Source organism: Dermacentor variabilis, chromosome 5 (assembly GCF_050947875.1).
Source record: "Dermacentor variabilis isolate Ectoservices chromosome 5, ASM5094787v1, whole genome shotgun sequence".
In the NCBI taxonomy this organism is placed as follows: domain Eukaryota; kingdom Metazoa; phylum Arthropoda; class Arachnida; order Ixodida; family Ixodidae; genus Dermacentor; species Dermacentor variabilis.
In genome coordinates this window covers 50,011,003-50,299,360 of record NC_134572.1, presented here as the reverse complement: position 1 = coordinate 50,299,360, position 288,358 = coordinate 50,011,003, and the positions used below count along the sequence as shown (strand labels likewise).

At 45.1% G+C, this 288,358-nt stretch overlaps 10 protein-coding genes and 1 long non-coding RNA gene across 18 annotated transcripts; 7 read left to right on the top strand and 4 right to left on the bottom strand.

The window, feature by feature from the left end:
* The first annotated feature begins 76,876 nt into the window (after positions 1-76,876).
* On the top strand, positions 76,877-88,137 carry LOC142582585 (persulfide dioxygenase ETHE1, mitochondrial-like). 2 transcript variants are annotated; one of them, XM_075692457.1, is made up of 6 exons: positions 76,877-77,155; positions 79,230-79,374; positions 81,738-81,923; positions 83,612-83,704; positions 85,060-85,149; positions 87,940-88,137. In XM_075692457.1, the coding sequence occupies exons 1-6, from the start codon at positions 76,997-76,999 to the stop codon at positions 87,996-87,998; spliced, it is 732 nt and encodes a 243-aa protein (XP_075548572.1). In that variant the 5' UTR covers positions 76,877-76,996; the 3' UTR covers positions 87,999-88,137. The 2 variants fall into 2 exon arrangements, with proteins under 2 accessions (XP_075548572.1, XP_075548571.1); XM_075692456.1 differs by lacking the exon at positions 87,940-88,137 and adding an exon at positions 86,015-86,211.
* Positions 88,138-101,768: 13,631 nt separating this feature from the next.
* Positions 101,769-113,725, top strand: LOC142582580 (uncharacterized). 2 transcript variants are annotated; one of them, XM_075692447.1, is made up of 7 exons: positions 101,769-102,005; positions 103,260-103,404; positions 103,921-104,106; positions 105,243-105,335; positions 111,681-111,770; positions 112,479-112,595; positions 113,382-113,725. In XM_075692447.1, exons 1-7 carry the CDS (start codon positions 101,811-101,813, stop codon positions 113,438-113,440), a joined length of 885 nt encoding a protein of 294 aa, XP_075548562.1. In that variant the 5' UTR covers positions 101,769-101,810; the 3' UTR covers positions 113,441-113,725. The 2 variants fall into 2 exon arrangements, with proteins under 2 accessions (XP_075548562.1, XP_075548563.1); XM_075692448.1 differs by lacking the exon at positions 101,769-102,005 and adding an exon at positions 102,205-102,349.
* A 4,212-nt stretch (positions 113,726-117,937) lies between these two features.
* Positions 117,938-142,837, bottom strand: U2af38 (U2 small nuclear riboprotein auxiliary factor 38). Of its 2 annotated transcripts, XM_075692449.1 has the most exons (9): positions 142,702-142,837; positions 142,224-142,311; positions 142,054-142,120; positions 139,936-140,015; positions 139,491-139,562; positions 135,321-135,454; positions 125,783-125,821; positions 122,058-122,153; positions 117,938-118,304 (listed from the first exon to the last, which is right to left on the bottom strand). In XM_075692449.1, exons 1-9 carry the CDS (start codon positions 142,743-142,745, stop codon positions 118,163-118,165), a joined length of 762 nt encoding a protein of 253 aa, XP_075548564.1. In that variant the 5' UTR covers positions 142,746-142,837; the 3' UTR covers positions 117,938-118,162. The 2 variants fall into 2 exon arrangements, with proteins under 2 accessions (XP_075548564.1, XP_075548565.1); XM_075692450.1 differs by lacking the exon at positions 125,783-125,821.
* A 353-nt stretch (positions 142,838-143,190) lies between these two features.
* On the top strand, positions 143,191-177,605 carry Ube4A (Ubiquitination factor E4A). Its single transcript, XM_075692445.1, has 20 exons — positions 143,191-143,348; positions 143,783-144,063; positions 146,743-146,840; positions 149,991-150,146; positions 150,897-151,032; positions 152,465-152,682; positions 154,590-154,775; positions 155,836-155,953; positions 158,803-159,018; positions 160,628-160,808; positions 162,172-162,248; positions 162,798-163,054; positions 163,660-163,820; positions 164,905-165,097; positions 166,670-166,783; positions 168,056-168,268; positions 170,956-171,125; positions 173,586-173,679; positions 175,580-175,737; positions 177,384-177,605. Exons 2-20 carry the CDS (start codon positions 143,787-143,789, stop codon positions 177,490-177,492), a joined length of 3,132 nt encoding a protein of 1,043 aa, XP_075548560.1. The 5' UTR covers positions 143,191-143,348; positions 143,783-143,786; the 3' UTR covers positions 177,493-177,605.
* PTPMT1 (protein tyrosine phosphatase, mitochondrial 1) lies at positions 168,056-205,291 on the bottom strand. Of its 4 annotated transcripts, none has more exons than XM_075692451.1 (5): positions 205,030-205,291; positions 204,660-204,740; positions 203,092-203,283; positions 198,839-198,971; positions 168,056-171,208 (listed from the first exon to the last, which is right to left on the bottom strand). In XM_075692451.1, exons 1-5 carry the CDS (start codon positions 205,180-205,182, stop codon positions 171,171-171,173), a joined length of 597 nt encoding a protein of 198 aa, XP_075548566.1. In that variant the 5' UTR covers positions 205,183-205,291; the 3' UTR covers positions 168,056-171,170. The 4 variants fall into 4 exon arrangements, with proteins under 4 accessions (XP_075548566.1, XP_075548569.1, XP_075548568.1 ...); XM_075692454.1 differs by having other exon boundaries at positions 168,056-171,204; XM_075692453.1 differs by lacking the exon at positions 168,056-171,208 and adding an exon at positions 190,332-196,816.
* Positions 178,970-180,490, bottom strand: LOC142582579 (uncharacterized protein F54F2.9). Its single transcript, XM_075692446.1, has one exon. The coding sequence runs from the start codon at positions 180,459-180,461 to the stop codon at positions 179,031-179,033; it is 1,431 nt and encodes a 476-aa protein (XP_075548561.1). The 5' UTR covers positions 180,462-180,490; the 3' UTR covers positions 178,970-179,030.
* On the top strand, positions 180,668-181,885 carry SdhD (succinate dehydrogenase, subunit D). Its single transcript, XM_075692455.1, has 4 exons — positions 180,668-180,800; positions 180,942-181,082; positions 181,148-181,283; positions 181,647-181,885. The coding sequence occupies exons 1-4, from the start codon at positions 180,764-180,766 to the stop codon at positions 181,822-181,824; spliced, it is 492 nt and encodes a 163-aa protein (XP_075548570.1). The 5' UTR covers positions 180,668-180,763; the 3' UTR covers positions 181,825-181,885.
* A 528-nt stretch (positions 205,292-205,819) lies between the features above and the next one.
* Positions 205,820-218,156, top strand: Etfb (Electron transfer flavoprotein beta subunit). The gene is made up of 7 exons (XM_075692444.1): positions 205,820-205,952; positions 208,270-208,428; positions 209,925-210,083; positions 212,383-212,445; positions 216,303-216,461; positions 217,549-217,721; positions 218,036-218,156. Exons 1-6 carry the CDS (start codon positions 205,899-205,901, stop codon positions 217,717-217,719), a joined length of 765 nt encoding a protein of 254 aa, XP_075548559.1. The 5' UTR covers positions 205,820-205,898; the 3' UTR covers positions 217,720-217,721; positions 218,036-218,156.
* A 4,184-nt stretch (positions 218,157-222,340) lies between these two features.
* grp (serine/threonine-protein kinase grp) lies at positions 222,341-243,079 on the bottom strand. 2 transcript variants are annotated; one of them, XM_075692442.1, is made up of 15 exons: positions 242,941-243,079; positions 242,526-242,582; positions 242,097-242,165; positions 241,910-242,009; positions 241,707-241,830; positions 241,493-241,557; positions 237,487-237,556; positions 236,534-236,719; positions 233,890-233,994; positions 229,505-229,603; positions 229,343-229,433; positions 225,900-226,086; positions 225,066-225,197; positions 223,434-223,535; positions 222,341-222,689 (listed from the first exon to the last, which is right to left on the bottom strand). In XM_075692442.1, coding segments are annotated over exons 1-15 (1,506 nt in total). In that variant the 5' UTR covers positions 242,943-243,079; the 3' UTR covers positions 222,341-222,572. The 2 variants fall into 2 exon arrangements, with proteins under 2 accessions (XP_075548557.1, XP_075548558.1); XM_075692443.1 differs by lacking the exon at positions 242,526-242,582 and having other exon boundaries at positions 242,941-243,074.
* On the top strand, positions 226,046-229,603 carry LOC142582576 (uncharacterized). Its single transcript, XR_012828458.1, has 2 exons — positions 226,046-226,136; positions 229,052-229,603. It is a non-coding gene; the product is annotated as an uncharacterized LOC142582576 (long non-coding RNA).
* A 7,311-nt stretch (positions 243,080-250,390) lies between the features above and the next one.
* LOC142582574 (acetylcholinesterase-1-like) lies at positions 250,391-257,750 on the top strand. Its single transcript, XM_075692441.1, has 4 exons — positions 250,391-250,671; positions 251,513-252,732; positions 254,861-255,168; positions 257,411-257,750. The coding sequence occupies exons 1-4, from the start codon at positions 250,632-250,634 to the stop codon at positions 257,589-257,591; spliced, it is 1,749 nt and encodes a 582-aa protein (XP_075548556.1). The 5' UTR covers positions 250,391-250,631; the 3' UTR covers positions 257,592-257,750.
* Positions 257,751-288,358: the final 30,608 nt, after the last annotated feature.

Here is a 288,358-nt window from a genome sequence, read left to right as displayed (position 1 = left end):
AACACCGCGGGGCACGACCAAACACGGAGTTTATATACCGTCGCTCACCAACATGAGGAGCAGCATAGTAAACCGGGCTAATGTTAAGCCAATATTGCTCAACCCATGGCTAATGTGACTGGAAATTATGTCTGCATTTCGTCCCTGCTAGACAAAAAAAAAAAATATTCTCCACATGAAATGTGACGAAGGGTTTCGGAAAATAAATGAAGACTGTACGTTAGCATGTGATGGAGAGAAAAAAATAATAAAGAACTGACGCGGTAAAATAACAGGATTTCATTTGTTCGATTCTATTCATTTCATATCATTCAACCACGCGGACCATTGATGACGAGCGAAATGCAATAGCATTAAAATAGAATAGTTACATTATGTAGGCACTGGTATGCGCATAGTTAGAAGATAGGAAGAGAACAAGCGCGGGCTGATGTTATTTATCGTTATTGTTATTTTAGACTTGCCGCGGTCGATCTAGAGGCTATGGTGTCACGCTGCTAAGCACGAGGTTGCGGGATCAAATGCCGGCCGCGGGCGAAATGCAAAACCGCCCGTGTCCCATTCATTGAGGGCCCGTTAAAGATCCCCTGTTGGTCAGAATCAACGTGGAGCCTCCCACTATGACGTGCCACATAATCAAATCCTCGTCCTGGCACGTAAAATCCCAGAAATCAAATCATTGCTAATTTATATACTTGGAGACAGAAATATATTGTTACGGGGATAGCGAATACATTTACAAATCACAACCGTATACAAGTATACAGCAGCCACATGCAGCCGCGACGGAGGCAGGACTTTAGCGTGCCTCTGGCCACGTCGTAGCTGTCGTCGTCGTTCGACCGACAGTAGCAACCTCCTCACTGTTTCGCGACTACACAGACACAAAAGGAAAAAAAAAAAACACCGGAAGCATGTTGTTCACTGTTAACGAAAGAAGCGCGACGTCTGCATGCCAGCTCTTTGGGAAGGAGGGAATAGAACTGAACGAAAGGGAAGGTATAGTTAAAGTAAAGGTGGCGCACCAAAAGAGCAGGTAGTGAAAACCGAAAGGAAAGCCGCGACATGCTGTATAAAAGGAAGAATGCGAAAAAAGAAAAAGTAAATAAGAACACTCGAAGAATTAAGTAGTCTGAGGTCTCGTCACTTACTGCAATAACAGCACGCATCGGTATTGCAAATGAAATGAAGTATAATAGCAAGATATAGCCCAAGTAGAGAATCAGCTAACGCACTCTTATAGTAACTGAATATATATCAAGAGGAGAGTCAACAGTAAAGAAGCGCAAGTGGAATAAAGCTGAGTGATTAAATCGCCGAAAACGTGAACATAAAACCGGGACAGAAATAAAGACAGAAAAAGAAATCTCAAATATCACCGCGACTGGTATAAGCACCTTACATGATCTGGGTCGTGTTCATTGCAGCGCCCGGGAAGCGCGGTATACAGTGCATCGTGAACTCAAGCCATAATTTAGACCACCCGAGAGTTCCTAAATGGCTCAGAGGGCTTCCAGAGAAATCTAGGCGCCAAGCGATTGCACAGATTTCGCCTCGCAGCTTCATGGATATGCTCGCTGCTAGAAGGCTGTGAATCGCACGTATGACACAACTGTAGGATATTGGGAATCGTTTCTTTTCTAATCTGTGTTGTTTAGCAATCTAATTCCTTGGGGAACTGGGCGGGCAAACGTAGGCGTTGAGAATGACGTCCATAAAAAAACAAATACAGAGCTCGACCTGACGAACGTACACTTCGCTATCCTGCACGGGGGTGTAATGGGGAAGGTGACAATAAAAAGGGAGAAAGGGGAAAGAGTGAACGCTGCGTGAACACATGATGCACGGCACGGTCGTGCGGTCACTCAATCCAGTGAAAAAAAAAAAAAGAATGAGAAATTGTGATTAATAAAGGTAGGAGATGAGGACAACTTATGTCGCATACACCGGCTACACGGTGGCAATCACATTCGAGTGAACGAGGTCGTGGGTTTCAGTCCCGCGCCCTCCGCGACGGCCACGTCCCTGTGGAAGCGAAATGGAGAGAGAGAGAGAGAGAGAGAGAGAGAGAGAGAGAGAGAGAGAGAGAGAGAGAGAGAGAGAGAGAGAATAAAGTAAATCGTTCGTGTACTGTGCTTTGGGAGCACGTTCAGAAGGCCTAGGTGGTCACAATTAATCCGGAGCCCTCCACCGAGGCGGCTTGCATATCGCGTGGTTTTTACAGGTACGTTAAGCAATATATTTCAATAATTAAGCGCTCTCAGGTATCCTTCCTCTGAAGTTCTTAACAGGAACAAAGCAACCGTCTAGAAACAAAAATCAGCCTGTTCTGCATGACACTACCGGTGGCCAATACGAGAAACGAAGCTGCGGCGTTTGGATTAGTTGAGCGCCATCTACGGACGTGACCATGGTGCTGCAATAAAAGGTCAGCTGCAATAAAAAACGAACGGGCTCCATTCCTCGACGATGGCCTATGCAAGGCTTGGACGACACTGGTCCCTGGATAGCAGATGCCGGACTGCAGTGCACAGTCATTTGTTTGTCCCGTGATTGGGATCATCCTTTGACGCAGGGCCTGCGTGGGCAGGCTCATTCGCGGTGCCCCGAACGGCCGCGCCCACGCACCGAATTGCGCGACAAGGGCAGCGTTGGACGCGCGCACACATTTGCTCAGCGGCGAACGGACCGGCGGGCTAAAAGAGGAGACGCTATTTCGGGTTGTCACGGGAGACGCGCGCACCGCGGGCGCGCCTCCACCGTGATTACATTGAAGCTTGATCGCCAAATGTTTATCCACATTGTCGCAGTCTTCAGAATGCACGAAGGCTGCTGACCCGGCAACAAACACGTTGTTTTCAGCATCGAGCGAGCTATTTTTCTCCCGCATAATTGGAACAGTATGGGCCTCCGCTTCGCTGTTCCAAACAGGGCCTTCTTCCTCGAGGCTCTAAACCTGGTGACGTGCACTCGCGAGCAAATGTTTGGAGACTAGGGCACGAGCAAAGATATTAAAATTTCTTGCAGCACAGCTGAGCAGGTTGCATTGCTTCAACACGTTGCATTGGTCGAACAAGCAAATGTATACGATGCACTTTCTCACAACCGGCACGGTCATGCTGCGAGAAAAGAAAAATCACGTCGCCCATTGCCCTCAAAACTCTTGCTCGCGACTGCACATTAATGAGCATTCATTTCTGGCCTTCCTGAAGCAACAGATCCTGAGTACAAGCTTTCGTACATACATCAAGAGAAGAAAATCTCGATTACCATGATCGCCGGTAAATGTTTCCGAGGCTGAAAGAGCTCCACGAACAAGCTACCATCTATTTGCGTGCTGGAAAATAGTGAATGTTTGGAACACTTGCTACTACAAGCACACATTCTTATCAGCTGCCTATCAGACACGAATATTTAGCGTGTTGCTGAAATCATCAATAGATGTGCTTATTTCTTAAAAAGCACGATCAAACATGAGGGACAGAATTCACAAAAGCTTTTCGTTCGCGCTGTTGTCCAGCATATGTCCAGCATCACGATTACGAGTGCAATGAAACAATCGCGCAGCTTCTTTGTGAGTGCCCTCGTTTCAACCCGCAAAAAGCAGTCCTCTCAGCCACCTTAGATAAACTGGACAAGCGCCCAATGACAGAAAACAACATCTTTGGAAACTGGCCTACGCGAGCACCAGAGCGATCCGCTATGAAGGCGCTGCTGTGGTACTTAAAAGACACGGGACTTTCTGACAAATTGTGATTGTACACTGTGTGACGCAGGATTGCACGGTGACACTGCGTAACACTAGGAACGCCTTCGCAGACTGCGTGACAGTGCCCACAGAAACAGTTCGTGTTTTTCGTGTGTGTGCATGTTGGGATTCTTTTTCCTTCTTTTTTCTCTCTCTCATCTATCGCCTCCCTTTGCCCCTCCCCCCAGTACAGGGTAGCCAACCGGAGATAATATCTGGTTAACCTCCCTGTCTTTCCTTTCTCTCTCTCTCTCTCTTTGGCGTTTGCTCTACGAACAATTCTGTCCATCGTAAGCGCTTCTTTTTTTTAATACTCGTCGAGAATCGGTAACGGCAAGGGCACATTAGACGGCCAATGACCTGCCGTACGCAAAAAAAAATGCGAGTCCGCGCTATACCACGGCGAAGCGTGCACCAACGCGCAGATGTCAGAGCACGGCCTCTCAAGATCGTCACTCAGCGCGCGCGCGCTCTCAGAACTCGCAATCCTAGTCTGGCCTCGAAGCGAAAGCGCGGCGTCGGAGTCGCGATCGCGCTCGAAAAACCACGTGCAAAGAACGTGGCGGCGTCGGAACGCCACATGTGTGCTTGCAGACGCGCGCTGCCACTCCAGGTCGAGCGCGACTCTCTGCCGCCTGGCAAACGGCGTCGTCATCGTCACCGTCACGTCCCTTGACGCACTTCCGCGAGCGCAGAAGGGGCACCGGCCGGAAGACGCAGGTGCGGTCGGGATGCGAGCCAATCGCACATGGCCGCGTCTCCTAAACGCCTCCGCTGACGTAGGCAAAATGTTGTACGTACGCGAGCGGTTGCGGGCCGACGGCGCCAGCAGCTGCGCTATGAAAACAATGTTGCCAGATGCCAGGGTGCGCGCAACGTATTCTCGGTGACACGATTCCCGTCCTCTTAACTCAGCCGCAACCCCGGAAAACTGGGAGGCAACTGCGCTCTCGTTGCGGCAATGCGCAGCTCCCAGAGCACGGGAAAGCAATTTGCTCTGCGGACAGAGCGCTTACCGCATGCCGTTTGTTTTGCCAAGCGTTGCAGTCAGGTGCCTGCGCAACTGTGTTGCTGTTCGTCTCGACATGGCTGCCCTTGTTTCGCTCAAAGATGACTGATTCGAAGTGCTCAGATAGCTCATTTTGGTCATAACGGTTAACGTTTACATATTGCGCCACAAAAATCAAATTACTACGTAATTATTTCTATTCCACTAATACTGCACTAAAATTTCACTATTCTATGTGTTATACCTAGTCTGTACCTGTGAATTTCAGAATGTACGTATTACGTATATATGAAACATCATTGTTCCATTTTTCTTCCTTTGTTTTGTCTTTCTTATTATTTAATTAATCATGCACCAGCTATCCCAGCAACGGGCTTTAGTGCTTCAATTACTATACTTGCATAAGAACTGAATGAGCCCACGACTATCTCTAATGCTAAGAGCTCAGAGGGAAAAAATAGGTAAATCCACATTGAGCGGAAGCTTTTTCAATCGAAGGGGCTACATTCTTTCGAGCCTTTAGGTTCCAGAAAACGCACCACAGCGCAGAAATGGCAATTAGTACGCACGCGTGGAGTAAGAACAAACAGCAGCAAAGAAAAACGTTGCTTCCAGCACTCACTTCAATGAACCGGCAGTTTCCTAAAAACAACATTTAAAAGATTTGATTTGTGTGCGTGTGCGTGTGTGTGTGGGTGTGGGGGGGAGATGCGTTCGTGCGTGTGTGTCTCAATAGTCAATAGTGCACGCACAGAAACAAAGCAGCACTGAGGTAACGTGCTATATATGATCGGTGACAGGTTTTTGTAGGTTGTAGTAGAAACGCCGAGCTGGTTATTAACAACCCGTTGCCTTGCAAACACGCTATTCCGGGCACACGGTATTGCGTAGCACCGGTTGTTCACACTGCAACTGGTGATTTTCCGGATTGAGCAGCGTTGGTCCCACCCTAATTAGCGATTCGAGAATGATCAACCTGCCTCTTGGAGGCAGATAACACTACGCAGTTTGTCGCGCGACTTGCCATAGCTTCGGGTTGCGCGATTTAGTGTATGCATGTACAAGCCACAACTGTGAGTTAATCGCCACGTCTGCGGTCAGTTGTTGAGTTCCGAAGTCTGCTTATGAACTTGATTATAATCAAAAGGCAACAAAACGGCCAGCCCGAAGGAAAAAACACAGAAATGAAAACGAGCCAGAAATCCTGTTTTCTCATCGTGCAGCGAAGTACGTAGCTATTTTCGACGCACAAGACAAAAGGCGGTGTTTTTCTAGCCCTCCACTTATACGTTACACCTGTCATTTTCTAAGTTGTGGATGTATTTCCGCACATTAAATTAGATTACGGGGTTTTACGTGCAACAAACACGATGTTATTATGAGACACGCTGTAGTGGAGCACTTCGGATTAATTTTGATCATCTGGTGTTCTTTAACGTGCACCTAATGCATAGCACGGTCACAGAACTAGAACTCGTTGGTAGTCAGCTCCATCGTTATATGAACGCGTTTCCTTTTCCTTTTCTTTTTGCGGTCTATATTTATCTATGCCGCATTATATTTTCCCAATGGCGCACGAAACCAACTATCTCAAGCGTACACGTTCATTAATAAATTAATTCCTAATCGAACCGATCAAGTATCTTTAAAGGCTATGTGTTTTGCGTAGCAATATGTTGTGTCGATCGTATACACCGTTTTATCGGCGAGGAGGAATGTAGCCTCGAACCAGCGCGCCGCTCCACTCTCCTCCTCTCCCACTGGTATGTGCGGATTCCGTTATCTCCCAGTGGCAGTTTGCAACGGTACCGGTTTAATTGCGAATTAGTTCGATTCCAACGTGTTCTGTCTGGGATTTCTGTGATGTCAGATGACTCAAGGTGGCCGGACTACCACTCTAATGTATTCGGCTGCAAAGATAACTTTCGGAAGCAAGCGTGCATTGTATCTAGCGGCGGCGACTTTGTGGACACCCCCGCTGCGAAAGCAGAGAAGCGTCCGCTTAGTATTGCCAGCACAACAGAAAGGACTTGATGTCATCGCGTGTGTGTTCGGAAGATTTTGTTCACAGTGAGTGCTCGGCGACGAACTGGGAACTAGGCACCCATGATTAAACTGTGATGTGAAAGAAAGGCGCGTATTCAGAGAGAGAGAGAGAGAGAGAGAGAGAGAGAGAGAGAAACATTTATTTGTCGTGAGATTGGGCGACTTCCTCGCAGGCTGGAGCCCTTAGTTCAGGGCCCCATCGGCACGTATTCGAGTCGGTCAGCTATTGCGAATGGATGAAGTTAATAACTATTCCTTCGTGCACGCACATTAAAATTATTCTGTTCAAACGCGTTTTAAGATTCTCATGCTTTGCATGAGAATCTTTGCATGAGAATCTGAATCTCATGCTTTGCATGAGAATCTGCATGATTCTCATGCCGACTAAGAAATGAAATTGTGTTCTTTTCCACTCTGTAACCAAAGGCATACCTACCGTGTGCCGGCAGGAGTTCACATAGGTTCTCCTGTGCTTCCGAATCTCGCCGGCAAACTGCCGACGCCGCTCATCGCGCGTTGTTTTGCTGCAGAAAATAAAGTTGCTGTTGCAAAGAGTAGTTCGTTTTTCAGCTCTCTCGAGTAGGCGAGGTTCCCTTGCACGCACAGGCCCCATTCGATACCTAAAAGCGCATAATCTTTCAACGCGTCGCGTGCGTCTGGTTGATCGTGACATATTCGCAGCCACTATCATCAGCTCATTTTATCCATGTTAACAGCCCTTTCGATCGAGTTATCTTACAGTTCTTTATTTTGTAAAGCTTGATGCCCGGGTTCCAGATAAACAATGCTTAAAATAATACCGCGAAAATGTTTAGGAGCACGAAAGCTAGCAAAACGTGTTTCCTCGGAGCTCAGTTACCTGGATCGGGACGTACGCTGGTGCGGCACACCGCACGACACATGGAGACACCTTTGATTGTTGTCGCCTTAATACAGTTCAAGGCTAGACATACAATCACAACACGTTACATGTATACGTTACGTATCGACAATGCTCAGACTTGACTCGCCTCCTATTTCGATCGTGGGCAGAGCTGCGGGAGCCCCTCTAGGCCCCGTTCGATATTGCGGCTATATCGAAGCTAAAAGCGTAGTGACGACATGCTAAGAAGTTTCCCTATCCAAACTTGTTGACACCTCTCGGGAAAGTGCGAGAACTTGCCCCTCGTCGTCAACAGCACGTTCGCCGTGCACGCTCCAACGCGGTCCCACGTACCAGTACGGCGCCGCATGATAGACGGCGCTGTGATCGCAAAATGGTGAACGACTGAGGAACATGAGGAAGAACGACTGAGAAATATGAAAGAAAGTAGTGTTGAGGTATTTGTACAGAGAAAACATTGATTTGCCGTGGAAGAAAAGAACTAGGAAGCTTACCAGTAAGTATGCGGCCTGTAGGGTGAGCAACACAGCAACAAAAAGAACGTCAAGCGGAAAGTCAGAGAGACTGAAATAATATCGTGGGTGGCAGCAATGGAAAAGAACCTGCCATGCGTAACTACTTAAGAGGAAAAAACGAAATCAGGAAAGAAACAATTTATGATAACTCAAAGGGAAGCTCATTACTTTTCGAAGCGAGATCAAGATGCCTTAGAACACGCACCTATAAAGCGAGATATAAGAAGGAAGAAGAAGCATGTGTTTGCGACGGTGAAGCTGGGGAAACGATGGAGCATGTTTTATTATAATGTGAAGATGTCTGCCCAGCGGTCGATTTAGGCACCACTGGCCTCCTTGAAGGCCTTGTGAGAGAGCTGAGGGAAAGTAGAGATGTCCGCAATAGAGCTTAGTAATAGGCGATTAGAAGATTGGTGGAAGAAAAGTAGGGAAACGACAGAAAAAGGAGTAGTACAAAAACAAATTTCACAATAGGGGCTCAGAAAATTTGGTTTTGGGAATTCATCGTGTTTTCTTTGTTCTTTTTTTCTTTTTTTTACCTAGGTGGGACATTAGGTAGTATAATAGCAAGAGCTTGGTGGCGCAACCCACCGCTCCTTTCCAAAGGGCACGCTCATAACATCCATCCATTCATCCGGCGTCGCCCACAATAAAACGGTTTACAGGTGGTGGAGGTCACTTATCAAACGTTCTTGTTTGCATACAACACAGACGTCTGTGCTGTATGCAAACCGTACGGTGCGGGGCACATGCTAGGCATTTCCTTCTAACCCAATTTCGCATTCGTGCGCTAAAATTAGAACGATTGTTTCGCAAAAGGCAGCCGATGAAAGGCATAAACATAACCCGAGAGCCATACCCTGAGCCGGCAGCGCCTACACCTGAACAAGTGCGGGAACAACGCCAGCTGTACGGATCCACGGCACAGCTCTCGATCGCGCACGCACGTCGTCATCGTTTCGTTCGGTACATAAGAAAAAAAAGAAGGCGCCTCTCTTCCTAAGAATTTCAATTTGCTTCCTTAGGCACTATTTCAGGTTATTAGATAGTTTTGGATTGCGAACTTGCTGACAAAATTCCCATTTTTCAACAGTTGTCGCTGTGCGCTACTGAGTGAGCTCCAGCAGCCTAACCTTGTTTGAACTGAGCTCATTGATGTCTTCTTTCAGAAAGGTCGTGTTTGAACGAGATAGGAGGCTTCACAAAGCTGTGCTAGAATCATTCTCAACCATGGGACCACCACCACTGTAGTGGTGATGATGGTGGACTTCGTCTGTAGAGCTCGTACTCTGCGTGTGATGTTGTGGCCTCAAAACATGGCTCATACGCGTGAAGGGGATTGGCCACACTGGAGGTGATAAAAAATGCGCACTGCAAAGGACAGAAGGAAAAAAAAGAAACAATCAAATTGAAATATTATGCCACTGAAGCATAACAAAATGTGGTTTGTTGTTGGGAGTGCTTTCCTCTTGTTTTTTCCTTTCTTTGTCTCCACCTTCTCTTTCTCTATTCTTTTTTTCCTCTGCTCTTCAAGCCGGTGGGCGTATTGCCTCTTGTAGGAGAAAACAGCTAGCCCGCTTCTCTTTCTCACGGTGCAGTGTTGATATATGCTTACATGAATAATAATAATAATAATAATAATAATAATAATAATAATAATAATAATAGCTAGGAAACGTATACAGGCGCCTTGCATGTCCAAGAGCCCAAAATATCCGTAGATTTTGGTGAGACCCAAGCGGTTTGCGTATAGGCCCTGTTAACGGCGATACCGTGGGCGCCGCCATGTTCGATCACGTGGTGACGCGTCCATTGCTTGCCTCAGCTGCGCCCTTTTTTGTCAATTTCGCGATAATAGGTTGGTTGCTAGAAATTAAATTGGAGCTCAATGTCATCTTCATTTTGTTTACTTAGCGTAAAAGCCCCAGCGCCGAACGTCAGTGGGACGTCATGGATTCCAAAGTATTTTCTTTCGTATTTGGGCCACGCTGCCTAAGCAAAAGTCTCCGAAACTTGCCATGTTCAATATTTGCCTCTTTTTTCGAAAACAATGCAGTCCACTTTTACCGATAAACAGGTCAATAGGCTCCAGAGAAACACCGTCATCATCCATGACGTAACGGTGGACAGTTGCGGCAACCTTAAGGTGGTGTCGCCACCCGTCTTATTTTGTGTCTTTTCTGGCTGACCACGCTTCTCCTGGCGGCAAGAGTGCTGTTTCGGTATTGTAGGCGGGTTCGCACTTCGATGGGGGAGAATTTCGCATTTCGATGGAGGCTATATATATCGGCCATTGCACAACACAAAAGCGTTCGATCGATTGCAGCCCACGTGTTCGAAAATTTTCAGAAAAGAAAGAAAAGTGCGAAGGCTAGGGCAGCACATATTGGTATTGTGTTTCAGTGGATACATAACCACTTGCAACATCTATGAAAATGCCTCGGCTGGCGCAGCTGCACTACAGTCGGCACGGAAGGACAATACATCAAGTGTGCCTTTTTCATGAAACCAAATACGCCAGCTGTTGAGACGGGCTTTCTTACGTATTTACTTGCCACTTGCTTTGACCAACGTTAGGGATGTTCTGAGCAACCTTTATTGATTATCTTATTGAACTGCCTTTTCTGCCACTTGTAAGCAAGTACAGGGCGCTCGACGCCTGAATTCGCCGTAAAGTCTAAACTGGAATCGCCTAAATGGGGCACTCGTTGTGAACAATTGTTCGTACCGCTAACCAGCACTGCGCTGAAGGTCATGGGGACGAATATTCCCGTCATGCTATTCTCTATAACCAGTGGCATTACGCTGCGAAGCTAAGTTCAGGAACAGTCTAGTAGCACATGAGAGCCGGCTCTCGCCCTCTATAGTCATGGGCCGCATATATATTACACAAAAGTTCTCATGAGCCTTAGAAACGCTTCGAAAACCTGCAACACCATTTGATGCTACTGATTACTTGGTCTCGTTAACATATTTATGGTAACTGTGGATATGGACTTCTGTGCCTCCGTGATCGCAAATTCTGTTCATGTGGCTGTGACTCTTACTTGAGCTCTAAATCTCGCTCAGTGCATCATCTTTGTGCTAGATGTTCGTGTGTGTGCCTAGAATTTTGTCTGCGCTGTCATTGTTTATCAGCTTCGAGGTACAGGAAGTTCGGCCCCTGAAAAGCCGACAATCTGTGAATCTTAGCCAACAGAAAACAAATGAAAAACGAAATTTAAAGAAAAATGAACACAATTGGTAAGTGTCCATTAACGTACGCAAACAACGCACTTCTCTAATGCGGATGTTTAACGTGCTGTATACCAGCTCAGCAACATGTAGAAACATTCTGATCTGTCGCTATTACGAGAACAGCTGTACCGACGCCACCTCAGGCCTCTGACGTCTACATTACACTGGCGCATAATAAGAAAAGTCAGAAATAAGAAACCAGACAAGAAACTAGGGCCTGTGTTCGCAAAGCTGTTCTTACGCTAGATGACGTCGCAGGAACAATTACCAGGCAATCGTAGTGTCGGACATGTTATAAGCCAAGCCCGATGGCAAACAGCACTTCCAATGGCAAACAGCACTTGGGAACGAGAGGCTCTGTGAATTCGGCCTTGGGTCGCTCACGAGCTTTCCTCCTTCCATTGTATTTCTCTCTTTCAGATTCTTGTTTCCTCGCGAGGAGATTCAGTGGTCGTTGGGGAGGTGGTCGTAGGAAATTAAAAAGCTCCATTTAAGCTGATAGAAGTGTTGGAACCATATGTCGGCAAACTCGCACATGAGTCAACTCAATCAACACTCACTCAGACTCGGGCTGACCTCCGAGTCTGAGTGAGTCCGGCTGAGTAGAATTTCGGTGAGTCTGAGTCCGAGTGATCCCTAAGCACAAAATTTGGAGCACGCACGCGATAGCATTCACAGATTCCTGACTGCTTCTCACGCTTCCCGGCAACTGCAGCTTATGTAACCGTGATGTTTTCCTGAAAACGCTGGCGGCGAACGCTATGCACAAAAGCGAGCTTCCTGGGTTTTTTCTTTCTTTCTTCTTTTATGGTGTCGCAAGGGAACCGAGCGAGCTGCGCCGCTCCTACCAAGACAGGCCTTAAACGGCAGCTGTAAGTTGCTGTCGCCTCAAAAGGGGCTCGTGTTTGAGCATCCTCGTAAGAGAATTATGTTTTCTCGTATATTCAAATTGCAATCCGACGCTATCGTGTCTGTAGGTTGTGTGTAAGTCGTACTTTACGAATTTTCTGACGCATTTCACTTTGAGAAATTCACTTAGTTCAGTAACGTCTGTGCGCCACGCCGAGGGCCTGCGTGGTTCGAGATGACGATGTTGCCGACGCCGTATTTCCTGCGGCACGTGGCCCTTAATGCTACCGCTCTAAATATATATATATATATATATATATATATATATATATATATATATATATATATATATATATATATATTGCAGACCTGTGGTTGAAACACGATTTCCTTGACCCACACACACCGTACCACTGGTCAACCGGAATGAGGACTCTACTTGGCGAGAGACAATGCCCGAGATCGCTCAGACAGGCGCGCGACTGGTCGCAGGGAAGACGTCAGTACAGCGGGCGCCTAGTGTCAGCGACGCCTGTTCCCTTTGTTAGACGCTCACGGTCACAATAACAACTCCGCGCGAAGCCCGCGGGAGCTTTCAGGCGGGCACAACACTGCGCTGCCTTGGACGTGTATGACGTCAATCAAAGCTATGCAACGCTTGCCGTCGCGTCGACTTTTGTCGCTCGTTATTTGCTTGAGCGGTGATTGGCGCGCTCTTCGTTCTTCTTTCTTTCTTTTTTCTTTGTTTGCTTTCTACTTTTGACCTTCGCTAATCAAATTAAACGCTGGGACGCGTGACGGTCGGAGGAGAAATCCTTTCGCCTCTTGGTGCCCCGGGGTCGCAAGCGCGCCTTCTCTCAGCAACAAAACAACGCTGCAAGTCGGCGACCGATGCCTGACTCAAAACAAATACGGTGACATATGTAAAACGTACTGCTCATTTTTTTTTTCATTTAGTACTTGGAATGTGACATAGGAAACCTTGGGGAAAAACGGAGCTGGATGTTCTTACAATATACTTCGTAAAACAAGATCTCTTCCTTCATTGCAGGAACACAAAGAAACGGCAAGGATAATTATATGGTTAATGATAATAATATTAGTATTTGAAATTAAGTGATCCTTCAATTCAAGCGTTTCCTTTAATAGTTTATTTTATTTCTTCCTGTTTATGCAAGGCATACCACAGTACTACGCAATAATTTATTTGATTTATGATCAATTTCTTCCACATGTTTCCATATTTTTTGTCCTGGTATTACCACCTGTTTCATTGCCTATCCACTGTAATGGGTTCGTGGCGTTGTTACAGATATCATCGTCATTATGTTAAAAAATTAAATTATGGGGTTTTACGTGCCAAAACCACTTTCTGATTATGAGGCACGCCCTAGTGGGGGACTCCGGAAATTTTGATCACCTGGGGTTCTTTAACGTGCACCTAAATCTAAGTACACGGGTGTTTTCGCATTTCGCTCTCATCGAAATGCGGCCGCCGTGACCGGGATTCGATCCCGCGACCTCGTGCTCAGCAGCCCAACACCATAGCCACTGAGCAACCACGGCGGGTCATCATTATATTGGCGAATCTTCCATCGTGTTTACCAGTTAAGCGGGAAACAAAAACAAACTTGCTTCATTATATGCGGTATATAGAAGGTCGCGAATGTCCGAACAAGTCGAATGACCACATAAGAGATACGACTGATCTGTTTTGCAAGAAGCTTAGAGCTAAAAAAAAGAAGAATTGCACCAAAACGAAGGGGGATCTCTACGAGAGGCATCTTTGCCGTAACTTCGACACAACAACTTCACCTATATATATTGGGGGGAAAAAACAGCATTAGCATGGTTTTGTCGACACTCGCCCAGACTTGGAGCGCACACACGAAGTTGTCTTTGTCACAAGAAAAACTTAAGGGGTGCAAAGTTTCGGTATGCTTCTCCAAAACTGCATAGTTGCTGTTTAAACCTGAACTGACGTTAAATTTATTCTGTTTCGTTATAAATTGACTGCTGCGGGCCCGGCTATACCATTTCAATCTGTTCTACAAAAGAAATACATTTTAAAAAACAATCTGGAAAAACAAACAATGATCAGGCTGCCACGACACAAAGTTCAAACAATACGAAACTTATCTTCCCTTTGCTACTCAATTTTGTAGTGTCGAAGCTATATCCTCGTAGAAGTTAACTAGTATAAGTATACGCCTATAGAACCTTGATTTTCTTCTTCATTTATGCTTTTCTTTTTTTTTTCCATTGGATAAAGAATAGTCCTTCGACAAATTACCGGGTTGTTCCTGTATACCTAGCGCGTGTAACGCGGGTTCGGCATCCGTACAACGAGGTGGACAGCGAAGAGATTTTTGAAGACCACAGGCCTGTACGAAGGTGTTTAAAACTGCGTTGCGGGCTCCTATCAAGTGCACAGATTCAGCTCTTCCTTTCTCTCTCTATTTAGTCTTTCTGCTTCCCTCCGCTAAAAAAAAAAAATGCTCATACTCTGGACGAGACCTGACCTTTCAGGATGAACATTCAATTTGTATTCATTGTACATGAACACCCGGTTTCTACGTACGCTGCCACTGACAGATGAATGGTGCCATTACGCAATTGTCCAGATTAATTCACACAGCCTAACTCGCCTTTCTCGCTTAGGGGAACCGTACATCGAACGACACACGATTCCTACGCCGCAAGCGTTTAACGCTTGCTCAATGGAGAGGGGCTCCGCCAACCATAGCCAAACAACCTCTGCTACAATACACGTTTACTATCTCTCTTGCTCAATGGACTAAGCGCTCGTAATTTTCTCATGCGGTAGGGCATCGCCACTGCTGCAATGGTGATGTTCCTTGTAGCCTTAAAGCTATAGACGTTACTGGAACGCCATCGCCAGAGATTGTCGACCCGCAAGGCAGTGAAGACACTTTTTGCGATTTTTGAGGAAGACTGGCCTGTACGAACGAGTTGAGCTGCGTTGCGCTATCCTAGCAAGTGCGCGCATGCAGCTACTCTCTCTCTCTCTCTCTCTCTCTCTTCAGTCTTCCTATTCCCTTTTTTTCCGTCCCCCAGCGTAGGGTAGCCAAGCCAACGTGTTTCTGGTTAACATCCGTGCCTTCTTATCTCGCTCTCTCTCGTCGCAGCTGTTTTCTTTCTTAGAGGGCGTGTGTAGGTATCACGTCCTTTGGATCAGCGAGACACGCTCTATTTCACAAAATTCAGCAACTTTTTCACTGTAAATGACCTCTGCGCAGGGCACGTCTTTCCAAGCTGCGCGGCGGAAGCCTAAACCGCTTGAATTCCTGCTTGCCTTCCGCCATTACGGTGAAAAAAAAAATCGAATTCCTCATTGGGATGACTTAGTAGTGTGCGCTGGCCAGGCGAATGAAAAGGCTATCGTAGAAGCCCCTCTTCCAACACTATCGGAGTTTCTGAGAGTGCGCGGCTTTTCAAGCGTAAGGAGCTTTAACCGCGACTCTAATTGATACTTTCCAGCCAATGACCGTTATGAAGCTCGGCTGGTTCATCCTGTGGAGGTTCTAGGGAGCATTACGCTGACCGGGTGTGCACTATTATTCCCGGAAGTAGGCGTGGACTTTTTTTCATGTACTATGCGCCGAAGTTTTATAATGGCGAAGTTTCATTCGAGCTAACCTTTTCAGGAAAGTGGTGTCCTTCCACTTTCCTCGTCGTAGTACTATCGTTATCAACGGATATAAATTTCAGTCTCATCCTCCCTAATTACAATGCAAGGCTCGCTTGTACATGCGCCTTCCCCCCCCCCCCCGAAAATAAAAGAAAGAAAGAAATAGAGGAAGAGAAACAAAATTCTTTCTTATAGTATGCTGTCTTCCTAACCTTTTAGTCCCCCCCCCCCCCCCCACATACACATTCCCTCATCCTCACTGTACCCAGACAAAAGCCCACGCACCCCACAGGAAAAACCATATCTGGCTACGCCACTGATATGAAAATATTTAAAAATTGCGCGCGAAGCATAAAGAGCCCAACAATGCCATTTGTTTTCTTTCTTTGTCCCAAATGAAGCGCTTAAGAGAAAGAAAGATCGAGAGAGAGAGAGAGAAGAATAAATGAAATTTAGGGAGGTTAACCAGGAACCCGCACGTGCACGGTGACCCTGCACTGCGCAAAGGCAGGAAATGAAAAAAAAAAAATAAGCGAAGGAGAGAAAGCTTCGCTTTGATGTCACCGACGTAGTGAAACTTCACTGCTCTGTATCTCAGACAGCCATCCTGGTAGCCTTCAGAAATCGTAGCAGCGATGTTGTGGCCTTCTGCAGCTGTCACTGCGGGACCATGGCCCCAAGATCTTGTCCAACGAGAAATGTCTGCCGCCTAGCTGTTTTAGACAAGTGCGGAGATCAAGCCTTTCATTTGCAAAGGACACGCAATAACACCTAAGGCGTTCTGTAGTTTCTCATCCACCACAGACAATGCTTACGGAGTTTTAAGTCATTCCAATCAAAAATGAGTATGCATTGGTGTACGCAACGCCGATGCGTAAGCGACGCAATACTGTTTCTTCGCTACAGCGAAGACCAGATAACAGCACAGTTGTACAGAAAGGTCGAGTGAATGCAAGCGATGGTGAGTGGTCAGGCATGCGCCACTTCAGCAAAATCAAATCATGCATTAGCTTGTTTAGGTGCTGGGCTACGTCAGCACTCGATATGGGCATAGGAGAGCAATTTTGCTCCTTCATATGATTTTCTAGTTGCTTCGCTGACGAGGTCGTTGCCAGAGATACTGCAATGGTCCGGCAAACACTGAAACACGATGTTGTGTCTTTTCGTGATACCGTGGCGGCGTGTTTCTCGTATCCCCGACACCAGTTGTTCGTAAGGCCCACGACATATAGCTGAAAAAAAGACACTGTAGGGCCGCCTTTGAGTCGCACACTATTGCCCACCGATTAGCCAGCCATCTTAATGTAATAGACGGCGCCTCGGAGGGACAAAATTCCGGCAGAACCTATGTCACGACGAATGTCGACGTTAATGCGATTAGCGTAGAAAAAGAAATGCAGACACACATCGCATCGCCAACGCCGAAACGTGTATGAAGCCAGGTTCCTCTCATGCATGGCACATGCTGTGCCATCTAGCGGTGTCACCGCGAAGTCCGGACATGGCTCATGTTCGACTCCACCGAGCACAGGGAGAATTTTAAAGGCTCTTTTCTGTCGCTGAAGAGCGGCACGTTCGCAGCGGCACATACCCATTTACTCAAGTTGGCGTCAATGAGATTCACTGAAGAATGGCACATACCTACTGGCACATATCCAGAGGTCCAAGTTGACGTCAGAGACGTTCTTTGAAGAGCGCAAAGACCAAGTGGCAGATAACCGGTGCTCCAAGTTGGCACCAAATAATTTTCTTGAACAGCGGCGCATACCCAGTGCCGGTTACTCCGTGACGGATGCTTAGTGCCGCATACTCAGTGTCGCACACCCAGTGCGCCACATACCCTGCGCCGCATACCCTGTGCCACATGCCCTGTGCCACATGCCCTATGCCACATGCTCTGTGCCGCATACCCTGTGCCGCATACCCTGTGCCGCATACCCTGTGCCGCATACCCTGTACCGCATACCCTGTGCCGCATACCCTGTTCCGCATACCCTGTACATGGTATGGTACATACCCATACCCAGTCACCCAAAGTGGTCTGACGGTTGGTTTCGAACCCTGTTCCGACGGTTGTTTTCGAACCAACTAGTCCAACAATACGTTTTGATCGTTTACGTCTCGACTCTTGAGCACAACGACGGGAAGGTTCGCGCTGCCACAGAGGATTTTCTCGTAGAATCAACTAAATTTAAACTCTAAACACACAATTTGAAGTTTCCTTTTCTTTCAACCAAATTGATATTGCATTGTTTTACTTTTATGTTTTCATAAGATAATTTTCTCCAATCTAGTTTTCTTGATTCTAACCTACCTATTCTAAAATTTTCATATCCTATTCCTTAATAGCTTTTGTTTTGAACTACCCAGTTATTGGCCAATTACTCAGATTGGGTATGTCCCACTAAATAAAAGGATCTTCATCTACATCTACTTTCCAAGCAAGACGCACCACATAAGAATAGGCACAGTATACGCTCAATATATTATTTGACACGGATTACAATGCGATACACGATGCCTTAAGGAAAACGCGCGCTAACTCGGGTTAATCTCCCGTCGCGTCAGACAGCGCACACCGTGCACGTAATCAAAGCAAAGAATGCACCTAAGAAAGTATCAACAAGCACGTTCACTTTCCTCTCTAACTCTGTACCCCGTGCAACGTGCACAAGGTCGCCCCCTTAAGCTTGCTCAGGTTATTCAGTTAAGTGCTTGTGGCACAGTTTTTCACTATACGTGCAATACAGACATGTGGGCAGTTCTTCGAAGTCTAGCAGGCGATGCCGTGTTACCTGTGTAGCAAGTTACATAGTTCTCATCGAGGAAACGCACCCAGTTCTTGACTGCAGCAAGTTTCCCGACAATCGCATCTGCCTAACACGCGTGCCACAGTGAGAACAAATGAGGACGAAAATTGCGCACCGCCACAAACAAGGTGCGTAGTTTTAAGACTGAGCGCCATCGTGTAGCGCAGCCTCAACTCTATCAAGAACCATTTCTTTTAATGCGAAGCTGGTAGCCTCTAGTTGGTCGTCGCTATTTGTGTCTGCGTCCGTTAGCAGGAATGTGGGCCGATCTCGGCGGAAGTGCACGGCCAGGAGCACTGGCTGCCCCCCCCCCCCCGTAAAGCACAGCCTTCAACCATTCAGCGAAGTGAAACGAACAGTGCATACATTCTTTGCAATCACGCATACAACGTATAGAACAGCATACGTTTCAAATAACAAGCACAAAACAAGCATCCGAACCACATAATCGGTGATAAGATGCTCCTGATAACAACGCGAAGCACGTAGCACTCCCCGCATACGTTTCCTTTACTACCACTACTCTAACGCAATAAAGCATTGCCTACCCTCCTCAGCAGTTTGCAGCGGTGGTTTTCAACAGATTTGCCCCACATCCACTTTCGCAGTGCCGGGATGGCGAGCCAATCTTTCTTCCTTTTCTTTTCTTTTTTTTTTTCGTTTTGCATACATCGCCTTCGCCGCTTCTAAACTGTTCTTGTTCTCGTCCTGTCGCGCAGCTGAAAACCGCTGTATAGAAAACATGTTCGCGCACAAGTGAGTCGCCAGTTAACACCGTAGTCACTGCAGTTACGGTCATAAAGAAACGTTTGTGTTTCAAAGCACGGTGCTTAAGACACCGCGTTAAAGACAGAGCACACGAGCACCTGGAAAGTAGGCTGGAAAAAGTACTCGACTGCACAGCAAGTCTTACCTTTTGCGTACGACGTAGGTGCAAGGAATGGCGCGGGTCCATTTGTTCCGAGCGCTCCCAACTTTCGGGAAATTAAAATACCACCACGTTCTTGGCCGTTAGATGATGTCCGCAAGAGCCTAACACACAGGAATTGTTCGGCATCGCACACTCAACTTTCGGTAAATCACACATCGATGACAAACTAGAAAGATGACTATGGGAAGCGGCTTTGAAAGCGAATACGCAGCAAGCGAAACGAGCTTGGAGCACTGTCGAACGGCCGGACAACAGGAAGTGACGTCCAAATTTTATCGACACCAAGAAAAAAACCGACCATTCTAGGTGACCGCGTGGTTGCACGCTCGCAGATGTAGTTCGGCGATAAGGGCAACGCAAGTTATATTTCAACAATGATCTGCTATTTGCTCTCCACGTTGCTGCTTAAATTCACCGAGTGTTCGAATAGTGATCTTCCTTTCTTGTTTTCCAGTGCCTTGCCTGGCACAAACGAGTATTTCAGTTAAAGCGTGGATGCCCTCCTCATGTATAAATGGTAGTAGTAGTTTAGCGAATATATCGTCAATGAGCCAACGCCTATAGGTATAGGCGGCGGCTCATTGTCTGATCCGTTCGTATCTTGACAGTCCTTAGAAACATCTCTATAGCCGTCGTCCTTGGGCCAACCACAGCAGGTGGCATTCGCCACCTGCTGTGGTTGGCTACTTGCTGCGGAGAGTGCCACCTGCTGTGGAGAATGAGCACCGACTTCATGTGGGAGGATGTACGGGGGCACTATAAGCGGTCTGAAACCGATGCACTTCAAGTACTATAACTAGTCCACTAATCGCTTTTTGTGCCAGTGACGGATTTGGCTGCGGTCCGAGTACCTTTGACTCAGAGAACCGTCTCGAGTCCAGTCGGTTTAAAATTGTCCGGAGAGAAATTTATGGAGTAAGATAGCGGGCACACGGGCGGATTTGACCACGTGTGTACCGACGGAGAAGGGGGTTTTTGGGCTCAAGGAATCGAGCACGGACCTGAAGGGAGGGTATCAGGTGGGACTCTTGCTGCGAAATTGTAGTCGTTATTTCTACCCATTAGATCATTGTACTGGTTCTGACCATACCCCTGCACCAAGTGTACGTTGGCGAAATAATGACAAAGACCTGCACCAGCCGTGGTTGCTTAGTGGCTTTGGCATAGCGCTGCTAAGCACGAGGTCGCAGGATGAAATCCCGGCCGCGGCGGCCGCATCTCGATGGGGGCAATATGCAAGAAAGCCCCTGTAACGTGCACTGGGCGCATGTTAAAGAACCCCGGGTGGCCAAAATTAATCCGGAGCACCCCAGTACGGCGTGCCTCACAATCAGATCGTGGTTTTGGCACGCAAAAACACCGAATTTAATTATTAATGAGCTGCAAAGATTGTGTTTGTCGACGCAATCTCCACGTGTTTTGGAAACTTTCTTGAAGTGCTTTGCACCATTGAGCGAGTCTGTGCACATGTCAGCCACACTTACGCTCTTCAACGTATTGCCGCTTTGATTGCGCCATACCTGATCTGCAACTCAAGTAGCAGCGCGTCTGGATTTTTTTGTTGTGTATCTATAGCATCGAATATCAAGTATTGATGGTGCGTCGGATTGACGAAGGCGACTCGGTCTCCTCGTAGACCACGCAGTTTCCTCGAGAGACAGTCGTCTATAGTGCTCCGAAACATTTGTCGAGTTTATGAACGCAGTGACGTACGTAGCTGTAAATGTCCTAGCGGAATTTCGGAATTTCTAAGCAACACCGCTTACATCCGAATGCATGCGGCCGCCGCAACCTAGACTGCAACTGCGGGTTCATGTTTCAGTCCACAGCAGCATGCATGAATTATTAGAATATTTGCAAACATTACAGCGCAGCCCGCGCTTGTTATATTGCGCTGTAGATACTGACACTGAAAACGTGAATTACGGGGTTTCCCTCCCCAAACCACAATATGGATTGAGGGACGCTGTAATTGGGCGCCAAATTAGATGTGACCACCTTGGTACTTTAGGGAGCTCAGAAAGCTCGGTACGCTTATAGCGTCTTTGCATTCCTCTCCAATCGAAATTAACGCAGCAGCCGCTGCAGAGCATCGAACCTGCGACCTCGTGCACAGCAGCAGAACGCCATAGCCACTGAGCCACTGCCGCTGCTAAAAACACAATTAAAATTTCATGTTTTCCTTTCTGTTTGTTACGCGCGCCTAGGCTTCCTTGCATTGAGAAGAACGTTCGGGGTCAAATGTGACGGCCCGATACGGTTATGCTTGTCGTGTCACTGGGAGTTAGTTTTGTCCGTAGTATAGTACTACTATGGCTACGGTATACGTTGAAGCAAGTTCGTTCATTTGTATCCCACATAATCGTCGTGAGATCTGTGGGTTACGAAACAGAACGGAGTAGCTCGAGTCCGTGTACCCGCACTTCGCCAAATCGCTGAGGAAAAAAAGAAAATCGAATTTGCGAAATGAATGAAATACAAAAAATCATTCAGAAGCCTATACGTTAGCGCTATGAGTTGTGAACGGCGCAGGGGCGAGAAATTCCGCTGGGTCGTCGACACGGAGTTCATAGACCCATCAATATCTGCTCCGGAAGAATTCCACGGAACTGCAACTCGCGACGTCGGCTGCCTCGTATATAGGCGGGAGCAGAAAATCCTTTTGGTTGGGGATTATCGTTACATAATAATGGCGTTAGGTGTAGAGGCGTGTTGAAATTCACCTAATGAGCGCGCTTGGATGACGGTTGCGGTACGAGAAATAAAATTGTCCAAGAGTTTCGACACCCCCGAGATAGGGCTTCTAAGAAACACAATACATGTTACTAACTCGCGCGTTGCTCATTATGTAATATATGGCGTGTGCATACTTTAAGAGTCTACTCTCTTAACCTACGACTACCCCGGCACCATCCCGCTTATTGCTTGCATAAAATAAATGCTACAGGTAACCATACCTCCGATAAACGTCTCTCCGCCATCAAAGTACAAAGCCTTTATATTTGAAGGGGATGCCTTTTAGGGGAACTACCAAATTTCTCGGAGCTTGAACCATAACACGTACGTGACGTACCTTTCTTTTTTTACAACTGCCACAACATAAATAAACGAGGTTAGCAAGATTACACAAACCGAGCAAAAGGGTTCGCGTTCGAACGTTTTGTTCTGTGCGTGATATCGAATACTCGTTTGAAAAGACGACTCCCTGAGAATTCCTGCGGCCTCACAGAGCAAATGCTTTGGGGCAGCTTAGTCGGCTTTCGCTTTTCATAACCGGGTATAATAGCAGATCGAGAACAATGTCTAAACACGGCACGTGCTTCCGATAAAGACCTCGAACGCATTGCCTGAACGCCTTCAGTAGAATCGTAGCTTTCTTCTCCTTTTCTTTCCATGGCGCCCATTCTGATAACGCGAGTGCTCCAGCGAGCTGCGTCACAGGACCTCTTCGGACGTGTCAACTACTTGGAGCCGTTTATTGGAAAGAATGATTGCAGGACTGTACTTGCGGCAACTGATTTCAGTCCGTGCTTCGATCTTTTATTGTTTTTGCGTTCGCATGCCATTTTTGCTTAAGTACATGGAAGTCTTACCTGCAGTTGAAGACTATTTAAACAATTTAAATAGTCGATAAGTGAGCAGCTCCTTCTCTCACGCTGAAGCCTCGCAAATAACTTATTGTCATGGCAGAAAGGATGAATTAATGTACGTAAGTTAACCAGAGACACATTCGTTTAGCTACCTATGCTTCTGGAGAAACAGGACAGAAAGAGGAAGACGACATGGGTGATGTTCAAACCTCCAAATCACGGTCATTATTTCTTTTTCTCTCTTCGGTGGTATAGAAGAGATCCATCCATCCATCCGGCAATAAGACTTATTTGTTCAAAAATCCGATTTTTCTTGCTTATAACCATGCCACATGTGCGCACAAGTTTTCCCTCTGCGCGGCCACATCGAGTGACTAAAGGGCACTAGCGGCGGCTCGGAATGCATAGTTTGTCCAGGTCGTCATGGCAGTCGATTTCTTTAGTTGCTTTTCTGCGTAAATCGTGCGAAGCTATTTGTTACGCTTGTCTAACAGCGAAAAGAACCCGCCCATGAAGTCTTCTTCATGCAACCATTGCTCTATAAGTAAAACACACGCATAGGAAACATTTTTTAAAGCAATTATTATTTCTCGGCTCCCCAATATTTAAGCGCGGCGGCCTGCTGGGATAATGAACGCATAAAGGTCGAGGTGAAGGTCTGATGCAGCGAGCGAAGGCACACAAGCGTACAGTACCAGACATCGTGTATATTGCGAGAACGGACGCGCCCCCTCATTCTGTAACGTCAGCTGAATCATTAATGATGTACTGAAGTGCATTTCGCTTTTTCTCCGTGCGTCTCAATCAGATAAACGACAATGGGTCTATACAGACTCAGCGTTACCAGACCAACGACCAAAATTGATCGACTTGCGGTCGATTCGTCGGACATGGTTCGCATTATGGGCACCTCAAGTGAATGCTTCTTTCTCCTTTGCATGGTGAAAGCACAACAGTTCCTTGCCCAACGAAAGATTAATGAACAAAACATTGCGTAATTCGTTAGTATCGTGCGCATAGTGTTCGGTTGTTGAATTTTTATTATTCTCCTGCATAGTTCTCTTGCTTACTCACTACACCTGTGTTGGTGCTACGGATTTAGTGTTTGTGCTCTAGTGCTAGTGTCATTGTGAGAGCCATCTTAGTGCTGACGGGGAAACACAAGGCGTAGCCAGTCTGGAGGCTTCCACTCGCAAGACCTCCTTGAAGTTAAGTCACCATGCCTTCGACATCATGACTGGCTAGGGCAAGTTGTTACACGCAGCCATTCCAACTTGTGGACGAACCGCTTCGTGAAAGCGAGCCTCAAGGGTGAAAGGACACAATGACCGATTCGTTGATATTGCATTGCGTATATTAATTATATAGCGCGATTACGGGAACGTGTTGTTGTCGTTGCCTTGGGGGGATTGGCCAAGGTTCGCAATGGAAACAGCAGAATTCCTTTCTTCCCGCAAACTTAATGGTCTGTATTAGCAAGATTTAAGTAATATCAATTACAGATAGTAAAAAAAAATAATTTAAATATGTCTTTGTGTCTTAACACTGAGTTTTCTTCTTTACTGTGCTCCACTTGAAGTCTCGAGGAAGAGTGATGCACGGAGAATCTTAATTATATCCTTCGCGTTTCACCATCCCGCATAATGAAGAACACTTGCGTAAGTGTATACTGTATGACGCATGCCGTTACGTAAGCAGAACCAAAATAACCGCCCCGAGCTTTAAACGCTCCAGAAGTTGGTCAACTTAGTGCCTCAGCAAGCGACAGTCAAAGAGTACTCGTACTGTAGCGGGCTCTTGTTTTCAAGATGGCGGCCACTCGCCGCAATCTGCCAGACATTAAAACGTTCTATGTGAGCCGAATAGGCAACTAAGCAGCAGATCCCTGTGTACAACACTCTATAAAGATCTGGAACACGCTGCATACGGCGCATAAATAGTTATCGAAGGTTCCCTGTTTTCTGCTCGACGTGACTTAGGAATGAAGCCAGAAAGAAAGCAAACATTACCACGAGCAGTTCCTATTAATCTCGACGACCTGGCGTTCCACCAGCGATGTACTGAAGCCTCATTCGTTATAGTTACTATACACGGCATACGCGGCCAAGCATTACAGCTTGTGCGTGCGGCCTCTCTTCTTTGCCGACCCAAATGCGCCAACACGAACGGCACAGAATTTAGCGCGCTAACGTCCGCAACGAGCCGAAGTAATTTTAGCACCGAGCCTGACCACTCCAGCTTTCGTAAAGGCCCGAGGCGGACTGGAACGAAAACCTAAATGCAATCACGGCGAGGGAGAGCGTCGTCGACAAGGGCACGCCGTATAGTATGGGCCATACATATTCTCGTAGTGGGCACAACTCGTCGAGCACGTCGGAGCCCATCCATTAAGGCAAGGGGTCAGCGATACAAGCGACAGCCGTTGGCCCGCGCCGTCTACGAGAGCACGCACTCTTCACGTGCGCGGTGCGTGAACCCGGGCGCAATTAAGGCTGGCCCCCAGGAACGCAGTGCCGTGCGTCTATTTGCGGTCGCTTCCCGCATCGCGGCCAGTGTATGCGGTTCCCTGTCGCAGCCCTGCGATCGTCCTTGGCCGGGAGAGGAGGAAGCACTGAGATCACTCTGGCGGAGCCGCCGCGCGACCGTAAGTCGCCGGGGCCAGTGCCAGAACACCGGGCCTCGCCGCCGCGGCGCCAGTCGTTTAATTTCCCACCTGTGGGTTTGCTTAACGTTTCTTTGTTCTGTTCGTGTCAGTCTTCGTTTCGTTGCGTTGTCTCGCTGGGCGCTTAACTAAGGTTCAGTCTTGACCTGTTCCCCGCATCAGGTATCTCTTGGCAGTCGACGAGGGAAACGCAATAATGTGTTGTAAGGCTGCCGGCGAGTTTGGGGTAAAAGAAGGTGGTGCCGAATACTTACGAGGGAAGCGCGAAAGAGCAGTCTCCGCTGCAGCACACGCTTCATACATAACTTCTTTCGACGGTTGCAATACGTTCTGTCGCTATGTAGATCCGATGCTAAACGCATTATCGTTAGCCATCGTGAGATGTCTGAGATGAACGTGAACGTGAGTCGAGATGAACGTGAGATAACGTTCTGCCGATTTTAAGCATGAAATGCTTTTAGCTCCCGTTGTCGGCGACCTTCAAGTGACCTTGAGCCAAACGCCAGATCCGTTATCCGGGCAAGTTTCGAGAACAAAACGAGATCATCCGGACAACCAGTCAAAACGTTAAAAAATGCGGTCTCGTGTCTCCCAACACTTATTACAGTACCGCATTACATACGCTAGTTACAGCCCAAACACGTTACAAAAAATATTGCTTCCGAGCTCTTCCTAATGTTTGCCCACTATATCACTCAAGCTGTAACTTGTACTACAATGAAGTTTTATTCGTCATTTCCAATAGCGACGTTCAAAAGGCAGATACAGGGTACTATACACTTCCTTGTCATCTTTTGGCGCTGAGCGCTGAACGCCAGCGGTTCGCGAGTTCCGCGGCGTAGATATTGTGTCGCCTCGAGACAAGGAACTTCTACCCGCAGCGGTGGCTTAGTGGTTATGGTGTTGCGCTGCTAGAACCAGGTCGCAGGATCAAATCCCGGTCGCGGCGGTCGCATTTCGATGGAGGCGAAATGCAAGAATGTCCGTGTCCCGTGCACAGGGGGCACGTTGAAGGTCCCCTGGTGGTCAAAATTCATCCGGCGTCCCCAAATACGGCGTGCCTCATTATCAAATCGCGGTTTTGGCACGAAATTACACAGAAAATCGCGCAATCGCATAAATACGCGCGCGAACGAATGGTTACAGCAGCACACGCTTTAAGAAGGTTTGTTAGAAGTTCCAAGTTGCAAAACACTGTCGAAATGGCGCTCTTGCGAACCAGAACAACTGTACATCACGCTTCAGGACGCTAAGTGCGTGGCGGGACAGCTGCGCCTCACCGGCAGTGTCACGTGCCCCTCGCGGGCCGAGCTCCCCTTTGAGAGCTTCCTTCCCCCTCTTGCGACATCATAATAAATGATCCTTGTCGTGGTAGAAAACAACGGCGCATCTCGAATGTACAGACCCTACAAGGCACGGAAGGCACGGGTCAAGTGAAGATTAATGCGAGTGGGTCACGCTTTGCCAGGGCCAGGAGCGTGGGACCATGCCGCCGACTGAGGCATGATGCGAACGGGTCGATGGCTGCTCCGTGGCGTATCTATCGTTGTAAATGCTTCCGGCAATCGGCAATTTTGAATGCAACATTGATTGATTGATTGATTGATTGATTGATTGATTCTGTTTCACATCCCAAAGCAACACTGGGGCTATGAGTGACGCCGTAGTGGTGGTCTCCTGATTAATTTCTAACCCCTGGTGTTCTCTAATGCGCACTTAATTTAAATATACAAGCATTCTTGCATTTCGCCTTAATCTAAATACGACCGACACGGCTGGAAACGGAACCCTCGGCCTCGGCAGCATAACACCATAGCCATCTGTGTCACCGCGGCGGGTCCCCGAAGCAACGGGGCTAAAGTACCCGCTTAAAGCGGCGCATGAATTCGTTTTATTTTATTTAGTTACACTCAGGGCCACTAAGGCGGCACAGACAGGAGTGGGTTGATATAAAAAGTGATATGACACATAATCAATTTTTACACAAGATGATCAATTAGAGCAGACTTGAAGATCATTGTGCATCAGGACTTAAAGGGACGCTAAAAAGGAATGTTAAGATATATTATAGTAAATTAAGCTTCTGCAATAACAAATAGATACTATTTTTACCGAAAGAGGCTTGGTTACGGGAAAAATAAACGAAACCAAGAAAGAAAGAAGTGTGGCGACGCTGCCCTGAAGTTTCCGCACGAGCTTGCCGTGACGCCAAAGATTTTGACCGCGCCTATACTCGGGCACAGCTTTAATTGCTGATCGTTCAAGAAGGATTAGATTGTATACTAAATAAGCCAAAGACTCAAATAAGCAAGCCTCGGAGGTCGCGCAAAAGTTACTGCACCTTCGAAAAAATACATTAATACATGCGACGTCACGGTGAGGTACCACAACTGATGCTCCAGCACAAGACACAAAATACAAAAGGGAAAATTTGGCTTTTTTTTTTTCTCTATACGGTAATGATTCCTTTCCTCGCAAAATTAAATAAAATATACTTTCGGAAGACTAGCAGTTTAGTTTGCTTTAGAGTGCTCTTTATATATTATTAATACATACTAGTGATTGCCCTTTATATATTGGACACCGTGGAAGAGATACAAACAAGATAGGCGGGAAAATGGAAACATTATTGATCAAGTACACCAGCAAGGTGGTTGGCCTAAGAAAAGTCGGCAACACGGTATCGAAGTCGAGGTAAACATGAGAACATCAGGACGTACAGGGATAAGGGAAACTGATGACGAACAGCGAAATGGGTCTGCGGCAGAGTAAGCGACAAGATTACGTAAATGTGCGAGTCCATCAAACTTCCTCCTCCCAGACGCGGTGCAGTAAACCTTTCTTTCTTTATTTTTTTCGTTATCCGCACCGGGCATCGTCCGGCGCTCGTTGACAGGCCGCCATTCGTGAAGCTGCAGGCTATAGCTTCAGAAGTTTTTATTTTCTGTCCTTATGACTAAGTGGGTCGTCCGCTGGTACGTGGGTAGTGACTGCGCAGTGAAAGGCCTTTCCTTTCATGCTCTATCCTTCTTTGTTCATGTTGAGTAATTTATTGGGATGAAATTGAAACTTCTGTTCATGGTTCCCGCTTCTATGGCCGGTGATGTCACAGGTTGCGTGGACGTCATCTAGAGAGAGGGCGAGAAATATCTTTAAAGAATACTGCCGGCATATACGTACGCGCTTAGATGCTATTCTGCATAGGGAATTAGATCGGTGACAGAAAGGCCCTAGGAAAAGTAGGGGGGAAAAAAAGCAAGAGCACTTATGCATCCTCATAGATTTGCACATCCACGCGAGAGCTATAGTTTCGATTTCTACTGCAATTTCCAACTATAATTTGACGTCCCTTTAAAGCCAAGCAAACGCTGGGAGAATTCGAGAACTGTCCGTTGACTAGCTAGCTTCAAATAACTTCTCTTTTTAAACGTTGTTTCACGCCATGACCGTACCGCCTACGGTTCAGGTGACTACAGTTCAGCGTGCAACACCGCTTACGGCACGCACCCAACCAGAAAATTCACCGTTCCTTCCTTGACCTGGCCCGTCACCCACCAACGGTGAGGCACACGCAGCTTTTCTTGCGTTCACCACTCAAGAAACGAATGGATGCTCGACAAAAGCGCGCCAAGCCCAAAATGTGGCTGTGCGCGCGCTACCGCTGTCATCTGGCGAAGTCCCGTGCCAAAACCCGCGACGCCTTGACCCGAGGGCGGTTGCCAAAAGGCCGAACCACCGCCCATTCCCAACCGACGCGGCGGTGAGGGCAGACGGGCGCCGCGGCCTCAAAAATAGCGCGCACCTCAGATCTTCATATCAGGACGCTGCGTCGTCGTCGTCGTTGTTCTGTACGTTCTCGTCGCACCTTTTTTATCTCGCGACCACTCCCCGCAGCCCCCCTCCTCCCGTCTGGCTCACATTTGTTGTGCCAACGTGCACTAAAGTGTTTTCCTCCGGCGCCAAGTAAACACCGTCCTCCGCCGCACGCGAGCCTGCCGGATGCGCGCGCGCCACTTAGCCGTGGCTTCCTTCGACTGCGCTGTGCACACAAATGATGCCCGCGTCCCGACGAGATGACGGCATGGCATACGCGTGACGCGGACCGGGGCCGACGCGGCCCGCTTTCTTTATTTTCCCGTATGACCTTGACCTTCCGTTTGTTTTGCCTTCTGCTCGCCGCTTAATACTCGTCGCGAAACGCAAGCCTTTCGGTCTCCGCATACGCCGCAGCGTCGTCGTGTCTGGCTCTTAAAACGGCCGCTTATTACCAGGAGTACGGTATAGTTCGCTCCCGCGTGTACTAGTTATCTAGTTACCAGTGCTTCAGTATTACTTATTTAATACTGAAGCATTGAAAAAAAAATCACAGACGATTAAGGCCACTTTATACTCCGGCGCAGCGTGCGCATCAGCCAGCGGCGGTGGCGGTTGGCGACGCCAGGTTGGTCCCTTTACGTGGGCACGAAAACCGCCCCCCTTATGGTGGATGGATGGATGGATGTTATGAGCGTCCCCTTTGGAACGGGGCGGTGGGTTGCGCCACCAAGCTCTTGCTATTATACTGCCTAATGTCCTACCTAGGTTAAAAAATGAAAAAGAGAGAAAGAAAAGAAAACACTATGCAAACTACCCCACCCAAACTTTCTGACCCCCTATTTCGAACTGTGCTTTCGTACGTCTGCGTTTTTTGTCGTTTCCCGACTTTTGTTCCACCAATCCTCCAATCGCCTCTTACTAATGACTACTACGGACATGTTTACTTTTCCACTGTCTCGCTGAACCCAAGTGTTTCAAGGAGGCCAATGGCGCCTAAATTGACCGCTGGGTAGACGTCTTCACATTCCAATAAAACATGCTCCATAGACTTCCTAGCTTTACCGCGGCAAGCACATGCTTCTTCTTCCGTCTTATATCTCGCTTTATAGGTGCGCATTCTAAGGCATCCCGATCTCGCTTCGAAAAGTAATGAGCTTCCCTTTGAGTTATCATAAATGGTCCCTTTCCTGATTTAGTTTTTTTCTTCTTAAGTAGTTACTCATGGCAGGTTTCTTTTCGATTGCCGCCGCCCATGAGATTATTTCAGCCTCTCTGACTTGCTGCTTGACCTTCTTTGTTGCTGTGTTGCCCACCCTACAGGCCGCATACTTGCTGGTAAGCTTCCTAGTCATTTTCCTCCACTGTGAATCAATGTTTTTCTTGTACAGATACCTGAACACCCTCCCAGCCCATTTACTTTCTTCCATATTCCTCAGCCGTTCTTCATACTCAATTTTACTGCGAGCTTCCCTCACTTCAAAGCTAGTCCAGCCCATATCACCCTGCACAGCTTCATTTGTAGTCTTCCCGTGAGCGCCCATTGCGAGGCGACCCACTGACCTTTGGTTCCTGTCGAGTCCTGATTGTACCCCTGATTTAAAGCAAACAACCGCATTTCCAAAAGTAAGTCCTGGAACCATTACACCTTTCCACATACCTCGGAGGACCTCGTACCTATTGTATCCCCATAGCGCTCTGTGCTTCAATTATGGCTGCATTTCTCTTCCCCTTCGCTGTTATTGTTTTTTCCTGTGTTTCCATATATCTATTGCCTTCGTTTATCGATATACCAAGATATTTATATTCTGTTACCCGAGGTATTTCTTGGTCCTGTATCTCTACTGTCTGTTCACTGTTTTCATTGAATACCATAACACCTGATTTTCTAACAATAAATTTCAAACCTAAATTGTTGCCTTCCTGTCCACAGATATCAACCAGACGTTGCAAATCACTTTGCTTGTTAGCTAGCAACACAATGTCGTCCGCATAAAATAAACCTGGGAGTTGCTGCTCTACTACTGTACCCGCCTGTTTGTATGAGAGATTAAACCCGATATTACTTCCTTCTAGCGCCCTCTCCCTCCTCACCATGTACATCATAAACAGCAGCGGGGATAAGGGGCACCCCTGCCTCAGTCCCTTGTTGATATGAGCTTTCTCCTCGCTCCTCATCCCTTCCCATTCAACGCAAACGGTATTTTCTAGGTAAATATCTCTCAAAAGCTGTAGACAATCGTTACCTAAGCCTTCCCCTTCCAGAATATCCCAGAAAATGTTGTGGTCTACGTTGTCACAGGCTCCTGTAATGTCTAGAAAGGCCACATATAACGGTCTGCTTTCTACTTTTGATATTTCAATACATTGAGTAAGAACAAATAAGTTATCATCTAAACGCCTGCCTATTCTGAAGCCATTCTGAAGTTCTCCCTAAATGCCACCGCGTGCGCCGCGCCGCCTCGACGCATGCGCGTTTTATACGAAACTAGGAATTTCAGGATAAGAAGCTGCCAGATCGCTGCAATGTGCAGGGGGACGCGCCACCACCAGCGGCGAAACGCGGACGCGGTGCATTCTGGGTGACGAGGCCGGCGTGGAATGCAGCATGTCGCACATGGAGGAAGGAAAGCGTAGGAGAGGCCCCGGCCAGCACGGACGTGCTGGAGGAAGTATGGCGGAAATCCCGTGCTGTTTTTCGCAAAGGAGCACTGGGACTGGTACCCAAACATCAACGTTGCGATACACAGTTCCGCCGGCTCGTACCAATACAAGAAAGGTGTTCCGTGATGCAAGTTCAAAGCTCGCGCCTATGTGCTCCGGCGAGCTGATTGGAGGCGCAAAGGGAGATGGCACATCAACATGGCTACATTTGAGGCTTCAGAAACGTGACGTCAGGTCCTCTCATATTTTGTTGCTTCCCTTTATGATGTCGCATCTAGCGCCGACTGCCATGGAGGAAAGAAAATAGTCGGCTGCAACCAGGCCGCGCCGACGGACGACGGATTCGTCGGCCGCGAATCACGCCGGACTACAGAGTGCTGCGCTTTCGCTGGCGTGGCGTCGCTATGCCGAGCGCGCACGCGCGTCAGCGCTACAACGTACTATAAAGTGGCCTTTACGATACTCCCTAATGCGAAATTTCAGCGCAGCTGTATACCTGTTTTCATTTCGCGATGTACTGGCTGGCGCGGACAATCTGTCTCGTGCGGCACGTTGCAAACGGAGTGAAGTGTGGCGCGACTGCCTTGCTAGTCGTGACGCGTGGGCGCGATTCACAGTATCTATAGCCGCCGCAGACAGACCTTCGCTCATGCAGCGTTTTGTTTCCACAGAGACGACCCGCGCTACTTTGGCGCCATCTCGTAGCCATCGCCGCCGCAAAGCCCATCGTGAACGGCGCTATGCTTTTCTTCTCACGCTTTCGCTATACCGTCCTCCTCCGCTTTCTGCCTTATGGTTCCGCTCCACCCTCCTCCTGCGCTTTCCTCCTCGCGATCTCTTCGCTATCCCCGCATTTCATCTGTTGCGGTCCGAGTTCGCTCTCATCTTTCACTGTGCTCGCTCGTTCGCTTGGTTTTACGAGGTAGGACGACGACGACGACGACGCTCGCCGCAGGAACGGGCACGCGAGCTCTGCGCTCTAATAATAGCTGATGTTAGGTGCTTAACGAATCCCATGTGTACGACCAATATGAATCGAACTTGTATCACACCACAGTACCGAACAAGGGCCTATATAATGCATCGATTTTTTACCACTGACGAAACAAGACAAGGATTGACACTGGAATAAAATCGTTACGTTATCCTTGCCTACAACTCTACATTCGCTGAGCTATGCACCCATAAGCCTTCTTTCTTTTTTGTTTTTCACCGCTTTTCCTGCAGTAGATTTTGTCCTGGTGCACGTTAAAGAACCCCAGGTAGTCGAAATTTCCGGAGTCCTCCACTACGGCGTGCCTCATAACCAGGAAGTGGCTTTGGCACGTAAAACCCCGTAACTTCTTAATTAGATTTTGTCCTGAAATGAGCATACTACTAAAGAAATATCGTTAGTGGTCCTATTTGTTTATTATTAAGTAAAGAAAAATGGGACGATAGGCCACTTAGGGCCGGCTATGCCAAGTCGTGAACACAACTCAAGAAAGGAAAAAAAAGCAAAGAAAGAAGAGGAGAAAAAGAGATCAAAATAACACTATATATAATAGGAAATCAAATCCCCTTTGATGAAATTGTGTATGACTAGGGTCTAAACTGTGCTAGCACTCTGTTGTTGTTCCTCAGAGTGTATATGGTGTTGTCGAACTCTAGTTTCGCTTTGGGAGCAAACGAATTTTATAACTGGCTACCCAGTCCTTTTGATACTCAAGCTACTTTTAACATGTCCTCTTTCTGAAGTCGAGAGTATGACGGAAGCCCGTCTGGTGAAGATTATGCATACTTAAAAGGAAGAGGTCCGGACACCGACCACAATGGTTTCAAGTATATATATTCACGTTTCGGCTCCTCCACGGGCGCACTGTTCACAATCAGACTCTGAACGTAAATATATATTTTAATCCTCTTCCTTTTAAATATGTTCTCTTTCTGTACATTCCTTTAAGTAACGTATAGAAAGAGAACAGGGTAAAAGTATACTCGAATTTTTATTGACTTTTCTAAAAAAAAATTTTTTAATGGAGAGAAAATGGCATGTTCAGGATGCAGATAAACTGTTCTCGCTGTTTTCATGCGCGTTGTAAAGTGTCATGAAAGTGACAAGCACTGCGATATTTTTACGCTTCATGCGCTGTCATTAGGAGTTGAGAATTGCGTCCGTTGGCCACTGTCCGCTATGGACTGGGTGCCAGCTAGTATGCACACAGCAGCTTCTCAGTTCTTTGTTCGTACACAGAAGCGCCGCCTTTATGGCAGACATCGTGACGGGAGGGTATTGACAATCTGCTCGACTATAAAAGCTGAACAAGTTTCAATATATATATATATATATATATATATATATATATATATATATATATATATATATATATATATATATATATATATATATATATATATATTGAAATGGGGTTTATTGTAGCTCGTTCGAGGGATCGCAGGTAGCTCTAGATCACGAGTCCTAGCGCTTCGCATCAACAACCCGCGCTCGTGTCTCGCGCCGCAGCGGTGGCAGTCCGCACAGTGCCACATGCATATTACCCACTACAACTACAGTGCCACTTGCATATTACCCACTACAATATATATATAATGTGCGGTTTGGCTTTTTCTTCTTCTTCTTCTTCTTCTTCTTCTTATTATTATTATTATTATTATTATTATTATTATTATTATTATTATTATTATTATTATTATTATTATTATTATTATTATTATTATTCGTTGCGTGTGCTACGCGGTTGGGCTTGCAGGCTGGGAAAGTGAAATCAATGTGAGAACATTGTCAGAGTGCCGCTTATAACTTGAATACGTACGCAGGCATAGGATTCGGGTTCGTTAGCAAGCGAAGCCGTCACGTGAGTATTCATCCATGCTTTCTATGGATGCGTCCCATCAACGCTACAGAAATGCTTCCACGAAGTTCCACATTGCGGAACTTCGTGGAACTTAGTGGAAAAACAAACACCAGGTTCTCTTTTTCTATATTTATCTTTTTTTTAGCTACACCAAATTAAAAAAAATATTGCCTGTGGCGGATAGCACAATTCTAACCCTTGAGCTAAAGTAATCCATGAGGCGGCCGTTATTTCTACTATAAATTATCAAAATGCGTAATTGACTGATTAGGATTAATTATACTAATTAAGCTCTAAATAATTACTTTAAGGCACATATTAGCAGTATCTAGTAGCATGTGATGTCCAAATGAATCCTCAGGACTACATCTGTTTCGAGATTGAAAGCGTCCGACGAAATGCATTGGAATTCCAATAACTGTTGTGTTTCAATGCACAAAACAACGTTTTCTTTAAAAAGTAAGCGGTACATCAGTGCATTCTTACCACAAGTTTTACGTCGCATTTATCGAGACAGGTAGGTGCCATCCTGTGAATTCGTTGGAAGCGGATATTCCTTGTGAACTCACTAGCCATGATTCTTAGAATTAAATATGTGTCGTGAAGTAATTAACAAATAAGCTAATTACTGATATTATGTTAATTACAATGATAATTATGTAATTGTGGTGTTATGTTAATTATGCTATTATGTTAGTTACCTTAACGTTTGGTGCAGCTAAAAAGAAAAGAAAAGCGCCAAACATGCCGATCACCGAAAATAGGCTGTTTATGTCAATGGTCCCTATTTTTCGCGCACACAAACGCACGGCACGGAAGAGCATCACAGCACACTTGTACCATGCGTTTAAATGGTTGGTTCCTAACGACTGTTCGCATTTGGCCAGCAATCTCCCCTAACGAATATGTTCACTGTCGTGGCTCTCCGGTATAATTTTTAGAGGCCCCTCTAGCGAATGAAGTGTGATTCGCGTATACGACCCCGGATTGCCCGCAAGCACTTGCAGAGGAGATGCCCGACACGCCTATCACAGCCACGTGGTCACTATAATCCTACGACAACGCAAGACCCTCGCTAAAGACGTCGGTTGATATGCCGGCATGCTGGCTAATTCTGCGGGAAAGGATGCAACCAGGGGATTTGGCACGCAGATCCTGCTTCGGAGAGATTTGCCAAAGCGATGGTTATGATTTTATCTCTTGGAAAAAAAAATGACTAAATTGCACTGTTAAGGTAAGGCATGCAAGCCGAACCTGACAACTTGTGTAAACTTTCTTCCTGCGCTAAGGACGGAACTCGAATGCGCGGTACATTTCCGCGAAATACGTGACGTAACCGTGGCCGCTATTTGCTCGCGAAATTTGAAAGCGGAGCTTTGGCTTTCACGTTCTCTGCCAAGAAATGAGCCTACTTCTCCGTTCGCGCCACAAATCCAGATAGATATTAAAAAAAATCATCTAGCAGCCTAGCTGGCTTTGACGTTGTTCTAACGTTTTTTTCTTTCTTTCTTTTGTGTCTTTTTTTTCTCCGGTTGCTGCTCTCGTTAAGTTCGTTATAACTGACTATATTTCGCCTCGGCTTCAGTGAAGAACGCTCCAACAGTCGGAAATATAGAAAATACAAACAAAAATAAAAGAAACCAAGAGGACGCATCCGTATTCGCTTTCAGTTTAAGAGCACATGTAAACGGATAGCCGGGAAGCTGGATTAGCAAGCGAGTACTGCTTCCTCTCGCGCTATGTTGTCTTTCTTTCTCTGTGCTGTCTTCTTCCCCGCAAAGTGTTGCTCGCGGATTGAGGGCACCAGAAATTGAATATCGAGTGTTCAAACTTCGCGGTTTTTCGTAGATTGACAGACGCGTCCGATTTTCCTGGAAAATTATTGATTGTGCTATAGCTGGCGTTTTGTTGGAGTTCTGGAAAATCCAGCTATATCTTTCGATGATATTTGAGAAGTTCGACAGCAACAAGCAAGTTATGAGAGTATGCACGGGATACACCAATTCTTCGAAAGGAACTTAGGTCAACCAAACGCGCTCGTTTTATGGCAGTGTAGAATATCGTTATCAGACTTACTCACTAGAAGTGCGTTGCTTAACATGCCCAGTTACTAAAATCTCGCAACTTGAGCGTCTTTCTTTCTCAGATCCACAAGCGTGCTTTAATAAATTAAAAAAATACAATAAGTGATTCATATCATGCTTAATTATTGCATGAACATTGCATTTGTTGCAGCATGTTCCATTTTTGTTGAGATACCAAACCTTTGCTTAATGAACAAGTGTATGTTACAAGAAAAACAGAAAAGGGGAAAGTTCTCACTGTCGCACGAACTATAGTATGCAAATGCTTAACAATACCCTTGTGCGAGAATTGAATAACTTTTGTGAAAGAGACATCGATTCGTCAAAAAGCAAACTAAGCGAGTTGAGCAATATTATTTCGGTGTAGGTTGAAGGAATAAGTATGTCCATGTTCGCCTAGAATATGATTATGTTCATTTCATTCAAGAAAATGTACATCGTAATCCTTTACGGCCATTGTTAAGACCGTGTATTTTACTTTTGTACGACATATGTTCCTTTGTTTTTGTTGTTTGTGGATATACCGCTTGTGTACCAGTTTTCCGGCTTCTGCCACTGTTCGAGAGGAGGGGAGGAGCCCTTCAAGCCGTCAGCGAACTGCTTTTCCTCTCGCCTCCTTTCACATCGTAATGTTACAAACAAAATAAAGAAAGGAAGAGGAAGAAAGAAAGATCAGAACAGACGTAACTGAAGACATTTTCCCCCCTTCTTCTTCTTCTTCTTCTGAAACTTTGCGAGCCACCCATACAATTCTAGGGCTGGACGTGAGTAAAGCGTTCGACACTGTGTCACATGCTTCAATACTCACAAATCTAGCCCAAATGAATGTCGGGAAGCGCACTTATAGCTATATTACAAGCTTTCTCAAGGATCGCACTGCAGAAATACATTTTGGGGACATTAAAAGCGGACAATTTCAATTAGGTACAAGGGGCACCCCTCAGGGTGCGGTCCTCTCCCCCTTCCTTTTCAATGTGACCCTGCGCAACCTGCCTCCATTACTGGAAAGGATCCCGCATATCAAACACTCCATCTATGCCGATGATATCACCATCTGGACAAATAGCGGTTCCGATGGAGAAATCACGGAAGCATTACAAGCGGCCGCGGATACCGTACAAAATTTTGTGCGACAGAATGGTCTAGCGTGCTCGCCGACAAAATCGGAGCTTCTCGTCATCTGTGATAAATCAACCAAACACGCCACCGAAAGGGACGCCACCTTCCCTATACGAGTCAGTATGGAAGACGGCCCAGTTCCGCCCGTACTGACTATAAGAGTCCTGGGCATGTTAATTCAACATAACACCCACAATTCTGAGGCGATTGTCCGATTACGGACGACAGCTCGCCAAATATGTGGCCTAATCAGACGAGTAGCCACACGACACCGCGGTATGATGGAGGCTGATATCTGCCATTTGACGCAGGCTTTTCTGATCAGTCGCGTCGTGTATTCCTTCCCTTACTACCACCTACGCCTTTCTGACAAGGAAAAGGTTAACAGCGTCATTCGCACAGCTCATAAAGCTGCCCTTGGTCTCCCGAGGTATGCGAACACTGAACGATTACTTGAGCTAGGTATATACAATACCCTAGACGAACTCGTGGAGGCCCATAAAACAGCCCAACGTGAACGACTCTCCCGCACCGCAACTGGCAGAGTTACTCTAAGTAAACTCGGGCTGAATCCCGTTATGAATTCAGCAGGAAGAACAACATTACTCGGTGCGGTCAAAAGCCGTTTGGTTATAAAACCATTACCCAAGAACATGCTCTCTGGGAGACACGACAAGAGGCGGTCTGCCAGAGCCAAGGCCCTTCAGGAAAGGTACCAAAGCAACCAGCACACCGCTTATGTCGATGCAGCAAAGCAAAATCACCAAACTTACGTAGTGAGCGTCGTGACCGGAGAGGGAAGTATCCTCAACGCCGCGACCATAAAAACAGCGTCCACCGTGGAAGCGGAAGAGACTGCCATTGCTTTGGCCATCATGAATCCCTCCGTGCAAACTATCATAAGCGACTCCAAAAGGGCAATAGTCAACTTTTCGAGAGGCAGCATAGGCGTCTGTGCAGCGCGAGTCCTACGGGACTTTAATAATGAAAACACGGTTGAACTCGTATGGGTCCCTGCCCATTCGGGGAATCAAGGAAATGAGGAGGCGCACTGGGTAGCCCGAGGTCTAATCAACCGGGCGATGTGCCCCTCAGACTCGGATCCCATGGATGAGGCACCGACGACATACCAGGAAATAACAAACTATTACAAGCAAAAAAGGCGAATTTACCCGCCTCCAAACGCAAGCCTCACGCGAGCGCAAGCCTCGATCCTGCGTCGAATCCAAACTAAATCGTTCCCCAACCCACATTGGCTAGCCATAATTACCAACGGGCAATGGAACCCAATATGTCAAAATTGCACAAATCAAACATTGGCTACCCAAAATCACATTCTTTGGGGGTGCGAGGGCTTACCCCCTCCCAGGTCGCTCCTGCCAGCTCCCTCACAACAGACGTGGGAAGAGCTGCTCAGAACGCCGGAAGAAAAAGTACAAAAAGCCCTCGTTGCCTGGGCCGAAAGGGTCGCTCCTCGTGAGGGGCCATTCTAGGACTCGGGCCTGCCAGGTCATAACTGAGCAGAGTGTCAATAAAGTTGTTACCACCACCTACATTACACTGCCCTTTTGCTAAGATAAACCATGTATCGAGAGAGAGAGAGAGAGAGGTGGCATCTTTAACGGAAAGTGGAGATGGCACAACTTCTGCACAATGCTGATATGCTATACCAGCTGAATAGCTATCTCGCGTAGCCGGAAACAGAATGAAGCATGAATGAGAACTCGAAGCACAAAGTAAACGTCACGATGCAGCTGTATAGTTTAGCCTTTTGTGCTTCTTAAGGACGACGGGCTTGTGCGACCATCTGTGACTATTAATACAATTTCTGTAAGACCACACACGTCAGCGAACTCACCACAATTCCCTTCTTTCCTTCCCTCCTCTCTCTCCCTGTTATTTTTGTTTCCCCTTTCCCATTCCCCCGGTGTAGGGTAGCCAACCGGACGTTATTCTGGTTAACCTCCCTGCCTTCTACTTATCTCTTTCCCTCCTTAGCCTTTATATGTAGCCTCGTAAACCATCGTGCCGAGACCCGTATTTTCTCGCCGGACTCGCTCGACGTAAGGCAGCTCCCGTGCGTAGGCCGGGGCTCGGAGTTGCACTTACGAAAGCCTACTCCGTTCTCATCAAAACGGTTGATACTGTTGGCATGCGCTGTCTGCGATTGCGTCTAGATCATCGATCCCGTATTGCGTGACTGTCCTCAGTTTTATGCGCAGACAAAATAGCTCTTCATCGCCACTGGCACGACTGGTTGACTGGCCTTTGTCTACGCCGACAGGAGGCTGTGGCACTGACCGGGGGCGGCCGTTGCCCAGCGCACAAGGCTGGGAAGGCTCTATTGCTTCCTTTTATAAACACCAACTGCAGCCTGTGGGATCGCCTTCGACCACGTGACGTCTTCCTCGAAAACGGATGTGTTCGGAGAGCTTTTCTCTTTCTCATCTCTCGTGCGAATTAAAACACCCGTGAACTTAGATTTAGGTGCACGTTAAATAACTCCAGGAGGACCAAATTTCCGGAATACCCCACTACGGCGTGCCTCATAACCAAATCGTGGTTCTGGCACGTAAAACCCCATAATTATTTTTCTCATCTTTCTATTCCCTCGTGCCCTTTTGATTATGTAGCGTAGCCAACCGGTCGCCTTTACCATTAACCTCCTTACCTTCGTATCTTCATACTCTCTCTCTCTCTCTTGACTTTAATAGTTCGGCTTCCATTTTCTTTCCTCTTGAATGATTCAACCGTTTGCGCTTAGGATGCACCCCAAGAGGCGGCTTATGCAAATGCAAGGTTTGAGATTCGTGACGACTGCTGCTTAAAGACTGCGAGAGATGCAAAACCGACATATCTAAGGGAGTTCAGACAGCGAAAGCTTGGGAGACCACAAAACCGGCTCGAGACCGCTGAGAAAAACGCAGGACTCGGCACTGTACCTTACAATGTCCTGTTTAAAAAAAAAATGGGTTAAGCCCCGCCTGAAAGCAGCGCTCACGTTTCAGTATAACTCGCTAGGCTGTACTACACCACATCGCATCACCACAACCTCCCGCCGATAAGTGCGCATGAAAAATGGGCGGCGATGACGCGACCACGAAAACTCGACAGTCGCGACGGTACACTTCAAAGCGTAACCAATGCCTGCAGCGTGGGAATATTGCCGCACATAAAAAACACGAAAGTCACAAATGCGCGTGCCCTTTCCAAAGCCGTCAGCTTCTCGGGCTAACCGACAGCGAAGCGCAGGAAAAAAAAAAAAGAAGTAATATTGTCGGGCAGGACGTTCGGACCGGCGCAGAAATACGTCATCGGTCTTCGCATTCCCAGTTGCCTTGCGTTTTTGGTTGTTGAACACGAGCAGGCCTAAGTTGGACACATGTGGCGCCGATGTATATTTCCATGCCGTGCGCAATTTCTTACTTACTGTTTTATTTTCTCTTTTTTTTCCTGATCCCTTGCACCTTTCCGGGACGGGATTACAGCCTAGCCAGAACCGACAGATCGATCTACTCGAGCTTAATTTGCGCGGTTGGATTAAGGGCGCTGTAAAAACAGAACTAACAGGAAAAGGGTCGAATCACACTGATCCAAGAACTCGGACGCCGGCAGCTGGAATGAGTGTCTCTCTCTCTCTCTCTCTCTCTCTCTCTCTCTCTCTCTCTCTCTCTCTCTCTCTCTCTCTCTCAGACCGAGATACGGGGTATACAGGCACTGAATGTGTGAGACGCAGCCTCTGTATACTGCAAATCGTCACACCGACTTTATCCTCTCCTCCCGCTCCCTCGTACTCGTTCTTGAGCAAAACATGTCTGAACATAAATGATTACCCAGACGGCTCGAATCTGCTAGAGTTTCTCAAGCTTCCTTTAGGAGCGTTGCTTTCACAGAAGCCACTATGGTTGGCGGCTGTGGATCGACCGCGCACACCCTTGCATTTCGAAACCAATAGTTTGTTTCACAATAATGCGGAGCTGAAGTGGCTGGTTCTGGAGACTCGATCGGGCTGCGCTCTAGACTACGGGAGAATGTGCGCACAACGCAGTGACGTGGAGAAACACGAGGTGTGTGTGTGTGTGTGTGTGTGTGTGTGTGTGTGTGTGTGTGTTGTGTGTGTGTGTGTGTGCGTGCGTGCGTGCGTGTGCGTGCGTGCTTGCGCGCGCGTGTGTGTGTGTGTGTGTGTGTGTGTGTGTGTGTGTGTGTGTGTGTGTGTGTGTGTGTGTGTGTGTGTGTGTGTGTGTGTGTGTGTGTGTGTGTGTGTGTGTGTGTGTGTGTGTGTGTGTGTGTGTTCGCTGAATCGCACTTTTTTACATTTCACGGGCGTCTAATGTAATACTTAGTCGCTACTTAATTACGAATATCTATACACAATTGGTTTTGCGTTTTGCGAATATCCATGATAAAACCTTGCAGTTCTTGTAAGACAAAGGTCCATATATATACATGTGTGATTGGCAGCAGCATAAACAAACTCATATTCTGGATTGAGTGGTCACATTATAGGTAATGAGGGCCTCATTCGCAAAATATTATGTAGACATAACACTATAACTGTTTGTGAGAACAAGCGCAAGCAAATCGTGATTTTAGACATACTGTTGGCGAAGGTGGCCTACGAATAGCAAACAGCTCTGACGAGAAAAAGCTGCGAGAATTCGGCCTCCGAATTTCTGGACCTGATACCACGTTGTGTTGCTGTTTATCTCCAGCTGTTTCAGAGGTTACATGTATGTGGTGTTCTGCTGCGTCTATTGAGATCTCTGTGGCGTAATTCAATAACGACAGCGGATAGCGATTACGGCACACGAGCAGCCTAGGTGGGCGAAACCTTGCCGCTTCACCACGGACTTTTGCTTGTTTTACACACACAGCCACGACTTTGCTCTGTATAGGTAGAGGCAGCGTGAGTGCACGAGTTCATGCCGGAAATTCCGTTACCCATCCTATGCCTTTTTTTTTTTTGCGGAACTTTTAAATTTCTCATGCGACCTTTGCTTAAATATCGACCATTTGACGTCGGCCATATTATCTATAGGGCAACGTAAGCGGTTTGGGAAGCCTGCATGCGTACCGTATTTCGCATATGTCCCATAATCTTGGACTGCGCCGGACGCCTTCCATCATGATTAAGGAGTAACTTTGATTCTTAAAAATCAGACAATCTGATCACTGTTCGCGGGCGTACCTATTGCTCTACCCTCATCTTGACTTTTGTTTCCCCACTCGCCGTGGTTGCGTAGTGACTATGGTGTTGGGCTGCTAAGCACGAGGTCGAGGGATCGAATCCCGGCCACGGCGGTTGCATTTCGATGGTGGCGGAAACATCCGTGTACATAGATTCAAGTGCACGTTAAAGAACCCCTCGTGGCCCAAATTATTCCGGAGTCCCCCCCTTCAGCGTGCCCCATAATCAAATCGAGGTTTCGGAATGTAAAATCCCATAATTTAATTTTTGTTTCCCCAGACACCAATTCAGGAGAAGTGATCGGCGTTGTATATAGGCTACATGTACGACTACCTCTTTTTTTTCACTGGAGAATTCATAACCGTTCCCTTCGCAAGTGAAATTGAGTGGCTGGATGCATATTTCCTATACTTCTACACATGGAGGGCAGGTAACCCGACCTACACACCTAGTTTAAAAGTTCTCTTGCAAGGTTTCGCACTGGGCCAGGATACATGTGCCTTCGAGACGTGTGACAACCCTTGCTGCGATGGTATACTTTTAGGCGTCATAAGGACATGCCCGCAGGCTAATCGGTCTGACACGATTACGGATGCTACACAGCACGTACGAACAACAGGCGAAAGACGAGGCGCCAGGAGCATCGCTTCCCTGAGTACTTCTCGTCCTTCGACCATTCATTATTCGTGTGTGCCTATCACATACATGCACTTTAAGAGCAGTTTCAAGTGTTCCAGTTCTCCCGCTGAAAAGCATTCTAAATGAGTGACGACAGAAATGTTCTGAAGTGTATACTTATTCGAAATATACTGACGCAGTCAATAAAGAAACACGCGTCAATAAAAGAATGACGTGTCCGAATGATCCGTACGAGCACAGTGCTTTCGCATACGTGCCGACGGAACGTATGCATGCACGCTACACCATACGTGCGCCAAGTCACGCATCAAGGACGTGGGGGCGTGCCCAGGATGAACTTGACTTCTCTGGCGCATTAGGAATGCGCGCCGCGACAAGCAGCTGCCGGCTGCCACTGGATGCGACAGGCTGCGGCCCGCCGTCGTGTAAGAAAGGTTCGTCCGTGTGCTCGCCGCGGTGACGGCGCCTTGCGCGCTCCTGGAGATCAGAAGAGACGATCAATCTTCCATTGTGTGCGGTGCCTCGCAAACTCGTTTTCTTTTTCCAAGTCGCCACCTGCTGACGGACGAGCAGGGGCGTTACTTTTTTCTATTTTTTGGTAAACGCGAAGCTGATTAGTTTAGGAAGTGACAGTAAAGTAAGCAGATGTATTCGACATATTCTGCGCTTCTATTTCTCGCATTCTTAGCATTCTTCAGGCGCTCAACATATTTCTGCGCTCCCCTTCTTTAAGAAAACAGGGTTCCTTTCTCTTCCCCCGCCCCCCTTTTTTTTTTGTGCGACTGACCTGCATAAAACGTTACGATCACTAGTTTAACTTGTGACACAAAGGGAGCTACAGAATTTCATTTGCAGTATCTATTATGAAAGCCTGTCGTACAATATACGGATGCGATGGACACCTAGTGTACCAAGCAGTGCTGTACAATGTTGCTAAACATGCCGCTCAGTATACGTGCAGCCAACTAACGGCTTGCTCGGTGTTTCGTTTCTACTGCGATATCGTTGCCGTTAGTTCCGCGTTGCAGGCAGAATGATGGAACGGGCGTGTGCCGCGATAACGACTCCCTGCTAGGCAGAAACGTACTACGTTCAACTAAAGGACAGGAATACGAGGAGCGGTTGGAAGCAGGACACTTCCGACCACATCACTTCACTTTTCTGAAAAAAAAAAAATGCGCCTCAGTAGACAATGACACTAAATAACACGCATTAAATATAGCTACAGGTAGTTGGGCAGTCCTACCGAAAGACTTCATAATGAGTCATTTAGGGAAAGATATGAATCTGTTCGGCGACATATGATTTGTAAGACAAACTTGCTTCCGCGCTTGTTGCTCAGTTTTATGAGAGTTCGGTCCTCCTGCAGGGTTCGCAATTCTGTATTCAAAGAAATTTGCTCGAAGCGGCTAAATTCGATTGGCAGCGTTAATAGCAGCATGTCAGTTTTTTGGACACGAGCCTTTGGCTGATGCGCACTTTCATATATTTTTGTGAAATTCCCCCCCCCCCCCCCCTTTTTTAAGCGTCCTTTAGTGCGTAGAAAAAGAAAAGGTTCCCAGCGAAAAGCGCATCATTGTACGGTTTCTAGGAAAGCTCGCTTCGTCAAACGTGCTGTCAGGGCGGTTCTATACAAGGGGTAGAAATCTTAAACTTCGGTGGCCAGTTTCCGTAAGTGCTCAACGATCGAAGAGTCCCGGCCATGGTGGAGCGTTCGGTGAGATCTAAATAGCCTATTATCCGTTTCTTTTGTGTGTTTTATAAATTTCGCGCTAGACTACATGTGTGTAACACAATCACGTTTTCGGCGTTTGTCCAGCAACGCAATGATGACAACGCAGTGTTTTGTGTCTGATCCGTATACGTAACCGTATACCAAGGTGCACTTTTTGTTTATGAGTATTTTTTCATCCTCTTACTCGTATGCAATAGAAGCAGCTCTCCTTTTCTTTATTTTCTATTGCAAATAAGCACGCAAGCATCCGGCGTTCGGGTGTGTACGTAACAGTGAATGCTTCCAAGCAGAACTAAGCAAATACCGCCTTTGACTGGTCGACTGCCTCGTTGGTGATTCTAAGAGCAACTCTAGCATTTTACAAGCCTCTCGGCTACACGCGTGGCTTTAGGGATGCCGCGACGTGGTGGACTCGTGAAGTATACACAATTCCTTCTAGCTCTTCTTCATCAACTTGGCATTGCGTTTCTTCACCGTCACCCTCCCCCAGCGTAAAGAGCACCAGGTCTGGGCAAGCTTTAGATCAGGCCGCCCGACCTCTGTGCCCCTTTTGTAAGTTAATTGCTCTCTCTCTCTCTCTCTCTCGCTCGCTCGCTCGCTCGCTCTTCTTTTTGGCTGGATTAGTAGGATTGCATGGCTGTCTTTCAAGTCTCAAAGCTTCCTCCGGGCTATTAGGGAGCCCGCACTCTGCATTGACGTCGACCCACTGCGGGTTTCTACTTCTCTCTATAATCTAAATTGATTCTGCACTGCGCTTTGTCGGTCGTCCTTTTAATAACGCGGAGGCGGTGACCGTCCCGCCACTGCGGCGCAAAGATCCCTGGCGCCGTGCAGACAGGTGCGGCATGCAGTGTCTGTACCCGAGTGCACGCATAGCGCGTGCCGGGCGAGGGCAGGCAACCGGAGATGGCAACGCGAGAGCCCCGCCACCCGACCGCCTCGCCACCGACGCTCACTGCTCGTGATGCCGGCCTGACTCAAGCGCACTCGGCACGCCCCGGCGGCTTCCTCTGGAAAGTTTCCGCGCACTGTCGGACGCCGCCGCGCTGCCGCGTGCACGCGCCGCGTGGCCCGACCAGCACGGGGGCAAGCGCCGACGCTACTGGCGTGCGCGAAAAAGCGCGCGGATGAACGGGGTTTTGATGTCTCTCTCGACTGGGAGGAGGGGGGGGGGGGGTAGCGAATTCGCGCCCGCGGCCGGTGACCTGACGTTGAACCAAAGTTTCAAGGCCAGGAAAGAAAGAAAAATAAGTGAAAAGCAAGGAAACGCAGTAAGGTTAACCGGAGGATACCTCCGGTCGGCTATTTCCACGCAAGAGAGAGAATAATAACAATGGAAAGGACGAAGAAACTGTTCACGGAGATCTGTGTAGGCGCTGCCTCATCCAAACCGTTGAGGTGCCACACAGTCGCATGCAGAGAGAGATGCTCTTTAATGAAAATTGGAGAGGTTCGCCTGGCGGCACGCCTACGCCATGCTGCTCCGCGTGAACGCGATCATAAATGAAATGATGCACCCGGGATATACAACTGACACGTAATGCACACGAAGAACACGGCACACGCAAACTACATTGTATATTAAAGCATCTCATTGAGATCAGTGCATGTCTCGCGTAAAAGTCCGCAGTCGCAGCGCGCGATACACAGGCTGTTCCATAAGTCCATGATCCAAGTACATGTTGTGCGATCTCTGAGGTACTTGCATGAAAATACATAGTTGGCATGGGCGAAAATTCGAGGTTTTGAATATGAATCGAATATTACATCGATTATGTTCATTCGTATTGGAAGACGAACTGCTTGGTATTTTCGAATATTTGAATCTAACCCAATATTTCGCAACAATCGACTGTTAAGGCCTTGTTACTTTTCTCAGTCTGTCAAGCAAATTATCGCAAGGTATCTGAAGTGAGTCAACGCCAAAAGTTTTCGTATTAATGCAGAAACAGAATGAATAATGCAAGCTTTGTTTTCGGTTTGGCGGCGGAAGCCGACATGGCAGCTTGTGATTGTTGCTTGTAGTCTGCCATTTAGTGTTTTTGGCAGTCTAGTAAAGAAGCAATTTTATTTTTTTCGCTACAACATGTGACGCTTTCCTTGCAACGGGCTCGTTTACACGTGCTGACGGCACGCAAATACTGCCTCAGCCTTTTTATTTTTGTTTTTTTTTTCTTTTTCCACACCTTCTGATCGTTTTTCGGTAACCATTTATTTAGGGTTTTTGGGAATATTGTCACACAGCAGCGATTCATTCTAGGAAATATTGTCTGCAAACAGGCTCTAAAGATGTTCACAAACTATTCGTCATGCTCTCTTAAATGGCACTTACTGATATTGTGGTCACAAGTGATCTTTTGTCCCTGATAGTTAGCTGTCTCTTTCTTGCGCTAGTCAGCACAGACGTGGCACCTAATCACACCAAAATAAATATTCCTGCAGTAAATATGTGCGTTGCGTTTGACTATATTCGTATTCGATTCGCATTCGGAAAAGTTGTTATTCCCCCACCTCTAATAAGGAGGCATACAGTGTCACGCAGTGGAGAGTGTCACGCAGGCAAAGTCTGTCACGCATTTCGGTCTTTGTTATGTAGCTCGGCCTCGCTTTACAGTCACTCGCGCTGATGTTTGTGCAAGCCGGTGTCGAATGATTCTTATTTGTGTTAGCGTGCGAGTATCCAGCTGACTTTAATTTGAGGAGAGCAGTGTTCTTTGCTCGTTAAAACTAAGACGTTCACAAAGAAGTTGTGCAAACATTCCGCTGCACCCTGAAAAGTCACATGGTTAGGTGTTGGCCATGAAATTAGTCTCCTTTAAGCTGTATCCGTCTCTTTGACATGCGTACCGCTTATGAGTGAGCGTGCGCTTGTGTGTACCAACGGTATCACACACCTAAAAAGCGAAAGTAAAGGAAAGCAGTGCGAACACTGATTGTTCGACGGCAAAGAAGAACACACGTCCGTTCTGGATGTGCTGTTGGTATGCGCCATGTCGCGTTATTGTGTGGCAATTGACCGTTCCACTTCTTTGCGTTGAGAGATTGCAACAGCTCATCACGTCTGCATCGCTGTGTAATCGTTGCGTTATTTACACTGAATCAATGTGGCATTGTTTCCGACTACCAGTCTTGTCCATACACGTATGTGGTCATGTCCACTGCACCTTGAAACAGCCTAAACGTCGTGAACATGGATTCAATTTTTTTAGGTGCCTTCAAGTCCTGTTACGCGTTGTTCTGTTCTCCTCACCGCCTTGCAAGTGGCTGCCGACATCTGCGGAGTATAAAAGCGAATAAATATTTGCGCGAGCAGACTCGGATGTTGTCTACGTAAGCGTTGCTATGGTAAGCTCAGTGAGCGACGCACGAACCCTGGAAGTTAATGTCGTGTAATGGAGCACGTTCATGCAGATTTGCGTTTGCCCTTTTGGTGCTATAAGAATGTGGTAAGTGGCTATCAAAAGGCTCCTTTTTGAACAATGGGGCCGAAGAAAGCAAAGAAGTCTGGCACACAATATTTTGGGCATTTATTATGTACTTCTTCCTTACCTGCTCATTACAATCATCATCATACATATGACTTACATCATGTTTATTCCTCTTTCTTTTATTCCATAAGTGCTGCGTTGAAAATGAGAAGAAAGAAGAGCTAACATCCTATAACAAGATATATGTTCAACTGTCAAATCGCGCTCCTGAACAATTCCGCCACTTGAGCCCGCGGCGTGTCCACTTCATCTCCATCTCAAGAACGACTGACTGGGTCCAACGTGGCTCCGCTTCGATTATCCGACGAGAACTGACGTAGGCAGTGGCGTTGTAACAGGCGGGGTTAGCTTGGCGTGTTTGGCCGGAAATTGTTCCGCCTGAACATCTCTTACACTACTAGAGCCCGAGTGTTTCACCAAAGGTTCGACTCGGTGTCTCGGAGGAGGCGATGAACAAGCGTAGAACCTCTTTATTCCTCCCGGCCCTTCCGGCAACACTACGTCTTGAAAGTCCGCGTGTGGAAGACCCCTCTTCCATACAGCGTGAAGTGACCCTTTTCTTTCTCCTCTTCGAACTGAGCGCGCCACCAGACGAGGTGTTCCACGTGACCAATCTCACCACATAAAGCACAAAGCGGGGAAGCGTATCTTGAATAACCACGCCTCTGTGTTTGCGGAGCCAGTCCAAACTCGGTACTGGAGGGTAGCCTCCGAGTAAATCATTTGACAACACAGGGTTGATGTGGAGTTTTGTGGAGCGTCCAAAAGTGGTCGCGGATTGCATTCCTTGTGCGTTGCAGATTCTTCGGGGCTCTCAGTCTCGCAGAATATGATAGCCATTGGCGTGCCAGACCTTCGACTTTCTCATTAACTTCAACCCACAGAAACCTGCTCCTGAGGTCTTCAATCAGCACTAGAGATTGTTTCGTAAACTTGTCACGAAGCAGGCCAAGATATAGTCGCTGTAGAGATGAGTTTGAGCGCGTGAGTACCACGGCACCTTGTGCAGAATAGATCTTCGGTTTTCGCAGAGAAGTGGCGACTGCAGCAATTTCTACACTTGTAGACAAAAATAAGCGTCACCCGGTCAGCTCGTGATACACTAACGTAAGGTATACAGAACGCAACTGCGCAGCTGTCTGTACCTTCACGTACGCCGATCCGTGTGCGTAGTTCTGATGCGTAGTAAACATGGTGCCGCACCAGAAACTTTCCTTCAACAGTTTTGTGTCCTCAGCATGGTATGGCCGATAGCTCCATTTGTCACTTGCAAAATCCAGGCTATACGTCCGTTGTTCTCTGTGTCCCCCGAAATATAACTCCCTTCTAATAAAGTAAATAATAATAATAATAATAATAATAATAATAATAATAATAATAATAATAATAATAATAATAATAATAATAATAATAATAATAATAATAATAATAATAATAATAATAATAATAATAATAATAAAGAATTGAACTGATGTATATACACAAGGACCTTGTACGTTTCTCTTTCCTCTTCGCGGAATAATTTCGTACGCTGACGTATCTGATAATATGAGTGTTGTTGTATTAATTTGTGCCAGCTCGTACATATTTTGACCGTCTGAATCTTCGTACAGCGTCTCATAATTATTCGCCCGTGGACTTCTCACCAACTGCCGCAGCGAGAAAATCGTATAGCGTCACAACGGAGCGTCGACGTCACACTGGAGTCGAAAACATTGCCGCAAAGACGTACATTGTGCTTCTTCATGAACGCAGACGAAGGTCATCGCCGACGGCAGCAAACATGGAACTCTGAGCACAAGCATGGGAAAGAGGCAGATCACTTTTGGACGAGATCTGAAGGAGAGAAAGAATGAATGAATGAATAGAATTTATTGATAGGAAAGACAGAGAGGTCGACCTGAGCTAGTGCGCTCTAGTCTGCTACTCTGCACTGGGGAAGAGGGAAGGGGAGTGAAAGTATTGGAATGGATGATGATGATAAGAGAAGTGGTGAGTGCTTATGTACATGAGACAGTTGCCTCGCTAGAGCCGCTCGTCGAGCTTGGTGTCCTGCAGGAACTTCAACAATACTTTTGTTGCACGCATTGAAATTGCAGTGCAGAGAAAGAAGATGTATTATTTCAGTAGGGGTGTGCGAATGTTCGAAACTTTCGAGTAACGAATCAAATAGTGCCCCGTTCTATTCGGTCTTCGCATAGAATAGTCACTATTCGTAAATGCGAATATTTTTAGAATACATTTCGAAATATTTCAGAACGTTAACTGCACCCAAATAAGCATAAAATTGGAGCAAAAGTGTCGGAGGTTTTCACCCTCTTGGGCACAGTATAGACATGAAACATGAGAACTTTCGTATAGTGAAGCAGGCTGCGTCACTCAACTACAGCCATAATTTGCAGGCTGTACAGTGATCATCCTCACTCTCTTAAGAGCCCTGTGCATGCGAAGAAACTAGTTTGCTTCCAACGCTCCGTTCGTAATTTTAATAAATAATGCTTGATAGCGTACTATGTAATGACAGAAACTTGCTAACCTTAAGAATACTGGGATGTGACATCGTTTTATAATAACTGTGATAACGATTGTTCATTAATTGCATACTAGTCGAAAAATATTCGATATAATTGGATTCGCTTCTGGCACTACTGCATTCGTATTCGATCTCAAAAATTGCTATTCGCACACTCGTAATTATATACCATGTTTGCTCAGAAAGCTTTCGCGAACTGCGAGTAATTGTAATCGAACGGCAGAAAGGCCATTTGCCGCAGTGAAGCTGGCGCTACAATGCACATCACGGATTTTCCATGGTTTCAGTATAGTGCTACTGCCTTCCTATTTGCCTTATGCTATCCAAACAATGACTTAGTTGCATCCGGTTCCTTTTCTTTTTTTCTCTTGCCCTATGTTTTATAGTATAGGACCTGAAGGAAAGCAGCCCTTCTTATGGACACGGCAAGCGAAGATTCGGTGTGTTTTGTTCTATATTTACTCGTCTCAGAGAATATGTGGATTGTTCTACCTGTGATGTGCCAAGAGTGGAAACACCTCAAACTCATAGTGGGTAGTGTACTTTTCGCATTAGTTTGGCGCGTCGGTTCGCGACACTGTAGCCGTGCCCTGGCCTTAACACTCGCAGCAACAAAGGAGTAGCCCTTTCCGTCTCATGCACTGGCACGCTCGACAAGGAAACCCGTCGCGGCCCGGCGACCCACGCCAATATTTGTGGCGTTGAATGGCGTTTTTGTTTCTTTCTGCGTTCTCACTGCGACCACGTGACGGCGTCGCTGGCGTCGTCGCCTGAAACGCCTTTGCAGGAGCCGGCGATAGCTGGCGTTGGGCGCAAAAACCCGCTGCAGCAGCGACGCCAGGCGCTCTAAAATAGCGCTGGCGCGCGGGTGCGGGCGCGCGCGCGGCACTTTGGTCATGGGACTTGGCGGAGCTGTGCAGCAGCATGTCGCGACAGAACGGCGCCGCTGACAACGGCGCTTGCGGGACGACGTGGCACGCGCGCCAGAGAACATCTATGCGCGCGCCTCGAGCTCCGAAGTCGAACTGCAGCGTCACCTGGTGTCCGCCGAACGTACTGGAACGTTCGCGAACGTGGCGAGCACGTGGTTGCGTTTGCGACGCGGGAACGCGACCGCGTGTGCTGTGTTTTCGTGGCGCGAGCAGCTCGCGCATTGACTGAAATAGAGCGAGGACATGGCAAAATGTGAGCCAATGTGGATGAGCACAGCGTGAAAGAAATACACTCGAGGGTTTGACGAAAATTGGTCTGGTCAGGTGACATGATGATGATGAAGTTTCGATCGCTGACCAAGTCCAGGTCTTCTTGTCCGTGGTCTTTTTCGTCAGCGTCTAAGAACGTTTGTTTTCGTTATCGATCTTCACTTTCGGCGTGACAAGCCCTGGCTGAAACATACAGGACGCTCCAGTGTGAAACGAGGTACCTGATCGGTATGCAACGATTACTGCAAAAGCGAGCGTTCAGTCCCCAATTGCTAATACTTGCCGACGCTTTCTCCTGTTCAGAATGTGCCTTGTGGTACTTTGCCAAATGGCAGCAAAGTAGAAAGATGGGCGAGTTGGAAAGGATGCATACTTATTAATTAGCGAAAAAAAAAACAGCGTAGGACACAGAGGGAGAAAGGACGAGCACTGTCCTGTGTCCTTCTAACTCTCCATCTGTTCTCGCGCTGATTAATAAGTATGTTTCCCAAATGTCCGCGAGAAACGCAAATAATGTGTCCTCTTTCATATCGATGCCGCTTGTGCATTCATAAGGCTGATTGTGAACAATTGCTCGTGCTCAAGGGTGCATCTGCTTCCGCGTTGCACAACCACGGTCGCAAAACGTGGAGCAGCGACTTGTAAGAAGATCGAAGGCAAGGGACGGACAAGAAGGAAGGAAGTACCGCAGGGAAGGAAGCTCGAAATGGAGCCAGCTCTAGCTTAAGTTCGTGGGGTCAACACACAAGACTTTGAACAACACAGCGCGATAGGTAGAAGTGGTGCGGCAGGCTACTGTAACGGCACAACCTCCAGTAACTTGTGTCAGCAGAAAGATCACTGTCTTTGCACCCCAGGCCATGATCTCAAAATCCATTACGCGAAAGAGCTTATGGCTTAGCCACGGGCGCCAGGCAACCGTGACAGCCACAGAAGTAGCTACGCGAGACAACAGTGAATGCGCAAAACAATCACAAACGTCGCTCACACAGGGCCGGATAAATATCTATGAGCGTCCGGAGCTTGAGCTCGCCCACTCTTTTCCCGTCCCCAGAATTCCCACACCACAAAGAATCCGGGCACACGCCGTATGTGCTAAGGAATGTGTGGAACGTGCTTAAGCCGTTTTCACTTAATTTGTAAGTCCCGCAGTGGCCATTTATTATTCTGTACCAAGTTAACTGTGTCTGTTCAGTTGTGAAAGAGGCACTCCTTGACTCTAGACTATCTCGAGTCTCACCGACCTCTTGTAATGTCTCACCCCCATCGCAACGTCTCTCCAACCACCGTTTGTAATTGGTCATTGGGTAGCAAAGCAAAGGAAACTCTGCACCTCAGACTATGTTGGGAGTCTAACCTGTAAGGCCTATCGATACCGAACCAAGCATGATAACCACCAGGCGCAGCTTGTCAACACCAGCGTGTGTTCTGGAGAGCTGTGCATATTCCGAAGTGCGTGACGCGTTCCAGAGGGCAAAGGAGTGCACGTGCCGGCAAAAAAAGAAGTACCAAATTAGAACCGAACGCTGACTTTCATAGAAAGCTGGAGATGTTTGTAACGGTAGCGAGGGATACGTTGAGCAGTACGTTGACGTTATACGGGGTGTCTCAGCTAACGTTAGCCATGCTATTCGACGAAAAAAAAAAAAAAGACATTTAAAGTACATGGTGCAAGATACAATCATCGGTCTGACGACCGAACACCGTAGCTTTTATAATTGTATCTTGCACCGTGTTTTTTAAATCTTTCTTTTTTGTTGTTGTTGTACAACTTCGATATCGTTAGCTGGGACACACAGTATATGGTCATGACAGTGAGGAACACGTTGGTGGCCATGACAGAAAAAAAAAAGTGATCAAAGTTATAACTTCCTAAGCGATCCAGGGGAAAGAGACCTCACAATTTGCGTAGCAGCTCGAAGCTCCTTCTGTTCCCCTCGACATTTGGCCAAATCTACAAATTTGTAAATTTTACCAAAATAAGCTGCGGGAAGCATAAAACTTACGAACTTATATAGGTACCCTCACAATGTAATATGCAAGTCTGAAAAGAGTATTTGTGATCAAATGAAGGCGCACTGCAGACTCATTTTGGGACCATCGTCTCCCATATCACAGCTGCAGAAGGCCATAAAGCGCTGCTACAATTCCTAATGTTAGCCGGACTGAGCATCGTCTTTGAAAGTGCTTGGAATCACAATACGATGGCGATTCCAGCGCACGGCTCCTGACTTTATCTCCTCTAAATAATTTCCTCCCGGTTCCCCTTCCACCAGTGCAGGGTAGCCAGCAGGGCGGACTCAGCCTTGGTTAACCTTCCTGTCATTCGTTTATGCTTTCTCTCTTTCTTATTGCCATTTTCTTCAAGCCAGCTACACGTTCAGTGAAATCTCAACTTCCTAAACGCCATTCTTCGGTTAGCAAACTCAGCCACGGAAAATTTATTTATCAGCAACCAGCTACAGGTCTCTGTGACTCAACCCGCTCAAACGCAGTAAAGTAGAAATAAGCTTTAGTGCGTTTTAGTGAATCAAGCGACGGTGACGAACCCACATTGAGATGCAATATAAACGGAGACTCGGTCCTAGCTGGCGAGCCGAGTCTCTTACTGCTCTGGATGAAAAATATTCCGCCGCAGGCCCGGTTCGTTGATTTAGGGGTGCCGAGATTCACATCCCGCGAGATGTGAACGAGAGTGGGACGGCCTCCGCGCCACGGGGCACATATTGGAGACGGCCGAAGAGACAACTCTCTAAAGCCGCATGTGACTCAGACTTATCGTGGCCGTGACAAGCGACGATGACTTCCGCTCTTCTTCTGATTAACTGTGGTGTCCAACTTCAGACTCACTTCCTACGCGAGTGTGAGTAACTTCGCCCTCGTAAGACACTGGCGACCCAAGATTGCACGCGGATGTGAAATGTATACGCGCAGTAATGTGTTTGTTTTGGCACGGAATGCGCGCACCTGACGCGCGCTCATCGCATATGTTTAAAACACGTCGCGGAATTCTTCGTGCGACGGCAAAACGCTGTCCTAGAAATAGGCAGTAGTGCATTATCTGGGAAGAAGGAAGACAGACAGCGAGCGAGAGAGAGAAACCAGTTTCAACCGGTTTGCACAGCCGCGCTTTGCGCAAAGCTGTTTTTGTGCCTTTCACTCGTTTAGTTGCAGCTGTGTTTTGTAGGGCGCACATGTGTGCACACTCGCCGCGAGAGCATGTGGCGTCTTGGCGGGACGCAAAACGAGCATAGGGGAAATACAATGGCTCGCCTGCCAACCTCCTTGCTCTGCGACGCAAGTGCCGTGAGAACATTAAATAACTTTGCGCGACATGTGCGGTTTCGTTAGAGAACTTAATGGAACGTGGCCATGAACAAAGTATAATATTTAAGAGTATATAGGGAAGCTGGGATCAGCTAGTCGACCGTATTTTGGTTTCTTGCTTTTGCGCGATTCTTGTACGCTGGGTCCTCTTTGGCGTGTTCAGCTGCGTACAGAAATTTATATAGACAAGCAGTTAGGAAGTTTACAAACATTTTTTTTTTCTACTGAGTAAATAGAGTGCGTACAGACAGCCTGTAGAAACATGGTGCTACATATTTCGTTGGTTAATAACTGTACAGACTTTGCTCAAGCACAACCACACTAAAGGAAATAGTTACTCGTCAACGGCTTTTGTCTACAAACTTTCCGCATACCTTCTATCGCCAAATGCACGAGTCTATAAGAAAGCAAGGATTGTCTAGTCTACTTAAAGGCTATAGACAATCCTCACACCTAATTTTTATTCTTGTAAAGGACGTTTGTGAAGTTCTCACTCTGCCACGCCCCCTACCATGTGACCCACTCATTAGTGAGGGCTCCGCTTGTGTTTAATAAGAGCACACCAGATATAAATGCGGTCGGCTTCTGCAAGGTCATGCTCGCAACCTACCTGCGTTATCCTCCTCGTCCCTTCATTGTGTTTTGGCTGCTTACAAAGGTCGGCTGCTATTCGTGGCGCAGCTCGGAAGCTAGGCCGAGTGAGCGATTGCTTCATTTTCCCCATTTGTTCACGCGCACGGCACCGGCATCGGAACACAAGTGCTAGGAGGCACTGCGATCGCTGAGAACGCGCAATAGCAGCACAGATGGTCGTGTATCCTGTTTTGAGCGCCTTCTTTGTATATGTTAGTTGCAGTCATAATAAACATCGTTAATTGTAAGGGCATGAAACCATTTCATGAAACGTACAAAGAGAAACCAGCTGGCAATCGTCTCCTGAAAGCTAAACCACGCGTGTGTGCACAAATAATTTCATTTTCATCAAATGGAAAACTTACGCATACCGTGTGTAGTTATTGAGATATGATGGCTCTCGACGGGCACTGCCTAGAATGCATGAAAACGTTCGCGCAAGTGTCTTTATTTTCTACGCTTGTGTTGTTTCCTATTGTCGCGCATTGCTTACTTTAAGTATAGCACCGGTCAACAGCTGGAATTCGTGCGAATAGCATTTCTCTGTACAAATAGATTTATTTCGAATTTCCTACTACTTAATTAAGCAGGAAATCCTTCAATACCACCCTTATCCGTATCTGTGTAAAATAGTCAGGCACCTGTGCAGCAATCCAGCGCTATTTTAAGCTAAGCAGCAATGAATTAATGAGTTACCGTTCTTTTGAAATTTTTCCTCGTTGTATCGTAATATCTGCCGGACTCTGCCGTTTCCTTAGTCTTGCGTTATAGAGTACGCAAACACCGTGATAGGCGCCACGACCTAGAGGTGGAAAGCCAAAACAGCGCCGACACAAATACCGAAACCTTTTTGGGTCGCGATGCGTGGCGAACGTGTGTCGCCTGACCTTTGACGGTGCCGTGTCGAGGAGCTGATTTGTTATCCGCGCGGCATTTTCCAACTCCACCTGTCCCGTGGCTTTCAAGCCAGGCGCCCTTTCGGAAGTTTATCTCTGATACCTGGTGTCACACGACCACTTTTGATTGCGATTAAGCCCGGTCCGGATCGAAATTATCGACTGTGATTGGCTGCCTTGTGCTGCTTGCGCAAATGAGCCAATCAAGACCGTGAAATTTGATCAGGATTGGCCTTGATCCCGATCAAAAGTGCGCCGCGTGACACCCATATAACACATTCTAGAATGGACCACCGCTTACGAGGTAACATTTTACTGTTGTAACTGCGAAAGTTCGTTATTTCTATCATTTTTCCTTGAGAACCCGCTGTGATACACTGGAGCAAGCGACAAAAAAGCATTCCCCACATACCTTATATATATATATATATATATATATATATATATATATATATATATATATATATATATATATATATATATATATATATATATATATATATATATTACTGCCAAAGAGATTAATGTGATTAATTGCGGAAACACACACAAAGGCTGAACTGCCTCACGCATTTACCTACAATACCGCAAAAACGAGACGGAAGTCATAACTTACCCAGTCGAGCGTAAACCTACATCCGGTGCACCCATCAGGACGTTTCCCGAGTCTTTTATCTGCCTGGCATCCCGCCCAAGTAGAACGTTATGGGTGTGCCAGTGCACTCAATACTACGTTCTTTTATTTTGCTCGTATAAGGTACCAGCGAATGTTTCATCGCATGACGAGCTGTACCGAGAAAGGCCGTGTAGTTTTGGTCACTCATTCCCACCACATGTTTAAAGCCACCGTTTAATTCCCCTGGTGCCTCTTCGTTGTCTTCTTTTGTGTTCTCATCCTCAAACATGCTATGTTGTGACTGAATGAGTGAGCGAGTTAATGTGTTAGCTTCGTTGTCTCTCGCTCTTGTCGCAAAACTGCACCACCGCCCACGCCAATATAAAGAAAAAATAATCACGTGATTCAACCTAAAGGGCCAGCGTCAGTGATATTTGACATTAACCTTGAATATATTAACGTTTAAGAATTTAGTGAAGGTGATTCAAGTCAAAGTTATCTCCCCGACCAGGCACGTTGCCGCCAAACAGTCGACCACAGTGCCAACTTGCCGAAGTAACTCTACGACAGATAGTTGGCAGCCATAGAGGCGATGAAGGCGACGCTTAAGTCGCACCCGCAGGCGGGTATTGCGTAGTAGGATGGTGTGGCGACGCGTAGGGCACCGCCCCAGACACGCAGCCTCAATATCGAACGGTCCGCATGACTCTAGCGACAGATGGCGCCACTGCACAACACGGCCGGAGGCGAGGAGCGTCGTACAGCGCCGAGCGCCGCGCTCAGGAGCGACATCTACCGCCGAACGCATCCGCCTCCGCTAGCGAGGGCGCGTTGCCTGCGCGGCACGCAATCGGGCGCGATCGTGGTAGTGGTAGGTGGTAGTGGCGAGGGAGGCCGCGGTCGATGCGCTTGGCTGCCGTCGCTGCTTCCTTGTCGGACAATGCTTCCGGCGCGGGACGGCCTTGAGGAGGCAGCGGCCTATCGAGCGGTCCGCACCCGAGGGCACAAAAGTGTGCAGTAACGTCAGCACCCGAGCTTTGCGTCACCACTCGCAATGAGAGGGACGAGCAGAACGATGTATTGACTGGGCGTGTTTTCTTATTATTATTATTATTGTCTTGATTGAAACTGTGATGATAGAGCGAGCGTTCTTTCTCTGTGTTTGTTTGCGTGTGTGTGCGTGTGTGTGTGCGCGCACGCGTTTCTCTTCTTCTGTCAGACCAGTGGTATGGCATACTGTTTGTCGGGAACAAAGCATACACCTCGGTATTTTGTTTGTTTCAACGCATGCTCCTTTTCAAATGGTTATTCAAAAATAAAGAGGGCAAAAATGTTGAATATCTAAGGACCTCTAAGATAGTGGTGGGGGAAAGTGTGGGCTCTGATTATCTTGACGCCTTCCTTCACTGTAAGCGCGCCGGCGCATGGGAGGCCCGTCAAATTGGCGCACGCCAAGATTATAGTCCACTGCGCAGACCACGTGACGATGCTTGGCAGGAGTCCTGAGTCGCACAGGTCGACCGAAACAGCCGTGACCGTGAAAACAAAAGGCCCGATGGAGGTCGTGCCACGGCAACGCGGACGTTCGACGAGCGCAGAAGCCTAGCCCGAGCCACGGTTTGCACGGAGGGTGCAAATTTATCAGGTCAACGAGCAGCGACACAAACGTACCAACGTTTCTATATGTTATGCTGCTTGTCTTACGTCCTCTCTTTCTTCGTGATTAATCGGTGCTGCTAAACCTTTTCTGTGGAACAATACTAAGTCAAAAATAAAACTGTAGGCAATGAATAATTACGACACCAAAGGTCGCCATGGCACGACTATGAACGCGAACAATCGCAGTTATTAAGGGGGCATCTCTTTCGTGCGATTTGCTACTGCTACTGCCTTCTACTTCGCAAAAGTAAATGGAGCAGCTTGTGTCACTTTCAAGAGATACCAGCGTCTCAGTATGGCTTTACTATGTTTGAAATCTCTCGCTCTCTGCACGCAACACATACGTCTCGTGAATCCTTACAGTGACTCGCTCCAAACTGACTTTCGGTGCTATTTTTTTGTTTCTGTACCGTCAGTTTTTAGCACGCTCGATGACAATGCACGGAAATAAAATTAAACTAGCGCAGTTTCTTAATTGTCTGAATGGCCTTCGTTTCTTGTATACTGTTCGCAGTTGTGCAAAATTAGAGACAAGTGATTTGCACCGAAGTGCGCTCCACACGTAACACGTACAAGAAACACTGCCCACGGCGCAGTGAGTCCTGAGAGTTTATTGCCCTTCAGAAGCGTTCGGTGACGATATTACCGCTTAGGCATGGCGACAAAATGTAAGCAGCAAAATGCACCGACCTGGACGACGCGCGCGAGTAAAAATAAGCCGGGCTCCAAAAACAGGTCTCTGAGTCAGGCCACAAAGTAAGGAGCAAAACACGAGTTCCTAAAAATGCAACAAAATCAAAGTGACGAAGAGTCAAGACGCGTGAATTATGGGGTTGAGAAGGAAAAGAATGAAAAAAAAAAATAAGGTAAGTGCGAAGTGAACAAGTCTGCCCAGCTTAGACGAGGCAAGCACGTGAGAAAACTGAAGGGTGGAGTACAAAGAAAACGGCAAGTCTGTGTCGTTTATAAATAACGCCGGCGCGCTGCGCGCTTTTATGTTACGGCCAAAAAAGACGCTTCCCGTATACATGGTGGCCATATAGGTACCAGGCAAACAAACAGCCTCCATCTAAGAGTGATGCCTCCAAGGTCGCCATCACGTGCAAGTCCTTCAACCTACACAAACAGACAGCCAGACAGGCAGCGAAGAAACAAGCAAGAAGTAATTCGTTTGGATGCGTCCTGCCCGTATCCCCTACGTCTATTTATTTATTTATTTATTTATTTCTCGTCGTTGCTGTTGTTGTTGCTGATGGTGGAGGTAGTTTTGAAGGCGTACACTGCTTACACCCCGGAAGTCCATTGTGTCGTGCGACGCTTTACCTATGGCAGAGCTGCAGCGGCGCCCTCATGGTCAGTACGATCATTATACGCGCATCGAACTAATCACGGTCGGACAAGACGGAGGCAGGCGACGTCAGGCTTCCTGCAACAAAGGGTTGAAAAGAATTAACGCTCTCTCGCGTGTTGTGACGGGATGAAAGGCACGGAAGCGCGCGCTCGTTCAACATCGCCAACCTAGACTATACACATTTCACCAATGGTTGCGTACAATTTCCCACGCGTGCCTGGTGTTACCATCTTCTCACCCCTACAACGACGCACGGCATTAGGTGCTACTTTGTTTCTCCTGGGAGTAAATGCTCCACCCTGCTACTGGTCCCAGGCGACATCATTGTGCACGACTGCACATTTTCATTCCCGTGGGTACTGGTCACTCTTTTACGCATGAGGTGCGCAATTTTCTTTTCTAACGCATTTCATTTTCGTGGATAAAGCTGTTCATTATTATTTACTGAAGATTGTCTAGGGACTTGAGAACGAGGTCGTCTATACTGTTCACTAACACAAAACCATTCCATGGCCTCACACGCTATAGCTGCATGAACATAATTTTTTTTACTGTCATGGTCATGGCGTTTATGCGCCTGCTACGTATACAGAAACCCCAATAAACGGACGACATTGTCACGAAGACTCGAACTCTGGAAGACGCGAAGAGAAACAACAACGGACGAATAGCAAGGGCGTCGTGTGGAAATGGCAAGGCCAGCAGGAACCTTGACATTATATGAGCGGCGCAGAAGTGTGTGTGTGTGAGCGCCGCATAAGGGGAAAAAAGAAAGAAGCGAGAGAGAGAAAATCGGATTCCAGGCTTGGCGTTCTCGTTGCCTTTCTCATTGGCACTGATGGACTTCAATTCCCTGACTGACTGTGGCCACGGTTCATGTGGTGGCTCTTAATGCCCTTTTTGTCTGTTCTTTGCAACGCTTTCCCATTCAATTGGCTCCTCGCAGTTGTAGCGCAAAAGCGACACGGGGCAAAAAGAATATGAGCACCCAGATGGCAAGAGCATAGCGGCTCGCTTTCTTTTTCTGTCTGGCTTTATCTTAGCGCTAGCACTCTAAAAATGCTTTACTATTGCTAACCCTGCAGACAACTCTGCTCAAATGGCCTCCTTTCGTTTCTTCTAATCTGTGTTACTGGACTACAGGATTAATACTTTTGCAGTCTCCTTTAGTTAACTTTTCCCCAATGACGATTCTGTGCTGCAGCGAAGCTGCATATGTCGAAAAACATGCTGAGCTCCGCTGCAAATCAGTAGCGAGTATTGCATGCAGTAAGGGCTCACGAAGACCATGACTGAGCAGCGCTGTCTCAAATTTTCTATTTGGGACAGTCAAGTTAGGTGACTTCTGAGCTACGTGTGAAATAACGTTTAACAACTCCCACGTTTCCTCTGCACCATTTAGTTCCACCGTTGAGTTGTAACCAGCGTTTAAAGGTGTTCGCCCTAAGCACTTGTATAACTTCGTGTATGATCCCTTAGCCTCAAAAATAATCATTCTTAATTTGTACACAAAAGAGCGAAAGCTTTGAAAACGTCACATCGAAAATTGTAAAGCAATTTATGATGTTCGAAGTTGATTCCTTGATTTCTATGAATTCGACACTTTTCCTACAAATCTTTGGTCTTCATTTATGAGAAGCGTGGACTTGTTTTCCAATGCCCTGCGTATTTTACTGACTGAATGACCTATTTTTGAAGATGAACTTAGAAATTTTGGCAGCTACTAATATAATTGTTGAATGAATCAACGGGAGGACATGAAATGTATGTATGTATGTATGTATGTATGTATGTATGTATGTATGTATGTATGTATGTATGTATGTATGTATGTATGTATGTATGTGTAATATATAAATAAATATGAGAAATTGCAGTTAAAAGTAAATGACAGGTAAAATGTGGAGTAATTTCACATTTCTAGCGTTGATGAAGCTAATTGCCAACAACAAGCGACTGCAATTGAATAATGGCAATAACGATGAAATAGCACGAAAAGTCGGCTCCAGTATTGCGATTCTCTCGACTATTTCACAGAAGCTCAGACAGTAGTGATGCGAGCGCGCCACCTATGCATGCTCCAACGAAGCAGAGCGAAGGCCACTGCGGCGCGTATTTTAAAACCACCGCGCGTCGCCATGCCTTTGTTGCAGCGCTCCTATGTGTTTGTTCAACAGTACGAATAAATTTCGCTTCTCTGTCTTTTTCGTCACCTTGCGATCACATCTGCAGGCTGCGGCATCGGTGACGAGCCTCGCGAACAAAGGTTGTCTGTGCTCGTCGTTCCACTAACACCGGAGCGTGATGAAGCCGCGGTGCGATAATCTAGACAACGAAATAAAGTATCCGAGTCGCAATCTGTCTGCATGCAGATTCAGATGGCGCAGCGCGATTTGTACGGAGACAAAAGGGCACGATATGTGGGCATATCTGTGCTAACTGCGGTATTACATGGCAGGCATTTAGCGCATAAATAGGCCGGTTTCGGTGCAAATCAAAACCATTCATTAGTCAGCGCTTGTGGTGTGGTTTGTGTTTCTTTTTCTCCCTCCCAGTCGCGCTGCGCCTTTTGAATAGCCATGAACCAACTCGCCCAAATCAAGTTTTACTGTATGCAGATGATGATACCAAAAGGGGCCTCATTTGAAAAGCACTGCTGGCTATCGACTGCATCAACTGCAAATTTTCACTAGGTCAGTAGTCATCCGTTAATGGATTCGTTGAGTTATTTAACTGACGAGTTGATTAAACAAACATGTTTTGCCATTTGCCGCGGAAAAATTAGGATGATTAAATGACTACTGACATGAAGGTAGTACAGATCTACGCTCCTACATCCACTCATGATGACCAGGAAGTCGAAAGCTTCTATGAAGGCGTGGAATCGGCGATGGGTAAAGTCAAAACAAAGTACACTATACTGATGGGCGACTTCAATGCCAAGGTAGGCAAGAAGCAGGCTGGAGACAAGCCAGTGGGGGAATATGGCATAGGCTCTAGGAATTGCAGGGGAGAGTTATTAGTAGAGTTTGCAGAACAGAATAATATGCGGATAATGAATACCTTCTTCCGCAAGCGGGATAGCCGAAAGTGGACGTGGAGGAGCACTAATGGCGAGACCAGAAATGAAATAAACTTCATACTCTGCACTAACCCTGGCATCATACAAGATGTGGACGTGCTCGGCAAGGTGCGCTGCAGTGACCATAGGATGGTAAGAACTCGAATTAGCCTAAACTTGAGGAGGGAACGGAAGAAACTGGTACATAAGAAGCCAATCAATGAGTTAGCGGTAAGAGGCAAACTAGGCGAATTCCGGATCAAGCTACAGAATAGGTATTCGGCTTTAACTCAGGAAGAGGACCTTAATGTTGAAGCAATGGACGACAATCTTATGGGCATCATTAAGGAGTCTGCAATAGAAGTCGGTGGTGTTGCGTTTCGCCTGCGACACGTGGTTTTGCCGGCGCGACTGCGGCGGGGCGGCAGACATTTTGGCCCGATCGTCGTCGCCGCAACACTCATCGGCAGGTGTTTCCAGGCGCGACTGCGGCGATGCGACCGCAAAAGACCATCCTCTCATTCCAGTCATTGTGCCCGAAACAGGCGATGCCAAAGCAGGGACCATCCTCTCATTACAGTCATTGTGCCCGACCGGCAGCGCTACAACAGGGTGCTACGAGATCGTGCTCGACAGGGTGCTACGAGATCGTGCTCGTCATGGTGCTACGGCATCGCTACGACAGTGTGCGTCACCATTAGCCCATTGTACATTCACGTGCTCGTCTTTTGAGGGGTTCCTTCTTGCCCTCAACTGCGAGAGTATAAAAACAGCTGCCCCCGGACGCAAAAAAAGAGGGCTCCGATTTCTTCTGTTGAGTGAAGTGCTCTCCCGTCTCTCTACTTCGGTCAACCTGACCGCCAACTCTTTGCGATGTTAAAATAAACAAGTTGTTTTGTTGTTACCAGTCGACTCATGCTTTGCCGGGACCTTCGGATGCTTCCAGTTGTACCCCAGGCCGCCAGGCCAACGCTACCCTTGGGGCTTGCGACCCAGGTACAACCACGGGCGTCAGCGCCGAGTTCCCAACAGATCGTACCAGCAGTCCGATCCAAACAACTGTCTGCCAGCGGTGAGATCGCGACAACGGAGGCCAGCAGCGAAGAGATGCAGTTGACTGTATGCTGAGCAGCTCAACGACGATCCGGGAGCAGTGCAACGAGCCCTGTGTGACGACTGGTTGCCTGCAGCGGAACGACTGCGCGGAATTCCTGCCTGCGAGGTTTGGTGAGTGCGGGACTTTCTTCTTCTGAGCTTTGCCAGGCTTTTGTTAGTGTCAGAAACAGAGCTGGTAATTGTGGTTGTCGTTGCTGCCGGGTTAGTTTGCGGCAAGACAATAGTAAGCAGTAGAGAAAGCAGCATTCAGAGCAGCCATGGATTTGAAGTCGTTGCGCAAACCGAAATTGTTGGAGCTTGCAAGAGAGTTGGGTCTGGATGTCTCAGACAAACTAAGAAAACCAGAACTGATAAAGGCTATTCTTGAGTTAGAGGCTGAGGATGACGAGCTGTCGGAATGCCTTGAGACCATTGAAGAGAGAGAGACTGCAAAAAGACAGGAGTGCGAACTTAAAGAGCAAAAAGAAAAAGAAGAGCGCGAACGTAAAGAACAGAAAGAGCGAGAGCAACAAGAGAAAAAAGAAGAGCGTGACCGTCAACACGCTTTGGAAATGAAGCGTCTCGAGATAGAGATGGAACGCGCTCGTAATGGAAGTCAGGCACACGGTGCAGGAGAACGAGTATTGTTCAAAATGACTGACCTGATGCGGCCGTTTAAGCTTGGAGAGGACATTGGTTTGTTCCTGGTTAACTTTGAGCGAACGTGCGAGAAGCAGGGGTTCTCTCGAGAAACGTGGCCACAGCGCTTGCTCACTTTGTTACCCGGCGAGGCGGCCGACGTAGTCGCTCGCTTGGATAGAGAGGAAGCAGAGGATTTCGACAAAGTAAAATCGAGTCTGCTAAAAAAGTACCGGCTGTCTGCGGAGGCGTTCCGTCGGAAGTTTCGGGAAAATGAGAAAGGCAAAAGTGAGTCATATACAGAGTTTGCGTATAGGCTTATGTCGAACATGCAGGAGTGGCTCAAAGAAGAGAAAGCGTTTGGTGACCACGATAAAGTTCTGCAGTGTTTCGGGCTAGAACAGTTTTATAGTCGGTTACCGGAGAACGTGCGATACTGGGTCTTGGATAGGCCAGACGTTTGTACGGTGGCTAAAGCCGCTGAGCTAGCCGAGGAGTTTGTGACGCGTCGGGCTCGCGGAGCTAAGGACGGTCAAAAGGGTGAATTTGGCTCGAAGTTTGAGAGGCAGAAGTTCACACCCATGAGAGCAAAGGGGAACACGCGTAGTGCGGATGCGAGTGGAAGCAGTGCGACCGAACCTAAGGAGACGGCGGCAGCCGAAGCCGAACGCAGAAAGCGGTTCGAGATGAGGCAAGCGCGCGTTTGTTATACGTGCCAGAAGCCGGGTCACTTTTCGGCGCAGTGTCCGGAAACAACACCAAAAGTTGTTTTTTTTTCAATAGGCAGCACTGACGAGAACATGAAGCTTCTCGAGCCTTACATGCGAGACCTCCTCGTGAACGGGAAAGAGTGCCGAGTGCTTCGCGATTCCGCAGCAACGATGGATGTAGTTCACCCGTCTTACGTAGAACCCCATATGTTCACGGGCGAGTGCGCATGGATCAAGCAAGCCGTGGAAGCTCATAGCGTGTGTCTGCCGGTAGCAAAAGTGCTTATTGAAGGACCTTTCGGAGCGCTTGAGACGGAGGCGGCAGTGTCATCTATGCTGCCCCCCCAGTACCCGTACCTATTTTCAAACAGGTCCGATCACCTCCTGCGCGAGAAGGGGCTTTTGTTTGGTGAAGCTAGTGTTCAGGCCTTAACCAGATCGAAGGTTCGGGAGCTCGCTGCAAAGGCGGTAGTTGCGGGGCCGACGTTATCAAACAACGAAAAAGGGTCAGAGGCGCAGCAAGCTGATATTCAGAGCACGCCCGAACTGAATAAAATTGAGTCTGTAGCGTTGAAGGCGCCAGATACTGGAGAGGAAAATCCTGATTCGGGAAAGTTAGAAGAGCTATCTACTGATTTGCTCATCGCGCCTACGTCAGACGGACTTGATAGGTTGCTAAAAGTCAGCCGGTCGGCTTTGATAGCCGAGCAAAAAAAGGATGGCAGCCTGGAAAACGTGCGCTGCAATGTCAAAGAAGGTATCGCCAGGAAAACTGCGCGTTTTGTGGAAAGAGGTGGAGTCCTGTACCGGAAGTATCTAGACCGAAGAGGAGTGGAGTTCGATCAGCTGATCGTGCCTCAATGCTATCGTCAGGATCTGTTGCGCTTGTCGCATGGGGGTTCGTGGTCCGGACACCTAGGAGTTAAGAAAACTAAGGACCGTCTCTTGCAAGAGTACTATTGGCCAGGGTGTTTTCGGGACGCAGACCATTTCGTGAGGACATGTGACACTTGTCAGCGGGTGGGCAAACCAGGGGACAAATCGAGGGCGCCGTTGAAATTGGTACCTATCATTACGGAGCCTTTTAGACGGCTCGTTATTGATACTGTGGGACCTCTGCCGGTAACAGCCACGGGGTACAGACACATTTTGACTGTGATCTGCCCAGCGACAAAGTTCCCTGAAGCAGTGCCGCTTAAAGAACTCAGCTCAGTTGAGATAGTTAATGCACTACTGTCCATATTTGCGCGAGTTGGTTTTCCTGCGGAAATCCAATCAGATCAGGGCACAGTGTTTACTAGCGCTTTGACGATAACTTTTCTCGAAAGGTGTGGGGTAAAGCTGTTACACAGCTCAGTGTACCACCCACAGTCGAATTCCGTTGAGAAGCTCCACTCCGTCATGAAGCGCGTGTTGAGAGCGTTGTGTTTTGAACATCGAACTGACTGGGAGCTGTGTCTGCCTGGGGTGATGTTTGCTTTAAGGACCGCGCCGCATGCGGCTACGGGGTTTTCGCCAGCTGAACTGGTGTACGGTCGCTCGCTTCGATCTCCGCTTCGCATGCTTCGAGAATCGTGGGAAGGTAGGGGCGACGACCCCGTCGTGGTGGAGTACGTGCTTAAGCTCCTCGAACGCTTAAGAAGGGCACAGGAGTTGTCAGGTGAAGCAATGACAAAGGCCCAGCAGAGGGCCAAGGTTTATTATGATCGGACAGCCAGGGCCCGTCGTTTTGAGGTTGGCGATGAGGTCATGATATTGCGCACATCGCTAAACAACAAACTAGACGTGCAGTGGGAGGGCCCAGCGCGAATTGTTCAGAAACTGTCGGACGTTAACTACGTGGTAAGTCTGCCAGGAAAGCGGAAAGCACAGCAAGTTTACCACTGTAATCTGCTCAAACCTTATAGACAAAGGGAAGCAGTGGTGTGCATGATGGTAAACGTTCCTGAAGAGCTTCCGGTCGAGCTTCCGGGACTAGGCTCAGTGACGAACAGGGAAGACACCGGTCAAGTCATTAGTGACCTTATCAGTAAAGCACCGCTGTCGCCTGAGCAGAAAACCGAACTACACCAGCTATTACAAGAGTTTCAAGGTCTGTTCTCTGAGAGGCCTGGTAGGACTTCGGTACTTACTCATGATATAGAACTTACCTCCCCAGAGCCAGTACGATCCAAGGCGTATCGGGTGTCACCCCGCCAGAGCGATATTATGGAGGCTGAGGTAAAGAAAATGCTACAGCTCGGTGTTATTGAGGCAGGTGAGAGTGATTATACCTCCCCTTTGATTTTAGTTGAGGTACCGGGCAAGGAACCTCGTCCTTGCGTCGACTACCGCAGGCTTAATTCCATCACTAAGGATCAAATTTATCCGATCCCTAACATCGAGGAGCGCCTTGAGAAAGTTAGTAGCGCTCAGTTTATTTCCACCCTAGATCTTGTCAGGGGTTATTGGCAGGTTCCACTTACAGAAGAGGCTAGTAGGTATGCGGCGTTCATTTCACCAATGGGAACATTCCGTCCTAAAGTGTTGAGTTTTGGTTTGAAGAACGCGCCATACTGTTTTTCAAGTCTCATGGATAAAGTGTTGCGGGGACAGCAAGAATTCGCTTTACCGTATCTAGACGACGTAGCGATATTCTCCGCATCCTGGTCTGAGCATATGACACACTTGCGGGCAGTGCTAACCCGCCTGCGCGAAGCAGGCTTGACAGTAAAGGCTCCTAAGTGCCAGTTAGCACAGGCCGAGGTTGTCTACCTCGGTCACGTGATTGGTCAGGGTCGTCGCCGCCCCTCTGAAATAAAAGTGGCCGCTGTGCGAGACTTTCCGCAACCGCGCACAAAGACCGATATTCGGTCGTTCTTAGGTGTCGCCGGCTACTATCAGAGGTACATCCCTAGGTACTCTGATATCGCGGCTCCCCTGACGGATGCTCTAAGAAAGACAGAGCCTCAAACAGTCGTCTGGGACGAGACAAAGGAAAGAGCTTTTAGCGCCCTAAAGAGTGCCCTAACAAGCCAGTCTGTGCTACGATCGCCAGACTATACAAAAGGGTTCATTGTTCAGTGCGATGCTAGTGAGCGAGGCATGGGCGTTGTACTGTGCCAACGGGAAAATGGAGAAGTAGAACACCCCGTCCTGTATGCTAGTCGTAAGCTGACCAGTCGTGAGCAGGCGTATAGCGCCACCGAGAAAGAGTGTGCGTGTCTCGTGTGGGCCGTTCAGAAATTGTCATGCTATCTAGCCGGCTCGAGGTTCATCATTGAGACGGATCACTGCCCTCTCCAATGGCTGCAGACCATCTCTCCCAAAAATGGCCGCCTCCTGCGCTGGAGCCTCGCTTTACAACAATATTCCTTTGAGGTGCGTTACAAAAAGGGGAGTCTCAACGGTAACGCCGATGGCTTAAGTCGAAGCCCCTAACGTAGGAATCAGCCTCAAAATTGTTTGTTACTGATGTTTTTTTTCCTGAGGCAGGATTTTTTTTAACATATTGCTTTTGTTTAGTGTTTCAAAGTGATGATATGCTTTCTAGTGCAAGTTTTCAATTTGTGGACGCGTTCTGAGTGATGCTAGACTACTGTAAGGAACTAGGCAGTGGTATAAAAAGGGGAAAGAGCCTGGCAGGGCTTAGTGAGGGTTGTGCCGTGCTTGCTGACTGAGCGGTTGAGTTTCAGCGTAGTTCTAACGCTTACCGGGAACGAGAACAAAAATGTGAACTCTCCCGAAGTCACTTTGCAGTGTCCCGTGCGAACCTGAACAAGAGAACGAGGCCTTCTCTGTGCGCTGCGCTCAAGAAACGTCGAGGGACGCCCGACTTCGGTTATGAGCATCATCGAGCGACATCCCTCCGGACAGCGGATGCAGTCCCCTGTCCATCGGGATCTCCTTCCCCCGGCGGGGCGGTCTGTTGCGTTTCGCCTGCGACACGTGGTTTTGCCGGCGCGACTGCGGCGGGGCGGCAGACATTTTGGCCCGATCGTCGTCGCCGCAACACTCATCGGCAGGTGTTTCCAGGCGCGACTGCGGCGATGCGACCGCAAAAGACCATCCTCTCATTCCAGTCATTGTGCCCGAAACAGGCGATGCCAAAGCAGGGACCATCCTCTCATTACAGTCATTGTGCCCGACCGGCAGCGCTACAACAGGGTGCTACGAGATCGTGCTCGACAGGGTGCTACGAGATCGTGCTCGTCATGGTGCTACGGCATCGCTACGACAGTGTGCGTCACCATTAGCCCATTGTACATTCACGTGCTCGTCTTTTGAGGGGTTCCTTCTTGCCCTCAACTGCGAGAGTATAAAAACAGCTGCCCCCGGGCGCAAAAAAAGAGGGCTCCGATTTCTTCTGTTGAGTGAAGTGCTCTCCCGTCTCTCTACTTCGGTCAACCTGACCGCCAACTCTTTGCGATGTTAAAATAAACAAGTTGTTTTGTTGTTACCAGTCGACTCATGCTTTGCCGGGACCTTCGGATGCTTCCAGTTGTACCCCAGGCCGCCAGGCCAACGCTACCCTTGGGGCTTGCGACCCAGGTACAACCACGGGCGTCAGCGCCGAGTTCCCAACAGATCGTACCAGCAGTCCGATCCAAACAGTGGTAACTCCGTTAGACAGGATACCAGCAAGCTATCGCAGGAGACGAAAGATCTGATCAAGAAACGGCAATGTATGAAAGCATCTAACCCTACAGCTAGAATAGAACTGGCAGAACTTTCCAAGTTAATCGACAAGCGTAAGACAGCTGACATAAGGAACTATAATTTGGATAAAATTGAACATGCTCTCAGGAACGGAGGAAGAGTAAAAGCAGTGAAGAAGAAACTAGGAATAGGCAAGAATCAGATATGTGCGTTAAGAGACAAAGCCGGCAATATCATTACTGATATGGATGAGATAGTTCAAGTGGCTGAGAAGTTCTATAGAGATTTATACAGTACCAGCAGCACCCACGAAGATAATGTGAGTGAGAATAGTCTAGAGAAATTTTACATCCCACAAGTAACGCCGGAAGAAGTAATGAACGCCTTGGGAGCTATGCAAAGGGGGAAGGCAGCGGGGGAGTATCAGGTAACAGCAGATTTGTTGAAGGGTGGTGGGCACATTGTTCTCGAAAAACTGGCCACCCTGTATACACAATGCCTCATGACCTCGAGTGTACCGGAATATTGGAAGAACGCTAACATAATCCTAATCCATAAGAAAAGGGACGCCAAGGACCTCAAAAATTATAGACCGATCAGCTTATACTGTCCGTTGCCTACAAAGTATTTACTAAGGTAATCGCAAATAGAATCAGGAACACGTTAGACTTCTGTCGACCAAAGGACGAGGCAGGATTTCGTAAAGCGTACTCAACAATAGACCATATTCACACTATCCTATCAATCAGGTGATAGAGAAATGTGCGGAATATAACTAACCCTTATATGTAGCTTTCATTGATTACGAGAAAGCGTTTGGTTCAGTCGAAACCGCAGCAGTCATGCAGGCATTACGGAATCAGGGTGTAGACGAGCCATATGTAAAAATACTGACAGATATCTATAGCGGCTCCACAGCCACCGTTGTCCTCCATAAAGAAACCGACAAAATCGTTATAAAAGGCGTCAGGCAGGGAGATACGATCTCTCCAATGCTATTCACAGCGTGTTTACAGGAGCTATTCAGAGACCTGGAGTGGAAAGAATTGGGGATAAGAGTTAATGGAGAATACCTTAGTAACTTGCGATTCGCTGATGATATTGCCTTGCTTAGTAACTCAGGGGACCAATTGCAATGCATGCTCACTGACCTGGAGAGGCAAAGCAGAAGGGTGGGTCTAAAAATTAATCTGCAGAAAACTAAAGTAATGTTTAACAGTCTCGGAAGAGAACAGCAGTTTACGATAGGTAGCGAGGCACTGGAAGTGGTAAGGGAATACATCTACTTAGGGCAGGTAGTGACCACGGATCTATATCGTGAGACTGAATTAATCAGAATAAGAATGGGCTGGGGTGCGTTTGGCAGGCATTCTCAAATCATGACCAGCAGGCTGCCACTATCCCTCAAGAGAAAAGTATATAACAGCTGTGTCTTACCAGCATTCACGTATGGGGCAGAAACCTGGAGACTTACGAAAAGGGTTCTGCTTAAATTGAGGACGACGCAACGAGCTATGGAAAGAAGAATGATGGGTGTAACGTTAAGGGATAAGAAAAGAGCAGATTGGGTGAGGGAACAAACGCGAGTTACTGACATCTTAGTTGAAATAAAGAAAAAGAAATGGGGCATGGGCAGGACATGTAATGAGGAAGGAAGATAGCCGATGGTCATTATGTGTTACGGACTGGATCACAAGGGAAAGGAAGCGTAGCAGGGGGCGGCAGAAAGTTAGGTGGGCGGATGAGATTAAGAAGTTTGCAGGGACAACATGGGCATAATTAGTACATGACCGGGGTCGTTGGAGAAGTATGGGAGAGGCCTTTGCCTTGCAGTGGGCGTAACCAGGCTGATGATGATGATGATGACATGACTATTCCAACTACTCATTTTTTTTTCGTTAACTGAAAATCCTGGACCTTGCAGCGCTTGAAAAATATACTGGCACACCTTTGAGCACCATAAATAGTAGACTATACTAGCTTCCCGGCTATGTAGTTTCGTTTTCGTTTTCTAGTAAGTATACGCATGGAGGAAGGAAATACAGTCGAACGTCTCTGGAATGAACATCACTACAACGAAATTTCATGTATATTAAATATGAGGGACGATGACTTATTTCGCCTAAAGTGGATACTTTTGGCTGCGATGTTCAGGAAAGGTTGGTCATTTATGCTTCAATTTTTCTCTTGTTCCTGTGGAGGCTAAGTATTTTTGCGCTTGGCCCAATGAAAAGTCAGTGCTTGCATCATGTGCGACTAAAATCGGTGGCTATGATCAAATGTTGGGCTCTTGCTTCTCTTGGCTGCTTCACACACATTTCACTCCTTATTACACAAGTTATTTGCGTTTCGTGCAAATTTCTAATACATATTGCAGTTACCCTTCTGGAAACTGTCAGGCAACTTTCCTGCAACGCACACTCGCCGAAGGTATCTTGTCCGGTTCATTAATACTACTATAGCTCAGATAGTATGTTAGATTTGCGCTGTAAATGTGTTAAAATTCATATTGATAGAAACGACGAACAAACTGCAAAGTAATGATTTTAATGATGTGTTGATGGTCGTATTATTGGCATAAGTGAACCTTGAGAGAGCTTGGTTTCAAGAGCGTCTATAGTCCAAGGGCTTGTTCTAAGTTATAGCTCGAAAACATTGTTTTTTTTTTCTTCGTTTTTACTTGTTGCTTTAGGCCACGCAGAAAGCAACTTACACGCGATTACGCATACATATCTATATCTAGATGATTAAATCTAGGAAGTTTCGCAACTGTTGTAGCCATAAGTAAAGGTATACAGGTAGTTCGCTGCAATGTGAAGAGTCTAATCGCTTGGCCAAATCATTTAGCTGATGTGTGCGATGAGTTCAATTTCTTTAACGTAGCACTTACGTTATTCATTATGTTTATTGACCAAGCTCATGCAGAATACCATTGATCGGCCTCAATATACAATCTACAGTTAAATTTAGGGGGCTTAGTCTTGGAAGCTTCATATGCAGTCATGGGCAAATGTGCTAAGCATAGTCTGTACAATGTAACAGTCCAACCACCTGGCTGTCCGTACTGGTCATATGTGATGATTTTAGATTTATTAAATTAGCACCTTATTTTTTTCATTTTATTAATTTTGTTGTGTTCGGTCATGTAGAAAATCGTTACTTTGATCCTTCAGTGTGTTTCTTTTTTATCCGAATTTGGATGTTTTACAAGTTTTCTACTCATGCGAAAATGCTTATTGCTAGAAAGTGAACAGCAAGCCTTCATTATATTTGTCGCATGTAGTGTATATAATAAATGTTCTTTTTATCAGTATGCGTGCCATGTATTCATTATATATATATATATTTCATATCATAAGAAGCCAACAAACACTGACACCAAGGACAACATAGGGGAAATTACTTCTGCTTAATAAATGAAATAATGAAACGATAAATTAATGGAAATTAAAGTGAATGAAAAAACATGCGAAGGTTGTGGGTTCGGTTCCCACCTGCGGCAAGTTGTTTCTGCATCCACTTTAATTTCCATTAATTTATCGTTTCTTTATTTCATTTATTAAGCACAAGTAATTTACCCTATATTGTCCTTGGTGTCAGTAGTGTTTGTTGGCTTCTTATGATATGACTAATAAATATCGGGCCCCTCTGCTAATTCCCTTTCTTCTCATATATATATATATATATATATATATATATATATATATATATATATATATATATATATATATATATATATATATATATAAGCAAACAAACAGCAACTGCTCTCAAAAGACGCTTCCTGACGTTGTGAGCAGTGTCAATATTTGTTTGCATTCTAGCGAGGTTGAATTTGAGTATTGAATGCATGGCAAGCACAATCATTGTAGGGGCTCATTTCAGATTTATTAATTTATCCCGTCTATTGTCACAACAACGCCTTGAAGGAGTAAACCAGAATGCCCGTTAGATCCGCAAGTAAACTCTGAAATTTCTACAAAGAACATCCTAGGAGGAGTATTGCAATTCTCTCATTGAGCCCTGACAAACCCTCGGAACGATATAGAATGTATATAACAGCGTTTCCGCAAATAAATACTCAGAACTGTTAAACAACCACCTCAATTTCACTGCAAATGCTCCTGAATGGAAATAACAACATTCCCCTTGTGCTTCGCAGAAAAGTTCTTTGTGTTGGAGTGAATTGGTACACCTGTTATATATCGCAAAAACGTTCAACTAAATGGAAGCTGTATTTTACACCGATTCAATGGAATAGTCGCAGTTGGGAGTGCGCTGAGGGCAAGCGAAAGAACTCCAATCTGGGTGCTTTTGTTCTTTTTAGTTTAATTTTATTATGGCGTGTATTAGTGTATTTTTATTATTATAAATAATAATTATTTATTGTTATATTATTATTATTATTATTTTATTGTTAGATTACTGATTTCCGCATTTCATGGCAACTCATCCGCTGCAACGCTTCCAGAACTAGCCGCACGCAGGTTGTTACTTTTGTTTTGCTTGTCCGTGACGACTGCAGTCTAACGATGACAATGTTTAAACATTGGCGTTTATTACACTTAAAACACATTTTTACTACAAATGACATCGAAAAGAAAGACAAAGAGGAAATGCAAAGAGGAAATGCCCATTCCGTGCTAGTTCTGTACTGTACATTAAACTTTAATTCACTTTTCTCCACTTCCATTAATGGGGAGGAACGTATGCATATACTGTTCCTTCCAACACGCACAACAGCCACTCAAAGCTATTCCGGGATTTCCCACCACGCTGCGCACTGCAATGCGATAGCTGATACGGAAAGAAAAAAATATAGATATATAAAGAGAACAAAGAGCGCAGCAAGCATCTATCGCTGACGCTTCCTTGTTTTACCGACCAGATCAGCGGGAGCTGGCGCCACCTCTGGAAACGTTAAATAACTAAACTACTAGCTTTGTTCCACTCACGCGGAGAACAAAGAAAGGCGTGTCCAACTGCGCGTGGTAAGTACATTCACGGCCGCTGGACAGTAGCAATTCTCAGAGTAACAGTAGCTGCAGAGAAAGAAGAAGCGGAACGAGTTCTAAGGCAGAATAATCAACCTTGTGTTTCGTAATTATACGGCAGCTTAATGTCAATGAAGCTCCTACGAACAGCGTGGCAATCACCAAGTCTTCGACCGTTGTGTCACGGGCGGCTACGATCAGCGGGTCCTTCCGAAAACGTGGCAAGATTCGTACGACTCCTGTCGGCTAGCACAAGTATGCGAAGTAATGTCCTCTTCAGACAGGTGAGCCGCCTTTAAGTCTCCTCACAGATAACACTGCAAATAACACTGCAAAATTCGTCAATAAGTAGGCGTAACTATCGCGCCGCTTTTTAACGCAGAAATTCTTCAGTGAACACTTGAAGTAAGCTTTTACAGTGCAAGCTAACGGAGTAGAAGCAATGCAGTCGACACGTCTTGCACCTGTTGTCTACGCCGTAAGAGCCTGTCGCGGATTGCTGACGAATTACCAACGCAGCCGCAAAGAGCGTAACTTGCGGGCTCTACCGGCGCGCCATATCTTCGCATTTCTCGGTAATCTTATTTCGCACCTCGAAGAGAACAAATAGTATATGCTACACTATATAATCAGACATTAGTACCTAACGTCGAGCGTGGTCGGTATAATGTAAGGATTGCGTTCGCCCAATTCTATTCCTTTCTTATTATCCATGCACCGTTTACGGCTAGCCGATCCCGCTGATAACGTGGGTGGAGCGCCGCTCGGACCCCCGACAAAAAAATTTGGAGGACGCTTAAGCTTCGCCTTTAAGAGTGGAACGCGATAGCGTTGAAAGACCCCTTAGTGCTTTTCATGCTTCCCGGCAGCTGCAGCTTATGTAACCGTAACGTCTTCCGGGAAACGCTGGCTGCAAACGCTATGCACGAAGGCGAGCTTCTGGTAGAAACGCGGCCTCTTGTGTGGGTCAATGTCCTGTTATTGTTTCGCAATTTTAATATTTTAGTGTGAGAAGAGCCAACATAAAGGACATGCGCTGTCGGTGTTTTTTTTTTTTTTCTCATTACATTTGTTTGTGGGCTGCCGTTCTCAAAATTCCGAGGAATAACATTGTAAAGAATGAAAGACAAGGTATGAGAAACTTTGGTGGTAGAGAAATGGTTCGGTATGCGTGGTTCGGAATTTCGTTCGAAATTACTGTTATCGAGGCGACGTCTAACGCCGGACGCGGCACATCGTATTTTCTGCGACACGGGTATACACGGGTTCCTTAACGCTGTCGCGTTAAAACGGTAAGATCGGCACTATAATCGCGGACAACTTTCTGTGGCTATGAAGGGGAAGCTATGGAGGCAAAGCGCGCACAGGTGAGAGCGGCTCTGAAAACAGTACCCGTGTTTTAATCCACGTTAGTTTAGGCCGGGGAAGAGAAAACAAACACCTTATTAGCAACAGTTAAATGAGACTGAACACACCACCGAGTGTAAAGGTTTACCTATTTTGGTGCTTTTCCCTTCCGCGTCTGGGGAAACGCGAAACCGTCGCACGTGGAAGCTGCGTCGATTCAGCGTCTGCTCCGAGCAACGAAAAGCGCTGTCAAACGCTGTCGGACCACTTGGCGCCGTAACACATGTGCAGCAGCCATGCACCCGTAGCTTTCCCTTCGTAGCCACAAAAGTTGTCCGCGAGTATAGAATAGAATCGTAAATAATAAATGCCCCGGTCCAGATTTCGTGCATAATGATCCTGCGGGGCAGCCAGTCTATATATACGTTATAACGAATTAACAAACGATGTAACCGCTATAGCTGCTTGAAATTTTGTTTACGAAACTAAGAACAACCTTTGGAGTATTACTCATCTTGGCCGAACAATATTCTCAACCCTGAAGACTTAACCAAGCGCTAACAAAACGGAAGAGGAGAAAGCGCGATCGCTTGAGATCAACAGCCGCGGCAGCTGAGAACAACGCACTCAAACACTGAAGCGCGCCATGTTTTAATATGACATCCATGTGGCCGGTCGGTTTAAAGATTATCCGTTTTCCTCTGTAAACTAAGAAATCTTCCGCGGTGAACACTTGTTTTATCAGAACTCACCAAGTAACAACACAAAAAGCTCTGATGGGAGTATAATTATTGAAAACGTTGGTATCAGCTCTTACGGTTGGGAACGGGGTCCAATACTCGGAATGCTTTTTCAGGCAGCCTCGAGGACAAAAATTTAGCGCTGTGGGGGCATATTTGTTCTTCACCCTTTTTTTTTTTCTGGAAAGCTACGAGTATTCACATAAAATCGTATATGCGTGTGCTCTCTGCCTTGTAACTAGGATGGTAACTGAGTTACTTGTTGCTGTAGCTATTTGACGAGAAGAGCTGGACCTACACCTACCTACTGGCTGACCTGGACACGAAGGAAGCGCTCTTGATCGACCCAGTATTGGAGCAGGTGGAGAGAGATGCCAAGCTCATCAAGGAACTCGAACTTCGCCTTATTTATGCAGGTATTCGCATAATATAGGGAAGACGTGGAACATAGACGAATGGCATATATCCTGTTTAAAAAGGTGGAACCATTTTGTGCGGATTAAGTAGACCTTACCAACCCGTGTAGTGATATCACAGGACACTGAGCTCAACTGTTGTAATGGGAACAAATATATTTACTGCTACGTTGTCATCTATCCATATTTCCGTAAAGAAACATGAAACATTTATTCAATTTATAGCAGTTGTGAACGCTAAACAAAAGCCTGCGAAGTGGCTCAAACGAACTCCAGCCTCGAGTTCGTGGGATTCGGTACTGCGACCTTGCTGTGCAACATAACTCCGTAGCTGTTCGAATTGCACGGATGGTCATTTCATTTACGGATTCAAGCCGCAAAGAAGCCTCAGAAGTAAAAGAACATATCTGTGTATTGACCCTTTTCGCGGCGATCCCGTGTGCATGCTGTCATGCTTGATCACGTGGTGGCACGTCCATTGCTTGCCTCAACTGCCTCCCTGTTTACAACGGATTTGTATGACGCCGGTGCGGCTTAGCAAACCTCTGTGTCGGGAGATATCGTAGATGGTGACATGGCGGACGACACGACGCTTTAGCCACAACTTCGGAGAACGTGCAAAAGCGCTTTCAGAGCTGATTAAGCTATGTCCAAACGGCGCGAGCAGCGTATATCGTGCTTGTTCTAAAAGCGGGGCCAAGTATGTATTCCAAGCTATCCAAATTTTCCGCTCATGAATAGAATCAGGATTAGTGCGTTTTGCTCTTCGTTCTTTATTTGGCAAATACTTTGAAGCAGCGGCTTGTCGCATTTCTGACTTCCTCGGCGCGGCCACTATCTGATTATTTTCTGCCTAATCACTCGCGGGTGTCCTCACTTCCGACAGATTTGTTCTTGCTGCGCGCAAAGCATGAAATGTAGCTGCTTTGTACGTTCTAATACCTTGCAGCAAAGACGTATTATCGCTAGTAACTTGCTTACTCTTGTGGACCGTCACGAAACATTCAGCTTCGACCTTTCGCGCTATCGGTGTAGTCCGTCATTTCTTTGTGCGTATATGGTGCGCATATATTCAGGCGTGCGCCCATTCACTCATTGACACGTTAGCGATAGGGTGGGCGTAAGTTTCTGTGCCAGTTGGGGTAAATGTGTGTAGATGCTGTGCGCGAAACTTACTACGACAGGAAGCGGCGCTACTCCCTTTGTCATTGTTTAACGACCGGTACTCACTCTTGCCGACGTTCCGGGGCTGAAACATTTCCGAAGGTTAGCGGTAGAACGCTGGCGGATGGGCAAATTTCTGTATCCTCGAGGAAAGTCGTACCTCTCGAAGTACCGGTAACACGTACGGACAGATGCAGCAGCGGTCCGCGAACTTGGTCACACAGATTCATTCCATTCCTTAATATGCCAGTCATTGTTTTTGCAGCCAACTCTCGAAGTACCGGTAACACGTACGGACAGATGCAGCAGCGGTCCGCGAACTTGGTCACACAGATTCATTCCATTCCTTAATATGCCAGTCATTGTTTTTGCAGCCAACTCTCGAAGTACCGGTAACACGTACGGACAGATGCAGCAGCGGTCCGCGAACTTGGTCACACAGATTCATTCCATTCCTTAATATGCCAGTCATTGTTTTTGCAGCCAACTCTCGAAGTACCGGTAACACGTACGGACAGATGCAGCAGCGGTCCGCGAACTTGGCCGCACAGATTCATTCCATTCCTTAATATGCCAGTCATTGTTTCTGCAGCCAACTACTGCACACGTCTTCAATCCACATGATTCAATCCAGAATGATTGGAGCGCAGTGTGTTAGCGAAAACTCAGTTGCATTTCCGACAGCTGATCGCACAGAAGCAAGGCGGAAGGGGTAGTGGTTTCGTATTCGTGCGTTGTCACTGAGGCTACGTGCAGCGCGCCGCCGAAAGCGCCATCTCGTTTCTTTAGAACAAACTGCTCCGCGAAAAAGGTCAATATGGCGCTGAACACGTCATTGCTGCTTTCCGTGTCTTCTGTAGTAAGGAACGTCTGATCTCTGTGACTGCTGTTTTTATTGGGCTTTTGGCTCACAATATTTGTATACGAATGCACTTGGTGCCCATGGCGTCTAGCATCATTGTACATTACGATTACATGCCTATTGCTCTTGTCCGTTACATTCAATATGTTTGCCATGCCTGTAAAACGTAACCATGCTTCGTGAATGCCTGAAAAGGACCGAGGACTCGTCGGAGAATATGTCTCTTAAGTAATCTGGCCTCTTTGGACATTGGAAAAAGCCAAATGGAGTAGACAAAGAAATTAACAAAGAGGTCTACACGACTGACATGACGCACGTCGCCAACCATGTTCCGCAGTGAACACTCATGCGCACGCTGACCACATCACTGGTTCCGGGAAGCTGAAGGGATTGTTCAAAAGTTGTCGCAGCGTCATTGCAACCGCATCAAGGGCACGGGCAGATGAGCACCTCAATCCAGAAGACGCGATCGGAGTTGGAAGCATTAAGCTGGAAGCCAGGGCCACACCTGGTCACACAAACGGTACGTGCTCGTGCCTCTGTATACGTAGAATATATTAAAAAAAATATCAAGTTCTTCGCATAACTTTGGAAAGAAGGTACTGGCAGCAGCCTCTTGTATTTCAAGTACCTTATTCATCCGTGCTGCAACATCACTGAATATTTGTGTCACATCCACTAACCACCCACAGTGCACGCGTAATCTGCTTAGGTGCTTTTAAAGGTCGTTCATTAAAAAAAATAGACAGTTGCCAGCTCTGTTGTTTTGCAAGTTCACTTCAACAGTATGCACGACTTATGAACATTTTAGCCAATATGAAATTTATTTTGCAGTTGGGCTTCCAACAATAATAGTTCAGTCTTAGTGTGAGCGAAGGCCTATTAGACACGAGAAAGCGCAAAAACGAAAAATAAGCTGCGATGCCACCCACTTGAAGTTTCCGCATCAGCTCTCCGTGACGTCATCAATTTGGGCAACGCCTGCTCGGGTCTCGTTAATCTCTGATCAAAAATTCAGTGGCGATTTAGCGGTAAATGCGGGGGGGAAAATGCGTTCGCATTACGTCGCACTACATCGACGGCCCGGGTCCATGGTTTAAACCGCGTTCACCACGTTGCAAGATGTTGCTCAGGATCTCACTCGACACATGTCCCTGGCTCTTTGGGGAGCGAAGTGTAACTGACGGTGGCACTCTAGACCACCCTCCATACCCTCTCACATCCCCTCTCTACCTCTACCACGTGACCGGCTTCCAACACTTCACACACTTTTTACTTTGACACTCATCATGCTAACGCATCAATAAATATCGAATCCATTTATTTCTAACGAAACCGAGCATTCAACCCAGTCTGTATTTTACTTTTTCTACGCGAGAACGACCTAGATGTGCGGAAAAACACTTTGAAATCCGTGACCGTCACACTAACGTGCTGGCGTTACGGTTAGGGCGAGAAATTGAAGAATGAATATTAGCTTCAATTCTCTGCTAGCGATCCATCGCTTCCCGTCATGTAAATGTAAACTGAGTTCTGCAACATATACTCCACCAGTGTAGAAACTGATTTAGTTTTGCTCTTAGTTATCCATTAATCTCAATGCGTACATCAAACAACGCTGCGTGCTTGAATCTCACATTGTCTGCTCGCCAGTTTCTTGTTCTCGGTTGGTTGGGTCTTCCCGCTCGCACGTCTTGGCATCAGTTCATCGATAGGGCCTGTCTCGCGATATCAGCTTCTTGCACTCTTCCGCAACTTTGAGATACGCCTGCATGCCTTCAGCTAGCTCCGCGCTCTGAAGGAAAGGAGTGAGTGGGCCAAACAGTAAAAGTTGAGCACGCCAAAACGCTTGTGACAGCAAATGAATCCTGGTCACGTGGGGCGAAATTTCTATTGCATCCCCGAAGCCAGAACTCTGAAAAGTAAAGAGATGCTCTCGTGGTAGCTACCAGAGGTTCAAAGAGCCAGGGATGGCTACAGCAGCTCCAAAACACATGTACGGCGGTGTTACATCTCTGGTCACGCGCGTGGCAGCTCGTGACTTTAGATTATTTTGTCGTCGACTTTACCGTATACTGGTCAGCGCTGCCAATTCATCCACAGGAGGGTCTATACGAAACGGAATGCTTGTATAGTCAGATGAGTATGAGATACTAGCCGTTGCCGTCTGTTTATATTATTTATTTCTGAAAGATGGCTGTTCATTTTCAGGTTGCATGACGTACGTGTGGCATGATCAAAGGAAAGCCTTCACTGGTGACGCTCTGCTTATTCGCGGCTGTGGACGAACGGACTTTCAGGAAGGTATGACTATAATAAACTTTAATCTCATCACACGGATATTCTGCAACGGCTACGCGTGCACCCGGAGATGCAAAGGGGCCACCGGGCAGCCGTGTTTCCTGTTTCGCTTTATTTTAGTTGTTTCATTTATTTCGCTGAAAATTTTCCGCTATCCGGATTAAAGTGCATGTTCCTAAATGTATTATTTCGGTTCCTGTAGACACGTGGCATAGCGTGCGAACTTCTCTTCATGATGATTTTGATGAGGATGATTTATAGCACATGTGGCTGAACCTGGTACAGTAATTATAAACACCCGCGATGATAGGCTAGCCTCATAAATATGCTTTAGCCATGGACGTTAAGTCACAAAAGGGGCGTATCGGTTTAAGAAAAAAATTTCTGCGAAAAAGCGGCGGCCACGTGGGAATGCGATATGGTACCGGAGGCAGCATTTGACGCAGTGCAGGCATTTTTCTTTTCGGACCAATGAAAGAACGCGATGGAAGGGGGTGAGGCTGACAGTGTGATACACAAAAACCATGCTCATGCCTCCGGTCCATCGCAGTCAACCGACAGCCTGTTGAATCGATCTCTGTGCGCGGAGCAGCCATTGCTAATTCGTTTAACATACATTTGAGGGCACTAAGAGCGCGGCGCGTTATCCGGCAGTCACGTGGTGTTTTTTTCTTCAAATTTCGCGCACTTGAAGGAAAGGCTGGAAAAAAATTAAACAGGGCCGTAATCTTAGCATAGATGAAATAATCCGATGTTTGAAAACAAGCGTTACAACTTTTGTATTGAAGATCTCTCGCTGGAGTTAATATTTGAAAAGTTAATTAAGCAAACCTTGTTTATTACACAGCTTGGCGGTTTGAAAATATCATGACGTGCTCCATAAGACTCAGAACAATACTGCGGCATTTCTACACTCGCACTGCCTGTGTTTCTTTTTCAAATACTTGGCCCAAGTTAGCTGAATAACCATGTCTCTACGCAGTGCCTTGAGCGGCCAGTTGCGCGGTAATTTTGCGCGTATTCGCGGGCTTCTTTCACGCTCGGAAAAACGCTTTTGTGTAGCACGTATTGAGCAAAAGAAAGCTGTATCGGGAGCTTTTCGTCTTACTCTACAATTTTCTCATTGGCACTTTTCATATAATACCTGAGAACGTAATTAATTAATTAATTAATTAAATAATTGATGCTAGTTATTTTAATAGGCGGAATACAAGAACAATATTATGAGTATCTTCAAGCGACGGCAAGCAACATTACCTTCGTTCTGTCCAGCTACGTGGCATTTGCATATTTTTAAATCTGGATGCACGATAGTTGGGACACCCTGTATACCAGGATGCTTTCTGCTTCGTCCACAGGGAGCCCAGAGCGTCTGTTCGATTCGGTGCATTCCCAGATACTCAGTCTGCCAGGCGACTACAATTTGTATCCTGCTCATGACTACAAAGGTATACTCCAACGACTGCCCTGTTAGCGCCATAGTCAGTATACCTGTCACAGAATATTGTGCATCCACATAAGCACTGTGCCAATACCTGTTACCGACCAAAAGCATCGTTCAGTTATACGTGAGGAAAGTCTCTAGGTGGGGCTCTTATTTCCCAGCTTTGACGTGTGCTCTGAAAGGGTCGCCGATAGAACTAACACTTGCCAGCGTTATCATACCAAACAAGCTTCATTCATATAAAATGAGTTCGTTTTCCTTGGCATTTTTTTTTTACCTTACACACTGGTGGCTGCAGTTAAATAAATAAATAATATATTTTTAGAACCTGCAGAAAAGAGGCATTGCTGTCTGAGAAGCAGCGCTGACGCATATCGCTGGTAAAAGTCCGAAATCAATGGCGCAAGTGCCTCATTGTTAAATTATTATTTTTCTTTTCTTTTTTTTTCATTACAAGATTGTGTCTATAGAGTCCATTACTGTGGAATTATAGTCACTTCAAATACGCTTAACGCTTACGTTGGAAGTGCTGCGCGCACGTATGCATCGCACGTTGTTTAGCAGTCTACAGAAAAACGATGCGCTTTTATTTCAGCGCGTTTTAAATTCAAGGAAAGAAGGGCATTTTAGTCAGCCAACATAAAGACCTGATACTTTTGTATTTCACGCAGCAATAAAAATCTTAAACAGAGGTATCGTAAAACATCGCGTGAACTTGAAGGCGTTCTACACATCGTTTCTCTTTGTATGATCACTTGGGCTTCTGTAAGTAACGAATGCAACGCGATAAGACTAAGTTACGTCCATCCAGGGCACTTTTCTTAAATATACTCAAGAGTCGAAACATTGTCTCTTTGGTCTGTATGCAGGTATGACCGTTACTACAGTGGCCGAAGAGCTCAGACACAATCCTCGGCTTACGAAAACCAAGGCTGAGTTTGTGGAAATAATGAAAAACCTCAATCTGAGCTACCCGCAGATGATAGGTATACAATTGATTGTATACTTCACTGACTTTTGCTATACGTATCAGTAAATGAAGTGGCAGGGTTTAATGCCCTGATCAACTGGCGGGGGGGGGGGGGGAGGTTGAAATGCCAGAACACCCGTGTACTTAGATTTGGGTGTATACTAAAGAACCCTAGGTGGTCAAAATTAATCCGATGCCCTCCTCTACGGCGTCCCTCATAGCCGCACTGTTGTTTTGAAACGTTAAACCCCATGAATTACGCATAAATTAATAAATGCCCCTAATCTGCACATCATGCATACTTCCACGCACCATGCTTTCAATTCCTGCTCGCATCTGGCTTCCTTGCACAGTGGCTTGGCAGGTGCATTTGCAGTTGGCTTCATCATCGTCGTCGTCGTCGTCGTCGTCGTCGTCGTCGTCGTCGTCGTCGTCGTCGTCGTCATCATCATCATCATCATAATCATCATCATCATCCGCCTGGCTACGCCCACTGCAGGGCAAAGGCCTCTCCCATACTTCACCAACTGCCCCGGTCAGTGCTAATTGTGGCCTGTTGTCCTTGCAGACTTCTTCATCTCATCCGCTCACCTAACTTGCTGCCGCGTCCTGCTACGCTTCGCTTCTCTTGGAATCCAGTCCGTAACCCTTAATGACCATCGGTTATCTTCCCTCCTCATTACATATGCCCTGCCCATGCCCATTTCTTTCAATCATTGAGCAGGTGGCTTCAGCAAGTGATAAACCTTCTTTGGCTTTGAGCCGACACTGCATTACAAATTGTGGTGTTTAACGGCCAGAAACAGCACAGCGAGTTAGAAAGGACGTCATCGTCGAGGGCTGTGGATAACCTTTGACCACCTCGACTTATTCAGCTTAAAAAAAGACAAAGCACGGCACACGAGCGATTTTTTTTTTCGTTTCGCTCCCCGTCGGAATGCGGTCGCCGCGGCCGAGTATGGAACCCAGGATCATCCGTATAAGTAAAACTGTGGTGACTGAAAGTAGTAAAATGAGTTTAGGCTCTACAATAGAAAAAAAAAAGCAAGTGTATCGATATAATATAGCAAATGAGATTAAAAGAATGAAGAAATATTCTCAGTATTTAAAAACTAAATATGTTAATTACATGCGCGAAATATAATAGTTCGACAGACAGTTTCAGTACAGCAGTCAGTTTTATTTCCAGCTTAAAACCTAGCCCAAAGGTACTCATTGTTATACTTACATTTATGCCTACTTGCGGATGCACAGTGATCCAAACTCAGAAATGTAGAAGCCAACCAGTGAAGAGAGTTGTCACACGTCGTTTTATGGCAGGTATCCTGGTTCACAGAAATCTGGCGAGGGAAAGAACGGGGGCTGGGCACATACACCTTGTGTCCACCCCTACCGTCGAATCTCTGCATCTTTTGTCGGTGAATGAGTAGCCTAGGATTGGTATAACGTGTGCGCCAGGGCGTCCGAGACAGCCAGACTACAGAGAGGGCGCTGACCTCTGGCAGGCCGACACAAGGCTATAGCGCTGTTTAGGCGCAACGACCTTGAATCTTGAAATTCTACTGCGCAGGGAGTAGAGACATACAAGCACCACAAGCGTTGTGTGTCTTTCCACTCCTTGCGTCCCGCCTAGAAGGCGTCCCATCTAATTGACCTCATGTCACTTTTTCCCGTTTAATCATTGAGTAACTTATTTCACAGTTGTAACTTCGCCATTGGGTCACTTAGCAAAACGAAAAATATTTTTTTCCTTCACCAAGTCCGCAGTAAATTTTTCAGCTGTTGCTAGTGTTGTGACTAGTTGATTGCTGTATATATTTCCAGACAAAGCAGTTCCAGCCAACCTGATATGCGGACTGGATTATGCTTCCTCCAGTAACTGAGCCCACCTCGCTCTATTCTAAGGAACATCCTCAGTAGTCGACTCCTCTAAGAAGCTACAAATCAGGTGAAATTCAGTACGCAAGTACCTCCCAGAAAGGCGCAATGACATATTTTATTAAATATTTATATTTCACGTTGTTTTCACGTCTGCTTGTCTTGGTTTACACTCGCATTTGACTGCATAAGATTGTGCGGACATATGCTCACAAGTTCGCTCTTTTAATTCTGTAATTGGCATTTGCGATCGCGTCACTTGTGCCTGTTCCACATACTTTGTAGGAGTGCTTTCGAATCCGAATGGGGAACGTGCAATGAGCCGGTGACGCCTCAGTGCGGGAGCAGACGAACGCCTGTCGCGTGCTCAGTGCAGCAGCCGGCCCATGAGTCGAGCCGTGTCAGGTTGTTAGTCGAGCTTTGCAATGTCGCGTATGAATTTCTGCGTCGTAAACTGTGCTAGTAGCTGCAAGAGCTACCAACCTGGAAGGAAGTTTTTTTTTTTCACTTTTCCGGTGCGACCATGCTTCAGAGACCAGCGGGAACGCTGGATTCGCAGTGTACGCCATGTGAAGTAAGTGATCGCGGACATCTACAAGCTATCGCTAGTTCGCTATGAATTTACGCTCCACGCAGGTTAATCAATATATTTACAGTGCAGACGGAACCGAATGGCAGCCGGCAATGTGGTCACGAGCCTGCAGTGTACATTTAGTAGGCGGAAAACCATCGACGGGTCCAGCTTCTCCCGCGTACGCTCCTGCTGTATTTCCCCCGACCTACCGCAAAACTGCACGTGTATTGTTACGCATAAACAAATGACTACATATGGGTACCCTATATAGTGAAAACTGACAAGTTGACAGGAACACAAAAAGAGGTATCACTCAGTTGGGCGCGATTACGGGAAAAAGTATGCTACGCGCTACGTATTAGCAGACCGCACAGTTCGTAAAGGCGAACAGTAAGGAAGGAGCCCCGGAAGCGTGGCACAACGCATCAGGGACCGCGCGAATTTTAGCATTTACTCCGCCACGACTGCTTTGGCCCCTTGACAGCTCTGCGCGTGCAAGCGAAGCCGCGCAACGCTTGTGTTGCGCTACGTGACAGCTTAGATACCACGTGCAATAATAATATTTGGGGTTTTACGTGCCAAAACCACTTTCTGATTATGAGGCACGCCGTAGTGGAGGACTCTGGAAATTTTGACCACCTGGTAACGTGCACCTAAATCTAAACACACGGGTGTTTTCGCATTTCGCCCCCATCGAAATGCGGCCGCCGTGGCCGGGATTCAATCCCGCGACCTCGTGCTCAGCAGCCCAACACCATAGCCACTGAGCAACCACGGCGGGTTACCACGTGCAAAGCTGGCACGTAACATTAACGCAATGGTAGCCGTGCGCTAAAAAAAAAATATCGGCGTAACGTTACGGTTTCAGCTGCTACAGAGCCAGATGCGTGTTGAATTCGTTCGGCAGGCACAGATGATGCTTTACGGGGCCAGGCCAGGACGAAACAGAAAATCGGAAACAGCATGCTTCACCTTTATTACTCAAGCACTCACGCCGCCCGAGCAACGTCCACAAACGGAATTACAGCACAGAAAGCTTGGCGCAACTGCTGCGGCATCATTAATTGCAACACCGTTCGGAGATCGTAGGTTTTACTTGCAGCTATCGCACTCAGTTGTCAGATACTTTTAACATCACGCTACACCACATGTCGGACGCAGGTGTCATCGTTTACTCAGTAATAATAAGAAAAAATAAGAATGCGTACTAACCGCGATTGTGACGGCGCATACTTCCAGGCGTGCATTGGCCTGTCGCATGCATCGTCGTTTCAAAACACTCAGTTGCACGTCTGCGCTTTCTTCTGTCACGTCGACAACATGATTGCTTCGGTATAATTTATGTCCTTTCTCTTCGTTTCAGGCCCTAAAAAATACTGCGCTGTTAACTTTCTTGAAACCTACCCGTTTTATCACACATGTTACCATCGCGCACACGCACGTCCATGCGATGCCGGCGTATACCAGACGGAGAGACGGCAGCAGACGGCAGTTCGTAGCACGCGGGTGGAAACTGAAGTGGCCGTTCGATGGCGCTTGTGCACTGGATTGTTGCGCCACCCGTAGGTGTTGCACGTTCCGCACCCGCACTAGAAAATTAATATTATACACCCTAGACTCGTAAAAAAAAAAAATTTTGCACCATTTCGCGCTTGTCACGCAACGATAATCGTCGTCGGTCTTGTTTGCGTTTCCTTTCTGGAAAACTCCGCGCTTGCTACCTTTCTTTCGAGAATGATATGTCACGCTGATAACGCGCATGCCGTTCGTTACCTAGAACTATCGGGCTCGCAACTTTAAAGAAAGGAAATGCGGGCAAGATAGATGACCATTATCGTTGTGGGACACAAGCTCCAAAGGATGCAAACTTCTTTAGTGGCACGGGCATCGAGTGGCAGTCTCGTTTCTTGCGCAGCACTCCCGGTTCACTTCCTGAGATGAGCGGGGAGGAAATCCGAAATAAATCAGAAAAAAATTGAAAAAGAGATATAACTCAGTGCCCTCCCACTCTGTGAAGAAGGATGACCAGCGAAGCTGTGCATGTGGGCCCCTTAATGGTGAACTGTACCTCCGCCGCGGGTCGGCCCGGCATTTCACTGTCTTCGGGGTCGGCCCACGTATGGGGAGTGTGCTTCACCTCCGCTGCGGCTCGGCCCGGCATTGCGATATCTTTGGGATCGGCCCACGTATGGGGAGTGCTTATAACGCTTGCTTCACCTCCGCCGCGGGTTGCTCGGGCAAATCGCTAGCTTCGGGATCGGCCCACGTATGGGGAGTGCTTAACACCTGCTTCACCTCCACCGCGGGTCGGCCCGGCATTGCGCTAGCTTCGGGATCGGCCCACGTATGGGGAGTGCTAACACTTGCTTCACCTCCACCGCGGGTCGCCCGGGCATTGCGATATCTTCGGGATCGGCCCACGTATGGGGAGTGCTTAACACCTGCTTCACCTCCGCCGCGGGTCGGCCCGGCATTGCGATATCTTCGGGATCGGCCCACGTATGGGGAGTGCTTATAACGCTTGCTTCACCTCCGCCGCTGGTTGCCCGGGCAAATCGCTATGTTCGGGATCGGCCCACGTATGGGGAGTGCTTAACGCCTGCTTCACCTCCGCCGCGGGTCTGCCCGGCATTGCGCTAGCTTCGGGATCGGCCCAGGTATGGGAAGTGCTTAACACCTGCTTCACCTCCACCGCGGGTCGGCCCGGCATTGCGCTAGCTTCGGGATCGGCCCAGGTATGGGAAGTGCTTAACGCCTGCTTCGCCTCCGCCGCGGGTCGGCCTGGCATTGCGCTAGCTTCGGGATCGGCCCATGTATGGGGAGTGCTTAACGCCTGCTTCACCTCCGCCGCGGGTCGGCCCGACATTGCGCTGTCTTCAGGATCGGTCCACGTATGCGGAGTGCTTAACGCCTGCTTCGCCTCCGCCGCGGGTCGGCCTGGCATTGTACTATCTCCGGGATCGGTCCACAACCCCGAGACCGAAAGGGGTAATTAAGGCCGTCTTAGCCCCCGTATGATTGACCTGTCAAGTGTGAGAATCGTCCAAGCAAGCGTCACTATGTCGACATAATTGCCCTCTTCTCCGAAACAGCGTCAACCCGTTTTTCCCCGAGCTGACACAAACGGACGGACGAAGGAAAGAAAACCCGAACGGCAGGGTCGACGGTAGAACCTACTTCCACAGGCTCCCCACGAAGACGTCGACAACCGCAGGAACGTGCCAGAGGTTATTTGAGGCCGTCCCAGTCCCCGTGTTTATCAGAACTGCTCGAGACTCAGATGAGAGTCACATTCATGTGCCAATGAAGTGAACAAAATATTTTCTACTTTTTTTCATCATCACCTTCGTCGCCGTTTCCTGATTCTTGCGGTGAAGACCCACCTCACCCGGTCGAGATCGTATCACAGGCTACACCTCGGAAAGAGCTAAACGAGGGAAACACGATTGCCTCCTGGCTTTTTGTCCTCCTCCGCTACGAACGTCGCTTTCTTTTCAACCTCGTCCGACGACTTGGACCCGTTCTGACTCGGAACATTGCAACAGACAAATGCGCCTTTCTAAATCTTTCTCTGCGCTCCCCAGAGGGTTTAGTGGCTTTGGTTTTACTCGGCCGCGTTGTCTTCACTACAGCTATTCTCAATTTGCGACGCCTCTTTCTCTTGGCACTGTTTCTGATGCGCCGTTCCGAGTGCCTTTCTTTTATTTCCGTTGGCGGCTCCTCGGCATGACCAACTTCTTAAATTTCGGTCGGGGAATTCAGAGATATGTCCTCCTCTGGACTTGACTATGTCTTCAGAGCTAGCTGTTTCATCTTCCTCCTTCGTACTGAGTTCTTCATCGCAGTTCAGCGCCTAACTCTCTTCCTGAATTTCGGAAGGGGAAATCGGAATGATTTCCTCCTCCGGCTGAATCACCTCTCCCGAGCTAGTTACTTCAACCTTTTTCTCTGCACTGTTCCGCGTCGCAACACAGCGCCTGCTCCTCTTTCTGAATTTTGATCGAGGAAATCGGTTTCTCCCGAAATTCCTCTGCGGAGAGCTTGTATTTGGGGAGAAACCCCGCCTTCACTAGACTGTACTTGTCTGCCTCGGCCTCGATCATTCAGTCGGAATGCGACCTGCGCGACTTCTCCCGGCATCAACTCAAACAACCGCTTCGGCCATGTTTCCTGGTGAAATGATCGCTTCTCACAAATCCACTCGAAATTAATCGGGTGGAGACCGGTGTCATCGCCTGTTTCGTACGCCTATACTGTGCGCCTGTATTGTATGACGAGTTTGCTGAGGCAAACTCGTCAATTTCATGCTTTCTGTTTGTGACGGCGCCCCGCGCCATCACCTCGCGATGCCTAGTCTGATTTCCGTGAGCTCAATTTCATGCTGCCTTCGTTCCCTCTCAAGCTCAATTCCTTCCTGCCTTCGTTTCCTCTCGCGCTCCTTCTCGTCATTCCTTTCTTTCCCCTCGCGCTCATTTTCTTCCTTTTCTAGCCATATCTTTTCCCAGGCCTCTCTGAGCTCGCCCTCATCCAAACACACTTTGTCAATCGCCGTACGAATTTCGGGCTTCTCAACCTATGGTTAACCTCAGTACCGAGCTCTGCTGCTTTTCGAGAGCTGACTAAAACTTCCCCTGTTTTGCCCGCACACCCGGTGTCGATCATTCACAGCTAATTGCCCCATAGAAACCTGTCCTTGTCGTCCGGCAAAACGTAGTCGCTCAAGCACTCACCAACGTCGAGCTTGCGAAGGTCGTGTCTCCCGGAGCCACGTTCGCAGGTCGCCGATCCCAGATGAGGGAACTGCCTTCAGCTGCTCTTCGTTGCAGTTTCCTCGAGTCGTCCAAGACTCCACGCAGTTAGTGCGACCCTTGTGTCTCCCTGAGTGACGAAGAGAAGGTCTGCTGATCCCGGATCCGCAGAAGTCGCTCTTCCGTCGTAGTTTCCCTCGATCTTCTAACTTCGTGTCTCCCGGAGCCACGTGCACAGGTCCGCCGATCCCAGATCGTGAGGAATGCCTTCTTGATCTCTTCCTTCCAAATTCCTCGAGTCGTCCAAAACTCCACGCCGTTGCTGCGACGGTTGTGCCTTGTTGCGTACTCCAGGGTAGCGTACCGTACTGCTGCCGAGAAGTAGCGGCGCCTGCCTATCGAAGCTCGACCGACATTACTTATTGGGTAGCGTGGCGTTCTCGGCGGGCTGCACGCATCCGGTAGATCATGGTGACCAAGCAGGGGCGAGACGATTTGCTAGTGCGAAACTTGCACGGTTTATTCAAAGGTAGTTGAAAGAAAATAAGAAAAGCATGAAGTATGAAGTCTCTCAAAAGTACATTTCGGAGCCCCTTAAATAGGCTCTCTACAAGTGTGGGCGGGATCTTGCTTCCGTCGAAGGACACGTGACAGGCACGGAGAGAAGGCCCCTCCTCCTGCAATACCAAGCACGGGGAGGAGAGGTCGATCCTCTCATCGACGAATCCGGGGAGAAGGTCGGGTGAATGACCTCTCCGGCGTCGTGGAGTCCGGCCAAGAGAAGGTGAGGGGGATGAGGTAAGCACACACGATGCCACGACCATGAGAGGAGTGGAAGAGGTCGCCCGTGGGCTCCGGCTCAGGGGTAGGGCGAAGGACCTCTCCGGCGCTCGTGGGCTCCGGCTCAGACGGTAGGGTGAATGACCGCTCGCCACGTGGTGTCAGACGCCAACCCTAACAGCATCTCCGGCGGGGGAGGAAGATTCCGACGTGTAGGGGCCAGCAGCTGCTGTACGAGGGATCGGCGCTTCGGTATCAGGATTCCCCGTAGAGCTCACGAACCCTTCGTTCGTAGCAGGTAGATTCCGGGGAGTGGTCTTCCGTCCTCGTGGCGCTCTTGACTTTTCTCCTTGGTCCGGTCCGGTGAAATTGGTCTTTTCCAGCAGGTCTCGCAACTTTTCGTCTCCTGCGAGGGCAAGCAATCACCCCAGAACAGTGCCGAACCCACAACCACAAAGCAGCGAGCACACGGCCACTCTACCCCAAGACACACCCGGCTTTTAAAAAAAAGAAAACCCGCTACACCTTTCCCATTTCCTACGCGCGTCCTCCCCCCCTTAACACTAAAAACAGCCATTTCTTGAAAGCGTTAAGACGTGGTTATTAAAATCAGCTAACAATCGGCTTCACTTCGGAAAAACATATGAATGCACGAAAAAAATGCCACGGAAACCCGGATGAGCATGAGGCTTTCGATACTCTAGGGGCAACGACTTAAACCGTCGGCATTGCCGTTAAGCTTACCCTTCTTGTAGCGAATATCGAAGGTGTACTGTTGAAGAGCCAAGCTCCAGCGCAAAAGACGACCGTTTTTCGTAGACATCGACTGCAGCCATGTGAGGGGACAGTGGTCAGTCTCTGTGGTGAATCTTGAGCCAGCGATATAGCAAGCTAGCTTCTGTACTGCCCAAACTACGCAGGCGCATTCCTTTTCTGATGCACTGTATGCTTCCTCATGAACTGAAAGCTTTCTACTGGCGTACAGTACAGGGTGTTCGTTCTCGTCATCTTTCTTTTGGCAGAGCACCACCCCCGTACCCCTGTCACTGTCATCACACTGAAGAATGAATGGCTTAGAGTAGTCGGGCGCGTTCAACACTGGCTGACTCGTTAGTGCGTTCTTCAGCATACTAAAAGCCTTTTCTTTCGCGTCATCCCACTTTACCGTTTGTGGTTCTGTTTTTCTGAGAGCATCCGTTAAAGGACTCGCAATCTCGGAATACCGCAGAATATATCTTTGGTAATAACCCGCCAAGCCAAGGAATGATCTGATGTCCCGCTTGGTGCGTGGTTGCGGGAAGTTGTCTATCGCGGTCAGTTTAACCTCGGAAGGCCGACGATGGCCTTGCCCTACTACATGACCTAGATAAGCTACCTCCGCGCGCCCTAATTGGCATTTGGGAGCCTTAACAGTTAAGTTGGCCTCTCGTAGCCGACACAACACGGTTCGCAGGTGTTGCATATGGTCCGCCCATGATGAAGAAAAGATAGCTATGTCATCGAGATAGGGAAGTGCAAAGTCCTCCATTCCTCGTAGTACCTGGTCCATAAGGCTAGAGAAGCAATATGGCGCATTCTTCAATCCAAAACTCAGGACTTTCGGACGAAAGGTTCCCATCGGGGAAATAAACGCTGCAAGCCTGCTTGCCCTCTCGGTCAATGGAACCTGCCAATACCCTCTGACTAAATCGAGCGTAGAAATGAAATTAGCACTGCTCACTTTCTCAAGCCTTTCCTCGATATGCGGGATTGGGTAAGTCTGGTCCTTTGTGATTAAATTTAGCCTGCGGTAGTCGATACATGGCCGTGGCTCTTTTCCTGGGACCTCAACCAAGATAAGAGGCGAGGTATAATCACTCTCTCCTGGCTCGATTACACCTAGCTCTAACATCTTGTTTATTTCAGCGGTCATGACTTCACGTTGACGAGGCGAAACGCGATAAGCTTTCGAACGAACTGGGTCCGACGAGGTTAACTCGATGTCGTGAACGATCGCAGTTGTGGTGTGCCTGAAAATACGTCTTTAAATTCAAACACGAGTTCCCTCAGGTCGGCCCTCTGATTGGGATTCAACTCCGCCTGTTCTACTAACTTATCAATGATCTCGTCAATGTCTTTTGTCTCCGTCACTGTTGGTAACTCTGGAAAGTCGACAGGCATTTCCTCAGATTGGTTATTCAACGAGGGTTTCTCGATCATTCGCTTTTCCCCAACTTCAAAGCGTCGCGTGCGAGCCGTCCTGTCATAGTAATGCTCAGCATTGTTTTGTGCTTTACGCATTTCCTGCTCAGCAATCATTGTGGCAGGGCTTACGTTTAACAACTTTCTCCTACATTCTGCCTCTCGCGACATTTCAGGCTCCGCTGCTTTCCTAGTTTTTTCATTAGCTGGCGTACTTTCCGCCTCATCCCCTATAGGGCTATCCTGTTCAGTACTGGTTGACGAATCAGCTGTCAAACCGGTTTCTTTCACCACTGGACTTTCATCCACTGCTTTAGCCGCGAGCTCCTTTGCCTTGGAACGAGTTAGGGCTTGCTCTGTTCACTCACTAAACCCGATTCCCTTGCGTCGTAGCAAATCCTCTGATTGGTTAGAAAACAAATATGGATACTGCGGCGGGAGATGTGCCGAGACGGCGGCTTCAGTGTCCAGTACTCCGAAAGGGCCTTCAATACGAATTTTGGCCACCGGGAGACAAACACTGGAGGCCTCTACGGCTTGCCTTATCGAAGCACATTCCCCCGTGAACTGGCCTGCCTCTACGGACGACGGATGCACTACGTCCATTGTGGCTGCCGAGTCGCGAAGCACTCTACACGGTTTGCCGTTTACCACGAGGTCTCGAATGTACGGTTCGAGCAAGTTCAGATTCTCTGCGTTACTACTTAGTGACATCAACACTAGTTTGGGATTTCTGCATCCCACGGAGATATGCCCCGTTTGGCGGCAGTTGTAGCAAACTACTGGTTTCTTGGCCTCGAAAGCCTTTTTCTTTTGCTTTTCTGCCCTCTGTTCGGGTGACTCCTTTTCTCCTTCGCTGTCCTCGTCACTACTTTTCCCTGAATCTGATCTTTCCTTTGTTTTATACCGACTCGACTTTGACCATCATTTTGGCTTGTCGGATCTGCATTTATTCATCTCCTCCTTAGGAGCTTCGCTGCCTTCGTCCGCACGGCGAGTTATGTACTCCTCAGCGAGATCGGCCGCTCTCGAAACAGTGTCTACGCCTGGCCTATCCTGAACCCAATGCTTGATGTTTAGTGGCAGCCGGCGGTAGAACTGTTCTAAGGCAACGCACTGCATTGTCTTTTCGGCATCGCCGAGTGCACCCTCTTCTCTGAGCCGTTCCTTCAGGTTTACCTCCAAGGTGTATGCAAAATCTGAATATGACTCACGTTTGGTCTTCTCCACTTCCCTGAACTTTCGCCTGAAAGCTTCAGATGATAATCTATACTTTTTAAGCAGATTTGCTTTGACTTCATCGAAGTCCTCTGCTTCTTCTTTCCCCATGCGGGCGATAATATCAGCTACCTCACGTGGCAGTAACGTAAGCAAGCGTTGCGGCCACGTGTTTCTCGCGAATTTTGCCTTCTCACACGTGCGCTCAAACTGCACCAGAAAAAGACCTATGTCCCCTCCTACTGCGTAGGGTGCCATCAAGTCTGTCATTCTGCGCTCGCTTCCACGTGTCTCTGTGCTAGGTCTTTCGCTATTTTGTGCTTTCAGAAGCTCAATCTCTAGGCGCTTCATTTCGAGTGCGTCGCGTGCAACACGGTCGCGCTCTTCTTTGGCCTCACGTGCTGCCCGCTCGCGCTCCTCTTTTTCCTCTAGGCGCTTACGCTCTTCTTTGCCCTCACGTGCTGCCCGTTCGCGCTCCTCTTTTTCCTCTAGGCGCTTACGCTCTTCTTTTTCCTCTTTCTCGAGGCGCTTACGCTCTTCTTTTTCTTTAATGCTCTCGAGGCATTCCGTCAGTTCCTCGTCGTCTGGCCCGGTTGCTTCGATCGCCTCAATGATCTCCGGCTTTCTCTTTGATTCGTCAATTTGGAGGCCCAACTCTTTGGCCAAGCTCAACAATTCCGGCTTATTTAGTGCCTTCAAGTTCATGGCTGCCCTTAGTGCTGCTAAACCTTCACTCTATACAACCTTGACGTACTCAAACTTCCGTCAACGGATTAAAGAAAAATCACTGCTGTGTACTTTCCAAAAAATACGTAAAAGCCAAGTGATATCTCAGTGAAGAAAAGCCGTGCACTCACCATATGCAGTCATGATCCAGACACCTTCCTTCCGAACGTTGTTGCTAGGACGAAGAGGCTACGATCTCGTAGTTGTCGTCCAAGTTGGGGTCTCCAGGATTCCGTATCCCAATCGCTGCCAGCCAGTTTGTTGCGTACTCCAGGGTAGCGTACCGTACTGCTGCCGAGAAGTAGCGGCGCCTGCCTATCGAAGCTCGACCGACATTACCTATTGGGTAGCGTGGCGTTGTCGGCGGGCTGCAGGCATCCGGTAGATCATGGTGACCAAGCAGGGGCGAGACGATTTGCTAGTGCGAAACTTGCACGGTTTATTCAAAGGTAGTTGAAAGAAAATAAGAAAAGCATGAAGTATGAAGTCTCTCAAAAGTACATTTCGGAGCCTCTTAAATAGGCTCTCTACAAGTGTGGGCGGAATCTTGCTTCCGTCGAAGGACACGTGACAGGCACGGAGAGAAGGCCCCTCCTGCAATGCCAAGCACGGGAAGGAGAGGTCGATCCTCTCATGCCACGACCACGAGAGGAGTGGAAGAGGTCGCCGTGGGCTCCGGCTCAGGATAGGGCTCAGGACCTCTCCGGCGCTCGTGGGCTCCGGCTCAGGCGGTAGGGTGAATGACCGCTCGCCACGTGGTGTCAGACGCCAACCCTAACAGCCTCTCTGAGCCACGAAGAGGTCTGCTGATCCCGGATCCGCAGAAGTCGCTCTTCCGTCCCTAGTTTCCCTCGATCTTGCGAAGTTCTTGTCTCCCGGAGCCACGTACACGGGCACGCCGATCCCAGATCGTAAGGACTTTCTTCTTGATCTCACTACTGACAACCAGTTTATGGTTGTCACCAGATGGCGCTCAGGGCATGGAATCCACCAAGCCCATCGACTACTACGTCAAGTTGTAGAAAATGAGCGAAAAAGGGTTTATTTAGCTTAGTTACACGGCTGCAGTGAGGATGCCCGCTCCATGCAGGAGCAGTTAACATCTCAGTTCATCAGGACCCTCTGTCCTCACTTTCGAAAAGTCTCTGCTTTTAATCCCGTCGTTTTCCCTACGCGAGTCTACTAGGGAATCTGAAGACTATCCAGCAGCAAATCACCATCGTCGACTCCGTTGCGATACCACGCCCATGCTCGCAACAACCCGCATTAACTCCGCCTCCGGAACTGGTTTGGAATCTGTGGAAAGAAATCAACTGGCGACACCTATAGTTCGTTTTATAGCTTCATAGTTCGTCGTTGCCCACCCCTTTCTTCTTCGCTCAGGCTGCCAGGTAAAGGGCGGGGTGAGGGCCTTTCGTAGAAACCTGCAACAGTCGGTTTACACGCTGCGTTTACACGCTGGATAAGTGCCGAGGGATGAGTGGTTGTTTGATTCGTCTATTTAACTGCGCCTCTCATCTCTCATTTGTCGTGGTTCCCCCCTTTTCTTCCTTTGCTCAGGTTTCTATGTAATGGTGGGGTGAGCGCCCTTCAACTGTCAGTGTCCACGCTGCGCTGTCGTCTGAATACGAGTTGCGGTGGTTTGACACGTGGCAAACGTTCAATTAACACCCCTGTGTTGTTGAGATGTAACACCCGCCACGTGAGCACGACTTTTGCGAAACTCCTAGAAACAAGGAAGCAGCAAGCGGATGTAGTGACGTCACTAATGACGTCACACATAAGGCGGTGGCCTATTAAACCGGATAATTAATAAAAAACGATTGCCCCTGAGCGCGGTTCGTGCGGTGCGTTCGCCTAAAGTTAACCTATGGAACACTAACGCCGAGGTGCCAGTGCCACAAAGAGACACCTAAGTCAAAGATTAGGGTCACCTACAATTTTTTAAAGTGTACTCCAACTCGGTGGAGACATATTTTTTTTAGACCTTCAAATAGCACCCACGAGACGGTCATTTGAGGGATCGCCCGACGTTTGTGCTCAGGCGCGAGTAAAAGAGCGGGCGCCAGAGAGAAAATGCGGGGGCTTTTGCTCCTTGAATATATGACTAGGCACTACGGAGGAGGTTTCTTAGCGCGTGTTGTATACGTTTGTCTCTAGGCGTGCCGGCATTGCTGAGTGGGGTCGAGTTTGTTTACGCTCGGACGCTGGCTGCCGGTGCGGTAAAATATGTGAAGCAGCGGGTACTGACGCCCCATTTGGCGACCGCTGTGCCGGACAGACTGCCTCGCACCTGCGGTGCTCGTGCTAAGTCAGTCGTGCCGGATCATACCGTTCTCGCGCCTTACGACGATGTACCATGAAAATAACATCACAGATGTTTCCGTGGGAGCAGTGGGGACCGTAGTAGAGTCCGGGCCGCATATATTGAAAATCTAGAAGGCAGAGCGGCCTTAGCAACCGCGGTTGAACGCAAGCGGCTGAAAGGTCGCCGGTGACGCTCGGTATGCCCCTGCAACCGCTACGAGAACACGTCGCGCTACCCTAACGCTAGCCTAACCAAACATAACCTAACGGTAACGTAACCAAACGTGGCCGTGACGAAAAAAGAATAATCGTCAGGGCGTAACCGGTGTGAATACGCCGCGCCACCCTGACGCCTTTTACCTAACCTAAAGAAAACGTAACCTAACGTTAACCTAAGCTAACGTCGCCGAGACGCAAAGACAAAAATCCGCGCGGCGTAACCGCTGTGAGAATACGCGGCGCCACCGTAACGCCTTAAATTTACGCTAACCTACCTAACAACGTGGGCGAGACGCAAAGCCAATAATTCTCACGGCGTGACACCAGGCGGTGGCGTTCAACCGCGGTTGATAAGGCGCTGTGCGTTTATTTCACACAAAGAGGACTAAAATTCTTCTGAAAGGTCGCGGACAGCAGCATACGAAATGCCTGCCAAGAGTGAAGATACTGCACCAGGACAGCAGGCCTGGCCTCTACTTCGGCCCATACTGCAACCCTGGAAAAATCGGTGATTTCTTTTTTTAATATATAGCGTCGTAAGGGGCAAGAAAGGTTTAATCCGGCATGACTGACTCAGCACCAGTGCCGCAAGCGCGAGAAAGTCTGTCCGACGTACCTTCAGACACAGCGATCACCAAATGGGGCGTCTGGGACCACTGCCTCACCGCGCGAGCAGCCAAGGTCTAAGCGCCTCTTCCGCAGTGCCTAGGCAAAGTCAGAAATCAAGGAGCCAAAGAACCCAGATTTTTTCCCTCGCACCCGCTCTTACTCGCGCCTGCGATGCCGGCACGGCTAAGGAAAAACGGGTGCAAAACGAGCCAAGAAACTTCTCCGTGCATACAAAGTGAGGCCATGTGCGCAATTCAAGGCGCAAAAGCCTCCAAATCACGCTCCAAATTTTCTCTCGCATCCGCTTGTGCTCGCGCCTGCGCACAAACGGCTGGCGATTCCTCAAATAAACGCCTCGTCTAGCACCCCCCCCCCCCCCCCTTGGAACTGGTGGCTCCATCTTGTAAGCATTTACGCAAGCGCGTCGGCGTTTAAGAGTAAAAACAAAGTCTGCAATGTCATTGAGGTACCGGACTTTACTTGTAGAGAAACTTCGACAGGTAGTAGCACACTCGCCCACTCTTCGACCGCCTTTACTTGGACACTCGCGAGACCGGTGCGCGAAGGTTCTTACCGTGAACGTGGTGCATCGATTCGTGCGACTGCTTTCAGCTAGCGCGAGCATGAAAAGCAACGTCCTGTTCAGGCAGGTAAGTTTGTGTTTATTTAGCAGAACACCGTGTGAAAGTTCGGTACATAGCTGCTTTGCGTGTTTATCAATTGGATAAGCTTTCTATAGATGTACGGACGAAACAAGATTGTTGAGCTTACATCGTTTTCCTGGATTCCGACATGCGCGGCATGTGCGCCGCATTTACGGTCAGCTGTTGCTCCTTTCGGTGCAAGGTTCTGAGTGGTGTTGTAGAAGTCGCGGGGCGCTTTTTTCGTTGCTAGGTGCTTTTCTCGTCGCGACGATTCGCCATGAGGGCACATGTAACCGGCAAACGGAGGCCTCAGGAAAACACCTGAGATTATGATAACGCTGTGTCTAAAGGTATGTCGCTAACGATAGGTGCTTCGCTTCCGTTTCGCTAACTCGGTGGCTATAACACCTACTGATTTTTCCATATGTTTTGCAGAAGGACGTTTATTTAACTCAAAGTGGATCATTAAAAATGCTTTCGAAAGGTCGGAGAGAGCAGCATACGAAAAGGCTGGCACGAGTTAAGATACCTCTCCAAGAAAGCAGGCGCGGTCTCTGCTGCGGACTGTACTGCTCCCCCGGGGAAATCAGTGATGTTATATTGAATTAGAGCGCCGTAAGGCGCGAGAAAGGTATAATCCGGCATGACTGACCCAGCACAACCGCCGCAGGTGCCAGAAAGTTTGTTCGACGTACACTCAGCAACCAAAAATGCGCCCGCGACTTCTACAACACCAGTCAAAACCATGCCCGCGATCATGCGCATCTCGCCACATTTGAATGCGAGAGTGCATATTGTCACATTGCGCAAGCGTGACGACCTTTGTTTCGGTTTCTTTTCGGCAACTATAAAGCCTGTCTAACGGATGATAGCGTTGTTTGATGATAACGGCACATTATTTTACGATCAAAGTAACATAACTCTCACGTGTGCCCTCTGAAGTTGACTTCGCAGTGGCCTAATAGTTTAGAAATTCTTTCCTTCTTTACTTGCGTTGATTCATACGAAAAGAAAGGAAAAAGAAAAGCGGTGCTGTTTGAAGGCATCATACGCGAAAAGCCCGATATCGCGCTACTGACCCTACGTACGGTATAACAACAAACTTTCTAATTGCTTCCAAGTTCTCCGTTTGGTACATCCCTTTTCTTGTTCTAAGTTCAGGTCCGCTATATTCGGCAGAGTTGCACAAGCAGCGCCGCTATCGCATTGTGCATTGTTTCGCCTTGGCACAAATGCTAATGGTTTCGTGTGTCCTTGTAGCTCTTCGACCAGAAGAGCTGCACCTACAGCTACCTTTTGGCCGACCTGAACACGAAGGAAGCCCTCCTGATCGACCCGGTACTCGAGCAGGTGGAGAGAGATGCCAAGCTGATCAACGAACTTGGTCTTCGCTTAGCATATGCAGGTGCGGGCTCACCGACAGTGCGAGGTTTAAAATAAATATAAAACTAATCCACTATATGTCTACACTTTACACATACTCTACAGTTACACCACTGTTCATCCTCTGTGTTTAAAGTAAGTGACGGCTTGTATAGCTGTATATGTGTCTAATGGAAATTATTAACATGATGCATTCAACTTGTGATACTATGTGGTGCTTCTGTACCGCTGAGAGTGCACTGCACACAGACAAATGGAGCACATTAATAAAAATGATACTATTTCACAGGAAGGAAAAGAGAAAACATTATTTTCAGGTACCAATTCCAATATACTATAGTGCAGTCTGCACCAGTAGCATAGTAATTTAATCAATTATCAGCCACTTCATGGAATGTAGATTATACAGTGTTCCTTCAAAAAATGTTAGGGAAAAATATTACAGACAAGCATAGGATACCTTTCAGAGCACTTAAGGTACTCATTGTTGCTGGTTATTGGCTGCCAACATGAGCATGTATTGTACCTTTCCTTGCAGTGAATACTCATGTTCATGCTGACCACATAACTGGCTCTGGGAAACTGAAAGCTATTCTGGATAACTGCCGCAGCATCATCTCTGCTGCATCCAAGGCAAAAGCCGACGATTACCTCAATCCAGGAGATACGTTTGGGGTTGGTTGCGTTAAGCTGGAAGCCAGGGCCACTCCTGGCCATACGAATGGTATGTATCGCCTTGCACATGTCAGTAGCCTATATAAGGTGCAATTCATGTAAATGTTACATTCTCAGTCATTTTAATGACTGATTTTATAACAGTGAAATACCAAGGATATTTAAGTCGAAAAAATTATCAGGTCTAGATGAAGAAGCAGTAACAATAAGTGTGCTCAAGTTTCACCTCCCCCTTGATGCAACATGGCAATTAAACTTTTGTCATCAAAATTGCTTCTTTATAATGGGCATTCTCTGCAAAGGCTTAAAGTCTTCTCACATGTGAAAAGATGAAAGCTTAACCAAGACTAAGTAAAAGTGCTTAACCTCTGCATTTGTACACTTCTTACTGAGGGAAGGAACATGTTGCATCTCTGGGTCCTTGATGACAAAGTTGAGCGTGTCAATGCATTTACTATAAGTAACTATGAACATGTAATTGAAAGATATTCACATGAGCGTGCACAATATCCACCCCTGTCGTTCAATCAGCACATACTGCTTGAAAATTTTTCTCGTGTATAATTTCTTTACTTTGTCGCACCACAGCACAGAGAACAGTTCTTTTTAAAAAAATGGACTCTGAATTCTTGTGTTTTACGTCCCAAAACCACGATATTGCTACAAGGCATGCTGTAGCTAGTGGGGGACTGCGGAATAATTTTTACCACCTGGGGTTCTTTAACATGCACCCAATGCACAGTACATGGGCGTTTTTGCATTTCGCCCCCATCAAAATGTGGCAAATGTGGCTGGGATTCAATCCTGCGCCTTCGGGCTTAGCAGCACAGTGCTAAAGCCACCAGGCTACCCTGTGGGTGAAATGAACTCTGAAAAGTGTGTGTGTGTGTGTAAGCAAGAGGAACACTGCTGAAGAATATAAAGTGTATATTGATCCGACAGCCAGAAAAATGTATGGCATCTCAGCTACGGCCCCTCTCTTGCCTTTGAGACGCACAACACATACATACTTTCAGTTGGGTTGGAAGCCTACATATAAATGATTCACATCTGTGATACCTTAGCGTGACTTTCGCTGTGCAAGAAAACTCGCCAAATGCTTCAAATGAGAACAAATTTTTCTGTCAAGTTATAGCTATGAAGGCACATGAGGCTCATTTTCTCATATTGGATGGTTGTTTTCAGGCTGCATGACCTATGTATGGCACGACCAAAGAAAAGCCTTCACAGGTGATGCACTGCTCATTCGTGGTTGTGGAAGAACAGACTTTCAAGAAGGTGTGTGTTATCATTTATCATTTTACATGACACAAACATATGCCCAAATATATTGAAATCACACTGGGGCAACTTTGTACTTACCAAACTGATTGAGTAAGAAAATCTAAAGTAGTGTGTCTTGAGTAGCAAGGACATAAGGAAATTATGCCTTTATTTCAGGTATGTATTATAATGTGTAGTTTAAAAAATATTAACAGCTTGCAGAAGACTCTCAACTTTTTACATGGCCACTAGTGTTCCACCCGGCTTTAATGTAACAAAGAAAAAAGGTGAAAGTTATGCCCGTGCCACACGGGCACAGATAATGGCGTTCAGTTAAGGCCTTAAGTTCCTGAATGGCAATTTTTTTTGGCGGAGCTGCCACACGTACAAGTTTAATTAAATTTGACCCGATGATGCCAGTAACCGCGTCTTCTGAAGTGAGCAATTTTAGGGCAATAATAAAAAGATAAACATGCATATACAAGTTTAACCTGCCTTGAAAGCTAGTAAAATGCAGAAAAAAGCACAGTATGGTGCCGCTAGCTTTAGTTTGTTGCTGCATTTTACAATGTTGCAACCAACGAAGCACGATGGCGATGAACTCGTCCTTGTTGTATGCTTGTTGCCAGCATTTAACACGACTCTGCTTGCAGCGTCATCTCGTTTTTTTTTTTTTTTTGCATTATATAAGTCTTGATGCACTTGTTTATGTGTGCTGTATGGCTTAAACCCCTGAAAATTTTGTTTGCAGCTAAATAGGATGTCGTTTCAAATAATTTAAGTAAACCGCACTGAGCAAGCTATGGCCTCGAGAGTACGAATTTCTCAGTCGAATGAGTTCTAGTGAACGCCTTGTGTGACTACTGGCATTAAGGCGAATGCCACTTGATTTGCCCTTGTGGCACTATGAAAATGACATTAAATCTTAAGGCATCAGGAAGTTAATGCCATTTTCTGTGCCCGTATAGTATGGATATTAGGTTAGGGCAAATGTCATTATGCTGGGAGCAAACAGCTGTTGCTCTAAGCGCACTCTTAGAGAAGGGATTTGCATCTTATGCTTGACATGGCACTGCATCAAACATTTCAGTACTAGCAGTGTGCCATATACTGAGCATTTGTATTCTAACATGAATGTATCGTTGCATCCTAACGGTACTGAGCCTTCTGCTCAGCACCAGCGTACTCTTTTCCGACACTAATCTAAAGTGGCGAGCCAGCCATCATCGCCTCGAGCGATGTTTGGCACAGCTAAGCAGTCGATGCTTAAAGTAGCGCCCAAACCACCAGCGAAGAAGGGCCTATTTGTTTCTTGCCTCGACCCCACTACAACAACGTCGGACATACAGAAACTTTTGGCGGACATAGCGGTTCACAAGGTGATTACGTGTACAAGACAGAAAACGAGGTACGATATATATTGTTCCTTCCACGTCTCTCTGGATGAGCATTTGTTAGAACTTGTCAACAAACCTGAAGTGTGGCCTGATGGTTGCGTATTTCGCCCCTTCTATGGAAGCCTGTGGTCATCGCGACACTTTGGTGATCCAACTTCGTTCGAAAATGGCACAGGAAGTTGTATAATTAAAACGCGAGAGGGTTTCAAACCAAAAGTGAGGTGTTCTTCCTGTATGCGTACCAGTGTGTGCATGATATTATATGCCTGACAGAAATGTGTTTAAACTCATCATGTACAAGTACCTCTCATTTCTCAGATGAGTATGCTGTTTTCAGAGCTGACAGAATTTACTCTGACCAGGTTAAGTACCGTGGCCGAGTTCTGATAGCGTGCTGTTCTGCATTAGGTGCATTTAGAAGGCAAGACCTGGAGACGTACAATGAATGTGTGTGGTTGGAAATTCCAACATGTGAGAAATCACACTGTCTTGTTGGCTGTTATTACTTTCTGCCTAATTTGAATCTTAGCGTTTTCACGAATCATTTTTTGGATATTGGAGATGAAATTGATTTCTCAAAGTATAAGGTTCACATGTATGGGGACTTTAGTATTCCTAAAGTCGAGTGGGAATCTGGTTTGGTAAACAGTGACGGCACAGTCGTACGAGAAAAAGCCGGATGTCTCATTAACTTTCATGGGTTATGTGAATATAACACGATGAAGAACTGCACTGGTAACATTTTAGATCTAATTATATCTAACGTGCCTCTTTTTGAGGTTCAAGAGGTGCGCAATCCTTTTGTTCTCGTAGATAAGTTTCATTGCCCGTTTACTCTGTCATTATTTTTGACTTTTCGTCCAATGCATGAACTAAAACCAGAAAAAACTTAGGTGCACTTATGGCGATTACCTTGGGCTATACACACAGCTTCACAACTATGACTGGTCTCGATTCTTTGAGATCGGGAATGTTGGCTTATGTGTTGAGCTACTAACATCATTTGTACAAGGATTAATGGAAAGATATATACTGCGATGTCATCTGAGGAAGTCTAGATTCCCTTGCTGGTTTTCTTGCGATTTGAAACACTACCTGAGGAAAAAACAGCGGTATCGCAAACTGTACGTAAAATCTGAAAGTGAATATATTGGAACCAAAGATATTCATTATGTAGACAAATTCTGAAAAAACTTAATTGTTCACGATGAAGCTGAATACCATAACCTTCTTGAAGAGAACTTCAAGAAAAAACCGAACTCCTTTTGGGCTTTTGTGCGGAAGCAAAGTAAAGATAAGGTCAGTGTTTCTGTGCTGAAGATGCGTGAAAGTATTTGTTTCAAACCGCGAGATGTATGCCAAGCTTTTGCTGACCGCTTTAGTTCTTGCTTTGTGCGCCGTGACAGCACAACCCCTGTTATCACCTTTGATGACAGCACTGACTGCTTAGTGTATGAAAGTGTTGATGAACATGAGGTTTTATCGGCAATTCAGAAGCTTAAGCCAAAACTTTCAACAGCTATCGATGAAATTCTCAGCTTCATAATCAAAGGATGCGCTGACGTTTTTAGTCATGCTTTGAAGTATTTGTTGAACTTATCTTTGCGCACTGGTGCTTTTCCTTGCCGTTGAAAGCTGTCACTTGTTCCTGTATTTACATCTGGCAATGCTTGTGATGTGAATAACTTTCGACCAGTGTCACTTATTTGTTGTTTTGCTAAAGTTTTTGAAAAGTCTTTGCAACACTGTTTTCTAAAAGGACGATCTATTGAATCAAATTTATGCGCCTTTCTTAGATACAGTGGGCCTCACGTGCTTAATTGCGGTCAGATAGACACAATCTACTTTGACATGATAAAGCCTTCGATACGGTTTCACATGAGGTACTTCTAATGATGATTGAAAATACTGACTTTGCCCCATGTATTGCAAATGGCTCAAAAGCCACCTTGGCAGCCATTGAAATCTGGACAGATTTTCTGGCTGTGTGTCCAACGAATTTGTATCATCATCGGGAGTACCTTAAGGCTCCCACCTTGGGCCTTTGTTGTTTCTAATTTTTATCAATGATTTGCCACTACATGTTATGAACTCGAGGGTTTTGTTCTTTGCAGATGATTTAAAATTATTCTGTAAGATTGAAAATTGAAAGGTGGAAAAATATCTCGTGCTGCCCATGTGCGAGACCTTGGTGTTATTGTTGACTCAAAGCTAGATTTCCGGTTGCATGTATCTTCAACTGTTTCATGCGCATTGAGACATATTGGTATTATTTGTAGGTTAACAAGAAAATTTCATCGATACAAGTGTATGTGCACTCTTTACTGTGCTCTCGTGAGAACACGCCTTGAGTTCGCGTCAGTAGCCTGGAATGACATCTCTGTTAGCCATTCCAATCGAATAGAAAATGTTCAGCATAAGTTCGTACGCGTACTGTATGATAAGTATATTGGTCGCTACCATTTCTACAACTACGATCCTCTCCTAGCAGACCTTAGTACGTCTACTCTTCATGACAGGTTCATAAAATTGTGCGTGGCTGCATTGATTGTGATCAGTTATTGACCTCACTGTGATTTCATGTGCCTCATGCAAAAGCTGCCCAATTTTGTGATACATTTTATCCTGAGATGCATGCAATTAGTCCCATGACTTGTTTGCAGGTCACCTATAATTCATCCTTTCATAGCACGGACATATTTGCCTAAACTGCTGTTTTTCATCGCCCTTCTTGGATTATTGTTTTGTTGTGTATAATGTCTTCGTGATTTTCTTTTTTTTTTTTCTGTAATGTGTCTGGTTCATGTCATGGTGTTTGCATCTGACCTAGTGTGCGCTTATTTAGGCCAATGGCCGTTGAGGCACACTCAAAATATCTATGTGTGGGGCAGATACTTGGAAATTAAAGGGTCACTAAAGGAAAATATTGAGTCGAGCTAGATTGAGAGATTATGCTTCTGTAATAATAACTTGATCAGTTGTAGCTAAAACAGAGTTTTTATAAGTAATTGAAATGACAAAAATGATTTTACTAAAATATCTCTCGTGTGTTGTCATCACTGCCAGATTTTTAGAGTGCGGCAGAAAAGGAGGTCACGTGGCAATTATGTCAACTCGCCCGTTTTGATGTGGGTGATTCATATTTAGAAGCAGCAGCAGGACCTGTGGTGGCAGTTTTCCAAGCAAGAAAATTATATATTGGCACACAGAAAATAATGATTGGCCTTTATGCTGATAATCTATCAATTTAACTTCACTTGATATTTTCCTTTAGTGTCCCTTTAACAAGGAAGCCTGAGAAGATGTTCATTTGCATTTCTATTTTCTTGGCTTTAACTTTGCTACTCCAGTAAGCCACTGGTTGTTAGGTCTATGTGTCAGGGGCCTTGCTAAATATTATCTCTTGCTCAACTTGAACATCCTCTCATATGATGCCTAATTTGCTATTTCTTAACTATACATTCAATTGTTCAATCATAGCATTCTACCTGTACTAAAATATGGGGCAGAAACTTGAGAAGAAGCTAAGGACTGCGCAACGAGTGTTGGAACAAGAGATGATGGCATAACATTGAGATACAGGAAGATAGCCGTGTGGATTGGAGAGCAAATGGGGGGTGTAGCTGACATTCAAGTTGACGTTAACAGGAAGAAATAGAGTTCAGCAAGCCATGCACTAATGCATAGCGCAGGTAAACGATTGTCTATTATACAAAGGTGAATCAGAAAATCTTTGCCCCAATTTTTTATTAGGTAAAATAGGGTACATACAGGCAATTACAAGTATACATACTATTCTGTGTACCTTACACTATTTTCCCACATAGTCCTCACACCGTTTCAGACATTTGTCCCATTGCAGCTCTAAATTTGAGTTGCCCCTGTGCCATGTTATCGTCAGCCAGCGACGCGCGCGGTCTCCCCGAATGCTCATTGTCATGCAGGACTTCACGGTATTTTGTGAACTCGCACCACCACCTTGAACTTCTCAAAGCGAGACACCGCTGCCCGTATGCGGGCTGCATTTCTCTGTGGATTTCGATGGGCGTTCGTCTCTTGTTCCATAGAAAACGAATCACACTTTGTTGCTCGTACGCCATGTACCCTTGTGAAGCACAACTGCCATCTTCAACAACTGACAGCTGTGCCGTACCGCGAGCTGCCGGCAGATAAGGCCGGGCCAGTCCAAGAAAGGTCCACCGCTGGAAATAGATTTGTTGACTTCACATTTACAGCCATAACTTGGCTAAAAAAATAGGGCAGACTTTGATTCGCCCTCGTAGTTACTGACCAGTTGTTGAGGGGAAGGAAGCACAGACAAGGACAGCAGAAAAATAGATGGCGTAATGAAATTAGGAAAAACGCAGGCACAGAATGGCGTCAGCTGGCACAAGACAAGGGTGATTGGAGATCGATGGTGGAGGCCTTTGTGCTGCAGTGGACATAAATAGGCTGATGATGAACACAAGATGTAAAACATGCTTATTAGTAAGTGGTAGAAGCATATCAACTTGTGCAGTATACGTCCTGTGTACAATAGTACAGCCTCACCGTCTCGGTTCTGTGCGGAGCTTATGGTATGTAGTCGTTGAAAAGAATACTGCTTCTGTTTGAGTGCCTGTGTATTGTCACAATACACACAGAACAGGATACATGCCATGCCACGATCAGCAAGACTGACAAGCCCTTTGATAGGTTGTGAGGAAAGTGTATAGTATGTCTAAGATAGTTGCAAGGAGTTGACTGTACTGCCTCTCTTCTGTTGGCATGCATAAAGGTCAGAAGTCTATATATTAGCGTTTTGATTGTCTTACGATTACATCATATATTAGAACAGCCTTCGTACTTCATACTTTGGTTGTTATTGGTCATTGTATTGTCTACTCTGCAAGTTGTTGCATGCAAACATATTGCCTGTGCCACGACACTACTTGCTCTGTAAAAACTGAACCTTATTTGACAGGAAACCCAGAGCGCCTTTATGACTCAGTACATTCACAGATACTCAGCTTGCCTATAGACTACAACTTGTACCCTGCCCACGACTACAAAGGTAAGTGCTCATACTGTCTCTCCATTGTGTTGAATGCAAGCTAGGTGTCATTGCAAGATATCAAAACCATGAGGATACTTGCATATAGTCATCGTGTCATGTGCGAAATCCCCGAAGCATTGCTTTCCTTTGCCAACTGCATTACATCTCTATGCATAGTCACTTCCTTGGCCAGTTCCCTTCATTTGACCCTGTCATTCAGTTACCCACCCTTTCTTTTATTATTTATTGTGGTCATTTAATACACCATTGAACAATGGGCTAGTCTTTCAACAATAATCTAAATTCACTTTGTGAATAAGCACATACCTAAATTAACAGAGACAAGTCTGCCAACAGTGCTACAGGATCTAAAGCTGGTGACCTCACCTACAATTCCCACTCACCTCACAAAGACTTTGAGACACAGCTTCTCAACATTGCACAATTTGCGTTATCATAGCGGTTGTGCAGGCACCATCCGCGAGTCAACAGGGCCATGTAAACACTTGTAAACAAACAACAGCATGTGTTTCGGCCTTGTGTCAGTTAATCCCTGAACTCTGCACCTGATTAATCTAAATAATGAAAGCATCAGCCAAGGTACCTTCCAATGTTCTTGGGTTCTTATGTTTGAATCTCCCTTGACATTGTAGGCATGTGCGCAAGGGGGCAATTCTCCCTCCATGCCACTGCTGTATGTAGTGTACATTTTGACTTCAATTCCAGGTCAGACTACCACTACAGTTGGAGAAGAGCTCAAGTACAACCCTCGACTGACAAAATCTAAGGAAGAGTTTGTTGATATTATGAACAATCTCAACCTCAGCTATCCCAAGATGATAGGTATGAAAGACCACTGCGAACTTTTGTACCTACCATGTGCTCATGTCTTTACACAACCCTTCATATGTACTTTCATAATAAGCGCAGAACAAAAAAGTCAGTCTCTCCATAAGCCGCATGCTTGTGCCGAACTATTCTCATAATGATCACGTGCATCATTTCTTGGTCAGTTTTTTTTTGCTTCGATACAAGACACTGTTCTTGCAAAAAGGGCTTATTTTTAATGCAACTTATTCACTTCTACAAAAACAGCCACAATTAACCTGGTATATATGCCTCATGGCATTTGCTTGATCTCTTTGACAGTCATTTCTTCTTGAAGATTGTCAAATTTCTGATTTGAACTGAAAAACCGAATAGCACATAAAATACCGTTTTTTTTTGAGCTACATAAATGTGCAGCTCCGTTGTATGTCCAATAAACAAAATTTACATCTCTCTATAACTTGCTAAGAAATAAAACAATTGTGTTGCCTATTCTCCACATTTTCATAAATTTGCAGGCTTCTCTAGCAGGGCTCACAAAACATGCGCGTCCAATTACATAACTCTGCCTTCATGGCCATGAATAAAGTTGTCCTAGCACTAGCAATTGAAATCGATCGATTTTGATCACCAGTGCTTTAGTGTAGCTGCTCGTATAGCATGACAACTCTCTGAGCAAAGACATTGACAAACTCTTGACAGAGGCATTATCCTCTACCAACATAACTAGTACAATATCTAAGGGTGTTTGAACTTAAAATGTGATGTATTCTAATAGGTTACATATATATTGTTTTCCAGACAAGGCTGTTCCCGCCAACATGGTGTGTGGGCTTCACGATTTTGCCGAGACGTCATGAACCCAGTTACAAGAGCACAGCAATACACACGTTACTGATACCTACAAGAAACAGCTTTCAGGGTGTCAGTAATTATATATTATACACGATAAAATAGCGCACAACATTTTAGCCACAGTTGCTTTGTTAACTGTCGTCTGACAGCATTCCATAGTATGCGGGTTCAGTCTTTCCTACATCACGCTTCAGACACAAGATGTAGCGTGCAAGCACTGTGGCACCCAGATTTATTGAAATTGCAATAAAAGTATTTTGTTGAGAACTCAGTATAAGAATTGCCTGTGTGTTCCATTATTTCAACTGCTCTAAATGTGCAAACTACTTAAAGACATGGTATTTATGATGATAGATGGGGGTTTTATGGCGAAAGGGCCAATGATGGCCAGAGCGCCAAGCAATGGTATAATGTAGTCAGTGATACGGTCAATCACAAAGGGCAGATGTAACGTGGCTGTACAGAGACCTAAAAACAGTGACTGTAAAGTGTGGAAAATACATAGATATTGAAATAATGCTAACTAGTGAGATGTGCTATGAACATAAAACATTCTTTAGAATTACATAATAAAAAAAATTACATGCCAGTTTAGCACTACTGCCTACTATTCAGCAATTTTCTACTTCAATGTTGCCTGACTTTCCCAGGTTTTTCGTGACTTTTGAAGTTTAAATTCCATGACTAAAAAAAAACACATGTAGACAGCAATATTTTTCTTAACAGAATTCTTACGTCTGGAAAATTAGGCAGTCTAAAAGAAATAAAACTACAGGTAAAATTTTAGGCTTACACTGGCAGGAGAAATAATCTAAGCATACTTCCATTAATTTGACTCTAATTTTTTTAAATGTCAGGTCCTGGTTGGCACCCGTATATCTCTATGGGCCCAAACTTTAGTCACTTTGATCCTGAAATTGGCTTTTGCCGGGCAATTCCAACTTTGGTTGGTCAGCATGCATGCACCTAACCCCAATGGTGAACCCTGTGGCGACTCCACAAACAGCATCATCTGTCTTCCCAGTGCTTAGGGTACAGTGAATGCGTCCAACACACCTCACCATCTGCCAAAAACGTCTATTTCCGGCCTGTGTACCTGAGCTGGGCACCAAGACTACAAGACAAGCTTTTTGCTTCTAAAATCTGAAATTTCTGTGGGCAAATGCACTTAACATTATGTGGCTAGACTCACTTGCAATGCCAAACGAGCAGATGGCATCCAACGAGATCAAGTGAAACCTTGCAGGGCATCTGCAATTTCGACCCTCGTTATGGTTGGGCTCTAGCATAATCTTGTGATAAAATCCAAAGAATCGTTCAACTGTAAACAAAGACCACTCATCAAGCAAAATATCACTTCAAGTTGCACAACAGGGCTGTTTCAATAAATTTGGCAACCAGTGACAATAGCTCAAACAGTTAAAGGGACACTAAAGGCATATAATAAATCGACATGGACTGTTTAATTACCAGCCGCTTTTTGGTCAAGAGGTAGGCGCATGTGTAGGCCGTTCGGGCATCCCACGACATAATATGGAAGTTGAATTCCCTGCTACTTGCAGTTTGTGCGAGTTTCGTGATCCATCAAAAGCAGCGCAGCATTCCGCGACATAACGTGGAAGTTGAAGGCCCAGGTGCTCGATTTCCCTGACTTTTCCAGGTTACTAGATGCCCTGTTAAATGCAAAGGCCTGGAAGCATTTTCTATAAATCTTAAAGGGACCCTGAAACGATATTGTACAAACGCACTGAGTCATTAGGCTAGGTCCTTTTGATCATTGACACATCGAAGTGTTCCGCGTAAAGCGTATAATTTATAAGGTTTTAAAAATTTACATCGCTGCCGATCACAGCACACTGCTCGGCGGAATTTTCAGCTGCCCTACCCATGACATAAATCACCCAATTGACGTCACTATGGCGAGCTATCTGATTGGCTGCCCAGGGCGCGTCATCCTAAATTTTTCCACCTTTATGGTGAACAAATGATGTTCGTAATAGTTGGAATGATAGTAAATTTGTTTCTATAAAAAGAAATTAACAGAAAGAGAATGCACAAGAACAATTTCTCACTACAATTAAGCACTTCCGGCACACAGAAAGCACCGTCTGCTTGTGTTACAACGTGCTCCATTTTGACAAGAGCTGCGCGGTCAGAGTCGGTCTCGGTCTTTTCATGAGCACTATGATTCAACTTTGTTGTGTTGTGGACAGCAAAGATAGCGACTGGCAATATGTCAAGCTGCAACGTCGTGTTCCTCTGCAAGGCAGCAGACGAGCGGACTGGCTGCAGTGCATCGGACTGCTGCTATCCGATCGGCGCCAGGATTTACGTGTTTGAGGCCATCACTTTACACCGGAAGATTACTAATGCAATAGCGTTTTGCGAGTCCGGTATTAGTGTAAACGCAAGCGCAAGGGGACAGGGCCTGGCCGTTTGACCGTGTCGTTACAAGGAATGAGCAGAAGCGCAAATGTGAATGGTCTCCATGGTGCAGCCTCCTGGTGGCACAGAGCTCAACCACACACAGTAGCAGTAACGAAAAGTATTCTTCTTTGCTGCTGGCGTAAATATTTTGCAGGAGTGTCATCGTAAACATGTTTTTGTAAATGTTTAAGATGTTTTACACTTGGTTAGAGCAATATTAGCACTTTGGCTGGTTAAGCTCTGCACCAATGGGCGGCTGGACCGTGCAGACCGATCAGGACGCTCACGTATGTCTACGTTAAAGTCCCTTCATCAGCTTGAGTTTGAGTCTTCAGGAATTCGTCGAAACGCCCAGTTCGCCTGCGGTTGCTGCAACAGAATGCTCCCAACGCATGCTGCTTCGATTGCTCCCGCTTGGGGTTGACTACCAAGCAGCTGGCGGAGAGTTTGGAGAAATTTCGCGCGTGCGCCCCTAGAGAACCGGAAGTCGACGACACGACGTGCCATCATGACGCAGAGCAAGTGAAGGCGGAGCTTAGCCCCGGTCACTCGGCGAACCAGTTAAGGTGAAAATGCATGACCATGGAGGAGGGTAACTTGTAATCGTCCGTAGCTCTCTTAGTATGAGACGTTTCACACAAATTGTGGTGCGAATGATTAACTTTAGCTCTACGAGTCTACGATATTTGTCCGAACCGTTTCAGGGGCCCTTTAAGGCATGAGTACACGTAGCACAATATTACTTAAAAAATTTAGAACAGCATTGGTTTCGAAAAATGGTTCCAAACCAAGAAACATGGTTGGATGGAGGGGAATATGCTTATAGTAAGCTACAGAAAAGTGCTTTTTTCATTCAGCTTCCGCTTTCCGATACTCCAAGACATGGAGTACAGTTAACCTCTCGCCACATCTGCCACAAATGGTAGCATGCTAGAACATAGTACATTTAGCTTCCAACATGGATTACACAGGATTGGAGAGTAAAACAGCACCAGATGCTACTGCACAATTTTTTAAAGAGGGGGATTTGTAGCAGCAGATGCCCCTTCAAAATTAGTCAGATTTTATAAATTCACTGATGCCTGTCATTTTTGTGCTGCAAAAGGAGGAAATTTATTCAAGTGAGACCCTGTTTCTGTGGTAGCTTTGAATACTATTTGCGCAGACAGTAGAATGCAGCTGAACACAGAAAAAGTAAACAATTGGTGGAAGTGTTCCCTATAATGATTGAACATGAAAGTGGACTAAGGGTTGCTTATTCTTATGAAGCATGGAAACGTAGCCACGTAAAGAAGTTTGTGAGAATTGTTTATATTTCATTGAAGTTATGTGTAAAAATGGGGCACACATGTTCCGATGCTCAACGGACCCTGCTTTTGGCAGCAGAGTCATGGCATGCATAAGTGGCAGTGTAAGGCACCATGTGACTACTTCCGTTCTATGTAGTGCATCCAACTCTTCTGAAGGAGAGCTTCACCTCACAACATGCATTTCGAGCTGGTCACATTGACAGGTGACATAATCAATCATTTGTTGCAATCTCGAAAAATTGAGGCTTTATACTGTATTACTGTACTGAAGTGCTCCATTTAAGAAACAATATGCATAATATAAAAAATTCTGCCTGTGCACAATACTACTGATAGCGAAAACCAATTTGCTTTCCCTGAAGTGGCTGTCAGGCTCAATATAGTATTCCCCAGCAACTGCTTTCTTGAATTGAGTTAACACAGGTTGCTGGGCAGCTAATATTAAAACTGAGAATAGGAGGTGGAGTTAAGCACGTCACGTAATACATGAAAGAGATAGCAGGTGGTCTATATATAGAGTAACAGTACAGGTGCCACGGGAAGTGAAACATAGTCGAGGGTGACAAACGGTTGCTAAGAGTAGAAACTGACAGATGGGGCAACTGAAGCTTGAAGAGGAGAGGCCTCTGTCCTGCAGTAGACTGACTATGTGTAGGCTGATGTCAATTTTGCGAAAGTGCAAACACCAAGGCTAAAAGGTACGACCTTGACAGCATGTTTTTATTCAAGCTCTCTCTGCCAGAGGTGAACACCAAGGCTAAAAGGTACGACCTTGACAGTATGTTTTTATTCAAGCTCTCTCTGCCAGAGGTGGATAGGGGAGGGAAAAAGTACATCAATGTTTACCAGGCTGCTAAGTGAGATGAAGGGAGAGAAATAAAAGGGGGTCAGAAATCAAATGCGGACAGTGTATGAAAAAGCAGGAAAAGGAAATGAACTTGAGAGAAAAGAGGGGCACACAGATGCCCTTTCAGAGAAATGTAGGGAGGTTCAGAAGCGACCAGCACGCTCCTCTCGGTCCTTCTTGTCTCGGGATCGGGACCTGCGCTCACGGCTGCGGCTGCGACGCCTGCGTTCACGGCTTCGACTGCGGCGCCGGGGTCCCTTGGGACTTCGTGATCCGGACCGAGACCTGCCCAACACAATCGTTTTCATGAACAGCGGCCAAACCAACTTTGAAGTTAATGCTACATCCACAATTTTCTGTGGCAATGAAGGAAAGATATACAGGCAGGGCTTCTGCATGTGTTACTGCACCAAGTGGTTTATCAGCGTAATTTACTATAGCCGAACCTTGTTATAATGAAGTTCCAGCAACCGCTACAATTACTTTGTTGTATGCAACATTCATTTTAAAAGCACAATGTTAGAGAAATGCATTCATGACACCATGTATCAGAATTGCAAGCCGCCCATCAAGGGCAATACTGTCGGCCATTCACTTTCGGAGATAAAATCACTTTCACAACATTTCATGCGACTAGCAACTGACTCATCGGCGTGGACAGGGGACAGAATTTTCCTCGCACTGTGCGACGCGTGCTGTCCGACATGACTGACAAGTCGCTGCACCACAGTTATTTGCTACTTGTTGCTGTGCAGCTGAGCCCATCAAAACTGACGCTGATCAATTGCGCACGAACATCGCCATGGTCACATGTCCAGTCCACAGCATGCGTCTGGTCAGATGCCAGACACTTGCTCCAGACTGGTCGTGGCTGGAGCTCTAGGTTTGATAGTAGTGACAACGCTGTTGCTATGAGCACTGCTTTGCACGACACAAGCAATAATATGCAGCGCATGTCCGTCGGTGATATGACCACTTGCAACAGATTTCGGGACTTGGCACTGGAAGTGTCAGTGTCGATGGGTGGGTAGTGCTTCTTGCTCAGGGTACGCTATCTTGGCACTCTGCCAGGAAAGCTGCTATTTGTAGATGCTCGCCCAACACGTAGAGTGCCCAATAAGGTGAAAGTGATTGTATCCAGGGTGTCGAAGTGAAAAAAAAAGAAAAGAAAAAGCGGTTTGGGTTCAGGCTCAATGCGCTCCATTTTAGTTCTGGTTTGGCTGAATTGGGAGCGCCATGAGAAATGCTTATTTCACAGAGTCCTGAAACAACCTTTTGCTCACAGAACACAACTGGCATAGCCAATTTCAGGAGTGCAAGCGCCCCTGCTGAGGTGGCCGTAGTAACCATCACATACCCATTGTCTATCGTGGTTCTCGCACACAAGGCAAGTCTTGAGTCGTAACAATCTGCTAGTAGGGTGTGCCAATCGAAGAAGTAGTTATTTGAAGAATCATGCAAACTATTGAGCACCCGTTGTCGGCTTATATACTTGAATTGTTTTGTGCCGAACCAGTAACTGCTGTTATTTATGGCTTGGGTTTCGGTTCAGGCACATTCCAAAAATATCGGTTTGGGTTTGGGTTCCACCAAAAATTGTAGTTTGAGTACGGTGTTCAGTTGGTTTGGTTCGACACCCTGATCATATCCACAAAAATGACTGATCGAGAATACTGCTCCAGAATGCCTGCCTACCAAGAAACATGTTTTGAACTGCAAGTGAGCAAATATTCACTTCGCTATATCCGATATTGCATTGGTCTTTGTGCTTTCGATTTCATTATAGCCATAGGTTAACCTATTGAAATAAAGCACAGTCAACCAAATTCTTAAATTTACTTTGTTGCATCCGATAACTCGTTATATCTGTTTGTTATACCAAGGTTCGATATACTTTCAATGACTGCATTTGTCAAAACGTTGATTTAACATTGTGCGGTGTATCTTATACCTCATTACAAGTACTGCAGTAAATAAAATTGCTGTGTTCTTGCTGCCCAGCCTAAACAAAAGCGAATGAGACTGTGGGATTATCTTCAGATGCTGTCACGTGCGTTCTGACTGCATGTTTCCTTCATTGCCACAGACTGTAAACGTAGAATGTTCCTCATAGCTGCTTAGAAACAAGTCCGCGTGAGGTGCTGACGATGCGACTGTGGGTCATGGTGACGGTGCATCTGCATGTGGTCGTGATGGCAACATGACATCAGCGAGAGCAGAAGTTTTCGCATAGAATATTTAGCTGCGGATCTCAGCTCCAACTCTCACTAATGAACAAGTTGCGCATGGAGAGGAGACAACAGCGGACATTTTGAAAGCGCTATCATCCACCTCTGTACGATGCATGAATGCACGATGCATCAAAAAGGCTACTAAGGTGCACGAAACTGCTGCAAGGAAGCGAAAAACTACATTAAACGTAAAGAAAATGTGTCCTCACAGGCAAAGGACTACATCCCAGGCGGGCTTTAGGTGTTCAAGGTAAAAATTTTAATGTTTACAACAAATGAAACTTTGAGCTCCGTTTTCTCAGCTTTCATTTTTTATGCAGTCGCTTCCAGTCATCCCAGTGCCATTTCACAATGAATAAGCACAAAATCATTCTGTCTTTTGCATTTAGATCCTGAAACAATGAGTGCAATAAAGCTGTCCATTTTTATCTGCACTTCATAAAAATATTTATAATGGGTTTTTTGCAAAAGTCATTAATAAGACAAATATGAAAAAGAAAGCTAAAATTCTTTTTTCTTTTTGCTCATTTCGGCATTTAAAAAATAAACCAATAGCTTTGATGCACAGAATGGGCCTTTGTGAACATGCTCATGTGAAAATCTCGGCGAACTTATGTGTAATTTGGGGATGACCATTACAGGCTGTCAAGTGTTGTAACTTGAAAACTATAAGAGATAGTACAAAACTGATTTCAGTTATGACAGCGTAACAAATCATACCTGCATGCCAAATTTCATCAATTTATTCCCATAAATAAATAAAAACGTTTTCACTGCCACGTCCCCTCTTAGGCTACAAAGGAAACCTATATGGGTTTTCTTTATAACTTAGTGCTACATTCAGGTGGATGACAATTTTTTCCTTTCATACAGCCAGCGAGTTTGCAAGAGATAGATACATGAAATGAATCTCCAGGATGATACCAGTTTCAACATATTTCCCAAAGTGCAGGACGAAATACATGGGTGTTCCAGTTACTTTTGTGCTTCAATGCATAAGAAACAGCTTTGTTAAAAACATTAAGTGGAACAACAGTGCATTCTTATGGCACGTTTGATGGTGCAGATCTCCAAACTGGTTCCAACCTGGAAATTCATTCCAAGTGGACACACCTTGCAAACTCAGTGGCTACAATTAGTAAATTGCAATATGCGCTGTAAAAAAGTAAATTTGTGATTTTTCTTTTTTTTAACTTCTTGAATATGTGTTTCGATTTCTCAAGCAACTAATGTCTAAGCAAGCAAGTAATTTCTAAGCAAGTATATATAACCAAGGCTCTGGAGCACTAGCTTTTTTTACAAACATTATTAGTTTGATGAATCACAGGCAGCCTCACTTTACATTGAAAAAAGAAAAAAGAGGAGCTTCATGCTTTTTCTATAGACATTCTTTTCTTTTTTTTCATGCATCAGCCTTCGTAGCACTGATTGCAATTTGTGTTTTACATGTCAAAAAGGTTTTTGTACATTTTGCAGATATTAGAACCTCTTCAATCATAATAATAAAGAATAATAACTGGATAGGGCATAGCACACTGTAACATTATCAGAATACTATTTTGCAGCCAAAAATCTAGAAACATCATGTATATTCAAGTAAAACCCTGCGCTTAAAACCCCTTGCAAGTCTGCTTTGACGTTCTGGCCTTAATATGCCTCCCCATCCTAAATGTTGCAATGAATAAAAAGATGATTGCTGTTGCTAATTGCCTAGTTGTGCAAAACTCAAAAAGGGAACGCATTCTCTCACTAACGAGTCGAGCAACTGATCCGTGCTTTCCAGCTGCACACAAAGGACATGACTCACCTCCTGCGGCGCTTGCGGCCGTACAGTTCCCTACGCAGCTCTCTCGAGATGGGCTTGAGGTGCATGAAGTTGCAAAAGCCACTGCGAGTGCACTCCCTAGATACAACATGGAAAAGAAGGCAGTCCCGGATGAAAATGCACGTCCCCCCCCCAGCCCCAGACACAAGGCCAGGCAATGCTCGACACACCAATAGCTACGCATGCCACTATTGAAGTACTCGGGCCACCACTGTAGAACTGCACTTCGGCAAAGTGAAAGTAAGCGCTTAAGCCTAAACACAGGATTCCAGACAGTCTAGTGGGATCCACCTCCAACAAAAATGGCTGTCTTACAGGCAAAAGAAAGCACTTAATGCTCAAGTAGGGACTGCACAGCTTCAAGCATTTTATAACCTTTCTCTTTGGAAAGATAAATAAAATTTAGCTAACTGCAGGACATGGAGCACCACGACTAAATAAGACAATGAGCCAGACATTCAGGATATTGAACATTTTTTACAGTACGCTGTTTCCAGAAACTGTGGTGCCAAGCTCCTAAAGTATGTCTGAGAGTGGTAGAAGGGCTAGTGTCAATTACATGGTGTTAAGCAGATGTTTCAACATGTAATCCACATTCACTGCAAGCAACAATGTGTGCACTTGATGTCCAGGGCAGTGACAAAAGCCAACTGTGCCTTTCTCTCACAGTGTGCTAGCACACACTTTGCAATGCCACACTGCTGACAGTTTTTTTTTTCATAATTTATTTATTAGTAAAAATACAGATAATTACATGTGCATAGTACACATAAGGAGACCCATAGTCAGAGACTACGGGACCTCCAGTTACGAGTGAGTCATGAATCGTGTCCTGTGAATGTGGGCTACGTCAAGGTGGAAAACGCAATAAAAATGTTTGTTTCTACTCCTTTAGGTAGTATATCGAAACTGCACTTAAGCCTCACCTTCTTAGTAACAGGTTGTAAACGCCTTCCTGACTGACACCAATGTTATGTTGTGGAGGTTTTATGGACATATAAGCATTGTTTTCTATAACTGAAAGAATTAGGGTGTAATATTACTATATGAGCTTGCAGTGAAACGAAGCTACAGCACATTTTGTTAAGAAATTTGTGGCTCCTGCTGATGTGGTATTATCTGTACTACCTAATGCAAACATTACCCACAAATGAAGAACCTTCAGCTCAGTCAGGGTGGCAGCCCAAGTATCACTTTGAACATTAGCGTTCCCCCTTAGTTATTAAAATAATTGTCAATAATCACATGTGTCTGTTTACAGTACCTATGCAATTAGCTTACATCAATGTAGAGATAGTAAGCCACAGGGATACAATCAACAGTTGCACTTGTGCATTGTGGTAAAATCTCTGGACACTCAAACAGCTATGGTTACCAGCCATAACAGCGGACAACATTCATAAACAATCTCAAAGCTGCAATATTAAGACAACATAACAGCACTACTCACAAAATTTCTTCTTCAGAAGAAGAAAAATAAGTTAGTTTCGATATGCTGGAGCAGGCTAATGTATATGCACACACTGTTCTTGTTAAAACTGTTACTTCTAAAACAATAATGTTTGAAGCAATGAGCCAGTCAGCAAAAACCTGAGTGGCATCAATATAGTAGATGAAACACCCTTGCAGTTGCTTAGAAAAGCACATTTGGAACAACACAGCATGAAGAGTGTAGCAAAGAAATACAGAGGAAATTGCACACACATGGGCATTTCTAGTGGGTGGTATTAAGTATAGACATGCTGCTCAGGCATGTTCACAAATTTTGTGGTATAAACATACCCTAAAATTAAAAATTAAATTATAGGGTTTTACATGCCAAAATCACGATCTGATTACGAGGCATGCCACAGTGGGGAGACCCAGAAATTTGGACCACCTGGAATTCTTTAAAGCGCACCTAAATCTAAGTACACGGGTGTTTTCACACTTCGACCCCCATGGAAATACGGCCGCCGTGGCCAGGATTTAATCTCGCGACCTTGTGCTTAGCAGCCCAACACCATAGCCACTAAGCAACCACGGCGAGTAAAGTAGAGATAATATCCACTACATGTATTTGTGTACCATAGTAGACAAGAAAAATGGCAACGACTTTAAGAAGAGGAAAAAAGCAGGCAGTCTTTTTGGTGAAATTTTATGCTCCTTGTTGTGTAAAGTAATATTTGCTCCGTAAGAGCATTGTGAACCTACTAGACAAGCTTATATACAATGCTAAAAAAAGTGTTGCAGGACCTCTTCTAACAGTTATATTTTGGTGGCTAACTATTAAGGTAAGTTTTGTAAGCAGTCTGGCGCAGTGAGCTTGCACTGATTGCTTTAGATATATCACCCTCGTCACAAAAACATTGGACCATGCTATAAAAGTTTCAATTCAAAACTAAGAAGTGCTTGAGTGTGATGTGCAATGCAGCTGGTGCCTTAAACAAGCAAATTCGGCAACAGCATCCCCAAATAAAGCACTAGGCCTTAGAAGCCCTTCCTGTTACAACAATCCCTGTGAAAATGTATTAATTGCTACAGCAAAGCCCGTATGTTGGGTAGCTTTCCTGCTTCCATCGGATCAGAATATTTGTGATTCTTAAGCCCTTATATGATTAGACCTTTTGTTGCATTAAAAGCATGTTATGAGCCTTTATTTGATACCGATTTCATTTTCATACCACATGATGGAAAGCACACTTTATACCGCTTGCACAATTCAGGAAACAGTAAAACACTTTAAATAACATTTCCGTTTGTTTACAATGTAAGGACACTATGAATTGCATTTCTTTGCAAGCAGACTAAGCCCCTCTAAAAAGTTGTTAAGTATATATACGGGCACTTCATAACTGCATAATAGCACGGCCGTTGGGCTTCCAGAGCCCACACTGCATTGCCAGGTACCCTACAGCCAACAATACTTAGATTACCTTACAAATTTTGTCATGTCAAATGGTTTTATGCTGTCAAGAGACACAACTATACATAAAAGACGAAACAAATGTCATTATCGGCTCAACGATGGACAAGTGACAGGTAGCGAAATCGCCTTTGCTCTGTGGCTACTCCTGAATCAAGAAATCTTGACCGCAAGGAAATAAAAACGAGAGAGCTGAAAAAGAAGGTCCCAGAGCTGAAAAGCAAAGCCAACAACTTTCACGTTGCAGCTGGAGCTGAAAAACAAAGCTGGATACAAAAGGGGAGGGAATGTATCGGGGGAGAGCTCGAACGTTGACCAACTAAATTGAGAGATGACCTCAAGACGAAGACTGAAATGGAAAAGACGACGTCAGAGATGGTGGTATGTTTTGGTGCTTTCCGCGCCAACTGATGACTGTGCTATACAGTGCGGCAAAGGGGAAAAAAAAAAAAAAAAAAAGAAAGAAATTAGTCGCATGCGGCACTCGCAAGCTGAAACGAAACTGACGGTTTTCACTAGCAGGCACCTAGAGGGATCCCAGTGCTCTTTCACCTAGGAAAAAGAAAGCTGGAACAAAATGCTGCAGGAAAAAAGACAAGCCAGGGCAGCCATAACTTCATTAATTAAAGCCAGCTTTTCTTAGCAACCGCAAGGAGTTTCTGGCAAAACCTAGCAGGCAAAGGTGCAATGATGCAATTGCTGAGAGTTTTTCTTGGTGACCCCACATGTGAAGAGCTGAAGCTGACCACGGCTACAACTGCCGCAACAACCTGACGCACCCACCCAAGGAAATGCCACTTACTCAGTAGCTGCCGTGGAACGCCAAGTCTTTGCTTTCAAGCTAAAAAGACAGAGCACAGGGTTACTCCTCAGAGCTTTGAAACGGGGCAGCGAGCTTTTTTTTAATGGCTTCCATGTTCTCGAATTTATTGTAAATAAAAAATTATCTGCACATCATTCCAGATATGACTTGATTCTAGCAGAAACTTTCACTGCCAATGCACGAGCGGCAAGGAATCTAAACATACGGCTAATAATTCCAGGGAATGCGTGGCTGACTGAAACTAGCATTGTCTGAGAAAAGGGGGGAAACTGTCGTAAATGATGAAAGCTGCTACTGCAGCTGATCAGAAAATGCTACGAGCGATTTTTTAACCCTTCACCTACTATGTTGGCTTCAGAAAAGCATTCTCAAACTACTATCTTTTCGTTATCAGGTTGACAGATGCAACAAACATAAAATTCCCAGAACTTATTCTTTTTAAATGCCTCTCGCATTATAGCCCACTGTGAAAAGTTTTGGCAACAACCATCTGGCTTTCCTTCAAAACTAGTCGTGTACTTCAACTGTCTTTGAAGCAAGCTTACTTTTAAAAAGTGCACACTAGAACACTGAAAAACATACTTCAGTGCACATGATGTAGTAAACCAATTGCCATATTGGATAGAGCCACTAATGTTGGAAGCCCGAATATTTTTAAAATGACCCAGAATGACACACAGTGACAGTCCATCACACAATCATCAAACAGCTCTATAACTGAAAACTACTATGGCAGCTCTATCATAGAGATACCATAATAGCCCCAGCAAGGCTCTTCAGGACTGGTCAAGATGCTTATCTCTGTTCCCTGCTTATGAGAGTTACACACCATCTGCTGTAGCTGTTTCTGAAGCACATACTGAACCGATTCAGTAAGGCAGTCACAATGCTATGTGTAAAGAGCTTAACAATCTGCTCTTCTTTTTAAAGATCTTACTGCCTGCAACAAGTGATGTTTAGTTGGCTACTTCGTCTCCTCAGGGACACTCAAACCATATTGGTGAAGTATGCTCAATCCTGAATACATTGGTCAGGTGAAGCAATTGCCAGCACGCTCATGAGACTATTCCCAATTGTCATACAACATCAATCAAATTGTACTCTAATACCTGCTCAGACTGTGAAGAAAGTCCTCACAGTCTATATATTAGACCATTTTTGTACAAAGTTTACAATATGGGAAACAGCTAACAACGATAAATGTGATTTCCCCCTGTCTCAGAATTAATTGCTAGCACAGGTTTTATTGCTTTTTGAACCATCTATAAATGAACATAATTCTTCACATTGACACTTGTGTCCAGTAGCAGAGTCACAAAAAAAGTGGAGAAATACTAAGGTTTAAGGTAGGTAAGGGGTTAGGGTGTGCACGCAGGAAATAACGGACAAGGGTTACCTTAGCCAGGCATGCTACAGAAAATGGCATGAAAGTTCATTGATAGAACCCACTATCAGCAAACGATGCGTCAAAGAAACCTGACAGAAGACCAACCCACCAATTCCCCAATCCTGCTATTTGCATTACATCTCAGCTCGACCAGTGGCATCACATCTATACGTCAACATGCCACGTATCAGGAAACACAAAAATCCTTCGAATAAAACCTTTGAAAGCACGAGACCACCAGGACATATCAAGCAGGATAACAATACAAAATGATGTATGGATAGAAACAGCTGCAGTTATCGCTAATATGAAGGTGTGTAAGAGTCACAGGTTCAGTTGTTACACTACTCATATTGTGTTTTGAGCTTGAATGAATACTTCTCTGTCGATTGGAAGTGGACTATTCATAAGCCTGACAGCAACAGAAGGTAGCTGGACTTCTTGAATAACAGAAAACATTGGCAAATTATAGACCACATTTTCAGCTCACATTCTAAAGACAAGCTGGTTTTGTGGCAATTTTCCTAGTGCTTGGTATTTTATCAGAATAAAGCATGTTATGTTAATGTAAAGACCAAGCTAAAGAAAGCTAAGCTAGAACCGTTTCCTCAATTGGAAATAAACCTCAGAATTTGTGAGGATGTCTTGGACTGCACATCAGAGATGAACAAACTGGAGACTCCTCAATGAAACACTTAAACCTCACCGATTCTTATCTCCGCTGCACAAGGAGAACGACACATGGCAACACATGCCATGTATTATGTCATGTAACACTGCATTTAAAAGTAAGAAGTTCCATGCATTATAAACTCATGATTGCAAAGTATTTTTGTGCTCTCCTATGCAATACGTATGCTAGGACTGTGGCTACTTACCTGAAAAACACTCAACTGCTAATCCCCAAAGGCATTTATCTTATGTTAATGAATTCTTATAGAAACAACTGCAGCCACTAATTAGTTAATGACCAAGGCTGGCAATGACAAGAAAGCAATGAGGCCAAGTTGGGCAGCAAGGTAGATAGGTGTCACTGAAATCTGGTGTACTAATTTGCAGGGCTGAGCACACGTCTTGTAGCAAAAGCTGTAAAAACCTGAGTAAAGGAGTCTGAAATGTGCTTACCCGTAAATTTTGAATCAGTGTTTCTCATAAAACGTTCTTTGTCAATGCTGAATGTGCAGCTTTCTTCAGCTGCACAAGGACACGGCTGGGCAATGAATATACAGGGTGTTTCAGCTAACTTTAGCCAGAGTTCAAAAATATGCTGATGCACTCTAAGATGATGTGACCAAATGGATGTTGCTCACTTTTGTATGTAGTGTGTTACGCTATCTTTTGTATTTTGCTTGAATAGATAATTGATCAAGATTAATTAACCAACTTCTGAAGCAACGAAGTTAGGCAACAAATTCCAATTAGAAAGTTGAAATACGCTTTATAAAACGTCCGATTAGACAATTTCCAACTTTCTATCTATTCGGTATTAGTGTTCTTCAGCTTACTGTGGATGCCGGCGACGTACCGTATTTACTCGCATAATGATCACACTTTCCTGTAAAAAAAAAAAATTGACGCAAATTCAGGGGTGCGATCATTACGTGGGTTAAATTTCCCGCGAAAATAATATTTCTTTTCATCCCGCGTTTGCTGCGGGACGACAACAGGTCTACAAGCAGGCGGTTGCTGCTGTAGCAGTGTGGGACAACAAAACAAATATGGCGGCTGGCGGAGCAAGCCGAACGCGATTTTTATTCTTCTCGTGAGTACATTACGTGCATTGAAACAGTTTCTTCCGTATCAGTAATCAATACTACCGTTAATATCGGCAAGTTTGCGACCATACCGTAGCCATGTCCACTTTGAGGGGACAGAAACGGAGATGGGCGCGCGTAGTTGCCAGTGACATTGAAACACATGGCCGGCATGCTGCAAAAACTGCGGCATCTGTCTTCACTACTATCCTAATACAGCTTTATTTCCGCGAAGGGTGGGCGAGTATCTTAGCTGTGTTACAAGCGTCAGCATATGAATAGGGTACACTTCTAACGTATTAGAGTAAACGTGGCCACTATAGTTGCCGCTTGCGATTTGTTGCGTGCTCACGAGTGCAGACAAGAAGAATCGAAAGCTGCCTTTTTTGTTGTTGTTGGGCTAAAACATTATGAAGCCTACAAGTAATAAAATCAAGGAAAGTTTGTTTGTAGCTTTTTTTTTTTTTTTTCATGGGAGTGCGGAAAATGATGAAAGGAATGAAATTGGGCATCTGCTTAAGAATGTTTGGTGCGTGCAGACTGCTTGGTATGTCTTCAAGAGTCGTTCCTGTAGCATTTGACAGCCTTCGACAGATCGTAAAGGCGATCATCATTAGCTAAACTTTGCACACGACATATCGCTGCAACAAGTTTGGGGTGCGATCATTATACGGAAAAGGAAAAAATTTTTTATTTTGACGAGAAAATTCAGGGGTGCGATCATTACGCGAGTACGATCATTATGCGAGTAAACACGATACCAAAAGATATGTGACATACCCGCTTGCGTGCCGTGATTTCAGTGCTCCCAAACTGTCTGCGTACAAACTAACATAGCGTCTAGAAGGGCGTGCCGCCACTTGAAAGGCAACAGGGCAGTGACGAAGGCGTTGACTGTGCGATTTACGCCAGCCAAGTGCTTGCCTCGTGGCGGTGCATGACAGCAATAGCAGACATAGCAGGAGCACACTCGGCTAAATGCTATGTTCGTTTGCGTGCGGAACGCTTGGGAGCAGTGCAATCACGACGCGCAAGCGGGTATGTCACGTGGTGCTCTTTTTGTATTTCGCAGACATCCGCAGTAAGCTGAAAAACACTAATACCTAATAGATAGAGAGACAGAAACTGTTTATTTGGACGTTTTGCGAACCGATCTGCAACTTTCTAATTGGAATTTTTTTCATAGCTTCGATGCTTCAGAAGTTGGTTAACTAATCTTGACTAATTATCTAATTCAGCAAAATACAACATACAGTGTGACACACTACATACAAAAGTGAGCAACATGCATTTGGTTGAATGGTCTTACAGTGCATCGGCATATTTTTTAACTATGGCTAAAGTTAACTGAAACACCCTGTATACGCTCAAGACAATCTTCCGACACAGCCCCGATTCTAGACATAACCAACACTCTCATCTACACTACTAGCCAATACAGCCTTTGCCAGGGTCATTAAATTTGACCTTGGTTATGTTCTCTGTGCAAAGCAGCTATACACAAAAAGAAAGTATACACAATGCAACACGAACAGCCACTGCACTTCACACATGCTGACGTACAAGATGATGACACAGCACACTACATTCAAGCAGCCTCAAGTTCTGTCCCCAGAGGCTACCAGCTTGCAATAAAAAGCATACAATAAAAGCTACAGCTGAAAATTTGTAGTGATTCATCTGTCACTTCACTGCTAGGCACAATGAAGACTAGAGGCTTGGGACGACAGCTTTACATGGAAGGCAGACAAGGCATAACTGCAGAAAACAGGGCCAAACCAGCCTATTCTATCAGCTTGACCGTGTCAGCCACCTAAGCATGTGCAGTGAAACCAGCTATAACAAAGATTATAACAACGTGTTTGGAATGCGTATTGCAACCACCGAAACCTGCCTGCTTTCAATTCCTGCCAGAAACTGGCTGCCTCAGCAAGTGATAAGCCCTCCTTGTATTTGGCACGACACTGAGCTACAGTCAGTGGCAGGCTAAGAATGTAGCGGCAAGCAAACCTCAAAAGGGAACATGTGCCAGTAAATCTGTTGTCCAGGTTTTCTGCTCCTTCCTTATATGTAGTACATGCATACATCTCCCCGTCTTCACTGTCTTGGGTGCTTCCATGTAGCACGGAACAAGTTCTAGCCCTGCTGCAGAACTTATTGTGTGTCAGAAGTGAGTAGCAAATCTATGAAGGGAATGGATCAACCGGTCGATTCAGCATTTCCTGGTACATCTTGGCAGCGGTGCTTGCACCCACACAAAGCTAATGGGGTGGAAGGACGGAAGAGTTGTCAGCAAGGAAGTAGTTGTACCCGAGGTAAATGTAATCCTTCTTCTTACTCCCTTTTCAAACATATAACAAATGAACAGTACAAGCAACCTGTTTGTCCTCTCTTATTTGACCCTAAACTTGGTGATTCAGTGGTGGAACAGCCATTTCATCTTTTGGCGCTGGTCCTGGCGCAGGCAAAAAGCTGGTTTGGCGCAGTAGAAAGGACTTTTGGCACACGGTCCAATGCATGTGTGCTTACCAAATACCGTGGAAATATTAATTGATAGAGTCAATATGTTGTGGAGACGGGTTTGTGCGAGGCTTACCCTACATCACATGGAAGTTGAATTCTCTGCTACTTGCAATTTATGCGAGTTTCGCAAGCCAGAAAAACCAGCACAACGCAGCGCTACACAGTAACGAAATTACTGAAACGCAAAAGCATGGGCGGTGCGGAGTCGAGTAAAAACGAAACCTTTCGACAGCCCACGTCGTTGTCAAGGGTAATTTCAATGAGTTCTTTTTAAAAATGAAATAGAACTGGACAAGTAGCATATTATTTCGTATTATAATATAATACAAGGATGTTTTGTGCAACGAGTGGTTGAGTACTAGTGACAGAATTCAACTGAGTGCTTTCATCATTAGGTAACCACATGAATGTCTCGGGAGTGTCTCTAATGTCCTGCATTTACTTCAATTTCTCCATTATTAAGGCTCCGTTCGCAATAATATTGACGTCTTAGAGATTCTCGAGCACTAATCTATCACTTTAGCTTGACTTAATATTTGCCTTTAGTGCCCTTTAATTATGCACCATGCACAATTCTGATCTCAGTGGCTCTTTTGCAAAGCTCCGCTATCACCCATTAACATTGAAAAAGTTTACCGTTAATCCTAGAATATGACATCCTCCTTCAGTAAACTCTGCGGTGCCACACAGGTACGATGAAGATCGAAATAAAGTGCCAGCAAGATGGTACAGCGGCACTACATTGTACATCCGTCAGAGAAAAATGCACGAATGACTAACCAGACAACTCAAATGGGCCCATAGTTTCTCAATATAGAGTGAAGAACTCCTTGGACGGATACCTGTCTGCTTCCTTATATGATGATGATGATAGCATGCTGCTGGCTTTGCTAGCTGCGAAGCATCAATGAAAGGGGGGTTTCGCTTTTATGCATGCTTTGGTGCAGGCTCGGTGAAATTTTCCACTAAACTGTCGTTTTGGTCCAGGATGACCCAAAGGTTTGCTCGGCATAGTTTGGCGCAACTGGCACAGCTGTTCCACCACTGGGTGATTTGGTCTCCTTGTAAATGTGGTACATGACCTGGTGTGCCCACTGCTGCTGAACAGCTACAGCTCCTCCTCTTTGTGCTGACGGAATTTGCAACGGAACTATTTCTTGAAGTGTTGAGGGATAAATGGCATCTGCTGCCTGAAAGGAGCCTCTCCTGCATTCTTGACTTGCCACTGACTATAACAGTAATAATAATAATAATAAGTTCTGGGGTTTTATGCGACAGAAGCACAATGTTATTACAAGGCACCCAGTAATGGGAGACTCCAGATTAATTTTGACCACTTAGGGTTTTTTAATGTGTGCCTAAATCCAAGTACACAAGCATTTTCGCATTTTGCCTCTATTGAAATGTAGTCACCGTGGCCGCAATGGCATTTGTGATCTCGATCTAACCAGGGGAATGCCAGAGACTGGCTCCAGTTCTAATACGGCTTTTATGCATAGGTACACTTTCACTGATACATAAGCTCAACAAATGGGCCGCACCAACCTTGTGGCTGAGGGCTGAAGATGGCTGTGGCTTACATTACATACCGACTTTCAAAGTGACAACTGTTGAGGGTTCTTCCCATGACTTGAAATTATGTTGTCAGCAGTTGTCATCAATACTGCTGAATGCTTGAGAAAGAAAATCCAAAGAACCTGAGTTTTCTCAGGATTCAACACAAGGTGCAGCAATGAAGTGGCCATGCTGCACTTTTAAAAATCATACACTGCTTAAGGTGCAATTTGCCACACATTAAATCATTATCAATCATGCCTTCTTTCCCGATGCTGCATGCATGCTACTTTGCTGTCAGGAATGCAAACAAATGATGAGAGGTGCAAGGTGTTTGTTCCTGGCCAGAAAATAGTAAATATTGATTGTCAAAAGGAAAGAAAGGTGCACACTACTGATGCTGATTTTTCTGTGACCAAATTGCACCTCGAAGAGAGTACATTCTTTAAGAGTAACACAGAACTGTGCCAGCTGCTTCGATGCACCACAAAATGAACTGCACATGTTGAGCAGAGCCGTGTTCACGAGTCTTGCACTATGCCTGTTAGAGGGCTGCAGTTGCGATGTCACGTCATGCCATTTGCCCTAGTACAAGATGCAGTGTCCCTTGCTTCATGTGTGACATTGTTTTATGAAAGCTACCTACGTCTACCTTCAACCAAGCATGTGCAGTGATTAACTCTTCCATTGCCATGCATATTCAAATTGATCACCAATGATCTATGATTTTAAGTGCCGATTTCAGCATGTTCAAGCTGTCTTACAAAAAGATTCACCGACGTTTACAATACTCCCTAATGCGAAATTTGAGCGCAGCTGTATAGGCGTTTTCATTTCGCAATATAGTGGCTGGTGTGGACAATCTGTCTCATGCGCCACATTGTAAATGGATCAAAGTGTGGCGCGACTGCCTCGCTAATTGGGAGATCGCGAGAGGTGGTGCGTGGGTGAGATTAACAGCAGCCGCCGCAGACAGACCTCTGTTCATGCAGCGCTTTGTTTCCACACAGACGGCATGCACTACTCGTAGCCATCATTGCTGCAAATACCCTTCTTGCGCGGCACTACACTTTTCTTCTCCCACTATTGCCATGCCCTCCTCCCCTTTCCTCCTCACTATATTTGCTGTCGGCATCTTTCATCTCCTGCTGCGTTCCATGTTCACTTTCATTCTTTGCTGTGTTCGTTCGCTCAGTTACGAGGGACAACGCTGACGCTTGCCGCAGGAACAAGCACCTAAGAGCTGCGCTCTGATACATAACACTACCCAGCTGGTAGTCCAGGAAAAGGGCTTTCAGAATCAGTTTTAATTTTGTTTCTGTGGCAGAATTGTGATTTTAGGCGCAACTTTTGGCAAACTGAAGCGTGTGCAGTGTGGCGACAGTTTGCGTGGCCTTTGCCTTCATTGTATTCGAAAGAAAGCACACTGCTCATGATTATGGCACATCAACACAGAAACTTTGTGATCAGAGCTCCAGCAGTAAGTCAAAAGACAACATTACGTTGCTGGATTTACGATCTCGCAGTGCTGCATAGTGATGACTGGAAGAAGAAATTGGCAGCTGTCCGCTGGTAAGCTTAAGTTTCGACCCTGAGCAGCATTATTCCTCTGAAGCGCATTCAAAAAGGTCTTCCACTTGGCCTATATAAGGAACTGGGCATCTTCACAATTTTTTTAACCTTTTTGCAATTGTATCCAAATAAATGAGTGCTAGTCTTTTTAATAGAAAAGTGTTCTTGGAACATTACAGTAAAGGCTTCACAAAGTTTTGTCTATTATCTGTTAAAGCTTTCTTCCTTGCAACTTAGGTCTTTAGAAACACCAATTATATTTTGACAAATAATTAATGCAAACTTTATGCTAAAGCATGGTATGTGGGAACAATATTGTTTTTCTAAAAAATAGTGATCCACGAAAGAGTTAAACAAAAGCAAGAAAATGCAAGGTGCAGTGAGCTATCTCTATTTTTGGCAGCACTAGATGTTTCTGCAAGTTTATTTGCTAAGATGAGATTACAGTATCAACTTCTTTAAAATTTTCACTACACCTCTCAACTGCAGCCAAAAGTATAGTGCCATCAATCTTTCAATATTATGAGATGTGAGAACAGGGAAAAACCTGCAAGTGTGCGCATTCTGATTTCTCATTTTGACATTCTTGTAGACAAACAAGCATACAACAAACAATTACTAAGGTCATTATGTACGAGCTCAGCTATAAGGAGCCCTGAGTATGTAAAAAACACTGCACATTTTACAGTTTGTTGTAAGCGAGCTCAGCATGTAACAGGTCACTTACCCCATCTCATACTGGCGACAGCAGGCCTCACGAAAGTCGGTGACTGGTGACAGCTCTGAATAGATTGGGTGACCAGCAAACCACCGATTGTTCAGGTCTGCCACAGCCTTCTCAGCATCTTCTTCCCTGCGAAACTAGGCAAATAGGGAAAGCAGAAGCTTTGACTAGTGCTACAATAACCTATTTTTGAAGTTGCCAGAGTGGTTTCACTGAAGAGCTTAGCCCTTTGAGGGTCAATTTCTCTTTGCCAAATGCAACACCTCAGGTTCAATATTTTTTTATTGCAGATTCAAGATCTTCACACACATTTTACTGCAATTTTTTTAGAGTTGGCATTAATGTGGCAAAAAATATTTTCTGTAGATAAACATGCATTGTGTATTTATGAATACAGATTGGCTTGCTTAAATACTTATAATAAGAATAAAAAGATAGACATGCTTAAATAGATATAGTCCGATTGGGCACTTGGGCAGCAGACCGCATCGGAGGAATCACCACTTGACGCAATTGCAGAAGAAAAACCACCGCGCATGTGCACAGCATAGTCGAACTGTGTATGTGAACGCACGCAAGAAAACTCTATGGTTGTGCACTTGTCAGAAAAACCAAAAGGGTTGGAAAGTTGCAATAATCTTTCGTCACAATGCCAACAAGAGGCAATCAGTTTCGCGAGCCTTGAGAAAAGAAACACAAGCACGGCAGCATCGAAAGTATAGGGTGAAATCGTTAGCTATAAACGAGCAAGCATCTAGCAGTGACCCTTTCAGAGATTAGAAACGAGACAGACATCAGTTTGCGTGAGCGCAAAGAACGGAAACAGCCTGCAAGATGAAACCAACACTAACCACCGCACGCCCATGAAAGTGGTTGCTGAAACGCCAGCGTAAGGACGGCTTCGAATTAAAACGAAGAGACTACGGAGCGGAAAAAAATGAATTATTTGTTGTATCCCCACAGAGTGGCAGCACTTACTGGGCAACAGATATGAAAAATTGCCGTTTCTCAAACATACAGATGGTGCCTTTTATTTACGTCTGACCCTCGAAAGGTTAGTAGCATGATATTGTTGCCACTATAGTGGGTGCACTTAACAGCAATCACTGCACCATAAACAAGCGGGTTTATTTTGAGTAATTACTTGGGCACTTTTCTCTGGATTTTCTATTCTGATGAGCCCACAGACAATGAACTCACAACATATGAACGAAAATCCATAATGCACTGTGACAAATACAATTATACCTTGGTATAACAAAGTAGGTAAAATCGGCACTGTATACAATCGCCAACAGATTTTTCAGACTCCACAAAAATTTAGTCTTGATGGATATTCCGGACTTCATAAATGACCGTCAAGGTTCCCACAGAGCTAATGCATTTTCACGACCGGTTTTTCGGATGAATTTAGGCCCCAAAGTCTAAATCTACAGTGCCCAGAATATACTTGCTAATGTGGCAACTGGAGGGCTCTCCCAATGGGAGGAGGTGGCAGTGCTAGGGCTGCTTTCCAACTTTGACTGCCAGGGGCACTGCAGTTAGCCGTGCGTTGCCATTTGCCCCGTGCGAAGCGTTTCGTTCAAGTGTGCAGTATTCTCCAGTATTACGTGGTGCAATTTGAGCTCATGTGAGTGGAAGTTGCATCTACTAATGATGCTAAACGCAAAGCATCAAAAGAACAGACTGATGGGCTAGTTTAGTTGACACTGCATAACGTGAGGTTGGGCACAAGAGAGCACATAGAACAACAGAAGGGGATGAAGAGACAGCGCTGTGTCTTTGTCCCCTTCTGCTGTTCTATGTGCTCTCTTGCGCTAAACTTCAAGTTGTGTGCAGCATCAGGGCACGGAGAAAACAACTTTCGTGCCCCTGTGCCGGGGCATAGAATAAGGAACCAGGTTTCAAAGTCGCAGTGGCTACCGGTCGAACCCGGACAAGGTACCTATGTTCAGCGTGCCGTCGGACCCGGCACAGCTTGCAGAATTGTAGCAGATAATCAAAAGCGGGAATGCAAGTTACTCCAACATGTGTTGTCTGCGAGAAGCGCTTTTAGGAGGTTTGCATCGACAGAACTTACAGAATTATGGTGAATGGCGTCGTCAATATGCTCGCCGAGAGGGTACGTTTATTATTATTACTTTGGCATCATGGACAGTTTTTGTTCTATATTGCAGACTTTGTAAGTGAAATATTGCCGTGTATATATTCATTCTCACAAAAGAAAATGCAAGTTGAGGTAGACGCACAAGCACTATTTCTACGTAACGCAGGTTGTGCCTTCTAAATAAAATGCATGAATAATGAGTCTTATTCTGACTTGTGTTAATTACCAGATACGGTCATCGAAGACAGTGGCATGTTGGGAAAGAGCAAAGGTGTCCTTGCTTTCTTTTTGCGTATAGTATGCTACACTATTTAATATCTACTTACTGATATATTAACATTTTGAATCGGCAAGCACAGTGTTACATCGACCAAAATGTCGATATACCTATCCAGAATATGAGACCCATATTGCTATCTTCATCACTGGACTGCAGCACTGAGGTCCCTTGGTATTTAACAAGAAAGCGAACAAAACGCATAATGTCCTAAAAGAAAAAAAAAAAATGCTTTTATAATACCAGTGTCACTCGTGCCATTAAGAATTAATTAAATGCCACTGGCCATTAACAATGGTAGCCAGGATACAAGTGATTGAGTTCAATCAGCAAGGACTGTGTGTGGTACACCCGCGATCGACAAGCATGATTGCAGTGACTGGACCGCAATCCAAATTGCCGTAAGGCACGTTCATCCACAATGACTTATTGTGATCAACATGTAAAGAAACCTTCAGTGTTTTGTTTCAAGTTGTGTCTTTCGGTGAATGCTCCAAATTCAATCTTATTTAACGACAGCCCGGTGGTAGTAGCCTGGTGGTAGTAGGTGTTAAAGTTTCGCGGGCTTCGTAGCGCTGTTGGGTTCAGAATTTTTTTCATAGGGCTAGGCCGGTAAGTTTATGTCTCCCACCAGTAAAGCATTTAGACAAAGGGCTGCCAAGGCAAACAGAAAGACAGTTTTTGCAGTGAAAAGCGCAGTGCACCTGTGCTACCGATGCAGGTCTATGCTGCAAATGCACACAGCTGCACCTTAGTGCAGCTGTGTGCTGGGGAAAGGCATCACCGTGGTGACCATGTGAGTGCGTGTTTTCGGCACATTAGCCAGTATATTCTAGGCACCATACTAAATCGCTCGTAACAAGCCACCATGTTGGATTTTCCGCTGGCTTGGCTTCCAGTGGCCCACTCTATAGCCTCCCAGATTGGGACGTGCGTGCTTTCAATAGAGAACACACGACATCCTCCAGTATCGGAGGCCATGCCCACTGCTCCTTTGCTGAAGAAATGCTCTAGGGGACGACACTTTTTCTTGTTTCCTTTTTTCGGTCAGCTCTATCGTCATAATCACTTAATGCGGGATCTGATCACCTCGAAACATAGTACGAGGCACGGCGTCATTAGAGTTTTTTAAGCCGCTCTAAACCAAATAAATTTTATATTTTTGGCTGAGCGAGTTTTTAGGACTGTTCTATCTTTCCGACTATTTTTCAGGCTTTGCCAGGTCCGGAAAATCGGTCAGTGACTGTATATAAATTTGGATTTTTAAGCTGTAACTACAATCACGTAGCACGGAAAGGGCATTAAAATTTTCTGATTATCTGGCAAATGGAAAAAAAAAAAAGAATTTCATTTTCTTGAACTTGAGGGTCGGCGACCAGAGATATGGTTTCATGCTGTGTCGACAATATTTTCACATCGGTGGTGTGAAGCAAAGCCTGCGACACTTTTGTGTCCACTCAGCTGCCACGGCTGATGGCGTTCTTTGATAGTGGCTCATAGTGATCATCTGCGTCTGTGGCAATTTACATTTATTGCCTCAGCATACCTTTGCAGCAACAGTGAATGTTGCTATACTGAACTAGTGCATAAATGAACATTATATTGAAGTTCAAAATACATAGTGTTCTATGGACAAGAAGTGATAAAAAGTTGAATATACTTTGTTAAATTGAGGTTTAACTGTATATTGAGATAAGGGATATTTCATGACTAACTTTTGTGCATTCTGTGATTTGTTGTAAATAGGTTTGATTGGACTACACAGACACAATAAACAGACTTCACTCACCTTGACATAAACGTTGCCCACAAGATGGTCACCAAGGTTATCACACACATTCATCTCTTCAATCTCTCCATACTGTAACGACAAACAAATAAATAAAATGAAGGCCAGAGCACCAGATACTAAAAAACAAGCAGCACCAGTAATCGGCAAAACGCACTTATGCATGCACAGAGCAAGAACTTTAATATGGACAGTTCTTTGCTTTTGAATCATGTATATGTGAGCACTACTGATTATACTTGTAAATTGTCTTCTTTCTGAGCTCCCCTTGTTTTTCTATTCTTTAAATTATGACTAGGCAGCAGATCATATCTTGAAGGAACCTTCGACAGCTAGTCTAAGCATAGGCTCACAGTTTGAGCATGAGCACTTTTCAGTTCAAATTTACAAAAGTAACAGAACCACCAAAAATGAATGGAAATGCACGCCACAGAATATGGCATACCTTGTCTTCCAGTTCAACAAAGACATCTTCAAAAAAGTTGTCAAAATGCTCCTGCATTTCTTCTTCAGTCATGTTGGCCACTGGAATGAAACAAACGTGTTGGCGTGAAACACTATTTGCACAAAATTTGACGCGAAACAATCTTCAACCTAATATAGACTAAGAAGCAAGAAGGGATCACATGCTTTTTTTTTTTGTAACACTCAGAATTGCAAGTCGGGAAATGTTCTACCATGAGTGGGCGCTTACTTGCTCACATTTATACTGCCCCTATACCGCATGTTTACTGGAAAGTAAATGAAGCTTACTTAACAGTACGCACCTTGAAATTTAACATCCTTTCGCCATGCCAACTTGAATTTCATTAAGAGTACTGCACACAGCTCGCACTTACAAACTTGCTGCACAATTTTATGTACTAATTTTCATTGATGTAATAAAGTCCTTTGAGTTTATTAATTTGGAGCATCTCTTTTGGTGAACTTGAGGCAATGAATTAACATGTACAGTAAAATGCATTTGCTACTAGAAACCCACCTATGAAACCGAGTTTGGGTTGCTCCTACTTTGAATGTCTACTCTCAACCATGAGTGCTAACATCACTGTGTTTCAAAGTGCTACATTACCATTACCTTTATTGCATACTAAGCTGCTTTCTTTTTTTTTTAACACTGACCACTTCACATTTTTTTGTATGCGACGTAAATTCCAACTTAACATGGTGTAATGTCAACATGCTTTGTATTAATACCTTGAAAATTACAGATGATCCCTCCTGTATATTGCAATCATGTACAAAGGTGAGCAGCCTTGTCCAGAACGTGCCATCGGGTTCGAGACAGGTTTCTATTGCTCATCACTTCCTTTTTCCAGTTCCCACCTTGTGCAGTCACTTCCCGCCATAGGGTACTGCAGCAGCCCATGTGGCTTTAATATGATGCTGCCACGGCGGGCAGTGCAGCACTATGCCACTGTGTTTTACACATGTAACCAGGCGGCCGGGCAAGCAATCGAGGAAGAGTGGAATTTCCCAATTTCATTGCCCCACCTAGTCCTCTGCTGTCCTAGACTGCACTTCCTTTCTCTTGGCACCCATTCTATAACCCTAATGGTTCACCAGTTATATAACCTCCACATTACGTGACCTGCTCAGCTCTATTTTTTCCTCTTAACGTCACTTAGAATATCAGCTATACCCGCCTGTCTCTGATCCAAACCACTCTTTCTGAATATGTGACCGCAAACAGCTAGGCACATTTATAGCGTCAACTGTGCAGCATGCCACCTTACAATTGCAACAGCAAGCACAAGCACAGAAAGCACTCTCCAGTGTGAGCATTATCTGTTACAGTGTTCATATCGGGAGGACACAACCCCTGCTAGGATTATCTGTACAATGCTGTTAGCACGAAGGTGTGAGAATAGGTGTAGTTTAAGACATCACATCTGCAATGTGCTTTCCATTTTTTTTCTTCTTTGTATTACTGGAACCCATGTATGTGCCAGGATATCAAGATAGAAAAAGGAAGTTCATGAGCATGTGTGACCGTATTGTCTTAATAAATAAAGACGAAGAAGCAGTGACTGCAAATACCTGTAGCTACGTGGCCTGGCTATTTGTGGTGGTGCGCAATGGGACCTCGCATATAACAAAAGGCAAAGCACTTGCATAGCAGACAGCATTAGAGCTGGAAATTTGCACACTTGTGCATACTGCCGCCAATCTCATTATTATAAGGTGCTGACATGCCATGCAGTCGACACTCGCTCAATATTAAGATATGGCAAGGATGTATGGCTGGCTGCAACTGTGTTACACAGCCAGAATATTCTCATTTTCAAAACCCACGGAAGCAAGACATACAACATGCGTTGGAAAGTGCAAGAATCATTAGAATAGTTACATTTTATAAAAGATACAAACACTACCACATCCCATTTCAGTAAGCGATAGTGAAACAGTACCGAAGTGCACAACGACTGCACTTCAGTGAACTACGCACAACGGCGTCACCCAGGCGCCTGCATTTATGGCGGGTGCGTGCTGACCGGCCCAGGCTGTCTAGTTAAATACGCAAAGCGCCTTGCGATGGATATGTAGGGTAAATGACACTTACAATGAGATCCATCAGCTGTCTGCGCCGAGTTCTGAGGATTGTGGTACAGGTTTTGCAGCAGAACAGTCTGCGACAAAGGAGAAGATTAGCCGTCGATAAACCGAATGCCTCCGCGCTTGATTCGCAAAGGCGGTGCGTCACCCGCATCCGCGACAGTTTAGGAAATTTACCTGACTAAACGTAGGTTTGTTGTGAATCCTCGAACATCTGTCGCCATGTCGACAGGCTCCAATCTTGAAGTAGAAGGAGCAGTTGACTCTACAAAAAGAAAGCGTCGAACGAGTTAACCGAGGCGACAAGTAGGTTTATTCATGCAACGAGCATATACACAGTAGGCGATATACTGCCATGAGCAAACAATGCGGTAAGCAAACTAGAGCGCGACCCATTGCGCTTTTTAACCAATGCAAAAAAAAGTAAATATTCATAATGCTCTGCAGATTTACGAGCATTACCGTCAAGAAAAAGGAAAGCGCTAGATGAAGCCATGAACAGAGGCATTGCTGAAACGTAGACAGTTTGTTTGCCTATGTTCTCCAATAAATAACAACAGCAGCACCAAGCATGGACATGGGCGTGTTGCTTGGTTAAAAAAGGCGAGTTGTGCTTGCGAAGCACGCAAGCAAGGGCATGAAATTAGTAACTTACTTATCTTTTTCAGTGCCGAAAATCGAAGCCAGATACTCCGCCATCTTGAACTCGCAATTCTTTTCACTCAGGACGGCTCCTACCGGTCATGTTGCGTTTATACTAATTGCGCCACGAATTTTATATTATTTAAGAATAAATAAAAGATAGAGCAAGAACATTTTTGTTTTTGTGTTTAGTAAGACGCAACAACCGCCTTTAAATTTTAAATTACAAATTGACATTGTGTTATAGAATTATAACATCTTAATAAATACGCAAAAATCACCTTGCATGACGAACAACAAAATGAGCCTAGATAAATAAAATCCAATAAAAAGTTTTTACTGCAAAAAAATATACAAGTTGTTGCATTCTTGCTTTTAGATGTGCAAGGTGTACAAATGCGCAGAGAGAGAGAGACCGACCTGTAATAGGACAGAGTACGAAATACGAAACCGTTTCACACGCATTTACACGAGTGGCGGCTGATTCATCAAACTCTCTCTTTCACTAGATTTCACTCTTCTCCTCGCCACCGTGCGTGGATTCACAGGAATGGCAGTGGGGTAGGATTTGGCAGTTGAGCTGGTGCGTAAACACCTGTTTCATCGTCTGTCCTTGGGAGACTTTAGCGGGAGTTTCTGTAACCTCTACTGACAAACTAAGTAAGTACACGTCAGCGAGAAAGGCACCGATCGCCGCTTAACGCATCGTGTGTTTCTTTAGAACTACCGCGAACATGTAGAACGCAGCTTGAGCTACGGTTTGCAGATATCGCGAGTAGTGCGCACACGAATTTCACTGTGCGAGATCAGCTACCGAGGCACGGAAGACCAAGTCTGCCGTCAAGGCAAGGCGGCAGTGGCTGACCCATATTCGCTCATTCACTTCCTACCTTGGCCCCGGTGTCCTACAATACGCTGGCGGTCGCTAGACTCCTCTCAAAACAACACCTGTGCGCGCAGGATTTCCCAGTTGCTTCTAGGTCATTGAGTTCAGTGGCCTCGTTGGGAGAAAGTGTAGGAGTGAAAGTAGCCGCGGTTGGATGTACGGAATTGCCGTCGAGCCGCCTTCCTTGACCGTTCCTGCGTTCCCGCAGCACCATGTCGGACTCGGACATGGCTCGGAACCCGTTCGCGGCCCTCTTCCCGTCCATGGTGGACGTGCAGGCCTTTGTCCAGAACTCCGCCGAGGTGTCCTCCCGGGATTTCCCACTTGCAGTCACCGAGAAGGACCTCGCTACTCGTCGGATGGAGTCCAGCGAGAGCTCGCCACCTGAAATTATCACTTCGGGAAGCCACGTAACCAGCGGCATCGTGCCCGACGAACAGCAATTGTTGTCGGCCGCACTCGAGGATATATTCAGGGTCGTCGTGTCAGGTATGGAGGCCCCGTATTTAAGCTCAACATAGTATTTCTCCTTTCTTTTCTTCTTGTACGGGAGCGTTGCGGAAGTGCGCGATCGTATCGGAACTAGCCGCGCTGCTGGTGTCAGACTGCGCGGTTGTCGCTTGCCTTCAGCGTCAGCAGGTCCATTGGGAAACTCCGGGACCAGATTTTAATCGCGAAAGCACGCCAGTGGATATGGCCAAATGAGATGCTGTGCTTTAAACATCCCTCGACGGCAGAACGCTTGCGACGCGTGCTGTGGCATTGACCCATAACATCCGCGAAGAAAGTTATGGCGGGCAGAATAAATTGCGTAACGCACGGTTCATTTAACATTATTCAGTCAAGCTGCAAAACAGCGCTGCCCGGAAAGCGTTTCAGTTCAAGGTATTCTTCGAGTGTGTGACTCATTACGAGATGAGCGAGTAACATAAAAAACGAGATTTGCTGCGCAGTTTGTTTTGCGCCGCTTGCACAGCAACTACAAAGCGTTTTTATGACGCAAGTGTTGTAATTCATATTTTGTCATATAACAGCGCGGTTTTCTCCATTCCTGCTTCATAAACCAGAGTTTACGTTTGGTGCGAATATAAATGGGATCATCACGCGTTTAATCGTGACCAAAACTATCACTTATCACTCTGTATATATCAATAAATAAACCTGCCTTAAAACTGCTCATGAAATTGGCGACCTATCAAGTCTTGTTTGACACGTCTAGACACACACACACACACAACTTGCACTGTATATGAGGCTAGCCTCTAGTTGCGCCATGTTTGTGACCCACAGAAAGTAAGGAACTTTTTTTTTTTTTTTTACATATTCCCAATACACTCATTTATTCTCTCAGCCTAGATATGGCTGGAATATTCACTGCATAATATGTTTTGATGTTGAACAATTTAAGCTGTTCGAGTTGTGGCACTTCTTCTAAACATGATATTTCCCAAGTCAGAGCTTGTACATACCCTCTTTTGTATGTCTGTGATGAGTTGCCTAGTCTTCATTGAATATCTTTATTAGGTCCTTATCTGAGTACAAAGTCAAAACTTGCTTGTGGCCGGCCGCATTTCGATGGGGGCGAAATGCGAAAACACCCGTGTGCTTAGATTTGGGTGCACGTTAAAGAACCCCAGGTGGTCAAAATTTCCTGAGTCCTCCACTACGGCGTGCCTCATAATCAGAAAGTGGTTTTGGCACGTAAAACCCCAAATATTATTATTATTATTGCTTGTGGCCATTTAGGCAAAGTTTTGTACATGTCTTTAGGCTGCTCACTGTGCCAGATTGCATTTGTTATTGTCTCACTTGACATATACCATGTTGCTTACGGTTAACCATGGATTTCCATAGTAACCAAAATCCACATCAAAGCTGTTTATTTAATCATGCATCTGCCAGCAGCTTAGCTAGCATGGTTATGAATGAAAAAGAACAATATGATTAGCAAAAGTGAAAGGCCATTTGTGTGCAAAATGAGAAATACACTTTACAGTGAAGGCTTTAGCCTCTAGTTGGTCGGAATTTTTCTCGGCGCATGCTTGCGGTAAAAAAATACCTTCAGCAATTGAAGCAATAAGTGCATACATCATGCGTACAACATACAACACTGCATTCATTCCAGCAAAGTACAAGCACAAAACAAGCCTCCAAAACACGTCTTTGATGATAAGGTGCTCCTGTTAATGGGAAGCACGTAGTGCGCCCAGCATACATTTCTTGGTACAGATTGCTGTTGTGCAACCTGCCGCGGCAATGGCAGCTTGTCATGTGAGGAGAGACATCACCAGCCTGTCATATATGAGAGACCCAGCCTAGCAACTGATTTCATTGTTGTTGCAGCGCTGCTGTGGGTAGGCAGCGCATAGTTAAGACTCCCGAGGAGTGGCAAAGGGAAAAGAAACAGCAATACGAGCAGTGGCAGAGTGCTGCAAAAATTACCCTTAGTAGCAATAAAGCATTGCATACCTCCCTCAGCAGCTGTAGTGGTGGATTTGAACAGCTTCGCTGGACATCCACTTTTGCAGCGCCGTAATAGTGAGTCAATTTTCGTAATTTGATGTTGCTGCACTGTACACGTGTATTCCATCTCACAAGTCGTTTGCAGCACTGTGGAAGCTGCAGGACTCCTTGGCAAATGGGAAGGCTCAATGCCCCTCGAGATGTGTTCACTTGCACTGCGATGCCTGCTGAGTGGTTGCTGAATTCGCAGCATGCAACATGCATGGGCCAAGGTCCTTGCATGTCATGTACCAAGCAAAAACGAAACCCACTAATTAGATATTACAATTACATTACAATGAATTACATTTACAATTGCAAATAATTACAATTATAGTTATGCTTGTAAACTATATTCCACTGTGCAAGTATATTGCCCGTGTATGCTTCGTGCCTTCGGCAGCGCCGCAAATTACTTGTGGGATGGAGTATATACTTTCACATCTTTGTTCTTTAATCAGGCATGTGTGTTTCGTACTTGCATTGTTGTCATTTTATTACCCAGAAACACAAAAGTATTTGGCAGAACTGATGCTTTAGTAAATTATCAGTCTTACTTCTTTTCTCATAGAATCACAATCACCTGAGTTCTGTTTGTGTGTCCTTGCTAATGAGTGGCATAAAAGATTGTGCTTTGCTTAGCATATTCACACAAACTTATTTCAGGTGACGTCGGTTCCAGGCCTAGCAAGGGTCCCTGCTGCGTTCTCCTAGAGACATTTAGGGATTCCAAGAAGTGCCTTGAACTTGATATTCTTGACGAGGTAAGAATTGGTGATTTGTACCAGTCATGTGTATTTGTGTCACTGCCACTGTAGGTTCTTAGGTAGACATTCCAGGTGCATACGGGAGTTTGCCCTGCAACTCATTTCTCTCAAAAATGAGAACGCATTGAATTGAGTGCGATGCCTTTCTATTAATATATCATATATAACATATTAAAAAAATCTTTAAAAGGACCCAATCATAATGCAGATATGAAGAGTGCTGTGTTTGCATTCCTCATTTCTTTTCAACATAGTGTTTCTTCTCAGCTGGGGCAGCGCTGATAGCAGTGCTCTGCCTGTTGCTCCTTCCTTACTTTTTCTTCTCTCTGCAATGCACTAATGATAACCCTTCAATGTTGGCATCTGTGAAAGTGCCCGGCGGCGACAGAAGAGCATTGACAGGACAGGCGGGATACGTCAACAGCCGCTGCTTTCCTCTTTGCTAGAAGATTGGAAGGGTGCGCATGCATGTGCAAGCTTTCTCTCAGGAGTGACTCATGATCATGAGCAATCGCTCAATGGCCGTGAGCTGTCGCATGAGTCTACGACATCACAGATGGGGCATAATTGAGGTTGCCTTGAAAGCCGCAGAAGTGAGTCAGACATCTTTTATAAGAGATTGTGGCCTCCTTGCTCCTAGACAGTGGAATAATATTTACCTCGCGTGTTCATTGCCATATTGTCTGCGTATTGCAAACACTTCCTTATATGTTCGAAAGAGTGTTGCAATGCTCCTTTAATCATTATAAGTAATAACAAAGTTCGTGCATATGGCAGTAAGGTTGTTAATGCGATAGCGTTAAATTTATTTATTTTATTTATTTACAGCATACTGCAGGCCGTGTGGCCCAAGCAGGAGGGGCATGGTAACAAATAAAAGTACATGTATAAAAGGCAGAATTGCAAAAATATGAAATTCAAGAAATGAAACAATATAACACGAAACAGCAATGTTAGTTAAGAAATACTAATAATATGAGTTTGAATTGATTCAGGTGAGTTCAGATGATGGAAAGGGATGAGGTTCCATTCTTCTATGGTTCGAGGAAAGAATGAAAACTTAAAGAGGTTTGTCCTGGCAACGTAAGGGGAGAGAGCGAGGGGGTGGGAATGACGGGTTTTCCTGGATGCGGAAAGTGTTATGTATGAACTAGGATCTAAAGAAAATTTACGGTTTATCAAGGAGTAGAGGAACTGCAGGCGCATTATTTTTCTCCTCGTTTGAAGGGTGTGAAAGCCATTTGTCCGCAGTAATTCAGAAACAGACTCTTCGCGGCCGTATTTGGAAAAAATAAAACGTATGGCTCTTCTCTGTATCCTTTCAAGGGCGTAAATGTTGATTTTGGTAAACGGGTCCCAAATAACGCACGAGTATTCCAATTTGGGTCGAATAAATGTGGTGTAGGCTAAGGATTTTACTTCATGGGATGCATGTTTAAGCTTATGGCGAAGTAGACATAACTTTCTGAAAGCAGCGGAGGCGGTAGAAGCAATGTGGCTATTCCAATTTAGGTTGTTAGTAATTGTAATTCCAAGATACTTGTACTCGCTCACTTCGGCCAAGGGATCTTGGCCAATAGAATAAGAAAATTTTAGGGGTAGTTTTTTGTTTGTTATACGTAGAAGCACAGATTTATCTGAGTTAAGTTTCATTCCCCACTTGTTGCTCCATTCAAGAATGTTGTTTAAGGCTAAATGAAGAGATAGTTGATCATGAACTGTATTAATATCGTTAAAAATGATACAGTCGTCTGCGAACAGACGAATATTGACAGGGGCCTCTATTACATCAACTATGTCGTTACAATAAATAAGAAATAGTCATAAAGCAGAAAACCTGGCATTGTTGGCATGATCACATGATGGTACAAATATGCTATGAACCCTTCACCTTTGGTTAGAATCGATCCCACAACCTTTGGCGTCATTGAAGGTGATGTTAATTAAGGCACGGTTAAGATAGCGCTAATTAAGGCACTCGAACCCATGACCTTAGGTGGGAGTCAAACCCATGGCCTTTGGTGTAAATGAAGGCAAAGTTCAACCTTTAGTGTTAATGAAGGGATACAAACCCACAACCTTTGGTGGGAGTCAAACCCATGACCTTCAGTGTTAATGGAGGCCCATGTAATCAAGGAATACGAACCCACAACATTTGGTGGGAGTCCAACCTACGATCTTGCGTTGTGCACATGTTGTGATGAACACTGTTGGTCACGTCATGGTGCTTTCACTGGCATGGCCGCTTGAGTAACACGAAACCGCCAGTGGCGCCACCGCACGTTGCCGCACTTCTGCTGACATGGCCGCTCGAGTCACATGACTCCGCCAGTGGCACCATCGGATGTGGCCATGCTTCTGCTGACATGGCCGCAATGCTTTCGCATTCATCCAGTGGTAACTAAGTGCCCCTTGAATTTATTTTTTTAATATATGGCACATTGTGACGAAATAAAACATGCACAAACTGTGAACAAAAACTAGCCGTTAATTTTTGTGCCCCTAGTAGTATCAGCAAATTGTTTACTCGGCAACCATTCAAGTTTTTTCTTTAATAATGCATTCATAATTTCATTCTTCCTGTTTACTAAAATGTTTGTAAAACTTGTGGCAATGGTTCTCAGTCAACAGCTCTTGTACAACTACTGCACTTGTTACAAATGCATTGTCTATCAAAAGCATACGGGCTACTATGTCTGACTTGAGCTTTGTGGCACTCCCCTGGCAATCTTGTGCTCCTGTATATGCTTGTGTAATGGCTGTAACCTTACAACAGCCCCATTGAAGTTTAAATTTGAAGATGTCAAGAAAATATATTAAAATTTTACTTCTTCATAAACTGCACCACTCCTAACCTTGGTAAGTGAAAACAGCAATCTTCTTCTCACGAATATGACAAGCCCATCGTTTTACTCGCGCAACTCTTTCCACAGTAGTGCATCGGTGTGTTTTGTACTAGCTAGTATAGCGACAGTGTCATCCTATATGACTCCTCACAATAGTTTCGTTTTGCTAATAAGTCTGCCAAAAAAAAGAAGTCCTTGCATTTTTTTCTGCGTGGTGGTCATGCCATGGTTTTGTGAGTAAAATTTCTAACAAAGTTTCGTATAACAGGAGGTTTATATGCTATAAACTGACCTTTTTCAGGTGGTGTTTGAGAGGCTTGTCCTAGACGATCCCCAGCATCACATCGTACGCAAAAGCACAATAGCGAGTGAAACTGCTGATGCATCAGAGCAAAGGGTTTTCTTCTACCTGTACCAATGCTACTTCAGGCTACAAAAAGCTGTGTCCAAACTCAAGGTGTGTGTGTGTTTTTTTTTTATAGCAACTGTGCTGCACATCCATGTTATGGTGGATCTGAATGCTATGTACAATTCTTTGTTAATGCTGTCTGTAAATACTGTACCTGTAGGATACAGCTTGTGCAAACATATTATGTTGAAATACTCAGGGTTGTACCATTTGACTAGCAGTCACAATAATACACAGGTGTGAAATAATGTCAATGAGGACTTTGTTGAACAAGTAATTTACTCAGTTGTGCCCTGGTTACTTTATCTTTTTTTAGATCTCCATGAACAAGCTCGGCAATTTCAATGGCCTTCTATGATCCTTGTGTGAACATGTGACACTGGTGCTAAAATGTAATAACTTACGCTTGTTTGAATGTGGTAAACATGAAAACACAATAACAATAGGCGTAACATAATGAACGGCAAAAAGTACTAGTACCAATGTTTTTGTCTTCCAGGTCCACTTCTTTGTCTTTTGCAGCAGCATATTAATTTCAGCATGGCTTTAGCTGCCTTCATAAACAACTTCCAATTTAAATGCTTTTTATTCTGGATACATGCCTGTTAGCCAAGAACATTGTTTTCCTTTTGTTTCTTATTAAGCAGATCCAATTTTTTTGGTATTATTTGCATTTTGTCTAATGTTTGTTGTTACGGTCTTTCTCACAAGAGCGGCTCGTGATGCATTTAAAGTGACACATTGCTCATTACAGTTCCAAATCATTTGGCCAACTTAGTTTTTAATATTTGCTTACAGAATGAAGATTTCAGAACCATTGAGAAAACAATTGTATGCCAAGCTTCAACATGCCTTTGCCACTGTGACATTTACCCTGGCAAAAAGATACAGGAGCAAGTGTTCTACCTTTTGGAAGAGTACCATGACAGCTCAGGCAAGTAGCTGGATGATTTTTTTTCTTTTTTAACTAAATGTAGGTTGAAACGTTTCTTTTAGTTTGTATGTGCATTGGCTTACATATAATAATGAGAGAGCAAAAGCTGTCATTACACCTTCACACCACGTACAATACATGGGTACAATAACTTTGGGAAAGTGTGCTGTCAGCTAGTCATAATTGCCTTCTACAAGGATGGATATGCTGCAGTATTTGGGGTTAAGAAAATGCAGGCTGACTAAGTGGCTAGCTTGTACTTTTATGGCACAGCTCAAGTGTGCAAGACTAATTGAAGACTTCACCGATCAGTAGTAGTCCTTATAGCATAAAATACAACTGAGCTAAAACTAATGTGGCTAACAAAGACTTAACACTTTGTGGTCACTAGTAGCATTGTCATCTGACATTGGAAGGAAAAGGCAGATCCACTTCTAACGGTGCCTCACGAGCACTTATGCACCTATCATTTTGTGCAAAGTCTGTTCTTTAAGTTGAAAAGCTTTTTAAATATGTGTTATCTATATTGTTTGTTTTCTTTTAAGTAAAGAGCAACACAAGCCCTATCAGGCACATCTATAGCACATTTTGTATTTTTCTAGCAGAGGTAAATGTGGCATTCTTCCAGAACTCTGAGCACGAAGGATAAGCAGAATCGAGAAACTCAGTCTTTTGTTACTTACAACTGCATGAAGCAAACAGACAATTAAGCCCAGGAAATAATAGGGAAAATTAACTCTCCTTACACTTAAAATGTAGAAATAACAAGAAAATGGGATATGAACGTGGCCGAAGAGGCCACTTGCCACTGGTAGGAGGCAGCCAGTTGCCAAGTGCTTCATTGTATATGTGAAGGAATGGCTCCAAGATCAGACCCCCATGCACATTCTGAGCAAAAAGAGAAGTTGTATGACAGGTTTCAACGTGACTGACCGCTTGCAAGCCCGTGCATTCACAGGCTTCTCTCATGCTCAGAAAAACATTTTTATGTTGCACGTAACAGAAAGCTGTATCGGGAATTTTTCATGCTGCAACACAATTTTCTCATTGACACTTTTCACATAATTATAATATTTGAAAAGTTTATTAATTAGTTAAGACTAATTATGTAATCAGTATGAATCCAAAAAGTAATCTGAGCATCTCCAGGCGATGGCAAACAACTTTACCTTTGCTCTGTCCAGCTACGTCGCATTTACATTTTTTTAATGTGTGGCTAAGGTTATGTGGGACACTGTGTATATCTGATGCGATGTCATCATAGCAATATACAGTAAACTGTAAAGATTCTTGAATAAAAACAAAAGATGCATCCAATAGCCACCTTTAGGACTGGTTAAGTGCGAACTGACTTAAAATACAAAAGTGCTTTCTTTTTCATGGACTTTCATTACTAAAATTTAACAAACACAAATGCGGCTCTAATCCTCAGGGCATCAGGAACATCTGGAGAGCTTTCTGCGGAAGTGTGCCGACTGCATAAAGCAGCGCTTTGACGCCGGGGAGGAACAGGTGTCTCTTCTGGAGGTGCTGTCACACTCATTCGACATCCTCCGGGCACGCTTTGCAAGGGTGTCCATCGCCAGTCGTGATCTCTTTGTGCTGCTCAACATACTCAAGTACTTCACCCAGTCCACGTCCATGGCAACAGTGAGTTTTGCTGCAGCCATTCAGCAATCATTGTTACTGGGGCATATCTAGCTTTTGATGCACGCTATATATAGTTAGTCAGAGGTGCCTGAAGATACAACTCATTTGCTTTTTCTACATGTGTACTGAGGCTCCTGATCCACTGTTAAGGGACTATTTTCTGTAATTGCTCTGTAGTAAAAGTGTAGGATTTGTAATTAAAATATACCTAACAACATATACCATAAAGAATGAAAACTGCCAAAGGACATGCTGTACTCTCAACTAAACCTTATGTCGAAGCTGATGGTAGCCGATTGGCTTTTTAATTATTAGTTTATATGAATTTGTTACTTTTCATCTTCTAATCTACATGCTTAAACCATTGCCTAGGGTAAGAGGCTCATTTGAGAGTACTGTGCCTGTCCTGTCACATCTTTTGTTCATTCTAGCGTCCACGTTTAATGCCGCTTACTTCAGTCATGCATCCAAGCCAACTCACCTTTGCAACACTCTGTGGAATATTGAGCAAATCAACAACAGTGAGATGGGGGCCTTGAATGAAAAATGCTAGTTCTTAAGAGAAAATTTATTTTGTTTTATTAACTGTGGCCTTTTTGAACGTGCAGTCATGTACAGCAGTAGCATCTGTGTAGCAAAGTAATAAGCTATTTTCATTTTTTGCCATTGGTGACTTGTTGCATGTTGCCATTCAGTGTCACCTCATGCAGTTTACAGAACAGTGCTTTATTCCTTCAGGTTCAGCAGGTGTGTTCTAAATTAAATCAGTGTATTGCTGAAATGTCATAGTGCCTAATGACTGGTGAGTGTTCAGCTGCTTCAGCATGATCAAACCGTGCCTTGTTAGCAGGCCATTTTACAACAGAAAAGTTAGCTTGTTGCATGGATTTTGCTCTCACATGTATTGCTCTCACAATTTTGATCTCACTTGTTTGGTCATCTGATATTGTCGACATGCTGAGACTTGTCAGTAAAATGTCTGGCCTCTCGTTTTTCCCTATGTGCCAGCACTGTCAGCAAAAATATGAGTGATTTAGATCAGCTCTTTGCCTTAGATTGTTAACATTCTTATTCGGCTCACTTCTGCAGCTTGCTGAGTGTCAATGGCCTTGAAGGTCACTGATCAGAACTGGCATGTGTCCAGCAGTGCCGCTTGCGTTTAAAGATAACAGGAGGAGGAAAAAACACGCTGTAGAGGGTTCATTGAGTTTTAATAAGACGATGTGGCAGTCAGTGCACGTAACTCTTTCCCGCTTAGCACGTTGACTCTCCACTGAATTGACATGGTCACTGTTTGTAAACATAGAGGTATGCCATTAGTCATTTGTGCCAGACGCACTTCCTGTTGGGTATTGTTTATTATGCTTGACGAACTTTACAAGGCTGTGTATTAAATTGTAATTGAATAACAAAAAATAGCTACCTTGGAAATAATGGTTGAACAAACAGCACTAATCTAGCAGAAATAAAAGCTGTGGTTTATGAAAAACCAGCATTTATTGTCTTAGTCAATGTTATTGAACTGTAGTGTTTGCTTCAGTTCCTTGGTTGTGGGTTTCATTTTTTTCTTCATTTTATTGTGAATGTTCAAATGATAGAACTCGGAAGCTGAATTTGGCATGTTGCTTATAGTTTCCTCATTTTTTGGTTTCAGTAACTGGTTTACAGTGTTTTAAGGTTGTATGAGATAGCTATTGCCCAACTAAAATGTTTGCTTTTTGGTTTAGGAGGTTTAGCCTTACACGTCAGACCACTGGTGTAATAATTGGATAGCAGTAAGAAAGGCCTTTCTACTAATTATAATAATGATCATAAGTGTTACAAGTGCATTGTAATCCTTCCCAGTACCGAATGTTTTGTTGGCTTGGTGCATTCCTGTGAAGTGGGCTGTGCTCAACATTTCACAGGCGATGCTGGACTTCAGCACCCCGTCAGGCACAGGTGACCTTCGGAGCTTCCAAGAAAGCCTGCTGGGCTCACCGCTCTGCGTGTCGTGCCTGCCACGCAGGGAAACAGACCCCTTTGAGTTCTTTGAGACACCTTCTCAGTCCACCATGCAGGAGCATTCCATCACAGAAAGTAACCTCTGGCTGGTAAATAGTTCTTTTTATATGGCATAGTTGGGACGTTCTTGGTGTAAAGTGTTTTGTGCATAGAATAATGCTTTTGCGGGAAAATTGAAATGTTAGAATAGGCTTGACAAAGAAAACTAAAGCTTAAACAAAAAAGAGCCATAAAAATGTAACTTCTTCAAACCACTATGCTTGAATGGTCCACGGCACTTTTTATGGCATTGTGCAGAGATGCTTGAATCTTTTCTGAGGTGGGAAGCAGCATTTTAACTTTTGCCTGCATGCGCCTGTCTTGATCATTCTCTTGTTTGGCAACGACTCTGTACAAGAGAAAAATAAATATCAAACCAGAATACCGAGTCTGAGCAAGGCTTTATGGCTGCCTTCATGTTAGAAACAAAATGTCAGCAGTTTCACCCTAAGTGCGAAGAAGTGGCATCAATTAATTGCTAACAACTCTGGAGAACCACCATCTTGCGATTCTTCCCTTTTGTTTGTGCTCAATGTCTTTTTTGACAGTCCGTAAACTCCATGACAGTACCATTTTAGACACGAAAAGAAATTGTACTGGAGGCCATTCTAACAACTCCTTGTAGAAAGAGCATCGTTTTTATACATTTGCATTTGTTGGAGACTACCGCAGCACTCTGTACTTGAAGCGACATGTGCTTCAGCAACAGGGTTGTTATCTTGTCATGTGGTGGCACTGAGCTTCATGGGGGTAAAATTCTGTTGCACAAACTGCAAGTGGTTTCATTCGATGCTCTATGGTAACTCATATCTCTGAGGTAGAGTGTTTGACTTGTACCCTAAAGTTCTCAGGTAATACCTTCTGATCTTCCTAAGCTACTATTTTTTTCCCAGTGCGATTTCTAGGATGCCCTACGCGGTGTCAATCACTGGTAAGAGCCTGTAGAAAAACTAGTGTTGTTTTGACATGCAACTGAGCAAAGCCACATTTTTTTGTACAGTAATTAGAGAAATAGCAGTTACGGCAACTCTTGTATTTTTTTGTGTGTTTTTGTGTCTCTGTCATCGAGAGGTATCAAGGAGGCTATGGCAACAAATTTTATGCTTGCAGCCACTGAAAGGGCTCACTGCCGACATGCACAACATCTTCTACACCCTATTGAGACTGTCTGCAGAGACCCGCAACAAGACGCTGACGTGGCTTGGTCACTGTATCGAGTCCTGTGCAGGTGAATGCAGCAGTTTACTATCTACTTATTGAAATGCACAATTTGCAAAGGCCATACCCGTGCTCTTTGATCATGCTTTGCTTTAACATTGCCTCAGTGCTGTCAGCTACACTAAAGAATATACAGTCTGGGCCAGTACTTTATAAATGCTTCACGAGTTTCTGTTCAGTTCCCCAAACTGGTACTCATAGTACCATATTTCTGCCATGTAGTCTGCCCCCGTATTTAACCCATACCTTTAATGGTCATTGCTCGAGGCACGGAAACCACCTGCCACGTTGGTGCAGTGGCTATGGTGCTCTGTTGCCGATCGCAAGGCTGCAGGCTTGATTCCCAGACACAGCGATCGCACTTGGGTGTGGACAAACTGCAAAAATGCCCATGTACTTAGCTTGAAGTGCATGTTAAAAAAACCCAGGTTACTTGAGACAATTTTTGGTGCAAGGTAAAATGGTAGAAACAATCGCTTTTCATATGTCCAGCCATCCCCACTTTAACTGTTGCTTCGTGTTGAAATGCGTTGCTGCAAAATTGCATTTAAGGGTAAAATTTGCCTATGACTTGCACAATAAAACACAACAGGTGGAGCATGTGGCCTCCATCACATGCAGTGCTGCCCGTGGATGCCTCTGGAAGGAGGATGCTTTGTTGTGGTATATTGCTAGGGCAAGAGCGTTTGTGGAACAAAATTATTGCTTCCAGTTGCCAGCAAGCGGGTATGTAGTTCACCACAGACCTAACTGTCACGGCTGTTTGACTCATTTCATTCCGTGAGTGCTGTATTGCATGAAATTTTTTGATCCACGTTAACACACAGGAACATATGATGCTCACCACATTTACTCTATTCTAACACACCCTCTATTGTAATATGCAGCCAATTTTTGATGGCTAGAAAGGGAAAATGTGATTCCCATGATTTAAATGCATACCCCAGTTTTTATATTTTATAAAATGCAAAATGAATTATTGTTTCATTATTATTCAGTATATTTACATTTTTATATTTTTAATATTAATTTTTATATTTAAAAAATGCAGAGTTAGTTGTTGGTTATATCCTTCCACATATTCATGATAAGAGAGAGAACTAACGATTTGTTGGCACTTGGAAAAAGATGTTTTCCATCCGAGCCACATTAGAGCGTGCACTACTTGTCACTATTCAAGGCCTCCTTTTCACTATCAACTGCCCAGAGAACATCATGTTTGGTTCCGTTTGTGGAATAGTCTGCATTTATTAAACTCCTTATAGACCTTGCAGTATGGCCTTCAGGATTGGAAGGTGATATTTCAACTCCACCTATTGCAGTTTTAGTTTTATACTCGATTCTAGTGTGTATGCCTTAACTTAGTGAATTTTTCCAGAAAAAGTCCACCTTGTGCTGAGTCATGGCACAGGCTGTATATTTGCAGCGTGAAGAAAGAAGAAAATAACAGCATTAGAAACACACATACTTTCCAGTGCTTGTCTCTACCCTCATCTTTTCAACACTTTGAATTATCATTGCTTCCCAGACAGCCCAGCTCACCATTCGATATCTAAACATACATTGCTGCATAGCATGCTTGCTTTTGCTGGAAGCCTGTGTAACTTTATAGGTCGTAGTAATCACTTTGTCAGCATACCTGAAGTTTAACCTATATTTAACAAAGCCTGACGCAGCAAATTACTAGGTGTAACAAAGTGAACTAGAACTGTGGGTGGCTATTCTTTATTAAAATAGAAATTATGCTTCAGTTTGAAACAAAAAGGGGAAGGTCTGACTTGGCATCTGTTTTATCAAAGGTGGATAAATTTGTAAGTTTGAGGAAGTAACAAGTGGTCATTTTTCCTGATGTGCCATGAAGTTATATTTGTGACATAAAACTGTGAATGCTAATTTGTTAGACTTTAAAAGCATAAAGCTTTATACTACAATTGTTAAAAGAAGGGAGCTCTGGCACTATAATCATTCATCCACCACGAGCGTCCTACTTAGTACTAGTAACACAGAGGTTTGTCTACAACTTGTCATGGATCCATTGTACATTGCAACATCTTTTATTTGCCTTTGTAGTTCACTTGTGCTGAATTCAATCACTCACTCACAATCAATCACTTGTGCTTTAAGTTTTACTCGCTTCATTATATAATTTCTAGTGTATAAATTACACAGCTTGACCTATATGTGTGTCTAAATCTAGATGATATTTGGTTTGTAATGCTCACCATGCATACTGATTTATTTTATATTCTAAGCAGTTACTCTTCTTTGGTATGTCTTAGAAGCACTGAATCATAATTGCAGCCTAAATGAGACTAATGATTGCCACACAATGCTTTTGCAATGAAGAATGAGCCTCCAAGAAGGTTCACAAATATACACAAGGTCGAAAGTCAGATGGATGATGCTTAACAACACCATGCACTGGCACATCTTCCCATGCCTTGCAAAACTTGCAAAGCTATTCTTACAACTGCATGCGACGATTAGTGCCATATTTTTCTATAGTAGTCGTAGTACGAAACTTTTATGTTCAACCCGCAGTAGCTATGACAGCCTGCTGCTGACCTTGGGGTGGCGTGTTCTATTCCCGGCCGTAGTGGCTGCACTTCAGTGGGCATGAAAGGCAAAACGCTCGTTTAGTTAGAGCTAGGTTCACATTAGGGAAACCTAGGTGGTCAAAATTAATCTTGAGCCATCCGCAATGGCGTCTCTCATGGCCGCAGTGTCGCTTTCAGATGTTAAACCTCATGAACCAATTAATCAATCGATCATGTTCAAAGGTGACAGACTTGTGCCTAAGTGTGTTGCCACGTATGTCTGCCATCTGACATTTTGATCCCAACTACCTCCTGCACACAGACAGAGGCAAGCTGTGGAACAGTCAGGTGTCGGAACTGTTCCTGACGATGCAGAGGGGTGACGGCTTTGCCCTGAACCTGGGCGCTGTGCTGCTGCGGCTAGCACGGCCTTTCTCCGAGCCTTGCTCGCCCAAGCTGCTCAAGGTCGATTACCGGTACTGCTCCGTCGAGCCGCAGTCAGAGGAACAAGCTTCAAGCCTTAGCCTACACCTTCGTGGTAAGCTCTTGCACTTCAAAAGCATGAACTGGGACCTCCACATACTGGAATCCTATGACTGGAATAGTGCGGCCTTGGTGGTGGAAGGGCTAAAATGGCTGGTAGTACGTATTAGCAAATACACGGTGTCATTCTCAAGCGTGCTTCCTTTGTAGTGCTTATGATACTGTTGCTGTTGATGTACATACCATGTTCTCTTTTGTTTGGTATTTTAACCAGTATTTACCCAGTTTAATGCAGTAAGGGCCATTCATTGACATTGGCTGCCTTAAAATTTCAGAATTGTCAGCAAGATAACTGCAAAAACCTACTATGTACTTCAAACGACAGTTCAGTAGTGTGACAATATGAAGCATTCATGCAAGTATTTGTCAAACACTAACCTGTTACATATTCCTGTTGCAATAATCATGTTGCCAATGTCTTTGCCACATTTCCAACATGCTAGAAATTGCTGCAAGAACAGGACAGCATATGTTTCCTTTTGTTCCACTTAGGAAGATCCTGCTCTGCTGCTTGTGACTTATTCCATAATCTCAGCTGTGTGATGGTTTCACTGAGCCAGTAAGTACAGTCATCATCGAAAGTTTACAGACTGAGATCTGCAAAAAAGCTGAACATTTCCACAGTCTGTGCATGTGGCCCGGTATATGGATTTCCAGTCTGTACTAGAGCAATGCCTTCGAGTGATGAAACAGACCGTTGCTCAAGCAGATGTTTCGTTCTTGTCACTCGGTTATGGAAATACAGAATTTTTGCTTGTCGTCTGGAAGTGCTACGTGTGACTAGCCAATAGCGCAAGGCCGGAATAGAATGTACACCAGTCAAGTACTATACCAGTCGTCGTACACAATGAGTAAGCAACCGAATTTTTTTGCGTGAACAGATAAAGAACCTGCTGCAAGACCTTCAGAAATATTTTATGCTGCACTGCACAGCAAAAGAAATCAACTGAAATTATGAGATCAAACATCACGCCACTTTCGGTGCCTATTTGCTGCCCTGATACCAGCAACGATGGAGAGCTGTCACTCAAAGTCGTCCATTGCGTCACTTGTTACCGTTGTGTGCAAAATCACTTACATGGGGTTTATATTTTACTTAGCTTTTGGTTTCTTAAAAAAACTCAATTAGCTTAGCTTCCATATATGACAACCTCCCATTTGCCTAAACATAGAAGAGAAAAGCAAAAGAACAAGTTAAATTTAATACCCTGTGGCCTATTTCTTTTTTTTTTTTCTGTTGTAAAAGCTTCTCTAATTTTTTTTTTCTATTCCCCACTTGAACTAATGTGCATGAAAATGTTGGACTATGTTCAGAAGCCCTCTTACTTGTTAGTGCTCTGTCTCCATAGCTTTCCTTTTATTGGCTCAAGAATGTTGCTCGCAAATATAGTGTATGCAAGCAACGCACTGTTGTACAGCTTTACTGGCTATGTAACTACCAGACTGCTTGGAAATTCAACATTTCATAAGGTCCTGCAGTCCGTACAATTTTGATGCAAACTGTACACCATATCTCTTGTCTTGCAAATGGTGATTAAATAGTTATATGCCGAAGAACTTTCACAAAAGCTTGCAGTGTTATAACAGCAGCCTGGATGATGCAGGGCTTACCAAAGAAACATGCCTTGTGCCTCGGGAAGAAGGTGACACTGCCCAGCCCCCTGTTACCAGCTTCAACTTCCCAACTGAGTGTTTCTTTGCCTGCCATCGGGTGCTTAGTCTCGGCTTTCGTGTGGTGCATGAACGGCTTGCCAGGCTGAGCCAGGACCTGAACCGAGTTCGCAGGTACTGTCAACAAAACTCGCTTTATTTATTTTGTTTTATTTGGTGCATTGGTTGTACAGTTTGAAAACATGACTAGTTGATGGGGTTCCATGTCCCAAAAGAACACCAGGAGATTCGTCATTGGCAGGCCTGGGGCTAACGTTGACCATCTGTGTTTAATTAATGTGCGCTTGAAGCTAAGTACACATGGGTGCTTTCTGATTAAAACTTCCAATGGAATATGACTGCAACTACCAGCTATTGAACCTGTGACCTTGAAGCTAATGCACATGAATGGTATATGACCACAGCTACCAGGAATTGAGCCTATTACCTTTTGCCCAGTAGCAGAATTAAACAATAACATGAATAGCAGGTAATGTTTTATTGCTTGATGCAGTTTTTGTAACCTGACTCATTTTGTTCGACTCTGTGTACTGAGGGTTTAAAAAGTGGGTTTCTTCGTGAGGTTTTGGGGGCTTTATGGGCTGAAATTTGAACGTCAAGATGGGGGGGGGGTAGTGCCAAGGAAAGGTAAGTTCAGGGCTAGTAGCACTACATTCGAGGAACAGTCAGTCACTATTGCTGCAAATGTTCAGGAGAAAAAAAAAAATTGAAATGGCTTATACACATCATAAAAATATATGGGAACAGTAAGGAAAGAATGCACTGACAATAAACAATAAGGAAGGGGAGAGGGGAGGAGTGCTCTAGTACCAAGAAGAAATGAGATCAGCTCGGGAATAGGTGGTAAGGTGAGGTCAAGGAAGAGAGTATCTAGTCACCAGAAACAGCAACTCCATACAGGTGGTGTGGTCAACAAAAAGTGGTCAGAAATAGATGTATGCGCATGCCTTTGCTTCTGCTTTAGCACCTGTTTGATAGAACAGTGGGCTTGCTGCTTTCTCTTTGCCGGAGTGTTCACCTGCTAGCATAGATCCTGAGCTGACACCTTATAAAGAAGTGCCATTCAGTTGCCTTGAAGTGGTGGAAGCAGACGCACCCATACTAATATGCATGCTGCTTTCATTATTTAAGCATAAGAAACTTCTGTAGACATTGATTGATTGACATTGAGGGGCCATGCTCCTATACATTTCATGATGTACAGCATTTCCTCAGCATGTTCTTGAAATGCTGACCTGCTTCCATCAGAACAGCTTTCTGCATGCTTAGACAGTAAGAAAATCTGTTTCTTCACAGCTTCTGTGTTCCAGACATATGTTCTGATCTGTGCAGCGATGCTACATAAAATAAGTGCCCCTTCATTGCGTTTTCTGGCTTGATAGATGTTTGGTAATATGCGAGTTACTTGATTTCAAGCAATTTTCATCTACTATGATGGATAATGTCTTGCTTTGTTTTTTGTTACCACTCCTTACAGGGTGTATGAGGAGACGCGTGCTCAAGGGGGCGAGTCTTCAGAGGTGGGCCGTAGGCTGCAGGAAAACATGGAAAAAGGTGCTCGCAGATGTCTTCTTTTGAAATTGCTCAAGTGACTCTTCTGCCTAACTGCCCTTCCACTTTTATTTAAAAGGATGCTTAAGAGAAGGAGTAAAACAGTTTGGACCGATAGTTTTCTTTCAACACTTTAGCTGTTCGAAGTATTCTTCAGCTGATAAAGTATTCTTTCAGTCTTCAGCTCCAGCTGTCTCAAGGTGGGAACTCGAAAGTGCACTGACACTTATGACAAAAGACACTGAGGTGCAAAACCTTCAAGGTGGACTGACATAATATTTTTGACTATTCATTTTTTTTCTTCTGTTAAATGAAAGTCCAGTACCTCTAAACCCAACAAAAGATACTGTCAGGCCTCAAAGTGCCCTACATAACTTATTATAATAGTTTTTCTACAGAATTGCACCCCAAATGACACACTCTCGAGACTTTGTGTGCCTACAGAAAGTTGTTTTTTTAGACGTAGAGCTAGAAAGCCTTACTTGCTGAAGCCAATTCAAATACACCCATAGTTGTTGAAAAAAAATGCAGCTCGGCCTTCTCTTTGTTCAGGCATGACACGTTTCCTGTCGCTGAAGGCGGCTCTGCTGGAGCCAGCCTCCCTCGAGCAGATGCTGCGGTTCCATGTGGCATCAGCAACGTGGCTCTGTCATGTAGCCACTGATCCGGACTTGAACTCATACCAACCACTGGTGTTGCCCTTTCCCGAGCATGGTAGCGGCCGCCTGGCTCTCGTGCCCGAGTTTGTGGTGGAGAACATTTGTGACTGCATCGTGTTTGTCAAGAGGTTCAGCGAACGCAGTCTAGAGGTTGGTTCTACAATGGTCTATTGTCACCTAGCTGGGATGGTTCACTTGTAGGTAGTGATAAAGGCATGTGGAAAATAAATTGGAAGCAGCTTATTGGGAAAACAGGCGCCCTCAAAGAAAGTAAAGGAAAGAAAACTGAGCCACAGCGATAGCAACAAACAAGGTCAGTGGTTGGTGAATCTAATGTCATTGTTTTTGCATTTTCGATTTTTAGCAAGTGGCACACAGCAAACGTGAATGATTGAGACTGAAAGATTCTTGTGGCACTATGTTATATCAGGCAGCATAGTGGACCTGTGTTTTCCATCAGATTTTACTGTAAACAGCAGTCTTTTCCATAATCAGTGCTAATCTTTTCTGCTTTCTTTTTGTGCCTAAAGACCCCTTACATTCATTAACTGCGAACACCTATGCATCGGTGTTACAGCCTGTTTTGCAGGCATCAAAATGCTTCTTTTGACACATGCGGCAGTTCACCAATACGTTGGGTTGGACCTCAACCTGTTCATAAGTGAGCATATAGTAGTCCTGTTGACATTGGTAGGAATGTTCAGCTTGCCCTTGCCTAATTGCACAATCTCAGCCCTGCCATGATTGTCTCTCAGTTTGTAGGGCAGGACTTGGAACACCTTATGACACTGGTGCTGGTGTTCATGGGCAGCCCACAGCGCATGAACAACCCTCACCTGCGAGCACGGCTGGCTGAGATGCTCGAGGTGCTCATGACCTCCTCCGAAGACGACTCCTTCACTGGAATTGTTCCCTTGTAAGTGCATGTTAAGTAATGGACGTTAGGGACCATGCACTGAGCAGGGTCAGAGAAAGCGTAAGGCATAATGTCAAATGATCAAAAAGCAGCAGTAAAAATTAAAGATCACGCATGGGTAAGTGATACTACAGAGAGGAAAAAGTGGAATTGGGCAGGTGATATAATTAATAGAAAAGATAACAGGCGGCCTATTGAAGTAACAGAATAGGTGCCAATGGAAGAAACACACTTCAGGCTAGCAGAAGATTAAGTGCAGTGATAAGGAATCTTGCTGGCAAAAAGCAGGTTCAGTTTACACAGGGCACAGGTATACTAGTCAGATATCCCAGTGATCCCATAGTGGACCTGCACTTGGCTGATAATAACATGCTGAAGCAGTCTTTACAATAGCAAGGTTGTTTGGCATTGTGATACATTCTTTGCCTAGAGCCGGTTCATTGGCAGTAGCAGTAGTATGTATAATGAGCCTGCAGTGACCTTGTCTGGGTTAAAAGTAGGGTATATAATATGTCTCATTCAGTTTTGTACTAAAGCTATTGTTTTCTGATGTTTGTCTTTCCTGTTTTTATAATCTGAATGGCCAGTGCTACCATGTGTTCTTATGTAAGGCCCCTCTCATAAATTTTGAGAAAGCAGCAAGCCAGGGGTAAACCATTACCATTTGGGTATGGATACCATTATGCAAATGAACGTTGGGTTGGCACTACCACGTCAGTGTGCTCATTGTATGGAAACAGCGCTTTGCATATTCCAATTATATTTCTTCAGACATTCTGTTTTGTTAAGACTTATTCACAGTGCTGCTTTGTAGAGCAAGCATATAACCAAAACTGAAGTTTCAAGTGCCATAAGATATTTGTTAGATTGATCTTTTGACAAATCCGCTGCTGTTTTAGTCCATCACATCTTCCAATTACTGCCGTTTGGATGCTGTAGGCCACACACCCTCAGTTTCTCTATGAAGCTTTGAGTTTTCTTACTAGGAAAAAGTGTGTTCAAAGCACTTGGTTTCATTATGGCAAACTCTTTACGAGTTGAGTCAACACGGTGCATGAAATGTTCTTTTCTCTTATTCACTCAGGAGCAACAGGAAACGGCTCTTCTTGCAGCATCGTTTTGCAATGGAACTTTCGCCAACACTTCTTCATGTTTTTGTGAGCATTGAGATGACTGGACAGAGTGTGACATTTGAACAGAAGTTTCACTACCGGCGTCCAATGTACACCATTTTGGAGCATCTTTGGAACATACCCGGCCACAGGAATAAAATGAAGGTCAGTTGGCTTCTGCCTTTCTGTTGCTGCAGCTCCTTATTTTCTGGATGTCTTTTGTAACAAGGCATATCTTATGGAGCAGCATAAGGTGGGAAGTTCCTGATTGATGCACCAGCTAATGCCCTGCTGAGTCGAGCTTCATAGCGCAATACTTGGGTGGCATTGAAATTTAGCGCGATGCCTAGCAGATGTTTGCTTCTGCAACTATGGCAATGCTATGTCCTGTCAAATGTACGAATGAGCATATGACACTATTAATGCACTTCAATTACATCGTGTTTCTTGCAAAGGCAATTGCATTTGTCTCTGCATTTTCCTTCACATGCTCTTGCCACTTTTACTTCCTGCCTTGTCTTTGCGGTGGCAAGAAAATTTTTTGCGAACAGCTAGTCTAGAAAGAGGAGAGAGAGCATTACAAAGGTACACGGAGTGATGCTGAGGGGCATAGCAAAAAGTAGATACATCATGACATCAAGACAGGTGTTGGACATGCTACATGCATTGTGAGGTAACCAAGTCAGTGTCGATGCCTGTCTTCCTCTGTGGCCAACCAAGTCAGTGTCGTAGCCTGTCTTCCTCTGTGGCCTGTACTTCTAAATTGTAACCATGTCCAACATCATGCAAGGCTTTTCTCTCTCCATCACCTCTTACATGTTGAACAAGTCAGCAAAATGTGTTTTTAGTGATGACTTGGTGCAGCAGTGCAAACCACTTATAATGAGGCTACATGTAACTGAGTATATATTGCTCATAACAAATAGTCATGCTGAGCATTATCACCTTTTTTATTGGCTGTGTGTAGAAATAAACTGCATGTGAGAAGGAAATTACCGTCACTTATCAGATGCAACAGTCACATCTTTTGTCAGTGGAAATGAGTCAATGAAATTAAACTAAACAAATAATGCTGATTTTAGCTGGAGTCATAGTGGATGATTATTTAAGTTTGCTGCACTGTTATTCAAGCAATTTCATGCAATTCGATATACTTCTATCAGCGAATGTAAAGCAACTAGATGCAGAATGGCAGGAGATATTGCTGCCCTTGTGCAAGTGCATAAATATCGTGGACAGCAGTTCTAAGAGCAGTTTAGGTTTAATGATAACCTGTCATACTAATCAAACATTCAAATTTCACTACTAAAGTGGATTGCTTGTTGTGTGCTTATTGTGTTGATAGATTGGTGGCTTATTTCAGCTGGAATTATACATCAGATACCAGATCAAGGATTTAGTGACAAAGCTTCGAATAACAAATGAAAATGCACCACGAAACATTGTCTTTGTTACGAAGTTACCAAAACATTTCTCACTTGAGAGTTACATCACAAAGTAATTTCATGTTTCCTCTATTTTCACTTCATGTAAACACAGTTATGAAATCCCCATGCTTGTTGAATATAGGTGTCAGTTACTCATTTTGATAACAATATCGCTCTTAGGAAGCCATCACCGATGTGCCATTCTTAAAACCTATCTGTTGAACAGGCAACTATATATAGTTCTTGAACATGCATCTCTAATGTTGTGTATGGTTGTGATATTTTATCTTGTTATTTTCTAAATCTGCAGAGTCTGGCTGCTGAAGCAGAAGCAAACATTGAGTGTTCCACGCCTCCCCTTTTTCTGAGATTCATCAACTTGCTCATCAACGACGCTATCTTCCTTTTAGATGAAGCCCTTTCAGTGAGTAATTTACATCTTCACCTCTTGCGTATAACATAGTGCAATAAAGTGTGAGTATAAGCTATTTGCTACAGAGCTGTGTAAAGAGCAACATGTAGAGACCATTGCCTAAATGTTCTGTAAGAAACTGCCTCCTTGTACTATTTAGTTAGGCAGAAAGGTAACTTAATTGTAGATTTGCTTAAGATATACGGACAGCTTATCTTTAATGTCTTATTTTTCATTTCCTCTATAGTGAGAATAACAAGAGCATGTAAGCTAATAAGCATGAAAAAAGCACTAAATAACATGTTTTTCTATGCATCTTGCATGGGTTCTACGAATGAGCTGTTATCTTAATGTCACTTTTGGAATGCCATATTTTACAAGCAGTAAAATGTTGGGGCACCTTGTGTGCCAGGATAACACCACTTGATGCCATTAGTGGGATTATCCAGCTGCATTCCCGGCATTCTGAGTTTCCATTTGTATTGTGTGGTTCTGCACAACTGTACTTGAATGTGTGGAATGTAAATGTTTCATTGTATACAGAAAATTTTGGTGCATCTTAAAGAACCCTGAGTAGTAAAGATTAGTGTCTCTCAAAACTCAGGTGTTGCTTTGAGATATTAAACCTGATTTGTCTGTCTATAAATCAGTCAACCTTATGGTAGAACCTGTTTTGAAGTGTTGGTAACTATTTCTTTTTCAGACAGAGTCACGAGGTTTGGGTCCAAGAACACACTAGTGAAAAAGTCTCTAAATGATGATGATGACTTTGTTGGAATTTTGCTTGTTTCAGTTGTTCCTGGGTGTCTTATTTTTTTATAACTGTAGCCTTAGGTTACCTTCGGTGGCAAGTCGAAGCGCAAAAAGGGAAAACAAATGACCCCCTATTTTCCAAAACACTATCAGATCTCAAGATGGTGGTTTGCCTGGAAAAGCAGCTTTTATGTACTACCTAGATGCCTCACTAATAAGCTTTTTGGCATGTCTTTAGCAGCAGTTGCAATAAACGGAGATGTATAGTATTTCCCATGAGGGATAAAATAAATGGGAGCAAAGCATTGAACTTAGCCAAATACTTTTGAGCAGTTTTACCAGGGCTACTTAATGGCTGTTTACGTCATGAAAGCAGTCACTAAGAAATTCGCTGGGACTCCAAAAAGGCAAAGTTGTCACTAAGGTAACTAAAAGCTCTCTATATTTAGTGGCTTTCTCATTAATTTACCAGCACTGCTGTTGTGTTACTATTTACTTTGGATGAACAATTTGTCGAACACGTTGCTGCAGTACATGAGCCGGCTGCGGGAGCTGCAGCAGCCTGGACAAGCGGCAGAGGCCAACCTGCAGCACCTTGGCATGCTGGCCCACTTCCACAATGTCATGGGCACCGAGACCATCCGCACATTGGCAAGGCTCACGGCCGAGGTGACGTCCATCTTCTGCCATCCCACCATGGTAGACCGCATTGCGACCATGCTCAACTACTTCCTCCTGCACCTCGTAAGTGTCGCCTACTGCAGAGGTCATGACTGTTTCCCACTAAATTTACTAGAGCAACTCCTCGCACTGCAATCGGTCAGCTACCATGGAAATGATGGGTAGTATGTGGATTTGTCCTATATTCATGCTTGTAAGTTCGGGTATTCATTTGGATTTATTTATATGCAATGTCAAAAACATGTTGGCCATGACGTGTTTGTACTTCTTGCATGTTTAGTAGACAAAAGCATGGCCTTCGAGATTCACAAATGTTACTTCGAGGGAACCATCACTGGGAGTTGCAATTTCTATGCCCCTCTACAGTCACCAACTGATATCGGAAGTCCAAAGTACTGGATTCAGCAAAAAATAAGTGACTTTATTAACCACAAGTGACAAAGGTATGCAGTATACTCGGATTGTCACTTTCGAGGAGTGATGGCATTCTTGGCACAGTGTCAAGCACGCTATTTTTCACGTGACTAGCACAAGATGCGTTGTTGTATACGAGCGTTTTCATTTTTGGAACAGTAGCAGGCATGACATCTTATCACTGTGTGGAAATGGTGCTGCCGGTTGACGTGTCTGGAGCTGGTCGCACGAAATATCTCAAACGAAAGTATCTTTGTAAAGTGCTCTTTAAAGAAGACTGCCCAAGTTGCTGCATGCACATGCGCTTGCCTCTGGCCTAAACATTCCGTGGCCACGATTTTCTAGCAAAGCCTTCCATGCTATTCCTCTTCACTAATTTAGTGCTTAGTCAGTGGTCGAAGCGATGCTCCGCATGCGTTATCAACAGGATCAGCCGGCCATGAACAATGGATGTTAACCCTTTACTGCACAATTTTTGTTTCCTCAATTTATTCATGGAGTTGTAGGGAAGCGTAACAGCAGCTGTACTCCCATGGAAACTTACTTTAGCGAATTTCTGTGGTTTGAATTTGCAGAAAAATGGTATGTTGCATATTTGCAACAATGTGCAAATAACGAAGAAGTTGAAAGTGAAAGACAGACTTAGTGTGATTCATACTCGGATGCTTATTTGCACATGACACTCATTGGTGCTTCTATGATTTAGTGTGGAACAAAAAGAAGCACTTGTACATGCTTGTGCAGCACAGGTGGTTCCCACACTTCATACAGTATGTTATGCAGATTCCCGTGCAGCCAGGAAACCATGCAGTTTTCGAATTATTATAAATATTTAGAACATAGAAGCACAGACGTAAGGCTGTGCCCATGACGACGCGACATGGCAACGTGCGGATGCACAACATCCTTTTGAAGAGAAAAAAGGAAATTTGACCAGAAAACATCTTGCTCACATATTGAATCAAAACGGACTTACACTCGTGGTTGTCGTGACTAATTGAAAGGTCACTGCCTTCACTATCGGGAGGAATTTCTCGACCATACCAGCGTTTGGGAGCCAGTTCATTTTTCCGAAGAAAATAAACCGTGTACACGTTGTTGCATTTGTGCAACATAGCAATGTTCCGTCACCAGGAGCAAACTATTCCAAGATAACAATGTTTTTTTTGAATCTAAGGAGTCAGGAGGATGTGGAGCTTAGCGTAAGAATTTTTTTTTGCTTTGTCTTGTGGACAAATACATTTATAATTGGCAAAACTTGCCTATATTACTGCTCGTAGGCGTACACAGCCTCCGCCACGTTTGTTTTGGTAGGAGATGCGAAGGATGAGCACAGATGGCAGCACAAGGCAGCGCGTTTTACAGACCAATGTTGCGGAAATGCAACAACATGTACAGACAGCTCCAAACAGATTTTGCTTCGGTTTTTAACGCCGTTCATCAGAATGTTGCGTAAATGCAACAAGGTGCAGTAAAGGGTTAAGAGTGGCATAGAATCGAATGGAAGACGTTCGTACAAAATAGTGGCCCGTGTCTTGACCATTCTTATGCTGTTGCTACAGGCAGACGAAAGTGCAGTTATTGCATGCGGCAAATTCTCATCAGCAACTACCAGATCGACTAGGCTTTGCTAGTTCCGGTTTCATGGAGCAACAGCGACGTGGCCGATGACCATGCCAGCATCATCTCAAAACGAAAATATCACTATTTCTGCTTCACTCGGTACTCATATTAGCACACAGTCGTGCGGTCAGAGTCTGAATTATTGCACACATGCTCGCTGTAAGGTGTCCCTAATTGCGGTCATCCTAGTACATTACCTCTATGGGGCTAGTGGTGATGCTGTACGTTCCAGGCAATTGTATATTTTTGAAACGCATGAAGGCAATAAGTCTGTGCATGCATAATCATTACAAACTGTTGCATTTTTAACACAGTATTTTCTTGAAAAGCTTGAATTCGCAATGTCAGAAAGTCACTTGAAGCTAGCAGGATGAAGTTTAGTAGGCAAATCCATGTACTACCCATCTTTCTCATGCTGGTTAAATTATGATTTAGCTGAGCTGTCATGGATACCATATTTTTGCACATATAACCTGCACCAAGAATTTTTCCTTTATTTAACAGTTAACTATGGGTGCAGGTTGTGTGTTTATTTTGCCTTGAGGTGTGGCTCCATGGCAGCAAGGCCTGCACTGCAATAAAGCCATATTTGGTTAATGGCCAATTATGGCCGTTAACATAAACATTTTCTTGGAATAGCCCGTGGTCACTGTATATAGTCCATGCACAAGGAAAGAATGTAAAAACGTTGCTTGCACCTCTTAATATTGCAGGTTGGGCCACAAAAGAAGAACCTCAAAGTGAAGGACTTCAGCGAGTACGAGTTCAAACCGCAGGAGCTGGTCCAAAACATCTGCAAAATCTACACTAACCTAGGCTCGGCGGATTCCCAAACAGCTCAGGCATTTTGCATCGCAGTGTCCAGGGATGGCCGGTCATACAGGTGGGCAAGACACCCAGCAGCCAGGGGGGCTAGTTTTGGTTGAATTTAGGCACCTTGAAGCTTTTTAGTTATGCTTGGTCTATCTGCAAAGAAAAAGAAAATTATGTATGGAGTCATCGCAACGCCAGAATAAACGCTAAATCAGTTAAAACTTATATAAAAACTCAATTTTTGTTACTTTTGCAGTAAGTGGTTGATTACTAGAAGAAAAAACAGATGCCCAGCTTCCATTTTTTAAAATTCTGCGCTGAAACTTTGTCGCGTGTTCATCAGTGTGATGGCATGTACTTTCGAAGTATTCTTTCATATTTGGGCCGTAGTGGCGAAGTGGAAGTTCTCTAAACGCTTTCAAGTTCTGCTTTTGTCTTCTTTAGAATACAGCGTCGTCCAAACTAGGCCCAAGCAGATGCCGTCAAAACCCAAGAAATCACGGCAAGCTGGTGTGGGAATTTCAATCCAGCAGCACCATCTGTCTTTTGTTTATCAGTTTTTCTTGGTCTATCAAGCCTTCTCTCATGATAAAATAGCTTTGTTAGTACTGTATTGTGGAATGGTAATATATGAATACAGCTTGACTTATTTTTCTGTTCAGTGTCCCTTTGACTTTCTTGAAGTATGATTTTTAAAGGAACACTAAAGAGAGCGATTTTCTTATGTATTTTAAAATTGCCCTTCTAAAATACCAAGAACACTACTCTTGCCACGAGAAGATGCTTGGCAAGCCAGAAGAGGTGCAAAGAGGAATGACAATGCCATCTTGAAATTCCCACTACAGCTCACCTTGATGAGGCCATCTGCTAAGGCCTAGTTCATTGTTTATTGTCAAAAAATGCATTACATTGGATTATAAATGAACCAAGAATTCATCGTTGGAAGTTTCGGGAACATTACTGAGCCAATGCCGCCCCAATGTGGGAAAAAAAACTAAACAATATTTGAGATCCGTGACATCACCTGATGTACTGGCATTAGAGTTTTGGCGTGAAAATTGAAGAACTGGAAATTTGACCTTCGTTTTATCTTTTAATAATCAACTGATTATTCCAAAATTAATTACGATAATTTTCAAATACTTCAGGCTACACTAATTTAGTGTTTGTCTTTTGTGTCCGTTCAAAACAGATAGCCTCCATTTCATTTTCTTTTTTATTTGATTGGTGCATGGCAGTTCTTGTTGTCATTAGTTTTTTTCTATCTTATTTTTCCAAATTTCAAACATCAGTAACTTTCTAGCTCTGCTGTGATGCCCACTGTAAGCAGTTATTTTTGCTTGCTTATAAAGAGCGACAAGGCTTCCTATGCAGCTGAACATAAAAGTTGTGCGAGCTCTGACAAAAAAATTAATTGTCATGAATGGCGCAGAAGTTGCAGTGTTTCTCCGGATTGGCAAATACATGAAGACTGCAGCTACACAGCGAAGTCACCGAATAATTCCAGCTACATGGTGATATGCGTCAAAAGCAATCTCCTTCATTCCGCCACATTCCAGCTGCTAGACTGCGTTTTACTGCAAAACAATGTGAAAATAAAAAAAAAAGACAAAGGACAAAGCTGATGCAGAACATTCTGCATACATTTTCAACATTATGTGCCACTGTGTCATCAGAGCCAGATGTTGTACCACTTTAGGAAAAACACGGTGAATAGTAGTGCTGCAAAGGTTATTGTTTTTCTAGACTATGAAAAAAAAATTGTTTAAGGAGCTGGTTGTATGCACTTAGTTCAGCATATGGATTGCCTGGAGTGCGATATCTGCCATCTAATATTGAAACAGTACATGGCATGTCCTCAGCATGTGCATACGTAGCAGTTACTTTGCTCATCTTGAAAATTTGATCAACAGACAAATATGGCCAAGTCTGGCTTGTGGGCAGACATTCGCACACATTCCCCTGCTACTTATGCCTTACTTGGATAATCAGGCGGCACATCTTCGACTCGTGCCTTTGAACATCACTCAAGTGCTTGTGCATCTGCCTGCACGTCCAGCCGCTTTTATTCACTTGACCGCTTCCAGATTGCAAAGAAGTCTTACCGAAGACAAGACACGGTAGCCCGGTGGCTATGGCATTGCACTGGTCACAGGTTCGATCCCGATTGTGGTGGCTAAATTTCAGTGGGAGCCGAATGCAAAAATGCTTGTACTTCGATTTAGGTGCACGTCAAAGAGCCACAGGCGGTTAAAATTAATCCAGAGTGCCCCTCTATGGCATGCCTCGTAATAAGATTGTGGTTAGCCTCATAGAACAACAGAATTTTTGTTTTTGTTTTTTACGTCAGCACCTCTGCCTTTCTATCATGTTTTTTTTTCTTCTTTTTTTCCTTGGGGCCACCTTGAGATCTTGGAGAAATTTATGCATGGTGTTTCCTATTTTTATTAATTATTGTGAATAAGTGTGGCAAATGGGAGGAGTGAAACAAGCTTTTCATTTTTTTCCCCCATGCATTTGCCCTCCCCAGTCCCGACTTGTTTCCACAGGCACAGAAGGTTCTCATGAAAATCAGGCAAGGAGCCCTCTCTGTGGCTGTGGGAGAGCTGGCCGAGAAGATCAAGGTGTGTGCACACAGGCACTCTGCATGCATTGCTTATCATTTTGCACTCATCAGAACATGCACAGTCACCTTGAAGGAATAGACTCAAATATAATGAAGGAAATCTGCAGTGTATCTTAACATCAGCACGCAACAAATATGCTTATAACGATATTGCACATAGTGCTGTCATTTTCATGTCCGATCTCACCTAGTTACAATAAAAGCTTGTTAGATTGAATTCCGTGGGGATGCTACGAAAATTCAAATTATACAAAATTCGAACTAATGAAAGTCAGAAAAAAAAAATCGCTCAGTTAAGGCATGTATGTAGTCGGACGTAGATGAGCGCTCACACGTACACGCAATGTCATGGCGAGAACATCTGTAATTCAAAGCACTAGCGCAGCCAACGTAACCAGACGCGGCCAATGCGGACTCATGTGCCCGACGTCAAGATGGCTCTTGCTCCATCTGCGCTGACCCACAACGCAAGGCGCGGAGAAAAAGGTCACCCACGCGGCTTCGTCAAAGTACGCAAACAGCCGTTCAAAGCGGCACACGGGTTGGGGATCGTTCTGCACCTGCTCCTAAGACAACAGCAGACAGCACGCACGTCAAAGTCTAGAGGGGACGGCATTTCGGCTGGCGCAGCGCAAGCAACGTAGCATGATTGGACGCAAACTATGCACGTCGAAAACATCGGACTATAAACGCGCCCTTGCGTCGCCAGCGTTCACAGCAGGAACAAGAGCTGCACTCACGAACGAAACGCACCACAACCTGCTGCGACGCTGGTCTCCGTTGTACTTTTGTAGCTGCAGTGGCTGCACACTGCAGAGTTCCACTATACGCATCGGTGGCGTCCAAACACGCATCCCAGTGATGCTTTCCTTTGAGTAATAGCCACGAATCTCAAAGGCTATGCTTTTTGGTACTGCGAGCGTCGATAAATGTTACGGCACTACCTGGTGCTGCTTCACGGAAGAACACCTTGTAGAGAAAGACATAGCCTCCAAGATACAACATGAAAAAGGGAAAAAAAAGACACGCAGCGCTGCATCCGCTTTTTCATCTTGAAAGTCTTAAGAGATGAAGAGAACCGACCTGCAACAACGCCTGGCCAGGTGCAACGCGTCTCTCCAGTCAGGCCTGAAGAAAGGGCCACAGATAGAAAGAGCAAAGCTGCACAGTGACGCCAGTGTGCCCCTGCACACTAGCACTCTCCCAGCCACGATGACATGGAGTTCGAATTATCAGTGCCGGTGCGGATTTCAGTGTGAATTAGTGAGATGCGTTACATGTTACTTTCAATGCATTGTTGGAAGGACTGCAGTGGTTACTCTGAATTGTCAGAATATTCAAATTAACGATTTGTGAATTAACAAGCGTTTAATGTATAACCGGGTTCTAGTCTACAAAGATTTTGGGCATGTCTTTCAAGGATTCATAAAAGGCTCCTTCTTCTTCACTTCAAAAACTCACAAAACCAAAAAGCAGCATGTGTTTGTTTTTCTTTTCTTGCTTTCTCCAGCAGGGGATAATATCACAGGAAAACACAATATATCAAAGGTCCTTGCACCTTTCATCCTGCACAGTGATGCACGTCAGAGGTCTCCGTTCACAAACATAAACATGGTTGTTTGCATATTTGTCAGAATGCTATCGAAATAGAAAATCAAGCGTACGGCAGTGAATTCCTTCTGTGTGTTGGACAAGCCCGTTTCTCGTAAAAATGACCATTGACAAATTCTGCTCCTCAAATGCTTAGTCGTGCTTTTGTTAGACGGCAGCAAGCAATCCATTTGTTCCCATGCAAGAGCTTTTTCTATTATCTCTGAAATGTGATAAATTCGTGCTCATAATTTTTGCTGAAGCATCATTTAACGAAATGGCTGTGCCATGCGTCTGCAAACTTGCAGAAGGCAGCCTCCCAACAGAAGCAGGAAGATGAAGCCACTGGAGATGCTCCCGAGGAGTTCCTGGACCCCATCATGAGCACAATCATGACCGACCCAGTGGTGCTGCCAAGCTCGGGCATTACGATTGACCGTTCCACCATAGCAAGGCACCTCCTGAGGTGAATAGCATCCTTCTCGTTTTGACATCGTGGATCTGTGCACCAATGTGAATGCAAAATAGGGCTTTGCTACACAATTCTCCTGTGTGGACGTAACTCCAATACATCGCATATATAAATATCTTACATTGTCAAAGGAGTGCACAAAAGTGGGCAGACAAATGGATGCCACTGTATTAGTTTCCTTCAACTCCTTTGTTTTGATATGGACACACATCACTTGCATTACAAAACAATGCAACAAAGAATCCAGACATTGTAACAGTGGGGATCGGTTTGAAATACAACCAAGAAAAAAAAAAAAAAACTCATTTTTCATTGTCCTTAAGTCACAACCACACGCACACAATATTCAAGCAGCACGACAGGCGGACTGTTGCGTCGCAGCATGGAGCAACCACATGGACTCAACTCTGAAAAAAAAAGTAGCAACAAATTTACATTGTAGTCTGAATAAACACATTTGTTGCAAATTGCAAATGTACCGTGAGGCTAATGTTTTAACGAAGCTGTATTAAAGGGCCCCTCACCAGCCCCGCTAGCAAAATTCCTTCCCTGCGTTGTCCCATACCAGACCTTGAGGATCATGTTACGCATACGTTACAAGCCCCCTTTTTTTTATTTTTTTTATTTTATTAATTTTTTAGTGGCGCTGTGCACCTTTGCTAACAGCGTCACGCATGAGCTGTTGTGATTGTCTCGTTTCGCGCAGCGCACTATTTTGTGTGCTCTGCACGAGGACACATGACAGCGGTATAATTCAGGGATACACGAATACTGAGGCAGACACAAGCGGATTGCAGAGCATGATCGCACGCTGGAACACGGTAGAAAATGGCATAGTTTCGGTACCTGCGCACTTGACTGCACTACCATGGGAACAAGCAGACCAAGCGGAAGTACATCTCTCTCGCTTCGGTGCGAAATAAAACAAAAAACATGCAGACATTCCGTTCGTGTGTTTTATTATTTATCTAAGCTTCAATTTGTCAATTCAAGCAACAGATCACACAAATAACAGATGTTGCCTTGAATAATTCTCGAAGTCACGCGTCTCGATGACACTGCGAACATGATTGTGTAGGCGCAGGGACACGTGTACGTTGCCGTCCAGCTTGGAGTGCAGTCACCGCGAGGGAAAGAAAAAACGGTTTTCAGATTGAATTTTCAGACCTTTTGTGCAGTGCACAGCGATGCAGTACTTTGCAAACACAATCGTTATCGTGCAATGTATGCTCTGCGCTTGTCAGCTCGAATGGCCAGGCCTGGGGAGGGGCCCTTTAAAAGCTAGCTTTAATACGCTTTCGCAGCTATCAGTGGCATTCAAGGCCCAACAGTGTCAAAACAAACAACTGGTTTCAATAATGACAACACCAGTTCCTTGACCTCAGCTTGAGATGAAGCGATGGCCGATTTTACTATCACAGTGAATTGCAGGTGAACTGGTTGCTGCAATGTTGTTGCGCAATCGTACTGTCCCCAGCAGAATTTTCTGTCTGGCAAAATAATGGCAACAAAATAAGTGACAGTGAGGGATCGCCCTTCGCGACTGCAAAACCTGTCACTCGTCGCTCAAAAATTGTGTACATGTGGTTGGGGCTGTGTGCTACATGACTATATCCCCGCCACTTTTGTTTTTCTTTCAGCGATCAGACTGATCCGTTCAACCGATCCCCTTTGACAATGGAGATGGTGACACCTAATGAAAGCCTCAAGAAGAAAATCCTGGAATGGAGAGCAAAAAGAATCCAGTGATGCTAGCTCATTTTATGTTCTGTTAAGTTTTTGAAAGCGTCTATCATCCCTTGGTTTTGTTATCCATGTCCTGTACATATTTAGCAGAGAGAATAAATCTGTTATTTCCCAAAGTGGTTTTGCAACAATGCCTCTGAAATAAGTGATCTTGTTATGCCATTTTATGCTCATAGGCCTCTGCTGCTCCGAAGGCTTGAATGCTATGTGGCAGTGCCTGGCATGAAACAAAGAATTTGGCTAGGCAGTACACTCCATCCCAGCCATAATAGTAAGAGTAGTATTATGGCTGTCCTTAGGCTTTGTGGCCTGTTCATTTGACACACTTGTCCTCCATCACTGCCAAAGACAGAGAGAGAGAAGCAACTTTATCCGTCAGAGTGGGGAGCCGATTCATGGGCTTTTCAGGAGGGCCAGATGGCTGCCAGGTGATGCGTGATGGCGACCTGTTTGGCTCGCTCCATGGCTCGGAGTTGCACGTCCGGGCTGGAGCTAAGCAGTACTTCCTGCCATGATGGTGAGAGAGAAGCCAGGAGTTCGGGGGGAGGGGTCTCCTCCTCACAGTCCCAGAGGATCCTCTGGGACTTTGTCCGAAGACATAGGGACACTCGGTGAACCAAGCCTTGGTCTAACCTTTCATTGGCCTTGTCATGCTATATATGCCAGTCCTCATTTGATCACCTAAGTGGAGAAACCATTGCGTTCAGTGAGTGATGGGGAAGAAGACCACTTGAGAATTCAAAGTGCCAATGACTTCCCGTCTGCCATGAAATAGTTCAGGTGGACATATTGTTTTTGACAGTTACAATGTCCTCAGCAGATATCCCACTCCTCTATCCTAAACAAGCGCCATTGTTTTGGGACTAAGCAGTGCAACTGTTCAAGCAGCTCGCTGAAAATACTGTTTGTTCAAGTTACGCGGAGCAGGAAGTGGTGTCTCAGAAGCTGTCACCACAGTTGCACTGACAGTCGTAGTCCTTGGCTATAGAACACGGGAGTGGCAGCAGTAGAAATTGCAAGTATAGTAAACCTATGATGCTCCTTGCCAATAGGTAACAAGCCATTAAATTTTCAGCCAGGAAACTTTATGCAACTGCTACTGCCTTTTTCCTTTACTTGTGAAGTGTATAAGGTGCTGCAGAAGTGTTTCCTAACCTAAAATTTGTTGGTGACCATACCACAGCACAACCAAAAGTAACATATATTTCAGATCTGCACTTTCAAAAGCAGTCGCTTGGTTTTTGTGCTGGAAAAGCAAGCAGATATAAAGTATTATTGATCATGCAAACAATGTGGAGATGTAAGGCACTGTCGACTAGCATTTTCACAGCAACTCCTAGGCAGTGCAGAATTACTGTAGAGATGATGCTAATGCAGCCAACCTGAAACACCACATAAACACAACCAACTTGCAAGCCACACAAGACTACATCATGATAATGCACGTAACAGTGCAAATTTTCTTTTCACACTGGGAGCAAACTATTTCAAAATAAATATATTTCATCATCAACATTAAACAAGCAAGTGCACTGTCTCTGTCAACTCATTTTTGACTTCTCCTCAACCTTTCTTCGCTTCAGTTGTTCAACGAGAAACTTGAACCTGAGCATGCACTCCTCCTTTGACTTGCCGGGGACAGCCTCGGCTATTCTTTCCCAACGGTCTTCCGTTCCTTTTGGGTACATCTGCAGCGCGGCCTCCATGCACTTCTGCTGTTCCTGACTCCAGTCGGCGACCCTTTGCGCAACCGGTACCGCTACCCTGGGCTGCTTCTCTGCACGCGTAGGCGGTGGTAGAATAAGCTCGCCGTCTGTCCGGGTCGTGTTTTCGTCCAAACAGTGGTAGTCTTCTCCGGTCACACCTTGAGAGTGTGGCAATGCGTTGGCGGCAGGAGAGTTTCGAAGCTGCTTCATTACCGACATGACTTCATCCTGGCTGCGATTCAACAGGTCTGCAATCTTCAGCCACCGGTCTACGGTTCCCGTCGGGTACTTTTTCATGGCCCTGATGAGAGCCACGGTGTCTTCCTCGCCCCAGGGCGTCTTCCGTACGGCGCCCCGGTCACTGCCGCCGTCCTTGGGAAGTGGCGCGAAGGTGTCAAGCACGGGACTCGCAGAGCCAGCCGCGACAGGCATCTCTCCGGCCTCAGGGATGACTCGCGCTCGCCTCCGAGGCTTGCGCTCACGCTCGGATGTCTCGTCGCACGACTCGTCGTCGCTCGTTTTCTCTTCCTCGAGCGCGGCTCGGCTACGATGCTCTTGGATCTTTCCAAGACCCTCGCGCACAAGTGTCGGCGAATTCCACACGGCCCAGCCGAGAAACACTACGAAACGTACAATCAGAAGGTCGTGGTAGCTCGGCTTGCCAAGACTATCGAGGTACGACGCGCGAATCTCGTCCTCGACAGGCGTCAGCTTCTTCGACTTGCGTTCTTTTCGCTTGAACTTGGCCAGCACGGTCTCCTCCAGCTCGTACTTGCGCTCCCAGTAGGCCGCCCAAGCCAAAACGTGCTGGCCCAGAGTGAGAAGCACAACGAGGAAGAATGACAGCTCAGCGACACCCATCTTGCGCACTCGCCTGTAGTAGTACACGGGCTGCCTCCAGTCGGGCAGGCCATGTTCGAGTACCCCATCGTATTTTTTCCTCTTCTCTTCATCCTTTAGTATCTCTACGACGGCGACGATCTTACGGAACTTCTCTTCCGAGCCCGGCTCTTTGTTTTTGTCAGGATGGTACTGAAGAGATAGTTTCCTGTACGCTTTTTTGATTGCCGCCGTGTCGGCATCTGGGGATAGCCCGAGGAAAGTGTAGAAGTTTTCATTGACCTCTTCCACAACGTCAAACAGCTCAAGGTCCTCCTGGGTCCACGCAGATGCACCACCGTACAGCAGAAAGGCAGTAATCGCAGAGTAATACAGTATTTTTGAACCGAGAGAGCCTACCGCGACGAGACACGACCGCGTCAACATGACATCTTGTTTATGATGATGATGACAATAAAATGGGCGGTTGACATATAAAAATGTTAATTACAATAATGCACGTTTTTGTATTTAAATTACGTTAATTATTTATATGTGCATTTATTTAATATTGAAAACAACTGACATTATACTTGTCATTGCTCAAAGCGACTATTTTATTAAATATCCGGCCAATCCAGGCCACACTTCAATCCGTATGCATGTCGGGTCTGTCCGACCTCTACGATCAAATCCATTCGGGAACGTCTCGTAGCACGGACTGATCTGTGACAACTGTGTAGCTGAACATGGCTGCAAGCATGCTGCGCCTGACTATGTGCCGAGGTAAGAAACGTCTAAACTATATTTCTTAAGTTCCGCAGAGAAGCACGCATCTACGTTGTCTTCAGTGGTGCTCCAGAAAGCAATCATTTCACTTTGCGACTGCTCACCGGCATCCCCGGATACATTCTCTCTATATTCCAGGAACATCTTTCGGTACCTTTCAAGCACGAGCCTTCTTTTCAACCGTGGCCAAGAAGCAGCTGCCCGTGGTTTCGTCAGTGTCTCATAAACTTGCTCCATATAATCCTCAGGTTACAGCGGTGCGGCTGGCTTCCGCAGACGGTAAGCACTACCGACAATTGTTGTGGCCTCTTCGTGTGCATTAATTGCCTCATTCTACCACGCAGCGAACTACGTGAATATCTGGAAGGCGGAGCGTATTCTCGCCGCGTCTATGCTCGCTATCGTTCCTGGGGCTTTCATGTTCCCCAATCCAGTGATGGATTGCCTCCTTGCAATATCCGCCACCGTACACATGCACTGGTATGTACCAATTCGGTATATCACATGCACCGTAGACTGACAGTTTGCACTGGCGCTAAATTGCGGTGCCAGACACCGAAGCCTTCACCGGCAAGTTTACCAAAAATATAGCGACGAGCTTACAACGGCTTGCCGGTGTGTTTTAACTTTTTTTCTGTTCATCAGTAATCTTATGGAGTGCTACACATTTGTACAGATCCGATTCCGCCTACTCTGGCTCAGGTAATGGTATACTGCAGCTTTTAAAATCTTTTTTTTTTTTTTTACGTACTTCTAGATATCGCAGCTACTTTCAAGGCTAAGGCTAATTTATTGAGGTCATCTTCTTTGCAGCATCTAAGCATGCGGCGTTATGCTTTGCAGGGGCGTTGAAACAATCGTGGTGGACTATATTCGACCTGCTCTGTTTGGCAACTTCATCCCCAAAGTTGCAGTTGGAGCTGTTTATGCTGTCACCATCGCTGCACTCACGGGCCTTTTTTACTTCAACTTCACAGACGTGGGTATTGTCAAAGCCATTCACATGCTCTGGACCGTGTGATCAACTAGGCAGGAACAGCAGTCAAGCCTTCTTCGACAAATAAAGGCAGTTGGGATGTTAAGCAACGTTTTGGCTTGTGCATTGATGGTTACACCAATGTTACACCTGCCAGCTATTTTGGTAGGAATTTTGTTACATATGGCTGCCAGCTGTAGTTTCATCACAGAAGATGCTCTGAACCGTGTGATCAACTAGGCAGGAACAGCAATCAAGCTTTCTTCAACAAATAAAGGCAATCAGGATGATGAGCAGCATTTTGGCTTGGGGATTGATGGTTACACAAATGTCACGCCTGCGAGCTATTTGAGTAGGAATTTTGTTACATATTGCTGCCAACTGTACAGTTTTGTCACAGAAGTAAATTTGAACCCTTTCAGAAGTAGCAAGTGTGACTTCATATGTTATTTCCTCACTACAGTCTACTGTAAAGTTATCTATAGATGGTGTGCAAACCACACCAAGGTGCTTTCAGCTCCTTCATGCAATTCACGCTTAGGGCTCACAAAGTAAAAACAATTTGGGGGAAAAAAAATGTTGGGGTGACTGTGAGCTCCGGCCTGGTGTGGGGATGGTGGTACAATGTGGCCAGAAGTGATGCAAAGGCATTCCAATATAACAGCCACTTTTCAACTCGGCACTGCTAGTGGAAGTGTTTTTGATAGCCTCAAAAATAGCAGAATGCTGTTGCCTGCAGAGCGCATGGGGCAGTGCAATCTCCGAGGGCTTGGTTTTGGCACACTGTAGTCGTCATCCACTTGCCATCTTTCTCACCAACACACGAAAGCAAAAGCAGAGTTTGTTCTGCTATATTAAATTTATTTGCATAAAAGTTGTGGCTGGGTGCAAGCGGACCCAAAACACACAGAATTCGGGCAAAGGCAACATGTCATCGGACCATTGGTGTGTTAGTGACATCATGCATGCACTGTGGACACCACCTATCCTAAAGTGCAAGCATGTGGCCTTTGATACATTCTGCACCAAGTCAAAGCATGTTAAAAGAGAACAGGTTAAGCCTCTATTTAACGGCATTAAAATATTTCTTCTATAAACAACCTTTCCCTTACCATTTGCTTTTATTAAATGCAATATAACATTCTTGCAGAGTCCAGCTTCCAAAAATGTATTTCAAAGTCAAGCTAAAAATGGCACCTCCCAGCTTGCGAGAAAGTTTTCTCTAAAAGAAAATTACAGTTGTCTGCCAGCTGGTGCAACCTACTAACTAGTTTTTTTTCCCCACTGGCATCCAGATGAAAGTCCTAATTTAGCACACTCCTAACTGGCATGACACCCTTTGCAGTCAATTGCAACTGGAAGTACTTGCTAGTACTGCTTGTTTTCTCGAGTCCAAGCACGACCCTTCCAGCACGGTTTTTTTATCGTGCTTATGATGACCAAAGTAAGAGAGAGGCGTCTGAATTTTACTAAAAAGCTAATCAGGAATTTTTTCTCCAGAGAAAATATACTTCAGCATTAAATTACTCATGCCCAACATGAAATTTATCTTGATCCAAAGTAAAAGTGTGGCTAGTCCATATCCCATTTTTGAATGTGGATAGTCAGCACTAAAACACAGGGACAGCGAAATAGCAGAAAAGTGCTAGCTGTGATAACCATCCATGTAACAAGCATTAATGGGCAGCTGTAAACACATAGAAATGGTCCTGGAAAACTAGAAATATGTTTTCACAAGGTGCCAACACAGTTTTTTAATTACCAAAGAAATAGGCCGAGTGGCAGTTACAGTGTTTAGATTTACAGCAACAAAGGCATCATGTATTCATTCATTTACATATGAATATGTTCCTAAAGCAACAATGTTTGCAGTTTTGCATGCAGGTTCTTGTCAGACCACATTCATGGGCTAGATTTGAATTCATTTAAAAAAAAAAAAAGGCAGCAAACAAAGCTCAGCACAGAGATTATGCAAACAGTGTTATAAAAGGCAAGAGAAGCATTTGGTTAGTGTCACAAGAAGTTTATTCATTCCAGAAGTTACATCAACAGGGCACACTGTGTCCATTTCTTTGTGCAAAAAAGAGAAAGACTTGGTGCTTGTACACAGTTCGTCAGAGGGTTCAACAGGGCTGGGAACATCTTTGCGGTTAAAATATAATTGCTATCCATTGTATCACAGAAAAAGAAGTGCTTTACATGTTCTGTATGTACAGGTCTGTGGTAGTTGGTGGATAAGAGGCAAGAACAGCGTCTGCACTGCTTCTACATCGAAATCTTACTATGCGTCCATAGACATCGGAGTCAGACATGCCACAAATACTTCGAAAGACTATGGCAATCCATAGAGATGGAGTGACGGCTGGCAATGTTTCCTGCTAGGTTTTTGCAGCAAGAGAATGTTGGTTCCACAATGCGTGTGCTCCTTGTTCTATTAGTATCAGCAGCCCTTTGCAGCTGTACAAGCCATCTGGAAAAATTCTGCCAGAGCTTACTTCAAGCCTTAGATACTGTATTATGTGAAACAGAGCCCACAAATACCTATATGCAAGCAATGCTGGAACGAGCGTCTCCAAAAAGACAGCTGCCTAAATGCCTGATTTTCTGAAGTACACAAGGCAGATAGCAACTCGCAAGAGCTCGGGAGGCTGAGTGGAATGGTAGGAGATATCGACTCTGAAATAACACATTCGGGGTAAGTTAGCCTATAGATTGGCCAATCAGTACTTAGGCTGAGAAAGACTGCCTACATGATCTCGACATCAGATGAGTCAAACTGTAGAAGTTTCACTCCTGTATCCCTTAAACCCACAAAGCCAAATGTATTTTTGATATTCTGGGGTGAGATTTAACTTGGGGGTGGTACTTCAGACTAATTACTATAATAAAGTTTGTACTCAAATGTTTTGTAGCTTTTTCTCTCTTTTTTTAATGAATGCACTTTCCATGGCCAGAAATAGTGGTAAACAAATTGTTCTAGCTTTCCTTGATGTGGAATGGTACTTGGGTTTTTTAGGGTTAAAGTCCAACTGCAATGAAATTTTAGATTGCACAAAAATTCTAGTTTCAGATAGTTTAGGTACAGAGCAGCCATTGTGCAAGATTTTATCTTTAAAATACGAGTTGATATGTCACGAAAAGCTAGTGAAAATCTAGCGGCCTTTGGTTTGCAGATGACATTGTCCTGTTTAGCAACGCTGGGGACAAATTACAACAAATGATTGAGGCCCTTAACAGAGAAAGTGTAAGAGTGGGGTTGAAGACTAATATGCAGAAGACAAAGATAATGTCCAATAGCCTGGTAAGGGAACAATAGTTCAAGATCGCCAGTCAGCCTCTAGAGTTCTTGAATAAATGTGTTTATTAATGTCAATTACTCACAGGGGTGAGAAGGAAAATTCAACATCATCATATAATTAATTCTACCCATACTAACATACCGGGCAGAAACTTGGAGGTTGACAAAGAAACTCGAGAACAAGTTGAGGACCGTGCAAAGAGCAGTACAAAGAAAAATGCAAGGCATAACGTTAAAAGACGGGAAGAGAGCGGTGTGGATCAGAGAGCAAACAGCGATAGCCGATATGATCGAAGTTTATTGGTGCAAGGGCATCTAAGGCCAAAGAGCACCAGGACATGTGTTTTGATTTAGCGAAATTGTGAGTCTAGACTGACCTAAAATAAAAGCTGTATAGAGGCTGATATTCGATGTTCGAAGAGGAAAAAATGGAGCTGGGCAGGCCATGTAATGCGTAGGATGGATTACTGGTGGACCATTAGAGTTGCAGAATGGCTGCCAGGAAAAGGGAAGCGCACTCGAGGACGGCAGAAACCTAGGCGGGGTGATGAATTTGGGAAATTCACAGGCATAAGCTAGAATTAGTTGGCGCAGCACAGGGGTAACTGGAGATCGTAGGGAGAGGCCTTTGTCCTGCAGTGCACATAAAATAAACTGATGATGATGAAAAGCTAGTGAAAGTTGTCATTTTTTAAACCGAAACTAGAAAACGAAAATGAAAACCTGCTATTACCGCTTACCAGAAATGATGTAGAGCTAAAAACATTGAGAACCTACAGCTCCTCTGCATGACCTCAGAGATTAGGCAGCACCCACAGTGTGCTGAAGATCTAGGATCTGTGTCATATCCACAAACAAAGTGTGTACGTCATTTGTTTAAGTACTATTTAAAGGTTATTAAAAAAAATTGGATAATTACTAGCCTTGCAACTCTGCCAAGATTGCTCCAAGTCCTCTTCTATAACCAATTTAGCCAAAGTGAAATTTCATTGCAGTTAGCCTTGAAGTAACCTGCTTGCTTCTCTTGAATGTGTCACTTTTGCAGCACGCACCCTTTATTAGCAGCTAGACAAAAACTGGCATAACATGTAGACTAACACCAGCAGCTCTTAATACCACTGGATTAACAGACATGCATAAGGTTAGTGCTGTCACTAGCACAGGTGAGGAATTAACACTATCACCTCGCAAGTGCTTATCGCATTTAAGCATACTTTAGAAGATAAACTGAAGCTTCAGCATACAGAAACTCATGGCAGCAGTATCTTACCAAGGAAAGTGCTGAAGGAAGCTGACCATATAGTTTTTTTTTTTTAAACGCGCTAGTTAAAGGCCTTATTTGCATACCCTGGTTGAACACTACAGTTACTGCTGCTACACACATTTGTAAAACAAAATCTCTTGCTGCACGGGCACGTACAAGACCACCTGGTGTTGTAATAAATCCCCCGATTTGTTCTACACCAAGACACCCAGGAAAAAAAAAAAAAAAAAAAGTCTTTCGTATGTCTCAACTTTTTTGACAGGTGGAAGGAACTAAGCCATGCACACCTCACATTGTAAGCATCGTTCACAAAACAAACACTGCTATTTGTGTCTATGCACAAAGCAGTATTGCAGTATGGAGTTTTTCCAGCTCGGAACCAGTCAATACAGGTCAGGCATATTAGCAGTACAGTAAAAAGCAACGGGTAAATTGTGCATAATGGATAGGTTACCTCAGCTTTGAGCAAACAGTTTAGGCCCCGCAGTTTGGCGAGAGAATAGTTTATACAATAAGACTTCAAGCTTTCACTATTCAACTGTATGTAGCAGATCGACTATTCTGCCATTGTGATAATCCAGCCAAAGTTCGCTTCACTAGCACGGGTGTCCCAACAGAACATTGCCACATGCAGCACATTCTAGGTTGGAAGTTTTTCAGACATTTTCCAGAACTTATAAATTCAAATCAAGTGATTGCTAATGAATTTGCCACATGCCTACTTTTACATCTGCTGTTTGGAAAACCTAATCTGTTTCTTCACACAAGTTATGCAACTTGTGGCAGGCTGAATCCCCATTTGCACGCACCAAACAATACTTACACCCATAACACATGTGCAAGTTTAATGCCATTAAGTGTCCAGGACCTTAATTTCTTAACGTCATTACCTTTAAAGTTGCTAATATGTGCACTTTTAATGAGATCAAAGTAAGTGACGACGATAGCAGTAGTGAATAAAATAAAATTCTTTGACAATTCTAATATCTCGCAAAAAGTATGTAGTCTCGGGCATGAACTGCACCAGTGCTTCACAGCGGCTTTCGTGACTGGGACCATTAGAGCAGTCATCAAGAGAAAACGAGGTTTGAAGGTTCGACATGCCGTGAGCACTTTCTTTTCTGCAGTAAACATAAACCCAGACATTAAGAAGTCATACCATAAACTTTCAGGCCTGACTGACGACTAGGCCTCCCTTTACTCAGTGGGCCCGAAGTGGGATTTCACATTAAATAAAGACCTCTCTCCGCCTTGGGAGCGCCACTAAGGCTGGTGCAAGCTCCCACAAGGGATCATTTCAGGCAGTTTTGTCTGCTTCTGTCCACCCGCTAGGAAGTGCCATAAAAAAAGAAATCATCCATAATGTTACCAAACATTTGTTCACCTTTGGCAAACAAGCATGAAAAAGAAGTTGCATCACTAGTACGACTCTGGACACAGCACTCTTCACAACTACTGGAAAAGATTGCTTTGGTCTACCACAGTAGAATCTGTGAAATCGGCGACTATCTCACCGAAGAAAAAAAAAACATTCACCTCAATGTTCAGCATAATCGAAAGAATCTCCTGTTTCCACTGTGTAGACACTAAATGTTGACTCACAGTGGTTAAAATTGCCAACTTCAATGTTATGGCTTGTTCATAGTGTTTTTAATGCACCTTAAAATTATAGCAGTAATTTAAATGGACCTTCGAGTTTTTTTCCAAAGCAATACATCGACCAACATAACATTGCATCTTTTGTCCCCTCCTCGCATGCAGAACATAAAACCCTAGATAAATACTTATTTTCCTCCATAATTTTGTAGTTCAATTTAAAAGTTATAATTCTGTACTTTTAAGTGCCAAAACCACGATCGGATTATGTGGAAGTCTGTAGTAGGTGCTCCAGATTCATTTTACCTAAACATTAACCTAAATCTAAGTACACAAGCATTTTTGCATTTTGCCCTCATCGAAATGCGGCCGCTGCAGCTGAAATCGAACCCACGACCTCAATCTCAGCAACACAACACCATAGCTACTAAGCTGCCAAACAAAAGAAAAAAAAAAAGAGAAAGCCAGACCTATCTTGAGTAAGAAGATGGAGGGGAACCAAGAGTCCATATCTTTTTTAGTTGCAACTACATAAAGCCATCAGATAATGCCACGGAAAGCATAAAGGAAGTTCACTATTCATATTAATTCAGAAATGTAGAAATACTAAGAAAAAGAAAATTGAAAAGGACGAAAGGACAGTGCTACAAACCTTAGATGAAAAAAAAAAGTCACAGAGCCAAAGCCACATTTTGCACATCAAACATGCAGTGGCCCCATTATATTCTTGTGTGCTGACAAAGCCTACAGAGAGCTAGGAGCCCGTGACTGCCGAGTAACAATGATGTTTCAGACAGTTTTTCCTTGATTCACGAGTGTTTACAAAATATGTTAGCGGTTCTGCAGAATAAAACACCGAACACTTTCCTGCATATGCATTCACACAATATAAATTCTGACCTGGACCACGCTCTGTTGAACTCCAATCATTCAAACAAAAAATACAGAAATGTGAGAAGTCTGAATTAACACAAATCAACTGCAGCTCGAGTTGACATCTGTTGCAGCATTGTTGCGACATGCAGTGAGGAGAAAGCAGATTCAGTGGCAGTAGTAGTTTAAGACAGTGCGGCCTTCAACATGAGCTTGAGACACCCCAGCCTTGTTCACTTCAAGCTAGGCAGACCTACGTTTCAAATGACTGCTAAAATACAAGGGCCATATTCTGGTTCCTATCCCCATAGAAATTGTTCCCGAGAAGCACACTTTAGTCAACTGAAGCAGCAGGTGCACATGAGCCAGTTAAATTCAGTGAGAAGGATAGGTGCACAGGCAGACAGCAACAAATTTCTAAGCCAGCCTTTTAGATGGAGTATATGGCTGTGGTCTTGGGCCCCCGACTTCAGCATGACATTCGCAAAAATTCACCACAGCTGTGCAGGAGCTATTGATATAAAGTGATAACAGAATCGTTCTTGTTGCTTGTGAGCTTTTCAAGGTTGTAAAACTTTGATAAGATGCCTTATGCAGCAATGAAGTGCTTTGCAGGCTTAATGTAAAGTGGTAACTTACACAACCACACAGCAGATTGAAGATTACACAGCCAACACCCACAATATTATGGTGTGCCCAAACTTTCCATCATGATTGTATCAATCCTGCCATTCCCACTGTTTCAGCTGATTAAGGCCTGCCACTTGGTTGGGCATAGAACTAGACAGCAGCTTCAGCAACAGCATGTTGGAAACAAGAGAATAACAGGGGGAAAAGAAAGCATTCCTGTGGTTTTTCACTCGCCCATTTGCACGTCCCTGACATAGTATCAAGATTGGTCATTGCAAATCATGCCGAACACCCTTGTACCTAGCTCTTGAAGTCCCCTAAGGGTACCCCATCGCTAAACCACCACACACGAACACTCAACATCAGTGCAAAACATGCTAGTGGAAGACTATGATTTGCATACAGTTTCAGCTTCAGGCTCCTTCAATCCTCTTTAGCTGTCACTCTATTTGTGGTAGCTGTCAAGCATAAACAGCTCCACACAACCCAAACAGGGGAGTTTATGACTTGCAGGCTATGCTTGTAATCCTTGTAAGGCTGCCAGCAATTCCAACACATGCACTGCATACACTGAGAATGATGCAACACCTGCAAATGTCAAAATCCCACAGCACCACTCAAACCTGTTAGCACAGCAACTGCAACTTGCAGCCACATTTACCATCATGCATGAATGTCTCTACGATACAGAGCACCAAGTACATGCTGTGCCTAGCAAACATGAGCACTGCACATGTCCCAGATTAAGTGTACAGTGGAACCTGCATCATGAAATTACCAAAAAAAAAACCATGAAATGGGCCTCCGCTTTGAGAGCCCAGCATCAAAGTCAGTGACACAACCAGCAGACATAGGTAAGTCAACACCATAATGCACGTAAAAATCAACCACTCTATATCTTAACATTTATTGAAGTGTGCATAATTCAGCAGTCACTGAAGGGTATGGAGAACGGACCAGCATGAATGAGGACAGTGTGGACTCTTCGTAAAACGCATGCAGGCCAGTGAACATGCAATCGGAGATCTTGTCAGGCCATTTGGTCAAGTTCATGTCGCGCTATCATCACTTCAAAGCTTGAGAAGGAGAGAGCGAGTATTCTTGCAGAATTTGAGCACTGGGGCAAAGGTGCAATACACAAGCTGGACTAAGCAATGGTCACACGCAGCATGCCATACGCGCTTTTGATATAAAGGTCTACTACTACACCAGAATGAAACATGAACATCTGATATTGAACTATAGTATGCATTAGCTTTTCTGCATTAGAGTGAATCACTGGTGCAATTCATTTACACAGGTGACAAGTTTTCAGCCTAGAGTGCACCAAGTGGCTGCTTACACCATGATCACAGATCCCAATCAAAATTAAGTGTAACAGGTATTTTACAGACTTTTTTCCGATTCGTGTTTCACTCCGGCATGACAGTATATACATACTAATGTCTACAAGTCAGCTGGAACAGAAAGGATTGGGGGAGCCAGTTATCCGAGTGCAATTGGCAGGCGACCAATCCCAACAGAGTATAAACCACAGAAGTACACTGTATCCACCTACTTGCACCTGAGTGAAAGACGCAGAACTACAACTAGTTCTACAATTGAATGGACAGTAAAGAACCTCAGCTTCAGAAACCACAAGCAGGAGTTTGTATATACACCATGTCTCGGATTGGAAATAGGCAATCCTGCCATGGGTGGTCCGGCCTTTCACTTATTTCACCACAATCCATACACAATCATACCAATTAGAACTCCTGGAGGGTGTTCTGTAAGTGCCCAACTAGTGAACTGTCCGTTTTGGCCGCTGCCGATTGGCTGGAGCAGTACAAGCGAGAAGGAAGCAGGATGGGGGCAGCTGCCTCATTCTCGCTTGTACCCCAGCCTAGCCAATCGGCACTTCAGCAGCAGCTGAAATGGAAAGTCCACTAGGACAGAATACAACCCCACCCACCCCCTGTACTATGCACTAACTCACTAGATCCTGAATTGTTATTTAAATACAATGTCACCATCAGCTAGGAACAATTAAGAAAACTAGATCAAATGGAATTACATTGGGACGTGTGTATTTGGGCAAGTCGGTTCGACATGTGGGAATGCCAGGCTATCTTGTGTCGCATGACATTCGTCTTCCCTGCAAAGCACACTTGATGGTGGGACTCCATGTTGTAGTTACACAACAACAAGAGATGGCACGATCGCTCCAATGCTAGCACCCCCTGACGACATAGATAGCTCAGTCGCGAGAGGAAGTCGCTTGCTTCTCTTTTGTTGCAGGATGATGGGGCACGCGACCACACCATTTTGTGCAGGATCATCACTTTTCACCATATACCCCTCACAAAATGGCACTGAAAACACACCTTGTTTCCTTCTCTTTTGCACATTTTTTTGTACTTTTCTCCTGTACAGTATGCGAGTCATATGCGAGTGTGAAATGAGCTGGAAGTCAATATATCTTAATGCGTTCATTTCTCATGCTGCTAGTCAGTCTTGAAAGTAATAACATTACAAGACTGCCTCAAAATACGTATGTAGCACAATTAAAGCCACCATGGCAAGCCATCATGCAGTGTAAACATGTGCTTTCCATGCAGGATGTTTCATAGACAGTCACTGAAGATGGCTGTTTTTTTACATCAATAAACCACCTGCACACATGCTCTTGCCCTTTTTAATGTTGCATAGCTCACCACATCATGCAATACTAGCCCACTAACCCGAATACATAGCCACTTGTTCAAACAAAATATTCCTTTATATGTTGAATTTATGCAAACCAGATTATAAGCATCATCACCATATTGATATATCACTATAAGAATTTATGTTCGAAATTATGGAGTTTAGTGTCCCAAAGCAACACTGAGTTTGTAAGAGATGCCAAAGTGGGGAGTTTTGGATTAATTTGGTCACCTTGAGTTCTTCAATGTGCACCTAAAGCACAGTATGTGGTCGTTTCTGCATTCTACCTCCAATAAAATAGTGAAGAATTGAACCTGTGAGCGTGCATGCTTAGCAGCAGAACATAGCCAATGAGCCACCACTAAGGGCGAGAGCTGATATACACGCCAATTGTGTTACTAAGGGAGACAAGTATAAGTGCCATTTACAAATTTAGCACAGATGTGGAATTTGGTAGTGGGCTTCGTTTGGTAGCGCTGCTGGGTGCAGTACCTGCCTGCTTCACATAGAATGACAGAAGCGTGCATCATCTACAGTGATGCTGTACCAACAAAAATAAAAAGTAGGGGATAAAAGCAGATTTTTGTTAGGGGAGACCATGGCCCCTATCTGATGCTACAACGCCAAACCACTCTATGCTTTGCAGTCTTCCATTGTTTCTACATTGGCATGACAGATATGCACAGACAAAATAACTGTCTTGCTCAAAGTGGACACCTGAACTGTTGTGTGGCAGGAGGGAGGCCATGGGCACTCAGGCTATCTCCCTCCTAAGCACTGTCTGTGCCCAATACTGCTGAACTTCAGCCATCCAGCTTTTTTAATTTTCATGTGCTGCCCTCTGCCGCACGCCGCTAGAAACGTTGCGGAAGGGCGAGAGGGCTTTCACCAATTGATTTGTGTGCATATGCCCACGTTGAGTATGCGTCAGTTGTGCATTTCATGGATCGTGAATCATTATTAATGGCTTCTCCGGGACAGAATGTCGTTCCTGGAAGCCATAAAGCACTCCGACTACTGGGTAAGCAGGCCTGAGTGTGCTGCTGTGCAAACAGTGCAGCCAATAAAGGCACGCCGAGTTCCCTTTGCTGACACAACTGCCTTGGAGTTTGTTGTCGCTAATTTCTGCACTTGGAGCTCGTTTTTTATATTCTTTTTAAAGATTATTTAGACATTTCGCATATTCAAGAAGTCTTCGAGCGCAGCCTTCCGCACTGGATTTATCAAAGCGGCACACTTGTTTACATCGACATCTACACACACAGATCTTTCTTAGCGTCAAATATTGTGAAGGTGCACAGCTGATATAAAATAATGTCAAAACGTAGCAAAACATACATATAAGCGCGTATGTGTTGTTCCACCCTGAAACGACTCAACATGAGTGGCCTAACCACTTAAACAACGGCAACTGTGATACAGATAACATATTACGGGCTGTTAATATATTTCCAATTCTCACTTTAACTCCATCATACTTAGTTTGTGTTTGCCACAAAACATTATTAGAGAAAACCGTGCTTGAATAAATTAAGTGCTCTGTTGTTCTTTCATGAAAATGCAGATGCCATCACTGATACCATTGGCATAACTGAGCAAGACGCTTGTTTATGCCGCTGCATACCGCATGCACCGTCTCTTGTTTCCTGTTTGGCGCAGAGGTAAACAGTACATCTCTGAAATTGACAAATGTTTCAGCATAACAACACATACAGACCCACCGAATGCAACCGGCAGCCTATCGTACGGTAGAGTGACGTACAGATGTTGGCACAGCACTGTGTCGCCGCTTGCCGCTTATTGTGTACACGCAGTGCGAAGTGAAGTGTAATTGATTTCAAGTAGCCAAGGACAGTACTGAACTATAAAAGAAGTTTTCTTAGTCCTAACTGCTTACATTTCAATTCAGGTCCGCCAGTAGCGGGTGCACGAACATGACTGTACCAGGCTTAACCTTTGCTGAACAGCATCAACATTGGCTGAAACTTCATGTGCATGGCTTGAGAGAGTTCAAGCTTGTGCATTTCAACTTTGTAGGCATGTTCTGACTTATTTTGAATGCACTTAATTATATGTACAAGCGAAGGCGCTGCTGCTATTGCGTTCTCAGTTCAATGGCCGATTGCACAGGGTACTGTTGAACGCTGGTCGGCATACTGATTTTGTTGGTGCCGTCGAAAGGAAAGCCCGTTGCAGTGTGACAACTAGTGCTCGTCGGTTGCATCATTGTCAATCTGGTATGATAAAATGCTTTCAGTGGCGCACTGTACTGAATAGTCGGTCAATCGTTGATGTGAGTGTCTTGTCAATCTCGTATCGACCCAGTGTTACCGCGCCTTAATACGTGAAGGCAGGCATGTGCTTCCACAACCAGCAGGTGAGGACCGACGCTGCAAAAATACTTCATCAGCAACGTGATGTTTTTAAGTGTTGTCCAAGTGTAACACACAGGTTTTTTGTTAAATTTGCTAGCCATCAATCAAAGGAGGCAACTACCTGGCTCACAGTGCAGTTCGAACCACTAGGACGAAGCTCTGGCCACTTTCTGTTTTAAAGTTGAGTTGCAGTCTTATGCTATGCACGTTTTCAGCACCGTAACGATGTCGAGCTACCAGTGGAGTTTCAACGTGGTAGATGGCACAAGTGTTTGCAGCAACGCATATGGGGGGGGTCTTCCCAGCATGCCGGCGACGCACGCGGCCCTTCCAAAACGTTTTGCGACTAATCCGCTAGTGCAGGACGCATGCGCCGTCACGCCATGAGAAAGGCAGATTTGACGAGAAACTGCGTAACCAGCCCATGTTGTCCAATAGCCTTTGCAGTGGGCATTTGATTCTCATGGAAACAGATGGCACCACCATATTGCCTATTCTGACAATATATAGGTTTATTGTTTCAGTCTGAGTCGCCTTTGTTACATCTATGCCAACAGAACATGTCACCTCATGTTTAATACTATAAGTTACTTTTATAAGGCTACTTGTCTCGCACTGCAGATGCTGGATGACACACATCAAAATCTGTAACACTGTCTCAAAATGCTTCCACATCATGCACTTTACAAAAATAAATAAATAAATAAAAACTACAGTACAGTTATTCAGGCCATATCATTTTACATTAAAAAAGTGTGGTCAACATCTTTCTCACCACAGTGCCATGGAACACCTGTGTTGCATACTATGTGTAAGGCATGCATAATATGCTCCCTTTTATTGTTTACAGATTTATTTATTTTTTTCCCAGACATTCTTGCCTCACTAATTGTACTACTTACAATGCTGCACTGTCAGGTGTAAGGTGTGTGGGACCTCATGTGGCTGTTATTTAACGTCTAGTTCTGCCTGCTATTTCAAGAACAAGGAAAAAGAAGCCCAACAAACAACTTTTGGACTAATAAGTGCCTAACCAGTGTGTATTCAGCCCCATTCCTTGACCTTATCATTCACTTTCACTGCTTTTCCTGCATGTTGACGTACCACACGATATCAGAGCCAGTGATGAAGTGGGCATATCTTCCGACCCCATGGTAGGCCAAGTGTCATGACATCAGATTGGTCACAATAGAAAAGTCTTAACAGCACCAAACAATGGTGTTGTCCATTACTTTGAATGGGCTCTTGTACAGAGGACCTCTTAGACATCACAGCTTGAAAGCCAACTGCAACGAAATATCAGACCATGTAAAGATTCTAGTTTGAGATAGCGTAGATATACAGCAGCTCCCATGCAAAGATTTGCATTTGGAATACTATTGGACACCACGAAAAGCTTACAGGAACAGACACTTTTGATACCAAAACTCACAAAAACGCCACGATTACTGCTTACTGGAAGTGGCAGAGAATCTGGAGTGTTGAGAACCAGCGCAACACCTGGTATGACCTCCAAGACTTGGGTGGTACCTGCAGTGCACTGTATATCTTGGAGGTCATTCCCTGGAATCTCTCAAGTACTAAGCACTGGGTACTGGCATTGTCTGCACAGGTAAGGCTGGTAACAAAATGAGACAATTACCAGCCCTGCAAATTTGCCAAGATTGCATCACTAGTACATACTACTCATATGTAGCCATACTAGCCTAAACAAAATTTCATTGCAGTTCGCCTTCAAGGAATGACCAGAAAAAGTTGCAGTGCCACACTAAATAAAACATAGCACACAGGCAGAGGACACTTCATGTAAAAACGTATGAAACCACCTGTAGGCAAAAAAAAAAAAGAAAGAAACTACTACAGCACTGTCTGCTGCAACCACAGCACAGCTCTGCTGCCTACAGATACAAAACCAGCTTGTTTTAACAGAATGACGTCACATGAATGAGGACAAAGTAGACAACGGAAAGAAGGCCCTGAGATACACTAACTCTGCCAAACTTTGATGCCTTCCTCACCAATTGGACAAATATCAATGCATCAGACTACAGCCTAAAAAACTATTTCCAAGAGCTACTCGCGGCACTGGCATTGGCAGTGTTAAGTAAACAGTTGAAAGAGATATGTGCTACACACATACTACACACAACTTTCACTAAGCTTCATCACCGATGAGACTGCCTGGTCACACTATAGCAAAACAAGACCTCACACAGTTAAATTAAGAAACGCAGGTGGTGTTCCTTAACCATATTGCCTTAATTGCAGGCCTGTACCTTGTCTCTAATGGTCATTTCTTGGATCTTGTGCTGCCTGCATGAGACAAGATAGGCAGTGCAGACCTATTAAGGACCGAATTTCGCACTGCACACTTTCTTTCGACATTGAAAAATCTTGTATTCAGCATGGAAACAAATAAAGCTAAGAAACATTGCATTCATCACTTGTCTACAACAGCCCATTGAGCATCACAAAAAAAATTTGCTTCTGAATTTTCTTTCAAAGATAAATCTGCCTTCTGTTTTTTAAAGATATGCACCAATTGTTAAAGCCACACAATATTTGCAGTCGCCAGTGCCGAAACAGGTCGATCTTTGCACCGCTACCTCTTGCGGTACCCGTGGAAGCATGAAAGGGCTCATTCCCACTGGCAGCTGCAGGTGTGAAGCTCTGCTATAGAACCACAAAACCCACTCTAACAGCAGACACAACACTGCTACCTTATTTTTTGAAATTACTGTGCATGAAAACGACAACTGCACAGGAGAATGAGGATGTTGTTGGCTGCAGGCAGATCTGCAGCCTTGCAAGACATGCCAGCAATTGCTCCGCCCAAGTACCTTCTTTCAGGGAAGTTCATTCTCGTTCAGAAGTGCAGTGCAGAACAGGTCAACAAGATGAGGCAAACAGTGAGATGAAACAGGACACAAGCCTGCAAACCATCTTGTGCACAATGCTGCGCCAAGCTGCCCTCTTTCCTCGAAATAAGCCACTCTGAAGAATTTTAGATATGCAATAAGAAAATGTGAACCTGAGAGGATGCTTTTTCAACAAGAACATGTGACCCTCAAAGGGTTAAAAACTTCAGGAGGAGGTGGACAACTCCATCTTGATTGTCCAGTTTCCTCATGGAAACAAAGATTGTGTTCTGTAATGAGCCAGGGACACTCCAACAAATGGTGTTCCACATCACTATTGCACAACTGATTGCACAAGTTTCCAAAAGGTTTCAGTGAAAGCAGATGTTTCCTCTTGCCACATGCCAGCTTTACAATGATTGCTTTATTGACAATTCCATAGTTTAAAACTCTCACTTCTACTTTCAAATGACAATGACTCTCAACTTAGTATAGTGTGTTTCTCGGCCAGTTGGTAAGGGCCATGTTATTGAAGATATGACACCAGCACAAAAGAGACAAGGGAAAGGAAAGCAGTGAAAGAAGAGCTTTTGGAAGCATACCTTATTAAAAAATATGGCTCCGGACAATGTTTCAGTGTTTCACCTGTTATTCTTAGTGATAAAGAATACAAGTATCTAAAGCAACACCTGAACTTTTAAGTCAAATGCGGTTGCAGTGGTCTGATGCATGCATAAAGTGTTAGCTTGCGGCTTCCTCTGAATAAACTAACAGTTGCAAGTTCAGCATTTTTTCTGTCACTTTCTCAAAATAAATTGGGATTTAACGTCCCAAATATGCATTGCAGGTTGAGAAGGATGCCATAGTGGAGGGCTCCAGATTACTTTTGGTCATCTGGGGTTCTTTAACATGCACATAAATCTAAATGTATTAGCTATTTTCTTCTCTTTTTAATTTCACCCGCACGCAGCTGGGGATTAAACCCACGACCTTGTGCTCAGCATCAGAACGCCATAGCCACTGAGCTAATGCGGCGAGTCCCGTTGCCATTTTTTTTTTTTTTACTGCTGCCCTCATCTTTCTTATGCTGGTTTTACAAGTTGAACAAGTGATTCTTGGCAGCACAGCAATTACTTCAATCACCCAACACCGATTAAGCAACAATATGTCTGCAGGTGCTCCACACATATCTGCAGCTGCCACTGGAAGGTGAAAGTAGATACCTTAGAGAGAAAAGGAGGGCCTAACAGCATTGTCTAGCACACCGGAAGCCAGAGCTTCACCTTCCTCGTTTGGGCAACAGAAATATTATTACAGGGGCTGCAAGAATTGCCAGAGCTAGCCCCAGCGTCGCAACACTCCCAGCCTTACCTACAGTTTCCCAGAGGCACATTGTAAAACACAAAGATACAACGAGTGGCAACAGCGAGTGAAACTTGTCATTAGCCGGGGCTGCTGCCGATGACTGGAGGGTCACCTGATTCCAGAGTGGCGGCAACATTCTTGTTGAAGTAGGTGTGCAGCGCCTCCCACTGGGCATAGTGCAGCAGTATGTGGGGCCGTTTCTGACGCAGAAGATCCACGGTCTTTTGTGGCGTCCACTGGTACCTCTGAGAGGACAAAAGCAATTTTAGAAATAACATTTACGGTGTAATACTACAACTTCTTCAATTTTAGTTTGTCGTGATGGCACTAGAATTTCTGCAAAAGCTACCCTCTCCCCACCCCCAACACACGGTGCACTGATGTCGAATGTACCGAAATGCAGAACATAAGCTTTTTAGCTTTCACTGGGCGAGCAGACAAATGACTGGAAACCATGCAAACATCACTCTCACTTTCCTTGTTTGTTTTACGTCCCAGATCTACAGATGGACTGCAAGGGATGTCATAATTGAGAGCACCAGATGGATTTTGATTCCTTGGAATTCATTAATGTACTTGAATAGATGGGCATTTTTCTATCCCACCCCTATCATAATGTGCCTGCTGTAGTTTGGAATAAAATCTGCAACCTTATGCATAGCAGCAGAGCATCATGACGTCTGGGCCACCAAGGCCAGTGTCACATGGAAAATAATGAAGACTGGTGTGTTTATGCAATATGAAACATCCATATCATATAGTCATACATGACTGATCAATAAGTAGAATGGCAATAAGGTGGATAGAACCTCTTGCTTTCATTGCCCATAGGACACATAATGGGTCCCAATTTCCACTATGCCATGCACATTCCTGCATTCCATCCACTGCCTGTTGTGCCTGCAAATCACAGTATTAAAGTGAAATATTGAAACAAGAGCTCCATTGAAGGAAACAGCAAAATAGTGTGTTTAACAAGCAACAAGAAAAAAGGAAGAAACAAGTAGAAAAAGAGTTGCAAAGACAGCTGGCAAGAATGACAGATGAGAAAGGCTGGGAATAGTGCAAGAAAATCACCAATGCTTGTTGGAGGAAGACAGCATGCATAATATGCACATTTCCTCATGGCTGTCAAGAAGGAAGTGACAAGCCATGGCTACTTTTCCTGAACACATAGTCGTACAGGGAACGACAAAACTACTGACAACTAGCTCTTGCACATTCAGTGAAAAGGCATCTCCTCTTCAGTAACACCACAACTTAAGGGGTCATAAACAATTAAATGCAGATCATTCTATACTGTAAACAAAAATGAAAGTCCAATGAACGCATCAGTATGTACGAGAGTACTACATTCGCATGGCATATAGAGCATGTCATAAATCCCAGCATAAAAAGTACAAGACTTCTATGCAAAGGCAAGCTGTTACCCTTTCTACAGAATGTACGACTATAGTCTAGTAATTTGATTTAATGTCACACCATGCACTAGAAGCACTACTTTCTCGTAATCAATTGAAGTCAGAGCAGCACGCCTAACCCAGATGATCTGTTCACCCAGTAGTTTTTTTTTTTTCCCTTCCTTTTTCTTTTTTTCCAAATTAGCTTCACTACAGGAATTGTCGTATCAAAGCAAAGTTTCATGAAGAGTGTAATATCTGTTAACAATCATTTATGTGATGTTTCTGTCATTAACCCTCTTCGTACAGCAGGAAATTACAAAAGATATACCAAATTTCCCAGACGTTTCCAGAAACATGGCTTCATAATGGCTGTGCTAGTTAGGTACTAATTTATGTGCCAACTACACTCATCAATGGTAGGGAAAGGGTTAAATTGCACAGGCTAGAACAAATACCACAGCAAGTGCAATCGGCTTAGGCAGCCAAGACTTCTTTATCAAGAACAAACCTAAGCATGCATGCAATATGTAGCAGCGACACGAAACTACAACAGCTTGAACTTAAGCTATCGGAATTAAGTCAACAAAACTTTTAATATGTGGGCATCTTGCTTAGACATGCTAAGCAAATAAAGGCATATGGTAAATTTGCTCCAGTTTTTAACACAAGTGACAGTAAGGGTCTCCCACAAAGCGATTCATTGATTTTTGGCCAAAGCACAACTATGCTGGTTATGTAACACTGGTGAACATGCACTGAGTACCTAAAAATCTTGCAATAAACCTGTACTTTAACAGCTATTTACTGTCAAAATAGATTTAATTAATGCTGCAGAAAGCCATACAGCCGCACTGCTGGTGACAAAATATTGAACGTGTTGCCTACCATGTCTTAAAATAGGCTTACAAAGGATGTGTGGCACAATGCTAATTAACGGAATAGGAGGAAACTCCTATAATTTTAATCTTGCACCACACATCTTTCTTAAAGAGACACTAAAGTGAAACAATAAATCAGTTTAGACTAATGAAGCACTGTTTGAGAACCCTGCAGGTAGTCATTTCAAAATAATAGTTTGATTATTAGATGAGAAAATGGAGGTCCAAGTATCGGTATCTGAATGTTGCACCGAAACCCCAGCGCCAGTATGTCAGCATGACGTCAGGGATTCCAAAGTATGTTTTCGCATTTGGGCCGCATTGGCCGAATGAAGATTCCCTAAACTTGCCACGTTTAATATTTCTTTCCTTTAGAACACAATGCAGTCAGTCTGTACCACTATATACAATTAGTAGGCCCTAGAAGATTCCATCAAAATCCATGACGTCACAGCGACCAGGTGCAAGAACTTCAAGGAGGCGTCACCACCCGTATTTCGTTCTTGCGCTTTTTCTGGCTTACCAAACGTTTTATCGTTGTAAGAGTGGTGTTTTTGGTGTTGTAGGACGGTAATTTACTCATGCAGAAGAAATCATATTTCACTCTAGTGTCCCTTTAAATGATGCACCAACTAGCGCAACATAGTACTCTGTTAAAATAGGCAATTAGATACAGAGTAAATAGAATGCCCACTTGTATTTCAACAGAGTATGAATGTTTTTACAATCTGTAGAGAGGTAGCTATACAGTGATGGTTAATCTGCAATACACAACATGTTGCACAACTTTCAGACCGACAGTTTCATGGAAATCAAACGAGAAAATTTTATAATTTTTTTTTTCAGTGCTGGCATTGACAATGGACATAAGCTGATTATTGCCCTGAGCCCTGACTGGTCATAAGCTGGTTATAGCCCTGACACAAATGCACTGAGCACAGGTGTGCCATCAGAGAAATTGCACTCCATGTACTTGGCAGGGTTTGTCAAAGGGTGCGACTTGGTACTAGTTATTCCACCTTCCTGGTGGGACAGGTGTGCAACAGATATAAATAGTCACACAAGGTAGGACAGAACATACAGTTCAAAGCCTAATGAGTGCTGGAAGCAAATCATTTTGACAGAATTGCCTGCCTCAATGAACAATCTGTAAAGTTAACGTCTCCAGCATATATGCTGGAGCGAAGGACGTTAGACAGTTTCCTAGCCAGCGTTGGCAGACAACTACTGTCGGAGGAAGCTATCCTCGGCCCATGGCCTGACACTGCAATTTCAATGCGTGCAACAAAAGTATTGTTGAAGTTCCTGCAGGACACCAAGCTCGACGAGCGGCTCTAGCGAGGCAACTGTCTCATGTACATAAGCACTCACCACTTCTCTTATCATCATCATCCATCCCAATACTTTCACTCCCCTTCCCTCTTCCCCAGTGCAGAGTAGCAGACTAGAGCGCACTAGCTCAGGTCGACCTCTCTGTCTTTCCTATCAATAAACTCTATTCTGTTCTGTTAATGTCTCCAGGTAAAAAGTAGGATTTATCAACCTGAGATTGCACGTCTAAGCCAGCACTTTCCTTAGCATTTAAACAATGTATGGTAGCAGAATGCAGCCCATGTTTGTTCTGTGCAGTTTTAACTCTACACAGAGACTATAGTGGTAGGCAACCTTTCAGGGAAACATACAGCGAAGGAATTTTTGGAGGAGTGTTACTGCGCCAAGTATTCCGGCAGCATTTACAGCACTTTTGGTTTCTTGGAATGGATACTGAATCAGCGTAGCTTCCTTTTGCAATGATTTTGCATTTGCCCGAACATTGAAGTGCAAAATAGAAGAAGTCAAATTTTACACTTCATGGTCTACTTTGTCTTATTTTGCTTTCATAAATAAGGTGTTAATGTCTTCCTTTCTTCAGTCTAAACTAACATGGATGAGAATGTGGGTCTTTTTGGGCTGCACCCTTATATGTATGTGCTCTGCCTCCGTAGCTAGCTATCCCTTTATCGGCAAAGAAAGTTGTCCGAGTATACCAGGTCATTCCACTCTACAAGCACTCTCAGGGTGAGCAAGGAAAGTGCGCAACAAACCTGCATCAGGTAACAGCCAACAAGTGTCGCACTGCGTGTCCTGCCAGCCTTGCAATGAACGTAGACAGAGTGACCCGTGCCTTCAAAACTTTGGATGAACTGCACACCGCGTTGGAGCTTTTCTTGGCAGGGTGTCTCAAAGATGTCTGTAGTGCTCAACTGGAGGAACTTGACGCCACATTTCTCCCACTCCTGAAGCAGCAGTTGGAAAGGTCGTATGTGCAATTCACTACAGCGTCACGTTGCCTTGTATGTCATTTAATCGCTTCAAGGTATCATTCGGCAATACTGCTTACATTCCAAGGTACAAAAGACTACGGTGTTTTCCTTCACCTAAACTGTGGTCAGGTGTATTACTGTAAACAGAACTTATGAGCTGGGAAACTCAGTTCATTAGAAAGAATTTTAAATGTTCTCAAAAACAAATTGAATCATTGCTTATTTCAATTACCAATTTCATTTATGTAAGTTCCATGGCAGTGTAATGAAAAAAGTTCTGCATTCAACATTTGTGCTCTGAACTTAGATTGCCTCTAATCTAAACTGTTTTAAAATGCATCACCAGAGCATGTTCTACATCAGACACCATGGCTAAAAGCAACAACTTATGATGCTATTAAGGTCAGACCTTGCACACATACAGAAATACCCCAAAATGTAGATGGGAGAATGGCTGTCCCCGTAGCTCGAGTGGTAGAGCATTGATGCCCATAGTGGAAGGTGTAGGTTCAGCTACCAGTGGCAGCAAGTTGTGTTTTCATCAACTTTCATTTCCGTTTACCTTATCATTTCAATTAAAACCACAGGTAATTTCCTCAGTGCTTTCGCTGGCTTAATTATCTGTTAGCTTCATGTGGTTGTGCCTAACAAATGATCGAGCCCCTCAGTTTCCCTTCTAGCTCACTATAAGAGTGTTGTTAGCTGATGTAAACACAGTCTTATGCACTCAAGATAAGCACAAATGGAGGTATTCAATGGTGCAACATAATTCAAACTAAAGACAAAATATGAAGAATAAAGGACAGGGCAAGCTTTCCAATATCAGGTTCATCTGATGCATAATAACATTAAGCTATATCAGAACAAATACATGCAAGTGCTAAATGAATGAAATAAGATATGCGAGTAAACAAATAGTACTTGGATCATTTATTGAGTAGTAGTAAATAAATCATGCTAAAGTTTGGATATTTTCTCTTTGCTTTTCATCATCTATGTCCACTATTTGGGAATGGATGTCCTGCTTATATACATGTCGCACTATCTTATCCCAGTCAGACTAAACATGCTATCTATTTGGATGCTTATTTAGATGAAGCACGCACATCAAACATGGTAACAACTAACGCGCTAAAGTATGCCAAACTCGTAGTTTGCACAATATGCAACGTGCAGACGTTTTCTTTTCCAGAACGGGTGACTGCTCTTGCCTATAGTTCCCATCTCTGCTTTCGCTCTCTCCCTCTCTAAACAATAAAAATACGCGAAATAAGTCGTTTAGAGCTTTCGCCAGCACTCCCACTTCAGCGCTGCGCCTGAAGCGACCGCCAATAGAACGTCGCACTTACTTCCTTGCTCGTGACCCAATATCGTAGCTCGAAGTCTTCGTTCATTGACACGACCCCTCGCACGTTTTCTTCTTCGAGTAACTGTATGAGAAAGAAAGAACATACATGCGTAAGATTACGCAGAGTAATTAGACTGCCAACCATAGTAAAGTTTCGCGTTAGCAGGCAACACGACAGTACTGAATTGCCGGCCGAACCAGAGCTTTGAACTTTCCGAAACAAGTGCACGCGGGCGCACCAATTCACTCAGCTCTGCGGTATTACCTTAAGAAGTAATTAAATTAATCAAGTGGCTTTGATACACAGCAGTTGCGGAGAAGGTCTAGGTTTCGCAAAGCAGACACGTTAAGGCGGGAACGACAACCCGTACCTTTGGCGTGATGCTCCGGAAAGGCAGTGCTCCGAGGATAACGGTATCGTCAATGCGGTCGTACCACCGCCTCGTTGACACACGCTCCATGACGACATTATATATTAACGAGGGATAAAAAGTAACCCTCGAAAACATTCCGTGAAATTTCATACAAGTACCAAAACGGTGCACTGGCTAGTACCCAGCGCACAAACGCAAAATCTTTCCGTGTAGTCTGCTTTAGGGCTTCGTCTGCGCGAAAGGAATGGTGGGAAACTCGCCACGTGACCACACTGCCGCGCCGATGCGGATTGCTTGTTTCTTTTAAGCATGCTTTTAAGATTCGCTAGCACACTGAGCAGTAATTATTTGGCTTCGTGCCGTTCACTTTTACTTAACTGAGCTGCGTACTTTGTGGAATTTTCACCAAAGACACTGACTTCGAGTGATGAAGCAACGGATGAAGTGTTTACGGTTTGTGAAGTAGCCGCGTCGTGTACTGTTTATTTCATAAAGTCATTTTATGTGAAATATTTATTAATTAATGTTAATTACTTAATCAAAGTACCGATTTCATGTTAGGCTCTAACAAGGGTACACACGCGCACATTTCTTCATTTGTTGCACTGCTTATTTGATACTCTACAGCCTTTCGAGCTTTTCTTTTTCTTTTTTTAACTGCTGAGAAAGTATGCGTGCGTTTGTGTGTATTATTTTATTTTATTTTGGAGAAGGGGGTAGCGATATAAGCGGTCGAAACCATAGTTTCATACAATTATAACATCGAAACCAGTCGAAACCGTCTTCAATTCTATGGTAAGCATTGAGAAATTTTAAAGCGACAGAGGTCGCAACCTGCGCTTTCAGATTTTAGGCTGCTGCAAATCATGGCGCTCAGGGTGCTCGTCGGCTGCAAGCGTGTGATTGATTATGCGGTTAAAGTATGTATCCATGTTTATGTAATCACCGTTTCCGTTAGCATCCATGCGTGAAAGCTCCCACTAGTGTTGAGTCGGTCACTGTTATTACGAGGCGTTCTTGTGCGTTATTCAGACTGTTTGTATAATGCCTGCGCTTTGCAAGCGCACTTAATGAAGTTTCAGAATGATTACTAATCATTCTAGACATGTTTGGCTAAGCGCCGATGAAATAAAACGTACGCGTGTAGCTGCACTTACCACGTGTGCTTGCCTGTATAGATCGCGGACCACACGGTCCTGACGATAAGACCCACGAAGCAGCCTATACGTACGGCATACATAATCGCCAACCGATATGCCTCGCGGCTTGTAGCTGTAATGTCCTTCAGATTTGACTTTTTCCGGTTGCACATTTGACAGCGTCTTTATGGTAACGTTGGCCCTAGCATAAATGTGACACCCGTTCCGCGATATTATAACGCATGTAGTGTCATTTAAATAGGTCCTGTTAATCTTTCTAAAACTCGAGAGCGACAGCAATGCAGCAGACAAAAAGAATATTTGCATCTTTGTGAATACAAATGCAGTTGTCATATTTGTAAAGGATACTTTCTGTTTTTCCACGCCTAGACCTTAGCAAATTATAGCTGGCTACGAATAAAAAACGGAGACATTTACCGACAAAAAAGAGCTTCATAAAGACCGTGTATAGGTAGCATATTAGAAATGGCAAACACGTATGTATACAGTATCCGCAGTACGCATGAGGGTTGTTCGGTATATCCACAATATCGATGTATCTGAATCCACGCGTGACAAATTTTTGTTCAGTATGAATCCAGAATTCATCTTACACGGGTTCGTCATAAAATAAAAGCAAACGAAAATGCCCCGTTGACTGCTGAGGGCAGACATTGCTATTGCTGCAGTACGAATATTGTTTAAAGAAAGCTTAGATTCATCCTAGTGGTTTCACACCAAGCAACTATTAATAGCAAAAGGCGGGTGGTAACACTTGTAAGTTGAATGTTCCAGAAAAACACTTCTGTCAGAATGATGTTGAAACCCGGAAATATATTAAGAAATATTTTAAGTTGATTGTTTTAGAAACTACCTTGTGTCAAAAACTATATAATGAAACAGCCCTCCACACTCTAATCGTGTTGTTAGACAACATGTTGTAGTTACAAATTACCTTTAAATGGACGTGATCTTCCTTAAGTTGCAGTAATTGAAATCTGCCAAGTCACTCACACAATTGCTGATGAAGTTTTTTTTAAGGTTTAATAGAGGACAATTATTTCCGCTTGCCGGTGTTAATTGTGGTGGGCATGCATTTCCTGTATTCCTTCAACTTTGATTTATGGCAAGTCTTTGGTTAAAATTTTCAACACAATTAACAGAACCATTTAAGAAAATAATTCATCAATTAACCAGATTTGGTGGTTTATATGTGTGAGCTAAGAAAACAAAAGCTAGTTTTTTGCATTTACTTAAAAAAAGAACAGTGCTATTTGAACGAACGTTTACCTGTAATATCACGACGGTGACACCTTGCTTGAGTGGGCATTCAAGCATGCTGAACTCACTTGGGCACAATCGTTAAGTTCAGCTACAGTGAGAATATACACTTTACCAGAGAGAAAGAGAACAACTTTATTTAAAACAAACCCCAGTCCGGGTCCACCACCTGTCTTGCTAGCTTAAAGTACGGCGTGCATGGGTGACTTTTGACCTGACCCCTGAGACACACACATGTTCCATATAAATCAGAACACACAGTCTGTGGTTCCATTCCTTACTGTAAAGCAAGCGACGTGGAGATGTCGGTGGTGATATTTCCCTGGTTTTGCTCATGTGACCTCAACAGAATAATGTTGATCAATAAAATTAATTGCAGTTAAAGCATTAAACAATCAATCACCCAGCCGTAATTTAAAATGAAGCTAAGTACCATTGAGTGAGTGACACGACAAAAAATCACGGGCATATAAATAAGTGACCGGGACACCGCAGTGTGGTTAGAAGAGCAGACATAGGCAGCTAACATTCCGGTTGAGATTTAAGAGGAAGAATTGGAGTTGGGGAGGTCATACACTGAATGGAAGCGATTACCAGTGGTCCATCAGAGTGGCAGAGTGGGTGACAAAGGAAGGAAAATCCACTCGATTGTGGCAGATGATTGGATAAAGCAATATGATAGGACATGTGCAAGCATAGTATGGAGTCAGCTGACGCACAGTAGCAGTAATGGGCAATCTCTGATGAAGGCCTTCTTTCGAAAGTAAGCTTAAATTGGCTGATAGCGGTGGTGACTCTTTTCTGCATCTATGTACAGATACGTGTCAAGCCTGACAAAACAGGAGTTGTGACTGATGGCGTTAAGCACAGCCTAAACCCTTTCGATGAGATTGCTGTGGAGGAGGCAGTACGACTGAAGGAGAAGAAAGTAGCCAGCGAGATAATCGCTGTGTCATGTGGGCCTGCTGCATGTCAGGTATGTTTCTTCTTTTTCTTCGTTAGAATCTAGCTGGATTTGGTTCTGTAGCTACCATGTCTTAGAACTCTGTTCACATACTAATGCCACAATGTTTGAGTGACAGAGCAGAAGTACAATTAGCATGTTGTTGCATTCTTAGTTTTGTTGTGTTCTGTTACGCTCACACCAAAATTAAACGCAGGTGGCAAGGAACAAAATGGAACTCCTCTGAAGCTTAAGTACTTAAATTTGCTATGTGTGATAATGTTTTAAGGAGGCGCTAAATGTCCTCTGGCCCCGAAACTAAGCATCTGTGAAATTAATTACACCGCTGCCACACATGCTGGTGAATGCGAGAAGGGAGATACATCTTGTAGACAAATTGTTTCCTTGTTTGTAGGCTTCATTTCAGCATAACAGATTTCCATATTTTTCTGTGCACTCGCCAAGCATCATGGATGTGCCACTAGTTTTCCTTTGTTCTATTCGGGCTGCATGTAACGTATTGCACTATGATAGCCTGACACTACAAAAAAAAAGGGGGTCTATTTAATCATCTGTTTATGGTACCTTTCATCCAAAGCAACCATGCTCGTTTTTTTTTCTCGTTCTCCCCCTCCCTTTTTTTTTCTTTTTTTTTCCTTCCCCTTTCCAAGCATGCATCAGATCTTCCAAAGATGCAGTTTACTAATAGCCAGTTTTAGTTTAGCATTGTGTCTGTTTACGTAGATGCATGCAGAACAGCTACAGCCACGGTATGTGCACATCCTCAATTAGACTTTTAGTAGAGTTCCACTCGGCTAATGAATGGCTAGTGCCAAATGCTGCAGCACCATGGGTATATAGAAATGAAGCATGTTCATGGCACCAGCAGTGTATTTAGCCATGTCTGGCAGTATCAGGACAGGTGGCTGATCTCAATAATTGCAGAACATCATGATCTTGGATTGTAGCGCAAGGTGACATTGACAGAGACTTTCTATCCTTTTTCAGAACATCACCAGTAGTGTACTTGGTCCTTGAAGATAGGCAGTACTAATTGAAAAATTATTTCACCAATTATGTTTTGCTGCCGCGATGAAGGCCAGGTAACAAGGCTGAGTTTAGATCAAAGCAGGTGACTTCAGCACCACATTCTTTTTATGCTAGTCACGCTAAGCCCACAACACTAATCCAAAAGTTATTGTGCATATGTAACCTTCAAAGCTCTTCATAGCGTTCTGCGCATGTTCATTTTGGACCTTATTGTAGCGTACACAATGGTTTTGTGTATGCTATACTAAAGCTCTTGAATGGTTAGGAACATCTTTGTGGCAGCACGAATAGCTTGCTTGAAGGCACAGAAACGGAGATAGTTGCTGACAGCCTTGAGTAGACGGCATGTTCATCTCAATCGTGTGTCTTTCCACATCACATTTCTGTTTGGTGTCGTGCCTACCAAAAAGTTTACATCTTTTTTTCTAAATTCCTCTTGTCCATCATTAAAAATATGTCTTGTCGACATTGTTTGCCAGGAAACATTGAGGACAGCGTTGGCCATGGGTGCAGACAAGGCCATCCATGTGGAAGTAGAAGGCAAAGAGTACGAGACACTGCAGCCTCTACACGTTTCCAAAATCTTGGCCAAGCTGGCTGCTGACAACAAGGTGGATGTCGTTTTAGTGGGGAAGCAGGTGAGCGTTGCCAACCTTTGTGCTGCTTGCGTTGTCTGCTCCATGAACTTTTGCAGAAGGCCAGTTAATAGCAGCCATAGTGAGAAACAACTCTGCAAGGCCACTTTAAGTCTCTCTAGTTAAGGAATCTTTCACAAGGCTACACAGCGAATTTTGGTTATATGTACGTGTCCACTGGGAAGTGCACTAGTGCAAGAGTTTTTCAAATTGGTTCATTAATAGCAGAGATAAAAATATTTGAAGTGTTGCGAACCTTCGATATTAGGAGATGAACTTTACTGCCAACATAGACACTCTCCACTTCCCCATATAGCTTCCGCAAGCGAAAAATTCCTTCCCTGCTTTCTCCTGTGCCAGAGCTGAAGGATCGTATGACGTATGCATCACAGGCCCTGCCTTTATTATATATATATATTTCCCCTCTTGCTTTTTTGCAGCGCGGCACACTTCCGGCGATGGTTTCGTATGCGAGCAGTTGCGTTTCTCTCGCTTCACGCGTGCACGGTTTTGGGTACTGTGCACCACAGCACCCGACTAGCTCTATAAGTCAGTGCCACATGAGCACTGAGGCTGACGCAAGTGGTTCAAAGAGCAGAACTGTGCACTGGAAACCGATAGAAAATGTCAGATAATTTCATTCCCTGTGCGCACGACTGTACGACGTGGGAACAAGCAGATGACATGGAAGTACATCCCTCTTTCTAAGGCATGGAGTAAAACAGACTTGCAAACATTCAGTATGTAGGTTTTATTATTTCTCTAAACTTTACATCATCTAGCAGAGCAACAGATCAGACAAATAACTCCTGTAACCTTGGAATAGTTTTTGAAGTCACGTGTCACGGCAAGTGAAGTTTCAGCAATGTGAATTACATAGGCACACCTGTGCTTCTGATCTCGACTTTCTGGCTAGGAGTAAGGCTCCCTTGAGAAGAAGGGCACGTGGCATTCGGTTTGAAATTTCAGCTATTTTAGCAGCGCTCTGTGGACATAGAGCAGACACAATCGTCAGTGCGCATTGTGCGCTGTGCTTGTCGGCTTAAGATGGCCAACTCTGGTGAGGGGCCCTTTAATCAAGTGTCTCTTGTCTCAGCCAAAAGTACTGAACCAATACTGAGAGCCACCAGTTCCAGAAGTAATGCATGAAGTCCTCCCTTGCCTTTTGTGCTTGTGCATGCATACATGTGTGTGTGTGCATCGTTATCTTTTCATCCTAAGGCTACATGCAGATTTATTAGCTTGATTTATTCAAAACAGTTTTCTTTTGTTGGGTGTAGACTATGTGGTCTTTCTTTGGAACTGACGTTTTTCTCTCTTATTTTATAAGGAAGTATTTTGTATGTGATCCAAGATTCAAAGCCAGTTTTCTCTGAACATACAAGATTAATCTTAGTTGGAAAGCTTTTCTGCTCAACCGCCACTGCTCTTTTTGTTTTAAGGCTTCATACTAAAAGAGTTACAGCAATTACTGTGTCCCATTGTAGTGACTTGGCAACAGATGTCTGAAATAGATAGTACTGCATGTACTCTCAGAGAGCTGTGGGATTAGAGAAGTGACAGTATGCAAGAGGCAGCAGATGAACTGGAGCCCAGAATTGCCAGAATGAAATCCAGCTAACATAACTACTTATCTTTGACGAAGCAAGAAAATAAAGAATCTGGCAAAAACATACACACACATACACACACACACACAGGTTCACTGGAAGGCTCGTTCCTGCTCCAATGTGTTCAACATGCTTTGCACTGACACTGCTAGCCAGATAAACTGCATTGGCCAAACATAGAAAAATTTGAAGTTTGTATGCACTGTACCTCATATCTGATACTGTGAAACAGTGGCGTAGCTAGGTCGTCTGGCACCCGGGGCCCATAGGTCTTCTATCACCCCCTCCCCTCCCCCCAGCTGTAGCCAGCGGAAAGAGGGCGTGTCTACAGACGTATAAGACACCCCCCCACTGGCCCCTTGCACCCGGGGCCCACGGCCCCCTGCCCCCCTCCCCCCCTGTTGCTACGCCACTGCTGTGAAACCACAGGAGCAATGAACTGGCATTAAGTACATCAGTAAAGCCCAGTGCATTTGTCATGCTTAGTGCACTCATGCTCATGCATGAGTGGTGCATCATGCTTGGTGCATCATACTTGGTCATGCGAGGCTGCCAAACATGAAACAGTGACAGTTGAAGCTAGTGTAGTTGGGTGCCAATTGGCCATTCTTACAGTTGCAATCTGAACAGTTTTACAGTGTTTTCTTGAAAAAAAGGACATTTAGTACATGTTGCTGTTCTTTTTCTCACAGGCTATTGATGATGACAGCAATCAGACAGCCCAGATGACAGCTGGAATTTTAGACTGGCCACAGGTGAGGTTGTTTCCCGCTATGTAGACATGGCAAAGAAGTCAGGTACAGAGGAAATGCAGCCTTTAAGGACAAATTTCACAATCAGCTGTGGTTGCTTAGTGGCTATGGTGTTGGGTTGCTAAGCATGAGGTTGCAGAATCGAATCCCAGCCACTGCGACCGTATTTCAATTGGGGAGAAATGCGAAAACACCTGTGTACTTAGATATAGGTGCACGTTAGAGGGACACTAAAGGCAAAGTCAAGCTAAAGTGATATATTAGTGTGTGAGAATCTCTAAAGTGTCAATATTATCACAAACAGAGCTTTAGTAACCGAGAAATTGAGGTAAATGCAGGACACGATTAGAGACTCCCCCGGGACATTCAAGTAGTTGCCCGACCACGGAGTCACTCCTCATTTATATTCTGTATTTAGTACTTGACTACCAGCTATAATAACATCATTGTATTGCCTTATAGGACCAAAGAAAGTGCTAATTGTCCAGTTCTCTTTAATATTTAGAAAAAAGAACTGATTGACATTACCCTTGATAACGATGCGGGCGGTCAAGAAGTTTCATTTTCGCAGCGCGTACTTTCATGTTTCAGTAGTTTCATTATCATGTAGTGCCGCACTGGTTTTGCTGGCTCATGAAACTTGCGTAAACTGCAAGTAGCAGGGAAGTCCACTTCTGTGTGATGCCGCGGGATGCCCAAACAGTTCACGCCACTTGACCAAAAGCAGCCGCAGCAGTGAATCCACCACTCTGTCGAGGCTCGGTTTCTGTGTCCGGGCGTTTGCATTTTGTGCAAAACATCGTACCACCATCTGTTGGGTACCATTTTACTCACTGACAGCAGCAAAGGGTGGTGATGGCGTATGCAACGACACCACTCACTGAGATTTTAATTGCGATAGAGGTATTCGGACCCTTCAGATGCAATTTTCTCATAATCTAAGTATTGGCATGAAACAAGCGCTATGATGTTTCTGGAATGGTATTTAAACAATCCACATCGAGTTAGTATTTACTTTTAGTGTCCCTTTAAAGAACCCCAGGTGGTCCAAATTATTCCAAAGCCCCCCTCCCCCACCAACTACAGCATGCTTCATAATCGAATCATTGTTTTGGCACAAAAACCCTATAATTTTTAAAAGATGTCAGAATCTGTGATCTACTAGCATCCAGTGTTACCATTATCAAGAGGGCTGCATTGTTCACATTACATTTGACCAGACACTGTCTAGTTTCAGGCTAGTGCAATCACCAAACAGTATCCACTGATGCCACTGTTAATATGCTGAAATACGCTGCACATTTGAGACTGTGTGTGATGCGCTTTTCCAGTTAAAAAAGGGTGAATAGTGAATGTCATGTGGAAATCCACTCACCCAACGCTGTTAATAACAAGTTGCTTAAAGGGACCCTGAAACGCTTTTGACGATTTTCTACAAACGTATTGAGTCGTTAGAGTAGGTCCTTCTGATCAATAATTGACACATCTAAGTGCTCCGCGTAAAGCGTGTAATTTATTATAAGGTTTTAAATATGCACATCGCTGCCGATCGCAGCGCACTGCTCGGCGGAATTTTAAGCCGCCCCTACCCATATAACCGAAATCACCCATACGACGTCAGTGGGGCGAGCTATCCGATTGGCTGACAAGGGCGCGTGATCGATAATTTTTCCAACTTTACGGTAAACAAATTATCTTCGTAATAGTTGCAATGTTAGTTAATTTGTTTTTATGAAAAGAAAGTAACATAAAGAGAATGCACAAGAACAATTTTTCAGTACACTTAAGCACTTCCGGCACACAGCGTGTGTCGTCTGCTTGTGTTACAACGTACTCCATTTTGAAGAGAGCTCCGCGGTCAGAGTCGGTCTCAGTCTTTTCGCGAGCACTATGATTGGACTTTGTTGCCTTGTGGACTGCAAACGTAGCGACTGGCAATATGTCAAGCTGCGACATCGTGTCCCTCTGCAAGGCAGCGTACGAGCGAACTGCCTGCTGCGCATCAGACTGCCGCTATCCGATCGGCGCCAGGATTTGCGCGTTTGTGGCCGTCATTTTACACCGGAAGATTACTAGCGCAATAGCATTTCGCGAGTCCGGTATTAGGGCAGACGCAAGCGCAAGGGGACAGAGTCTGGCCGCTTAACTGTGCCGTAACGGGATGAGCCATGAGATGAGCAGAAGGGCAAATATAAATGGTCTGCATGGTGCAGCCACCTGGTGGCACAAAGCTCAACCATACACAGTAGCAGCAACAAAGTGTATTCTTCTTTGCTGCTGGTGTGTATTTTTCGCAGGAGTGTAATCATCAACACTTGTTTTTATAAATGTTTAAATTGTTTTACACTTGGTTAGAGCAATATTAGCGCTTTGTTTGGCTGGTTAAGCGCTGCGCCAACAAGTGTATGGACCGTGCAGACCGATCAGGCCGCTCACGTACGTCTACGCTAATGTTCCTTCATCAGCTTGAGTTTATGCCTCCAGTCATTTGCCGAAATGACCAGCTTGCCTGTGGTTACCGGAATACAAAACACGTTCGGCGCTACGACAGAATGCTTGCAACGCACGCTGCTTCGATAGCTCTCGCTTGGGGTCGACGGCCAAGCGGCTAGCGGAGAGGTCTCGCGCGGGCGGGCTCCAAAACAACCGGAAGTGGACGATGTGATGTCGCATCGTGACGCTGAACCAGTGAAGGCGGAGCTTAGCCCCGCTCGCTCGGCGAACGAGTTGAGGAGGAAAAGCATGGCTAGGGAGGAGGGTAACTTCTAATCGCTTGTAGCTCCATTAATACGTAACGCTTCACTTAAATTGTGGTGTGAATGTTCTACTTAAGCTGTACCCTACGCGTCTACAAAATTTGTCCGAACCGTTTCAGGGGCCCTTTAATGGGTGACAGACTGGTACAGCACACAGTGTGCTATCATTGTGGCCATTACATGGATTTCAAAAAAATATAAAATTTCCCACTGCAATGCCCTCTGCTAATTTTAGTTTTGCTTGACAGGGCTAGTTTCATGACACATACTCAGCACTGCAGACTGCATTCACTTCACGGAAAAGCAAGTTTATGTTTCTTTTGTTGCATAGAAGGTGTGAATTACAACTGCAACACACTCTGTCTTGTATGCCAAGAACTTTTATATAATTTATGTTCTATTTCGGTTAGGACTTTTCTGTTCTTCATCTGGCAAGACAACAGGAGACTGTCTTTAAGGTAGAACTTTGTTAAGGCCAAATTCTCTGATGAGCTTAACAGGCTCACAACCTTCATTTAGTCTTCCTTAAATTTCTACTTCCGTGAAGTCAAATTTTCGGTTAGGACTTTTCTGTTCTTCATCTGGCAAGACAACAGGAGACTGTCTTTAAGGTAGAACTTTGTTAAGGCCAAATTCTCTGATGAGCTTAACAGGCTCACAACCTTCATTTAGTCTTCCTTAAATTTCTACTTCCGTGAAGTCAAATTTACTGAACACACAAATTCCAAAAAGTCCCCTCAGGATTGTTTTGAAGGGGTATGCTGCTAGTAGACAGGTGCATTGCGTCATGGTCTATGGAGTGACATTTTTCAGTAGCCCTGCTGCTAGCTTGTCACCACCGAATAAAGAATAGTTGCCTATACGGCAGAACTTCGTCGATGCATTCCCAGTACGCAATTTCCCTGCTCATATGCTCAGTGTACCGAACTTCATCTTTAATTAGACATTTTAATTAATACTGATGTTACTTCCTTGATTTTCTCATGAATATACCGACAAGGTCCTATTGTACATGTGTGAGTTAAGGGTGATTGCTTTTTTGTCTTCCGTTGTTCTGTGTTGCTTCCTGACCTATATCACTTCTTCCCTCATGGGTGCATCTAGGCTACTTTTGCTTCAAAGATAGAGAAAGATGGAGACAGTCTGAAGGTGACGCGAGAGGTTGACGGTGGCCTCGAGCACATCAAGGTGAAGCTGCCCGCGGTCGTCAGCGCAGATCTCCGACTGAACGAGCCCCGATATGCCACCCTCCCCAACATCATGGTTAGTGTTACTGAGCATACTTTGCTTGCTGATTTTCCGTTTGCTGGTAGTGTGCTGGTGGCTGGCTTGAAACACAGTTTTAGCACAATAGAAATCCAGCATGGTCATTTCATTCCCTGTAGGTTGCTTGTATGTTATGGTGTTCATTACTATGCTCTTGCTCGCAGTTGTAGAATGCAAAACAAATAAAAAAATTTTTGATTGTCCAAGTTAGCAGCAAATAAAAGATTTCCGTTTCGCTCTGCGACTTTTACTTCAGCCGGTTATGTACTATGTTAGCATTTTCAAATTTTCCTATTTTTCCAGGTTTTCCCTGACTGTTTTTATGAAATTCCATGGCCACCTATGACACTAGCAGTTTGGGTGCAGTAAAAAAATGGTTGTTTATAGCTTGCCACCTTACTGCGAGCTCATAATTTTGGGCTATATTTCCAGTAAAGCATCAGTCACTTCAAATGCACTATCATATTCATCTGAGCCATGTACCAGTATGCCCAGGCTCCCACTCTCAAAACCAGCCAAGAACACTATAATTTGCAGATTCTGTAGGTTTTATTGAAACCATAGCTTCCTCCTGCCATACCACTATTTTCGTAATAATTACCCTAGGTACCAATTTCCCCCATTCTAGGGAACTGAGGTGAAAATGCAATTGTTTCCACGAATTGTTTGGAATTAGAACTTGCGAATTTCCTGAAGATTCCAGGTTTTTCCTGATGGTAGAGACCCCGTGAATCTGTTCGCAAGACTACACAGCCACATAATGCATTGAGAGGCTTACGCAGCTTCACCATTTGTCAACACAAGCTCTAAAACATCTGTATTCATTAAAAAAATTTAAAAATGCATTCTTAAAAGGGCAGTGCAGACAAAATAGTAAAAGTAAGAAAAAACGCAGCCTTTTGTCTCCTGTGATATAGTACACACAATCCCCCCCCCCCCCTCTTCATTTTGGTAGCTGCCCCCAAAATTAGAATCCTGGATAAACGCCTTGGTGGAGTGTAGGATGTCAAAATATCCACTAGCTAAAGTGGTGCACCATCTCCTTCTGTGCCAAGTTTCGATGGTTTCTGACTGACTGCTGCAGAAAGCCAAGAAGAAGCCTTTGGAGAAGAAGACGCCCAAGGACCTGGGTGTGGACATAGGCGCTCGTATTGATATTGTGAGCGTAGAGGACCCACCAACCAGGGAAGCCGGTACCAAGGTCGAGACTGTGGATGAGCTACTAGAGAAGCTGAAGGCCTTGGGGCGTATCTAGAGGTAGGCCTCTCTGTTAAGGTTGAACTAGTATACAGGCTCTCACTGAATTGGCCTTGCACTGATATAGGCAAAACAATGCACAATGAAAAGTTGCATTGCACTGCTGTGGAATTGGAATTAGGTGTGATAAACAGTTTCAAACGAATACTGTGGACGTTGGAGGTGCAGTATGAGGTCTTCAAAATGTTGCAGCTGTGAAATGCATGTCAAAGTGTTCAGTGTTTCATGAAGATCTGTAGTATACAGCTGCCATAACTGTTTCGTTCACACTTTTGTAATAAAAGTGCACTGGTTGATGCTATGCTCCTTTACAGATGTCTGGCTCAACTTTGCGCAGCTGCAGAAGTCCTCCAAGTTCTTGGTGGAAGCAAAGTAGTCAACAAATTGTACACCTGTCCTGAAGTAATGCTTAAAATAAAAGATATTTTTACATTCCCTGCTGCTGCATTGGTGTTCCTGCAAAGATGCCTAGGCCGAAGTTGCTGTCTACGAGGGCGAGTCCAGTAAGACTAGTAAATTGGTAACAAAAAGAGCAAAAGATGGCACCAGTAGCCTGTAAGTTGGCAAACGTGTTCATAACAGTGCGCTGGATTTTCACTATAAGGTTATAGGTTGCAGCATTTTGCATAGGCAGGCAAGGTCCCTAGATAAAATTTAAAAAGTTTCCTGTTTTTTTTTTATTAGAGACCTTAGATGCAGACACATGAGAACAGTGTAGAGATGGCTGCCCCACTAAACAACTTGCACCAGGGAGGAATAGGGTTGTGCTATTCGGACTAGGCATAATGAAGGTGTGAAACCTTTCAAAATTCACCATAGAAGGTGGTCCTGTATGGCAATACATGTGTGTCGCAGCAGCAAGTCTACGAACGGAGTCGCAAGTTTGCAAATGGTGGGAGGTCAGTAGCGGATGCTCATCCAGGCCAGTCACTCTGGGTTGCGACTTTAGATTCGACTTTAGAAAACATTGCAGATGTTAAATACATTGCGACGGACAAGCGACACTGGATGACATCGCAACTGTAAACATGACTCGTGCTTTAGCATACCACAGTGTGCACGATATGCTTGGATTTCAATGTCTACAAGATGGGTGCCGTGGCAGCTGAAGAGATACCCTGTGCATTGCACAAGTGGTTACGCACACTCCCAAATGAATTTGCTATGGGAATTCGGGCACTTTGTAAGCATTGGCAAACTTGCATTGAGCGCGTGGGAGATATATATTGAAATGTAATACAGCTTTGTGTCATATATGCACAAAGAGTAATATTTTTAAAAATCTAAAATTTTCATTTGACTCACCCTCATACATCAAATTCTGTTCCGATTTGTTGCACAGATATTGCTACTGTAAGAATTGCATATAATTTTTTTTCAATTATTAGCATCCCAAATTTTTGCACCATAGAATATGTGGATTCAAATCAAAATTTCAGCCAGCTCGAAGTTTTGGTTTCCTTATTGCTGCATGACTAACTTCATCTTCATCGTCCTCTAGCTAGTACACAAGAGGTGGCATCTAGAGACAGCATGGGCTAGCAAGCGAGTGTTGTGCTTTCAAGAAATGCAGCACAGATTACTATCTCTGGAAAAAGTTATCAAAGAACTGTCCAAAGACAGCGCAACCCAGCACGATGATTGTAGCGCAAATTCTAATGTAAATGTTTTCACTGAGTTGGCCACACTCAACAGCAGGTTTGTTGACATCACTACTAACAATTTTGCCTGTTGAGGTTGCACAATTCCTTATAACAAAATATGTGCACACTGCAGCTATAAAATTCTCCTTGACAATACTTTAACATTAACCAACTGCAGCGAAATTTCTCTTTGGCGAAATTTCTTAATAAATTAGTAGCACATACGACTGAAGAAATTTTGGCAAAGCCGCGGGGCTGGCAATTGCACAGCTTTCTGGTTAACAGCCTTTAAAAAGCTCCTGCACAGACGACGCATGTAACCGCTGGTTGTTGCTGTGAAACAAGTCCCAGGAAACCGCCTCACACTGCCTATCTCCGAGCTCACGCTATTCTTGCTAGTTGCAAGTTTTGCATGGAGGATCCTCTATATCTACACTATCTTAAACTAGGCTTTTTGCATGGTCCAAAATTTCATTGCAGTTGGCCTTCAACAATACACTGCACCACAAGCTTCAGAGACCACATTCATTGCAAGCATTGCTTTGGTTAAGTACTAGTTACATACACCAATAGCCTTGGCATTATATTTGCATAATTATTGCCATAATCTTTATTTACATATGTTCAGTCACACCTTAGTCAGCGGCTGTTGCCAGAACATGTGAAATTAGCACTTTCCATGTTAAGACAGAAACCTCAGTTTTAGCAAGTTTTCACTTGATGCAACTTTGTTTTAACGTTTGAGTGCACAAAAGGCAACTTGAGACTGACTTAAGTGGCACCAAGTCAGATTTCCTGTTTGGCAATGTTCAAGGGAAAAAAGTAGGTTCAGTAGTATAGGCAATGGTTTCTTTTTTCTTATTTGTGTGCGATACATCATGTGCAGCAGTTCTGTTCATTCAACATAAATGTTCACTGAGGGACCACGCAAGGACTGGTACACATCCATAAAAACAAAGTTTGGAAACGCCTGGTTATATGTGTGGCTAATGTGCATGTTTAATCCAGCAAAGCACTGTACGTAATTAAAAGACCTAATATCACTGCCACCTAAGTACAGTAGATCCTCATTGACACGATTGGTCCTATTTCATATGACTTCCTAGCGCCAACATTTGCAATCAAGAAAACAAACTGCCCAATACGGTCATATTTCCTTTTTAACCACTTTACGCATTCTCAGAAAACGCAATCTCTCAACTCTAACATTCGGTAAATCGCCAAACTTCAATTGCATTACACATTTTCTGACCGCTAGATCTCATGCGAACCAAGATAGGGGCGAGACACACGCTTCGGAGCTGTAAGCACCCACCATGGCAGCTCCCCGCAAAACTCGCCCAACCGTGTTACATGAAATTCCTCTTCTGGTACAAGCAAAGCTCTTAGCTCGTCACGTGTCTCCATTCACAGCCAACGTCGCCAGCCCTATTGTGATAACCATCTTCAACTATTTGTTTCAGAGCATGTGCATATGGCATGGTGCTGTTAGAAGCTTACTGCACGTTTTTAATAGGTGATAACCCAAATGCGCCGCTGGACCCTGCTGCTGTAAGTGTGAAGTGGGAGTCTTGGTTCGCTCTAGCAGCACCATATTCTAACCTTGCCTTAGTTTTGTTTCAGTTTCCCATTGTTAAACATTATGCAATACGAAAATCATGTCTCGGGTAACTCGAGCCTTAGCAGCGTGGCATGCGTCCGCATTTCGTGCTGCAACAATTTAAGCAATGGTTCAGATTATGTAGATGCCAGCTACAGCTCAGTATGCCAAAGTTTTCAGTAACTTTGGATTGTAAGTTTGCACAGTTAGTACTTTTCTTTTCTTTCAAGGTTCCAATGCATGATTTTTACAGTGCAGCTACTGCTATGTGATGGTCACAGTACTTCTAAATTCAATCCATTTAATTAGAAGAGAGGTGGTGCAGGACAGGGCCAAATAAAAGGCACTCTGCATAAATTTGCAATTACACAAAATGACAGTTTTTTGTGCCTAAACGTATAACTACATGAACTCGTAGCATCACAACTGTAGGTCAAATTTCTCTTAGGAGATTTCTGTTTATTCAGCTCCAGTGAATTCTACCCAACGAATGTGCCAGCCGGCGCCCAATACATGTCTATGGGCCCAAACTTTTGTTATTTCGACCAAGAATTAAAAGGCCCACAGTGGTGGAGCACAGTACGCGATAAGCAATTATACCGTTGCCGCTGTGGTGGCTACGGCTGCCAGCGGATCTGCGTGTGAGAGCGCCAGTTCGAGACGGCGAGGTAATCAAAATGGCGGCAGTCGTGGCTTTGATACATGCTGTTTCAGACCTGCGGTCACAGCATAAGTCAGGAAAATCGGGCGGCAAAGGGTTCTTTCGTTCAAAATTTCAGACATTCTGATGCAATGACTATCAGGTACTTGGTGTTGACGAGAAGCCGTCCGAATTATCGGGCATCCGGAAAATTTGTCGTTGACTGTGCACTGGCTACGCCTCTAGCCGATGATACAGCGTCAAAGACTATTCATTGCGTTTCCTCTCTGTTACTCGAGCCAGCATTACCCTGACTTTCGTTCCCTTTCAAGAAAATTGCAGCTAATTTTCCCTGATACAAGCACAAATTCAGAGTTTTCCGCATTTCCAGACTACCCAAAATCTCCAACAATTCCCGGTTGGCAAACACCCTGGTACTGCTACTAGAGATTGCGCAGATGCCTGTGTAAATTAAACACATGCTAATGTCCCGTAACAATGACATGCCCCCCTCCCCCTCACGCTTGGTATGCTTCACTGCATAACACAGTTGTGTTGCAGTGAAGCTAACTTGCGACTAAATAGCATGTTCTGGAGGTTTTCTTTTAATTCGAACTGCTGCATAATTGAACCAATTACGTCAGCTTGGTCAGGACTGAATAAACAGGGGTAGATTGTATGATACAAAATCATGGACAGTCTGCACATGAGTTAGCAAAGCAAATTTGGAGCAATCTGCTAGTTATAAAAAGGCACTTTTATTGTCTGTAGCATGCCTAACTTCTAGTGACATGTCAAAGCCAAGGCTCATTAGCATAGCACTATACAAGGCTCCTTAACATAGCACTATTTACACTAAAAATGTACACACTATCAGGTAAGAAAGTAGGAATTGTTGGGCAGGCATGATTGGCACAAGAGATTCTGCTGGTCAGTATCATGAACATGGCTTTAGACTATGACTTAGGTCAAGGAATGCTGTTAGTGGCCACTGCTATAGGCCAGCTGACAGGGCCCTTGGCAATGTGTTCAGACAGGTGGTTCCTGATGATCACGAAGTGCTTCTTGAACTCCAAGCCGTCACCCTGAAAGACATGCACGCATCTTTGTAAATTCAGTGCACTAGATATGGTGCTGCATGTATAGCTCCACGCATTGAATGTGATAAAGCTTGACGAGTTTCAAAGGAATACCACTGCTGCTCGATACAGGCAGTCAATCAAGATGTCCATGTTAAATAAAAACATGCTCAACTGTGTACTTTTTGGCATACTGCCATCAAAAGAACATTTTGAAGGCATCTGATTCAATTCCCATATCAAACTGCCGGACCAGATTATAAAGAGCAAGATTTTAATTATAGGTAAAAATTATTCTAACAGCAAGAAAACACATGTTTACCTTTCCAATCATATAGCTTACCTTCGAAAAACTTAACAGCATGGAACAACATGGTAACAAGAACCCTACAGCTAGCAGTGCAGATCTTAACACAACAAGTAAAAAAATTCGCCAATCAGATGCACAAGTGGAAGTGCAGAATTATTAAAAAGTTACTGAAATTACGGGCAGTCGAGAACAGTTTACACCAAGAGGTGACGTATTTTCACTGTTCTGTAGAGAATTACGTTTTCTCTTTCTGAGTACACAGAATTGAAGGAACGAAAGAACTTAGGATGGAAGTATTGAAGTTGTGAATAGAGTAAGGTTCCTGTACTCTTAACAGCTATTACACACCCAATGCACACAAAGATGAGCGGTCAGCAACAGAGAAAGGGAAATGTCAACATATGACAGTGCCTTCAAACAGAGCATGCTGCTGTACTTACACGAGACAGCCTGAAGTCCACAAGGATCTTTGCACTCATCTCAATCAGGCTTGCTTTAAACACTAGCTGTGCTTTGCGTTTATCTAGCGTTGTAACAGTGATCTGAAACACAAAAGAATAAAAAGCATCAAATCTTGCCACAGGCAATGTCACAGCTAGTGGCACTTCAATTACACATCCCCCCGGTCATGTGACAATCCGCATTCTAACATGAATTTGTTTGGTTCTGGCAAAAACTCCATAGGAAATGTATTAAAAACCTCCATTATACGACAATTTTACGCCGACCCCGCCTCGTATGACGACTCTCTGGTACCGTCTGACAAAAAGTAACAGTCACTTTAGCATACGCCAAGTGTGAAGGCCTACGCACTCAAGAGACCTCCGTTAAATTACTTGACATTCTCAGTGAAATGCGTTATTTCATACTTGTTTTCTCACACTAAAGGTCATGGGTTTGAGTGAGTTAATTAAAGCTACCTTAATTAACTGTGCCTTTTTATTGGCACTGTTAGCGGCATCAATGTGGCAGCAATGTGAAAGAAGACGACAAAAAACGCGCGAGCACTGACACGAGCGCTCCGATTAACTGTGCCTTTCTTTTTTGGCATGATTAATGGCAGCAATGTGGAAGAAGACAACGACGAAAGCGTGAGCACTGCAACGAGTAGATTTTCTGTCCCTCACAACGCGACCTTAAAATAAGGTCCAAGGCTTTCACCTTGAAAAAAATTGCAGTATCACTGTTAAGGCAAAGCGTCATTGCGATAACAAATTACTAGACAGCTATATGAAGTAAGGATAGTAGTTATATCATCCGTATAAACTTGTAAACATTTGCTTACTAAATTAATAAACATGGTGTCACACAGGTACAATCAAACTTGTACACATCTCACTCGATGACCGCGAAAATTCACTGCCAAATGCTGAAGGGGGGAACCACAGCAGCAGCTGCGAGCGAATTGACCTTGTGCTGCCTCTCATTTCAACGCAAGCTAAGCAGTGAAAACAGCGCACAGTGGACTGTGTCCCGGTTACAGATTGCTTTCAAGATACATAGGGCCCATGCAGCCACGCCATACACAGCAGACAGCTGGCAGAGTAGAACGACAACAATCGGCAGTTTCCTTATGCATGCGGCGATTTGCTGCCAGACGTTGCAGCTCTGCGTTGCAGCTGGGCAAACGTCCAGAATACAACCACCAATTTTATTAGAGGCGAGAATACATTCACTCACAAGTCTTAATTAAATGCTTCGTTGTCATTCTTTTTTAAAAATTTTAATCTACCTTCCTCGGAGCAGTGCAGGTTCATGCCGCATGCTTATTCAGGCAGTCTGTACCCGTTCTTTAGGTAAGACTGAGCGTCACTGCCTATATTCTTAGTTTTTCTATTATACTATGCCCAGATCATGCGATGATTTTATGTGGTCCCCTCAAAGTAGTATAATAGGGGTTCTACTTTAACAGTTTCAGCAGAAATCGTAAACTGCAGCATGAACTATGCCAGTGTTGTGCACAATACTTACGCCACTTGAATTGTACTAAAATGGGGCTAACATGATGGCTAGCATGACATTCGAACGTGCCATTAAACAGCCAGTCACTGTAAAAGAAAAACTGTGCTCACCTGTCCTGGAGAGTTTGTCTTCCATGAATAACCCAAACGCTCAAAGAGGGATTTTAGCTCCTCAACGGTCTGCTGGGCATCAGTGGTGACAAAGAACCTTGTCATTCGCTTCACTAACCTCTGAAGAGGTGTCTGAAAGAAGAAGAAGAAAAAAAAAACTGCACTAGTCTGAACAATTACCAGTACTGCAGATTCGCCAGGAATGTTCAAATAGTATATGCTGCCTAATCTATAGCCAACACAGCCAAAGTGAAAAGTTCCACTGGAGTTGGCCAGAATTAGTTTCAAAGAGAAAACTTTTAATGTTGCCTTAACTAAGGGACACTAAACGGGAAAATATATATAAAATAAAAAAACACTCTTACTGTGAAAAGAAACTTGATAAGCCACGAAAGACTCAAAAACAAAAGATGGGTGGTGATGGCGCGTTGAAGTTCCTGCATCAGCTTGCCATGTCAACGAATTTCGATGCCATTTTCTCGGGAATAATACATTTTTTTTTTTTATTCATAGAGATTGGCTGCGTTGTACTCTAAAAGAGCCAAGCACTGAGTTTAGCAGGTGTCGAGAACCTTTAATGCACCAAGATGGCCCAAATATGGGGGCAACAAAATACTTGGAAATCTGTCACATCAGACAAATGTGTTGGCACTGGAATTTCAGTGCAAAATTCAAATGTTCACCTTGGACTTTCATTTTCCCTTTTAATTAATTGAGGTATATAATGCAGAATTATCAAACAGGTTCAAATAAATAATTTACCAGTGTAAACTGTTTGTGTTTCTCATTAGTGCCCTATACCATATTGAGGTGCACATTTATTGTCCAGCTCACCTGTGAAGAGCTCTGTGTACCCTGCGTCTGTGTGCTCAGCAGCATGTCATCAAGGTGTGCTGGCTGAGAAAAGCTCACATGCTGCACTACAACATCCGTATCAGAGGCCAACTCCAGACTTGGCTCAACACCCCTGCGCAATGGATCTGGCTGCGAACTTGAGAGCCTGGTGATGGTGTCGTCGTCCCTGGCAGGGAACCACAAAAAGGGCAAAAATGAGCAAGGCATCGGACATAGGTAAGTACTGAAACCAGAAAATTTGTATGAGCATTACCAGCAGCATATGTTCACAAGCAATCTCTTCAGTGTAATACTGTGGAATTCCTCAATTCGATCTCGACCGAAGGTGCCCGCAGGACGCATGCATTTCTATGGGCCCAAACTTGTTTCGACCCCCCCTAAAAGTGGCCTCTGCCGGATAATTCAAACTTGACCAGTCTGCATGCACACGCCTGACCCTTATGGTGACTCCAAGCAACCCGTTTAGTGGCAACATCTATCTCAGTGAAGCTTAGGGGAAAGTCAATGCATGAACACACGTCAATTTCCCATCAAAAACTGCTATTTTCAGTCTCCTCCAAGAATGTTTTCAAGTAAGAACTATAGTTCACAATGTCCGATAATGATATTTACCCAATTTTAACACATGCCATTTCTTTTGAAAGAAAATTGAGCAAAAATCGCCCGCACAATGCAATCAAATTAAAAACCAAAATCAATTTTGCGGCGCTTGTATGCTTTACCGCATAACATAGAAGTACTGCAGCGAAGCTCAAGTTATGAAACCGACAGCCATTGTGTTACACATTAAAACTGTGCCCGTTTTTCGTGCTAAAAAAAAGCAAGTGAGTGTCTTTTTTTTTTTTCGGAGCTTTCGTGCGATTTGTATGTTAGTTTTCTACTCTGGCAACACAGAAATTGGGTGCACATTTGACTCATTAACATTGACATTAACAGTGGACTGTAGTATTGAATACCCAGAGAAAAAGGCGTTTGCTTAAAACGAAACAAAAAAAGATATGGGGAGGTTGGCGTTTTGAAGAAGACACCAGCTACACTATCGTTGCAAAGTAGACTAAGTCAAGATGAAAAGAGGAATTAATTGCACAGGAAATAAAAAGTTTGTTCAATTTGCCCACAGTTTGCAACCAGTTTGTCAAAAAAAATAGACCCTCAAAGGGTTAAGAGAGCGACGGGAAACTGAAATGAAACGTAGCTGGTGGGCGATGCCGGATTCCACCGAAGCGAAACGTCATGGCCACATCGCTTCGCCTGCAGCTGGGCGCACGTGGATTATCCCCTACTAAAGACATCCAGTATGCTATTAATGGCACTATGCACCATGCGCTGTAAAACAGATAAGTGAGGATGCTTATCGTAATAGGTTCGGCGCCGATTGTTATGAATGCGGAGATTTTCTGGTACTGGAATAAGAAAGTGTGCAAGCCATCGCTTTCACATTAGGCTGGTGCCTATATACTGTTCTCAATCACATGCGCCTCGTGCCTTTTCTTGTTCACATGGGATCTAGCAGCCGGAAAACATACGATAGCACTCTGCAGCAGGGAATGGCGGCGTGTTTTGGTTATTGCCTTTAAAAGCGTGCACTACGCTCTTGACAGAACCACGTGCTGTGAACACAATAGGATTGGTGGCGATAGCTGTGAATGCTGCATGCGACGACCCCGCAGATGATTTGCTGGTACCAAACTGAGAAACAGAATGTGCACGGGCATTTTCACATGACATGGGCGGGCAAGCATTGCAGTGAAGCTATGTACTGCTCTCAATCGCGCGCACCTCACACATTTTCTTGTTTACATGGGATCTAGTGGCCGGAAAATGTATCATACGACCCCAGTTTGGCAACATACTGAACATTGGTGCCGAAAACTCATGTTTTCTGGGAACATATGAACCGGTAAAAAATGAGCGTAACTCTATTGGGTCACACTTTGTGTTCTTGATTGCGAACGTTGGCACCGGAAAAACATTCGCAATGGGAACATATCAACGACTGTTAGTATGTCTGCACCTAATGCCACCTGAGTAATAATGTGCAATAACAGATATGTTTCATTACAGGCAAGACCACTAAGAGATACCTGCTAAGCTGGCAGTAGACAGCTTTTGCCACAACTTGACAGCGGATGTTGCAAGTCAGTGTTTTACGCATTGAAGGCCACAAGGATATTACAAAGTTTAGACATAATACTATGTGCAAGACTGACCACCACATTCACGAACACACTTGCAACTTGCAGCCCTTCTCCCACTTCACTGAGTGGAAAGGAGGGCCATTTCTCAACCTAACTAGTCAATGTACAGGCTCATGCACTTTTAGAGAATACACACCTTCTACGCTTAAATTTCGCACGTAATCCAGCAGACTAATCTCATAATAAATATCTGCATTAGGCTTGGTATAAGGCAAGTTTACTCCATAAAAGCAATGACGTGCTGCAAGTACACTAGCTTAAATAGAATAAGATGCACAATACAATGGAAGACATTGTACATCAAGAGTGCTGCTCAGCAGTTCTTGCACTAAGGAGTTTCTTGAGAAACACCCCTCCACTTCAAAGACTTATAAATGCTCAAGATGCCTGCTTATGAAATCATCAGTAGTGGTCGAACAAGGGGTCGCTCACTAAAGCTAACATTTCAACAAGTGGACTTGTGTCTTCGTGCCACTGTCCTCCTGGCAAGGGCAAGTCCACTTGTCGAAATGTTGGTTCCAGCAACATCCTTTGTTCAACCACTGTATATAGTCTCCATCTTCCTGTGATCATTTGTCTTGTTCAATGATGAAATTATAACACAGATGTCCCTGAATTTCTTCACTGCCAATGTGCAGACGGAGCCAGTGATGGCAGGAAAATGAAGATGAGAGACTGCTCTTTCAAACGATATACGGGTCTGTGCGACCGCACGAATGCGAGGGGCCGTCACATGCGGTGGAAAAACCGCTTTTTTATGTAAAATTTGGCTTATATTTAGCCCACACTGGTGCCAAAAATTTATATTACGGCTAAAATAACGATTGAGAATGCGCAGAATTTGGTGAAGTGGTAGAATAATAGTTGGATATTCCGAAAATACCATTTTCGAAATTCTCTTTGATTTTCTCTTAGATTTTTTTATCTCTACAGATGTCCCCCCTAAACAGACTGCAGCGACTACTTCGTTTGACAAGTGACCCTGCTATTTGCTCATTGGAGTGCAGAAAAGGCCTCAAGTCAAGGCATGTCTAAACAAGACATTAAGTATCTGAGCTATGAGCAGTGCTATCACAACTTGGGTAGTTGAAAAGTCATGCTTCTACCAGGGAAAGAGTGTTGCTTTATGGAATGGGTGTAAAACCCACCAAGTTGAAGTTATAAAATTTAAAACGCCTCAAGAACAGAACCAGCACAAAGTAAAGGATATAAAATGGCAATTACCTGCTTGCATCAGCTGCCTGGCCAATGTCAAAGCAGCTATTCTTGCGAGTGAACGAATCCACATTGCTGCCCAGCCACTTGGTATTGGCATCTGAAAGGCACAAAATGATGTTATTCAGAAACATGTTAAGCATGGCAAAAGTTGCTTACAAGAATACTCACTTTTCGACTTGAGAAGTTTCTTCATCCACTGATGGTTTTTGATTTGCTCTATTGTGTACCTTTTCGCTGGGTTTGGCATCAGTATTTTTCGAATTAGTGCTGCAAAATATTGCGACCAGGGCAAACCACATATGTTACCCAAGAATGCTAGAAAACTCAGCAATGCTTTCAAACAATTTGTGCACACCACAAAGTGGGAACAAGCTGCAAGGGAGAACATACAAAAGAAATTAAAGGTGTTGTGTTCTGATGCCGTACAAGAAATTGAGAGCAATACCTCTAAGTTATTGCAGCTCCCCTTATTAATCCAGAACATCACAGCTTCACATGCATCAGTGCCTTGTGCTGCAACGATTCGCGCGACACCTCAGATTACGTAGATTCTTGTTATTCATATTGTATGTTTTCCCAGTTCGCATGTTTTATCTTGCATTTTTTTACATGTGGACAAGGTTCAAACGTTATGAAATAAAGGACATATGATTATCATCATAAGAAGGGTGGCATTTCTAGACACCAGAATCTATTCGTGGCAGCCATCCCACACAAATGAGTGTTCCTTGTAGTATCTAGGGTATGTCAGTGTCTGAGACACCGTCAGCATTCATAGAGTAACCATCATCAAGCTGTATTCACCAGCCAATACATCAACGTTGCACCCTGTGTGGCAGCAAATCAGGCAATTGATGGACTATGAAAACTCAATTCCTCTGATAATGCAAGGGAACAGCTACCTTCTTTGGAGAATGTAACACATAACATGTCATCTTTAATTTCTAAATAAAGGTTCTAAGCTTGTATGCCGACTAACGCCATACAGAAGTAATACATCTTTCAAACCTTTTATCCTCATGCGACCCATCATACATTATAATGCACACTGCCTTCAATCTTTTTAAAAATTACGTAAAATATTTATCCGATATAAAGTTGGATGCACGTGGAATTGTATACAAGTGGCTTAACCCTTTGCAGTCCATTGTCAGGAGCCACCCACCGTCAGGGAATGGCTGTACCAGGATGTGCCCACCAAAGCATTTCAACACTTTCCTGTTGGTGCCTATGCCCATTGATAGCCCGTTATCGATGGTTTCAACTTGAAATTTTGCCGTGCTCGGGCCGCTTTTGGACAGCTAGCATCATCCAAAGAAGAACTACTTTTTTTAGTTTTGCTTTCGCGTTTCGTTTTTTCACTGTGAGGGGATTTTCTCGTACCTTCCAACGATGTCGAAGTCGCACGGAGATGCCCTTCGGAAACGGCAAATTTTGACTGATTCCGATAAGTTTGCATCAAAATTGTTTGATGGTGGTAGCAGCACAGACTCGCAAGATGATTTCAATTCATCAGACTTGAGCACGGACGGCCAAAGCGCGTCAAATAGCCCCGGAACGTCAACACGTATCCGCCGACAGGTTTCGTTTTCTACTCCAAACCGTTTCATCACTGCTACGCTCAGATCCAAAGATATCCGGTGCATTTTAAAGGTCACAGCTTTTATCTGCAGGGTGCGGCAATTTGCAAGGGCTGCCCCCCAAGGACAATATTCAATAGGGCTAACATTTTTCTTTGTAAATAATGAACTTCTACAGATAGAAAGTTTACAATTGCAGGAATGTTGTACTACATAGCCTTTTTGTCCAAAACGTATATTTTGAAATTTCTTTATGTTCTCTTGTTGCAAAGCAGCATTGATGTTTTTACAGTGGTTTCTAGTTTTTGTAACAAAATTTTTTATGAAATAATTTTTTTCAAAGAATTGTTAATAGATGTTCGCTTGAAAATAATACCATTAGAAAGCACATTCCTCCTTCCACAAATTGATACCATAAATTCTAATATCAAGCATTTGCTGTAGCAGTGAAAACAATTGTTAACTAGACTACCAAAAGACTGCCTATTTGCCCACAGATAGGAAAGTGAGACTGCATGCATTATTTTTCTCGGATATATGTGGTGGAATCTTAAAAAGTTGTGCACGTGTGCACAACATTTATTTTACCATGTTCCCTAGAGGTGTCATCCCTATACACAGCGAACGAAAGGCAAAGAAGTGTCATTCGCTTGTGCTGTTTTTCTTGTCCTGGAGCATGGTGGCATTCTTTACAAGCACATTTTATGGGAATGTTTCTCTTGGTTTTATCGAAAGCAAAAATTTCAGCAAGGAGGGAAATCGAGATGTCGTGTCGGAGTACTTTAAGTACGTTGTTAAAAAACAAGCAGGACATCAAGCTTAAAGCAGGTGAGGAAAGTCGCTCGGGAGCGTGTCGTGTGCGCCCTGCTGCTTTAGACAAAGTGGAGAAGGCACTCTATACGTGGTTTCTTGAAATCCGAGCGAGAAATATTCCCGTGGATGGCCCGATATTAATCGAAAAAGCCAAATGGTTTGCTACGGCTCTTGGCGAAGAGAACTTTTGCGGTGGCACTGGATGTCTGCAACGGTTTAAAAACCGCCACGGCATTGTAGGAAAGGCCATTTCAGGCGAAAGTGGGGCTGTCAGCAGCCAGGAGATGCAACAGTGGCTTTCTGAGGAGTGGCCGAAGATCACTGAGAAGTTTTCGCCTGCAGAAATCTTCAATGCAGACGAAACTGGTCTCTTTTGGCAAATGTTGCCGAATAAGACACTCGCTCTTCATGGAACCTCATGCCACGGTGGTAAAATGAGCAAAGTGCGTGTGTCAGTGCTGCTTGCAGCCAACACGGACGGCTTGTGCAAGCTACGGCCATTCGTGATCGGGAAGAGCAAGTCACCACGCTGCTTCAAGAACTGTAAACAGCTTCCCGTCCGCTACGGCTGTAATAGGAAGGCCTGGATGACACGTCAACTTTTTGTTGAATGGCTGCAGGCTTGGGACACTGAGTTGGGCAAGTCGGGCCACCGCGTTTGCCTTCTGGTAGACAACTGTTTGGCCCATCAAACGACTTGCAAGCTGCAGCACATCGAATTGAAGTTTCTCCCGCCGAACACCACAGCGAGACTGCGACCCCTCAACCAGGGTATCATAAAGGCATTCAAGGTAGGCTATCGGAAGCGACTTATTCAACGGCTCCTCATAAACCTCCGCACGGGAACCGATCTCAAGATTGACCTGCTCGGCGCGATACAGATGATTACCGGCGCTTGGAGCGACGTGAAGCAGGCCACAGTAGCCAACTGTTTCGGCAAGGCAGGCCTTGAAGTGGCCGGAGATGAATGTCCGGAAGCTTTAGATGACGATGAGTGCTTGGAGGACGCGTTCCCTGACTTGTCCAATTTTCCCGGCGCCGTCCCGTCCGAAGTTACTGTTGATGACTTCATTAACGCTGACAGCGAAGTTCAAGCAGTAGGCGACCTTGCTGATGAGGACATTGTGGCCGGAATAGCTGGCGTTCAAGACGGCGATTCCAGCGACGACGAAGGCAACTGTGTTTTCGTATAAACGCGTCCGTGCACAGCCACTGAACTGGCGTCAGTGTTCAGCCTGATTTGGCGCTGTTGCGGCGAAATGGAAGGCACTGGGCTCTCGCACCTGGACAGTCTCGAGAAGATTGAGACTAGTGTTTTAAACTTCATTTCCCAGAGGAAAAAGCAGCCCAAAATTAGTGATTGTTTTTTCCGTGAAATAAAGCACTTTCATATTGTGTGCACATGCTATGTGATTCGCGGCTGTTCCAATCGGTAAGCCACAATTTTTTATGATCGCGAGTGCTTTTTTGGTTTATATCTGTATATCGAATTTTCGCTATATCGAACTATTTTCCGATCCCTGTCGAATTCGATATATCCGGGTTCGACTGTATTGGCACTGAGTGAACACAAGCACGGAACATAACCAAAATCCAGATTCAAAATGACGGGTTCCACAGAAAATGAGCGTTTCAAACTCATTTTGGCTTCATCGATGTCGTGAAGATGCTCTTGACATCTCAAATCAAGAAAGGGTTATCTTAGAATTAGTGCCGACTGTGCTGTGAGCACTTGTATATTCTTGAAGCACTGCTATCGAGGTTACGCACTTCAGCATAGCAAGGCGGGTTCGTGGAACACACTCGCTGGCAAGTGCACTTCGCAGCAAGTGTCACTAGACCTTTGCGTCTGACAGCCTGCAAGTGACACTAAATTTGCCCTTCTGACTGGGGTGTTACATGTTCACATCTGTTCTTAAGCTACAAAAAGGAGTGGTTTTTTACAGGGAGGAACATGAGACTTTCTCCAGGTATGTGGGCTCGTCTTCTGCACACAACCGTGGTATTGAAACAATAAATGGGTCTCTCATATTCGTAACATACCATTGGCATTGATAAAGTAATAACATGCAATAGACCTGTAACACTTTAATAGAGCTGAAAGCCATTAGCTGCCAATAGCAAAGGCAGTCATGCTGACGTATTACACAAAGCACTCACAAAGAACTGCATTGTCCAGTTTTGACCATGGTGGCACAGTAATCTTGCAGTCCTTCCAATCTTTATACTCTGGGCAACATGCAGATGGCTTGTCCCAAGGCAATTCTATAATAAGAACATGACAAAACATCAAACAGTCTTAGCGAGTAGGTGACAAGCAAGAGTGTTCGCTCCCCAGTAAAGCAATAGAGAGTTCTAGAATAGGGGCCCCAAACATTTTGGGGCCCCAAAGAAATAGCGTCGAAGCCACTGCGCATGCACAAGACGCAAACTGCCTTTGGGTTTTGCGTTGGGAACGCTATTTCATCGATTTAGCGGGAGCCCAAATAGCGGCCCCAAAAGTCTTGCGTCGGCAAACATGGTGGCACCCATCGAAGCGACGGCTCTAACCTAGCACCAAACTGGGTTCGATTCGCGGTAACGCGTGAAGTTTGCAAGCTAGGAGACGTGACTGCGGTTATCGCTTTCTCTCAACTAGCGTGTGTTATGAAAATTGACTCATTAGACGCCGCTGATTTTGAATTCCATTGTGGATTTTATGGCTCGTAGGACTAACACGGCTAAGCTTGGCTGGTGAAGGCTAGTATGGTTTGCTCAAAACTAAGCGCAACTAATTGTTTGCTGCTTACAGAATAACCTCTAGATTGTAATTAAATGCGAATACACGAAAGTCAAAATTATTATTCCTATCATAAAATGGTATATTTTATTTAATTATTTCTAATAGCTTTTATTTGACGCCGTAGTGGCGCTGTCAGCGCAAGACGCTATCCGCAAACGTAAAACCCTATTCTAAAACTCTTCACTCCTACGCGCCCCAACACTAACACCCGCAAAGCTCTTTGGGGCCCCAAACTATTGGGGCCCCTATTCTAAAACTCTCTAATGTCAATAAGTGTTTGCAACACTAAGCATGGACCATGATGTCATAGAACATCGGTAAGCAATAAATGCAGTCAAGTTACTAGAACTCTGTTCATACTAGTAGTACAGTAAATCAGTGACCAGTACAGATAAAGCACAGCCGCTGAAGTGCAAATCAGACAATTCGGATAATAAAATGAAAAAAAGACCTGGGTAGGCTGCCACTTTGAAAATGCAATGCCAACTCTGATGATAAGACACTGTTTATAATTTCATTCACCACCAAAAATGAACAATTACATTTCATTTCTGCATGACAAAAAATTCCATTTGACAATTTCGTTTAAATTTCACACAGGATTTATTGTCCTACTTCTTCACGCCACTTTTTAAATGCTATCTGTGCAAGTATGGCACCCTATCTGTGGGCCTTGACCCAAAGCAATCCATCACTGAGATATTACTGGCACCAACATTTACAGATACTTTTTTTTTAGTTTCCAAACTCCTCATCTCACTTACGGGCAACAGGTGGCCCGCTGCCATTCTCACCACTGCAGCGCTGCGGTCTACCTTTGTGCCAATCTTGCAAGCATCGTAAGCTATATCCCCGAGCAGTTATGGTTGTTTGTAGTGGCACTCGGCATTTGCACGGGGCTCACAGATTAAAGGAGCCATCTTGCTCCACAACATTTTGTTCTCATATATTCGAAGAACCCAACCGGGAGAATAGGTACACAAGCTGTGTCTCATTTAAGTCTGAATAAAAGCAGGGAGCTTTGTAAGACCCCTTCTGTTAATTAAAATGAAAGCAGTTTCCTGGAGGGATCTTCCGACACTTTGGAAACAAAAGCAGACTGGAACCATTGGAAGTAAGGAACTGTGCACTTTATGAATGCCCATGCACCGTGCTCACTTTCGACAACCTCGCCGCTTATGGCATACGACTTCATTATGTCACCTTCCTGGCACAATACATCAAAAACCTTGCTCGATTTCCCCCAAAACATTTTCCCACTAGGAAATGGCTCTTTGCCACTTCTAAAGTGACTACGTGGGTCTGACGGCAGGGGGAATTATGAGCCATTTGTAGGACCTTTCATGTACTTGCTGGAGGAAGCAGACATGAAACATATCTGCATGTTGTCGTTAACATGACACAGAATATGGCACCAGAAGCAAGGTTTATATCAGGAGGCGAAAAAAAAGCGAGCCCGGAGACCAAAGCGTGCACAGAATAGCAACACTCGGTGACCCGCACATTGCAGGTACCCATCTCCACGAGCGCAGAACTTGTACCGGATGCAAACGGCCTCGGCAGCCAGCCACGCACACAGGGACAGCGATGAGGCACAGAGCGAGAAAATAAAATCAGATAACAGCACAAGATGCAGTGCAAATAGCCGCAACCAGCATGCACATGTCAGCAGGGCAGTGCCGCTCACTTGGCGCAAAGCTCGACTGCAGTGTTCTCACTCCATAGGAACAGGCCGCGCCCAGCTCGAGAGGGGAGTTGCGAAACTAAAATAGTATCTGTAAATGTTGACTGGCACAGCTATGCAAAAAATGACTTTTTGCTGGAAATTGAAATTGCCCGCCATGGTGGTGCCGCCTTCTGTCATAATTTTTCTCAAGGTATACGACAGCATATGACAAATATTTCAGGTCTACTGCAAGTGGTACTACAACATCCTAGCTTGATTCAATCCATGCCTTTGGGTCCCTTTATCAGCGCTCTTGGCGTAGAGTTGACGAGCATAAAGCAGGGCAACGCACTCACCCCCACCAAGCAGTGCGACTAGGATGACCCCACAGCTCCAGATGTCGGCAGGCTCTGCACGGTACTGCTTGACAAGCACTTCAGGCGCAATGTACGGCAGCGTACCGCACCTCTTCACAAGTAATCTTTCTTCTCCCCGAAACCTAAACACTGTGGCCATGCCAAAGTCGGAGATCTTGATGTTGTCTGCGAGAAATGGGGCAGTTTTCCAGATTAGTTGTCTACAGTACAATCTGAGACCAAAAGTTTCCAGTAGGGAAGTGATGGCGCACTAACAGCATAACTTTTCTTTTTTAAGCTGAACCTGCACCACTGTAAAACATGGAGACCATGAGCATACCTGAGCACAACAGCACTGATAACAGCGAATCTAAAGTAACCTTTTTTTTTTTACTATATTGAGAAGTAAACATGAGTGGTGCCTAGCCCTTATGAACAGTGAAATGTGTTCAAAGTGTTCGAAGTTTAACAAGCAAGGTTTTGAATTACCTACACATTCAACTAAGTGATCACTGAAGTACCCTTTTCTTCCCCCTTATTATTCTAGCAAGTTTGCTGAATGTGCATGACAACAGCTTTAAAATTATCCTTCTGTAACCTTCACACAAATGAACAAAGATTAAATGTTTTAGCACAATGCAAAAAGAAATATACCAACACTGAAACTGCATTGCAGAGTTTCATACCCAAATTTAGCGAATTAATGAAACCACAATGAAATTAATAAACATTAATGAAGCCACCAGTTGGCACTGCTCTCTCAATTCATTTTATCATGTGGATAAAACTGGGACACCTTTTTATCAGAGTTTTCAACGCAACCTTTCGGTGCAGTGGTTGCATAATCCTCAAGTTATCCTTTATCACTCTACAAACTGTACAATTTTGATACTTTCTACTAAATTTGATCATAAAATTTTTCAGAAGCAAGGGCAAACAATAAGAATATTCACCATTGGCATCTAATAGGATGTTCTCGGGCTTCAAATCCCTATGTGCAACGCCTTTTGAATGCAGGTACTCCTGAAAACAAGCAACGTGGTCAATATCTTGACACAAGATGAAAGCTGTTCCACAACACAGCTAATGCTTTATGGATAGAGTTGGATCTTAAAAGGCACACTAAAGGCTAATACTAAGTATATGTGGACTGTTTAAATACCATTCCAGGAACCTTGCAACAATTATTTTGTGCCAAGAAAATACGGTAGTTTAAAAAGAAATAGCATCTGAAGGGTTTGAATACTTTTACCGCAATTCAAATCATCCACCACCCAACCGGGCAGTGGTGATGTTGCATACACCATCACCACCCTTAAAAGTAAAAAGGGGCCCGACAGATGGCGTTATGGTTTTTTACACAAAACGCAAATGCGCGGCCATTGAGAATCCAAGCCAAGACAAGCGGTGGATTTGCCGCTGCAGCTGCCTATGGTCAAGTGGCATGGACCATTCAGGCATCCCGCGACATCACATCACATAAAGGTGGAATTCTTTGTTACTTGTAGTTTGTGCGTGTGTTGTGAGGCAGCAAAACCAACGCAGCACTACTTGATAACGAAACTATCAAAATGCGAAAGTGCGAGCGACGCAGAGTCGAGAGAAAACGAAACCTTTGGACCGCCCGCGTCGTCGGCAAGGGTAAAGCCAATGAGTTCTTTCCGAAAATGAAATAAAACAGGACAAGTAGCATTTTCTTCCTTCTTATAATGCAATACAATGATGTTTCTAAAACGAGTGCCTTCATCATAGGGCAAGTACTTGAATGTCCTGGAGGTGTCTCTAATCGTGTCCTGCATTTACCTCCATTTCTCGATTGCTAATGCTAAGGCTCCATTGATGATAATATTGACGGCTTTGAGAATCTCGGGCACTAATCTGTCACTCTAGCTTGACTTAATATTTGCCTTTAGTGTCCCCTATAAGGTTTTACGAATGTCACACACACTCATACAACCGAATTTTAGCATGCCAAGCCATTTTTATTTTTCGCTGTTCTGACTTTCAGCATTGAACGCCAGTCTGGCAATGACCCATCTAGGGTGTACTCAGCCAACATAGAAGCAGCAGCTACAAGACATGCCATGTCCATTATGATGCCAACTTTTTATTAGAGAGTTTTAGATTAGGGAGACAAGCGTGGCCCCCTAGCGCCTTGGGCCCCCTAATCTAATCTCTATTGATAAAGTGCAAATTTTGAACATAACATGCCTATGGTGTTCCTAATACTACTGGTCACTGGTATAGTGGTATACTGGTATAGTGTGTCACTGGTGCAAACCTGAGAGAATCAATTTCCCCAAGCAAATTAATGGTTGCTCAAAATTAATGGTCCATCTTTTTACAGCGAAAGCTGTATATGACAAACCTTCAGTAGCTTTTTCGGTGTCCGGCAACAGAAATGGACTTCGCGATTTCTAACAAACCCATACACAGTGCGTTTCATTGTTTGCTTTATGTGCGATCACATACGAGTGCAGTGCGGTGGCACAGATGCCAAAATGCGGAATAGATTAGAATGCTCACCGTGAAAAATAGTGTGACGTCAAGGTTATCGCAGTATATAAGCAGGAGAGGTGCGCTAAAAACAGCTGCGTTATCAACGGAGCAAACACGTATAATTTGCACACCCAAAGAACAACATCCATATGAGGAGTGTCGGAAGGAACAGCAACGAGAACGTAAACGGCGCCGGCGTGAAGACCACTGACGAAGAATGTTCCCACGGTGCTGAACGAAAACAATTGCGAGCCCAGGCAACCATTCCACTCTGTGAAGATGGAATAGCAGCGAAAGCACTTTGCATTTCGTTTGAGAGCTTTGACTGTCATCAGCTTTCGCTGCCATTCCCTCTTACAGAGTGGAATGGTTGACACTTTTTTTCTGTTTATGGATCATGCATACTAAATGCACATAACCAGCGAGTATGCATCAGAACCAAGCAAATACAATCGCATTGGAATGATTCAATAGCATACAGATTTCATGTACAGAAACAGAACTGCACTACTGCCAAACTGTCTGCACTGTCAAACTCGCATAAGAATCTGATAAAATTACAGGGCTTAATGTCAAAGGCAGGACAATGGCTATGAGGGTGTTGCAATAGAAGACTCTGAATTAATATAGGTACATTTCTTGATATTTTGCAGTGTTTGAGCCTTTTTAATGCAGAAGTGTTTTAAAAAAGTGATGTTGAACCTTTGGCTGCTTTCAAATGAAATCATTTTTAAGGGGAGACTCTCCTCGAAAAAAACTAGAGATTTGAAAATCCGCCCACTTATAGAGCATTTCAAGCAGATTTCAAATATGTCATTAGTTTTTGTGTAGCTGCTATAGTTCTTGAGTTAAATCCTACACAAAGGCAAAATAAAGTGATTTTGCAGGCACATTATTGTGTAATAAATTTTAGCAAAACACTTTGCGCTGTAAATTATTAACAGCGTGTACAATTACTGGAACTAAAAAAAATTAGGACAATCATGGACAAAAAAAATTTTTCACAATCATGAAATTAACCTTGTACACTTACAGTTGTCTTATGCTAATGAATTTTGGCATAATACTTTTGAAGATATGTACAGTGCTATTATCTACTTGAAATTGCAATATCTCCAAGTAGTAAGCTGCAAACTTACATGATAATATTTCAGAGAATTGATTTAAAAAATTGGTTGAAATGTTCTAATTTTTTTTTCATAGTTTCAGTAATTGTACACACTGTTTGCTAGATATCAGCACTTTGCGATCTACAAATAGCTAAACAAGCTACAGCACAATGCTTTTTGTGAAAATTTATTACATAAAAAATTGCCCATAAAGATGACTATACTTTGCCATTTTGCATCACTTGACTCTAAAACTATAACAGCTACACAAAAAGTAGTGCCATATTTGAACTCTGCATAGAAAACTATACCTGACTGAATTTTGAAGCCTCTAATACAAGTAATAAAAAAAAGTTGTATTGAGGAGCGTCTCCCCTTAGCTGGCAAGAAACTAAAAAAAAAATTAAATTATGGGGTTTTACGTGCCAAAACCACTTTCTCATTATGAGGCACGCCGTAGTGGAGGACTCCGGAAATTTCGACCACCTGGGGTTCTTTTAACGTGCACCTAAATCTAAGTACACGGGTGTTTTCGCACATTTCGCCCCCAGCAAAATGCGGCCGCCATGGCCGGGATTCGATCCCGCGACCTCATGCTCAGCAGCCTAAAGCTGGCAAGAAACAAGTTAGCACTGAGCTGATGCTACGAATACATATGATATTATGGGTTGCTGGTGCGAACTTGGTGCCTTTGCTGGCTGGAGAAGCATACTCATGCAAAGCCTATTCAAAATTCCATAAGGGTGACCTCTCGATCAAGGATAAATTAATACGTATTCCTGAAGGACCTAAATCAACTTGCATAAAAAAAATTGGCACTTGAGGGGGCACAGCTATGTGGTACTAGCATTTCAAAGAGAAGCATAACGTAATTGTGTGCATCCTTTAGTTTCCCTTAAAAAAAAAAAAAAAAAAAAGAGGGGGGAAGGGGGGCTCATGCCAGGTCCAAAGGCAGGGTACTAACGCAATACTCTCTTGCATGGTATTGGAATTTAACCTTTGTCTGTGAGCACACAAAAGTAGCTATCTCAACATGCTCTCCCAGCTACAATACTGGAACATGCTCCAAAATCTGTAGAGTGACTCCTTTCAGTATGAGAACCTCTGTAAGTAGCTAAGCTTTGGGCCGGGAGACATTGGTTACCCATGAGAAAAACTGCCGAGTTCCCAGTGGTACCCGGATTCGAACAGAATACCTCCCACATTAAGTACATAAAAATCGAAATGCAATGCACCAAGTCAAAGCGCACACAACAGATGTCCAACCATTGGGCTTTATCCACCTCTACACTGCCCATTCCAGTGTTACAGTATAAAAAATGTTGAGGATAATACTAGCAAGGCATCTTACCACTCCAGACATTATTTGCTTGAAATATCTTTGAGCAACTCCTTGGTCCATGCCACAATCCGGCTCTGCATGCAACAAAACAGTCAGCAATGGTCATTGATAAGGAGCAACAAGGGACTCAACTAAATAATTTTGGAAGTAATGTTTGTGTGCACACAGCACATGTAAGCAAACTCGTGTCTTTATAAGTTCGTTGCAGTTTCAATGCACTCACCTATTCTATCGAACAGCTCACCACCAGATGCATACTCAAGAAAAATATATTGCTGATTCCCATCCTTCCTGTGACCATAATATTTAATAATGTTATCATGGTTAAGCATTCGATGAACACATATCTGCAAACAATATACAAGTTTATAACAAGAGTTGAAAGCTTACAAACCCTACTAGTCCCACCCCCAGTGGCCCTCTTACCTCTTTTCTAAAGTTCTCAGCTGCTTCAGCGTGGTCACTGTTATTCAACACTTTGACTGCGACTGCTTCTTGTGTTGCCCTGTTAACCAGAAGCTTGACTCTGAAACCAGGCGCAAACAGCTGTTATAGTACTTGCACAATGTATACTATTGGCTGGGAAGAAAGTGCATACACTGTTGACACTTACTCCCCATACGCTCCTTCACCCAGCACTTGCGTCAAATCCCAGCCTTCCACAAACTCGTGCTTCATGGTGCTGAAATAGAGTCGCAATGTCGTCAATGCGCGCCATTGGCCATAAAGACGATTGCCAGAAAACGACCCCAACGGTATTACGCTGGCATACGCGCTGGTACTGCTTACTCTTCGCTTAATGGACGAAACTACCGTTCGGAAGTACAAAACACACTCCAGTGAAAGCAAATAAGTACGGAGAACGTTACTCCTCGCCAAAGCCGCTGAATGCATGCCACAAAACTTGCCTGTGACAACCGATGACACAGGAACAAGTAACGGGAGCGGGAAAAAAGTACAAAAACATGAGAAACAAGTTTCAACGAGTAAACATTAAGGCTAAGTAAAAGCAGTGCTATAAAAACGAAAGTGTCAAGCCCACCTTGAGGCAGTGGACGCAGGACATGATGCCATGGACCGCGTACCGGGAGTAAGGCCCCTGTCAAGACCAGTGCAAGGCTATGTTTGCTCGGACATAGGCCTTAAAACTTGTCTGGACGTGATTTGCGCTTCTGACAGTGAGCCCAAATGAGCCGCTGCTAACTTTAAAAAGATAACTGACAAGCATCACCCCAATCCCTAAATGTGTAACGCTATTGGCTCAAGGAAAGCAACGCGGAACAGGTCAAAAATGGGCCAATGAACCTAACAACGCTGCCGACCAGCGAGCACTAGCCATCGACATTTCGAGACAACGGCAACGGGCGCAAACGTAGCTCGATATCAGCGCGCAGTCACAGTTAGGCACAACAGAAAATCTTATCTTTACGATCAAGCTTTAAAAAAGAGCAACTTACATGGTTCCTTGTCTTGGGTCATGTAATCTGCCCTGCAACTGCAATTCAAATCTTTCGTTTCATTGGAAAATCATGACAGATATTGCGGCACGGTTGCGGCACATGGACCAAGAAAAGCGCGCGAAATGTGTCGATGCAAATGCGACTTACTGTTCGAATGTAGTGTTTGTTCTCAATTTCTACACAATACGCTATCAAAGCGTTTAGCTATGAATAGATATAATTTCATGGCAGAATTTGTTTATGTTTACATAGATTCAGCATTAATTAACTCGTAGTACAATATACTCGTTTTGGTTTTGTTTTCGACCAGCGCTTGTTTCAAGCGAAGTGTTGGAAGTACTCACTTTCAGCGCCTTTCCTTTATATAAGCGTTATCTCCAGTATATAGTTCGAAATTCCAACGTGCTGGGAATCCCGCGCCTCCGACAATACGAAAAAAAAAACCGGTTTAATCATAGAGAAAGAAATTTCATATGGTTTAATTGTGTGCGTGCCCGCCGCGACTTCGATCAGGCTGCGTTTACTGCCTAACCTGTCTATCAGGTTTCAGCGATTTTAACTTTACTTTCCGAGTCACCACATAGCAAGCGTAATAAACAAAACCAAAGAGACAATGACCTATTTTTGGTTTTCCATTAAATTACCTTACTGACATATTGAAATAATTGGCCAAGGAAAGGCTGCTATAACTTATTTTTCTTTCTCCTCCACTCCCCCTCTGTTTTCTGGCATGTCAGCCATCAATATTCTATGTCTGCAGTACATCCGGGAAAGAACCGAACGTCCAGAACCGATGACGGACGTATGGCTGTGCACTCTCTCCAGGATCGGCCCACGCAAGAGGCCGCGTTTTTACCACAAAGCTCGCCTTCATGCATAGCGTTCGCCGTCAGCGTTTCTCGGTAAACATTACGCTTACATAAGCTGCAGTTGCTGGGAAACGTGAGAAGCAGTTGGGGATCTTTGATTGATATCGTGTTCCACTCTTAAAGGCGAAGCTTAAGCGGCCCCCTCGAAATTTTGTAAAGCCGTTATGCTTAGGCATCCAAACCAATCAGACATCAGACAAGTCGTGATAAATACTAGTGAGTTGAACGCTCGCAAAAGCTTCGATTCACCAGGAGCAGTGAAGGAGGTATACACGAAGCAGATTGATGACGACCAGTGCAGAATCTGCAGATGGGCTTAATTCGCGGAGGGCTCGAACTAACTGCCAAAAATTCTGCAAGGACTCTCTCGGCATACTGTATATGTAGCTTGTATATAGTTACATGAGAATGCGTTTAGCGTATGTGAATAGTTATTGATTTATTGACTACCTTTTATTGAGATTGAGATTGCTCGGAGGTCAAGTTATTCGAAAGAAGGCGAGGAGGGGGAGAAAAAGAACCACATTCGGTGGTCGACGCCGGTGGTGCGCGCGAAAAACCATAGAGATGGCAGGGTGGCCTTGGGCGCGGGCGAATTTGCGAGGTACTGCCGAATTTCTCAAGCATTCGACCTTAGGGGTGAGAAAAGCTGCAGAGTTGATGGCAGCCGACGCACTCCCACAATAGGGGGTGAACCGTCGGACTGGTGCTGCAGGTGGAACATATCGGTGAAAAAGACTCGTCATCGTCCTCGGTGCAGCTTTGGTCGTGCGTTGCTCTATACATCTGATGTTCATCCTCCATTTTGCGAGTTTCCCGAATGAGCAACTCTGGGTAGCCCCGCATGCATGAGTGCGCATTCACAGCCTGAATGTACCCATGCAGTCGGCGTCTGCCTGGCAGCAAGCCAGAGAGTTTTGGGCCTGATCGGGCTCCGCGGGTCGGAGCGGATGGCATTCTGTCTTCTGCACGAAAACTTAAAGGGTCTAGCTTCTCTATCCGCGAAGATTTTTCACCAATTACTCGAGAAGCAAGAAGGCACTTGATTCCATTTGCTAAGGGAAAAGCAAAGTCTTTTAGCGTTATTATTGAGCGAACGAGCATTGAGGATGCAAATTACGTTTTTGACAACACCAGTAAAGCGGTAGTTCTTTGTAGCAGATATATCTACAAACCACATCGCGCAATTCCAACTGCCGAATGTCTGAGTCACCTACAATCACGCCATCATTATCGCTATCATTCACAAATATTAGAAGCCTGCTACCCAAGCGCGACCATGTTGCCTCGTTTCTTGACGATTGCAATTCTATCATTGTTGTTCTCATTGAAGCGTGGCTAGATCCCGGAATAACCTATAATGAAGTTTTCACCCGGGATAATTCTTTTAATCTATACAGGTGTGATCGCGTCGGAAAAAGAGGTGGTGGCGTATTCTTGGGCGTCAAAAGAACAATTATATCCCATGTTATTAACACCAATTCGTGTATTGAGATCTTATTGGTAAACTGCCAAACCTGTAACCACAAAGTGTTAACTGGAGGCTGCCGTCGCCCTCCCCATTCGAATCGGTGTTTTCTCGTTGAACTGCGCAATAGCATTACGAAAGCAATTAACCTCTGTCAGCCTGATATCACTTTATCTCCTTGGAGGCCTCAATTTTCCACTGATGGATTGGAATGAACTATCATCATCCTGTCGATCGTCAACTGAATTTATTTCTTTAACGTTATAATTTATTCCAAATGGTTACCCAGTCCACCCACGACAATGACATCTTAGACTTAGTTCTTGCTAGCGCCCCTGAAACATTCGGTGAAGTGACTTAGAAAGCTTTAGTGACTATAAGTAGCTTCAACTTACTCTTTGTGTCCCCTTGCAGTCTACAAGCGTCACAAAGAAAGATATCCGTGACTATAACAAAGGTCAATACAACAAAATAAACGAGGAACTTGAGACATTTCTTTCTCACACTTTATTACTTTTGTTTTCTGAAAAGCTCGATCAGTTAATGGAAACTGCTTTTTTTTTTCAAGGAAAAGCTCTACGCATTAGCAGAAAAGTACAGGCGCGGCCACTGCTAGTGAGAACACGGGAACGCGTGGCAGCGCTACGAGGAGCGGCAGCCTCATGAAGTCTTGGCAGACGACTCGCTGGACTTTTCGCCAATCAATTTGATCGCGGCTAGATCGCAAGACTTTATGAGGCGCCGGTGGTGGCGCAGTCTGCGAAACATGCCACGGGCTCTCGTGTTCCCGCTAGCAGTTGCCACACCTGTACATCACACTAAGCAAAATATCAGGTGATAAAACGAACCCATGGTTCACCCAGTACCTTCGAAGGCTTAGGAATAAGAAGAAACGGTTATACATGAACGCAAAGCACACTGGCTCGCCCAGGGCTTGGGAAATATCTAACCTACGTTTGAAAGCTTACTGCTCAGCTGTAAGTGAGGCTAAAGATAAGTACTATTCTCACGATCTGCCCTCCCTTCTCAAGTCCAAGGGCCGAAAGCTTTGGCAATATCACCTGATCACGGTTCGCGCCATATTTCGTTATATGATGAAAATGAAGTTCCGCTTACTGATAGTAAATGCCTCGCGGTCTTTAACACGTTTTCATTTTTTTTCATCCAAATTCACAAATGAAGACCTTCCACTCATTCCTGAAGTCACTGATTTCGACTGCCAGTATACATGGAACCCATCGATATTACTGAAGATGGTATCGCATATCTCATTAATAACCTTAAAACATCTAGCTCTTCAGAAGTCGATAATACTAACTCTAAGGTTTTAAAAAATACAACTTCAATATCTAGCAAAATGTTTTACCATATTTTCCGCCAGTCATTATCATCCGGCCAGCTCCACTCTGATCTGTAAATTGCTAAAGTGGTACGTGTGTACAAAAGTGGCAACAAAAATTCCCCTGAAAGCTACCGTTATTAACCAGCATATGTTGCAAAATGCTTGAGCATATTATAGCATATAATATGTATGAAGAACTAGAATCGAATAAATATTTCTTTACTAACAAACACGGCTTCAGGAAGGGCTTATCATGCGAGACACAGTTACTATAAAGTTCACTACTGACATACGTTCTCACAGGGACCATAACCTTCAAAGAGATTGCATGTTTCTCGACTTTTCTAAAGTTTTCGACCGTGTTTAATTTAAATTTAATTTAAACTGCCGTTCAATTTATAAGTAAACTGCAATAAAATTGAACTAGTTAACGCTATCTTGGATCCATACCTTCCTAACTAATCGTAAGCAATTTACCGTTGTGAACAGTTTTACATCACCCCTCACCCATATAACTTTCGGTGTATACGGCAGGGCAGTGTATCAGGACCATTGCTTTTTCTAATTTATGTCAACGACCTGCATACTAACATCTCTTCTTGCACGCCAATTTTTGCCGATGATTGTATAATATAGCGACCAATTAACAGCGTTGAGGACTACCTTATTCTTCAAGGTGACTTTCAACGGATTATAGGTACTGGTGCAACACATGACAAATGACACTTAATTCATGTAAATGCAAAGTAATGACTTTGAGTTTGAGTTTGATTTTATTCAACCACATGGCAGGTATATAAGACTGCACATGGACGTGGTTATGTGTGACAGGAAAAAAGCTGCATTTCACAGCTTGACTGGCCCCATCAGCCGGAAAACAAAACTTCAAAATTACAAGCAGCGGAGAGCGACAATACAAAAGGAACACGCATGTGGCCCGTCACAGCAAAGTGTAAAATAAAACTCTGAAATATATAACAAGAAAGCATTAAACAACAAAGCAATAGATAATTGCATGACATTAACCATCGCAAAAATGTCCTAATATTACATGAATAGCACATTCAGGGCATCCTATGCAGTATATCAGTTTTGGACATGATACGTAAACTTTCAATTGTTAATTTCTATTTGTTCAGTTAACTCGGAAGACAGAAATGTGATGTTTGCAGTACATATTTCGTACGGGGACACGGTACATACCAATTCTTTGTATGTCGAGTGAGGCGACTGGCCGGATATGGTTGCAAATTGGCCAATGTACGTAAGAGGGTACTTCCTCTGCGTATTTCTGATTGAAAAGTTGACAAAAGCTGGTATTCGTGATCAGTTTACTTTTTCACAACAAACACTTTAAATAAAGCTTTTCTTACTATATAAATACTGATCCACTATTGTAAGCTTCAATGTACAAATATCTAGGCGTTAATATCGCACCATACCTTTCCTGGGCCTCTCATATAACAACCACATGCGCTAATGCTTCAAAAACACTGGGATACATTAATCGCAACCTACGTAAATCCCCGTCTAACATCGCAATTTAGCCTTCCTGGCTTGTGCCCGTCCGCAGCTCCTGCTCGCATTCCCGATATGGGTTCCTCATCATGAATATTTAATCTGGAAGTTAGAAGCCATCCAAAACCGAGCTAGTCGATTCATTTCCCGCAATTACAATAGGCAGTGTTAGATACGGGACCTTTTTCTGAGCCTACTTCGAGTTCACCATACCACATCGAATCGCGTCACACATAATTAAGGAACGCAGAAGCACATCTACCACGTTCCCAAGGCGCGGCACGTCCAGACAAGTTGGCGTTCCCCACCTCGTGCGCCGCATGTGGAGCTGTTGTCCCACTGCTTGACTCTTCCCGAAAGTGTAGCGGGAGCCTGGCACTGTTCCAGGCAACGTGGGTCCCGAGCAAAGCTGCTTTGCGGCTCTGAAAGGTCGCTCGAGAACAGACCGCCTGCCGCCGCTGTGCGCTTGCAAGCCGCGAGGCAACACGGCTGTAATGCACCGTGAAGTCCTGGCAGCAACCCCCTCATCCGCCTTTGTGACGGCAGTTGCAGAACAGGAAGGCAATACCGCAGAGAAGTACTCCCTCGGACAGGTGGAGACAATGGAGCGACCCTCTGCGCCGGGTAGGACTTACATCCGCACGGCCGCCTACCATTGGCCGAAAATGACGCCACCTGAGCGGGCTCGCCGATTGGCCGAACGTGACGTGACTTCGAGACACCGAAGGGGTTAAAAGCCAGAGACCGGGAGCAACAAGGGAGCATTCCTTCATTCATCTCTTTCGAGCTTCTTGCCACGGGCCGCAGCGTCCGAGTTGCTGCCGGCCCGTAATGACTTTATGACTGTTAATTTCTTTGTACTCTCACTGTAAATAATGTAAATAAACCTCCAGTTTTTCATCTCAAAGTCCTCTTCAACCTCGGCCAACTCCCGCACCCAACGGCAAGGTCCAAAATCTGGGGGACAGCAATTGGGATTGTCCTCCAGATCCAACAGCAGTCAAGCAAAACTCAAATCAAAGTTGACCTTTAGTTCCATTCACCAAGTAGTCGTCGTGACGTAGCATTGCTGTCCTTGCTACATAAATATATTCACCAAATGAAGTCCTCGTCCTTGCTGCTGGAACGTGCAAGTTGCATATCACGACGACTGAATAATGAGTTAAGTTTCAATCGCATCTACGAAAACAAGGATGCATTTATTCTGTCGGCTTTGCCACAAGTCATCCGTTTGTAGAATTCCCTTCCTGAGAGCACTGTCATGCAAACAAATAGAGATAAATCTAGGCAACTCCTGAACATGCAGTGTCTGTCCTAAAAATGTGTAATACTGTATGCCATGTTCTGTATGCCTATGTAACGTCATGCAGATCCCCCCCCCCCTCTTTCATGCTTTAAACTACACTTTTTTATTAGGTGCGCGAGTAATGTGCGTAATAAAATTTATCAGATGTTTTGTGATGATATGTGGTTTTAAATGGCGCAAGGGCCAGTTATGTATCAGATGTTTTGTAGGCTATCCCGAAGCGTAAATTCTGTTTATCTGAGCATTATTAGTACTGTTCTTTTCTCCTTTTCGTAGTTTAAATTACTTTATTTACACGGTGTTTGATTATGTGCGCGGGCTAGGCGCGGGATAAAATTTCTCCGATGTTTGCTTGCTACCGCATCTCTCCATTTGTAACCCTGTTTTGCAGCGATTATTTCTACTCATCCTTGCGGTACAACTTACTTGCAGTGATGACCCCCCCCCCCCCTTACTCAGTGCTCCTCATGGGGCCTGTAAGGTATCTTGAAATAAATACATAAATTGAATGAATGAATGAATGGTGTGTGAGGGACACCGATGATGTGCGGCATTGGAGATCAGGTGTTTAGCTGATTATGTTATTCCCATCATCATTCCTCATCCTCTTTTCGCGTTACCCTTCACTATAGTGTAGTATACATACCTTTACCCCTGCAAGGAGTATAGCGAGCCATACGCGCGCTGCCCCTGCCAACCACTCCGCATTTCCCCTTCCGTTAGACTTGCTTCTCTCTGTGTAGCACGCGATCTTCTTCGTCCTCTTTGTTATAATGGTTTCATAGGCTGCTTGCCGTCGTCTTTCTTCTGGCTACCCGTCGTGGTGGCATGCTACGTTTGCCACTATAAAAAAAAATCGATTCCAACCTTCTAACCTGCCCATATTTAACCAAATGTACCACCAAGCGCAATACTTCTGCAGCTATACTAACATGTAATGCGGAAGCAAAATCAGTTTAAACTCCAAGACGTGTTAGCATATGGAAGGCAGTGGCGCAGTCCCAGCGATATTGCTACGGCTGCGTGTCAGGAGTTTATTTGGGTGCTACCATTAGGTCATGCCGTTATCGGCAAACTTTTTATGTGTGTGCAGGGACTGTCGATATTGGGTTGAAAAACGCTTGCTGTCTGGACGCGTCGCACCTGCACATCGTTGAGTCTCGGTAGTTACTCAGCTGCATAGCGATGGAGCTTAGAGTTAGATGCTTCTGTCGCACTCTCAAAGGTGAGAAAGCCGTTCTCTGGCACGCTCGCGTTACATGTGTTTCTTGTGGAGTTAGCTGGATCGCTAACGGCCAGTGGACGCCAATAATGAATCTTGCAGATCTTCAAGGTGAACTCGTCTACATCATTGTGGGCTATTGTCCAAAGGTCAATATCTTTTTTAGAGTGCACATGAGCAAGCCATCATCACCCTAAGGAGCAACGGTGTGCCGAGGGGGTGCGAAAGGTGTCCGAAAAACACTTTTAAAGAAACAGGGCACGGCATACTCTGAAACTCGGACTTGTATACCTTTAATATCGTATGCCTCTGCTTGGCCGCGGGGCCAAGTAAACCTTTATAAAGCTGTTGGCCCAGGGCTTTAAGGGTACTTGGTGCACTTTTGAAGGCCCTGTATGGTGTATACCTTGGAGTACAGCAATATTGTATGTTTGCCAGTAATCATAACAGTACACTAATATTGTATGCCGGTCGCCACAGTAAAAACGTAAAACGGCCGATGCCATATGCCCTTCGAACTGATTTGTGATTATTTAAAGCGTGCAAACAAATTTTGGTTAGGTGCTGTCCAAGCACTAACGGAGCGCACGTACGCGGTATGATGAGCATGATGATGAGTATGGTGAATAATAGCATAGATTTTGCGTTTGTTAGAGGGTAAAGCTGTTTAATTGCTGGTTATCTTGGACTTGAACGAATCATAACTATGTGCAACCGATAAATAACATCTCAGGGTATACGAACGTCGTTTCTTTTCAATATTGTCTGAATTAGTGCTTTGAGAAACAAGAACTGCGTCATGTACTTACAGCACCGAAATGCGCGTCCGACATTCGTTTTGCAGTGCTCGTGATAAACGCGTGCCTACTGCTTGGCATCGTGGGAGTTGTCCTACTGACGGCCGATGGCAAAAAGCGACGCAAGGAGCAACCCTTCCCCGCAGAAGGCAATGGAAGCCTGGTCGTGATGACGACCGCAGGCCCCGTCCAGGGCGTCGAGATCACGGCGCATGGCAGGACTCTGCACGCCTTTTACGGCTTACCATACGCCGACCCTCCCGTAGGAGAGCGCCGGTTTCTGCACCCTGTGCGAAGGACCCCTTCCAAGAATGTCACCATGGCGACCGAGTTGAGGCCTGCCTGCCCGCAGGATTCCTACTGGTTCAACACGGAGTACGTCAACTCCTCGAGTTTCGACGAAGACTGCCTCCACCTGAACCTATGGACGCCGAGCGTCCGCGCCAACGACGTGCTGCGTCCGGTCGTCGTGTACTTCCACGGCGGGGGTTTCCAAAACGGCGGCAACAATCTGCACATCTACGACGGCAGACACTTCTCCGCGCTGGGCGACGTCGTGGTCGTGGTGCCCAACTACAGGGTGAACGTGTTCGGCTTCTTGTACGTCGGCACACCCGACGCCCCTGGAAACCAAGGCCTGTGGGACCAACGGCTCGCGCTGCTCTGGGTACGGGACAATGTGCGCGCCTTCGGCGGGGACCCAGAGCGCGTGACGTTGATGGGCCAGAGCGCCGGATCAATCTCGGTCGGTTATCACGTCCTGTCTCCGCTCACGCGTCACCTCTTTCGGCGGGCCATCATGCAGAGCGGTACGCCTTTCTACAAGGTGGAAGAAAACCAGATTACTGGACCAGAGAAAGCGCGGCGGATGGCAGCTAGGCTCTGCGGGCCGCACCTCCTGCGGAGGCCCATGGCACACGTGGTTGACTGTCTGCGGAACCAGACGACCCAGAAGCTCCTGGGCGCCGTCAAGATGGTGCTAGGACTCAAGGCGTCATCCTTTATACCTATATCCGGGGACGACCTTCTGCCCAAAGACCCGCTGGTCACCATGGCCAACGGCAGTGCGCCTCCGGTGGACCTGCTGATAGGCGTGAACGAGAACGAGGGCACTTATTTCCTCCACAAGTTGTACCAAACCATGGGCATCCCCGATCCGTTCGCCATGAGCAACAGGCAGCACGTGACCATCGTGAAGTTACTTGTCAACTATGCTCTCTGGGAGGCCCCGGAGGACCTCATCGAGGGGCTACTGACCAATGTTAAAGTAGGTAGAATAATATACATGGAAGTGGGCATGTTCCTTCACTATTTACACTTCAACTGGCCGTTTTGGTATATATATAGAATTGCCGAGCTTGAAAATTATTGAATAGGGCTATCGTGTATAGACATAAAATCACTCATATAAAGACCAAACAGGTGAAGAACGGCGCGGACTATGACTTCAGGGATCGGTATATATGCTTCAGCGAGAATGCTGATAGTAATGTGGAAGCTTTTGTTAAGCTATAAAATGCGAACATTCAGCATTTGCCAGCCATCAAAATATGTGCGTTATCCGAGCTTTCTCACCAGTGCCAAGATGCTGATACGCAACGCTGAATGCGACAAAATTTTCGTGATGTTGCGTTCATATTACAGCGATAATCATGCGCTAAGGGTGCATACCGTTTATTGCTGTTAAATTAAATGTGGATGTGCGTCCACGCCCCACGAACAACAGTCATGCCATCGCACTCTATATACCACGAGAAGACTTTTCGAACCTGAAAGGGCATGTTCCAGGTGGCAGGGAAGGAACCATGGGGCTTGGTCCATTCGCCGTTAAGATATCGTCGACGCTTCATGAACAGTAGTTTTCATGCTGTCAGATCATCATCATCATCATCATCATCATCATCATCATCATCAACAACAACAACAACAACAACAACAACAACAACAACAACAACAACAACCGATTAAAGTTCAATGCCGAACAGAGGTCTCTTCGAAGCTACCCACAGCCAAATCCTATACGCTCTCAATTTACGCCATTTGCTGCTTACTTGTCCCGGGCAAACGATATTCATCAATATTGCGCACACTTCCTGCTTCCCTGTCAGAAACGCACTGTCTGCTGAAAATACGGGAAACGAAGCTGTAAAGAATATAAATGCACGCAATATAGATGACGATTATTTGTGTACAAGGTAATCCACAGCGGGTGCAAATTTTTCTTATAGAGTGAATATATATGCCGGCAAATTTTCGAACCCGCTTCGCTCCGATTCTCCAATAAATTTCTCGCCTTAATGCTCTGCCACCCTCGACTACGTTCCTTTTCCCTTATAAGTTGGCGCCTCTTAGATCTGCTACTCTAAAAGGCCACTTATTATCTGTTCGGTACGCATTACGCAACATATTCCAACAACAATTATTTTTAATTCAGCTAAAATATCATCTGCGTTAACTCTCTTATCTGTACGACCCTGTTTATATCCCGTAATAGCTATATGCATATCATTTATGCTATCCGTAACGTTTCGGCTACAATGGCTAGCGCCTGGCATAATTCAGTGACGATTCTGCCATTACTGACCCTATGGTGCAGGAACTTGGTGCCATAGATACGTCTCGGCCTCCTAGAAAATTTGTCCGACTACGCCGCCCGTGTCGCCTTGGGCAAGGCCATGCACACGTATGCGATTTCGTACCGATATTATCCAGTCGCCAACAATGGTGCAGCCGAAGTATTCTAGTTAACATCAAGTTTGTGTTTCATTTATCCATAACAGTAGTACACTTCACGATCCTCTGGATTTTTGGAGCTACTGCACTTCCCGCGTTAATATATGCGACTCCTTTAGGACTCGCATGCTTTTAACAAAATATCGCTTATAACGAGCTCCATGTTCTCTTTTGATGACTTTGTTACAGCAAGGTTTTATACTGTATGCAAATGCATGCTATACACATAGCGCCGTTGCGCAGTTTGGTGCAACTGAAGCGCGCACTCGTCTAGCAATCTCGGCTCGTATACCCCATATAGCAAGTCGTTTTCATAGTACACATCTGTCAATGAACTGAATTTAATTTAATTATGTGGTTTTACGCGCCAAAACCATGATTTGATTATGATGCATGCCGTAGCTGGGGGACTCCGCATTAATTTTGACCACCAGGAGATCGTTAAGGTGCCTCATCGCACAGGACACGGGCGTTTTTTGCACTTCACCCCCATTGAAATGCGGCCGGGATTTGATCCCGTGGCCTCGTGCTTAGCAGCGCAACACCACATCCGCTAAGCCACCGTAGCGGGTGCACATCCTTCGATGACAACACTTTACAACCAAAGAGGCAGCCTGCTCTATCTCGATGACTCCTGTGGACTCATCTCCGTCGTGGTGCAGGAAGGGACGTCAACGCCAGACCTGGTTCGGCACTTGGCCAAGGGGATCGGGGACGTGGCGATGCGCTGCCCGACGCTGTACTTCTCGGACTTCGTGCTGCGCCAGCGGGGATCGCAGCTCTACCACTACGAATACGGTTACCGGCCGCTCAAGGGCAGCTTCTGGCCACCCTGGATGGGCGTCACGCACTTCGACGAGTTCCCCTTCGTGTGGGGATACGTTTTCGACCGGCCCGAGATGGCCACACCGCGCGACACAGAGTTCAGCCAGCAGCTGATCGGCCTCTGGAGCTCGTTCATCCACAATCGGTGAGGATTGCGCGATCATGCAAGGTGGTTGTTATTACTGGAAACGTCCATCTCCAGGTGGACAGTGCACTACATCGACACCACCACGGTGGGTGCAGAGCGCACATTACGTCATGTGTAAAGGCAGAGATCCACGCTAGAGTTCCCTGCAGAGCCATTACACGCTGATGCTACAGGCATCGTTTCTCCTCATACACGTTTTTAGTCTTGTAGCGCAGCTCAGAACGAGCTCGTTCTTTTTTTCCTTTATTTTGCTTGTTCTGAGCTGCGCTACAAGCTTAAAAAGGTCATGACATACCAACTCGCCACCTTCCTTTTTTCTCGTTCTGAGCTGCGCTACATTAAAACTTCTTTCTGGGCGAGTTGGTGCATACTTGACATAAAGATTGTTACAGCGCAAACACATGCAACCACAAGGTATGAAGGACGGGACAGAGGACACAGACGAGCTGTGCTACAAGCCTAAAAAAGTCATGACATACGAACTCGCCCAAACTGCTACGCTTTTGCTCCTCATACATACTCTGCTATAGGAGCAATTAATTGCAACGTAATTGTATTTCAGCCAAATTCACAAGGGGCATTGAGGGATCGATGTCACAATCTACTGAAAAAGACTATTTACGCTTGCGTCATCTGCTCGATTGCATGTCGGTCCCATCGTTTACTGCGTGACAACTGCAGGTCTGACAAGATCAAGTGCACAATACTGGAAGGCTATACAGTTAAAACATTCAGCGTCCCGTTGTGTAAAAGCTGAAAATTGGACGAATTGGACACACACACACACACACACACACACACACACACACACACACGCACGCACGCACGCACGCACGCACGCACACACACAGAGAGAGAGATAGATAACGCTACTTGCAACTGATGATTTATTCCCATGCTAGTTGTGACACATACACATCATCATAAGAGCGCAGCATAGAAGAACTAAGCAATCAGCGCATTTAGCGGTTGTGATATTCTCCCTACGTCCGCCGAAAATGAGGGGCAAATGCCTCACTGGGCAATGCCATCGCCTCTTAATAAGTACGAGGCCGCTGCACCTCGATCCATGACGTCACCCTACCTTGCCCGACTGCCATAGAAACTAATGACGATGCTCCCGAGTATGCCGCGGTAATTTCTCCTCACCGCTTTCGTCACGCCGGGCTTGGCAATGGAAATTTTAATGAAAGTAGCACGACATTATAAATTAGTGTGCACAAGCCTGCTACCTAGGAGGCGTTGGCAATGCGCCAGCGTGCAGACAAGCTCAGGCTGTTTGAAGGGCCCATTCATCAGACTTGGGCGTTACAAACAAGCAAACCCGGCAAGCACGCCACATCACGCGCGATCACCATAGTGCGCTCAAATTTTTGCACTTTTGTATACACCATGAAAATGGCTGAAAAGTATAGTAAAAGCCCAAAGACGCTCGTTCTCTACGTAGCCAGTCTCCTCGCCAGAAAAGTCAACGTCACAGGCCTTGTGTAACGTTCGAGATGAGGTATATTGCGTCAATCTATTTTACTTTCCTTCTCAGTCAGTGGCTCGCGGCACCACGAAGCCGCCGTTGTCGGCGGGATTGGCCGTCAAGAAGAATGGAAAGTGAATAAATTATCAGAAAAATTACGGCCTCAGGGAATCGTTAGAGTCGTATTTTTAACCCGCCTCCGACTTCGGGAGTTGGCTTCACCTCAGAATAGAGACTTTTAGCTTGTACGCTATTCCGGTAAACGGGAGCGGTTTGGGCGGATTACCGGATGGTCGGGGCGCAACCAGACAACCGCATAGCTAAAACTGCAGTAACTCACCATATCCTGCTTCGCCACTCGTGCAAATTTTTGGCAGCGGCGTAATTGTGAACACGATTACGCCACTGTCGAAAATTTACGCCAGCAGCTAAGCAGAATACAGTAATTAGCTCTGTGTTTGTGTGGTTGAACTTTGCGCCACCAGCTGGCGCCACCAATCTGGCCGCTCACCTTGACTCCCCCGCTAAACCGGAAAACCGCCCGCGCTTGCCCGAATACCGGACACGCTAAACCTCTCTAATAACGCACCCCTTCCACTTGACTGCTCCGAGTTAAGGTATCATCCAAGAGGTCACGGCAAGAAAAAAAAAAAGTCCCCCTCTTGGGTATTTTCACAAAAGAAAAATTCACTAGCGTCAACACTGCATGGTTGCAGTCGCCCTGCCTCGCCACTCGCTGAGTGTACCCCTTTCGCATCTCGGACGCAGCGCCATGCATATTGAGAAGACATTATGGCCGTCGAATGAACGGCAGCTGACCGTGACCATGCGGCTCGTGGAGCAACCCCGGCTGCAGAGTGCCGGGTCGACCCAAACGTGCACCGTGCTGCGCAAGTACATCGTGCCCTACAGGCTGAACAACACAGCGCACACCGGAACCTCCATTTAGCCACGCACCGGGTGAGCTCCGGTGCAGCAATTCACCGACAGGGGGACACAGGGCGTGACTGGTGGAGAGACCGTGCCCGGAGACGACGCTTCAAAATAAAGGCATGCTAGACGCTGGAAGGCACTAATAAAAAAAATTGTAACGCGGTGGCAAACTACATCCCAGCAGCTCGTGTTCCTGTCAAATCTCCACGAGAGAGAGAGAGAGAGAGAAGGGTTGCTTAAAGAGACATTAAATAGAAAAAGTATTTCCCTTTTACAATAACAAAAAAAAGCCACTCTACTATGACAAGGGGCTTGTTTAGTCAGAAAAGACGCAAACACAAAAGACGGGTGGCGACGCCGCCTTTAAGTTCCTGCACCAGGTCGCCGTGACGTCATAGATTTTGACGGCGACTGCTTGAGCCTAGCTAATTGTTCATTGCATTTTAAATAAGGCAGAGATTGAAAAAAATTTTGGGAACATTCACAGAGACAACACTGCGCAAATATGAAACTATACTTTGAAGTATGTGACGTCATGGTGACGTACGATTGCTGGGATTTCAGTGCGTAACCTAAAAAAAAAAATTTTGACCTTCACTAAAAAAAGAATATTGGGTTTACGTACCAAAACCACTTTCCGATTATGAGTCACACCGTAGTAGAGGACTCCGGAAATTTAGACCACCTGGGGTTCTTTTTAACGCGCACCTAAATCTAAGTACACGGTTGTTTTCGCATTTGACCCCCATCGAAATGCGGGCGCCGTGGCCGGCATTCGATTCCGCGACCTCGTGTTTAGTGGCCCAACACCATAGCCACTAAGCAACCACGGCAGCTTGAATGAATTTCATTTAGCATTTGTGTGCACCGTAGAAATTAAATCTGCGCATCCTCAAAGAGTCGTCCGCGGCGACGGCAGAGCTAAATAATAGTAGTAAAAAGCATAGAGAAAATTTTCATTTTTTTCCCCGGTTGGTAGCGGCAATAGTGTTGCAAGCGTATTAAGATTTAGCTCGGAAGAGAAAACGCGAGTGCAGCGTCTGTAAATAGTGCTAAACAATGCGCCTCTCCAGAATGACATGCTAAAGATCGAAACGTCAGCTCTCAGTCATCCCTGCTTGTCTTCCTGTTGCAAGCCTGTGAAGATAGTGTCCAGCTGGCTCTCGCCTGGGAATGCAAATGAACGGCGTCATGTCTTTTTATTCGGGCATTCATCATTCCCACTGGACGCTCCCCAATACTTCTGCGTGATTGTCCAATTGCATGGCTTCGCGAATACTAGCTGTCAAAATTTAAACATATAAATAATTATTTTAAATGACCGTGTAGTCTTATACGGATCCGAAATAGCGTATGGTTGGTCGCCTTGCAAAACTACAGCGCCCCGTGTGCGTTCTTGTAATTCCCATCGTATAATTTTATTGAGCCGAAATTCACGATCCATACAAGTCACGATCCATACCATTCGGTACCGGTTCATGCATATTGCCTGCGTTCTCTAAACATCGTGCTGAGTGATTCCCATCTCTGGTTCAGCGTATACAGTTCCAGGCCGGTAACTACAACCAGTCGACAACAGCTTGAGGCTGTATCAAACTCCACCCACGAGAACATTCGATATATATAGAACTATGAGTGCGCGTGCCATCACGTTTCCGTAATACGCGCTTCCCTCCGCACTCAATGCTGGCGTTGGCCTCGGTGAGTGAGACATATACGTTACCCAATGTCAGGAGGCCTCAGAGGATCTAGGCGCTCCTCGGACGTTCTCTCACGAATTCAGGCATTGCGGCAGCTCGTAGAAGGCATCTATCGGCGGCGTATCTATACCTTCTTTTTACAACTTCGCGCAAGTGCTTTTTGCAGGATCCGCTTTCTCGGTTTCAGTCATAGGAACGTTCGCAATCCGACATTCGGTTTTCCGTCCGAGGCGAGGCATGCGATTATTTTTGTCTGTGGACGTTTGCATCAACCTCCTTTAAAATATTAATTACTTATAAGCACGCACTACGATTCCGCGCGTTGTTCAGTTTTGTAAATAGTGTTATTTTATTTGTCTCAAAATTAATTGTTCTATCTCTCATCGACCATATTTTTGCCTATGACACGTTGCAGTTGCGGGGTTCTCCTCCGTGCTCTTGGGACAAAGGAACGACAACACAGTAGTGCAAACAATCACAAGGGCATTTATTGCACCTTTCATAGATCAATGCCTGCTAGCCGAGTTGCTATCCCCAAAACATGCCGATGGGCGCGCGACAAATCTAGGAAGTCCGACTCACCGCGATCGGATAGCGAGCGAATATGTTCGCCCCATGCTGGATCCCAACGCGTGGTCGTTCGCGTGTACGGTCACGCGAACGATGGCGCGTTCGAAGGCGGCCACGCGAGACGGTCTCGCAGAAGCATGGATCTGCGCACGCGCGGCACGGCACGTCCGCACTGCTTGCTGTCCCGAACCAAGGAGGCAGCGCCTTGTCTTTCGGCGCGCCAGTAACCCCGCCTGTCGGCGGCGTTAGCAGCGCAACACTCGCGCCATCTCTCGTACTGCGCCTCAACCACTCCGACCGCCGCGGGCGCCAGGCCACGCGGCGAAGCCGCACTGCCGAAGACAGGAGCTATGCAGGAAAACAAGATATCAGGGGACGCGTGAGAGTCGCGCATCCCCATACAGTTTACGCCATTCCATTTAATTGAAGTCAGTCGGCTCGCTTTCTTTCGTAGGCCTGCCGAGTAAAAACAAGTCTGTCTGAAAAGGGACACTGAAGAGCAATGTGCCGTTAAGTTATGGCAATAACTTATCTTGTTGCAATAGCAAAGCGGATATTCGGACTCCGACATGACATTTAGTAAGCCATAAATTATGCAAGAGCAAGAGGTATAGATGGCGACGTCGCCCTGAAGTTGCCATGGCTCTGCATAGCACACCATGACATCATGCATTTTGACAGCGGTTGCGCTTCTATTTCTATAATGATATAGTATGTAATTCTATAGTCGTCTACCGGCAAAGGGGTATTACACTGAGAAAAAAACAAAAGGCTCACCCTGGCTAGTTTTCTTCTGCATCAAAACGACCGAAACACGACTATATATATATATATATTATTCGAGTACACAATTAATGTATACTTCGATATCCCTGACGTAGCACCCACGTGTACCGAAGCTGCTGTTCCGGCGCGAAATGCACGAACGAGAAGTTACTGATTTTTGTCTGCAATGGTTAACCAACCATTTTCCACCAAATTAACCTTAAAATAGTTTTGAAAGGACAGCCTCGAACAGGCTATAAACTGATTTAAGTGTTTGGTTAGCAACTCTGTCGTGTAACCCCAAGCCACCCTGCAACCACGAGTGCATGCACACGTGAGTGCATGCACGCGTGCACATCACACGTTTGGAAGTCATACTCACCGTCCGCGCACAATGACGTAAACTCGACCTTCCAGTCCGCGCTTGCTCTCAGATCATCCGAGCGTGGTGCGGCGAGCGATCCAGCTGGGACAAGCCTGTGGTCTCGACGTACTGAAGAGTTTCGTAAACAGTACGCTGAGCGCTCAGGCCAATCACAGACTGGACTGGGCACGCGGGTATACGAGGTGCACACCTCGTATACCCGATCCTGGAATCCTGGAATCCTCCGATCCTCCGATCCTGGAAGAATTGCTGCTGAAACGGTTTATTACACCGATAGAGAAGCGCGTTAGAGAAATTAAAAGGGTGTTATAAATAACCCGGACTGTATTTTTAATTTTTTTTATTTAGTCTTTTGAGGCACTTAATGTCTATTTGAGTATATGGGTCGCAAACTGTTCACACACGTTCTCTATAGCTTGGGTCTGATGAACAAATAGTAGCCGAGTAGTTTAACATTGCTTGGGGTGTTCTTAAGTTTACGCTTCAGGAAACAGAGTTTTCGAAAGGTAGATGAGGAAATATTATTTACACGCATGTTCCAGAATAAGTTAGTTTCTGTGCCATACCTGAGTGTTTATATATATATTGTTGTAACTAACCTTTTTCAGTGACAATGAACCAAGTTTGTAAGTGGACAAAGATTTCCTTTTTTCTCCTCTCTTAGCGCACATATAGCAGACACGGTTTCTCAGTGTTAAATAACCGATATAACTGTGTTCCCTAATATTAAAGTGTATTTGCCTGTTCGCACATGTGGTGTTTTTCATTTATTTAAGAAACTGTGGCGGTGAAAAATTACTGATAAATAATTTTGTAGTTTGCAAAACTTCAGAAGAGTACGCATTTGGGCTGGTTGGAAGATGATTACGAGCAGTAAACAGCGATAAAGAACAGGACGGAGAGAGGCACGCAGACCACAGCGCTGTGGTCTGTGTCACTCTCTTCGTCCAGTTGTTTAGCGCTGTTTACTGCTTGCAAAACTTGTTTTGTGATCTAAGCCTGCACTGTAAAATAATTTACACCCTTAAAAGTGAGAAAGGGTGTAAATGTGTCTATAACTCACACCCTTAGGGTGTGATTCACGAAACTTACGCCCGCGGAAGGGTGTGAGTTATAAACACATCTACACCCTTTATCACTTTCAAGGGCGTAAATTAATTTACAATGATATATATACAAGCGGAGGCTTCGTACTGCTGCAGCAGATGCGTACTCCCCTTGATGAGCGCGTCCGCGCGCCTTATGTGGCCAGGACAATTAATTATCTGCGCAACGAATTATTTTTATTCAGCAAGCAAAATTTTATTTTTGATATGTTCAACAAATCCGAGCACTTTCTGCAGCGCGACCTATACATGTAAACGAGAGGAAAGGGGGTTTATTACATAACGAGGGTCTCGAATTAGGCAACACTGATGCGTTCAGGCATCATGTGAGTTTATTGTGGGTTTATTGTGAGTTTATTGACCAGTTGCCTTCATCCAGGAAGATCACGTACTCGTGATGCCTGCGGCAGAAGGATGTTCCACATCCGCCGCCAAGGCTTGTGAGTGGTGGCGCTGGTTAACACTCCAAGGATTAGTTCTAGTAGTAAAATGTAAATACCCAAGAAAGTGGATGGGAAAACGGCGCCGCGGTAGCTCACTTGGTAGAGCATCGCACGCGTAATGCGAAGACGTGGGACCGTTCCCCACCTACGGCAAGTTGTCTTTTCATGCATTTAGTAAGTACAACTAATTGCCCCTATGTTTTCCTTGGTGTCATTGATATATATATATATATATATATATATATATATATATATATATATATATATATATATATATATATATATATATATATATATATCATATGAAGGATTTCAATATGCCACAGTATTATATAGAGGTCAAAACCTGGTCTTCGGTGATGTAGGGAATGATATCTTCGGCGGAGCAAATGGCGGGCTGGCCGGGAACGACAGAGCAAGAAATTAGGGACAGCGATATTCTAGGCACTATAACAGCGATGTGACGTATATAACCACGTGATAGGAAGAGCGGCGGAGGACGCGCTGGATTGCTCCCATCTGGGAACAGAGATTTTTGGGCTGGTTGGTTCGCTGCAATAATGAGGTCTTGGCGCTGAATTGACACGGACGAGAAAGACACGAAAGAGTTGATAGCTAGCGCATGTCCTGTCCTCTTTACGACCTCAATTACCTCACCGTCTGTTCTGTATAGAGAAGGGTGTAAGATTGGGCTCGTTGGTAAAACATGCTTTATAGTTTGACTAACAGCGCAAGTATACACCAGAGGGGACAGAAGAGAGAAGAGAACGCTGACTCCCAAGAGTTTATATTCTTTTCAGAAAGCACTATACAGGGTGTCTCAACTATCATGCGCCAAGATTTAGAAATATGCAAATGTCATGTAGCTGGACAGAACCAAGGTAATGTCGTTTCGCTAGAATAGCAGTTTGGGCTTGTTAGTTTTCCGTCCTCGTATTAATAGCGCAAAACGTAGAAGGGAAATGAGACGAGAAGGCGACACAGCAATCGCTGGCTTGCAACAACGTTTATTTGGAGGAAACATGGGTTCTTATACATTTGCCCACACCTGTCACAGACACATAATTGCACATCATGACAATGATTGTACTCGGCTGCCTCAATGATCTGAACCAGCTGGTCAGTGTGTGCGTGTGCGTGTGCGTGTGCGTGCGCGCGCGCGCGCGTGTGTGTGTGTGTGTGTGTGTGTGTGTGTGTGTGTGTGTGTGTGCGTGCGTGCGTGCGTGCGTGCGTGCGTGCGTGTGTGCGCGTGTGTGCGTGTGCGTGTGCGTGTGCGTGTGTGCGTGTGCGTGTGTGTGTGTGTGTGTGTGTGTGTGTGTGTGTGTGTGTGTGTGTGTGTGTGTGTGTGTGTGTGTTTTCAGCACTTCACTGCGTGTGAGTTACCTAGGTTCCTGTTCGCCTGCTCGGTGTTAAGTTCATGTTCTTTTAGTCTTTCGTTTGTGCATCTTCCAATTTGCCCTGTATACTTCTTCCCACATTTCCAAGGTATAGAATGCAGCAAGGCTTCTGCGCAATCCACAAAGCGGCTCTGGTGATTTATCGTGCACCCTTGCTGCATTATCGGCTCTTCTGCATTGACGCGTCGGCAGAGGCTTTTCAGTTCTTCCGGGACATTAACACCAGCTTTGCGCCCTATCTTTCTCAAGCGGTGAGATATGTTGTGCATCACGCGGAAGCGTTTCTGAATTGAATATCCCGAAATGCTAAATGAAGTTGTGGTGCACAGTCGCGCGATATTGGGCGTTACCCAATCCCAGCACAAGAATTCGTTTGAATTCACGCCGCATTCCTCTCTCTGCCTGCAGCATCACTCACCTATATATACACGTGCTTCCTCTTGGTCTTGCGCGGCGTTTGATGAACGCTAAGGTGTCCGCCGTCGGCCTAGACTGACCTGAGGTCTCGACGTACGGAAATGTCGGGCCACCATACGCGGAGTCTCCAGGCCAGGCTCGGCCGACTCTTCTGGTGCAGTCGAGTGCAGCCGGCATACGAACGTCACGATAGGAAACCGTTGCTAAGTGATATCCTCTTTGAAAGTTCATTATCCGGGCGCTTAAAAGAGTGAACAATGTAAGTCGCCGTCCTTTCAATGCATCACGTGTGTGGACTATTATACCGTGTGTCCCAGCTAACGTTAGCGAAGCTGTTCGATGAAAAGAATGAAAGCTTTAGCATTAAATAATTAGAGCTAAAGGACACGGTGCAAGGTACAATTGTACAGGACGAGCGGTGCGCGGTCGTCAGCGTTCTTGCAAATCCTTAAATCGTATCTAGCACTGTGCTTTCTGAAGCATTTTTTTTTTTTCGTTGAACAGCTTGACTAACGTTAGCGGGGCACCCTACAGGCCTATGCAGAGTGTCCTTTCTTTTATGTGCACCAAAACTTTTTTTTTTTAATTTGCCCAGTGCAATTGCAACCCTTGATCTAAGTTACTTGATGAGGCGGCGATTACTTCTACGAGCAATCAAAATGATCAGTTAAATAATTAACATACTTTAATAAATTTTTCAGTTAATTATTTTACCGCAGATATCCTAATCTACGTATTGTACGAGTAGCTAGTGAGTTCTACGGTGTATCCACTTGGAACGGATCCTCTGGACTGCGCCAGTTTCGAGATATAAATTTTCAAGGTGTCCAACGAAATGAACTGGCGTTCCAGCTACTTTCGTACTTTATTGCATAAAACAGCGTTTTCTTTAAAAAGGTAACTGGAGCGCATATGCATTTCGTCGGACAGCTTGAAAATTAGTATCTATAGGAATCGGTACAGTCCCGAGAACTCGTTCTAAGTGTACGCCTTGCGAACTAACCAGCTATAATGCATAGATTGAAATATGTGCCGCAAGGTAATTAACTTTAAATTGTAATTAGTATTATTGTGTTAATTAATCAATTATCTTAATGTATGAACTGAACTTATTCATCGGGTTTTATGTACCAAAAGCACGATTTGATTATGAGGCACGCCGTAGTGGGGAACACCGGATTAATTTTGACCACCAGGGGATCTTTAACGTGCGCGCCATGCGCGGAGCACGGGCGTTTAATTTCGCCCCCATCGAAATGCAGTCGCCGCGGCCGGGATTTGATCCCGCGACCTCGTGCCTATAAGTTAGCAGCGCAACACCGTAGCCGCTAAGCCACCGCGGCGGGTCTTTAAATTCTTGTTGAATAAACGGCCGCGTCATTGAGTAACTGAGAGACAGGGTTATAATTGCACTATCTGCCACAGTCAGTTTCTAAAATTTGGTGCAAGTAAAAAAAAAAACTATATAGAGATGCCGAACTGGAATGCTCCATTGTATATAGTTCTGCATGGTGTTGTTCTCCAGCACGTATGCCTAAAGCGGGGTGCACGAGTGCTTTGCATTCTGCCCTCATCGGAACGCGGCTGCCATTAGCGGGCGTTGAACCCGCGACCTCGTCCTCAGCAACAGAACGCGTGCTTGACTTGAAAGTGGCTGTGCGCGCGGCTTCCTGTGGCGCAACCCGGTGCGGCGGTTCAGTGGTTATAGCGCTGCGCATGCGTGCTGAGCATGACGTGTTGCTGAGCTCGAAATTTAACGCGGAGTCGTGGAAGCGCCGCATCTGTGCGAGCTGTGTACAGGGAAAACAATTGCGAAAAATGCCGGCACGGGGCATACCTGCAGTCTGGCGCTATAGTTAGGAACTTGTGCTCGAAACACCTGCTTCCTACACGGTGTGTTATACATATAAGAACTGAACTCTCCACTGAAAAGGCAGTGACTGTTCCCCGCACTACAAGCTTCCGAAAGTTTAAATTTGCATCGTGCTAACTTATTTCTCAGTGGATGTTCTATATAGTGTTTGCTCGCCTCCACACATTTTCAACACGTGTACACTTCGGACGTAATGCACAGAAAATGAGGAAAGAAGGTGCGCTTATGTACTCACATGTTGCTTAAACAAAACATAAACGAATTACTTTTTTTTTACAGCTAAGCTGTTTAAGGCTTGGGTACCATGCATTTTTCGTGTCCGTTGACAAATCTGTGCGAGCACAAACTATCATCATCAGCAATGGCTCGTGTCACTGCTCGCGCGTTCGTCGTCGTCTTTTACCACAGCTGGCTCGTTGATGTCCCTCGGCGTAACCGCGCGAACGCGCTCGATCCACTGCTCGCGCGTTCTTCGTCGTCGTCTTCCACAGCTGAATCCGTTGCCGCTGATCATGCTAGCGTTCCCATACTGCCCCTCTTTCTGCGAAGGCGCTGACAGCACTGTCCTACTGCCTGTCGATGCGGTGATTTCGGTCTCAAATTATTTGCCTCAATACATCGCGAAATGAAAACACGAATGTGTATAACGAATGTATAACACGAATGAACGCGGATGCATAAATATATATGTGCGTACGTATACACCTTCCGTCACGATGACCACCGATCAAGACAATAAATGTGTTCGCATGCACCTTTGTTCATAATTCTTTGTCACCTCCTTGTCGTATGCTACACAGGTTCGCTGGTCAGCCGATTTCGCAGAGTGGAACGGCTCACGATTTTACAGCGAAGCTGTAAATGGGTAAGGTTCCATGTGTTTTTTGTTCTCCGTGAACAAAAACTATCATCATCAATGGTACATACTGCCGTAAGCATTCATGCTCCTGTAAGCAAGCAAAAAGTGCAATGGCTCATAGCCCCGTAAGGCAGAGGTTACAAGCACTCAGCAAAGTGAAGCGAACAATGCTTACATTGTTCGCATACGACATACAGAACAGCCTGACGAAAACTGTCATCATTAATGGCTCATACCTCCGTGAGCAATGGCTCATACCCCCGTAAGCAAGCAAAAAATGCAATGACTCGTAGTCCGGTAAGGTTCATGGCTACTCCCTTTGCGTGAATTAGCTGCGATGACACTACCTCCGTTGTCATTGTCTGTGATTTCAATGTGGATGTGTCGGCACTGAAAAGGGAGCGGTTTACAGGCTCCGTGCTGCAGACACATCCCTTGCGATGCCACACCGATCCGGTGGTCGGTTGGACCTCAAAGAAAAACTCTGCATAACGCAAGTATAGTATGCATTTCTGCAAACACCATTTACAGAAATTATTATTAATTTCCTCAAGCTATACTATAAAATGAGAAACGTTAATCGAAAACCACTCTCGACTAACGCATCTAGAATTATAGAAACCAGATGCAAGCAGATTTAACTGAAAACAACGCCAGCGTGCCCAACGCAGTGCGTGCTTTGATCATCAGTCTCAAACTTCGATATACCGCTTTCGAAGAAGCAGTTGCCTTGATATACAGCGCGAGGTTGAATCTGCCATGATTTCTGTCCAGTCGGCGATCACGGACGATTATGCTGGCGGCGAGATAGACCTGAAGTCTCGACGTATGGACTCGTATCGTCGTCAGTACACCAAGAGATCAGGCCAGTCCCAACCCAGCCATTGTCGACGGCAAGAGCAGCTGACAGGGCTTCCAGCAAAGGAATAATTTCCTGAGGGCCCTTCCACATTTTGAAGCTATACGCACTGAAACATACAAACTGTGAGCTGTGGGTGCAAATTTTATGAGCTTGTTGAAGAGAAGATCAAGCTGTGTAAGTTCACTAGGTTATACGACCGGGAGAGGCGTGTGACCCAATCGTGCACGCAGCAAATGAAGTGTCAAACGCGCAACCAGAACAAAATATTCCCAGAACAATGGCTAAGTTCACCAGAAATCGCCCGACAATGTACAAATTTGAGAGACTATAGCTGAGGTTCGTGAAGTGAATCATGCCTACCTGGACGTTCGGCTTGGGACATCGCAATGTACTCTGTTGTCTGTCCAGGAGTGGGCCAGGCCGCCAGGTCTGTCCATGGACCGCAGACCGACTGGAGCGCGGCCTGCCGGTGCGCTGGCAGGTGGACGTGTGTGCTCGATGCACGAGCCGAGGCGCGGCCCCAGGCAGCCACTCGCAGACTCGCACACCTCCGTATGGCTCACGGAGGTCCCTCCCTCGCCCACGGCGGGGCGCACTGCAGCCAGCAACGCGTTGAATCCCATGAAAGCTGGGCGAGGGGGAAAGCCCGATTATCTTTCTTCTCTTTTTCATCTCAGCTGCACACACGTCATGTGTGTTGTTTTCGAGGGTTGCTCGCCTTCTTTGTTGTCTTTTTTTTTTTTTTGTTTCTACGTTGCCGGTGCGAGCTGAAGTGGCCTTTGTACCTCGGGCTGGCGTACCCTTACCAGATTCTGGATCCCACAGGGGCGGAGGAGGGATGGCAAGCAACCGCCGGCGCGAACGGTAGTCTCTGTTCGGGACGCCGCCGTCGCAGCCGTCATTTGACACCCACAGCCGAGCGTGGACTCTTCGCGCCGCGTTCTTCGTTGAACATGGTGTACTTGCAGCGTATATGAGCCGTGCTGTCTCAGAACTCGGGCATCGACAACGGCGACTCATCGCCCACTGGGCCCCGTTGCAGTTTTTTATATATTTAGCACCACGTTTTCGACTGCCCCTATACAGCCGAGTGTGCAAACCGTCCAGCGTCGCTGTGAACGTTTTGTCGTCGCCTCTGCCGAGCTCTTCAAGCACGAGAAAAAATACGACCGCCTCTCCTCGGAATCCGTGCTCTCTCTCGTGGAAGGCGATCGTCCTCCTGGTCGGAGCATGAGTGCGGGAGACTCGAATTCGGGGATGGTGCTCCGGATCGCGGTTCATAAACATGCTCGGTGATAGCCGTAGCGCGCACTTGGACGACATATACCGGGCCTTTAGTCGTAAGCAAGACGTCGGAAACTAACATACTGAGGGCGCGCGGCGGGCCCAACGCCCGGGTTCCTCGTGCACAGCACGAGACAGGCGCTCTCGGGAGACCGCGAGAGGAACCACCGAGCAGGCAATAACTTTCCCGGAAGGACACCTGCGCTGTCCTTCTTTGCCCCGCACCGCGGCGGGAATGTGTGCGCGGGCGAACAGGACACTCCTGAGAAATCGAGCGGCTCGAAGCCCGCACGCCGATCGGCGGGATGCGCGGCGTGCATACACACACGGGGCAACACGCGTGTACTGCGTGGCGCTCGCTGTAGACTCGGGCCCACTGGCCAGCACATATGCAGTCACAGTAGATGAGGCGCACACTTGTTGAGCGCCTTTAAGCTATAGGGCTTTGAGCCGCAGAGGCGTTGACAGGCGCAATCCAGAAACGCTTCTTTGTGGAATAGCGACCCAACTTGAACCCGTTCCAAAGAAAGCACGATATTTGGTACAGTTATTTTTGTCAGCGATTTCACGATGGTGGAAATGTAATGACATGATCTACTTCTATATATCCCCTTTGTGTGAACATTCGTGCCTACAGCCACTTGAATGCAAACATTGCAGGCCAGCCATTAGTTCATACCACTTATATTATAGTTCATCTAGTTCATCTATCAATGCGGTTGTTTACTCCGGCTACTGACCGGTGCGTATATGTACGGGTGTCATATTTTCTTTCTCGTAATAGTTTTAGCTCGATCGCATGCAGGAGCAGCAGTTTGTTGAGAAGCAACGGGCATGAGGCGAGAATACAACATTTCAAGAAAACAATCTTCGCCGCTTATGATATAAAAAATATTAACCTCACAAAACAATCGGTTGGGCGCACAAGGTAGTCAAGGAAACAACGTCACGACGTTTTTCACGGAGTTCTAATTTCATCGAGTTCTGAGTTCCTGTTTCAGTTGAAATAGGAACTCGCTTTCTGCGTTCGCAGTTCACAGGACGGCGCACCCGTAGTATCTGAGTATAATGGCTACAGAGCAGCAATAACCGGAATATGCTAGACCAGTGAGCAAAGAAGTAAGTCATGGGAAGGCCTGTGTACGTGCACACCCACCTCTTTAATGAGCATTCGGCATGCTTGAATTAAGAGAAGAAATAATAATAAAAAAAAGAAATCTCGCAGGTCCTTATGGTTAACTCCAGTGACTAAAACGATAGCTAGCATTATGAGAGCGTATCATTCGACAATTTTCTACCAACATCCGCATGAGTTCTCTTACCTCGTGGTTACATCCCCTTGAGTCGCGGTGCACACATTCGTACACGCGGCTTGTTTTTGACCGTTCTGTCCGATGGTGAGAAAAGAGAGAGAGAGAGAGAGAGAGAAAAAAAAAACTTTGACATTGCGCTTCAGATATAATAACCACTCGCGTAATCAATATGGCTCCAAATTTCAATAAAGTAAGCGACCACTTTAATCAAGCCGCACTACCATATTTGATGGCTTATTTGATCGATATGCTGCGTTTCGTTTGCGACGGCTAAATAATCATGTTTTTTTTTCGTTCTCTTAATGATTGAAGGCAGACAATGACTAACTTGTTCATTTGCTCTGAGACCAGTTATTTTTATTAAAAAAAAACCATGGACACCTAAGCCCTTCTTATGAGTTTTGAACGCGAAATCATCAATGTCGAATTGGACGCTGCTGACCTCTCCTTCGAGTTTCCCGATGTGAGTATAGTGTGCCATACAGCGGTATGCACTGCCCGAGCTAGCAAGCAGCATGCGGCAGCCTGCAGGTACCAAGCTTCTGTCACCGATGTTCTGCGCTACGAGAGACCGAGGAAGCGGCAGCGGCTACCAAGGCCGGCAGGCGCGAGCAGTAGCTAAGCCTAGTGGGGATGATAGAGAGAGAGAGAGAGACTGCGCTCCGCCAACACCCTCTAGAGAACAGGGTGTTGGCTCCGCAGCCTCTTGTCACGGAGCCTCCTATAGAGCGAGACAGGCATCCGCACGCGCGCCTCACGCGACTGCCTCGCCGGCGACAACCCGCCTCGCCCCGCCTCGCCCCGCGGCGTAGCGTCGCCGTATCTGTGGCGTTGCAGCCAATGGGTATTTAGGTGCCGTTTCTATACTACGGACGCCGGTGTTCTCTCTCAATATGTGCCATTTGATGCTTTCGCCTAAAAAATAAAGAAAGAATAAATGAAAAAATAAGAAAATATTAGCGCTTCCAGTCAAGGCACTGACCATGATCTCAGAAGTATACTATAGCACGTCATCGAGTGTACTCGCCGAAGTGTGAGAGCGCTGCTCCGATAAAACGAACTTAAATGAACATAAACGAACAATGAAACTTCGGTAACAAAGAGTTGCACCCGTAGAAAGCGAAACGATAAGCTCTTCAGCGTTCATGTCCTGGGTTTTGCTACGATGCCTATCTGCTAGTGCACCGAGCGGCAGGCTTAGAGTGGAACGCTCGATCAGCTATTGCTCGCACATCGACAAGCGTTCGAGAAAGGACGCGACATCGTATTTTAATAGTTGCCGAGCCACTGAGGAATTATCGGCAACGATAGCGCAGATGAAGCTGCGCGCTCGCGGCTCATCAAAAACAGTGTAGTAGGTCCACTCTCGAGAACGAAGGCCGCGCGGCAACTTCCGTCACTTGCTCGCCACGTCACACGTCTGCGATGAAGTTCGCTGGGATTCGCCGACTCACGCTTGCACTCTCTTGACCTTAAGTTGCGCTTTCGCCTGGCACCCGAACTTTGCCGTTGCGAAACAATTTTACCGTGTCGCATTCGGTTGGGCGGCGTTCAGTTTGAGCACGTGCGCCAGGACACTAGAGACACTCCTGTGTTACTGCCCATTAGAGTCACTACTGCCCATCCTCAGACGCTCAACGGTGTGCTCTACAAGCTAGACTTAGCCGATTGAATAATAGAGCGCTCTAGCAGGAAAAGACCCTAGGAGCATGGTATGTGCGTTCTTGCATGCACGAGGCCACAAAAGCCCTTCTGCACTTCTTGAAGGCGACTGGATTGTAGACGAACGCTTGTGACAGATGATGATGATGATGATGATTATGATGATGATTATGAATATAGTGTTTTGTGGCGCAAGGGCCAAGTATGACCAAAGAGCGCCAGGCCAATGTCAATATGTTTAAAGTGAAGCTATAAATTACGAACAATGGATGTTACAGGGCTGTAAAGGGGTCTAAAAGACGGTCGTTGTAAAGTGGGTAAGTGCTACATGTAATAAAAGTATGACAATGACTATGAACCTAACTATAGAACAATACAACATATCTCGAATGAAACAGATGAAGCCATTAGGTTACTACGGAGAATTACCAATAGACACAGATGCTTAGGAGAAGACAGCGCTTTGAGGCTAATACACGCTTTTGCTCTCTGTCACTTCACTTATGTGGCTAAATTATTCAAATGGGAGCAGGCAGAACTTAACAAATTTAATGTGATGCTCAGGAAGCTCGTTCAAGTAGCCCTAGGGATACCCTGTAACGCTGCAACCGACAAACTCATGAGTCTAGGGGTGCACAACACAATGGAAGAAATCGGGGAGGCCCAACAGCTAGCGCAACACGAAAGATTGACAAAATCACGAGCTGGCAGGAAGATATTACAGGCAATAGGTGCAGAACTGAATACATCAAGGAGCCCAATAGAGGCTGAAGTAGAATTGAGGACTGACGTTAGGAACAAGATCAGAACCAACCCTCTCCCCAGAAATATGCATCCAGAATATAATGTCGAAAGGAGAAAGGCAAGAGCTAAAGCACTCTTGCAGGAAATAGAGCAGCAGGGTGGCTCATGACTTGGCACGAGGACTTGCTAACCGTGACAGTCACAACCGAGCCGTTCACCATCAAGCCAGGGAATCTAGAGATCATTTAATAACATACAATGACATTACCAAACACTACTATTTAGGACGCAGGCAATCCCCACTGCCACATTCAAAACTGAACAGGGCTCAGGCAGTCTCACTGCGCTTATTGCAAACAGGTACACATCCCACACCGTACACCATTAATAAAATATATCCAGAGAGGGAGATTAAGATGGACTGCAACGATTGTAATGGCATCATTGGAATCAGACATATGCTGGCGGGGTGTCCCGCTGCTCTCCCCAACCTCGTTGAACAATGGACACAGTGGGAGCAAAATATTCAAAACCCATTGTTTCAGGACCAACTAAGGGCCGTCCAGAGGGCCCATGATGTCGCTGAAAGGCTTGGCCTGACAGTGCCAACGTGGGAGCGGCCCGCCTTGGCTTAAGAAGTCGAGCCTCCGGACCTCATCACAATAAAGGTTTTCACACACACACTACTGCCGTAGCAGAGCCCTTGAAGGTCAAGGACCTGAAGGCGCGTGCTATACAAGGACTACTATCACAGCAGCATCCTCTGGAGAGAGGATGTGCTACGAAACTTTTGGGCTATTGACATGCACGACCACATCTTTCAAGAAACCTAGGACAGCTTTGGTAGTAAAAAGGCGGTTCTTCACCAAGAAACATAGCAGGATATGGAGAGGGAGACAATAGCGGTATGCTAGAGGAAAATGTTTCTTTTTTTCTTTCGGCTTCTCGATACTCCACGAGGACGTAGAGGGGGGTGAGCCTCTCATCACATCTACCACAGGTTGGAGGCTCATTGCCAGTCAATAGAAAATTGTGAGTACTATATGTGTGTCCTATTCTGAGTCGACAGAATAGGACATCAGTGGACACTCCTTCGAGAATATGTTCACTATATAGGACTGAATATTTATTTTTTTTCTTATTTTTCTTATCTATTCTTTCATGGCGCCCTTTGGCCATACCTGGCCCTTGCGCCAATAAAAACCACACATTCATTATCTATTCTTCCGCCTTTTCCGCTCCACAAATGTAAGGTAGCCAATCGGGTAAGTCCTTGGTTAACCTCCCTATCTTTCCTCCTTCTTTCTTCCCTCTCTCTAGTTTTCAGGCCATCCAGGCCTCCCCTAACATTTTACAAAGTACGTGTCTGGACTTTAGGCTTTGAGTAGACTCCATTGCTTGTTATATGTTTTGCATACTCCTTCTATTGTCGCCGTCACCATATCGTGCTCCCCTTTCTTTTCCTCTTCCTCTTCCCCCAGCGCAGAGTAGATGGCTACGGTAATGCACAGCTGACTGACCTCTCTGCATTCCGTATCATTCAAATTTTCTCTCCGGTTGACCTGGGGGTGACCCGGTGGGATGCGCGCCATTTAAATTTGAGGGGAATATGTTATGGTTGATGTGCGGTCAAAGAAGGGGGTTAATTAGCGGCTAAATGAAAACTGCAAACACTAGTTTTTTTGTCTATTGATATGCATTATGGGGCCGCGGAAGCGGCATTTGAGGCAGCGCAGGCATTTTTTTCTTTTCTTTTCGGACCAACGAAGAAGCACGATGGCAAGGCTGATAGTGTGATCAAGGACAGAGATAAAAACCATGGTGCCTTCGGTCCCATATCGCATTCGCACGTGGCGGCATGAAATAATTCGATGTTTCTCTACAAGTGCTACAACTTCTGTATGTGAGTTTTTTTCGCTGATGTTACTATTTAAAAAGTTAATTAAGAAATCTTTGTTGACTACCCAGCTTGGGGGATTGGAAAAAAAATATTACCTGCTCCACATGGCTCAGAACAGTACTGACATGTGTATTTGTCTAAAGAGGAAAAGAACCGCGACTTCAGACGGGATGGTACGAAGGAGTGGACAGGACGATACCGCTAGTCCTGTCCACTCCTTGGTCACGTGCCGTCTGAAGTCGCGGTTCTTTTCTTCTTTAAACATGTCGGACCAACTGGCCCAAAGTTCCCCCCTCTTGAACGTGTATTTGTTTACCTTTTTAGGATGAGCGCTTTTCACGATCCAACTAATGTTATCGCTCAGCGTGGGACGCGCCCACATTTGTCGGAAGTTTCTGGAATGTTTTCGATGTTTCCGTTGTCACCGAAGCTTGTGTACACTCATTGCATTTGCGACGCCGATTGTGTAGAACTTTCCGGAAGACACGCGGGCACCACCGATTACTCTGGAGCCTTCGATGACTCGCGTGTAAAAGCCGACATGCTTGACCGGCAGAGGAGATTTTCGACGATCGCCGACTGTGTTCGCTGCTTTCGTCGAGCTTTGAGTGTAGCTTGTTTTTCTGGGCACAGGTTCGCCCAATAAGGTTTGTTTAGCCATTCACAGTTTTGTTACCGTGTCCTTGACCGTCACTACCACGTGGCAATGCTGCGTTAATTCGACACGCGTAGCACCTATATGTATATGCACCTTACTAAATACTTGGCCCAAGTTAGCTGAAACACCCTGTTTTCGCAGCTGAGCTCGAAGTGGCGGGTTCGAGCCCGGTCGTGGCGGCCACATAATGCGGCGATGGCGAAGTGCACGTAATACCACCGATCCTTCATTTTTTTTTTTTTTGACGACGAATAGCGGTCATCGCGTTCACCCTTTCTTCAGCAAACTATTGTGAGGTCATTAGAGCTCTCAAGACTTTGGCAATGTAGCCAGGCTGCGCTGGATTAAGCACCTCCTGTCAGTGGCACATTGGCGGTGAGGGTTTTGAGGGTTCTAAACGCCCCTCCCCTCAAATAAATAAGTTTTGGAGATATGCGCCCTCAAACTCGCCGTAAAAAATGCCCTGTTGGTCCACTTACTTTTCTTTTAACAAAACGTTATTGTATGCATTGAAGCACAATATACCTGGAACGCCCATGTATTTCGTCCCGCACTTTGGGAAATAATACCTGAAACTGGCGTCACCCGCAGAAATTCATTTAAGTGGATACTTGTTGTAAACGCACCTGCTACGATTCGTAAATGTGTGCCGTAAATAATTAATTAAGAAGTTAATCAGTGATTTTAAGCGTGAAATGCTTTTAGCTCCCGTTGTCGGCCACCTTCAAGTGACCTTGAGCCAAAAGCCAAAGCCTTTATCTGGGAAATTTGCGAGAACAAAACGATATTATCCGGGCAACCAGTCAAAACTTACGAAAATGCGGCCTCTGGCCCCCAACCCTTTGTACACGACTGTATTACATACGCTAGTTACTGCCGAAACAAGTTACAAAAATATTGCTTCCGAGTTCTTTATATAGTTTGTTCACAATATCACTCAAGCTGTAACTTCTAGCACCCTGAAGTTAATTTGTCATTTCCAACGGTGACGTTCAAAAGGCAGATATAGGGCGCCATACACTTCATCGCCATCTTTTGGCGCTAAGACAGGGTTGCCTGTGCTCTTCTGAACGCCAGCGGTCCGTGAGTTCCGCGGTGCGGGTTTTGCGTCGCCTCGAGAGATGGCGCCACGCTGCGTGACGCCTCCATCAGGCGCATTTGTTCTTCTAGCTCGGCAGTGCGCTCTGGCCCCTGGCGTCTTTCGCTGTCTGTTGTGCCGCCTTCAGCCGGTTTTCTTCTTCTAGCTGGGCAGCGTCCATATGGACAAGTGCACAGTATGGCGTGGTGCGGTGCGGTGTGGTGGGGTGTGTCGTTGCGAACATGCACTTGACCAATTTTAACACTGTGGCTAGTATCATCTCCAACCAATACGCTTTGCCCTTCTATGCTTACATCTACTCTCGATTACGGGAAAGCCAGCAATTTTTTTATTTGATTGCGTTTCAATTTCGCGTGCTAGTTATGTCCACCTCTTCGAATAATCAAATTCAAGGACAAGAATCATGCTATTTGTCACAGGCGCTTTTTTAAAAGTTCAGGGAAGCTTAGCACAACTGATCATACAATTTTCCCAAATAATCCGGCGTAGACAGTGGTGGCCTCAACGATTTGTTTTGCCAAACGCACTTTCGTGATCCGGTGTTTCTTTAAAAACAAAGCCGTTTAGCTATTTTAGTGCTATAGAGCTACACCACCGTCACCGCGAGTGCAGTCTGTCTCGCGGGAACATTTGGTGTGAGGGTGGTAATATTACAACAGAATCAAAACTATATACTGTCATGCAACCAAGTTCGGGCGATAATTGTTATATGTGGATCATGTGTTCGTAATATAAATTATAATTGCTCACTTTTGTTGGCAATATCTGCGCATTTATGTTTAAACTGCGCGATTCCTCATGTGCCTTCGTCGCGTCCGTCTGTCGCGGCACGCAGACCACGCATTCCAAGTTAGGTGATCTCGTTACTGTTCAACTTATCAGTGTAGGGTAACAAATCGGACGCTCGTCTGGTTGATCCGCCTGCTTTTCCTCTCTTGCTTTCTATCTCTCAACGTGAAAAAGACAAATGCGCCTGTGCTCTGTAGGTCTGCACTAGCACTCTCTCAAAGATGCTTGCATGTGCTTGCGTGGTGTGGTCTGGCTGTAATAATTCTGTGCATATATTCTAGAGCCGTTTCGTTTGTTATAAGCGGGCATTATATCCTGTTCTTCCACGAAGTCCCGAAAGTACGCGATTACAGGGAGACGGTTTCCGTGTCGGCCAACCGGACGACAAATTCGAACGACAGATTTGCATTTTGTTCCTAGTCGTCTTTCCACAGGGACAACCTCTTCTGTTAGTGCATCTTGATTTTCGTTAGGTTGTTCAATGACGCCACAGACGATTGCGTGCGATCGTCGGCTGCGATCCTCAAGGCCGGTTATTTTCTGATTTGCCATGTAATCATATGCATGATAAAAGCAGTGGAGTCTTCAAGCGACATTACGATTGCGGTGATTTACCATTAGGTTCGTTTAGAACCTTATCACACCACCTATCTTTTCCAGGCCTTCGTTGAGCCAATCTGGACGAGTACGTAGTACAGACAAACGCAATTGCGTAAAAATAATCGCGTGAAATTTATTCTCTCCACAAAACGTCGCTCATCTCCCGCTTCCTTTTTCGCGCTGCTTCGTGCATACATTTACGGCCGCGTTGCGAGAGCCTTCCGAATAGCTGCCGGACACTCGTCCAATGGCCTCCGGCAGAATTGCCGGAGGCCATTCTGCCGCTTGTCGGCGGGAAGGGCCGATTTTATAACGTAGCATTAGTGTGAAAAAAAAAAATGCCTCGTTACTTCTAGCCGTTCTATGCCTGCCGCTCATTCTTTCGTTTTCGCTTTCTCCGCGTATAACTTACGTGGAACGCTTGGCCTGCAATCACGCACCAGAATACGGCAATCGCACTGAAGAAAAAAAAAAAAACGGCAAACACGACGCGCATAGACGGCGGCCTGCCCCTGCGGCATGCGATCCCGCGCCGCTGACGGGTGCCTGCCGGGCGATCGAGCGCGCAACGTAACACCTCGCAGCCACGGCGAGGCCAGGTTCTGCTGCGCGCTGTTCTCACGCGCGCTTCCCAAGAAGCGCCGACGCTTCGCCCGGGCACAACAGGCGCGCGGATGTTTATGGTACGAACGTATACGCACGCACGCACGCAAGCCCCCATCCGCGTTCGGACGCCGCCGCGCGCTCGCATCTTGACTCCCCCCGCGGTGCGGAGGGGCAGAATTTCGGCGCCGCAGCCGCGAACAGCACAGGCCCTTCCTTCAGCAGCCGTAGATGTAGCCTGACCCGCGTACTTAAGCAATATACGCGGTCGACCGCCGCCGCCGCCGTCCGCCAGCGCGGTCTTGCGGTCTTGCTTCGAGCCAGCAGTAGGACGGACGCCGCGAAGAACGGAGTATGCGCGTACAACGTGGCGGCGATGAGAAATCGCTCAGGAATTCCTCCTCCCCCTACTTCCCCACCTTACCCTCCTGCCGGCTTCTTTCCCAATAGCCCCCTTCCCCGCATCATTCACCGTTGCCTGCGGTCTTTTGCTTGCTTCGCTGATTCGGACATACGTCGTGAGATAGGACAGCGGTGATGTGGCCTATACGCTTGGGCAGCTTAACCCTCGTTTGACGCACGCGGTCACGGATGCGTATAGCTTAATTTCGTTCCCTGCGTCTGCTGGAGGCAATTGAAGCAACACGGTTGAAACCACGGGCAAGAAAGGAAGAAAGAACAGAAAATATTTTTATCGGAAAAGAAAGTGCAGGCAATTTTTTTTCCTCGGCATTCTTTCGAACGGCACTATATTATCATTATTATTATTTGATTTGAAAACATATGTGCACGTGACAGGAAAGGGAAAGCGTGATGTATACTGGCAACTGCCACCGAAACGAACACGACAGAGACAATGTAAGCGATAGAGACAACAGAAAACAATGCGCACACACGGGTGTAGTCAGGCACCATTACTGGCCCATTTCTCGAAGCGGGTCGCGTCAATTCGTTCCCGACCAGCCAACGTAATGCTAGCACGTGCTCCGCGCTGATATTTGAGCAGACGCTCTGAGTCTGTGCAGACGTTTCGCTCTTCTCGCACAAGAAAAAAAAAAAGCGATTAGCGAGCTATGGAAGGCAACTTCTCCCACTCCAGTATGCGGACAGGAAGGGGACGCCGCATAGCTTGTCGAAGCTGGCTTCTCCACTACTAGAGTACTTCTGCAGAGAAGGCAGCTTCACAAAGACTCTTTTTATTGGTTTTTTTTTTTTTTTTTGCAGCCTGTACGTACAAATGTGAACGTTATCATGGCAACGGCATAAACATAACACGTTGTGCAATGTGCAGAGCGTGCTATGGTTAAGGGCCACGTAGTTCGTATTTTCACTGTTTTGTTCCCGCTGGCCGCAGATGCAAAAAAGCCGATCTGGCACTTCGAGTACAGTAAGCGCGCCGCACCCTTCTCTAACGAACGTCAGGTCTTTTAATTCTATGCTTACTTGCTTGTTCTCATTCTCTCCCCTACTCAGGTGCAGAGAGCAAACTAGGCATGTGTGTCTGTAGCTTTTCCCTTCTCTCAAGAAAACGATACAGAAGCAGTAGACGAGTGGCAACATATACTATTCACATATATCACGTTTTGAAACTCTCCACATGTAGCGAACGCTAGAAGAACCTGCTATTTCCGCGGGCATTACCTCGAGTAGTGGCACAGTACAAAATAAAAGTCGCAGTTTCGCACGGAAGCTGAAGCATCGATTGCGATAGCAAATGAGTAGACAGCGTTACGAAGCAAGGATAGTAGCTTTATCGGCCGTATAAACCTGAAAAGATTCGCTTGCTAACTGGATTAACAAGCATGGTGTCAGCGCGCACAAACAAACATGAACACATCACACTCAATGAGCGCGGACACTTACGGTCAAAACGCTGGTGAGAGCAAGCGCGGCAGCAACAGCGAGCGAGGTGACGTTCGTGCGGTCTATCGCCGCAACGCGAGAGCGGCGAGAACACAGCACGCACAAAGGCGTGCCCCTGTTAAGATACGGCGCGCGCGAACGTGCAATGTACGCACGTGTTGGCGGAGTCGAAGCCGCAACCCCCCCCCTCTCCCTCCCTCCCGCACTGCCTATACCGCTTTCCTCCATATATGGCGCGCGAGATTGAGCCGCGGTCGTCAGTTCCCATTGTGCCCGGTCGCGAAATGCGCAGTTGCTGCCGGAGCACAGCGCCGCCCCCCTCCTTCGTATCTCCCCACGGCCTTTCGCGCGACGGAACACAGCCGCGTTTGTTATCCGATTTCTTCGTTCGCGCGCGCCAGATTGAGCCGCGATCGTCGGTTTCACTCGCGTGCTAATTTTCACTCGCACATACAGCATTCGACGCGCGGCGACGGTGTTATCGCCCTCGGACTTTATGCGGAACATCACGGCGACGACAAAAAATTGCTGGGAGTGTCCATATAATTGCTATCGCAATAAAACATTTAGTGAAAAGAGAACGAGCATCGGCTCGACATCCGAAGCAGGACAGAGAGCTCACAGGAAAGTGGCGACAAAAAGGGAAGTCTCAGCCCGCCGAAACCTACGCCCTAAGTCTCCCCTTGTCGAAACACTGGTTTCGGGTTGTAGAATCTTTTGGTCGCTCAATATTAACTCGATTTGAATACAGGCGCCTGCAAGTGCGAAGACGATGCGGCGTCTTGAGCAGAGAGCCTGTTATGTTTGTGCCTTGGGATTTGCCTGACGGAAGGCCAGTGCTGTGGTGTGTCGACCGTGGAGGCAGCATTCATCCCCACATGGTGCCTCCTTCGGGCGCATGACGACTACGTGCACGGCTTGGGTGTCCTCGCGGCTTCACGGCGTCAACGACGGAAGCGGCCGCCGGCTCACGGACTGCTATTCGGCCCCTCCTCGTGCCGGCAGCAATGCAGCCCCTCCCCTCCTCCTTTGTGCGGCGGCGCCCAGGGGCAACCCTTTTACCGACTACCCAAGGACTATGTTTCGACACCCTGCCTTGCAGATTGTTCCCTTTGTCCTATACCGGGCCATTGAACTTGCCCGGCGCACCATTCCGACCGACCGCCAGATTGGCTTGACGACGCAGCGCGGTGCCCGGAGGCGCCGGCCACTGAAAGCGGCGTTGGGACCACGGAGGCTGCCCGGACCCTCTCTCTCTCGACCTTGTTCGTCCTTAGGGACTGTCTGGGGAATCTGGGGACGGGTAGGTGTTATTTAAGCAGCTTGGAGCTGCTCTGTTGTTCTCTCCTAATAACCACGCCAACTTGTAAACATTGTATAAAGAATTCTTCGCCGAGAAAGCTCTCCTCGTCTCTGACTCTGCGTGAAGTGGGGTCAAGACCTCCTGCCCGCCACGCATACCTCGGCACACGCAACAAGCCGAATACGCCACGATGGTCGCACGCAGCGTCCAGTCGCCGGCTGTACTTGTTGAGACAAACGGAAGGCGGCGGCAAGAAAGAACACAGCACACTGGACAATCCGCACATTTATCGGCCGTGACACCTTGTTTGGAGGTATGTTAAAGGTAGGGATTTCAAAGCGTTTAGCTTTCTCTGGGACCTGACCGCGATTTTTCGTGCCTAACCGTTTTCGTTTGGCCGATTCCGAAGACCATGCAGTCTAACACAGCGGTAGAAACCGCATGGTGGTACGTAACGTCGTGGTAAGGGGAGCGTTCTCCTGTTCTTCCCTCGCCACTGCTAGCATCTGGAGGCGCTGTCGTTTGACAGGCTGCGCCTCCGTTCACCCAGGGGCGGTCACAAGCGCTGCATGCACACGGTTTCAAATTGGTCCCTAAGGAAGTGACGATCGAAGTACCGGTTGGCTCCCGCGTACGGGTAAGGCACGGTTGTAAGGGGAGCGCCACCCACAACAGATAACCTCCCTAAGCGTGACTATAAAGGTTCATGGATCGGAACCGGGGTTGATTTTTCACAATTTTCTCCCCTCCTCTTGACCCGCTTAATTTCCTTCGCTCCTTCTTTTAGCCTTGACAGCCTGTCGCTAAACACGGAAGAACTTATCCGAGAAGACAGCTCGAGGCTGGAAGCCCAGTTTGGCGACACTCGTTCGCTGCTGCTACACGGCTATAAGGAGTAAGTATCGATACATACTTTAGAAGTCGTAGAAGGTCTGCAACATATGCTTCTAGCATTGAAAGGATGGAACAGATATGAAGGTTTGGAAACACTTAGAACACATTTTAATTTGACGCTAAAGTTGGTCTAGGAATAAAAGACAACGTCGTCGGCATTATCACGACGACACGACAGAGCAATATTATTTGTTGACATTGTCTAATAGTAAGCCTATGACGTTGCCCATAAAAATATGAACACTACTGCGCGCGCGCGTTGTAGGCACCGCGGCGATCGAAAGAATCGAGTCCCAATGAGTTCATTTGGAGTCACAAGCCTTAGATGCCTACAAAATGCCAAAGTTTTTCACAACAAAATTACCATAAGTAGAAAGAACAGGCTTTTATTTGCACGAGCTAGCAACATTACGCACATCACTCAAGTGCCGTCATGAGTGTAATAAATAAAGAAGCTCACTCTGAGGTGCTTCCACACATGCACGCGCCACCTCGCGCTCTTCACGAATAGCGATAAGAAAAAACTTGTGGAATTGTTTCTTTCTGTGGATATTTATTCTTATTGAAAATAAGGACAGCAGCCTCCTATAGATAAAAAGTGTGTTATAAAAAAACACTTGTGGATCTTGTGAAAACATCTAAAATACGCGATGCCAATTATACTTGTACAATTTCGCGCATATAGATTTGTAGATCTTTGGTATATTTAGGGACGTGCGAATATTCAAAATTTCGAATAAAAATTGAATACTCCTTACCATTCAATTCGTAGTCCGCTTGGGTACGTACAACCCACCGTGGTTGCTCAGTGGCTATGGTGTTGGGCTGCTGAGCACAAGGTCGCGAGATCGAATCCCGGCCATGGCGGCCGCATTTCGATGGGGGCGAAAACACCCGTATACTTAGATTTAGGTGCACGTTAAAGAACCCCAGGTGGTCAAAATTTCCGGAGTCCCTCACTACGACGTGCCTCATAATGAGAAAGTGGTTTTGGCACGTAAAACCCAATGACTCAATTTTTTTTAACCCCCGTGATATGTTTATTCAGAAGAGCACGGTAACATAATGGGAAAACGTAACATCCGATATGCATGCTGCGGCACTACATGTATATGAGGCAAAAGGTTACTCACGCAAAATTACATGTGAAATTGAACATAAGGCCAAAGAACTACTGAATTCGCTAAGTAAAGCTCGCTATCGCTACCTGGCGGTCAGAATAAACGTTCAAACTTTTTTTTAATGCTAATGAAATGGTAAATTGAATTTCTAAATCCACTGGGCGCTTGGGTCGAATGTTCGAAAATAACAGCCCCTTTTCGTTCATTCACAACTCTATTTCAGTTTCTCTGCATATCTACTTAACCAGGAAAGGCATCGAAATTCACAACAGCTACAGAGTCCGCGAACAGGAACGCGGGACACCGCTTGCGTCTTTGAGCACCTCCTTTTCACTTTCAACGTCGTTAGTCGCGTTCAGATCAACGACGATGTTAGGCACAGTCAGCAGGACGCGCGTTTTCACGTGACATGGGCTCCATGTGCCATAGCATTGTCGAGCTCCGTGGCACCTGCTCGGCAGACTCGTTGGCGCTGTTGATGCCAAATTTTATTTGACAATATACATTGTCAGGAGCCCAGACAAAAAAGCACAAAATACCGTAGGGACGGGCGAATATTCGAAACTTTCGAACAACGAATCTAATATTCCCATACCCGATCCGCTCCTTGAATCGAATAGTCGCTATCCAAACATTCGAAAAAAATTCCGTATAGTTATCGAATATTTCACGTCGTCAACTGTGTGCAACCTAACATGAAATTGAAGCAAAAATACGGTGACCTTGATCCCTTGCACAGCTGCCATAATGTACCAGAGCACACTGTCGCTCCCGGAGCCGGGCTTTTCCGATACAACCACGATGAATAACAACAAAATTGTGTTTAGACATGACATTCGCGATTACATGACCACGTACGCATGTTCAAGAGAGCGCAGAGTTTGCGAACAAACTGTTCAGTTATTCTTAAGACTCCCTCGGTGCTTTTAAAATATGGCATGCCTTTTAATGTGCAGTGTAATGCCAAACTTCCTAATGTCGTGAATACCACGACGTGAAAATAGTTTGACATTGCTAGTGAGAAGGCTGTATATTATTCGCAAACTATACGAAAAATATTCGACATTCGATTCGCATCTGGCACTATTAGATTCGATTTAGTCTCAAAAACTGCAATACGCACATTCCTACAAAATAGGCTTGACAGAGTATGTACTGCCCATCCTCAGCATGTTTTCAGTGGCGATATGCGACTGTATAAAATGCTCTGAAATGGTGGTTCTAAAAATTAATCTGCAGAAAACTAAAGTAATGTGTAACAGTCTCGGATGAGAACAGCAGTTTACGATAGGTAGCGAGGCACTGGAAGTGGTAAGGGAATGCACCTATTTAGGACAGGTAGTGACCGCGGATCCGGATCATGAGACTGAAATAACCAGAAGAATAAGAATGGGCTGGGGTGCGTTTGGCAGGCATTCTCAGTTCATGAACAGCAGGTTGCCATTATCCCTCAAGAGAAAAGTGTATAGCAGCTGTGTCTTACCAGTACTCACCTACGGGGCAGAAACCTGGAGGCTTACGAAAAGGGCTCTACTTAAATTGAGGACGACGCAACGAGCTATGGAAATAATAATGATGGGTGTAACGTTAAGGGATAAGAAAAGAGCAGATTGTGTGATGGAATAAACGCGAGTTAAGGACATCTTAGCGGAAATTAAGAAAATGAAATGGGCATGGGCAGGACATGTAATGAGGAAGGAAGATAACCAATGGTCATTAAGGGTTACGGACTGGATTCCAAGGGAAGGGAAGCGTAGGAGGGGGGCGGCAGAAAGTTAGGTCGGCGGATGAGATTAAGAAGTTTGCAGGGACGACATGGCCACAATTAGCACATGACCGGGGTAGTTGGAGAAGTATGGGAGAGGCCTTTGCCCTGCAGTGGGCGTAGCCAGGCTGATGATGGTGCGACTGTCAATGTAGGCGTCGCCGAAGGACGCCGACGCCGCCTTGTCGGTGAGTCGAACGGTGCGCGGTAGCAGTTTTTGGACGTAAAAAGTAGAAACAGAAACACAACAAGCAGTAACTTAATAACACACTGCCCAGCAGCAACTAACTGAGACCGGCGAATTAAGTAGCCTGAATTGCTTGAACGAGTCGATCTGATTGCAGATGTTCCTGCTTTTATTAGATCGAAGTTTTTTACTTTGAAAATTTCGTTAGATCGAGGTTCAATTCTAATCTGCTTCTATGAGGGTACAAAGACTTTAGCAACAGTCCTCCGCCTCCTACAGGTCCTATGCGTTCCTACATCGATACGCTTTCAAAGAGCAGGATCACGAAATTCGTCGCGACGAATATGCCGCACTAGACCAAAATTAAGCCACCTGGAGAGAAGCACCAGAGCTGGTCACTACTAAGTAAATGGCAAACTGCAAGTCATCGGCCCTTTTGCCGTGCAGCATGACACATTCAACTTTAGCCAAAGTTTTAAAATGCGGCAGTCTACTAAATTTAAGATTTAAGAAATTGTTTGCATTTTCTTGAGTAACTATGCTATTAGACGGAATATACAATAAAAAAACATTTAAAGGGACACTAAAGGCAAATATTAAGACAAGCTAAAGTGATAGGTTAGTGCTTCGGAATCTCTAAGGCGTCAATATTACCGCGAACATAGCGTTAATAATCGAGAAACTGAAGTAAATGCAGGACATGGTTAGAGACTCCCCCGGGAAGTTCAAGCACTTGCCCGATGACGAAAGCACTCCTCAGTTAAATTCTGCCTCTAGTACTCAACCATTCGTTGCAAAAAACATCCAATTGTATTGTAATAAAAGACGAAATGAAATACTACTTGTCCAGCTGTATTTTATTTTTTAAGAAAAAAGAACTAATTGAAATTACCCTTGACAACGACGTGGGCGGTCGAAAGGTTTCAATTTCTCTCGGCTACGCGGCGCCTCACTTTCGGGTTTCTCTAGTTTTGTTATCGCGTAGTGCTACGCTGGTTTTACTGGCTCACGAAACACGCATAAACTGCAAGCAGCAGAGAATTCAACTTCTATGTGATATCGCGGAATTCCCGAACGGTCTACGTCACTTGACTAAAAAGCACAACGAATCCACCACTCCAGTGGAGGGGTGGATGGATGTTATGAGCGTCCCCTTTGGAACGGGGCGGTAGGCTGCGCCACCAAGCTCTTGCTATTATACTGCATAATGTCCTGCTTAGGTTAAAAAAAAAAAACTACGATGAATTCTCATAACCAAATTTCCTGACCCCCTAATGTGAACTTTGTTTTTGTACTACTCCGTTTTTTTTTCCCTACTTCCACTAATCGTCCCATCGCCTCTTACTATTGCGGACATGTCTGAACGCTAGGACTTCAAGGAGGCCAGTGGTGCATAAATCGAGCCCTGGGTAGATATATTCAAATTCTAATAAAACATGCTCCATCGTTTCCCTAGCTTTGCAGATAAAGCCCCTCAATTTTCCTTAAGTGGCGCCATTCTTAGATCTTTCAGCCATCCCGCTCTCCCCAGTGATTCCTCCTCCGCTCCCCCAATTGGCCAATCTGTGTCACGTGGAAGCACGCGTCGCGCTTTTGTAATTGCTGGCCCAGTGCGACGAAAGTGCGCGCAGATGACTTGATCGCGAGAGGCCGAGGGATGAAATCGCGGCCGGGGCGGCCGCATTTCGATGGGGGCGATATGCGAAGACGCCGGTGTCCCGTCCATTTGGGGCACGTTAATAAACTCCACTTTGAGTGTTCCAGTTAAAGCAACACTGCTTCCCTGCGAAAACTTCCAAACCAAAAGAATACAAACGCACGTAATATATAGATATAAAATGAGCACTTCAACAAGTGTTACTGGTGCTAATGAGGCGTGGGTGGGGGAGGGATAACTATTTTCGGAGCCTCTGTCCAGTTATCCCATCAAGTTCGCTCTTGCTATCAAATTCCAACCACCTCCACTGTATGAATAAATAAATAAATATTGATTTCATGTGATGGTACGCTGTTCAAATCATCATTACTGTCTACGCGTGATAACGCGTAGACAGTAATGCGTGATAACCTAGCGTGATAACCTGTTGCTAGGCTTTGTTGGTGCCAGACAGTTCGAATCTCTCACGCGCCGGCCGAACAAATGTATCCTGCAGGTACGTAAATGAACCTTCGAAAGCAGGTACACAAGCTTTCACGCAGTCAAAACCTGAAACTGAGGTAATTACGCGCGTTTGAGCACACCGTGTGCACGCGTCGCGTTTCAGCAACACGAACTCTCAACGTGCGGGCGCTTCACGCCTCAGAAAATCGTCCTTTTCTCTATTTTTTTTTCGCAATTCCAACACATTTAGGCTAGTTACCGACTGACGAAGCAAAATCTCGCCTCAAAAACTGCTCCGCAGGGCTCGAACGAACTTTTCCGTGGATTTTCGCCGGTAGCGCTTAGCCGTCGTCTGCTACGGCAGGGGCAACATAGGCGGCGCCATGGTCGAGGCCGCGCCGAGCGCGGGATTGGAATGGAGGAGGGAAGTGGTTGGCACTACATTAGGAGATTGAGGTGTTACAGACGGCAGCGCCGTCTGTTGGTCAGGGTTTTACTAGAGTGACTAGAATACTGTAGT

Excerpts from the sequence above, each read along its gene's own strand:
- Etfb (XM_075692444.1), top strand. The coding sequence starts at position 205,899 with ATGGCGCTCAGGGTGCTCGTCGGCTGCAAGCGTGTGATTGATTATGCG. Across the intron at positions 210,084-212,382 it reads TCGTTTTAGTGGGGAAGCAG|GCTATTGATGATGACAGCAA; the intron begins GTGAGCGTTGCC and ends TTTTTCTCACAG. Across the intron at positions 216,462-217,548 it reads CCACCCTCCCCAACATCATG|AAAGCCAAGAAGAAGCCTTT; the intron begins GTTAGTGTTACT and ends TGACTGCTGCAG.
- LOC142582580 (XM_075692447.1), top strand. The coding sequence starts at position 101,811 with ATGTCATTGAGGTACCGGACTTTACTTGTAGAGAAACTTCGACAGGTA. Across the intron at positions 102,006-103,259 it reads GCAACGTCCTGTTCAGGCAG|CTCTTCGACCAGAAGAGCTG; the intron begins GTAAGTTTGTGT and ends GTGTCCTTGTAG. Across the intron at positions 112,596-113,381 it reads CAGCTATCCCAAGATGATAG|ACAAGGCTGTTCCCGCCAAC; the intron begins GTATGAAAGACC and ends ATTGTTTTCCAG.
- U2af38 (XM_075692449.1), bottom strand. The coding sequence starts at position 142,745 with ATGGCGGAGTATCTGGCTTCGATTTTCGGCACTGAAAAAGATAA. Across the intron at positions 140,016-142,053 it reads GACAGCTGATGGATCTCATT|TGGCCAACATGACTGAAGAA; the intron begins GTAAGTGTCATT and ends GTTTCATTCCAG. Across the intron at positions 118,305-122,057 it reads GGCCGCAAGCGCCGCAGGAG|GTCTCGGTCCGGATCACGAA; the intron begins GTGAGTCATGTC and ends TGTGTTGGGCAG.
- PTPMT1 (XM_075692451.1), bottom strand. The coding sequence starts at position 205,182 with ATGAAATTTCACGGAATGTTTTCGAGGGTTACTTTTTATCCCTCGTTA. Across the intron at positions 204,741-205,029 it reads TCCGGAGCATCACGCCAAAG|TTACTCGAAGAAGAAAACGT; the intron begins GTACGGGTTGTC and ends TTTCTCATACAG. Across the intron at positions 171,209-198,838 it reads TGCCGCCACTCTGGAATCAG|ATAGACCAAGCATAACTAAA; the intron begins GTGACCCTCCAG and ends TTTTCTTTGCAG.
- SdhD (XM_075692455.1), top strand. The coding sequence starts at position 180,764 with ATGGCTGCAAGCATGCTGCGCCTGACTATGTGCCGAG. Across the intron at positions 180,801-180,941 it reads GCGCCTGACTATGTGCCGAG|GAACATCTTTCGGTACCTTT; the intron begins GTAAGAAACGTC and ends TCTATATTCCAG. Across the intron at positions 181,284-181,646 it reads GCCACCGTACACATGCACTG|GGGCGTTGAAACAATCGTGG; the intron begins GTATGTACCAAT and ends TATGCTTTGCAG.
- LOC142582574 (XM_075692441.1), top strand. The coding sequence starts at position 250,632 with ATGGAGCTTAGAGTTAGATGCTTCTGTCGCACTCTCAAAG. Across the intron at positions 250,672-251,512 it reads CTTCTGTCGCACTCTCAAAG|TGCTCGTGATAAACGCGTGC; the intron begins GTGAGAAAGCCG and ends TTCGTTTTGCAG. Across the intron at positions 255,169-257,410 it reads AGCTCGTTCATCCACAATCG|CGCCATGCATATTGAGAAGA; the intron begins GTGAGGATTGCG and ends TCTCGGACGCAG.
- LOC142582579 (XM_075692446.1), bottom strand. The coding sequence starts at position 180,461 with ATGTTGACGCGGTCGTGTCTCGTCGCGGTAGGCTCTCTCGGTTCAAAA.
- LOC142582585 (XM_075692456.1), top strand. The coding sequence starts at position 76,997 with ATGTCAATGAAGCTCCTACGAACAGCGTGGCAATCACCAAGTCTTCGA. Across the intron at positions 79,375-81,737 it reads ACTTCGCCTTATTTATGCAG|TGAACACTCATGCGCACGCT; the intron begins GTATTCGCATAA and ends CATGTTCCGCAG. Across the intron at positions 85,150-86,014 it reads TCCTGCTCATGACTACAAAG|GTATGACCGTTACTACAGTG; the intron begins GTATACTCCAAC and ends GTCTGTATGCAG.
- Ube4A (XM_075692445.1), top strand. The coding sequence starts at position 143,787 with ATGTCGGACTCGGACATGGCTCGGAACCCGTTCGCGGCCCTCTTCCCG. Across the intron at positions 151,033-152,464 it reads AGAGTACCATGACAGCTCAG|GGCATCAGGAACATCTGGAG; the intron begins GCAAGTAGCTGG and ends TCTAATCCTCAG. Across the intron at positions 159,019-160,627 it reads CCTTAGCCTACACCTTCGTG|GGCTTACCAAAGAAACATGC; the intron begins GTAAGCTCTTGC and ends TGGATGATGCAG.
- grp (XM_075692442.1), bottom strand. Across the intron at positions 233,995-236,533 it reads AGTCGCACTGCTTGGTGGGG|AATTGCCTTGGGACAAGCCA; the intron begins GTGAGTGCGTTG and ends TTCTTATTATAG. Across the intron at positions 222,690-223,433 it reads TGGACTTCAGGCTGTCTCGT|GGTGACGGCTTGGAGTTCAA; the intron begins GTAAGTACAGCA and ends CATGTCTTTCAG.